Source organism: Dendrobates tinctorius, unplaced genomic scaffold (assembly GCF_039654945.1).
Source record: "Dendrobates tinctorius isolate UK_male_01 unplaced genomic scaffold, ASM3965494v1 ptg000001l, whole genome shotgun sequence".
Classification (NCBI taxonomy): domain Eukaryota; kingdom Metazoa; phylum Chordata; class Amphibia; order Anura; family Dendrobatidae; genus Dendrobates; species Dendrobates tinctorius.
In genome coordinates this window covers 18203745-18492102 of record NW_027361669.1, presented here as the reverse complement: position 1 = coordinate 18492102, position 288358 = coordinate 18203745, and the positions used below count along the sequence as shown (strand labels likewise).

General features: G+C 46.2%; 1 protein-coding gene and 1 pseudogene across 1 annotated transcript; one reads left to right on the top strand and one right to left on the bottom strand.

The window, feature by feature from the left end:
* Positions 1-64598: 64598 nt before the first annotated feature.
* LOC141086363 (exocyst complex component 1-like) lies at positions 64599-256458 on the top strand. The gene is made up of 3 exons (XM_073572363.1): positions 64599-64731; positions 66803-66933; positions 256201-256458. The coding sequence occupies exons 1-3, from the start codon at positions 64599-64601 to the stop codon at positions 256456-256458; spliced, it is 522 nt and encodes a 173-aa protein (XP_073428464.1).
* On the bottom strand, positions 95240-149623 carry LOC141086060 (uncharacterized; annotated as a pseudogene).
* Positions 256459-288358: the final 31900 nt, after the last annotated feature.

Sequence of the window (288358 nt, the reverse complement as noted above, 5' to 3'; positions counted from 1 at the left end):
CGGAAAATTCCACAGCAGAATCCACACCGTGTGCACATAGCCTAACTCTGACATAGGACGCATTGTGTGTTTGAAACGCATTGCTATATATAATGGATTGATGTTTTATGATAGAACATCTTTTTCAATAAATATTGGAATTTTATAAAGCTGGATTTGTCCTATTTTTGCTCATTGTTCACATGGTGACTGGTAATACAGCAGCGCAGGGATTGGATGATAGAAAGTTCCACCCCTTCTGTGGCTCTCTCTCAGGTTGCCTGTTTAGTGAAGCTCCTCCTTACTACTCTGTCCACAAGAAGACTCTGGTACTCGCCAGCATCAGACATGGTAACCGCACTAGGTGTGCCGAGGCAGCGTTGTGCGTGCACACACAGCGAGATGATGTAGAAGTTTTAAAGGGTCATTGACACATTTTGTACTTTACTGCTCCAGCCCATCGGGCACTTACTTGGCCTGACAGATTGCCAATCCTGGTCTGGTGCGGTCCCATTACCACCTACCCATACCAGGAATCAAGATAGTGTGCGCATAACACTTTTAATTACTGCCTGGAGAAGCCCTGTGATAATAGCTTTGTATGATATTTATATATTAGGGCACATCAATTTTTAACCCCCATAGCTTTTTTCGGTTTTGCGTTTTCGTTTTTCCATCCCAAAGCCATAACTTTTTTATTCTTTCGTCAATATGGCCATGTGAGGGCTTATTTTTTGCCGGACGAGTTGTACTTTTGAACGACGCCATTGGTTTTACCATGTCATGTACTAGAAAACAAGAAAATAATTCCAAGTGCGGTGAAATTGGAAAAAAAGTGCAATCCCACACTTGTTTTTTGTTTTAGCTTTTTTTTCTAAGTTCGCTAAATGCTAAAACTGACCTGCCATTATGACTCTGCAGGTCATTTCGAGTTCATAGACACCAAACATGTCCAGGTTCTTTTTTATCTAAGTGGTGAGAAAAAATTCCAAACTTTGCTTAAAAAAAATTTGCCCCATTTTCCTATACCCGTAGTGTCTCTATTTTTCACGATCTCCGGTTGGGTGAGGGCTTATCTTTTGCATGCTGAGCTGACGTTTTTAATGATACCATTTTGGTGCAGATGCGATCTTTTGATCACCCGTTATTGAATTTTAATGCATTTGTCGCGGCGACCAAAAAAAGTAGTTCTGGCATTTTCAGTTTTTTCTCTCTACGCCGTTTAGCGATCAAGTTATTCCTTTTTTTATTGAAAGATCGGACGGTTCCGAATACGTCTATGTTTGATTTTATTTTTATTGTTTTATTTTGAATGGGGCGAAAGGGGGTTGATTTAAACTTGTATATTTTTAAACACATTTTTTCATGCTTCAATAGTCTCCATAGGAGACTAGAAGCTGGAACAACTTGATCATCTCAGCTACATCTATGTAGCTGAATTACTGACTTGCTATGAGCGCTGACCACTGGGTGGTGCTCATAGCAATCCGGCACTGACAACCATAGAGGTCTCCAGGATCACGTAACGTGGGTCACCGGTGTGCGTATTTCCGGCCCGAAGGCCGGAAGCGCCATTTAAATGCCGCTGTCAGCATTTGACAGCGTCATTTAACTAGTTAATAGCTGCAAGTGGACCGCGATTCCACCAGCGGCTATTGAGGGTACATATCAGCTGTTCAAAACAGCTGACATGTCCTGGGAAAGATGTGGGCTCACCGCCGGACAGGGACATATCTAGGGGGGGCAGCCGGGGCAGTTGCCCCGGGCGCTGCCGGCAGGGGGCACAGTCCGGGCCGCCTAATGCAGCGGTCCGCAGTGTCCTCCCTGGTGGCTGCATTCTGCCACCCCCCCTGGCCTGAGAGTCGGCGATTCTCTGTGTCAGCTGTCAAGCTGACAGCTGGCGCAGAGAAGGTGCACGTGCCGGCTCCCAGGGAACAATTGTACTGGCGTCTGTATAGATGTCAGTACAATTGCAGCTCTGACCGCCGGGCCAGAGCGACGTCTGCAGCGTGACATGTCATGTGATCACGCTGCTGACGTCTCTCCCCGGCACCCAGAGTGAACGCTCAGCGCTGGTGGTAAGTGTGCTCCAATGTGGAGCTGAAGAAACCACCGAAGATGGGGAGTGTGAATGTGTGGCGATGGGGTTAATGTGTAGTGGGGTTAATGAGTGGGGATGGGGTTAATGCGTGGGGGGGTTAATGAGTGGAGATGAGGTTAATGTGGGGATTAATGTGTGGGGGGTTAAAGAGTGGGGATGGGGGTTACTGTGTGGGGGGTAAAGAGTGGGGATGGGGTTAATGTGTGGGGGGTAAAGAGTGGGGATGGGGGTTACTGTGTGGGGGGTAAAGATTGGGGATGGGGGTTAATGTGTGGGGGGTTAATGAGTGGGGATGAGGGTTAATGTGTGGGGGGTTAATGAGTGGGGATGGGGGTTAATGTGTGGGGGGTTAATGAGTGGGGATGGGGGTTACTGTGTGGGGGGTTAATGAGTGGAGATGGGGGTTAATGTGTGGGGGGATTTGGGAGTAGGGACAGGGGTTATTGAGTGGGGATGGGGGATACTTAATGTGTGGGGGGATTTGGAGTGGGGATGGGGGTTAATGTGTGGGGGGTTAATGAGTGGGGATGAGGGTTAATGTGTGGGGGGTTAATGAGTGGGGATGGGGGTTAATGTGTGGGGGGTTATTGAGTGGTGGGTTAATGAGTGGGGATGGGGGTTATTGAGTGGGGATGGAATTAATTTGTGGAGGGTTAATGAGTGGGGATGGAATTAATGTGTGGGGGGTTAATGAGTGGGGATGGGGGTTAATGTGTGGGGGGTTAATGAGTGGGGATGGGGGTTAATGTGTGGGGGGTTATTGAGTGGTGGGTTAATGAGTGGGGATGGGGGTTATTGAGTGGGGATGGAATTAATTTGTGGAGGGTTAATGAGTGGGGATGGAATTAATGTGTGGGGGGTTAATGAGTGGGGATGGGGGTTAATGTGTGGGGGATTTGGAGTGGGGGGGTACATAATGTGTTGGGGGATTTGGGAGTATGGATGGGGGTTAATATGTGGGGATGGAATTGAGTCGGGATGGGGGTTAATGAGTAGGGATGGGTTAATATGTGGGGGATTTGGAGTGGGGGGTACATAATGTGTGGGGGGGATTTGGGAGTGGGGATGGGGGTTATTTAATGTGTGGGGGATTTGGAGTGGGGATGGGAGTTAATGAGTGGGGATGGGGCTAATGTGTGGGGGATTTGGAGTGGGGGGTACATAATGTGTGGGGGGATTTGGGAGTGGGGATGGGGGGTTACTTAATGTGTGTGAGGGATTTGGAGTGTGGATGGGGGGTTACTTAATGTGTGTGAGGGATTTGGAGTGTGGATGGGGGGGTATTTAATGTGTCTGAGGGATTTGGAGTGTGGATGGGGGTTATTTAATGTGTGTGAGGGATTTGGAGTGGGGATGGGGGGATTTTATGTGTGTGGGGAGATTTGAGGACACAGAGTATGTATGAGGAAACAGTATGGGGGTTGGGTGCAGACAGTATGGGGAGCGAACGGGTTAATGTATGTGGACACAGTATGGGGAGTCAGGGGTATGTGTGAGCAGATAGTATAGAGAGTGAGGGGGTAAATATATGATGAGACAGTATGGTGAACAGAGGGATGTTAGAGGAGGGAGGGGAATAGTGTGAGGCGACAGTATATTGCAGGCATTTTTATTCAGGAGCATTATAATGACATTTCTATCTTTAAGGGCATCGTGTGGAGATTTGCTGCAGAAGAGCGGAGAAGATGGAAGTCTGCAGAGGCCGCCTGTGGATGAGAAAACTCATCATGGGGTCTGGACAAGAAGAAGAAAAGGAGAACGACTGCAGAGACGTCATCTATAAGGTACCTGGATGTAAATGTTATTTGTGCTACTGACTTATTCTCATGTTTTTATATGTTAGGAACATTAAAGGGGTTGTCCAGGTTTGTACGGAGTCTGCTGTCATTCTATGTGACTGCAGACTTCTGAATTCTCACAGTGCTCACTGAACGCTGTCAGGATTCTCTTGTGCCGGTAATTTACATACATGTGGTCACATGCTGACTAGACATGTGTGGCCTCACTCAATGAAAATGAACGGAGCGAGGCCGGGCACGTCTAGTCGGAATGTGGCCAGAAGTATATAAATCACGTACTTGTGCTGACATCACTGTACATCGGCAAGGGAGAATCCTAAAAGTGTGCAGTGCATTCGTTGTGAGAATTCAGAAGCTGCAATGTCAGGATTCAGCTCTACAGGTTCCAGTAGTCATCACATAGACACTTCACTCATATGCGATTTTCATACTTGACAACGAGCTTCTCTTCCTGCTTTCAGTTTTTTACTGAACATTGAGAGCATTAGGGAGAGCAGCTCGTGGGTACATGGCTAAGTGTGCAAGTCGCATATGTACTTAGTGTGGGGGGGCGCCGAACCAAATTCTTGCCCCAGGTACCAGGAAGCCTAGATATGCCTCTGCCGCCGGAGCCCACATCAAAGGGAGTGATACCGACATTGGCGTAATTATACGTCCGATGTCGGTAAGGGGTTAAGACCCCAAAGTTTTAAATACATATTTCATGTGCTCTTCAGCAATGTTTCCATATTCCATCTCATAAGATGCTTTTAGAAATCTCATGCGTTTTGTAATCTACCCATCCTTCTGGGAAAAAGCAAGAGCATATATGGTTAGATGTTCAAAGATCAATCCCCTGTATGTATCGGAAGACACTTAGAGCTCTGCGGTGTAAGATAGCACTTCTCTTTTCAATAGTTAAATCATTTTTGCCCTTTAGTAAATGTGTATCCATGAAGCACACTTTCCACATTAGAGCTGCAGTAACACATCAATTCACATTCCAAGAATCACCATCATTCAGTTTACGCCGTTTTGTTATTATTTGGAGACTGTTCATTAACCAGACAGAAAACCAATTTCTGAAAAGGACATCTTTATAAATGCTAACTTTACATTTAAAAGGTGAGCATCTGTCTGTAAAAAAAAAAAAATCTATACTGTGGCATGAAGATTCTATGGAGCCGATTCATTAAAGTGTTAACGTCAGTTTTCTGACATAAAACACTTTGAAAATTAGCAACATGTTTGGGCAACTTTTGGCATTTTCAAGTCATTCCTAACCAGATCAATCCACAACACAAGAAGTCCATTTCAGGTCAAGCTCAGGTCTGTCATCTATTAACAGAAATATAGAGGTCTTCCATGCTACTTGTAGTCCAAAGGTTCTGGAAAAGCACTAATCCTTCGCTCCCCAAAAGAAATCCAGCAAATTCTGCGCTGTCAAATCCAAATGCCTCTCTCCTTTCTGAGCCCCAGTATGCCTAAACCTCGGTTAGCATCCACATGTTTGGCATTTCTGTAGTGATGAGAGCCCACCTAATTTATGGGGTGCGTGTCTCCAGAAGCACTAGCTGGGCATAATGTACGGGCACTACACTGACAGATCATCTGCAATTTTCGCATGGCAATATCCATTGCTGCTTTTTACTGGAAAACACCCATTGAGTAAAAATCATCACTACACCTGTACAGCAATTCCCAGAGGGGTATAATTTCCAAAATCGGGTCGCTTAAGGGGGGATTCTGCTTTTCTGGCAGTTAGGGGCTCTGTATATGAAGTCCGCAAACTATTCTATGATAATTGTCCTCCAAGAGTCAAATAGCGCTCCACCCCTCCTGAGTCTCGCCGTTTGGCTAGACAGTACTGTACAGCCACATATGGGATATTGTCACTGTCAGCAGAAATTATATGACACATTTTTGTGCTATTTTTTTTTACCTACTTCTCTTTGTGAAAATGTAAATCTGAGGCTAAACTAATGGTGGTAAAAATGTAATTATTTTTTCATCACTGCCCAATATAAAACTCTGTAACACACACATGTGGTGTCAATATAATCACAGTATCCCTAGATAAATTATTGAAAGGTATAGTTTGTAAAATGGGGTCACTTATGAGGGGTTCTGCTGTTCGCATTTACCAATGTGACATGGCACCCGCAAACCATAGCAGCAAAATCTGCAATGTAATATGGTGCTTCTTTCCTTCTGAGCTTTGCACTGTGCCTCAAAAGTAGTTTTTGACCACTTATTGGGTACTGGGTCACTCTAAAGAAATTGCATAATAAATTGTACTGTTCATTTTTTTCTTTTTATTACCCCTTTTAAAAATTTTTAACTTGAACAAATGAACGTGAGTTGCCTGAGGGTTAAAAATACTCAATACTCCCCTAGATGAATTCCTTGGGAGGTGCAGTTTCCAAATTGGGGTCACTTGTGGGGGTGTCTGCTGTTTTGACATGTCAGGGGCTTTTCAAATGTGATATTGGGTCCGCAATAGTGTTGAGCTTTCCGATACCGCAAGTATCGGGTATCGGCCGATATTTGCCGAATCGGAATTCCGATACCGAGTACCGATACTTTTTTTGTATCGGATACCGGAATCGGAAGTCCAAAATGCAATGAGCCACTTTTGTGGCTCTGATTGGCTGCCGAAATGACGTCATCATGATGCGCTGTCTGTGCGCATCATGATGCGCCGTCAGTTCGGGCCTTCGGGGGGGCTGTGCCGACTGTCCGGGGGTCTGTACCGGCCTGCCGGTGGTCTGTGCCGGCCTGCCGGGGGGCTGTGCCGGCCTGCCGGTGGCCTGTGCAGGCTCCGGTGGTCTGTGCCGGCATGCCGGGGGGCTGTGCCGGCCTGCCGGTGGTCTGTGCAGGCTCCGGGGGTCTGTGCAGGCATCGTCCGATGGGACTACAAGTCCAGATTTTCTCACTGTCTTCATCTACATAGGGATTATATAACAAAAAAACCATCTGACCATCATCTTGGAATTGTATTCTGGAGCGGAACTGTGATAATAAATCTGCCCCTAATAAATTTACTGGACATGTGGGAGAGATCACAAACTGAGCAGTAACCAGAATTAGCAGGGAGGGGCTGAGGAGCAGGGTTCCCACTAGCTGAAGTCTGAGGGGGGGGCGAGAGTTTGCTGTGTGGGCTGAAGGGCACACTGTGTGCTCGCAGCTGCGGTGGGTGCTAGAGGCTGCTGTTTTTTTTTGTTTTTTTTTTCTCTCTCTCCTGAACAGAGCGGGCTAAAGTCTTCTGAAAACTTTTTTTTACTTTCAATGCATTGTCCGGGGTGGAATTCTCAGTGTCAAGTCTAACTGAAATGATTGCCTCTTGCAATTCGGGTCTGAGGCCGGACATGAAAGCTGCCACAAAAAGATGTGTATGGGCTTCATTATACAGTGAGAATCCCAGATCTCTAAATACTACCATGAGACGCCCATAGAACTTCTTGGCAGTCTCCCCCTTGGCCTGTGTGATATCTGTGAGAGAGGTAGCTTGGTTCGCTAATTTATCTTGTGCCCAAACCTTCAAAGCATTCCAGAAATCAACACCACTCTCATAGGTTTCCCCATCCAGATTCATATTATATATTATGCCACCCTCAATAATTGGAAAATACCCCTCCCCAACTTTTACTCGAAGTATGTGTAATAGATCTCTTCGGGGAGTGGAATAAATGTCTCGATTTGATGCCATTTGCCTGTAGAAAGCCATGGGGGAAGTCTCTGGATCGGGTAATTGATTGCGAACAGTGTCTATTTGTGATGGGGTGAAGGGATTATACTCATAACCACTAGCAATATTAGACATAGCGGGGATTGAGGCTAGCGGCGGATGATAATAGGTACCGTCAGAGTTTAACAAAAGAAAGGTGGGGGTGGGGGCTGCTTCTCCCGGTCTCCTTGTGCCACAATTATAACAGACCTGTCTCCACTGAGGATTAGTAACTCCACATACAGCACAGATCCACCCCGCAGGATCATAGGGTGGGGGCATACTGAGTTTCGGTAGTCAAGGATACATCGGTGCCTTAGGGTTAAGGGGCACAGAGCTTACAGTCGGGAGGAGAAGCTAGATTGCCTGGGGAGGGACCTTATCATCTAGCAGGGAAACTTCTAGTTTCAAATCATTCTTAACCATCTGTCTGCCTGACACATTGTCTCATTAATCTCAGTTCCTTCTTTAATCAATCACATTCTCACACCACAGTCACTTTCTTGAACCACAATACATCCCATCCCTGTCATAATAATAGACAATTTTCCTTCTTCAACATAGCAGTAACAGAAACAAAATTCACTTGCTGTTCAATGTCCACAAATTTTTGGCCACCGCTTTGCAGTAACGGATATGCAGGGGGCTCCGGGCATTCACAAAATGCCATTTGGAGCCCCCCGCACCACAGAGCAGCCATTTTAACTAGCAGCGGGGCACATCGGAAAACCTCCTCATCCCAGCCTGCAACAATGCACCACTCTTTCCTCCTCCAGCAGCAACCCTGGAACCTTGCTCCACAGCCCCATTTCCCCCAGAAATTTTGGGGAAAAAGTGCATCTTATAATTCGAAAAATATGGTAACTCTGCCTTAACCCCCTAATGACCAGGGGTATTTGTGTTTTTGAGTTTCAGTTATTTGCTCCCCTTCTTCCCAGAGCCATAACTTTTTTACTTTCTGTCAATATGGTCATCTGAGGGCTTATTTCTTGCAGAATGAGTTTTAATTTTGAACTACACCATTGCTTTTACCATTTTGTGTACTGGAAATTTGGGAAAAAAATTCGATGAAATTCCACAATTGTTTTTTTTTTTTTTTTTTAACCATGTTCACTAAATGCTAAAAATGAGCTGCCATTATGATTCTCCAGCTCATTATGAGTTTGTCTAGGCTCTTTTTTTATTTAAGTGGTAAAAAAATAAAAATATGGCGCCATTTTCCAAGACCTGTAGCTTCTCCATTTTTCGGGGTCTTGGTGAAGGCTTATTTTTTGCACACCGAGCTGACATTTTTATTCATACCATTTTGGGATATATACGATGTTGTGATCACCCATCATTGTATTTTATTGCATTGTTGCAGCGACCAAAAAAAAAAACTTAATTCTTACATTGACTTTTTTTCTCATTACGATTGGAATAATTCTTTTTATATCTTGATAGATCGGGCATCTCTGAAAGCGGCTATACCAAATATGTGTGTTTTTTTAAATTGCTTTATTTTGAATGGGGCAAAAGGGGAGTGACTTGAACTTTAATTTTTTTTAAATTATTTTTTTACTTGCTTCAGTAGTCTCCATGGGAGACTAGAAACTGCGATCATCTGATCGCTTGTGTTACACATAGCAGGGCTGCAGCTCTGATGGGCAGAGCTAAGACGCACATCCGGTTGGCATGAGTTAAATGCCGCTGTCAGAGATTGACAGCGGCATTTCACTAGTTGACACGTGTGGGTGGATTGCAATTCCAACCGCGGCTGTTAGGGGCACATGACAGCTGATCAGGTCAGGTGTGATCTGCTGGAAAAGCTACGGGCTCAGCGCCGGGACATGCACAAAAGAGGGGGAGACGACTTATGACGAATATACACGTCATAGGTCATTAAGGGGTTAAGCTTATAAAAATTCAAGAACAGTTTGAAAATTGCTAAATTTATAAAATTTTCAGCAAATTTACAATATTTTCAGAAATAAATGCAATTCTTGTCAAACAAAGTTTACTACTAGAATGAAGTACAATGTCATGAAGGCAAAAACAAGCTATGGCGCAAAAAGGTTAATAAAGCAAAAGAAAAAAGTTTGAAGAGAAAGCGTTGTTATATAATTGAGAAAAAACAAATGGCAGTAAAAAGATATTAAGATTGTAAAATAGATATATGAAAGGAGAATTTAAAAAGAAAAAAATATATATAAATGGAAAGAGGTGTGAACAAAATCTGGAACCAAGAATCCCATTTGTTGTACAGGTTTTTCATGTACCGATAGACTTATATTGGCCCTTGATAAGATAATAACACACTGGCGCAAATCCACAAGACCAGGAAACGGGAGTGCAATATTCCCAGATGCAGCAGGTGATTAACAGGCTCTGTGCTGGTGCCTGTTTGCAAAGCAGAAAAGCTGGTAGAAAATGGTATAACACCGCGCAATACTGGGAAACTCAAAAGGGTGAATCAGATTACTCACTTGTAAATAAATGGAAAAAATGGACTGTCCTGAAGCTGTTTGCTTGTACTTGAATATATGTGATGCCTTTTAATTAGATGAAAAATCTGTTAAAATAAAAATACAACCAGTGATAAATAAATGAACATGTGCATTTGCACAGCATTCAGGCTATTCCTGGTTCAACTGAGGACACCTAAAAAATAGCACCCAGCAAGGTTAGCATACAGCCTCTAACCAGTCAACTAATATTTGGTGGAATTTTTCTTTATTCATTATTTATTTTTTGGCTCAGCATTTTAAATCATATCAAGATTTTGAGGCTCCTTTCTTTCGGATATCCATACTACAGCTGTTTCATGGTATGCCATCTACATAGTCTGATGCACTATTGTGAACAAGTTCAGGTCAGTGTTTTTAACCCTTAAGGGGTTCACTTTCAGGCAAACATTAGTGTTCATTTATTTATCACTGGTTGTATTTTTATTTTATTTTAACAACTTTATCTAATTAAAAGGCATCACATATATTCAAGTACAGGCAAACAGCTTCAGGACAGTCCATTTTTTCCATTTATTTGCAAGTGAGTAATCTGATTCACCCTTTTGAGTTTCCCAGTATTGCGCGGTGTTATACCATTTTCTACCAGCTTATATTGTGAAGGGTTAATACTAAAATCAGAGCTGAAGTTTCGTTTTATCCATTCTCTGAAGGTTTCGTTTCTTCATTTTTGTTGCTGTAAGATACATTTTTATAATTGGCATGGGCTGTCATGAAACCAGACTGTTCCCATCTGTACAAGATAAGGGAGGCGGGAGTGCAAAACTCTGAAGAATATGCCATTATACTACTTTCTATTTGGATACGGACATATATGTAGTTTCCGGTTTTCTTGCAATATTATTGGCTTACAAAGTGAAATGATGCTATTGGTACTTGAGAACCTTGCATAATTAAGCAAAAGATTATAAAAGATGTGACTAAAATAAAGGGGCTTAGTGATCTGCCTCGATCTGACCGTTGGTGTGGTTTTCCTGTGCTTGTTGCTGCAAAGAGGATCTGAGGTTTGTCCCATGGTGGGGTGATTCATGGGTGGAATCATATAGAGGTGTAGTCCCATTGGGGGCCCAGTGCTCAAACCGTACCTCATAAGGGACGGACACCCCGGATTGACCAGTGATTGTGACTCTCTTTATAGTCAAAATATCCTGAAATTCCCGATCATTATTAGTATTGGGCGTGGTGAGTGATCGAAGATGGGTAGGATACGTAACTCAGGCATATATTGATAGATAGATAGATATAACCAGAGGTGTCCGGAGGGATAGTCTGAGACGCCCTCCTCCTTTCACTGAGTACCGCGAATTTTGGGCAATCCCAGAGGGGGATTATTGACCCGATGGAACAGAGATTGAAATGACCGCCAGATCTGTGCACAATTTAAGTCAGGGTATTTAGCTCTAAAGGAGAGAATTATGTTTCTGTGGAAGAATAAGAAAAGTTTGGAATTGTTTGAAGGATCAGATACTGTTAGTCTTATGATTCAAAGACGAGGAAAGAAATTTGTCAGGAATGCAGGAAAAATATTTTCGATTCTGGGATTTCCTAAGGGCGGGAGGCTACAGCCTACGCAATGGGACGAAGCAGTTAAAAAAAATAAGAAAGGAAGATTGACTGATGATGGATTACTTAAAGGCGCTGAGGAATTCTGTGGCTTGGCACATGAATTGTATAATGAAGGTTATGTGGACATTGAACAGCAAGTGAATTCTGTTTCTGTTACTGCTATGTTGAAGAAGGAAAATTGTCTATTATTATGTCAGGGACGGGATGTATTGTGGTTCAAGAAAGTGACTGTGGTGTGAGAATGTGATTGATTAAAGAAGGAACTGAGATTAATGTGTCAGGCAGACAGATGGTTAAGAATGATTTGAAACAAGAAGTTTCCCTGCTAGATGATAAGGTCCCTCCCCAGGAAATCTAGCTTCTCCTCCCGACTGTAAGCTCTGTGCCCCTTAACCCTAAGGCACCGATGTATCCTTGACTACCGAAACTCAGTATGCCCCCACTCTATGATCCTGCGGGGTGGATCTGTGCTGTATGTGGAGTTACTAATCCTCAGTGGAGACAGGTCTGTTATAATTGTGGCACAAGGAGACCGGGAGAAGCAGCCCCCACCCCCACCTTTCTTTTGTTAAACTCTGACGGTACCTATTATCATCCGCCGCTAGCCTCAATCCCCGCTATGTCTAATATTGCTAGTGGTTATGAGTATGATCCCTTCACCCCATCACAAATAGACACTGTTCGCAATCAATTACCCGATCCAGAGACTTCCCCCATGGCTTTCTACAGGCAAATGGCATCAAATCGAGACATTTATTCCACTCCCCGAAGAGATCTATTACACATACTTCGAGTAAAAGTTGGGGAGGGGTATTTTCCAATTATTGAGGGTGGCATAATATATAATATGAATCTGGATGGGGAAACCTATGAGAGTGGTGTTGATTTCTGCAATGCTTTGAAGGTTTGGGCACAAGATAAATTAGCGAACCAAGCTACCTCTCTCACAGATATCACACAGGCCAAGGGGGAGACTGCCAAGAAGTTCTATGGGCGTCTCATGGTAGTATTTAGAGATCTGGGATTCTCACTGTATAATGAAGCCCATACACATCTTTTTGTGGCAGCTTTCATGTCCGGCCTCAGACCCGAATTGCAAGAGGCAATCATTTCAGTTAGACTTGACATTGAGAATTCCACCCCGGACAATGCATTGAAAGTAAAAAAAAGTTTTCAGAAGACTTTAACCCGCTCTGTTCAGGAGAGAGACAAAAAACCCCAAAAAAAAAACAGCAGCCACTAGCACCCACCGCAGCTACGAGCACACAGTGTGCCCTTCAGCCCACACAGCAAACTCTCGCCCCCCCCTCAGACTTCAGCTAGTGGGAACCCTGCTCCTCAGCCCCTCCCTGCTAATTCTGGTTACTGCTCAGTTTGTGATCTCTCCCACATGTCCAGTAAATTTATTAGGGGCAGATTTATTATCACAGTTCCGCTCCGGAATACAATTCCAAGATGATGGTCAGATGGTTTTTTTGTTATATAATCCCTATGTAGATGAAGACAGTGAGAAAATCTGTATTTTGCATGCCCTGCCAACAGTTATGATGGCCCTGATAGGCCCAGATCCACCCCCAATATTGCTTGAGGATCAACGACTCACCCCATACCTCTCAGAGATACCATCTAAACTCTGGTCAAAAGGGCCAAATGATATAGGGAAAATGCCAGTAGAACCAGTAAAAGTGTTTCTCAAACCTGGTGCCTAATCCACATACTATTTTGTCCCAAATATCCCAGGATGCTGCTTGGTTTACAGTTATTGATCTTACCAATGCCTTCTTTAGCATTCCGTTACACCCAGACTGTCAGTTTCTATTTGCATTCACTTATCAGGGACAACAGTTAACATGGACAGTTATGCCACAAGGGGCCCAAAACAGTCCCAACCAGTTTGAAAAAAAAAATATGAGCAGGTGTCTTTTGCCATTGCTAGCCTCCTTAACCCTCCGTCAGGCGCAATATAGATTCTCCTCAGTTCATGCGCAATGTGCCTGACAAGCACAGGTCAGAAAACCACCTATAGTAGCTACATATTTCAATTTCAGGACTATAGAAGTAGTCAGTGACCTTCATAGGAATGTATTAAAAGAGATTACACCAAATCAGATGCAAAAAAAACCATTTATTAACCATAAACTTATTAAAACTAAAAGTACCACTTTTCGGTAGTACCGCCAAATAGGCTCCAGTTATCTCTACTTAACTATTGCTTAAATATAAAATTATGGAAAAAAACTTAAAGGATATTGCACTTAGATGTTACTTAATTATTTTCTACTCATCTTCAGTGGTTTCAATTGCAGCAGAAGATCATCGAAACGGAGGCAACGGATCAGGACTTTGAATCGTTTCAGATTCATCACAAGGCTGAATTTTTCGATGCCATCACCGTCTGTCCCCCACAGCTCCTCCAAACTTTGCCTATTTGCTCTGAAAGCACCAGCTAGGTATAACAAGCCAATAAATGCCTTGAGTTCAATCACATCAGTGTTTGTGATGTCCCTCTCTCTGGAGAATTGCTCTTTGATTGTGTCAATATACTGGTTAGTGAACCGAACAATAGTTTCCAACATGCTATCTGTAATTAGATTACTCCAACATTCCACTGCAGTTTTAGCTTTTCTAGCACTTCCAATAACTCCAGGAAGGTGTGTAATAATATTGTGGGATTATCTGCGCTGTTTGTTCTTGGGTGCCTTTTTGTTCCACTTTGTATTTTTATCTTTGCCCAAATAATAAGCTAGATCTGTGTCTGTTTCCTCTGTATCCGTGTCATCACCATCCTGCTCTGTTCCAGAATCAGTGTTACATTCTGCTACCTCATCTTCAGATGAAATGTCACTAGATTCCTCTAAATCCTCAGTTACTGCTGGTTCTTCCTCATCATCTTCTAACAAAAAAATCTTCATTTCTTCTAAATGAAGGGGTTTAGATGAATCATACTGTTTTCTGGCCATTGCAGCAGAAAATCTGAAGCAAGAGAGAAAGAGTATGTGTTAGGGCGCAATGTGCCTTAGAAGCCACCCTCCTTTTGTCTAAGAAAACAGTACTTATGTACACTAACTTAGCATTAATCCTTCATAAAACAAGCTAAATACACAATCGTGATGAATAAAAAAAGAAAATACTAACCTTTCAATTTGTGTTGAAATCAGGCGCAATGTGCCTGAGAAGCCAAAGTGTTGATATCTGCTCACTAGAAGGTCTGCTGAGTCACTGTGATATCAGGTTTCACAGAGCCTGTAGAGTCAGGAGATAACTAGGAGGGGTGGGGTTTTCTGATAAGTGGGCAAGGAGAGAGAAGTGAAACTAATTACTGTGTGCCTGTCAGATCTATTGCACCTGACGGAGGGTTAAGTATCTGGCAGCACTGAACTGTCGGGTTTCGGCCTCGAGACTTCAGTTCTGCCTTGGTCAAGTGATATTCTTGGGTCACTGTCTCCTTCAGGGTGCCAGACACCTCGCAGAAGAATAATGGCTGTCAGCTCCCTTCCTTTCCCAAAAGATGAAACTGAACTCCAGCGTTTTCTTATGCACTATTGTTGTCAGTGGATACCGGATGCATCCTGCATAATGCAACCGCTTTACAATGCCTTGAAAAGACGGTATAATGAACCATAAGGAAAGATGGCAGTGATGAGGATTACCTCCAACATGATTGTTCCCAACTTCTGATAGAAGAAACAGCTACTCCACCAAATGTCAGTGAGAATTCACTCCCAAATCCTGATCTGGTGTTATACACGGATGGTTCAAGATATGCTGATGAGTTTGGTAGATTCCACACGGGATATGCTGTTACCAGAGGACACTGTAGTGCACGCAGCTGCACTACTGCCCTCACAGTCAGCACAAGAAGCAGAACTCCAGGCTCTGTCTACTGCATGTACTTTGGCCAAGAACAGACGGGCTAATATACACATGGACTCATGGTATGCATTTGGTATTGCTCACGATTTTGGGGCTCTATCGGCCAATCGAGCGTTTACTACTACTGCCGGAACCCCAGTGAAAAATGCTGAAGCTGTTAAAACCCTCATGGACTCGATCAAATTACCTACTCAGGTGGCTATTATCAAAGTTAAGGCGCACGGTCCTAGGAACAGCCCACAGACTGTTGGCAACATATTTGCGGATATGCAAGCAAAAGCCACCGCTCTCTTACCCGTTGAACCAACCATACCAACTATGGTGACCACACGCTCTCAGCGTAAACAGTTACAAGAAACACTGACCCTACAAGAACCTGATGATCTACAACAGACTGAAGTTTTCTGTCGGACCCTGCGAGACCGCTTAATGACGATGCAGAGAATGTCTCCAAAGGAAGAGGTGAAGCAATGGAAGACTGATGGGGCACGAATGGATAATGGTCTCTGGAAAAAGGACCAACTCGTGTGTCTCCCTAAGCGGATGTACCCTGCTATTGCCACATGGGCACATGGACCTAAACATCGAGGAAAGAATCAGGCCCTCGCACTGGTGCAAAAATTCTACTTGGCCCCGGTTCTCCAGTTGGCCGGAAGCATTCCCTGTTACCAACATGACTGCAAAAACTACAGCGAAGAAACTGGTGATGGAAGTTATATGCAGATATGGGGTTCCAGAAGTTGTTGAAAGTGATCAAGGTCTAGCCTTTTCTTCTCATGTGTACCAAGAAGTTCTGACAATGTTTGGATCCACTGTAGCCCTCCATACTCCGTACCACCCACAATCCAGTGGGGAAGTTGAGAGGTTGAATGGCACACTGAAGGGACAATTGACCAAAATGATGCAGGAGACTACGGCTCCATGGCCAGAGCTCCTACCCATTGTACTATACCACATTCGTACTACCCCTATTGCAAAACATGGCCTGTCCCCATATGAGATATTGTTTGGTACTAGGCCCCCAGTTGCAAATTTCCAGCCTCAGCAGTTATCAGAAGAAACTGACCGTGCTGTTCAATGTGTTATTCAGCTTAGTAAAAATATTGCTAACACATATGTTCTAGTTTGTTCTTCTTTTCCAGATTCAGCAGAAACCGACACCTGTCATAACCTGAAGCCTGGTGATTTGGTAATCGTGAAGAGGCATGTCAGGAAGCACGGACTAGAACCCTTGTATGACGGTCCCTATGAAGTCCTCCTCATCACCCAACAAGCCAATAGCAAATAAAGGGGGCATAATGTTTTGGTTTTTCGCATTTTTCATATTATTATTGGTAGAAGTTAAAAGTTAACGTTAGAAGATATTCAAAGACTCAGAGATCAATATGATACAGATAATGATCGCAATAAGGACAGTTGGTGGTCAGACACTTTCTCCTTTCTCAATCCAGCCAATTGATTTAAGGGAATTGGGGGCTGGATAGCTGGGATCTTACAAAGTTTGTTACACATTGCTGCCTGTATCCTTGCTGTATATGTGATACTAAAACTTGCTCTTTGGTGTATTTCTGTATGTATTAGGAAATTCTGCACTAAGCCAGTTAATGATGATACCAAAGGTGTCGTTGCCCCTGCTCTTCTCTGCACCGATCTCAAAAGGCTACTTGATGAAGATGTTGAAGCCAAGCACATGCCTACCTACAAAAGATCCCCACCACCGTCATCAAAAATTGTTATTCGTGAACTGCAGTATATAGGGGGGACGGGTGCGCCGCGACAACCATGACTGATAACACGGCATCAGCCATGTGAAGACCAGTACCCCTCAAGCTGTTAGCTTGGTATAGCACCTCTGATCTTGCATATGTGTTGAAAAATTTATCCATGGGGGAATGTGAAGGGTTAATACTAAAATCAGAGCTGAAGTTTCGTTTTATCCATTCTCTGAAGGTTTCGTTTCTTCATTTTTGTTGCTGTAAGATAAATTTTTATAATTGGCATGGGCTGTCATGAAACCAGACTGTTCCCATTTGTACAAGATAAGGGAGGGGGGAGTGTAAAACTCTGAAGAATATGCCATTATACTACTTTCTATTTGGATAAGGACATATATGTAGTTTCCGGTTTTCTTGCAATATTATTGTCTTACAAAGTGAAATGATGCTATTGGTACTTGAGAACCTTGCATAATTAAGCAAAAGATTATAAAAGATGTGACTAAAATAAAGGGGCTTAGTGATCTGCCTCGATCCTCCCGTACAGAGACCCCAGCCTCCGTGTGGTCATTTGAGTTGCTAGCAACACTGTGGAATAATTTGGAAATCACTGGCTCACCCGTGAAGGGTTAATTTAGCCCTCCCTAAATAGCTACCTTGACAATATTGGCCCTTGTTATCAGTGCTGCCGGAAAAAAATGCACAATATTATATGCATTGTGTAAAATAGGGGGCAGGTTACTGAGGGATCAATGACCTGTCATAAGCCCATAAATATGCTTATGTAAACCGGCCAAAACATAAAGACCCGGACACAGGCTGCTCTGGAGCACAAGCAGGGGCGGGCTGGGCCGGGGGGCAGAGGGGCAAATGCCCCCTTGGCCGGTCCCTCCGCAGCTTATTCGGGCTGCCTGGTGTGTCCGGAGCCTAAGGGTGTGTGCACATGCTGCAGAATTTTCCACTCGGATTTATGTAAATCCGCAGGTCAAAAGACCTGCGGTTTATCTGCAGATTTTCTGCGGTTTAGCCTGCGGGTTTCCCCTGGGGTTTGACACCTGCCATGGAGCAGGTGCTAAACCGCATTGGAATCCGCACAAAGAATTGACATGCTGCGGATTTGAAGCCGCGGAAAATTCCGCACCGTGTGCACTGCGGATTTCTTTTTCCATTGATTATAATGGTATTGTACACTACAGCAGAAACTGCTGCGGATCCGCATGACCAAATCCGCTGCGTACCCGCAGCAGAATCCGCAGCGTGTGCACACACCCTAATGCTGGCACTGTGCATTTAGGCTATGTGCACACGGTGCGGATTCACATGCGGATTTTTCCGCACGGATTTTGCACAATACGCAGGTAAATCCGCAGGTCAAAAGACCTGCGGTTTACCTGCAGATTAGCCTGCGGTTTATCACCTCCATAATGGAGGAGATGGCAAACTGCAGCGGAATCTGCAGAAAAGAATGACATGTCAATTCTTTCTGCGGATTTGAAACCGCAGGCAAAGCTGCGCAGAAAAATCCGCACCGTCTGCACAGCGGTTTCAATTTTCCATAGGCTAGAATGGTACTGTACATCACCTGCAGTTCTGCAGGGCCAAATCCACTGTGGATCCACAGCAGAATGCGCACCGCGTGCACATAGCCTTAAGCTTGTACAAGTGCCGGCAGCCGCGTCACAGGGCGCGCATGTCTGTAGGACTCACCAGCGCTGCGGCCAGCAGGAGAGAAGCTTGTCAGCAGGAGAGAGACGGTGAGCACAGAGCCAGCAGAGGCAGGAGCTCGCTGATAATCTCCTTGTGAGTAGCTGACAGGACCAGGCTCACCTCTTGGTATGTTCACAGCGAGGGGGAGGGGGTTCCACTCTGTCTGCAGTCACTCTGCGACAAAGTCTGATTTATAGCAGCAGTCCGAACCCTCAGGCTATGTGCACATGGTGAGGATCCTCCCGTGGATTTTTCCGCTCAGACTTTAGTAAATCCGCAGGTCAAATTACCTGCATTTTTCCTGCGGATTTCTTCCTTTTTTTTGCGGTTTTACTGCCGTTTTTGTGCCGTTTTCCACTAGAATGGAGCAGGTGGAAAACTGCAGCAAAACCGCACAAAAGAAGTGACATGCAGCTTTTTTTGTTCCGCACAAAAAACGCGCGGAAAAGTCCGCAGCATGTGCACAACATTTTTTTTTTTTTTTTACATAGGCTATAATGGTACTGTACATCAGCTGCAGTTCTGCTGCAGATCCGCAGCGGCAAATCCGCTGCGGATCCGCAGTAGAAACCGCACCGTGTGCACAGGGCCTTACACAGATCAGGTCACTGCTGTCAGTAGGGTCATCGGCTCCAGCGTTACCTGATCTGTATGTAATTTCAGTCTGTAGCCATAACGCAGTGAGGGTCAGATAGAGACTACAGGCAGGAGTATACAGCACTGACTGATCATTAGCCTACAGGACATTATATATATATATATATATATATATATATATACCATATATTACAACCTAAGACAGGATAAAACTAAAAAGGAAAGAGCGCAATAGGGTCTTATCCGAGTGGAAGATAGAACTAATTCAAATGGAATCTACTCACCTTTCCCAGAACGAATAAAAGCATATAAGTCAATGTCAGCCTGCTGCACGCCCGAGGTTCACAACCGTGACCGCCAATATAATTTCCATACATATTTCCATACATATTTTAACACATTCATAATTTTAATAAAATAAATTTTAATTACATTTTATTATAAACATATTTTAATACTCTTCCCCCTTTTTTTCCTTTTTCGAACGAAATCCGCTCTGTTCGAGTGGTATAGACTCTGGACTACGAGATATATATATAATTTTTTCAATGGGTTCGATCCACCTCCCATATTATCTTTTTTCATTATGCAGCTCTTTTTCTTTCTTCTTTTTTATTTTTTGATATATTATCTGTAAATAGAAATTAAGAAATTTTATTGTTAAATAATAAGAACATTTGTAAACTGTTTTTACGCTCCATTAACCCCTGAACTCTGACATCTGTCCTCTCATCCCATGTGGTTTTTTGGCGCCTAAATTCAAATAATGAATGTATATAACCAGAGAAGGCTGTATCTGTCCACTATATGTCATCCCCTGAAGAAGAAGTGGCTTTTCACTTTGAAACGCGTTGGGAATAAAGAGTTAAAAAAGATTCTCATGTGGTGACTTTATCCTGGTCTCAGCAGCGCACAGTAAGCCTAAATATTTATCCAAAAGGAAATATATTACAACCTGTGAGGTCCTGAAGCCAGGAGCTGTCAGTCCATATAACATTGTATACGTGCACAGTGTAACACACCCAGTGTACACATTGCTTTATAGCATCTTATATCTGTATCCACAATATTGTATATGCTAACCTGTACACTGGCTGTGCTGTGCACAGTCATCAGATTGTCACTAATGTAACCCAAGTCCTATGGGCCCTGAACCAATATTTGGACCGGGGCCCCCACAAGCATGTTGGTCAGCTCTATGGGCCCCTGTAATCATTGCATCCATCCTGGCCATTCTTGTAATAATATCCTCACTCTGGGCCCTGTATGTAATAATGTCCCCATCCATGAAATAATATCCCCGCATTGGGCCCTCTATGTAATAACATCCTCATCCTGTAATAATGTTCTCTGTGCTAGCCCTATCCTGAAATAATATCTCCGCTCTGGGCCCTGTATGTAACAATGTCCCCGTCCTGTAAGAATGTCCCCATCCTGGGCCTTGTATGGAATAATGTTCCCATCCTGAGCCCTTTTTGTATTAATGTCCCCATCCTGAGCCCCGTCCTGTAATAATGTCCCTGTTCTGGGCCCTCTGTATAATAATGTTCCCGTCTTGGGCCCTATATGTATTAAAGTCCCCGTCCTGGGCACTGTATGGAATAATGTCATTTGTTGTGAATTCCCGGGCTCAGACTTCTGAGCTGAAGCTCCCCTGCTCCCTCCGGTGGTTACTGGAGGTAGTGGAGCTGGCCAGATTGACAGAGGTCTGCCACCTGATGATGATGATGACGATTGGAGATCTGGGGTTACTGATTGGAGTATTTAAGTCTGCAGACTTCCTGCAATCCCTGCTGGTGATTGCTTTCTTGTGCATTCAGAGGTCTGATGTCTCCTGCCCTGATCCTGCATTGTTCAGCTAAGTGGTTCATTTGCTAATCCTTTGCATCTGATCTGGTTTTGTCTCTCTCTGCTTGTTGTGCGGGTTCAGCTTGCTCCTCTGGGGGCTGTGCTGGACCACCGCTCCATATGTTGCAGCCTGTGTCAGTTTGTTCAGTCCCCTGTTATATTGGTCTCTTTTGCTTTGCTTCCAGTTCATACCGGAGTGCTGATATAGTGGAGGCGAAGTCGTGTGACTTCAGTGTTTTTTTTGTACATCAGACGTGTTGGATTTTTCAGGGTTTTTGCGTGATTGTGACGCGCCCCGGGGGCCACGGGGTACTCAGAGCCGGGCCCATTAACCTCAACGGGGGACGGTGTCACGGCAGCTGGGACCCGGTCCGTGGCCCCAGGCGGTCAAAGGCAATTGCTTGTGTGGTATTTACTGAGATGGGAATAAAGTTTATGGTTGGATACGTGATGCCACTTGTGGCACTCTGGTCAGAGGTGACCAACGCTGCAGTGTTGCTTCTCTGGGATGGATGTTGGACGCAGCTATGATGTTGTCGCCCTCCTCAGGTAGTGCTGTAGTCCCAGAGCAGAATAGATGAAGTTGTTGGTAGGGTTGTGGTGTGGAGTGGAGAGGTGGCGCAGGAATAAAATGGAGGACACAATCCCATGTAGTTCAATGGGCTTTACTCACAGTCTGTCTGCAGTACAGATGCCCGCTTCAGTGCTGAGTTCTCCAGGTCAGGGGTCCAGTAAACTTCCAAATAGATGAGTACACCCCTCCAACACTTCCTTTCAGTATGTTCCTTCCTAGGCCGTCTCACTGTACTGGTTTCCTCTCCTTTCTCCCTTTCCAGCACCTTCACAGTCAGTGTCCCAGGCTAGCTGCCGCAGATCCTGTCAGAATTCGTCACTCAGGCGGTTCCTTGATCCTATGTGGCTGCCTTTCTGGGAAGATAACTGGGATTCGCTGTGGCCCATACAGCAACCACAACTGTCAGCTTGCTAGTTAAGTTCATTTTTTACTTTGCTAGGCTAGGGGCTGAGACCCTTCTGCGACCTGATTTCTTCTCCCACCTGATAGCAATCAGCGTGGAACTCTAGAAATTCCTCTCTTTCCTCCCGGGAGCTTTCCTCCAAGCCAAACTATTCGGCAGCTCCTCCTGACAGGAGCTGCTCCAAGCGCATCCTTCCACCTGCTCTTCCCCTGAGGAAACTCTCTCAACTCTCTTCAAATCTCCCACTCTTTATCTAAACTCCGCCCACTCGTTGTTCCCATTGGCTGCTCTACATAACTCCACTTTCTAAGCTCCTCCCCTTTTCCTACCTTCCCCACTAGCTCCCAACACCCTTTCCTAGCCAGTCTGGGATGAGGCCATCCTCCCGAAGGGTACACCCAGATGCCCTGACTAGCTAGTGTGTGTGTGTTGAATGCAGCGTAAAGAGAGTGTTGAGGTGCCCCCATCTTACCTGGTCATGAGATACCACACCTCTGGATGAGATGCAGTACCACTGTGGCAACTGGACCCACAGGGGCGCCACATTCCCCCCCTGTTAAACCCATCACATCCGCGGGCTGAAAATAAAGCAAAAGATGTTACAAAAGAACAAACAACAATTCAGATTTTTCAAACAATTCTGCCAGCAGTTAACAATTTATATTCTATCATTAAACTTCTTCTCCAGGAAGAGGCACTTTTTCTTTAAACGTTGCCTAAATAATTTTATTTATACTACTTGTAACTCAAAGTTATGGTTCACCACCTTGTACCAGTTTTTATTTAAAAACTTCACATTTTTATTCTCTCTTTTTCGTTTACTAATAATACTATCTTTGCAATTTATTCTATACTAAGATATTTCTAATTCTATCTTTAATAAATACTATCAATATAGAAGTACTGTCAATTTATAAATACTAGCAACATTTTATCATAAATCCAACTGAATTCTTGGTAATTCCAGCTGGGGAATCTTGAACTGTCCTTTTGCTGGTGGAGGACCCGCTCTAAACCTCCAACGGTGGTCCTGGGTTGCCTGCAGGACATTGACGGTCTTCCACTTCCAAACCCAGTTCTTGGCCACACCCGCGGGTTTTTGTTCAGGTCTGAGGTAGTTCTTTTATCAAAGGTTGTAGTAAAACCAAGAAGGAGCACCTTAAGAGGCGCAACTATTTACAAAAAGTTTGAGACCACTTCCAGTTCGAGATCTCTCAGTTCCTGAGTGCAACTGAACTGATGCCCAACTGTGGCAAAACTGTAAACAGGTTAAATCAACAAGGCACAATGGTGCTTATACCCTCCTGGGTAACTGTTCAGTGAGTAAGCAAATGTCTTACTGGGGATCCCCTCCTGGGGATGATGAAGCAGGTTTCTTCTTCTGCTTCCATCGCAGACTATCTGGGTGTCCACCTCCTGGTGAGGCTGGTTTGGTGCTTGCTGTGGTGGGGGCAATAGCAGCCTGGGTTGTTGCTCCTCCAGATGCAAGGGCCATGGCCATACCTTCTTTCTCCTGACCATCAGGGTCCAGTGCAGGTGACAGGTGGAGGCCGGTAGCAGCAGCAGTCTTCCCAGCTGCCTTGTCAGCAACCATGGCAGGTGACAGCGGTGGTGGTGACTGTGTAGGGACAGTACCTGGTGGAGCCATCGGCAGGACTTGCGCAGCCACGTCAGGTTTGGGCAGGACCACAGCCTCCACATCCCTGTTGGCTCCCGGCCCCACGGATAACATCTCCTGGCAGGCTGCGGCCGGCAGCGGTGTCAAGGTGGAGGCAGCAGCAACCGCTGGCGGCCATGTCGCAGAGGCCACGCAGTTAGCGGAGGCTGCCAGGGACAGGGCTGGTGCACCGGTGACAGGTACCGATGGCGCAGGTACCACAGGTGAGGATTCATCTTCTGTAGGCCCCTCCTGGGTGCGCTGCTGTTTCAGCTCTTGCAGGGCCTCCTGCCTCAGCCGCAGGCTGCCGTTCAGCAGGGCTGTCTCCTCCTCCCCTTGGGGCATTAGCCATGACGCAGTCACATAATAATACAGGCAGGGTGACTTAACGGTTTTTCCTGCTCTTCCTTGAGTGTCACCTGTAATGACACGCCCCTGTTCACCGATCTGGTGGCCATTTTCAGAGTTCATTTCACAGTTCAATAAATCCTTTCTTTTACACATTTTAGTCATTTTTATCGCTCAAATCCATCAAAATCTTTGGCACACAGGACCTGGTGATACTGGGCTTCATTTATCCTGTTCGTGATGCCAAAATGACGCCCCGGGGACACGGGGTACTCCGAGCCGGGCCCGTTAACGTCAAAGGCAATTGCTTGTGTAGTATTTACTGAGATGGGAATAAAGTTTATGGTTGGATACGTGACGCCACCTGTGGTATTCTGGTCAGAGGTGACCAGCGCTGCAGTGTTGCTTCTCTGGGATGGATGTTGGACGCAGCTATGATGTTGGAGCCCTCCACAGGTAGGGCTGTAGTCCCAGGGCAGAATAGATGAAGTTGTTGGTAGGGTTGTAGTGTGGAGTGGAGGGGTGGCGCAGGAATAAAATGGAGGACACAATCGCATGTAGTTCAATGGGCTTTACTCACAGTCTGTCTGCAATACAGATGCCCGCTTCAGTGCTGAGTCATCCAGGTCAGGGGTCCAGTAAGCTTCCAAGTAGATGAGTACACCCCTCCAACACTCCCTTTCAGTATGTTCCTTCCTGGGCTGTCTCACTGTACTGATTTCCTCTCCTTTCTCCCTTTCCAGCACCTTCACAGTCAGTGCTGCCGCAGATCCTGTCAGAATTTGTCACTCAGGCAGTTCCTTGATCCTATGTGGCTGCCTTTCTGGGAAGATAACTGTGGGATTCGCTGTGGCCCATACAGCAACCACAACTGTCAGCTTGCTAGTTAAGTTCGTTTTTTACTTTGCTAGGCTAGGGGCTGAGACCCTTCTGTGACCTGATTTCTTCTCCCACCTGATAGCAATCAGCATGGGACTCTAGAAATTCCTCTCTTTCCTCCCGGGAGCTTTCCTCCAAGCCAAACTATTCGGCAGCTCCTCCTGACATTCTTCCACCTGCTCTTCCCCTGAGGAAACTCTCTCAACTCTCTTCAAATCTCTCACTCTTTCTCTAAACTCCGCCCACTCGCTGTTCCCATTGGCTGCTCTACATCACTCCATTTTCTAAGCTCCTCCCCTTTTCCTACCTTCCCCACTAGCTCCCAACACCCTTTCCTAGCCAGTCTGGGATGATGCCATCCTCACGAAGGGTACACCCAGATGCCCTGACTAGCTAGTGTGTGTGTGTGTGTGTGTGTGTTGAATGCAGTGTAAAGAGTGTAATGAGGTGCCCCCATCTTACCTGATCATGAGATACCACACCTCTGGATGAGATGCAGTACCTCTGTGGCGACTGGACCCGCAGGGGCGCCACAATTGCAGACAGTTTCTTTCCTTTCCTGTCCTGTCTAGTCAGTTTGGGCCCCATCATTTGCTCAGTCTATTTTTCTGCCTGCGTTTTTTTTCATCTTGTCTCACCGACAATATATGTTTGGGGGCTATCTATTCCTTTTGGGGTCTGCTCCGGGGCAGTTTAGATTTCACCTTCCTTGCTTTAGGCTGTTAGCTCTCCGGCTGTGCCGAGGCATCTAGGGTATGCTCCACGGCTACTGCTAGTTGTGTGGATAGGATCAGGGGTCTGCAATCCGCTTAGTTACCAACCTCTCTGGTTTTCTGGTGGCTTAGCCTGTTCTTGCCATCCTCCTTGGTGACCCATTCATAACAGTCCTAGTCCTAGGCCATGTATGTAATATTAAAAAAAAACACAAAAACTGAGCTTGGTTTGAGTTGGTACACATACAGCATATAAATGCATGTTCACATGGCCAAAAAGCATACAAAACCTACAAAAGACAAAATGAAAACATCCCTGCTATAATTAAATAAGTAAAAAGCAAAAGTGCATTTAAATCATACAGAGTTCTTAGTAATACAGTATTACTAAGTATCCTGCTACATACAGGATAATATACGGCCAGTATAACATCTGATGTTCTGAAGCCATCACATATAGTTTATCATTACAGATGAATGAATCTATTTGCAGGACGCAGGTCCAGAATCAACATTGTATGTCCGTGGCCACCAGACGGTGACACTGCAGCCCTCCTTCTACCCGCCAGCGTCTCTTCTTTTGATTTGCAGCCTGACGCAACGACAATTTTGCAACATGACACATACATGACATTGGGCCAGGTACAAACTAAAGGAAAAGCCATTTATACCAGCCAATAAGAGGAGTTTCACAGGGCTCTCGTTCAGTGGCTGCAGAATACTGACAGGCTATGTACTGTATGTGGTGTACTATGTGTACTTTATGCCCAGACGTCAGATGTTATGTACAGGATAATATGTGATGAGTGAATTCATTGGAGGTACATTAACTATGTAGTGCCCTATAGTTATGTGTGGCCAGCTTTACTCCAGGTATATGCTTTTTATAGAAATGTAGAAAAGCACGGTATACTGTGCTTTACTGCACTTCTAAAGACGTATCCCTGGCTAATACTGAAGCATAATGTGTACTACGTCTGACCACTGAAATCTGTGGCTCTGCAGAGCCAAACCTTTCAATTCATTTTTTTTTTTTTTTTTTACACATGTACTCACTAGGCTGGTTTTTGAGACTGTAACATGAACAACCCTTAGGCCTTACATTACATTTCAGTGAATGATATAGATACTTTACCAATGCGGCATCATTAAAAAACCTTTTTTTTTAATTTTCATTCACTTTAAGAAGTTCTTCTTGCCCTTGATCCCGTCTGGAGCTCTTCTGAGCTCTTTTGGTGTTCATGGTTTTTGGTCTAGAGGCTCCTTTCCACCTGACCATGTGGAAATCTGTTTTGATTGTATAACCCTTAGGCTGGAGTCACACTAACCTGCGCAAAATACGGTCTGTAGTTTACATGCGTAATACGGATGAATGACCCCTAAATAGTGCTCCGTAGGCCATCCGTAAGCAAGGTGAGGTCGCGTATTTTGCGCATGTCTGCATCCGTATGTAATCCGTGTGGCATCCGTATGCAATCCGTATGGCGAGATTTTCTCGCAGCCTTGCAAAATGGACATTTAACGGTTTTGAGGCCTGCAAACAATTTAAATCATTAGCCTGCACCCTATTTAGACACTCAGAAACAGGTGGCTGCCTCCATTCTGTCCATTTGTCACCTTGCTTTCACGAGGTGTGTTGGTGTTCTTTGTGCAGCATGGCAGAGGGTCTGAGATTCAATACAACTGAGCAGGTTCTCTTTACCTGGCTTTTGTCATGGCGCTTTGGGCAACCATACCCAGTGATAGTGGATCCGCGGAGGAGGAGACGCATGTGGGTACATCCACTTTTGAGGCAACGACTCACAAGAGGTCATTTTCACCACCTCTATTCTTCTCTGCGGGAGCATCCGGAGACATTTTACCAGTACTGTCGCATGAGCATTTCCACATTTGATCGACTCTTGAAGACAGTGCGCCCTGGGATAACCTTTCAGGACACAAGGATGCGCAAAGCGATATCGGCAGAGGAGCGACTTCTACTCACAATACGGTATGTACTACACAACCACATTCTCTATGTTCATAATGTGTGTGCATAATTATGTTTTTTGGCCTTCTTGGACAAAGTTTAATGCCCTCATCTTACTCCAAAAATGTTTCAACTTACACACCAGAATGTTAGATCTAATATGTCCTACATATCACTTAGTCATTGTGCCACCAAATATGTGTGTGTTATTCTCTCTCAATCCCTACCAAGTATGGTCGGCATGTAACTGATTTTTTTTTTACTTTAGGCATTCTAAACTTAACAATTTCTGTTGTTCTACAGCTTCCTGTCCACTGGCCTGTCTTATGCCGCCCTCCACCATGAGTTTCTCATTGGAAAGTCAACCATTTCAGGCATAGTGAGGTCTACATGTACAGAAATCTGGACAAGACTCCATCAAGTGGTCATGCCCGAGCCCAGGATGGAAGACTGGTTAAGGATTTCAAGGGACTTTGAGGAGGACTGCCAGTTTCCAAATTGTATTGGGGCCCTGGATGGCAAACATATCATGGTGCGTAAGCCGCCGAACTCTGGCTCCCAATTCTTCAATTATAAACAATACTTTTCTGTTGTATTGTTGGCTCTGGTAGACCCTCAATACAAGTTTAGAATTGTTGACATTGGGGCCTATGGAAGGACGGGAGACTCTAGAGTCTTCAATACTTCCATAATGGCTCGGCGACTACGCACCAACCAGTTGGATCTACCACCACCATGCCAGCTACCAGGCTCCCCCGAAGAATCAGTCCCTTATGTCCTTGTGGCAGATGAGGCCTTTCAGTTATCGCGCAATGTCATGAGGCCATATCACCGGCGCAACCTTGACCACAGGCGCAGAATTTTTAACTTGCGGCTATCACGTGCTAGGCGACTGGTGGAGTGTTCCTTTGGGATTCTTTGTGCCAAATGGCGGGTACTCCAGTCTGCCATTCAGTTGAGTGAGCAAAATGTGAATGAAGTTGTGAAAGCCTGTGTTGTTCTGCTTAACTTCACCAGGATACATGATTGTTCCTCCTCTGATGGTGTTGTGCGTAGGCCGGACAATGTGCGCAGGGTGAGACCACCTATGAACCCTCAATGTAGACCGCTCTCTGGCCTAAAAGTGCGTGATATTTTCACTAATTACTTTATCTCACCTGAGGGGGCAACTTATTGGCAAGAGCATGCTGTGTCTATGTTATAATTTTTTTCTTTAATTGTGTCTAAATATATATTACTCAAGCCCTTATGATTCTATGAGTGTTTCATTGCATTGGTTTGTGTCTGTTAGTATGTTGTGAGGGATTGTGAAAAATCACACAGAGACATTAACTAGAGTAGACAAATTTTTAGTTTTGCCTTTTTTTTTTTTTGGTTTGCTTAAAGGCAAACATAATATTGCCCTAAGAACATTTTGGCAATGGGCAAAATGACCCTTTGTGCCTTCTTTAACTTTTTTGTAAAATTAACATTACATAACAAAACACAAAAAAAGATTAGGCAATAACAACATTGCTGCATGACAAGATTAAACTAGATTTGCCAACAAAAGGTGAGCTCCATCACCAAAATAAAGGCTACAAGATAACACTCACATTTCCTCATAATGTTTTCCAAGCATAGAAAGATTCCACCATGACAGGCAAGGCTACCTCACAGCTTTCAGACAGATATTACCTGTCTGTAGAACAGAGAATATTTAACCATGCTATACTGGAAACGATGAAAAAACACAACTCACTTGTTAAGCCATAGAGAGAGCGTGATATTCTGAATGCTGGTTGCCTTGAATTTTTTTTCTAGAGATTGCTAGCAAAAAAGGTGACTACTTCACTAAGGCCAGCACGCCTTTCCTAGGCATTAGCAAGTGAGTAGTGTATTTTCATCCTTTCATTTTACAGTATAGCGCATTGAAATATTCTCTTTTTTACACACATGTAATATCTGTCTGAAAGGCGTGAGGTAGCGTTGCCTGTCATGATGGATTGTTTGATATGCTTGGAAAACATTGTTTAAAAATGTGAATGTTAAATTATGTTCAAAATGTTGGTGATGGAGAACACCTGTTTTTTACTTTCTATTTGGAGCACCAGTTAAAACGCACTGGACATCTCCCGCCATCAGAATCATAAATCTTCATAGGTTGGGGAAGGGGAACGTGGAAGAACAGGCTGTGGGTGCTGCTGGACACTGTGGGCAACATCGCCCTGTGTGGGGCCATACTGTTGCCCATGATGCTGGAATTGTCCTGCCTCCTGGGACTGTTGGGGATACTGGCCAGAGTAATGATGATGGTGAGGGGCTTCTTGTTGGCTGTGGTAGGCACGTGGCTCATACCCACCAAGATAGCCAGATCGTCCCCAACCAGGTTGGGACCAGCCTCCAACACTGGGTGGGTACAAGTGGCCATATTGGTGGGGTTGGTTTGAGGCTGACATTTGGGCCTGCAGAATAGAAGGTTGGGTAGGGGGAGGAAGGGGTTGAGGTGTTGGCCCACGTATTAGGGGCTGTTCGGACCCTGCTTGAGCAAGCATCTGTGTGGATGGTCTCATGCGCATTAGATTTCGTGGTGAGAGCTGCCACCTCTCCAGAAATTCAAAAACCTCATATGGGGTATTGGGGGGGGGTGCTTGCATCAAGCAGGATCTGAATACATCCCCTAATACGGAGCCGGACCTCACGGGTAAGGGCACGGAGATAAAGGGTGAGGCTACGTGCATAGGCCTCCTCCCCATCATGCTGCATTTCGGCGCGCACGGCGCACCGTCAAAAGTGCGCAGCACGCTACTTTCACACTGGCAGCGCATGATCTGCGCACCCTATGCTAAAGATAGGGTGCGCCGATCGCATGCGTGCAAATGCAAAAGTAGGCGGTGATCCCGGATGGGGCGGGCAGGGAGCCGGCTCAGGGCGGGGCTTAACGACGCAGGGCGCAGCGTTGTTTTAACGCAAATGTGAAACCAGCCTAAAGGAGTGGACAGCGGAGCCTTTCAGCAGCCTTTCAGTGCTATAGCCCATTTCTCTGCACTGTTTTTGGCTGTCTGATAGGTCTCTCTGTGTGTGAGTGCAGCTCACGTTGCAGTGTGTTCTACAGCCACCGCTGGTTGTAGTCCGCTCAGCGTGCGTCACTGCCTCATACATAGTCCTTTTTTTACAGCAGCTTGTCCAGATTTTTGCTCCTATATTAGTGTGCTTCCATCCGCATCCATTGTTATTGGTTGGTTGCAAACACCATATAGGATTAGATAGAGGAGCCTTTTTGCTGGCTTGTGCCCTTCAGGGCCAGCCAGACTAGTATCACCCTTTTTTTTGGAGCCTCATCAATTGCATTGTAGGTTAGCTTCCTGCATTGTAATCGCTCCAAAAAGTTTGTGATACTATAGCTTTGAAACTTTGGTCACATCCTTTTCTTTCCCCCTCCCCCCAAAAAAAGGAAATAAAGTTCACCAAACACTCCACTTTAGAGTTGTGTAGGCCACATTAGATAATATTAAAGTGTAGTACACACACTCTTAGCCAAATTAGTGTTTCTTATACTGGCTAGCAGGTGTTCAGGAATAAGAACACTAAGCCACCCCTTTTTTTACTTTTCTGCCTATCTTTATCAGTCTACCACGATGAAGAAGGCAGGGAGTAAGGCACGTGGTCGTGGCCGTGGAGTTTCAGCAGGGAGAGGACGGGGTAATTCAGCAGGGAGAGGATGTGGGGATTCGGTGTCTGCTGCGGCCACCAGTGACCCGGCATCCCCCACTTTTACCAGGCAACAGTCCTTCATGTGCAGCTTTGTAGGACCTCGCCGTATCCCACTGCTGCGTGACGAACAAATTGAAGCCGTTGTCGGATGGATGGCAGCTAACGCATCCACTTCAATGACTTCCGCATCCTCCCAGGGCCAGAGCACTGAAGAGCAACCATCTGTCTCTTCACCACCTGCCAAATTGCCCAGGCAGTCTGAGAGCCCTGGACAGGAGCCATCTCAATCTTTACTTCTGTTCTCAGAATCTGTTGGCTTGGAAAGAGGTGGCCAGCCAAGCAGCATTCCCTCTGAATCTGAAGAGGCGGGTGGGCCAGTGCCTATTGTCAGCACACCTCAGTGCTCATTTGATGATGATGAGACTCAGTTGCCAATTTCTGGTGCGTACGGTGCTGGCGAGACAACCCAGGACCAGCTGGTGCTTGAAGAGGGGAGTGGAGATGATGAGGTCCTTGACCCATCATGGCGTCAGCCACAGGAAGGTGGTGGGACCAGCTCTGAGGAAGAGATTCCCCGAACGGGCCAAAAGAGGAGGGAGAGGGCGGGGGCAGACTTGGTTGCCTGTAGCCTCCACTTTGGCACCCGTGAGGAGCAATCCTCTTCCAAAACAGAAAACGGGCGCTCCCAGGACTTGCAGTGTGTGGTCTTTTCTTGACACAGTTGCAGATGACTTTTGCTTTGTCAAATGCAAGCTGTGTCATCAGAAAGTTAAACGAGGGAAAAATGTGAGCATAGAAGGAAAGTTCTGCTCCAGCTGCTATTAAAATCTTCTTTAATGAAAAACCATTAAAACATACAATGGTGAAGACTCTCCATGTAATCACACCACAACAGAGATGACAGGCTACGCGTTTCGACCAGACGGTCTTTGTCAAAGCCATGTTTGAAATTTGCCTTAGATTAGACATATATATGTAGCTTAACGAATAAAACATCATATAAAAATCACATGATCACATGAGCTAATCCAATTGGACACATGTAATTAAATACAAAATCGACATAGAAAAAAAAAAAAAGAGAAAAAAAAAAAAAAAGGGGAAATTCAACAATAGTGCAACAATAGATCATGTCTCTTGTTGAGACCGTTTGGATGTCTAGTATTTAAATGGTATATCCAAAATGCTTGCCGAGTAAGGAGACAACGCCTGATGTCTCCCCCACGGGATGACAGGTTTACTTTTTCTATTCCCTGAACTTTAAGGTGTGATGTATTGTGGGCATGGCAATCTTTCTATTTCCAAAAATGTGAGCAACCTCAATACCACAAATATGTAGAAACATGTGGTACCAAGCATGAGGTGGAGTTACACAGACACACTGAAGATGTAGGCCAACCTTCAGCAGCACCTACCACCTCTTCAGCTCGTGTTGGGGCCTCTTCCTCCAGCTCACACACAGCTGGTTCAGCTTCCTCACTGGAACGCCATGGAAGAACCTCTGCCACTGTTGTCCAGAGACCCAGTGAAATTCCACCCACTGAACCACGTTCTCAGTCATCAGCACACTCCCAGGCCACTCACCAGCAATCGGTAGCACAGGCATGGGAGAAAAAGCCGCCATACTCAGCAAACCATCCCCGAGCACTGGCTCTGAATGCCGGCATTGCCAAACTACTGGCCCTTGAGATGCTGTCATTCAGGCTGGTGGAGACTGACACCTTTCGGAACTTGATGTCATTGGCAGTTCCACAATACAATGTGCCCAGCCGCTTTTATTTCAGCAGGCAAGCTGTCCCTGCCCTGCAAAAGCATGTGGAGGGAAAAATTAAAAATGCGCTACTAAACGCCGTCAGTAGCAAGGTCCACCTGACCACCGATGCGTGGACCAGTAGCCATGGACAGGGACGATACCTTTCCCTCACTGCCCATTGGGTCAATGTTGTGGAGCCGGGTACAGATCTGGAGAGTGGCTCTGTACGTATTCTGCCAACTCCAAGGATTGCAGGAATGCAGTCTGTACATATTGAGTCCTCCTCCTACTCTAGTTCCTCGGAATCAGCACTGCATGAGCCTGTTAGGCCAGATATGAGCACAGGTGTGGCCAAACGTCAACAGGCCGTCCTTAAATTAATTTCTTTGGGGAATCGGAGTCACACAGCACAGGAGCTCTGGAATGCCATCAAGCAGGAGAGCGATGTGTGGTTTGTGCCAGCGAATCTCCAGCCAGGTTTGGTAGTGAGTGACAATGGCTGAAATATAGTGGCAGCTCTGGGCCTAGGCAACCTCACTCACATACCATGTCTGGCACACGTGCTCAATTTGGTCGTGCAGAGCTTTCTGAGGGACTATCCGGATCTTGATGCACTGCTGCACAAGGTTCACCTAGAGTGTGCTCACTTGCGGCGTTCCAGCATGGCAAGATCGCGCATTGCATCTCTGCAACGCCGATTCCGCCTGCCAGAACATCGCATCATATGTGACCTCCCCACCAGGTGGAATTCAACGTTACATATGTTGGAGCGGTTGTGTGAGCAGCAGGCAGCAGTAATGGAGTACCAGCTGCATCAGGCGCAAACAAGTCGCACTGTGCGCCGGACACACTTCACCACCACTGAGTGGGCCACTATGAGGGACATCTGCCAAGTTTTGCGTGCCTTCGATGACTCCACGCGGATGGCCAGTGCAGATGATGCACTAGTCAGCATGACTGTCCCCCTTATCTGTCTGCTTCAAAAAACCTTACAAGCACTAAGTGAGGAGGTTTTTGAAGAGGTCAAGGATGAGGAGTCAGAAATGCCATCTGCTTCTGGCAAGTCTGCGCAATGTGCTTCCACACAAAGGCCCAGGCAGGGGACACTTAGTGAGGAGGATGACGAGGAGTCAATGGAGGAGGAGGAACACATCTCTCCAGAGGAGGGAGGTACACAAGGCTCTAGTAGTCAGTGTGTACAGCGAGGGTGGGGTGATGCTGAGCAGGCTGAGATGCTGCCTCAAGCTGGGGACAGCGTTTCCGGTCCAGTTGGCAGTCTGCAGCACATGGTTGATTTCATGCTGCAGTGCTTGTTAAATGACCGCCGCATCGCCAACATTCTCCACACGGCTGATTATTGGGTGTACACCCTCCTAGATCCTCGCTACCGGGACAACTTACAAAGCATCATACCACAGTTGAACCGGGAGCGTAAAATGCGGGAGTACCAAGAAACACTTGTACAGGCCATCATGTTCTCCATTCCCCCCGCAAGTGTTGCTGGTAGTGCTTTTCAAAGCAGCCATGTGGGTAGAGGCAGTGGAGGAAGCTCTGCACAAAGAGGTAGCAGAGGCAGTGCCGCAGGACAAGGCAATGCCAGTATGGCCCAAATGTGGAAAAGTTTTGTGGGACCGCCACAAACGGCTACACCACCACAGACCGCTCCAGTCAGCAGGAGGCAACGTTTCCGTCAGATGGTGACAGACTACTTGTCTTGTCCTGTTAGTGTACTTCTAGACGGCTCTTCCCCGTTCAAGTATTGGGTCTCTAAGCTGGATACATGGCCAGAGCTTAGCCAGGATGCATTGGAGGTGCTGGCTTGCCCTGCTGCCAGTGTGTTATCGGAACGTGTCTTTAGTGCTGCAGGTGGTGTGGTAACAGACCGTCGCACGCGACTATCCGCCGATAATGTTGACCGGCTTACTTTTCTGAAAATGAACAAGGCCTGGATCTCACCTGAATTTGCCAGTCCTCTTCCAGAATAAATAATTGGCTGGCAACAGGATCCAGGTCTCCTGTTGTGTTCATGTTTCTATGACCTGAACTTTATTTCCTGGGATACAGCAACGCCCGTTGTTGCTCAGAAGTGCTGTGCACGCAGACAAAACACTCGCTCATGTGTAAGTGGGGTTCGGTAACGTCAGCTGATCCCCTGCTGTGTGTATGGCAAAGTGTCCTGCTCCCTCCACAGTCAAACAACCTCAGATTTACACCTGGCTCCAAGTAGGCCTCGGCCTACTACCTGATTTTCCCTGGGCTCCGACACTGCCAGTTGGTGCTCAGAAGTGCTATACGCACAGACAAAACACTCGCTCATGTGTAAGTGGGGTTCGGTAACGTCAGCTGATCCCCTGCTGTGTGTACGGCAAACTCTCCTGCTTCCTACAACTTCTGACTACCTCTGATTTAATATGTTCTCTGATTTGCCCTCTGGCTCCACTCTGTTTTGAGTATTTCCTCCGGCCTACAACACCGCCTGTTTCTGCTCTCAAGTGCCGTCTGCACAATCAACACTTGTTCCTGTGTTACCTGGGTCCTGTAACATCTGCTCATCTCCAGAGGTGAGTCCGGCAAATGTCTCCTGCTTTGTCTACATTCCCACTACTTGTAGTGGAAAAGTGGACAGAGCAGGAGACATTGCCGGACTCACCTCTAGGGAGAAGCTGCTGTTACAGAACCCCAGTAACACAGGAACAAGTGTGGGTTGTGCAGATGGCATTTCAGAGCAGCAACTGGCGTGGTTGGAAGCCAGAGGAAATACTCGAAACAGAGTGAAGACAGAGGCATAATTGGAGTACGTTGACAGTTAGTAGTAGTCTAGAAACAATCAAAATCTGCCACCAAGTAGGCCTCAGCCTACTACCTGATTTTCCCTGGGCTCCGACACCGCCAGTTGGTGCTCAGAAGTGCTGTCCACACAGACAAAACACTCGCTCATGTGTAAGTGGGGTTCGGTAACGTCAGCTGATCCCCTGCTGTGTGTATGGCAAAGTGCCCTGCTCCCTCCACAGTCAAACAACCTCAGATTTACACCTGGCTCCAAGTAGGCCTCGGCCTACTACCTGATTTTCCCTGGGCTCCGACACCGCCAGTTGGTGCTCAGAAGTGCTGTCCGCACAGACAAAACACTCGCTCATGTGTAAGTGGGGTTCGGTAACGTCAGCTGATCCCCTGCTGTGTGTATGGCAAACTCTCCTGCTGCCTCCAAATTCTAACAATGTCTTATCTTAAACTGCCTCCAAGTAGGCCTCAGCCTACAAAATGACTATCCCTGGGCTCCAACATCGTCAGTTGTTGATCGGAAGTGCTGTCCACAGAGAAAAAACACTCGTTCATGTGAAAGTGGGGTTCGGTAACGTCAGCTGATCCCCTGCTGTGTGGAGGGCAAACTGCTGCTGCCTCCAAATTGTAACTACTTCAGATTTAAACATTCTCTGATTTGGCCTCTGTCTCCACTCTGTCTCTAGTATTTCCCCTGACCTCCAACACCGCCAGTTCCTGCTCACAGTTGCCGTCCACGCATTCCACACTTGTTCCTGTGTTTCTGGTGTTCTGTTACGTGAGCAGGTCCCCCAATGTGTGTCCGGCACTGTCTCCTGCGCTGTCCACCTTCCCACTACAAGTGGTGGGAATGTGGACAGAGCAGGAGACAGTGGCAGACACACATCAGGGGATCTGCTGACATTACAGAACCCCAGTAACACAGGAACACGTGTGGATTGGGCAGACGGCTGCTGTACGCATAAACTGGCAGTGTTGTGGTCACGTGAAATCCTGGAAACAGAGTGGAGACAGATGCCTAATTGGAGCACGTTGACAGTCTGTTGTAGTCTACAAACAATCTAAAACTGCCACCAAGTAGGCCTCGGCCTACACCATAATTGTCCCTGGACTCCAACAACGTCAGTTGGTGCTCGGAAGTGCTGTCCACACAGAAAAACACACTTGTTCATGTGAAAGTGGGGTTCGGTAACGTCTGCTGATCCCCTGCTGTGTGTACGGCAAACTCTCCTGCTGCCTCCAAATTCTAACAACGTCTTATCTTAAACTGTCTCCAAGTAGGCCTCAACCTACAAAATGACTATCCCTGGGCTCCAACATCGTCAGTTGTTGATCGGAAGTGCTGTCCACACAGAAAAAAACACTCGTTCATTTGAAAGAGGGGTTCGGTAACGTCAGCTGATCCCCTGCTGTGTGGAGGGCAAACTGCTGCTGCCTCCAAATTGTAACTACTTCAGATTTAAACATTCTCTGATTTGGCCTCTGTCTCCACTCTGTCTCTAGTATTTCCCCTGACCTCCAACACCGCCAGTTCCTGCTCACAGTTGCCGTCCACGCATTCCACACTTGTTCCTGTGTTCCTGGTGTTCTGTTACGTGAGCAGATCCCCCAATGCGTGTCCGGCACTGTCTCCTGCGCTGTCTACCTTTCCACTACAAGTGGTGGGAATGTGGACAGAGCAGGAGACAGTGGCAGACACACATCAGGGGATCTGCTGACATTACAGAACCCCAGTAACACAGGAACACGTGTGGATTGGGCAGACGGCTGCTGTACGCATAAACTGGCGGTGATGGTGGTCACGTGAAATCCTGGAAACAGAGTGGAGACAGATGCCTAATTGGAGCACGTTGACAGTCTGTTGTAGTCTACAAACAATCTAAAACTGCCACCAAGTAGGCCTTGGCCTACACCATAATTGTCCCTGGGCTCTAACAACGCCAGTTGGTGCTTGGAAGTGCTGTCCACACAGAAAAACACACTTGTTCATGTGAAAGTGGGGTTCGGTAACGTCTGCTGATCCCCTGCTGTGTGTACGGCAAACTCTCCTGCTGCCTCCAAATTCTAACAACGTCTTATCTTAAACTGTCTCCAAGTAGGCCTCAACCTACAAAATGACTATCCCTGGGCTCCAACATCATCAGTTGTTGATCGGAAGTGCTGTCCACACAGAAAAAAACACTCGTTCATGTGAAAGTGGGGGTCAGTAACGTCAGCTGATCCCCTGCTGTGTGGAGGGCAAAGTGTCCTGCTCCCTCCAAAGTCAAAATACCTCCGATTTACACCTGGCTCCTAGTAGGCCTCGGCCTGCACCATGATTGTCCCTGGGCTCCAACAACGCCAGTTGGTGCTCGGAAGTGCTGTCCACAGAGAAAAAAACACTTGTTCATGTGAAAGTGGGGTTCGGTAACGTCAGCTGATCCCCTGCTGTGTGGAGGGCAAACTGCTGCTGCCTCCAAATTGTAACTACTTCAGATTTAAACATTCTCTGATTTGGCCTCTGTCTCCACTCTGTCTCTAGTATTTCCCCTGACCTCCAACACCGCCAGTTCCTGCTCACAGTTGCCGTCCACGCATTCCACACTTGTTCCTGTGTTCCTGGTGTTCTGTTATGTGAGCAGATCCCCCAATGTGTGTCCGGCACTGTCTCCTGCGCTGTCCACCTTTCCACTACAAGTGGTGGGAATGTGGACAGAGCAGGAGACAGTGGCAGACACACATCAGGGGATCTGCTGACATTACAGAACCCCAGTAGCACAGGAACACGTGTGGATTGGGCAGACGGCTGCTGTACGCATAAACTGGCGGTGTTGGTGGTCACGTGAAATCCTGGAAACAGAGTGGAGACAGATGCCTAATTGGAGCACGTTGACAGTCTGTTGTAGTCTACAAACAATCTAAACTGCCACCAAGTAGGCCTCGGCCTACACCATAATTGTCCCTGGGCTCCAACAACGCCAGTTGGTGCTCGGAAGTGCTGTCCACACAGAAAAACACACTTGTTCATGTGAAAGTGGGGTTCGGTAACGTCTGCTGATCCCCTGCTGTGTGTACAGAGTGGAGACAGATGCCTAATTGGAGCACGTTGACAGTCTGTTGTAGTCTACAAACAATCTAAAACTACCACCAAGTAGGCCTCGGCCTTCACCATGATTCTCCCTGGGTTCCAACAACGCCAGTTGGTGCTCGGCAGTGTCTTTGGCACGGGTACTCCCTGTTGCCCAGCCTGGTTCCAGCACGCCAGCTGTTTCCGGGTAGTGTCAAGGTCACTATGCCACCAATCCGTTGTCCTGTCGTCTTGTGGCCGGGTTAGCCAACTCTACGGTGCCTGCAGTTTAGGTGACTCCTATGTGGGCTGCGGGAACTGGCACTGAAGGCTGGATCCGTAGTGCCAATAGGACATGGACCCCCTGTAGGACTGTGGGTTTCGGTAACTGCAGCCGGCTTGCGGCCTGGCTACTTTGCTTTGGATGGGTACCTTCTGCTACCCACCCGGGTTCCAGCACTGTCAGCTGGTTCTCGCCAGAGCCTTTGGCCTAGGTGCCTCCATCTCGGTATCCGCAGGTCCAGCACCGTCAGCTGGTCCTTGGTAGTGCTTTCTAGCACAAGTACCTGCTGCCTAGTTACCGTGGTCCAGCAATGTCTGCTGTTCCTCGGTAGTGCCATTGGCTCTTGTAGCTTTTGCTAATCATCTGGGTTGCAGCACCATCAGCTGGTTCACGGCAGTGTCTTTGGCACGGGTACTCCCTGTTGCCCAGCCTGGTCCCAGCACGCCAGCTATTTCCGGGTAGTGTCAAGGTCACTATGCCACCAATCCGTTGTCCTGTCGTCTTGCGGCCGGGTTAGCCGACTCTACGGTGCCTGCAGTTTAGGTGACTCCTATGTGGGCTGTGGGAACTGGCACTGAAGGCTGGATCCGTAGTGCCAATGGGACATGGACCCCCTGTAGGACTGTGGGTTTCGGTAACTGCGGCCGGCTTGCGGCCTGGCTACTTTGCTTTGGATGGGTACCTTCTGCTACCCACCCGGGTTCCAGCACTGTCAGCTGGTTCTCGCCAGAGCCTTTGGCCTAGGTGCCTCCATCTCGGTATCCGCAGGTCCAGCACCGTCAGCTGGTCCTTGGTAGTGCTTTCTAGCACAGGTACCTCCTGCCTAGTAACCGTGGTCCAGCAATGTCTGCTGTTCCTTGGTAGTGCCATTGGCTCTTGTAGCTTTTGCTACTCATCTGGGTTCCAGCACCGTCAGCTGGTTCTCGGCAGCGTCTTTGGCACGGGTACTCCCTGTTGCCCAGCCTGGTTCCAGCACGCCAGCTGTTTCCATGTAGTGTCAAGGTCACTATGCCACCAATCCGTTGTCCTGTCGTCTTGCGGCCGGGTTAGCCGACTCTACGGTGCCTGCAGTTTAGGTGACTCCTATGTGGGCTGCGGGAACTGGCACTGAAGGCTGGATCCGTAGTGCCAATGGGACATGGACCCCCTGTAGGACTGTGGGTTTCGGTAACTGCGGCCGGCTTGCGGCCTGGCTACTTTGCTTTGGATGGGTACCTTCTGCTACCCACCCGGGTTCCAGCACTGTCAGCTGGTTCTCACCAGAGCCTTTGGCCTAGGTGCCTCCATCTCGGTATCTGGGGTCCAGCACCGTCAACTGGTCCTTGGTAGTGCTTTTTAGCACAGGTACCTTCTGCTTAGTAACCGTGGTCCAGCCCCATCAGTCGGTCCTCGTTAGTGCCATTGGCTCTTGTTTCTTCTGCTACCCATCCGAGTGCCAGCACTGTCAGCTGGTTCTCGCCAGAGCCTTTGGCCTAGGTGCCTCCATCTCGGTATCCAAGGTCCAGCACCATCAGCTGGTCCTTGGTAGTGCTTTTTAGCACAGGTACCTTCTGCTTAGTAACAGTGGTCCAGCCCCGTCAGTTGGTCCTCGGTAGTGCCATTGGCTCTTGTTCCTTCTGCCACCCATCCGGGTGCCAGCACTGTCAGCTGGTTCTCGCCAGAGCCTTTGGCCTAGGTGCCTCCATCTCGGTATCTGGGGTCCAGCACCGTCAACTGGTCCTTGGTAGTGCTTTTTAGCACAGGTACCTTCTGCTTAGTAACAGTGGTCCAGCCCCGTCAGTTGGTCCTCGGTAGTGCCATTGGCTCTTGTTCCTTCTGCCACCCATCCGGGTGCCAGCACTGTCAGCTGGTTCTCGCCAGAGCCTTTGGCCTAGGTGCCTCCATCTCGGTATCCGAGGTCCAGCACCGTCAGCTGGTCCTTGGTAGTGCTTTTAGGCACAGGTACCTTCTGCTTAGTAACCGTGGTCCATCACCGTCAGTTGGTCCTCGGTAGTGCCATTGGCTCTTGTTCCTTCTGCTACCCATCCGGGTTCCAGCACTGTCTGCTGGTTCTTGCCAGAGCCTTTGGCCTAGGTGCCTCCATCTCGGTATCCGAGGTCCAGCACCGTCAGCTGGTCCTTGGTAGTGGTTTCTAGCACAGGTACCTCCTGCATAGTAATCGGGGTCCAGCACCGTCAGCTGTTCCTCAGTAGTGCCATTGGCTATTGTTCCTTCTGCTGCCACTAGGGGTTCCAGTACTGTCAGCTGGTTCTCGCCAGTTTCTCAGCCTTCTTGTACCTTCTGCTACATTGTCTTTGGTAATCCTTATTGATCTCCATGACGACGACCCTGATGACGACGACCCTGAAGACCACACCAAAGAGGACCAGAAATATGACCCTAAATAATAAGACCAAGAGGACAAAGAACATGAAGACAACCACCAAGATACAGAACAAAAGACAGAAGAGCAAGAAGCAGAAGAAGCAAAAGCAGAAGAACATTAAGCATAAGACTAAAAATCAGCATAGAAGAAATCAAAATTATAAGCAGAAGAAGACTAAGCAGTAAATGGGGGTGAGTCCGTTCCTCCTCGTGGTGCCCCTAGAAAATGCCTGCTGCTGCAGGCCAAACTGAACGCGGACAAATCCTGTTGTAAATCTTTTGTGACAGGCAGAACGTAAGGTGTAATCTTATAACTTTTATAGATAAGTACTACAGGAATGCCTGTCACCATAAGAAAATGAAGAAAAAGAATAGGAAGAAGATGAAGAAATAACATATGAAAATTAATAATAGCTGAATAAGAAGAATATGAAGCATGGAAAAAAAAAATTAATGGGAAGAAGGTGAAGAAGATGAATAAGGTGAAGAAAAAGTTGATGAAAAAAATGCTACTGCTGCGGATCATGAAGGAGAAAGTGTGGGAGAAGTACAAAAGAAGGTGAAGAGCATGGAAGTTGTGAAACATACATATCTGACAAAATATAAAAAGTTAACATAGTCAATATCTTTTTAACTTCGAACGTCTTGAAAAAAAAAATTGGAATTAATGCTATGCCATGTGATTTGAATAAACCACTATGCCTTTAATGTCTCCTCCACCTCCCACAATGCATTCTACATGACTCTTATTTGTTTTCAATTACGTAGAATTAGCCAACAAGGAAATAAAGGGCTTTTTTAAATTCCGATACCGGAAGTCCCATTGACTTGAATGGGACTTCCGGTATCGGAATCGGCGATACCCGATATTTTTTTTGGATCGGGCGATACCATCCGATACGATATTTTTGGGTATCGAACGGTATCGCTCAACACTAGTTAGCACGTTAAATTGATCTAGATGGGAGAATCGAGGGAGATTCTCGTCGGATTAAGGAATCCGCTGGATTAACCTAATATAGAACCCAGTATAAGATGAATTTTTGCTGGTATTCTGTTTTGTCTTCTGTACTTTGTTGAATGTTGTTTTCTGTTAAGTGTGCTGTTTTGTCTGTCTTTTAAAACTACATAGAACTAAAACGCCATAAATATATGTTTTATGTTACACATGAGACTCCTTGAATGTTATCTTGAGTGAATGTAAATAAGGGAGTCCAGTAGGCGTGGTCAACAGTCATCTGTGGACTGGAGACAAATCATAGGTTATTATAGTGGTATAAATCACCTAGGTACACGTCACCTGACCCCCATAGAGAATATTCTGTTGTTTTGTTATATGTTTTTCTTTTAATAACACAGAGTGACTGAACCCTCCTCATTTAAAAAGTGGACACAAAGTCAGATTAAGATCTTATAATGATCACTGAGGAGAGTCTGCGCCTGTGGTGCTCTGAATACCTGATATTAAGAACGGGAACGTCTCTGTATATAAAGAGGCGGTGTCATTGGACTTTATCTCAGCACTTCAGGAATAGGAGTACGAGGGAACTTTAATAATCTCATATCTTATATGTCTCTGTGTACGTGTGTATGTCCATTCCCTTAGGCTGTGTGCACACGCTGCGGATTTTGCTGCGGTTCCGCAGCGGTTTTGGCCGCTGTGGACCCGCAGCAGTTTTTGCTGCGGTGTACAGTAGCATGATTCCCTATGGGAATCAAAAACCGCAGTGCAGACGGTGCGGAATTTTCCGCGCGGATTATCTGCGGTTTTCAATCCGCAGAAAGAATTGACATGTCAATTCTTTCTGCGGATTCCCCTGCGGTTTGCCATCTCCTCCATTGAGGAGATGAAAAACCGCAGGGCAAAACCGCAGAGCAATCCGCAGGTAAAACCGCAGGTATTTTGACCTGCGGTTTCACCTGCGGATTTTACAAAATCCGCGCGGATGAATCCGCACCTTTTCCGCAGCGTGTGCACACAGCCTAACTGTGGAAGCTGTTGTACGTTGTCAGAAGTCCCTTTGAGTATATGTATCTGTCATATCAGTGACCATAGCCCTTGGGGACTTTCATGTTTGTTACACTGTGTTGTCACACTCGTCCTTACAGGCCTTCATTGGACGGAGGTGGCAGGATATAGAGATACAAGTTGGTGAGAACCTAGTACATAGTGTAATCAGTGAGGATAATTTAGATCCTGGATATTAGTAACAGTAATTGAATTGTTGCTCTTGGTTTTTTATCTTCTTGTTGACATATGAATTTCACTGATATTGTCAAATTTCTTATAAGTGGGTAAAAATCCATTGTGCTCCAGGGTTTATATTGTGTATAGTCCTCATCTTGTTTGTCTTTTTGTGTTTAAGAATTTTACGTAACATCCTTACAGGACATAGGTCCACAGATATATAGAGCTTGTCCTCATTGTAAGGCAGAATTGTTATTGTCCATTTCATCTGAAGGCTGGAAAGCTATTAAGATTGTACCAAGAAGGAATCCCTGGAATGAAACCGGATATGGTCCTTTTTCATCAGGTACCCAGAGAGAACACAAAGGAAAAAAAATTTTTGTCAGCTCACCAAACCGTAGCAGATGTGAAGTCTGGAGGAATACAATCAATCCTGGGCGGTGCAGGGAACTTGGATTTCGGAAAATCTTGTAGGCACAATACTTAGGAGATGTTCCAGCCACTTCGACCAAAGGATGGTTAAAATCAAAAGACTTTATTCCACAAAAATGATTAAAAACAGAATAAATGCATAAAAAACATATGGTTCACCAATGTGACAGATGCTTACGCATAATGTGGTGATTTCCCCCATGTTCAGATACTATGCATTTTTTTTTTTTTTTGTATGGTGGAGAAAATCCTCCCTTCCTGCTATTGTGGACCTCCGCCCATTTTGTTTCCCTCCCACTTTACTTCAGCCAGCAAGTGTATATAGGTATATGCTTATTTGTAAGATGTTAAGCTATGAGTAAGGACCCTCTAGTCCGAAACGCGTAAGCGTCTGTCACATTGGTGAACCATATGTTTTTTATGCATTTATTCTGTTTTTAATCATTTTTTTGGAATAAAGTCTTTTGATTTTAACCATCCTTTGGTCGAAGTTGCTGGAACATCTCCTAAGTATTGTACCCAGAGAGAACAGTCTTCAGATCAGATGTGCAATGTGTCCTTATTGGTAACTTATAGGCCTAACTCTTATAGATTATAACAAAAAGAAAGTAAAAATTGTAGATCCCTGTCAATGTCTTTTTAGTCTTGAAAAACAAGGAGTAGGCACCACCCAGAGCAAACAGTCCTGAGGTGGGGAGATAAGCTGTGAGCATGAGGATTGTTGTGGAATGTGTTTGTGGTTTTGAGATAAGAAGGGGCCACTAGGAGACCCTGAATGTGTCCTTTAACAGATGGGTCGTATTTTATGATAAACTTAGTTTCATAAAATGTGAAAATTTGGTACAAGAAATGTATAATGAGAGGAAATATTTAATTTGGCTAAAGTAGAAATACATTTATAAAAAACACTGTATTTCCAGAAGTAACTCTCCTTGTGGGAAGCCATGAGGTCACTTTTCTTGTTGATTCAGGAGCACTAGAACCTTAGTACGTCCAGAAGAGATACCAACTATTGGACTGTCTGCTGCCTGCATAGTGGTAAAAGGAGCAAGTGGTAAGGCACAGAGAACCATTGTCTACGCCTGTGGAGACACCGGGCCCTCAGCACAGGTAAAAGTGCAGTTGCACAAATTATAATATCAACTGTGTGGGAGGGATATGATGCAAGCCTTGAGCCTGGGAATAATTCCTACTGCTGCAGGACTATAGGTGAAATCCATGGCTGAGACAATGGTGCTCCAGGGGTATGGGGAATCTAGATATTATTACAGTCTAGATCTAATAACTGCAGGACCATCCTTTATTACTGAGTCCTTCATCAAGGAAGCAATAGATAAAGGTATACAAATGTAGATTTTCACACACCTGAAGAACTACACTGCACCATGTACTACAGGTATTTCAGGGGTCCAGATGTAAAATATGAGAATTTCCATGCTCTAGATTGGTCTTTGCACACCATATACTGTAATTATAAAGGGAACTGTGCCGTCAGTTGTAAACTGTCAGAACTAATTAAATTGTTGTTTTTGCTTTTTAGAGGCACCGAGCCACATATTTCCCTCTCCAGATGTAAAGGTAGATCATGGAAATTCCTTGGTGATTTTGTTGGAGTGTAAGGAAAGTAACGATGGGAGGATTTGGGTGATGGCTCATTTTACAATGCCAGACTGCAGGCATATTCACAAGTACTAAAGTGGAACACCATTTCTAAACCCAGTGTCCACCTGCAGGGAGGCAGGGGAACGAGTGAGAAATGCTGATTCTTTCCTAGAATTAGTGGAAGAATTGACCACATACCCAGAATCTTTGTGGTCCACATGACCTGCAGATGTGGGATTGATAATAGGGGTGATTATACCATGTCCAGCTCATCTTGTAACACAACCTTGTTTCAAGTAGGGAGGGCGCCCCCATCTCTAAACGAGGCTGTGATAACAAGAGCCCCCAAAGTGCCAGACCCCCATACTCTGCTGAATGACTGGAGGCCGGAATATAAGGTCTTTACAGTGATGTCAGTAATGTCTTTTTCAGCATCCTGGTACATCCAGATAGCCAGGTTTGGTTTGTACTCACATATAAGGGGAGCAGGTATACATTCACCAGTATCCCACAAGGGTACTGTGAATCACCTACTATTGTTTTCCAGGTAAAATCGGCTAACCTAGCTCAGTGTGAGTCACCAGAAGGTAGCCAGATGCTCTTATATGTGGATGACATGCTATTGGTACTTTAAAAAAAAATAAAAATTTGGTAACCAAAGGGGTTATCTTTAAAGGTAACCTATATGTATAAACTGCCCAGTAACCTCCTAAGATATGTCACAGTATTGAGCCATGGCATAAGCTATGTCTCAACAGGAGGGATGGTAGAGATCATATCTTACGTATTTATGATGTATGGCTTTACTATTAAAAATTTTTGTTTAATCTGCATTACTTGTGAAAAAATAATTCCTAAGGGAATCTGAGACCAGAGAGAGGACAATGTCCTCACCCTGAATACTTATTCCAACACATTTGTATGGATTTTATTGAACAAGTGTGAGGGGAAAAGTACGGCTTTGTTATTATGGATGCTTTCAGAAGGTGGATTGAAGCTGTCCACCCTGATGCATTAATGGTACTGAAGGCCCTTCTAAAAGAAATCATACCCAGATTTGGGGTTCCAGAAAATATATAGTAAACTAAGTAATGTTATTATTACCTAAAACATTTTCAATTGAGTTGGGAAACCACTGTGCCTGTCATCCTCAGTCAGCCAGACTGGTTGAGAGACACAGTGGGAGCTTGAAAAATAGGTTGACAAAGACCATGCAGGAAACAGGAAAAATTGGTTGCACTGTCTCCTATTGGTTGTACTAAATATGTATGACACAAGGACATCTGTAGTGCTGACAGGCCTTGAAGCCATATATGGGAGACCTTTTCTGTTACCTCAGATAAAATCCTTTAGAAGGATAGATGAGGAAGTTGATTGTACATTAGCAGAATATATGGCTAAGATATTAACTCACAAATAAGTTTCTACTTGTAGTTTTGTCCAAGGAAACCCACTAACAAAACCTGAGATCATGAAACCTGCAGACTGGGTCCTTGTGAAGGTGATAAAGAAGAGACACCAGCACCATCCTAAGTGGGAAGGTCCTTACCAAGTCCTGTGGACTTCTCCTACTGCGGTCAAGATTCTTGGGTCCATCTCTCCTACTGTAAACTTGTCAGACAGGTAGGGACAGAGTAGGATCTGACTTGCTTGTCAAAGTCCAGCTACAAAGGGAGGTTTTCCACAAGGGAAAGCTTGTCTCAAACAGGTGAAGTCTCCCATTAATCCCCCTACCCGGACAAGATGGTCAGATCTAGGATGTGTACATCAGGGTTATTCACATGTATATTCTTCGTGACCATAGTGATGGGAGATTGGAGAGTAATAGACCCAGCAGGAGAGGAAAGTCCAGGGTGGTAGAATGGTTTCTGATTTAACACTTTAAATCTTACTTTTGAAATTGGGCAGGAGGCCGCCATGTTAGTGGATTTCTGTCTGTTGTATAAATGATGCAGAGATAGGGAACAAGCTGCGAAACTAGCAGAGTCAGATAAGTATGTTTGTGTTATGAGCTCTAATAGCAGAGGAGATGAATGTGTGTGACTGGAGTAAAGCAGCATGGACAATTGTAGCCCGAGACTATAGGTATAAGCCTTATGGCTACGTAGATTTAAAGCCTGATTCTCCATTAGGAAAAAGGAAATCCCCTTACACAAATAAGAATAATTGTAATCAGCTACTGAGAACTTTTAAAAAACCCTAAGATGAGGGATCAAAGGTTATAGGAGCTGATATATCAGGAGCAGACCCAATAGGACATTTCTACATAGAAGTTCAGAATAATAGCATACATAGACCCAAGGAAGGTATGCCAGAGAGAACCATAACAGAGTCCATAGGGCTCATAGTTAGATTGTCTAACCTAACTTATGAAGATAAACTAGCTCTAGAGAGAGGCTGTGAGGAGAATGAATGGTTAGAATGACTTAAATACATTGAAGAAAGCTTAAAAAAAAATTAAGTTATATAGTAAAACTTATGTCTCCTCAGAAAGGGAAGAAAATGTAAAATGTTATCATTTTTATATCCTCCACTTGAGAAACCGGATATCCCACCACAGGTGATTGCTAATCCTGGTAACTATACTTGTTTTAGTCTTCCAGGGCATGGGCACGACTTCGGAGAGCTCCAAGGTGACTCTTGTAGAGAATGGATCATTGTCTCCCACAGGGCCAAGTACTCAGCCATATGGTCAGACCACAGTACCCTGAGAGTGGATATATGGTGGTTATGCAGTGATAAAAGCATAAGAGCCAGACTACCACATGGTTCCCGAAGGGATTGTGCGGTGGTCCAGCCAATCATGCCGTTCCACCTGTTGTCAACAGGGATATGGCCAAAGGTACGTAGTGGAAGAGACAGAAGCGTGAAACTCTGCAAGGATCTTTCCATTCTAGTATCTACAGAGATGACATTGGAGTTCCCAGGGGAGTGACCAACGAGTACAAGGCTAGGAACCAGGTAGCAGCCGGGTGGGAATCCATAATTTGGTGGGTGATTATAAAAAGAATGTAGATTGGATAAACTACTTGTACTATAACCAATAGAGATTTGTTAATTATACCCGAGATGCAGTTAAAGGGATAGCTGAGCAATTAGGACCAACTCCTCTCATGGCTTGGCAGAATAGGATGGCATTAGACAAGTTCTTAGCAGAAAAGGGAGGTGTATACAAAATGTTTGGAGGATTTTTGTTGCACCCTTTATCCCTAATACAGATCCTGATGGGAGTATCTCCAAAGCTCTTGATGGACTGACTGCCCTGTCTAATGAATTAGCTGAGAACTTTGGATATGATGACATATTCCTGGACTGAAGGATGATTTAGGAAATGGTCCGGATTATTCACTTCTGCGTTGACATCTCTTACCATCGTGGCCGGAGTGCTGATTGTTTGTGGATGCTGTGCTATTCTATTCATTAGAGGACTTGTTCAAAGACTGATTGACTCTGCCATAACAAAAATTATGTATCAAGGAATGGAGACCTTGGAATCCAACGAAAGAATGAAAATTTTGGACTTAATGATAAATATACTGAGCATATTACTCTTCCTAGATTATATGAAGATCTTCTGTGAAATCTGATAAAAAGAAATCTGTCCCCAATGTGTACAGATAGATGATTTTATTACAAGATGAGGGAATGTTATAATAATTGTAATAAAGTTCTTTTATGTGTGTGTATATATATATATATATATATATCTATATACATATGTGTATGTGTGTGAGTAGATATATACAGTATACACAGTATATACAGTACATGATTGCATAAGCTGTTTATTTTGCCTAGACTTTGAAACTCTTTTTAGCTTACGTATTGTGAATATATGGGTGTTACCTTTGGGTGTTACTTTTTGTGAACGTTCGCTGGTTTTCCTTGTCTTGCGTGACCTCTCTGGTAGTGCAGATAAGGATAGCTAACAGTTAAGCAAATTGTATGTACTATTTCTGCAAACGCAATATGTTACAAACCCTTTCGGCTCTGCTATTTAAACTCTTAGGAATATGTATTGAGTTAGACAAAGGACGGCCCACACCTGGTGTGGCTGTCATTCTCTCTCTCCATGCCGGCATGACCAAATAAAGAAGCATCTTACTTATTCAGGTCTGGACGATTTCTAATTGGAAGACAAAAAATCCCTGACACAGATCTCCTCTAGAACAGTGATGTTTTGGGCCTGTCGCTGGGCAACACAGACTTTCAAATCCCTCCAAAGGTTTGCCACCTCCATGCTTCACAGTAGGTATGGTGTTCTTTGGATGCAACTCAGCATTCTGTCTCCTCCAAACATGACGAGTTTTGTTTCTACTAAACAGTTCTACTTTGGTTTCATCAGGCCATATGGCATTATTCCAATACTCTTCTGGATTATCCTAATGCTCTCTAGCAAACTTCAGACGGGCCCGGACATATACTGGCTTAAGTAGGCGGACACGTCTGGCACTACAGGATCTGAGTCCCTGGCAGCGTAGCGTGTTACTGATGGTAGCCTTTGTTATGATGGTCCCAGCTCTATGCAGGTCATTCACTAGGTCCCCCCGTGTGGTTATGGAATTTTTGCTCACCGTTCTTGTGATCATTTTGACCCAACGGGGTGAGATCTCGCATGGAGCCCCAGATCGAGGGAGATTATCAGTTGTCTTGTATGTCTTCTATTTTCTTATTATTGCTCCCACAGTTGATTTCATCACACCAAGCTGCTTGCCTATTGCAGATTCAGTCTTCCGACCCTGGTGCAGGGCTACAATTATTTTCCACCATAATTTGCAAAATAAATGTTGCCAAATCAGACAAGGTAATTTTCTGGATTTGTTTTCTCATTTTGACTCTCATAGTTGTGTTCTACCTATGATGTCAATTACAGGCCTCTCATCTTTTTAAGTGGGAGAACTTGCACAATTGGTGGCTGACTAAATATTTTTTTTCTCCACAGTATAGTTCCACCTTGAAAATGAAGCACTTTTTTCCTCATTTTATATTTTCATTCTGAAATGCATTTTTCCATTGATGTAGCTGTGTAAGGGTTAATTTTTTGCAGGTTCTGTTCAGAACTCCTATAGCAATAGAGACCATACCCCGCCATCTGTACTTTCACTGGTAATCGGTTGTCAACTAGAATGGTGGAACAGGGGTGCCTTGTTCTAGAGATACTTAGCTGCAATTCCCAGGTGGGTGATGTCTGTGTGATACAGTTGGCACCCACAAGTGATGTGTGTGACGGGAGTATTCTCCAGAGCAAGGAGGGACAACAGGCCTGGGAACGATCCAACAGATTTATTGACCAGAAAACAGGAACAACACGAAGATAATTTGCAGAGTCCCAAAATAAGTCCACAGGAAACTGATTCGGGGGCACCTCCCGACAATCCTTGTGCCAGATCACAAAACCATAGTCCTTTAAGAGTCCCAGAAATCCACCACGATCACACAGAGGCTGAGGCTTCCTCAGACAGCTTCATCCTTCTCTTTTAGCATCCAACTCACATCTGATCTTAAAGCAAGAATGTATTGTCAGGGCTCCTGGGATCAGTCCATCTGAAGGGGGGTAGGGGTCACACCTACTATTCAATGGTTTGGTCCATCAGAAGATTCTAGAAATGTAAGGGCTCCACTTAGTCTACAGGATGTGTATTGTAGGTTATCTTCTGCTTAGGAAAACAATAGCCAAAGTTCCACTAGCTGTTGACACAAGCCTAAATTAGATTATGGTCCAGGTACATCACAAGACATTGCAAGTATTGGGGGAAGGAGACATGGTTAATTTACAGCAAATGAACCAGAGGAAAGTTAAATGACATATTATACAAAATACAGGACAGGGCAAGACTGCAAATCATGACAATCCCTTCCCCTCCCAATTTGTGTACGTACTAGGGACCTCTACAGGTCACTGGTTAAGTACACACAGGCATGGCTTAACTTACATGTGGCTTCATGCAGCCACAAATTGGCATCGTAGCTTTCCCACATCATTGCCCAGGAGAACAGCTGCAGGCAGACCACCCATCACCCCAACCAAACATCGCCTTACCCCAAAACCAAAGTTCAGATCTACAGTGGCTGTGGGAATAGTCCTCCATTGTCCACCAGCCAGTTCAATGACAATCCCAGGTCCTCTATGGATTGCCTCAGGCCGAACCACTCGGGGATCAGCCAGCGTGAGGAAAGCCCCCGAGTCACAAAATCCAACAAGTCTTTGTCCATCCAGCACGACCTCCTGCAAGTGCTTACCTCGATGAGCTGAAGTCGTCATAGCTGCGGGTCGCACACCATAAACTCCTAGTGGTGCAACATGGGTGGGTGAGGCACTAGGCCAGTCCTCACGTAGTGGTGACACGTCTTCCTCCATGGCACTTGGCTGTACATAATTAATAATATGATTGGGTACAGGATCAATCCTCATTTGAACAGCTGGGCAGGAGGCTTGCAGATGCCCCGGCTGCCCACATCGATAGCATCTGTGCTGTGTCTCACTCCATCCAATGCGTCCTCTTGGGCGAGGGGTAAGGGAACCTGCCGGTCGGCTCCCACCTGAAGGTGCTGTAGGGGTTTGAGGACGATTCCTCCATGAGCTGGCTGGACATGAGGCCTGCAGATGCCCCGGATGCCCACAACCATAACACCTGCGCTCTGCTACTTCCTCTCCTCGTCGTATTCCAGAAAACGCAGTGGAAGCAACAGGAGGCACATTAACCCAGGTATCAACACGAGGTGGTGGCTCAGAGGAACGGGGAACAATGGGGACAGAAGAACTGGGGGCCACCGGTGTTGTGGAGCTGGTAGGCCTCTCTCCATCCTCCAACAGAACTCTCCACCGAGGCTTGATGGTGAGAGCCTCATCAGCAAGAGATGCAGCTTCTTCCACTGTAGCAGGTTTCCTCTCACGCACCCATTCCCTGATCTCAGCGGGGCACTGGGCAAAAAATTGTTCTTTTAGGATAACCTGGAGACAGGTGTTCCAGGTTAAGGCCTCCTCTGCCTCCAGCCAGCGATTACATATTTGTTTGAGTCTGTGGGCATACATCTTGAAAGACACTTCCTCATTACAGGCTAAAGTACGAAACTGGGTCCTGTAAGTGTCTGGGGTCACAGCATAATGTTCGAGAACAGTCCGTTTAATCTCTGCATACTCACAGTTCCACCGAGGGTCCATAGCTCTATAGGCTGCGGCAGCTCCACCCTCTAAGAGCCCCACAAGATGTCGGACGCGCTCCCTTTCCGGGACTTCCATTAATCGACACTGATGCTCAAAGTCCAGGAAGAAGCCCTCAATGTCACCGGAAGCCTCATTAAACGGCTTGAAGTCTTTGCGGGACACTCTGGGGAGTTCCCTCATGGGGGATGCTGTGGGTACAGTCTGTCTGGAGCTTCTCGCTGCCTCCAAAGCGATCTCCCTCTCCAGCATTGCCCTCTCCTCCATCCTGCGCTGCCTCTCCTTGGCTGTGCGCATGACCTCCTTCTTATCTTCTATGGTAGCCTCTTCTCCCAGCAAGGCCATCTCCTCCTCGTACCACACAACCCACTGACTTTTTTGGGTATTTACCTCCGACTGCCGCCTTTCCTCTCTTTGCTGTGAGGATCCTTCCTCAGCATCATCTTGCAGGCGAACTGCTTCCAAAGCTTCAATCAGCTGCTCCTTGGAGAGTCCCTTGCAGCTGACTCCCAGTTCACGGGCCTTTGTTTGTAGGTTCTTTGCAGTCCAGTTCTTGTACTCTGAGGCTCTGGTTCCAGAAGTTGATGGGCCGTTGTCCTCCATTTCTTCTGCTCTGATCCCACCGCTGCCAACCAGTTTGTGACGGGAGTATTCTCCAGAGCAAGGAGGGACAACAGGCCTGGGAACGATCCAACAGATTTATTGACCAGAAAACAGGAACAACACGAAGATAATTTGCAGAGTCCCAAAATAAGTCCACAGGAAACTGATTCGGGGGCACCTCCCGACAATCCTTGTGCCAGATCACAAAACCATAGTCCTTTAAGAGTCCCAGAAATCCACCACGATCACACAGAGGCTGAGGCTTCCTCAGACAGCTTCATCCTTCTCTTTTAGCATCCAACTCACATCTGATCTTAAAGCAAGAATGTATTGTCAGGGCTCCTGGGATCAGTCCATCTGAAGGGGGGTAGGGGTCACACCTACTATTCAATGGTTTGGTCCATCAGAAGATTCTAGAAATGTAAGGGCTCCACTTAGTCTACAGGATGTGTATTGTAGGTTATCTTCTGCTTAGGAAAACAATAGCCAAAGTTCCACTAGCTGTTGACACAAGCCTAAATTAGATTATGGTCCAGGTACATCACAAGACATTGCAAGTATTGGGGGAAGGAGACATGGTTAATTTACAGCAAATGAACCAGAGGAAAGTTAAATGACATATTATACAAAATACAGGACAGGGCAAGACTGCAAATCATGACAATGTGCACATGATACACTGTTTGCTACCTCGAGGGTACTGCTTGTTTCTGAGGACATCAGTGCTATATCCTAATAGAGTTATACTGCTAGATATAATTGTATCCACTAAACAGCTCTCCAAAGTGTGAACAAGGTGACCGATCTCTTGCACTAAAGTATTGCAGTATATACTGAAAATAACATAACAATCTCTTATAAAACCCAGCCAAGCAAACCAGCCCATGCAAGAAACACTTTAAGCCTTTGTTTTTCAATATATAAGCCTATATCTGAAAGATCAGCAGCTGTATATTTTGTTACTTTGTACCCTGTACGACATAAGGTAAACAGATTCAATCTGCACCACATTTCCTGAATAGATACTGTAACGCTAATCGTCTCATTTTACAAATATTAATAAAAACAGACTTCTATGTGATGAAATTTTCTTAAAAATTGAATATACGGTAATTTAAAGTAGACCCACATGTAATAAAGCGAATACATGAACTATATTTTTATGGCTGGTCTTCACAGTAGGACCATGTGGCAGCAATGGTGGCCTTCAGTAGATTATTGCAAACAAAAAGTCCCTTATACAACTGTAAATAACAGGAAAGCCTTCAATAACAAACTCTGTATAGGGAAGTTTTCAACCGATTCATCATGCCCACACCAGGGGTCAGCATGAATCACAGCATGACTCCATGATTACAGCCAGATGTTTTTCATAAAAGAAACAGCCGACAGCACACAGATGTCTGGGATGCACGCTCCAAAGGTCCCGGGGCCCGTCGGGTCCAACGGTATACACAAAATGGAAAGAAGGAACCGCATCCGAATCCGGTTGAAAAAATTGTTGAAGCTTTATTCTGCCATCATCAGATACAACGTTTCAACCCCATTGTGATAAAGACCACTTGATAAAGACCACAATGCAGTCGAAACGTTGTATCTGATGATGGCAGAATAAAGCTTCAACAATTTTTTCACCCGGATACGGATGCTGTTCCTTCTTTCCATTTTGAAGATATGTTTTTCATTGACAAAATATTTTGAAGAGTGGTGCAGGAAGAAGCTTGAAGGGGGCTGCCCGGAGTAATTCTGTCTCTCCATATAATACCCAATCAGATTCTTCCATGTATGTAGACCTGTCAATCAGCTGGAGACGGCTGTGAGAAGCTGCCTTGGGGCATCATCAGACTAGTCAGGTCTTTCCCTGACTGCTCTTCAAACTATATTTTCTCTGACATGCCAGTGTTTTGAGGAAAATATACCTAGCAGCAATTGTGCAACCAGGTGTGATTCATGCTACCTGTGATTTAGGCAGCATGAATCGAATGAAAGACTCCCTTTCCCTTCCCTTCTATTGAGCCTCGCCAGAAATACTACTACTTCTTCAATGCTACTAGTAGCATTTTGGGTTAAAAAATGTCGACATTTTTGCAAAATTTGACAGGCAGCCTTAGCCACAGCCTGTCATGCCCCAGTTCTTTCCCATGTATGCCCAAAAAATGTTTATAAAATGGAAAGAGGGAGGCATATCTAAAGAAGAATATAATGCTGTCTGCAGAACCTGCAGGGCACAAATCAGATTAGCGAAAGCTGAAAATGAATTGAGGCTTGCAAGAGATGTCAAAAGCAATAATAAAGGATTTTGGGGATATGTCAAAAGTAAAAGAAAAGTCAAAGATGCTATAGGATTTTTACAGGATGAAAATGATGAAATGGTAAGACAGGATGTTGAGAAGGCTGAACTTTTAAATTCCTATTTTGCATCTGTTTTCTCTCAGAAAGGAAATGTAACATCAACTGTTATTCACTGTCCTATTAAGGGAATAGAAGAATCCAGGATATCTATAAACAGAAAGATAGTGAGGAAACACTTAGCTAACCTAAATGAATTCAAGTCTCCAGGTCCAGATGAATTACACCCCAGAGTACTGAAGGAGATAGCAGAAGAAATTTTTGAACCCCTCTCCATAATCTTTGAAAATTCTTGGAGAACAGGAGAAGTGCCAGAAGACTGGAGAAGAGCAAATGTTGTTCCTATCTTCAAAAAGGGGAAGAAGGTGGACCCAGGCAACTATAGGCCGGTGAGTCTGACTTCTATACCAGGAAAGATCTTTGAACAAATTATTAAACAACATGTATGTCAATACCTGGATAAGAATGAAGTGATTAAACAGAGTCAGCATGGGTTTGTAACTAATAAGTCATGTCAGACTAACTTAATTTCCTTCTATGACGGTATCACTGATTGGGTGGATCAAGGAAATGCTGTAGATATAGTATATCTTGACTTCAGCAAAGCATTTGACAAAGTCTCTCATACAATCCTTATTGAAAAAATGACTAAGTATGGAATGGACAAGGCAACTGTTAGGTGGATTCATAACTGGCTTAGTGATCGGACCCAAAGAGTGGTCGTAAATGGCTGCACATCCAGTTGGAAGAATGTCTCAAGTGGGGTACCACAGGGCTCTGTCCTGGGCCCTGTATTGTTCAACATCTTTATCAACAATTTAGGTGAAGGAATTGAGGGTAAACTGATTAAATTTGCTGATGACACAAAGCTAGGAGGGATAGCTAATACTAGAGAAGAGAGAGAGAGGATTCAAAAAGATTTAAATAAACTGGAGAAGTGGGCAGCAACTAACAGAATGGTTTTTAACAGGGAGAAATGCAAAGTACTACATCTTGGCAATAAAAATGAAAAAAGCATATATAGAATGGGAGGAATAGGGCTAAGTGACAGCACATGTGAAAAAGACTTGGGTATACTAATAGATCACAGACTGAATATGAGTCAACAGTGTGATGCAGCAGCAAAAAAGGCAAATGCAATTCTAGGATGTATTAACAGAAGCATACAGTCTAGATCACGTGAAGTCATTATTGCCCTCTACTCCTCTTTGGTCAGACCTCATCTGGAATATTGTGTCCAGTTTTGGGCACCACATTTTAAAAAAGACATCAACAAACTGGAGCAAGTTCAGAGAAGAGCGACCAGAATGGTGACCGGTCTGCAAACCCTGTCTTATGAGGAAAGGTTGCAGGATTTGGGAATGTTTAGTTTGCAAAAGAGAAGACTGAGAGGAGACTTAATAGCTGTCTACAAATATCTAAAGGGCTGTCACATTGTAGAAGGATCAACTTTATTCTCATTTGCACAAGGAAAGACTAGAAGCAATGGGATGAAACTGAATGGGAGGAGACACAGATTAGATATTAGAAAAAACTTTCTGACAGTTAGAGTGATCAATGAGTGGAACAGGCTGCCACGAGAAGTGGTGAGTTCTCCTTCAATGGAAGTCTTCAAACAGAGGCTGGACAGATATCTGACTGGGATGATTTAGCGAATCCTGCTTTGAGCAGGGGGTTGGACCAGATGGCCCAGGAGGTCCCTTCCAACTCTACGATTCTATGATTCTATGATTCTATGATTTTGGCAGAGATGCTTCACACTGGCATAAAAGTGCAAAAAGTTTCACAAAATTTTTGCAACTTTTAAAAGCTATTTACACCATTTTTTTGTGTAAAAACATGAATGAATGCACACTTAAACCTGTTTTTCAATATTTAAGCCTATATCAGATAGATCATTAGCTGCTTTCTTTGTTAGTTTGTACCCTGTACAAGATTGGGTAAACAGATTCAATTTGAACAACATTTCCTGAATAGATAACTAATCATTGAGCAAGGTCCACTTGATGGGGGCCAGGGCCGGTTTTCAATGGGCCAGAAATGTTCTGGTTACCCTGAAACCGCTCTTCTAAACAGAAGTAGAAGTCTGGGTAGAGTGTGTGGTGTGGTGTGGTGGAGTATATACAGTATATGTGTAATACCAAGCCCGAGGTTTAGTAATGAACAGATGTCAGCCAGATACTCTGATTAATAAAACGGTACATAAGGAGTTAAATGAAGACAGAAACACACACACTCACCAGCCCATGTAGGAGCATTAACACATAATTAACCTACATGTGTTGTAACAAAACAGCAACTGTCAGAAATCTGCATGAAGCGCAATATCTGTTTATTTTTCAAAATTTTTTTTAAAAAAATGCGTGGGCTCCTTAATAATTTTCATAACCAGCAGAGGGAAAGCCGACAGCTGATGTTAATATTCTGGGAAGGTGCCAAAGGTTTCCAGGCTATTAATATCAGCTCACAGCTGTTTGCTTTGTCTTTACTGGCTAATAAAAAAACATCAGGTCTCAGCTGTCCCAGAAAAGGCGCATCTTATAAATGTGCCAATTCTGGCACTTTGCCTCGCTCTTCCCTCTTGCTCTGTAGCGGTGGCAAGTGGGGTTCATATTTGTGGGGTTGATGTCACCTTTGTGACTCCATTATTGAATCTAAATTTACTGAACGCCTAATCCCCGATGCCCTTATCTGCTGCCAACAATTAAAAAATAATAAACCAACATATAATACTATCCTGTCCGACGTAGTCTGAATGTCCCACGGCGATCTCCTGATGTGACTGTTCTACACGTGAGATTGCCGTGCGACACTCTGTATTAAATGGACTACAGTGGGCAGGGAGTATATGTTGGTTTATTATTTTTTGATTCCTTGCAGGAGATGCAGGCATCGGGAATTAAGTGTTCGGTGAGTATGTATTTTGTATGTGAATATGTATGTAATTATGTAAATGTTTTGATTTTTTTCAATTAAACACAAGCGCCGGATGATGAGACTATTTTCCCATCATCGGCTCATGCGGTCTCTGTTATATGTGACATGTTATATGTGACAGCAGACATAGTCGGATGGGAGTAGTAGTCCCATCAGATGACACCTAAGCACAATCACTATGGGCTCTTCATCGCATGGGTACACACACACACAGACACCCGCAGACAGACACAGACACCCGGACACAGACATGCACATATTCTCTGCTCACACATATTCTCCGCCTACACACTCTTCCTCCTTCTGACATCATTTCCTATGACAATTTGCAGCATTTTTGGAAGCAAATCTACAGAAAATACACAGCAAATATGCAAACCATTTTACACCTGCGTTTTTGCTGCTGATATGACTGACTCATTTGAAGTTATTAAGTCAAAAACACTGCAGAAACACAATAAGAATTGAGATGCTGCAGAAAATAAAATTGTTGCGAAAATGCATCAAAAACGCATCATATGCACATAGCCTTACTGTGTAATTAATTTACACTTAGCTGCAGAGTTCAGATTAAGACACAATTGTTTTTTAGTCTTGTTTCCTTAATTTTGTGTTCCATCAGTCCTTGCTCCAATTCTGTGCTGAGACCCACCATCTTCACCCCACTCCGTGACCCAGCTGATATCTTCCTCATCTGTGAGACAGAGGCATGACTTTCTATACCTCTTCTGGACCTTAGGCCCAAGACTGTCACAGGTGTCCAGACATGGCTAGAGATGTGTTCTCATTCTTCTAGGAAACTTGAACTGACAGAACTTGTTCTCCTCTGCTGCATCTTCACTGCACAAGAACCTGCTAACTATTACTATGTTTAGCCTTGCTCCTTTCTCCACCCCGAACTTACACTTCACGGAGTCCTGGACTCTGTCTAATTGACTGTAACTTGGAAAACATTTTCTATAAACACTCATCTAACCCCTCCCAAACTGTGGGCTAATCCCAACTCTATGAACTGTCTCATCCATAGCGTAGTGCAAACTGTATCCCTATCTACTGTATTGTTTCTCTAGTAGACAGACCTCCTGCATTCCCAAGGACGGCTGTAGGCATAGTCTATAGGAGAACTGAACACGAAGCACCAGTCATAAAGATAAAATAAAACCACACACATTCTATCACACACATAACATTAATATATAAAACTTCACACAACATCCTAACAACCCCTTTGTTGCCACAAAATCTTTATTGTCCCAGCCTCCCCCCTACAAATGAGACACAATACCATCCATGAGTTTATTTCAAAAACAAAAAAGTACATTTTTATGACACAAATCCAATTTAAATAATAATTTGGAATGTGATGTATAATTAGGGTCGGTAGGTTATTGGACACTTTCCCTTGAAGCCCAATTCACACTTTGTGATATTCTGATTGCCTGAAAGGTATTACAAAGGCACTCTGCATCTTGTCCAAATGTGCCCCAGTCTTGTCATTAGTATTTTGAAGTGACTAACGTTTGGGATTGCTTTAATGCTGTGTATCTCGCTGCAACACTGGACTGGTTATGAAATAAGCAATACTTGTGTCATGATCCATGCTGGATCAGGACTGATATAGCGCACAGGTAACCTTTTTTTTCTGTGCTTAGGTTTGGTTTTTGCCCCCGGTGGCCATTAGGATTATTGCACTGTGGTGTCTTTTGTTCTAAATTTGCCCCCCCGGTGGTGGTGAGCGTCATTGCACTCTGTTTCTTTAGTTAAGTGCACATGTTTATAATGCAGGTGTGATTGCTGGCTCTGCTATAAAAGAGTCACAGGTGTTGCAATCAGCGTTGGTGATAGTATTCATTTCAACCATCCTTGGTGGAGGAAGGAGCTGGAGAATGTTCCTTGCAGCACTGCCTTAGCCCTGATGTGGAAGGAGTCATAGGGGATTTCCTTGTAGCTCTGACAGAGCTTGGTGGCAGCGTTTCAGGAGGAGAGCTGCATTCTGGTGATGGACTCTGTTGCCAGGAGCAAGTGCAACAGAGTAAAGCTAAGTGGTGTTTCCCTGTTTGTGTTTTTCCTTCGCGTGTATTAGTACAGCGGTGGGGCCAGTGCCTGCGCCACCCAGCTCCCTAGCAAGGGATAGGTGTAGGGTGTGCTAGGGCGACAGGTATCCTGAGCGGTGCCCGGTGCGGAACCGGCATAGGGAACGTTAGGAGCGTTAGGGACACTGACCCAGGGGAGTGCAGGAGGTCTCCACATCCCCTGTCCCTATCGCAGGGCCCACCGTTGTAACTGTTCTCCCTTCCCCTTGTCTTGTTTTAGTTACCGGCCTGCGGGCCGTGTCACACAGGACCGTATCACGTGCCGCGTCTTGTTGATTACAGTTACCGGCCTGTGGGTTGCGTCACACAGGACGGGTCCATGTGACAACTTGAGGATATTTGCCTTCTGTTATCAGAGTATAACTGTGAATGGGCAGTTTTTTGAATCATTGGAGAGTATTAGGAAAATAGTATCATGAATCAGGTTTTGTGTGTTATTCCCTACCAGACATCCTGTTAGTTCAAAGAATCTCTTCATTTCTTCCCTATTATACATTGTTTTCCCACCTTTAATTGGTAGGGTGTAATAGAGGAGTGAGGGATAGCCTACGTTGAGTGGGGGAGCCAAAAATATCGTTCTTTTAGGGTGCCAACCTTCACAGTCAGATAGGAAACATCATAGGTATGTTGTAGGGTATCTGCTAGGTTAGGTTTTATCTTGGTATATCTGGGTATATACCTTTATTTAACTGGATTGGTGTTTTTTAAGGTATTTTGAAAATAAAGAATCTAATTTTTATAAGGGAACTAGCTGAAGAGCCTGGCATTGCCCGGGCATAGTACTTAACTGAGGGTCCCGCTGTCTTCCTTAACAGCCCCGCTCTCTACCCGCCATCACGCTCTCTCCTACCGCAGCCCCACTCTCCACCCGCCATCCCATTCTATCCCTCCGCAGCTCTACATCCGTGTCCCGGTGTCCCTCCACAGCCCAGCTCTCTTCTTCCACAGCCCTGCTGTCCCGCTCTCTCCCTCCACAGCCCCGGTCTCTTCGTCCACAGCCCCGGTCTCTTCGTCCACAGCCCCGGTCTCTTCATCCACAGCCCCGGTCTCTTCGTCCACAGCCCCGGTCTCTTCGTCCAGAGCCCTGCTCTCCCGCTCTCCCTCCACAGCCCCCTTCTCTTCCTTCACAACCCTGCTCTCCCCGTCCACAGTCCCATTCTCTTCCTTCACAGCCCTGCTCTCCCGCTCTCTCTGTCCATAGCCCCGTTCTCTTCCTTCACAGCCCTGCTCTCCCGCTCACTCCCTCTACAGCCCCGCTGCCTTCCTTCCTCCACATCCCCGCTCTCCATGCATCACACGCGGTGACGTCAGGACCAGGAGAGAGAGGTGCGCAGATTGTTAGTTTGGCCAAGTGACGGGAGCTAGAGCGGAGCTACAGCACGTGTGATTGGGCGGCCTGCAGGGGGCATGGCCTAGCGCTGTAGTAGGCCGCAGTAGAAGCTAGGGACTAAATTTAGGCCGGGAAGCTGCTGGGGAGAGGGGGGATAGTGCAGTTGGTGATGGGGAGCGCCGACTGAGCCGGGGCAGGGTTGGGAGGGTGCCGGCACTATTCGGCCCCTGTCCTGAAGACTGTCTTCCTCCACAGCCCTGCTCTCACTGCACTGTCTTGCTGTATCCATCCTCAGCCCCGCTCTGCTTCGTGATTAGTTGGTGTCCCACTCTGCTGCTTCATGATTGGTTGGTAATACACATACAGACACACATTCAGATTTATATATAGAGATATATGTGCACATATTAAATTATTATTTCCTGGACTAATATTTCTTGTGAGAGAATACATAATCCAAAAATGGTATGACTGTTGGTATTTTTGTTAATTTGATGGCTTATTTGATATTTTTCATGCTATTATAATAATAATAATACATTTTATTTCTATAGCGCCAACATATTCCGCAGCACTTTACATTTCAGAGGGGACTTGTGCAGATGATAGACATTACAGCATAACAATAATCACATAGATCATAACATACCAAGAGGAATGAGGGCCCTGCTCGCAAGCTTACAATCTATGAGTAAAAAGGTAGACACGAAAGGTGGGTGGTAACAATTGCCCTGATTGTATGGACCAGCCATAATGTTAAGTGTGTAACAGTACGGACACAGAGGGCTAATAGATGCATAAAGCATGTGGGAACATGATGCGGGGAACCTGGGAACATGATGCGGGGAACCTGGTTATGGTAAAACTTTTGACTGTGCCACACAGGGATAGATTAGGTTAATGTGTTGAGGCGGTAGGCCAGTCTGAATAAATAAAAATATGTATGATTTACTTGCGCTAAATAAATGTACCCAGGTTCAATAAAAGAATACAATAATGTCAACAAGTCCAGTAATAAACAAAAAAAAAGGGATTGAATTACCTTGAATAGTGCTTAGATAAAAAAAAAAAAAAGGTAGTCCTGGAGAGGGATCCTTAGGAGCGAGATGAATGAAGGGTCCTTTCCAAAGATGTTCTAATGGTGGCTGTTGTCTCAGATGAAAAAAAGTTCAATCTCCATGCATACCGCTGTCCTGGCCCGTGACTAGCGTGCAACTAGAGATGAGTGGTGGCAGATTGTATGAGTTACAGACGCCACGTTCAAGAGCAGGCCTGCAAGGTCCAAAAACGCTGCAGGACCTTGTGTGACGTCACAATCACGTGTTGTGTCACGTGACAGGCAAAGAAGCGCTAAGGAGTGCTGTGGGGGCCAGAAACGGCTTCCTTTCCTACGCGTTTCGGAATTCTTGGATTCCTTCTTCAGGGATGGCCCCAGGGAATGGAAATGGCCCTTATATAGCCTGCAGGAACATATCGCTCTGTCACACATTAAAAGCAAACAGTTCAATCTCACTATTTAGACCATGTGGAATCAGGGTATCAAATTCAAATATCCATTTACTCTCTACCCTGGACCTAAATGTCAAAGAGACGTTTAGGGTTATTGGATAGTGAGGTGATGAGGGTGTTGAAATAGGTTTGTTTTGAGAGGTGAAGGGCAGTGTATTATGAAGTAGTGATGTGTACTACTCTCTCGATGAAGTGAAAACTGTGTCCTTTACTGATTGCAATTTTTGTTTTTATACTTTCTTCTCTGGTTCTCTGGATAAGGATGACATCACCCATAAGAATATACAGTATACTCAGCAAAGGTGATATTCATACTTCCTTATCCTGACAACTTTACTTCTATGGTTTCCATTCCTAATTACTAGCATAATACATCTTTAGCTTCATTGAATTGACAGAGCATTGATCTGGTGGTATGGAAAATATTGATTCGACCATTGTTAATATTAAGAGCTATAAGAGCATGTTATATTACACACAATGCATCTCAACATAAGCACTGAGCTTATATTCTTTTTATCATTTCACCTGCATCATGACATTAATATCTGTCCTCAAAAGTAACCTGCAGAGGGAAGTCTTCCGGAAAAAAGGAGATAAACTTATCCATATCCTGCCACTGGCAAAGATAAATAGGGAGGATGCGGGGAATTATCTTTGTGTGTCAGGTAAGCATTTCTGCTTCTGTTTTTTCTAAGATCAACATATGTAATTAATGTTTAGTTTTAAGGTATAATCTTACTTGGGATTTCAGTTAAAGACATTTTAGGTTTACAGGTTCAATATGAACTTGTTCAGTTTATTTCTAAGTGTAAATTGACTCTAAAGGTTGGGGTTAAAGGGACATCCTTAGATCATTGTTATACCAAATGTCCTTTATGGCTGTGAATATGTTTTACAGTAAATTATAGGGTTTCTAGCATAATAATACATTTATTAATATTATTTTGCTTCCATGTATACCCCCTTGGTGCTGCTGAACTGTAATGCTGGGCTCCAGCCCTGGACAGTGTCAGTATCCTTTCCTGACAGCAAATTCTCATCAGTATAATCAGATCTTACATGAGATTTTCATCAGTTTTTTTTTTTGCTTATGAGATTAGTTTCCCAACAAACAACCTGAAAATCACACAGCACTACGATGCAACAATGATGAAATCCATGTTTCTCACAAAGTGCTGACAGAGTTTCTGAAAGATCTATAGATTTGCAATAAAGAGTTTTATTCGTAGGATCAAAATTGGACAAGTCTTATTTTTTTTTCTTTTGCAAACCACTCAATTCTCAAAAAAAGCTTAGCCATGTGATCAGCCATATAAACTATAAGGGCTAGGAGTTCTATCAGTGGAAATCATAGAACTTGTATAAGAAAAAACTCAACTGATTTCGGAACGCACTGACTGCAGGGAAAGTGACTGTCCACATTGGGGTTACCCAGGTTTGAAGTTAATGCATATTTCCTCCTCTTTCCTCTAATTTTCTGTGTACTCTCCTATGGTTCAAACTGTTAATGTTTTACACTAAAATAATGCACACCTGGGTTTTACTGTAAATTGAATCCATTTTGTAAAACCTTTTTTTGACGTAAAGGTTGATAACCTAAACAGCAATGTATGTAAATACAATAGGCCACTGAAAAAAATTGTGATTAAAGGGGTGGTCTAGTTAATGCAACAATCCAATAGCTTCTCTATTATACTTTAATTAAAAAGTCTGTCCTAATCCCTTTCTACTCTATCTAGCAGCTTTCTTTTTTCACCTACTTCTTGTTTGATGACATTTCATTTGAAATTCCCCAGGGCATTCTGGGATAGTGAAATGAATCATCTTCATCGGGGAAACTGCATTCACTGCTGCAGCCTCTGTCCCCAGTTTGAAATGAATCATCATTAGTGAGGTACGTTTCAGTGGCTTGACTAATCCCTGCTATACTGAGCATGCATCAGTTGTCAATTCCAACACATGCTCAGTACAAGCTCAATTGTCACTGTGTGATTAAACTTTCAAAGCACAGTGACAGTGCGCACCCTCACTGGCTTTAATGAAAGTCACCAAGAGAGAGCACTGTCAGTTCACATTGAAAGGAGGTAACCAGGAAAGCAGGAAACGCTGAGAAGCCCCACCCCTGAAAGTGACTTTAATTAGGGGGGGCAGAACTGGTCCCTGCTTTTCCTGCTCATCGTGTTCTCGATTCACAATGCACACTGACAGTGCGCTCTCTTGCCAGCTTGTCACTTCTCATTAGAGACGGCATTGGAGCGTGTATTGAGCATATGTTGGAATTGACAACTAATGCAAGCTCAGTGGAGCAGGGACTAACCAAGACCCTGAAACGGACGACACTGATGACGCTTTGTTTCAGGGTGGGGACAGTGAATGCAGCCTCTGCCACCTGATGAAGTCTCATTTGAGATTCTCAAATGAATTGTCATCAAATAAGAAGTAGGTAAAAAAACAGATAGGGTAGAAGAGGGTATATTAGAAAAGCTATTATAATATTAAATTAAAATACAGACATTTAGGATTAAAATCAATGTTATTTTTGGACCATCCCCTTAAATAGTATAATTTCAACAAAAATGTATTACTACTCTTATTACAATAATGGAATTTTGGCATTACCATAAATGTTGGTATTGTTATATAGATGTATTATTTGCTAGCTGGATGAATGATTTATATCTGACGTGTCATAATCCTCATATGAAAATAGTGCTGACAAACTATTTGTAATTACAGTATCTTCTATGAATGATGTCCACATTACTTTGTTAACTGTAAAGGAAGAGAAAATGCTCTTAAAATGTGAATCAAATCAGATGTGGCTTCTAAAGGATCTAAAACTTATAGATGGAATAGATCATTCACAGGTAAATAACTTCAATGTCATACTAAGGGTCACTAGATCAATATGGTAACAGAATTTCCTATTTAGCAATTCCTCCTAGACCTCGAGGCAGATAGCCGTCAACAGTCACTACATAGATTTACTTTCGCAGTTTTGTGAACTTGCTTAATGTACTACTACTAGATACAGAAGATACGCTACACTATATCCCAAAGGTTTTCTGGCATTGATCATTAAGTGCTTATAAACCCAGGATTTTATAGTCCTTTTTAAAGTGAACTTGTCACCCCCCCAGGGTGTTTTTAAGTAAAAGAGCCACCATCAGCAGCACTAAGGCTGCATTCTGTGAAGGTGGCTCTTATGGTTCATATCTGTATTGAGCCCCAGAGGTATGGCATCTCCCCCTTTGTCAGCCGCCTCCCAGCCATCCATCATCCCCCTCTTTCATCTTTGGCACGCCTCCTGTGTTGCTGTTAGATGGCCGGTGCCTGCGCTGTGCCAACAGTTCTTGAGCATGCGCAGTGCATGCTGCCCGGGAACTGACATCAGGCTATCGTACCTGCATGTTATGGAGGCCCCAAATCCTGCCCCGCAGTGTGTTATGATGTTTTCACACTGCGGGGTTGGAATTCTGGCGCCTGCGCAGTGAGCAACTATATCTGCTCCTGCCCCCATCTCCCTCCTCCTCTTTCTGTTTCCTTCTGAGCTTCCCACACGCAGTTCACTGGCAGGTCAGCTCATCAGACGCTGCTGAGGGAGGAAAGAGAAAGAGGAGGAGGGAGATGAGAGCAGGAGCAGATATAGATGCTCACTGCGCAGGCGCCAGATTCCCAGCTCTGCAGTGTGAATGCATCTTAACACACTGCTGGGCGGGATCTGGGCCTCCACAACACGCAGGCGCGATAGCCTGATGTCAGTTCCCGGGCAGCGCTCACTGCGCATGCCCGAGAACTGTTGGCACAGCGCAGGCGCCGGCCATGTAACAGCAACACAGGAATCGGTGCAAAGACAAATGAGGGCGATGATGGATGGCTGAGAGGCGGCTGACAAAGGGAGAGATGCCATACCTCGGGGACTCAATACAGGTATGGCGTGCACTTTATAAAAGTCAATGTTTCAGTGTTACTAGAGATCAGAAACATAAGAGCCACCTTCACAGAATGCAGCCTTAGTGCTGCTGAAGGTAGCTCTTTTACTTAAAAATGCCCTGGGGGGGTGACAGGTTCCCTTTAATACTATTGTAATATATTATATAGTAATATTATAGTAGTCTCTATAATTATTATAATATAATATCCAACTTTTAGGTGCTGAAATGTAGCAAAAATATTTACCCAAAATAAATTAACATTTTCCAATTATTGTTATAAGATTTATCAATAGTGTTAAATATCATTTTTCAAATTTAGAGTGGTAACTGGCGCTAAAAATACCCACATCAGACAGGCTGCAAGTAAGGGTTCATTCAGATGACAGTCTTTCATGTACGAATGAGATCCGTTTTTTTCACAGAACTCGTATCTATGACCATGGGCGTAATGATTGTGGTCACAGAGGGTGTGTTCGTGACTAGGTACTGCAGAAGGGGCGGCCTGCTGATGCCAGTCCCAGTTTTACCTGGGAGATTATTACAACAAACAGCCAGGATGGGGGACACAATTACATGGAATGTGAACCCCAGATATCTGACCAATATGCAGGTAGGGACCCATTGTACTCAAGACAAGCCATTGACAATCTATGGGACTGTTCACATGTCAGATTTTTTACTGTGGACCAAATGGTCTGTGCAAGTTACAGATACATGTCCAATATTGACTTGAGTGTTGGATCAAGTATGGCATTTCAAATCTATGGGTCAGTGAAATATAATGTTACAGCACTTGGATGCCATCCATGTGCTGTTTTGCTTTTCATTGACTGATGGATAGGAGAAGATGGAGAAACTATTTTTTTTCTCATCAGTGAAAAAAAAGATGAAGCTCTGACAAGCCTCTGATAAAAATTACTGATTAACCCTTTTACCCCCGAGGGTCGTTTGCATGTTAATGACAGGGCCAATTTTTATAATTCTGACCACTGTCCCTTTATTAGGTAATGGCTCTGGAATGCTTCAACGGATCTTGGTGATTCTAAGATTGTTTTTTCTGTGACATATTGTACTTCATGTTATTGTTAAAAAATTTTTGATATAACTTGCGTTTGTGTAAAAAATGGAAATTTGGCAAAAATTTGGAATATTTTGCAATTTTCAGGCTTTGAATTTTCATGCCCTTAAATCAGAGTAATGTGTCACACAAACTAGTTAATAAATAACATTTCCCACATGTCTACTTTACATCAGCACAAGTTTTGAAACAATTTTTTTTTTTGTTAGGAAGTTATAAGGGTTACAATTTGACCAGCAATTTCTCATTTTAACAGCAAAATTTGCAAAGCTGTTCTTTTCACCTTTTTTTAGGGACCACCTCACATTTGAAGTCACTTTAGGGGGTCTATTTGGCAGAAAATACCCAAAAGAGACACCATTCTAAAAATTGCACCCCTCAAGCTGATCAAAACCACATTCAAGAAGTTTACTAACCCTTCAGTTGTTCCACAGGAATGTGAAAGAAAAAATGAACATTTAACTTTCTTTCACTAAAACGTAACATTAGACAAATCTTTTTTATTTTCAAAAGGGTAACAGGAAAAAATGAACCCCAAAATTTATAATGCAATTTGTCCTGAATATGACGATACCCAATATATGGGGAAAAGCCACTGTTTAGGCGCAAGGCAGAGCTCGGAAGAGAAGGAGCGCCATTTGACTTTTTCAAACCAAAATTGGGTGGAATTGAGATCGAACACCATGTTGCGTTTGGAGAGCCCCTGATGTGCCTAAACAGTGGAAACCCCATTTTGGAAACTTTACCCCCCAAGGAACTTATCTAGATGTACCTAAACAATGGAAATGCATAACAAATGCCCCCTTTTTGGAACAAATCTACTGTTTCCTACTATGTAAATTTTATAATGTAGTGTACTACCTACAAATGAACTGAAGCACATGCCAAGTAAAAATTCAAGGGTTTTTTATTTAACAGATATTGACACACAATTTTTAAAAAGGATTCAGTGGATAAATACACACATATATGGACCTGAAAACACAGGAATTAATATACTCACGCCATAAGCATATTCAACAAATGGATAAATATCCAGAACATATGAAAAAATATAAATTTTTATTTTTTTTATTTTTAAATAGGGTACCTCAGAAAAGGCTACCTTATGTATGGAGCAAAGCTTTCTTGAATGTTAACTAATGTCATATAATTCAATATATTTCTCTTTACAAACAGTGCTTTTGGACTTATATGTCAGCCAAATTTGGTATTCGATATAACATTCATGAAGCATAGATACATAAATAAGGAAAAAAAAGTTCACTTGCAGCTCTATTTAGAGGCCCATATAACTTATGGCTCTATATAAAAACCTTTATTGCTCCTGACAACAGATTGTCTACATATATATTCTCTATCAAATTGCTTGCTATCTCTACATCCAAAGGTAATAAATAAATAACATTAAAGTGCATAGTGCTAGATAATGTTCAATACTTGTGCAAAAATAAACTTCGATTACTTGCAGAGACAAAACTATATAGTTGTCATGATCTCAGTGCGGGTTTGACTCGCACACGTGGGGTTAATGTCTGGAACCAGTGTTGATGACTGGCATTTCTGGGGTTAAAGGTTGTGATCCCAGTGCAGGCTTACCTGCACATCTGGGGCTATGATTGTGGCCTCTCCCTGGTTCTGGGATAGTTTCTTATAGCCTCAGGATGCTCCCATCCCCGTCAGTTATACTTTCGCCCTTGGCATAGTGTGGTGACCCCTGAGTGTGTTTGTGCTGTGTTCTTGTTTATCTGATACTCTGTGTATGACTCGGTCTGTTCTCCGGATACTGCTTGTTGGATTCTACTTGGTACCTTCTATGTCTGTTTGGTTTTGATCTCTGCTTGGTCCCGACTCTCCGTTCTGTCTTATCCCTGGTACTTTACTGTGGTCACATGACCGTAGGTCCTTCACTGCTCACTGACTTTGGTTTCTCCAGGTCCTGCTTCCTTGAACTATCCGGCCGTGTCTGACCCCGGGCCCCTCTGCAGTGTGGGTGAGTCTTTGCTCAGCGGTGGCTGCACGCCGACCTTAACAGGACCGTGACAATAATAAGGTGCAAAATAAGCTACCAGGTATAGAAGTAATCAGATAAGTAAGTATTTACAGGGGAAAATAGATTATGGTTTTATTGTGATGCCAGCTGAGGTGTCTGGCCAGGGATGGCCAGTGCTGTATGTGGGGTCCCCAGGGGATAGATGGTAATGCAGCAAGATGGATCACTCCCATCAGCAGGAGCATGCCCCTGGAGCAATGATGGAAGTTGTAGTGAGCAGTGCAGCAGAAAGAAGCAAGAAGGTGAAGGAATTCAGTCTTTACCTTTACTGATCATGAATGCAGGTTGAATCCAGGGGTCCTGGTCACCAGGTCTGGGGTCTGGCTTGTCTGGAAGCAGCTCGAGGCCACTCCACTAAGTGGGTAGAATAAGCCTTCCGTTCTGCGCCTGTCTGTTTGGAGATTCAACAGCTTATGAGCTGATCCGCACTCCCTGCTTGTGTTTTATAGCAGCTACAGCCAGCATACAATGCATGCTCTTTGTAAGCTGTTCTCTCGGCCCCAGCTCTGAACCCTCTATAATGTGTTGCTTCTAGTGCTGCAAGGGGTTGCCAGAAGACCTGCAATCCCCCAGTGTGGCGCCCCCAGGAGTATGGTCGCCACAATGGCATTGCCTTCCTTCAGGGAGTGTGATGTCATGCTTGGAAGCAAGGAATGGTCTCTCTAGCAGTTAATCATTTACATGCAACACAGTTCCCATTCCAGGCCAGCAGAGGGAGCTCTGAACCAGGATTGGGGGAGGAGCGCGCTCTGAGGGCCAGGAGGGGAAATAGTCAGTTAGTGTGAGGAGGGCCACGTGTGTAGATGTGTGGAGAGAAGCTGGGGGTTGACCTGAGGATAGAGAGCTCCCTCCCAGTGAAAGCGCATGATCTGGAGCCTGGTCTCCACGGTTGTATGGATACTGAAGGTCCTGCAACAGAAACCAGAGGAATAGGAAGCTTTAAATGCTCTATTCCCAACTAAGACTTGGAGGCACAACAGCGACGGGTGAGCCAAGAGAGATAGAGGGCTACAGCTGTCTGCCATATGAGGTAGTTCTAAGAGACAATAAGAAGGAGGAACTTCAGTGTAACACTGTACTGCATGTACCTCAAGCCAGCACTAGGAAGGAGACTACACAACCCATCTGATAGAGAGATTCCTGAGTTGCTTCCAGGCTAGCCTGCTCCTGTGTCATCTGTAATCAGGACCCTGGACTGCGTTTGCCAAGTAAAGGTAAGGAAACTGCACCCTGTTGTGTCCTTGCCTTCTTCCTGCAACATCCTCAGCACTGCTACATCTCTGTTCCAAACACTGCACCCTCTTCCTAAACATTCCGCTACACTGCCCTGGGACCAACAGCCCTACCTGTGGAGGGCTACAACATCATTGCTGCACCACCCCATCTGTCCCAGAGGATCTGTCTGCAGCGTCGGCTTAACATCTACATTGCCGAACACCACAGGTGGCATCACGAATCACTTATAAACTTTATCCCCAACCCCACAGCCCTGGGAGGGCGACCCATTTTTGGCGTCACGAACAGGATTTCGGAGCCCGGTATCCCCGGGTCCTGTGTGCCAGAGACTGTTGTGTGCTATAGACTGTGCGAAATTGGCGCCATTGCCGCCATTATCCCGCTGATTGGCGTGCGCAGGAAGAAAAAGGGGCAGGCCTTCGTGGGCGGAGCCTGCCGAAGAGAGCGAAGAAGTGAAGTGCCGCGCGGGAAGAGAGGACAGTGCGCGAGAAGAGGAGGAGCTGAGGCCTATAGCCGGTATGCCGCTCAACCCCGGGGCCTGGCAACCGTTAACTAGGGGGGAAGGAGAATGTCTCAGGCAAGTACCGATACAGCGGCGGATGCACCCGCCAGCCCCTCAGCACCGCAAGATGCAGTGCCCAACGCGGCTGCGGGTCCGGTAGCACCCACCGCAGCGGTCCCCATAATGCCGCTGTCTATGCCCTACATACCGGGAGCGGCCTGGCTCCCGCAGTACTCGGGTGAGTCCCATACCCTGAGTGAATTTAAAGAGAGACTGTGCAGTTTGTTTGAGGTGTATCCTCTATCTGAAAGCCAGAAGGTGAACATCCTGATTGGGTAGCTAACAGGTGCAGTACTGAGAAAAGTAAAAGCCTGGCAGGACACTGACAAAGAGATTGTTAAAAAGATTTTGGCCAAGCTAAAAAGCACCTTTGACACCCGCACTGCAGCTGAAATCAAGATGAGGTTCTTTGGGCGTAAGCAAAAAGTGCAGGACAGTATAAGGGACTATGCTCTTAACCTGCAGGAGGCGCTGTGAGCCATCAAGCAAACTGATCCTGACAGTGTGAAAGAGGAAGACAAACTGTTAAAAGAGCAGTTCATTGAAGGACTCCTATCCAGTACCCACAGAGCACAGCTGCGCATCATAACCCTACAAAACCCTGACCTGGACTTTGCTGATTTTAAGGACAGGGCTATTCGGGTACTGCAGGAACCAACTGTCAGCCGTCCAGCGCCCCCTAGGCGCCCAGCAATCATCTACCACCAGGAAGCAACTTCTTTCCCTTCCATCCCTGTGGAGGCTGATGCACAAACTCTGGCTAAAGATCCAACAGAAGAGCTGCGTCTTCAGGTCCAGGAGTTGACCAAGGGTATGGCTGCACTTACTAAAACCGTGCAGTCCCTGCAGGTGTCCTCCAAGGAGAAGATCCAGCTTGCTTCCAGTCCAGAGGATGTCCCCTGGCTCCGGAAGAGGAGAACCCCTCCACTCCGAGGGAGGAACAACGACCGCTATGACCAGGACGGACGTCCCATCTGTCGTTGCTGCTACAAGGCAGGTCATCTTGCAAGATTCTGTCCTTTAAAAGAGCAACCCCTGCAACCCCTGCGGCAGAGGGCCAACCCCCAGGAGTAGGACCACAAGGCCCTAGGAACCGGCGAGCCAAGTATGTTGGGGGGAGACTGATCCTTCCTGTGGTGATTGACGGCATCCCCATGAACGCTTTGCTGGACACTGGCTCCCAGGTGACCACTATACCCTGTATCCTCTACAAGCGGTAATGGGCTGACTCTGAACTCACCCGTGGCCCCAGTGATGAATTAACAGTAGTTGCCAGTAATGGTCAGTCTTTACCGCAAGTGGGATATAAAGAAATTACTGTTAAATTGGGGAGGGTGGAGTTAAAATCTCAAGGTCTGATAGTTGTGGATATTGATCAACAAGAATGTAATCCCACGATGACTCTTGGTACAAATGTAATTGAAAATTGTCTTTCAGAGGTTATTGTCTTATTGCAACAGGTGGCTGAGACTGCTGTTTTCAGTGAGTCCTGCAGAAGGAGATCAAGGCCCTGATGTAAAGACAGCAGGTAGAACTCTCTGGCAGAGAAATAGGCAGCGTCAGAGTAAGTGATGCTTTCCCCATTGCAATACCCCCCAGATGTGAAATGTTGATTTGGTGTCGGGCAGCTATAGGTCTCAGAGGGAAGGATTACCAGGCATTGGTGGAGCCAGTATACTCTGATAGCAGGCCCACTGTCCTGACAGCCAGAGGGGTAGTTGATGTAGGTAAGGGGAGAGTACCTGTACGCCTTTTGAATTGTGGGGAGGAGGAGGCCACAATACCTCGGTATGCCACAGTTGCTAAGCTGCTCACTGTCAGTAACAATGCAATGCAGGCAGCAGAGCCCTTGGTCTCATCCGACCAGGTGGAGGACAATGGCTCTGTCAAGCAGCTGGAGGAGTGGTGCCAGCAACTGCAGGTGGGGACTGACTCTACACCTTCATACCAGAAAAATGGGGTTTACAGGGTGACCCAGGAACATGAGCGGGTATTTAGTAAACACCCTCTAGATTTTGGGAAGGCAAAAGGGGTTCAACACCATATCCCCACTGGGGATCATCCACCCATAAAAGAAAGGTACCGGCCTATACCCCTAACACAATACCAATGTGCTAAAGGTATGTTGAGAGAGATGAAGGAAGCTGGGGTGATCAGAGACAGTTGTAGCCCCTGGGCAGCTCCAATAGTTTTTGTAAAGAAAAAGCATGGTACCATGAGAATGTGTGTTGATTGCAGAAAAATTAACAGCATTACACATAAAGATGCCTACCCATTACCCAGAATTGAAGAGTCATTAGCTGCACTTAAAACTGCTAACTACTTTTCCACCTTAGATCTCACTAGTGGGTATTGGCAGGTTCCCGTGGCAGAGGCAGACAAGGAGAAAACAGCATTTACCACCCCAATGGGTCTGTGTGAGTTCAACTTTATGCCATTCGGGCTCTGCACCGCCCCAGGAACACTTCAACGGCTGATGGAGTGCTGCCTGGGACACATGAACTTTGAGACAGTCCTGTTGTACCTTGATGATGTCGTTATTTTCTCCAAGACTTATGAAGACCATCTGGAGCACCTGGCTGAGGTGTTTGAAGCCTTGTCCAACATTGACCTGAAGGTGAAGCCTTCCAAATACCTCCTCCCAAAGCCCAAGGTACAGTACCTCGGTCATGTAGTGAGTGCAGAAGGTGTGGCACCAGATCCTGACAAAGTCACAGTCATCCGGGACTGGCCGAAGCCCAGCAACCTCCATGAAGTACGCCAATTTCTTGGGTTGGTAAGCTACTACCGAAGGTTCATCAAGGGCTTCACTGAAATAGCCACTCCTATGCAAAATCTCCTGGTGGGACAGTCTAAGAAAGCCAAACAGAAGAATTCCACATTTGAATGGACTCAGGAGTTGGAGAGGAGCTTCACCCGACTGAAGATGGCTCTCACAGGAGATGAAGTTCTGGCCTACCCCGATTATGACAATCCCTTTGTGTTGTATACTGATGCCAGCAACGTGGGACTGGGAGCTGTAATGTCACAGGTACAGAATGGCAAAGAAAGAGTGATCTCCTACACCAGCAGGAAGCTTCGTCCCACTGAAAGGAACCCTGACAACTACAGTTCCTTCAAGCTGGAGTTCCTCGCCATAGTCTGGGCTGTGACTGAAAGATTCAAGCATTACCTAGCTTCAGCCAAGTTTACCATCTTCACGGACAACAACCCGTTGACTCACTTGGACACTGCAAAACTAGGTGCACTGAAGCAGCGATGGATGGCTCGGCTGTCTAACTACGAGTTTACCATCAAGTAACTGTTAGGGACGGCGGAACGCACCAAATATAAGTAATAGGAGGTGCGTTTGCCGCCCAGGGTCCACCGTGCGGTAGGTGACGAGACCGCTGCTGGACAATGGCAGATGCACCAGAAGAAGAAGTAGTGCGCACGGGTTAACGTCACCCGAACGCTAGGAGCGGCTCTGTTCAGACACAGAGTCGCTTGGCATACATAAATGTAACGCCGCTAGCCCTGTTAACGTCACAGGAGCCGGCGTGTGGCGTCGCAGCCGCGAACACCAATAGCTGCTGTTAATGCAGCGTAGCGGCAACTATAGCCTCAAGCGTCGGCGCCGCAAACCAGGCACTGACAGACGCTAGTGTAGGCGTGGAAAGCACAGTGGCGTGTAGCTTGCCACAATCTGGAGCTGACTAACCCAACACACAGTCACCATTCGTAATATCCAAGGGAAGGGGTTTCATAATAAGTCAGACACCAGTCCATGCATCCATCACCATACACACACAGCATAATATGCTACACTAGCGCATGGCCGAGCCGCCATGCGGGCTTTTTATAGCCATGTGCTTCCGGGACCTTCCAGTACCCTGGAAAGGACCAATCACATCCGACACAGGACCTGAACATGTGACCCCTGCTCTCCAGTGAGAGGTCACCTTGCGGGCATGCCCAGTAGCACGGCATGAGGACTTAGCCTCTGGAGCAGTTCCCTGCAGAGCAGGTTGCGCTACCATTGCTGCACCAGAGGTGGCAGCCACACCCAGGCTGTCAGAGCGAGTCTGAGCAGTACGCCTGGCTCGCCGTGATTGCTGAGCAACACCCGGAGCGGTCGGAGGAGAATTGGAGACCGCCGGATGTCTGGCTCTGGATTCCTGCTGTGCAGAGTCAGGAATCCGATGCCTAACAGTACTGAGCAGGGCACAAGAATGCCAATGCTGATGTGCTGTCCAGAATGCCTAATCTGCCAGATGCAGGAGAAGACCCTGAGGCTCTTGAAGAAGTAGAGTTGCCTCCCTTCCACGGGCCAATTGCAGCCCAACGTGCCCAAGGAGTGAGAAACAGAAGGTCTGGCTTGAAAGAGGTTACCCTAAATCCATTGCCCCATCATGACTGGGCAGAAACTCAGGATAATGACCCCGCAGTCTGCCTGGTGAAGGAGCTACTGTCACAAGCTGACTCACGCCCAGAGTCGAATGCTTCTGAAGAAACCCAGCAGTTGTGGAAGGAAAGAGGTCGGCTGTTCATTTATGAAGGAAAACTGTGTCGGAGGAGTATCAATGCCTGCACTCATGAGCTGGTCTGGCAGGTAGTAGTCCCAAGGAGAGAGGCATCAATGGTCTTGGAAGCATACCACAATGGAGCTGGCCACTTCGGATGGAAGAAGTTGGAAGCATTGCTCCGGGACAGATTCTACCGGGCTGGTATGAGGAAAGCCATTGAAAGGTGTTGCCGGGAGTGTGGACAATGTAACCTGCGCAGAAAGGATCGAGGCAGCCAGAGAGCTCCTCTACAGCCAATAATAACCAAACAGCCACTTGAGTTGGTCGCCCTAGACCATGTGAAGCTGGTCCCAAGCCGCTCAGGCTACATCTATGCTCTTACCATCGTGGACCACTACTCAAGATTCCTGGTAGTTGTGCTTGTCAAAGATCAAACAGCCAGGACAGCAGCCAGAGCCTTTCAACAGCACTTCTGTAGACCACATGGATATCCTGAGTGAGCGCTTACAGATCAAAGTCCCTCTTTTGAGGCAGAAGGGTTCCAGGAATTCTGTAACTTGTATGGTTGTAAGAAGATTCGGACAACACCATACCATCCACAGACCAATGGCATGTGTGAAAAGATGAACCAGATGGTGATCGACCTGCTGAAGACCTTGCCTTTAGAAGAGAGGAATCTGTGGCCAGAAAAGTTGCCAGATCTGGTAGACCTCTACAACCACATTCCTGTGAATTCCACCAACTGCACTCCAGCCTACCTAATGAGAGCGAGGCCTGGTATTCATTTGGACATGGGAGTCCTGACACCTGAAGTGACATCACCAGATGCTGACTGGGATATAGAGAGACAGCAACAGTACAGAAGAGTACAAGAATGTGTGGAAAAGAGTCTAGCTCAGGCAAGACAAAACAAGAGAGGAACTACAATCAGCATGCCTCTGCAGTTCCTTTGTCACCAGGAGAACAAGTCCTCAAGAGGAAAAGGAGGATGCATAAATCGGATGACCAATGGGAAGCTGAACCCTATACCATTCTACCCTCAAACTTTGACAATACCAAGGTGTGCCTTATTAGTAAAGATGGAGGAGAAACCTCAGCAGCAGTATCAAGGGATCATTTTAAATTATGCCCTGACCAGTTAAGAGACAGAATGGAAGAACAAAATAACATCCAACCCATAGAAGAAGAAAAGGTCAACACCATACTTGGAGAATTCCCTGCAAATTGGACTAAAGTGAATGATTCCATAGTGGTGCCAGTGTTGACATTTCCCCAACTGGTAGTACAAGAAGAAGTGACTCAAGAGAACTCTGAGAATCAGGAAGTTCAGGTAGCAGATGTCATACCACCAGTGGAGCCAGAGAGTCCTCGCCCTGCCAATGTTGAATCTGTTGTACCCATGGTGAGTCTAAAAGTTCGCAGACAATCTAGTATTCCTGTGCTACGCAGAACCACCAGTAGTGTATCCAGTACATTACACACTACACCAGTAGTTAGCACCAGACAACCAGTAAGATCCCCAGTCACACCAGTGTTACGCAGGTCTACCCATACTATACAAGGTATACCACCCATCAGATATCGTATATAGCTAAGTTTATGTGAATGTTGAAATTGTGTATATATGTACTGTAACTGTTTTCAAGTTTGAGCCTACAGGTAATCTGTAAGAGTTTCCTTTAAATTTGCCAGTTTTGTTTTATGGACATTGTACCACAGGACTTGTGTGGTCACCAATTTGTATATAGTTCACCATTTGCCCAGGAATGGACCATGGACATTGATGCTTGGACTTATCATCATAGGACTATTTTTGGAGCTTGTGGTTTTTGTACATTTTTCATTTTTCAAAATCTTGTAAACTTCATGCGGTTTACATGGTTATATGTTATTCATGTTTTCTTTCATCAGCCCAGGAGTGCTGACTTGCACTAGGGGGGAATGTGGTGCCCCCAGGAGTATGGTCGCCACAATGGCATTGCCTTCCTCCAGGGAGGGTGATGTCATGCTTGGAAGCAAGGAAGGGTATCTCTAGCAGTTAATCATTTACATGCAACACAGTTCCCATTCCAGGCCAGCAGAGGGAGCTCTGAACCAGGATTGGGGGAGGAGCGCGCTCTGAGGGCCAGGAGGGGAAATAGTCAGTTAGTGTGAGGAGGGCCAGATGTGTAGACGTGTGGAGAGAAGCTGGAGGTTGAGCTGAGGATATAGAGCTCCCTCCCAGTGAAAGCGCATGATCTGGAGCCTGGTCTCCACGGTTGTATGGATACTGAAGGTCCTGCAACAGAAACCAGAGGAATAGGAAGCTGTAAATGCTCTATTCCCAACTAAGACTCGGAGGCACAACAGCGATGGGTGAGCCAAGAGAGATAGAGGGCTTCAGCTGTCTGCCATACGAGGTAGTTCTAAAAGACAATAAGAAGGAGGAACTTCAGTGTAACACTGTACTGCATGTACCTCAAGCCAGCGCTAGGTAGGAGACTACACAACCCATCTGATAGAGAGATTCCTGAGTTGCTTCCAGGCTAGCCTGCTCCTGTGCCATCTGTAAACAGGACCCTGGACTGTGTTTGCCAAGTAAAGATAAAGAAACTGCACCCTGTTGTGTCCTTGCCTCCTTCCTGCAACATCCTCAGCACTGCTACATCTCTGTGCCAAACACTGCACCCTCTTCCTAAACATTCCCCTACACTGCCCTGGGACCAACAGCCCTACCTGTGGAGGGCTACAACATCATTGCTGCACCACCCCATCTGTCCCAGAGGATCTGTCTGCAGCATTGGCTTAACATCTACATTGCCGAACACCACAGGTGGCGTCACGAATCACTTATAAACTTTATTCCCAACTCAACGCCTTTTAAATGGGCGCCCAGGGCCATGGACCGGGTCACCGCTGCTGTGACCATCCCCTCTGAGAGACCGGCTCGGTACTGAGTACCCCACAGCCCTGGGAGGGCGACCCGCCAGTCTCCAGATTCTGCTCCCAGGATTTGCAATCACTGGTAGCCCAGGACTCGTAATTCTAGAGTGAGCCTTTCATTGCTCCAGCCCCTGGAAACTCCATTTGCTTACTCTTCCCTTCATCACACAGCCCTCTCCTTACTCCTTCACCCTAGCCAGAAGGGGCAGTTACCCTCCAAACTAGTGGCTTGTGCTCCCCCTTCTGGTCAGGAAAGAGCTTGTGTGTGGATGCGTGGTTTACTTAGTGTAGGGAGCTCTCTTTACTTCCAGACATGATACCTCCACCTGTTAGGGAGGTGATAATATTTGGCCGCTGGACCGCAGGGGCGCCACATTCCCCCTAGTGAATCAAAGTAAGTCCCGGACTGTAAAGACATACAATGCAAGTTATGAACAATTAAAACATGTTCATAATAAAAATTTTGCATTAAAAAAAATATAAAGCCATTATATAAAAAAGTTGAACAGTGCATTGGTTGATCACCGCCCCAAACCACCTTTTAGTTTGAGGTATCGTCCCTGGGCATGGCTACAGGGCACACAGACCATATTTGCATAGTCTCTTTGGCCATGCTGGTGGTTTTTGAGGTCTCCTGACAGTGCAAACTTTTGGTTTTGGTGCAAAATTTCCTGAATTGCACTGAAGATCAGCAAGAAAAGGCACTTTAAGGGGTGTAACTATTCACAGGTTAATCCTGGTCACCACAAAGTCCTATGATCATACATGCCCATAAGAAATCAACTCCAGTCAGGCTTATAAGTTCTTACAATAGTCTTTGTAGGCAACTAAGCGTAGTATTTACGGGGTCTCACATCAGTCCCTGTGGGTGCAAACCTTTTCAACAATATTAAACAACGTTACATTAAAGCATACTTTCACTTATGTTCAATTTCAAACTCTAGGGAAGTACTCTATAAGTTGAATTTATGGTGACAAGGGGTCTGTCCCTGTGTACTACGCTGGGATTTACGCAATACTGGGCCACCTGCTGACCTTCTGTGACCTTGTACATTTACTTCAAGTGTGACAGGCTCATTGCTGACAGTACTATGGTAGGATTTACTAAATACGGGATTACTGGATGATATTCTGCGACTGTTTGAACCTATCAGAGGTACGACAAGCTCACTGCTGGCAGGGGGCGAGTCCTTTTAATCCGAAGTAGGTAAAACATCCGTAGCTAGGTTTAACTGTTCTTCTTCAGGACTATCCAATGTCTCTGATGTTTCTGGCATTGTCAACTGTGAGAAAGTTAAAACTGGCACTACTACTACAGCATTGTTGATTTGTGTCCAGGACTGGGGAAATTAACCTAAGATTGTGTAAACCTTTGTTTCAGTCTCTTCCATTTGCCGAGGAACATCTGGAGTTCCATCTTTCTCGCGCAACTGAACTGGGCACACTTTCAGGTGATTTCTGGATACAGTAGCTGACGTTTTTCCTACGTCCTTGGTGACGAGTAGTGTTGAGCATTCCGATACCGCAAGTATCGGGTATCGGCCGATATTAGCTGTATCGGAATTCCGATACTTAGTTCCGATACTTTTTTCATATCGAATACCGGAATCGGAAGTTCCTATAATGCTAGGAGCCCGCTCGATTTGATTCAGCCAATGGGGATCCTCAGAAGTGTGGGCACATCCTGTTAGGCATGTAGGCATGTTAACTACTGGCATGGCTGTGATTGGCTGCTGAAATGATGTCATGATGCACTATAAAAAGCGCTGCAGCCGCCATTTCTGGTCACTCTGCTGTGAATTCAGTTAGGGACAGGCTGCTGTTGAAGACTGTGAGGGACAGTTAGAAATAGCGATTCCACAAAACATATAGTGCTTAACCCAGGCTACATAAACCACCACTGTAGCTTGCTTTTCCCTAGCAGCGCTGTTTTCACAGCTGTCTGCAAGGGCTGTGTGAGTGCAGACCCACGCTGTGTAGTGTGTCCTGCAGGCACATCTGCTTGTAGGCCGCCCAGCGTGTGTCTCTGCCTCATACACATTTTTCTTTTATTGCTGCTTTTTTTTTCTCCTGTATAGTGTGCTTCCATACGTATCCATAAACGTTGGTTGCAAACACTAAAGGAGTGGACAGCGGAGCCTTTCAGCAGCCTTTCAGTGCTATAGCCCATTTCTCTGCACTGTTTTTGGCTGTCTGATAGGTCTCTCTGTGTGTGAGTGCAGCTCACGTTGCAGTGTGTTCTACAGCCACCGCTAGCTGTAGTCCGCTCAGCGTGCGTCACTGCCTCATACATAGTCCTTTTTTTGCAGCTAATTTAGCCAGATTTTTGCTCCTATATTAGTGTGCTTCCAACCGCATCCATTGTCATTGGTTGGTTGCAAACACTATATAGGATTAGATAGAGGAGCCTTTTTGCTGGCTTGTGCCCTTCAGGGCCAGCCAGGCTAGTATCACCCTATTTTTTGGAGCCTCATCAATTGCATTGTAGGTTAGCTTCCTGCATTGTAATCGCTCCAAAAAGTTTGTGATACTATAGCTTTCAAACTTTGGTCACATCCTTTCCTTTCCCCCCCAAAAAAAAAGGAAATAAAGTCCACCAAACACTCCACTTTACAGTTGTCTAGGCCACATTAGATCATATTAAAGTGTAGTACACACACTCTTAGCCAAATTAGTGTTTCTTATACTGGTTAGCAGGTGTTCAGGAATAAGAACACTAAGCCACCCCTTTTTTACTTTTCTGCCTATCTTTATCAGTCTACCAAGATGAAGAAGGCAGGGAGTAAGGCACATGGTCGTGGCCGTGGAGTTTCAGCAGGGAGAGGACGGGGGGATTCAGCAGGGAGAGGATGTGGGGATTCGGTGTCTGCTGCGGCCACCAGTGACCCGGCATCCCCCACTTTTACCAGGCAACAGTCCTTCATGCGCAGCTTTGTAGGACCTCGCCGTACCCCACTGCTGCGTGACGAACAAATTGAAGCCGTTGTCGGATGGATGGCAGCTAACGCATCCACTTCAATGACTTCCGCATCCTCCCAAGGCCAGAGCACTGAAGAGCAACCATCTGTCTCTTCACCACCTGCCAAATTGCCCAGGCAGTCTGAGAGCCCTGGACAGGAGCCATCTCAGTCTTTACTTCTGTTCTCAGAATCTGTTGGCTTGGAAAGAGGTGGCCAGCCAAGCAGCATTCTAGAGCGTGAAGAAGAGGGAGTATGCAGTGATGCGCAACTGCTTTGCCCATCTGAATCTGAAGAGGCGGGTGGGCCAGTGCCTATTGTCAGCACACCTCAGTGCTCATCTGATGATGATGAGACTCAGTTGCCAATTTCTGGTGCGTACGGTGCTGGCGAGACAACCCAGGACCAGCCGGTGCTTGAAGAGGGGAGTGGAGATGATGAGGTCCTTGACTCATCATGGCGTCAGCCACAGGAAGGTGGTGGGAGCAGCTCTGAGGAAGAGATTCCCCGAACGGCCAAAAGAGGAGGGAGAGGGCGGGGGCAGACTTGGTTGCCTGTAGCCTCCACTTTGGCACCCGTGAGGAGCAATCCTCTTCCAAAACACAAAACGGGCGCTCCCAGGACTTGCAGTGCGTGGTCTTTTTTTGACACAGTTGCAGATGACATTTGCTTTGTCAAATGCAAGCTGTGTCATCAGAAAGTGAAACGAGGGAAAAATGTGACCAACCTCAATACCACAAATATGTGGAAACATGTGCATACCAAGCACGAGGTGGAGTTACACAGACACACTGAAGATGTAGGCCAACCTTCAGCAGCACCTACCACCTCTTCAGCTCGTGTTGGGGCCTCTTCCTCCAGCTCACACACAGCTGGTTCGGCTTCCTCACTGGAACGCCATGGAAGAACCACTGCCACTGTTGTCCAGAGACCAAGTGAAATTCCACCCACTGAACCACGTTCGCAGTCATCAGCACACTCCCAGGCCACTCACCAGCAATCGGTAGCACAGGCATGGGAGAAAAAGCGGCCATACTCGGCAAACCATCCCCGAGCACTGGCTCTGAATGCCGGCATTGCCAAACTACTGGCCCTTGAGATGCTGTCATTCAGGCTGGTGGAGACTGACACCTTCCGGAACTTTATGTCATTGGCAGTTCCACAATACAATGTGCCCAGCAGCTTTTATTTCAGCAGGCAAGCTGTCCCTGCCCTGCAAAAGCATGTGGAGGGAAAAATTAAAAATGCGCTACTAAATGCCGTCAGTAGCAAGGTCCACCTGACCACCGATGCGTGGACCAGTAGCCATGGACAGGGACGATACCTTTCCCTCACTGCCCATTGGGTCAATGTTGTGGAGCCGGGTACAGATCTGGAGAGTGGCTCTGTACGTATTCTGCCAACTCCAAGGATTGCAGGAATGCAGTCTGTACATATTGAGTCCTCCTCCTACTCTAGTTCCTCGGAATCAACACTGCCTGAGCCTGTTAGGCCAGATATGAGCACAGGTGTGGCCAAACGTCAACAGGCCGTCCTTAAATTAATTTCTTTGGGGAATCGGAGCCACACAGCACAGGAGCTCTGGAATGCCATCAAGCAGGAGAGCGATGTGTGGTTTGTGCCAGCGAATCTCCAGCCAGGTTTGGTAGTGAGTGACAATGGCCAAAATCTAGTGGCAGCTCTGGGCCTAGGCAACCTCACTCACATACCATGTCTGGCACACGTGCTCAATTTGGTCGTGCAGAGCTTTCTGAGGGACTATCCGGATCTTGATGCACTGCTGCACAAGGTTCGCCTAGAGTGTGCTCACTTGCGGCGTTCCAGCATGGCAAGATCGCGCATTGCATCTCTGCAACGCCGATTCCGCCTGCCAGAACATCGCATCATATGTGACCTCCCCACCAGGTGGAATTCAACGTTACATATGTTGGAGCGGTTGTGTGAGCAGCAGGCAGCAGTAATGGAGTACCAGCTGCATCAGGCGCAAACAAGTCGCACTGTGCGCCGGACACACTTCACCACCACTGAGTGGGCCACTATGAGGGACATCTGCCAAGTTTTGCGTGCCTTCAATGACTCCACGCGGATGGCCAGTGCAGATGATGCACTAATCAGCATGATTGTCCCCCTCATCTGTCTGCTTCAAAAAACCTTACAAGCACTAAGTGAGGAGGTTTTTGAAGAGGTCGAGGATGAGCAGTCAGAAATGCCATCTGCTTCTGGCAAGTCTGCACAACGTGCTTCCACACAAAGGCCCAGGCAGGGGACACTTAGTGAGGAGGATGACGAGGAGTCAATGGAGGAGGAGGAACACATCTCTCCAGAGGAGGGAGGTACACAAGGCTCTAGTAGTCAGTGTGTACAGCGAGGGTGGGGTGATGCTGAGCAGGCAGAGATGCTGCCTCAAGCTGGGGACAGCGTTTCCGGTCCAGTTGGCAGTCTGCAGCACATGGTTGATTTCATGCTGCAGTGCTTGTTAAATGACCGCCGCATCGCCAACATTCTCCACACGGCTGATTATTGGGTGTACACCCTCCTAGATCCTCGCTACCGGGACAACTTACAAAGCATCATACCACAGTTGAACCGGGAGCGAAAAATGCGGGAGTACCAAGAAACATTTGTGCAGGCCATCATGTTCTCCATTCCCCCCACAAGTGTTGCTGGTAGTGCTTTTCAAAGCAGCCATGTGGGTAGAGGCAGTGGAGGAAGCTCTGCACAAAGAGGTAGCAGAGGCAGTGCCGCAGGACAAGGCAAGGCCAGTATGGCCCAAATGTGGAAAAGTTTTGTGGGACCGCCACAAACGGCTACACCATCACAGACGGCTCCAGTCAGCAGGAGGCAACGTTTCCGTCAGATGGTGACAGACTACTTGTCGTGCCCTGTTAGTGTTCTCCCAGACGGCTCTTCCCCGTTCAAGTATTGGGTCTCTAAGCTGGATACATGGCCAGAGCTTAGCCAGTATGCATTGGAGGTGCTGGCTTGCCCTGCTGCCAGTGTATTATCGGAACGTGTCTTTAGTGCTGCAGGTGGTGTGGTAACAGACCGTCGCACGCGACTATCCGCCGATAATGTTGACCGGCTTACTTTTGTGAAAATGAACAAGGCCTGGATCTCACCTGAATTTTCCAGTCCTCTTCCAGAATAAATAATTGGCTGGCAACAGGATCCAGGTCTCCTGTTGTGTTCATGTTTCTATGACCTGAACTTTGTTGCTCAGAAGTGCTGTCCACACAGACAAAACACTCGCTCATGTGTAAGTGGGGTTCGGTAACGTCAGCTGATCCCCTGCTGTGTGTATGGCAAAGTGTCCTGCTCCCTCCACAGTCAAACAACCTCAGATTTACACCTGGCTCCAAGTAGGCCTCGGCCTACTACCTGATTTTCCCTGGGCTCCGACACCGCCAGTTGGTGCTCAGAAGTGCTGTCCGCACAGACAAAACACTCGCTCATGTGTAAGTGGGGTTCGGTAACGTCAGCTGATCCCCTGCTGTGTGTACGGCAAACTCTGCTGCTGAAAACAACTTCTGACTACCTCTGATTTAATATGTTCTCTGATTTGCCCTCTGTCTCCACTCTGTTTTGAGTATTTCCACCGGCCTACAACACCGCCTGTTTCTGATCTCAAGTGCCGTCTGCACAATCCACACTTGTTCCTGTGGTACCTGGGTCCTGTAACATCTGCTCATCTCCAGAGTTGAGCACGGCAATGTCTCCTGCTTTGTCTACATTCCCACTACTTGTAGTGGAAATGTGGACAGAGCAGGAGACATTGCCTGACTCACCTCTAGGGAGAAGCTGCTGTTACAGAACCCCAGTAACACAGGAACAAGTGTGGGTTGTGCAGACGGCATTTCAGAGCAGCAACTGGCGTGGTTGGAAGCCAGAGGAAATACTCGAAACAGAGTGAAGACAGAGGCATAATTGGAGTACGTTGACAGTTAGTAGTAGTCTAGAAACAATCGCAAACTGCCACCAAGTAGGCCTCGGCCTACTACCTGATTTTCCCTGGGCTCCGACACCGCCAGTTGGTGCTCAGAAGTGCTGTCCGCACAGACAAAACACTCGCTCATGTGTAAGTGGGGTTCGGTAACGTCAGCTGATCCCCTGCTGTGTGTATGGCAAAGTGTCCTGCTCCCTCCACAGTCAAACAACCTCAGATTTACACCTGGCTCCAAGTAGGCCTCGGCCTACTACCTGATTTTCCCTGGGCTCCGACACCGCCAGTTGGTGCTCAGAAGTGCTGTCCGCACAGACAAAACACTCGCTCATGTGTAAGTGGGGTTCGGTAACGTCAGCTGATCCCCTGCTGTGTGTATGGCAAAGTGTCCTGCTCCCTCCACAGTCAAACAAACTCAGATTTACACCTGGCTCCAAGTAGGCCTCGGCCTACTACCTGATTTTCCCTGGGCTCCGACACCGCCAGTTGGTGCTCGGAAGTGCTGTCCACACAGAAAAACAAACTCGTTCATGTGAAAGTGGGGTTCGGTAACGTCAGCTGATCCCCTGCTGTGTGGAGGGCAAACTGCTGCTGCCTCCAAATTGTAACTACTTCAGATTTAAACATTCTCTGATTTGGCCTCTGTCTCCACTCTGTCTCTAATATTTCCCCTGACCTCCAACACCGCCAGTTCCTGCTCACAGTTACCGTCCACGCATTCCACACTTGTTCCTGTGTTCCTGGTGTTCTGTAACGTGAGCTGATCCCCCAATGTGTGTCCGGCACTGTCTCCTGCGCTGTCCACCTTCCCACTGCAAGTGGTGGGAATGTGGACAGAGCAGGAGACATTGGCAGACAAACATCAGGGGATCTGCTAACATTACAGAACACCAGTAACACAGGAACACGTGTGGATTGGGCAGACGGCTACTGTACGCATAAACTGGCGGTGTTGGTGGTCACGTGAAATCCTGGAAACAGAGTGGAGACAGATGCCTAATTGGAGCACGTTGACAGTCTGTTGTAGCCTACAATCTAAAACTGCCACCAAGTAGGCCTCGGCCTGCACCCTGGATCTCCCTGGGCTCCAACAACGCTAGTTGGTGCTCGGAAGTGCTGTCCACACAGAAAAACACACTCGTTCATGTGAAAGTGGGGGTCAGTAATGTCAGCTGCCTCCAAATTCAAACAACGTCTTATCTTAAACTGCCTCCAAGTAGGCCTCAGCCTACAAAATGACTATCCCTGGGCTCCAACATCGTTTATCACAGCTGACACCCGGCACAATGTGTCAGGGGCAGTCACGGACCGCCCCGACATGTTAACCCCTTGTACACCGTGATCAAACACGATCGCGGTGTACCGGGGGTTAAAGGGAAGCATCGGCAGGGAGGGGGCTCCCTCCGTGCTTCCCTGAGCTCCCCACGGCAGCGCAATGTGCAGCGCTGCTGCGGGGGACTCCTTTCCTACAGGCCCCCGGATCCAAGATGGTGACGGGGGCCTTCGGGGGTCTGTAGGGAGCTGACTTCCTCACTGCCTGCAAAGCGCAGGCATGAGGAAGTCTGCAGAACTGCCTGTTACAGATTGCTGATCTGTCACAGTGATCAGCGATCTGTCACAGGACAGTGATGTCCCACCTGGGACTATGTAATAAAGTAAAAAAAAAAAAAAAGTGTAAAAATAATTTAAAAAAAAATGGCTAAAAAATTAGTAAAAAAAAAAAATATTCCCAATAAATTCATTTTTTGAAAATAAAAAAAAAAACAATAAAAGTACACATATTTGGTATCGCCGCATCTGTAGTGAACCGCCCTATAAAACTGTCCCATTCATTAACCCCTTTAGCGAACCCCTTAAAAAATAGAAATAAAAAACGAAGCAAAAAATAATGATTTAATATCATACCATCGAACAAAAAGTGCAATAACGCGCGATCAAAAAGCCGCATATAAATATCCATGGTACCGCTGAAAACGTCATCTTGTCCCGCAAAAAACAAGCCACCATACAGCGTCATCCGCAAAAAATAAAAAAAGTTATAGCTCGCAGAATAAAGCGATGCAAAAATAATTATTTTTTATATCAAATTGTTTTCATTGCAAAAACCGACAAAACATAAAAAAATGACCTAAATGAGGTATCACTGTAACCGTACCGACCCGAAGAATAAAACTGCTTTATCAATTTTACCGCATGCGGAGCGGTGTAAACGCACCCCCCCCAAAAGAAATTCATGAAACGCTGTTTTTTGTTCATTCTGTGTCCCAAAAATCGGAATAAAAAGCGATCAAAAAATGTCACGTGCCCGAAAATGGTACCAATAAAAACGTCAACTCGTCCCGCAAAGAATAAGACCTCAAATGACTCGGTGGGTCAAAATACGGAAAAATTATAGCTCTCAATATGTGGTGATGCAAAAACTATTTTTACAATAAAAAGCGTCTTTTAGCTTGCGACAGCCGCCAAACATAAAAACCGCCATAAATAGTAAATCAAACCCCCCGTTATCACCCCCTTAGATAGGGAAAAACAATAAAATAAAAAAAATGTATTTATTTTCATTTTCCCATTAGGGTTAGGGCTAGGGTTAGGGTTAGGGCTAGGGTTAGGGCTGAGATTAGGGTTAGGGGTGTGTTGGGGTTAGGGTTGGAGTTATAATTGGGGGGTTTCCACTGTTTGGGCACATCAGGTGCTCTCCAAATGCATCATGGCGTCTGATCTCAATTCCAGCCAATTCTGCATTGAAAAAGTCAAATGGTGCTCCTTCCCTTCCAAGCTCTGCCATGCGGCCAAACAGTGTTTTACCCCCACATATAGGGTATCAGCATACTCAGGACAAATTGCAAAACAACTTTTGGGGTCCAATGTCTCCTGTTACCCTTAGGAAAATAAAAAATTTGGGGCAAAAATATAATTTTTGTGGAAAAAAATGTTTTTTTTATTTTCACGCCCAGGCGTTATAAACTTCTGTGAAGCACTTGGGGGTTCAAAGTGCTCACCACACATCTAGATAGGTTCCTTAGGGGGTCTAGTTTCCAAAGTGGGGTCACTTGTGGGGAGTTTCAATAGTTTAGGTACATCAGGGGCTCTCCAAACACACATGACACCCGCAGACCAATCCATCAAAGTCTGCATTCCAAATCGTCACTACTTCCCTTCCAAGCACCGACGTGTGCCCATACAGTAGTTTTCTCCCACATATGAGGTATCAGCGTACTCAGGACAAATTGGACAACAACTTTTGGGGTCCAATTTCTCCTGTTACCCTTGGGAAAATAAAAAAATTGGAGACTAATTGATCATGTTTGTGGAAAAAATACGATTTTTTTTATTTTCATGCCTGGCCATTATAAACTTCTGTGAAGCCCTTGGGGGTTCAAAGTGCTCACCACACATCTACATAAGTTCCTTAAGGGGTCTAGTTTCCAAAGTGGGGTCATTTGTGGAGGGTTTCCACTGTTTAGGTACATTAGGGGCTCTCCAAAGGCATCATGACACCCGCAGACCATTCCATCAAAGTCTGCATTCCAAAACGTCACTACTTCCCTTCCGAGCCCCGACGTGTGCCCATACAGTAGTTTTCTCCCACATATGGGGTGTCAGCGTACTCAGGACAAATTGGACAACAACTTTTGGGGTCCAATTTCTCCTATTACCCTTGGGAAAATAAAATAAATGGGGACTAAAAGATGATATTTGTTGAAAAAATACGATATTTTTATTTTCACGCCCGGTCGTTATAAACTTCTGTGAAGCAATGGGGGGTTCAAAGTGCTCACCACACATCTAGATATGTTCCTTGGGGGGTCTAGTTTCCAAAATGGTGTCATTTGTGGGGGTTTCTACTGTTTTGGTACATCAGGGGCTTTCCAAACGCGACATGGTGTCTGATCTCAATTCCAGCCAAAAACGTCAAATGGCGCTGCTTCCCTTCCGAGCTCTGCCATGCGCCCAAATAGTGGTTTACCTCCACATATGGGGTATCAGCGTACTCAGGACAAATTGCACAATATCTTTTAGGGTCCTGTTACCCTTGGAAAAATAAGAATTGAGGGTGAAAAGATCATTTTTGTGGAAAAAATATGATTTTTTAATTGCACGGCTGTATGTTATAAACTTCTGTGAAGCCCTTGGGGGTTCAAAGTTCTCACCACACATCTGGATAAGTTCCTTGGGGGGTCTAGTTTCCAAAATGGTGTCATTTGTGGGGGGTTTCCACTGTTTTGGTACATCAGGGGTTTTCCAATCGCGACATGGTGTCCGATCTCAATTCCAGCCAAAAATGTCAAATGGCGCTGCTTCCCTTCCGAGCTCTGCCATGCGCCCAAATAGTCATTTACACCCACATATGGGGCATCAGCGTACTCAGGACAAATTGCACAATAACTTTTAGGGTCCTGTTACCCTTGGAAAATAAAAATTGGGGGTGAAAAGATCATTTTTGTGGAAAAAATATGATTTTTTAATTGTACCGCTGTACGTTATAAACTTCTGTGAAGCCCTTGTGGGTTCAAAGTTCTCACCACATATCTAGAAAAGTTCCTTGGGGGGTCTATATTCCAAAACGGGGTCATTTGGGGGGTTTCCACTGTTTAGGTACATCAGGGGCTCTCCAAACGCGACATGGCGTCCGATCTGAATTCCAGCCAATTTTGCATTGAAAAAGTCAAACGGCGCTCCTTCCCTGCTGAGGTCTGCCATGCGCCAAAACAGTGGTTCCCCCCCACATATCAGGTATCAGCATACTCAGGACAAATTGCACAATAGATTTTGCAGTCCAATTTCTCCTGTTACCCTTGGTAAAATAAAAAAAATGAACCTGAAATATTTTTTTAGTGAAAAAAATTTAAATGTTCATTTTTTTTTAAAATTTAGAAAAAATTCCTGTGACGCACCTAAAGGGTTAATAAACTTCTTGAATGTGATTTTGAGCACCTTAAGGGGTGCAGTTTTTAGAATGGTGTCACTTTTGGGTATTTTCTATCATATAGACCCCTCAAAGTGGCTTCAAATGTGATGTGGTCCGTAAAAATAAAATGGTGTTGCAAAAATGAGAAATCTCTGGTCAATTTTTAACCCTTATAACTTCCTAACAAAAAAAAATTTTGGTTCCAAAATTGTGCTGAAGTAAAGTAAACATGTGGGAAATGTTGCTTATCAAGTTTTTTGTGTGTTGTATTTTTGTGATTTAAGGGCATAAAAATTCAAGTTTGGAAAATTGCGAAATAAATGCAAGTTATTTGAAAGAAATTTTACCACTAACATGAAGTACAATATGTCACGAGAAAACAATGTCAGAATCACCGGGATCCATGGAAGCGTTTCAGAGTTATTACCTCATAAAGGGACAGTGGTCAGAATTGTAAAAATTGGCCAGGTCATTAACGTGCAAACCACCCTTGGGGCTTAAGGGGTTAAGGATGGCTTGTTTCACTTGCATGGAGAGCTCCTTTGACTGCATGTTTCTTTCACAGCAAAACCTTCCAAATGCTAGCACCACACCTCAAATCAACTCCAGGCCTATTATCTGCTTAATTGAGAATGACATAACGAAGGGATTGCCCACACCTGTCCTTGAAATAGCCTTGGAGTCAATTGTCCAATTACTTTTGGTCCCTTTAAAAACAGGGTGGCACATGTTAAGGAGCTGAAACTCCTAAACCCTTCATCCAATTTTAATGTGGATACCCTCAAATGAAAGCTGAAAGTCTGATCTTCAACTGCATCTGAATTGTTTTGTCTAAAATTCATTGTGGTAATGTCTAGAACCAAAATTAGCAAAATGTTGTCTCTGTCCAAATATATGGACCTAACTGTACATCTCGACTAGGTCTGGTAACTTCTCAGGTCATTGATTGTGCTCGTCTAGCAGTAAGGTCTTTAGTAAATCAGTAAATAGAGAAAGGCACCATGCTCACAGGACGATTCAAAGATGATAACGTAAAAGTGAAAGTGAAAGTCCTGTCTTTCACACATAAGCCCGATACTCAAAGCATGCAGGAGATACAAAACTACCACAGCAAGATACACTGATGAACGGTAAGGCTGAGTTCACACGTGGCTTTTTTTCGCGTTTCCGCGGCGGTTTTAACCGCGCGATTTTGCCGCGAAAACGCGAAAAATAAGCATCCCATGCATTCCTATGGGATTCCGCAATGCTGTGCTAATGCTGCGGTTTTTACCGCGGCGGAATCGCTTCGCGGTAAAAACCGCAGCATGCTCATTAATTTGCGGAATCGCGGCGATCCCGCACCCATAGGAATGCATTGTTCCGCTTACTTCCTGCATGTGGCTGTGCACACCATGCGGAAAGTAAGCAGAACAATTGCGGATGGTACCCACGGTCCGGAGGAGAGGAGACTGTCCTCCGGGCTTTGGGTACCATATCCCTGTAAAAAATAGAATTTAAAAATAAAAAATATTGTTATTCTCACCCTCCGACGTCCCGCGCAGTCTTCCCGCTTCTCTTCACGCTCTCATTCCCAGTAGTCCTTTGCGAAAATGCCCGCGATGACGTCCGTTCTCGCGGGATCGCGAAGTCTCGTGGTCATTCGCGCGACGTCATCGCGAATAACCGCGAGACATCGCGATCCCGCGAGAACGGACGTCATCGCGGGTATTTTCGCAAAGGATTACTGGGAACGGCTGCGCGGGACGTCGGAGGGTAAGAATAACACCATTTTTTATTTTTTTTTACATTCTTTTACTACTGAAGCCGCATAGGCGGCCTCAGTAGTAAAAAGTTGTTCACACTTGTCAAACACTATGTTTGACGAGTGTGACCTACCTGTCAATCAGTTCTCCAAGCGATGCTACAGATCGCTTGGAAAACGCTAGCATTTTGCAAGCTAATTACGCTTGCAAAATGCTAGTTTTTCCGTGGGAAAATCACGGGAATTTAAAATGCGATTTTCCCGCGGACTGGAATTCCGGAATTCTCGCGGTAATTTCCGCGAGAGTTCCGGTACGTGTGCATGTAGCCTAAAGGACTTATACAAACTTACCCTAGCTCTGCTGAATGAAGGTGCTGTGCTGATCACAGTGAATGATCCACAGAAATGCTGGATAAGCAGGTGAGAAGCTGGGAGGATGAAGTGAATGAGCTGGCTGACTGGGGTGCAAGTAAAGAAAAGAGCTGGGCAGAGCCGGGTGCCTTTCTCCATTTGCTTATTTAACCCTTTTTTGGCAGAACAAGCACAGCTTCTGTCTAGGCACCAGCAGCCCTCCCTTTCTATTGGTAGCGCCGGTGTATATCTGTATAATAGTCTTTAGTAAATCGATCACCAGCTGATTCATTTTCAAGTATAGGCCGTTACCTTGCGGATGGTATGGTGTTGTCTGGATCTTCTTACAGCTGTAAAATGTGCAGAATTCTTGGAAGACCTCTGCTTTGAAAGCCAGACCTCTGTCTATCAAGACTTGATCTGGATAACCATGGGGTCGGCAGAAGTATTCTTGAAAGGCCTTTGCAGCTGTTCTTGCCGTCTGATCTTTCACTGGAACAACTACTGGGAAGCGTGAGTAGTGGTCCACTATCGTCAAGGCATAGGTGTATCCTGAGCAACTTGGGGACAATTTCACGTGGTCTAGAGCCACTATTTTAAGTGGTTGCTTGGTGATGATAGGCTGCAAGGGATTCCTTTGGAAGTTGCAATCCTTTCTTCTGAGGTTACATGGGCCGCATTCCCTACACCACTTCTCAATGGACTGTCTCATACCTGTCCAGAAGAAGCAAGCACAGATGACGACTTCTAACTTCTTCCATCCAAAGTGCCCTGCCTGGTTGAGGTAGGCTTCAAGGACCATTGGTACATCCTTTCTTAGGACTACGATCTTCCATACCAGCTCATGCGTACAGGAGTTGATAGTCTTTCGGCACAGTTTGCCTTCATAGAAGAACAGCTCCTTCCTCTCTTTCTACAGCTGTAGGACTTCTGGTGGTGCACCAGGAGCTGGAGATGAGTTGGCTGCACCAAGCATTTCCTTCACCATGCGGACTGCTGGATCGCTGTTTGCATCTCTGCCCAACCATAATGAGGTAGTGGATTGAGGGAAACCTTTTGGACTGCTGAACTCTTGTTATTCACACAGTGGGCACACTGAGAAGCATACTGGTGATGGAATGCCGGCATCTCGATCTCTTCCAGGCCTGCCAGGTCTTCTTCTATGTCAGGGGGGTTCGGCATGCGGGATAAGGCATCGGCATTGGCATTTTTGGTACCAGCTCGATATTTGATGATGAACTCATAGTTGTACAACTGAGCCATCCGCCGTTGCTCTAAGGCACCAAGTTTTGCAGTCTCCAGATTTGTCAACGGGTTGTTGTTGGTGTAGAAGGTGAACTTGGAAGAAGCGAAGTAGTGCTTGAACCTCTCAGTCACTGCACAGACGATATCCAGTAACTCCAATTTAAAGGAGCTGTAGTTGGCAGGATTTCTTTAGATTGGGCAAAGCTTTCTAGTGGCATAGGCGATGACCTTCTCCTTGTGCTGCACTTCAAATAGAACCGCTCCTAGACCATCAGTGTAGAGGGTGAGTGGCTGGTCATATTCCAGGTAAGTCTAGATCTCTTCTCCAGTGAGAGCTTGCTTAAGGCTGTTGAAGGACTCTTCGAATTTGGCATTCTACTCAATCGAGGGACTCTTGGTTCTGGCCTTTTTGGAGTGGCCCACCAAGAGGTCTTGAAGGGGAGCAGCCATTTTTGTGAAGCCTTTGATGAAGCGTCTATAATAGCTGACCAACCCCAAGAATTGTCGAACCTCACTGACTGTAGTAGGTACTTGCCAGTCTCTGATGACCATCACCTTGTCTGGATCTGGTGCCACTCCTTCTGCACTCACGACATGGCCTAAGTACTGCACTTTAGGCTTCAGGAGATGACACTTCGATGGTTTCACCTTCAAGCCGAAGTTGGACAATGCTTTGAAGACTTCTGCCAGGTGTTTCAGGTGATCTTCATACGTTCTTCAATAAACAATCACATCGTCCAGATACAACAACACAGTCTCAAAGTTCTTGTGCCCGAGGCAGCACTCCATGAGTGTCTGAAAGGTTCCAGGTGCGTTGCACAACCCAAATAGCATACAGTTGAATTCACACAGCCCCATTGGTGTGGTAAAAGCAGTCTTCTCTTTGTCTGCCTTAGCAACAGGAACTGGCCAATACCCACTGGTTAAGTCTAGAGTCGAGAAATACTTGGCTGATTTTAGTGCTGCTAGTGACTCTTCTATGTCTTTGTGAGTGATTTTATTTATTTTCCTATAATCTACACACATGCGCATGGTACCATCTTTCTTTTTGACCAATACAAGAGGAGCTGCCCAACGGCTGTAGGTGTCCCTTATGACCCCTGCCTCCTTCATCTCCTCTAGCATACTTTTGGCACACTGGTAATGAGCAGAAGGGACAGGACGATACCTCTCTTTGATGGGTGGGTGATCTCCCATAGGGATGTGATGTTGGACCCCATTGACCTGCCCAAAATCCAGGGGGTTCTTACAGAAAACCCTCTCGTACTCCTGGACCACTCAATAGACCCCATCTTTCTGGTGTGAAGGCGTGAAGTCAATGCAAATGTGCATTTCCTGACACTAGTCCTCCAACTGACCCGAGGAGCCGTTGTCCTCCATCTACTCAGGTTCAAAGGTCCTACTGTCTGGATAGCATTGTTACTGACAGTAAAGAGTTTGGCCACAGTAGCATACCTGGGCAAGGTAGCTTCTTTTTCTCCACAGATCAGTACTCGTACTGGCACTCTTCCCTTTCTGACATCCACCACCCCTCCAGCGGTCATGCCAGTGGGTCTGCTGTCAGAGTAGACTGGCTCCACCAAGGCCTGGTAGTCTCGGCCTCTAATACCTGTGGCTGCTCTGCACCATATGATAGTCTCACTCCTGGGGGAAAGCACAATGGGGTTGGGGTCGCTCACCCTTACGCTGCCAATCGCTCCACCGGTCAGCTGTACCTGCTGTTGCTGCAAGAGGGCTCTAATCGCCTTGTGCAGGGCCCGCTGTTGTCTGGGGTTGGCTGTCTCAGCTACTTGTTGCAGGAGGACAATGATTTCACTAAGACAGGTCTCAATGACATTCGTACCATAGGGTTACATTCACATTTGTCAATATCAACCACTAACTATCAACCCCGAGATTCGAGTTCCACCCTCCCCACCTTAATGGCAACCTCTTTATACCCCACCTGAGGTAAGGGCTGACCGTTACTCGCTATCACTGTTAAGTCTCTATCAGGGCGGCGAGTAAATTCAGTATCAGCCCAAGATCGTTTATACAGTATGTGAGGCTTAGGCCTCTTTCACACATCAGGTTTTCGCCGTCAGGCACGATCCGGCTCTTTTGACAAAAACCGGATCCGGCGAAATGCAATACCGGATCCGGTTTCTCCCCCATTGACTTGCATTTGCGCCGGATGGCCGTGCGTTTCATCCGGTTTTCGCCGGATCCGGCAATGTGTCGCAATCCGGCCTCTGGAAAAAACGGCTACTGTAACGTTTTTTGTCTCCGGCAAAAAAGCCGGACATGCCGGATCCGGCGCGTCCGGCTTTTTCACACAATGAAAGTCTATGAGCGCCGCAATGCGCCGGAACCGGTTTTTTGGGTCTGAGCATGCTCAGTAGCTCTGCCCACAGCACACATATATAAAAGCATGACAGTGGGACCCTCAGCCACACCCATCATGCCACCCAAGACAGCAACCAGGCGCAGGAGAAGGCAGTAGACCACTGCAGCACCATCAGCACCCCCACCACCCCAAATGGAGCAGCAAAGGGAACATGCTGAACAACGGGAGGGGAGTCCAGCAGCAGATGAGAGACGGTAATTATCAAATCCCCCATTCCTCAAAACTAGGAGCAAGGAATATCAAGATATTCATTAGCCCTTTGTTTCTCTTTATTCAACAGCCGCCCAAGAGATGCAGCAGCAGCAGCACTGGCAGCAGCAGCACCACCCACAACCATGGAGTCTGGCCAGCAACATGACAGCACATCTTCTTCTGGGAGCCCTCCCTCGCATCATCAGCGTTTGACGGTAAGTTTTTATTTCCAAAATCCATCATCTCTGTAATATATGTCTATTCATTGGCTTTTATTTCAAAACAGGAATCACAAGCTGAAGAGGAGCTCTCAGAAGAAGAAGGAAGGGGTGGACAGACACCTGGAGTGGGCTCACAATTGGTAAGTTTTTTGCATCAAACGCAGAAACACAACATCACACTACACACAACACATAGAAAACAATGTACCGCAGACATCACACAGCAAACAAATATGCCAACATCCAAACACATAATTTTTTTTCTTTTCTTCTCTAGTCTTCCCAATCTGGTGCTCGGCCAAGAGGTCCTCGCAGTGCCTCCCAGGGTCGTCGGCGACAGCAACGCAGCGGTCACCAGCGTGTAAGTATAATATTTAAGTTAAATTTTGGTACACTTTTTATTTCATGTCTTAAAGTGTGGTGACTAATTTTGCTATTTTTCTATTTTACTTTAACAGCTGGGAGGACCTCGATGCTCGGGCCCAGATTAAAGAGCGTAAGTATATACAGTACCGGTTGCTTGATGTAAACCAGAGTTTCCCGAATTCCAGTCCTCGTGGTCCCCACGGATCATGTGTTCAGGATTTCTATTTACTATGGAAATCCTGAAAACATGACGCCTGGGGACCATGAGGACTGGAGTTTGGGAAACACTGATGTTGTATACTAACCACTTTGTCCTTTCTCGTTTCAGGGGACAGAATTGTGAAGCGGTGGCGGTCTGTGAGGGATCGTTTCAAGAAGGAGTTCAATAAAGAGATGCGGGCCCCGAGTGGATCTGGAGGACGCAGGAGCAAGTACAAGTACGCACGAGCCCTGTCGTTCCTCCGGGATACAATGGTCACCAGAAGGTAAATATTACACACCACATGTTAAAAAAAAAAGGTTTAGATGTAACAATTTTTTTTCAGCCAGGGCCATGCCATGTCACTATTTTAATTGTTTTTTTTTCTCTTTATTCCACAGCACGGTGAGCAGCACTGGGGAGCCTGCACGATTGGACCCTTCTGAGGCGATCCCTGAGGAGACCGGCACCGAGGGACACTTCGACCGCCCCGGTACATCTGCACCTTCCCAGCCTTCCCACACATTCGACCCATCTGTCCCATCCACCAGCACAGGAGCATCGTGGCCGCCTACATTTCATGAAGCTGCTGGTGAGGAGATCGCTTTCCCTTTATCCCACCCTTCTGCCCCTGCCACCTCTAGTACACCTGCGGGTACTGGGCGGCAGCGGCAGAGGGGTCAGGAAAAGACTTATGCGCCAGAGTTCTTGCATCTGAATGCATCTTTCCAGAACTGTCTAAAAGTCTTGTCAGAGCAAATCTCTGCAGGCTTTCAGCAGATCAACTCCAGTATTCTGGAGGTGAAGACACTTCTGCAAACCATGCATTCAGAAGCAAGATCTTCGCCAAACCACACCTTTTTCAGGTCTGTTGTGGAGCGCATGGAAACGCTCTCTCCTAGCCAGCAGATGCATGTAATGCATTCATGCCAAGGTGCTCTTCAGCACGTTACCTCCCAACCTCCTCCTCCCACCCCAGTAGTTCCTCCACCTGCACCCCCTCTAGCCACTTTCCATCCTCCCCCTCCTATTACATACCAGCCACCTCCCCTGTACCAGCAACCTCCCCAGTACCAGCAACCTCCCCAATAGCAGCAACCTGCCCCGTACCAAACTCCTTCCCCATACCAAACTCCTTCCCCATACAACTTTCCATCAACATCTTCTGCTCCTACAGTCCCTGCCCAACCCTCCACTCCACCGCCCACCACCTCTTCTGCCTCCCACATGTCCACCCATTCTGTAGCTTTTTCCACACCTTCACCTCTAACTGTTCCTTCCCCACCACGATCCCAGTCCTCTCTCCACACTCCCAGTGTCGAAGTGTCCCGCAGCCCCTCCAGCAGTATTTCCACCCCACACTACACCGATTTATAATGTGTGTTTTGTAATAGAAATGCCCATTTGGTTTCAAACCTTTAAAGTTTTTTTTAACTTTAAAAACATTTTACAAAAAAAAAAAAAATTTAAATAAAAGTTAAATTATCGTTTTACAATGGTTGTCTGTCATTTCTTTCTGCGGCGAAATATGTTTAAAAAAAAGGTTAAATACAGGGTATTTCAAAGGTAAAAAGGTATTCAAAACCAGGTATATAACTGTGGGTAAATTTTAGCTTTTTGCCACAGTTGTGTTTGAAGCAAAGTATTTCACCTAAAAAGTTGTGTTTATTGTTCTTAGACCCTAGTCCAGAGCCTCTCACCTTGCCAAATCAGATCTCATACTTTGCACTGACGAGAGCCAACAGCTCGAAACACCGTGTCTGCAAATTGAGATTCTGATTTGGCTTGTATCCTAAGTCATACTACAAGACTCGTTAAAGGGTTGATTGTGACTTGTAGGATCGCTACTACCAATAGGTGGCGCTGTAGAGTAAAAGTCCTCTTTCTTTCTGAAGAGGCAATTTGCATATTATTTTCCCAGAGGAGCATTGCACGGCGAATAAGTCTCCTTACCTTGACAAGCCACAGCTGGCATGTCACTCTCCGCAAGGAGAAACCTTACTTCTTAGACCCTAGTCCAGAGCCTCTCACCTTGCCAAATCAGATCTCATACTTTGCACTGACGAGAGCCAACAGCTCGAAACACCGTGTCTGCAAATTGAGATTCTGATTTGGCTTGTATCCTAAGTCATACTACAAGACTCGTTAAAGGGTTGATTGTGACTTGTAGGATCGCTACTACCAATAGGTGGCGCTGTAGAGTAAAAGTCCTCTTTCTTTCTGAAGAGGCAATTTGCATATTATTTTCCCAGAGGAGCATTGCACGGCGAATAAGTCTCCTTACCTTGACAAGCCACAGCTGGCATGTCACTCTCCGCAAGGAGAAACCTTACTTCTTAGACCCTAGTCCAGAGCCTCTCACCTTGCCAAATCAGATCTCATACTTTGCACTGACGAGAGCCAACAGCTCGAAACACCGTGTCTGCAAATTGAGATTCTGATTTGGCTTGTATCCTAAGTCATACTACAAGACTCGTTAAAGGGTTGATTGTGACTTGTAGGATCGCTACTACCAATAGGTGGCGCTGTAGAGTAAAAGTCCTCTTTCTTTCTGAAGAGGCAATTTGCATATTATTTTCCCAGAGGAGCATTGCACGGCGAATAAGTCTCCTTACCTTGACAAGCCACAGCTGGCATGTCACTCTCCGCAAGGAGAAACCTTACTTCTTAGACCCTAGTCCAGAGCCTCTCACCTTGCCAAATCAGATCTCATACTTTGCACTGACGAGAGCCAACAGCTCGAAACACCGTGTCTGCAAATTGAGATTCTGATTTGGCTTGTATCCTAATTCATACTACAAGACTCGTTAAAGGGTTGATTGTGACTTGTAGGATCGCTACTACCAATAGGTGGCGCTGTAGAGTAAAAGTCCTCTTTCTTTCTGAAGAGGCAATTTGCATATTATTTTCCCAGAGGAGCATTGCACGGCGAATAAGTCTCCTTACCTTGACAAGCCACAGCTGGCATGTCACTCTCCGCAAGGAGAAACCTTACTTCTTAGACCCTAGTCCAGAGCCTCTCACCTTGCCAAATCAGATCTCATACTTTGCACTGACGAGAGCCAACAGCTCGAAACACCGTGTCTGCAAATTGAGATTCTGATTTGGCTTGTATCCTAAGTCATACTACAAGACTCGTTAAAGGGTTGATTGTGACTTGTAGGATCGCTACTACCAATAGGTGGCGCTGTAGAGTAAAAGTCCTCTTTCTTTCTGAAGAGGCAATTTGCATGTTTATTGTTGGTGATTTCCTAACAATGTACACAACTTTTGTTAAAAGGTGAAATACTTTGCATAAAACACAACCAGGTACAAACCTGTGGCCTAAAGGTAAAAATATTAAGACTATGACAAGATAGCCAACTTTGGTTGGCAAAGGTATATACTGTTGGTACAGAAGGTACACAAGTTTGGTTAAGGGCACAAATCTTTCACACTCTGTCATCCTGCCAGTGTACTCTGCCTTGAGGTGACATAAAGTATAGTGCAAAATTGTCCCTCATTACTGAAACCGTCACAGAACTTCTAGTGGTAATGTCATGGTAATCTTGCAAGGTGGTTTCTTCAGAGGTGTCCTCAATGGAAATGGGTTCCTTGCAGATAACAAAATTGTGGAGTACCACGCAAGCTTTGATCACCTCGTCCACAGTTTCTGTCTTGAGGTTGATCGCAGTCAATAGGACCCGCCATTTGGCTGTCAGAATACCAAAGGTACATTCAACCATTCTTCTTGCTCTTGTGAGGCGGTAATTAAAAATGCGTTTTGTTCTTGTCAATCCTCTGCTACCGTACGGTTTCAAAAGGTGTTCTGACAGCTGGAAGGCTTCATCCCCTACACAGACAAATGGCATAGGTGGACCAGATGTTTGCGGCAGCGGTCTAGGGGATGGGAACTGGAAGGTGTTTCCATACAGTTTACGCCCCATGGCAGACATTTTGAAAACTTGAGAGTCATTGGAGCGGCCATAGGCCCCAATATCAACAGCAATAAATTTGTATTCCGCGTCAGCGATGGCCATGAGGACAATTGAAAAATATTTCTTGTAATTGAAATATTCTGATCCCGATTAGGCTGGCTTTACAATGCGGATATGTTTCCCGTCCACAGCACCCAAGCAGTTCGGAAACTGACATATCTGTTGAAACTTTTCTGAAATTTCAATCCACTTCTCTGTTGTGGGCTGTGGTAAAAACTCTTCAGCTAAGGAGTCCCACAGTGCACGGCATGTGTGCTTCACTATTCGAGATATGGTGGAAATCCCGAGTCTGTACTGGAAATGCAGTGACGAAAGGGATTCTCCAGTTGCAAGAAATCTGTGGGGAAAAAAACAATCAATTAGTTTAAAATCACAGCATTACATACCAAAACTCAGCTATAACACTTGGAGATGCCAACTACCACCAACAAGATTGCAGTGAAAGTGTGCTCTGATGCGAGCATATCCAATAAATGTGGCTTACCTTAAAGTCACCATCAGACGCTCTGCAGGTGAAACAGAGAAGCGGCAATATGTGTCCGATTTTCTTATGAGGTGTGCAATGCGCTCCACCAAGTAATCAAAATTCTCCATTTTCATCCGAACATATCCAAAAAATGTATCCGGGTTTCGTCTAAGGTCCATGCAGAGTGTAGAATAGACCCCAAGCGTCATTCTCTTGGCTGTGATGGGGTGGATCCACAAACGTCGTCTACGATGCCTGATGCGCTGCTGTCTCGCTCTCTCCTCCAGAACAATCACCCTCAAACGATTCGCCTCCGCTGTAAAATCCGCCAAATTCTTCAAAATATTTCCAATCACAACATCCATCTTCGCCAGTAACTTGCTCTTCTCTCCAACCTGCACTTTCTCCTCTACAACCTGTCAAAGAAGGGCTGTAGGAACACACTATATATAGTTTTTCAGTAGCAAATCCCGTTCGGAAGGCCACAAGGGGCGATTTTAAAAACCGGATCCGGCGTAATCTGTCGAAAAACGGATCGAAAACCGGATGAACCGGATGAGACGGATCCGGTTTTGGCTGTCAAGCGGTTTTGGCTGTCACATCCGGTTTTACAAAACATTTGTCGGATCCGGCGCTCCGGCACGACGCCGGAACGCGCCTGACGCCGAAAACCTGATGTGTGAAAATAGCCTTAGTGGTTACCTGAGAACCGGTGTCCAAGAGGGCGTTTAATACCATCTGTCACAAAGGGTAGAATCGGCCGTCCTCCGACTTACTTGTCTCTCCAGTTGTTTGGACCAGGCTGTTTTACTCCTGGGGGGTGAGCCGATGCCCCATGGGTCGCTTGTTTAAAGGACAAGCTCTTTCAATGTGACCAACCTGGTTGCAGCATCGGCATATGGGTCGTCCGGATGAGTCAAAGCGGTCTGTCGGCCCCCTCCTGGCGTAGGTCGTGGTCTCCTCCTCTGATGTTCCCATGGCAGGACATCCAGACTCGATGCTAGCTGGATCCTCTCTGTAGGGGAAGATGCCTGGAGAGGCTGGATAGTTTTAAGCAAGGTAGCCATACCCTTAGTCAGTTCCTGTACTTGCAGGTGCAAATCTGCATTGGACTCAGCACCCTTTGCCTGAGCATATGGTTCAACAGATGTTTGAGGCATGGATGCTGCCCCCCTGGTGGTACAGAATCTCCAGGAGGTTAGTGGGCTCAGTTTTGGCATAAGTTGTCTCCGGTAATGCATGGATTGCAATGTCTTTGAACTGAGCAAAGCACTGCGCAACAAATTTCAGGGAAGTTCTTGTCCCCTGAGAAAATTTTATTGTATCTTATTAGTGATGGGCGAGCACTAAAATGCTCAGATGCTTGTTGTTCTGGGCGAGCAAATTTGAATACGCAGGTGCTCAGACAGAACAACGAGCCCAATGTAAGTCTATGGGAGACCGAGGATTTTTACCTCGATCCTCCCGGGGTTCCTTTTAAGGTCTAAAAACATCTGAAAATGATAGAACACTGCTCAAATGACAAGGGGACATCATGGGGATCGCCGCTGGAAGCATTCCTGAGTCGTAGTTCAGAGCTTTAAACAATTTTTTCAGAGTTTCATTCCATTTTTACCGGTGCACCAAAAAACATACCAAAACGTATTTTGCTTTGAAATATGTTAAGGAACATCCTTTCCAGGTTAATGACTTGTATATAAGACAAAATAATTAATCCCAGACCAAAATGTTCCTCCACCACTTGGGTTATGTTCAGACACAGCGTTTTTGAAGCTTTTTTCAACTTTAATATTGCTTTCAACCAATACTAATGCATTCACTGTGAAATGTCATTGTAACCTTTAACAACCCTAGCTGGCCATGTGCTGTGTGACACATAAGGAGACACATCTTGTTTCATTTCTGAAAGAGGGACTTTTAAAGTCACAAAGGTTATTTTTAGAGGGGCATCAGGCGGCATTAATTTGCTTAAAGGGCCATTATTAAATAGTGAGTCTCCTATGCTGTTATTACCTATGCAGTGAGTGGCTGGGCAGCCAAGAATTACAACGCACCGCAATACCCCTTTCACGAGAGGTACAGGAGGGCCTCCTGAAAAAATGTTGCATTGAATGGAAGGTCTGCCCTGATATCAAGTCATATGCCCCCAATATGCCTTGGAACCCAGATACTGGAAGGCCACATGAAAACCCACTTCACAGTCTTCAGTTGGTCCTGCTATACAGTTTCCTTATGCATTGAATGCAAGGGCCGCCTTGACCCAAATTTGCATGCACCCCAATCCCCCTTTGGACTAAACATGGAGGAGGGCCTCCTTAAAAAAAATGCCCCATTACAAAGGAGCGGGTATCCTAGACTCGTCATGCCCAAACAGTAAGTGTATGGGCTGACAAACATTTCCCCATGGGGGGGTACATTTTTTTTAAATATATACTATGGGCACCAGAGACACCCTTGCCAAAAATTGGACTGGCTGTAGCAGCACAGAAAATGTTAACCCTGGTGATCTACTGGCAGGAATAAGGAGACATTGCTGAAGGCCTCATTAAAACCTAGGCCCAATGTGAAGGAGCTGGTCTCAAAGATTTGTAATGCACATATATGCAGTGCATGGGCTGACAAACATTTCCCCATGGGGGTACACATCTTTTAAAAGTATAATATGGGCATCATAGACACCCTTGCCAAAAATTGGACTGCCTGTAGCAGCACAGAACACCTTAACCCCGGTCATCTAGTGGCGGAGAAGGAGGAGACCTAATGATAAATCATACTGAAATCAAAAAAATAAATTACAAATGTGAATCCACCTATGAAAGAACCTAACAAAAGGGATGGGCGAACACAGGTTCAGAGATATGAAGCCAGAATGTGTTCAACGAGATATGTTTGTCCCTAGCAAAAGCTCAGAGACAGAGATTTAAATTAAAATGTAGGATTTCACTATTTTTATATTGGAGAGGTATACACTTGGCCATAAGAGGATGTTCCACAGATCGGAAAAATAGAAAATATAACAATAAATGGGAAGAATATACGTACATCTCATTTGTATGAGCTTTCCCCTTGGGGGGAGTAACATTTGTTTTGCTTTAAAATTAGTAACGTGCATAATAAAAACACCCTTGCCAAAAATTGAACTGCCTGTAGCAGCACAGAACACGTTAACTCTAGTAATCTTGTGGTGGAGAATGAGGAGACATTGATGAAGGCTTCATTAAAACCTAGGCCCGATGTAAAGAAGCGGGTCTCCTAGACTTGTAATGCCCATACACGCAGTGCATGGACTGACAAACATTTCCCCATGGGGGGTACACATTTTTTAAAAGTATAATATAGGCATCAGAGTCACCCTTGCCAAAAATTGGACTGCCTGTAGCAGCACAGAAGACATTAACCCTGGTGATCTATTGGCGGAGAATGAGGAGATATTGATGAAGGCCTCACTAAAAACTAGGCCCAATGTAAAGGAGCGGGTCTCCTAGACTTGGAACGCCCATACATGCAGTGCATGGGCTGACAAACATTTCCCCATGGGAGTTACATATATTTTAAAAGCATACTATGGGCATCCTAGACACCCTTGCCAAAATTTAAACTGCCTGTAGCAGCCCAGAGCACATTAACCCTGGTGATCTAGTGGTGAAGAATGAGTAAGACATAATGAGAAATCATAGGGAAAACAAACAAATAAATTAAAAATGTGACTCCACCTATGAAAGAAAATAACAAAAGGGAGGGGCGAACACAGGTTTATAGATATGAAGCCAGAATGTGTCCAACGAGATATGTTTGTCCCTAGCAACAGCTCAGAAACAGGGATATAAATAAAAATATAGGGACTTTTGTATCATGGAATACAGTCATGGCCAAAAGTTTTGAGAATGACACAAATATTAATTTTCACAAAGTCTACTGCTTCATTTTTTCTAATGGCAATTTGCATATACTCCAGAATGTTAAAAAGAGTGATCAGCTTAACAGCAATTACTTGCAAAGTCAATATTTGCCTAGAAAATGAACTTTATCCCCCAAAACACATTTCAACATCATTGCAGCCCTGCCTTAAAAGGACCAGCTAACATCGTTTCAGTGATTGCTCCATTAACACAGGTGTGGGTGTTGATGAGGACAGGGCTGGAGATCAATCTGTCATGATTAAGTAAGAATGACACCACTGGACACTTTAAAAGGAGGCTGGTGCTTGGCATCATTGTTTCTCTTCTGTTAACCATGGTTATCTCTAAAGAAACACGTGCAGTTATCATTGCACTGCACAAAAATGGCCTAACAGGGAAGAGTATCGCAGCTAGAAAGATTGCACCTCAGTCAACAGTCTATCGCATCATCAAGAACTTCAAGGAGAGAGGTTCCCTTGTTGCCAAAAAGGCTCCAGGGCGCCCAAGAAAGACCAGCAAGCGCCAGGACCGTCTCTTAAAAGTGTTTCAGCTGTGGGATCGGGCTACCAGCAGTGCAGAGCTTGCTCAAGAATGGCAGCAGGCAGGTGTGAGTGCATCTGCACGCACTGTGAGGCGGAGACTCTTGGAGCAAGGCCTGGTCTCAAGGAGGGCAGCAAAGAAGCCACTTCTCTCCAGGAAAAACATCATGGACAGACTGATATTCTGCAAGAGGTACAGGGAGTGGACTGCTGAGGACTGGGGTAAAGTCATTTTCTCTGATGAATCCCCTTTTCGATTGTTTGGGACATCTGGAAAACGGCTTATTCGGAGAAGACCAGGTGAGCGCTACCACCAGTCTTGTCTCATGCCAACTGTCAAGCATCCTGAAACCATTCATGTGTGGGGTTGCTTCTCAGCCAAGAGAATGGGCTCTCTCTCAGTCTTGCCTAAAAACACAGCCATGAATAAAGAATGGTAAGAATGGTACCAGAATGTCCTCCAAGAGCAACTTCTCCCAACCGTCCAAGAGCAGTTTGGCGATCAACAATGCCATTTTCAACATGATGGAGCACCTTGCCATAAAGCAAAGGTGATAACTAAATGGCTCAGGGAACAAAACATAGAGATTTTGGGACCATGGCCTGGAAACTCCCCAGATCTTAATCCCATTGAGAACTTGTGGTCAATCATCAAGAGACGGGTGGACAAACAAAAACCTTCAAATTCAGACAAAATAAAAGCATTGATTTTGCAAGAATGGACTGCTATCAGTCAGGATTTGATCCAGAAGTTGATTGAGAGCATGCCAGGGAGAATTGTTGAGGTCCTGAAGAAGTAGGGTCAACACTGCAAATATTGACTTGCTGCATTAACTCATTCTAACTGTCAATATAACCTTTTGCTACTCATAATATGATTGCAATTATATTTCTGTATGTGATAAAAACATCTGACAAACACACATAAAAACCAGAGGCCAGCAGATCATGTGAAAATATAATATTTGTGTCATTCTCAAAACTTTTGGCCATGACTGTACAGTTGTGGCCAAAAGTATTGACACCCCTGCAATTCTGTCAGATAATACTCAGTTTCTTCATAAAAATGATAGCAAACACAAATTCTTTGTTATTATTATCTTCATTTAATTTGTCTTAAATGAAAAACACAAAAAGAATTGTCCTAAAGCCAAATTGGATATAATTCCACACCAAACATAAAAAAGGTGGACAAAAGTATTGGCACTGTTCGAAAAATCATGTGATGGTTCTCTAATTTGTGTAATTAACAGCACCTGTAACTTACCTGTGGCACCTAACAGGTGTTGGCAATAACTAAATCACACTTGCAGCCAGTTGACATGGATTAAAGTTGACTCAACCTCTGTCCTGTGTCCTTGTGTGTACCACATTGAGCATGGAGAGAAGAAAGAAGACCAAAGAACTGTCTGAGGACTTGAGAAATCAAATTGTGAGGAAGCATGAGCAATCTCAAGGCTACAAGTCCATCTCCAAAGACCTGAATGTTCCTGTGTCTACCGTGTGCAGTGTCATCAAGAAGTTTAAAGCCCATGGCACTGTGGCTAACCTCCCTAGATGTGGACGGAAAAGAAAAATTGACAAGAGATTTCAACGCAAGATTGTGCGGATGTTGGATAAAGAACCTCGACTAACATCCAAACAAGTTCAAGCTGCCCTGCAGTCCGAGGGTACAACAGTGTCAACCCGTACTATCCGTCGGTGTCTGAATGAAAAGGGACTGTATGGTAGGAGACCCAGGAAGACCCCACTTCTTACCCCGAGACATAGAAAAGCCAGGCTGGAGTTTGCCGAAACTTACCTGAAAAAGCCTAAAACGTTTTGGAAGAATGTTCTCTGGTCAGATGAGACAAAAGTAGAGCTTTTTGGGCAAAGGCATCAACATAGAGCTTACAGGAGAAAAAAAGAGGCATTCAAAGAAAAGAACACGGTCCCTACAGTCAAACATTGCGGAGGTTCCCTGATGTTTTGGGGTTGCTTTGCTGCCTCTGACACTGGACTGCTTGACCATGTGCATGGCATTATGAAGTCTGAAGACTACCAACAAATTTTGCAGCATAATGTAGGGCCCAGTGTGAGAAAGCTGGGTCTCCCTCAGAGGTCATGGGTCTTCCAGCAGGGCAATGACCCAAAACACACTTCAAAAAGCACTAGAAAATGGTTTGAGAGAAAGCACTGGAGACTTCTAAGGTGGCCAGCAATGAGTCCAGACCTGAATCCCATAGAACACCTGTGGAGAGATCTAAAAATAGCAGTTTGTAGAAGGCACCCTTCAAATATCAGGGACCTGGAGCAGTTTGCCAAAGAAGAATAGTCTAAAATTCCAGCAGAGCATTGTAAGAAACTCATTGATGGTTACCGGAAGCGGTTGGTCGCAGTTATTTTGGCTAAAGGTTGTGCAACCAAGTATTAGACTGAGGATGCCAATAATTTTGTCTAGCCCATTTTTTGAGTTTTGTGTGAAATGATCAATGTTTTGCTTTTTGCTTCATTCTCTTTTGTGTTTTTTCATTTAAGACAAATTAAATGAAGATAACAATACCAAATAATTTGTGTTTGCAATCATATTCAGGAAGAAACTCAGTATTATCTGACAGAATTGCAGGGGTGTACAATACTTTTGGCCACAACTGTACATTAACCCTGATGTTCTATTGGTTGTGGATGATGAGGATGGGGATATGGAGGAGGATAACACCAAACAGACCCAATCAGGAAGCTGATAACCATGTGTGATTGTGAAGAGGTGCATGAGAATACATCTCCCCAACCAAGCAAAAAATAAATTTGAGGTTATGTTTCGATGTTTTCATTTGGTGGTGTACAGAAGCCTTGGCCAATCCAGCCCTTGTTCATTTTTATAAGAGTCAGCCTGCAAGCATTATCAGTTGACAGGCGGATGTGCTTATCTGTTATAATTCCTCCAGCTGTACTAAAAACCCGCTCTGACAGACAGAACACTAGCAGCAGGGCAGGCCAGGCCAGGACCTCCAAGGTGTAGAGAGCCAGTTCATGCCACGTGTCCAGTTTGGATACCCAATAACTAAAAGGCACAGAGGAATTCCGGAGCATGTTTGTACAATCAGCAAGGTACTCCCTCACCATCTTCCCAAACATTGCACTTTTTGTGACACCACCCCTTGCCTCTGTAGAGGCACGATGTGAGGGTGTGAGAAAACTGTCCCAGAACTTTGCCATTGTTCCTCTGACTGAGCTGGATTGGACTTCTGTCTGTCTCGCTTGGACGCCTTGGCTGTACAACAAACTCTGACGTCTGATGCCAGTGTTCTCACATGGGAATTTTTTCAGTAATCCACTCCATGGGCCGTCTGGTTCAGCAACATTTTTGTACACCTCTCAGCCTCTGGAAGAAGAGATTGAAAGTTTTAGCATGGGTCTCTAGAAGTGTCACCAACCATTAATGAGTGTCCCCAAAATTTTTTATAATGCAAGGGTCACGGGAAACACAGCGCAACATAAAGTCAGTCATGTGTGCCAGAATACTAACAGGCAAGACTTCTGTGTCCTCACCAACAGGATGACTGACTGTTGTGTCCTCCTCCTCCTCTTCCTCCTCCTCCTCCCTGTCCTCAGGTCATCCCCGCTGATAAGATGGTATGACATTTGTGCTTGTAGTACTGTGTATAGCGCATGAAACTAGATCCTGTTCTTCCTCCTCCTCATTGTCTACCAATCCACGATGTGACGACATGAGGTTGGGCTGAGTGTAATCACCCTGTATGGTTCCTTGCTTCATGTCCTCGTGCTCTGCCTGCAATGCATCATCTTTAATTATGAGCAGAGAGGTTTTCAGAATGCTGAGAAGCGGGATGGTGATGCTAATGATGGTGTCATCGCTGCTCACCATCTTGTAGCAGTCCTCAAAGTTCTGGAGGATTGTACATATGTCTGACATCCATGTCCACTCTGAGGTCTTATGGGTGGAGTCGCAACTGAATATCCACAGCCTTGTTGATGCTGGTAGTCAAAAACTGCCCTCTTCTGCTTACAAATCCTTTTCAACATATGCAGTGTAGAGTTCTAACACGTGGGGACATCACACACCGGTCGGTGAGCCGGAAGATGCAAACGCTGCTGAAGTTCAGCAAGTGCGGCAGAAGCTGTAGCTGACTTTCTAAAATGGGCAGACAGACGGCGTACTTTCACTAGCAGATCCAGCAGCTCCGGATAGCTTTTGAGAAAACGTTGAACCATGAGGTTAAGCACATGAGCCAGGAAAGGTACGTGTGTGAGCTCACCTTGCCTCAGAGGTGCCACCAGGTTCCGGCCATTGTCACACACGACCATGCCTGGCTGTAGGATCTACTCTGTCAGCCAAATATCTGACTGCTCTTTCAGCACTGTCCACAACTTTTCTGCATTGTGCGGTTTGTCACCTATGCAGATTAGCTTCAGCACAGCCTGTTGCCGCTTGGCTGAGGCAGTGCTTCCAGCTTCTGACTGATGTGTTCATTTCAGAGATGGAGGCTGAAGAAGAGGAGGAGGAGCTGTAGACTGTGGGGGCAACACTGATTGACGTAGGGCCCGCAATCCTCAGCGTGTGGAGGATGTGTTCCATCCCAAGGACTGACAGGGTCCCAGCTTCCACTATATTAACCAAGTGTGCCATCAGTGAGATATACCGGCCCTGCCCACAGGCACTTGTCCACATTTCTGTGGTTAGTTGGACTTTCCCAGTAACAGCATTGTTGAGGGCACGGGTAATGTTGTGGGACACATGCTGGTGTAATGCAGGTATGGCACAACGGGAGAAATAGAGGCGACTGAGGACCGAGTGCCTTGGGACAGCCGCCGCCATCAGATTGTGAAAAGCTTCCGTCTCAACAAGCCTAAAAGGCAACATTTAGAGCGCAAGCAGACTAGAAATGTGTGAATTAAGTACTGTGGCCTGTGGGGCATTGGCTGCGTATTTCCGCTTGCATTCCAATGACTGGGGTATAGACAACTGAAGGCTGAGCTGGGACGAGGACATGGACAGGCTTGATGATGGTGCTGGTTGACTGTCGGCATCTTCACATGCAAGGTGAAATGGGGATTAGCTTGGATGCGAAACAGTGGAAGAAGCAGTTTTCTTGGATCCTGGGGTTCGGCCCACAAAGTCAGGTGCTTTGCTGCCATGTGCCTAATCATGCTGGTGATAGTCAGGCTGGTAGTTTTGCTACACCTGCTGATGCGGGCATGGCAAGTGCTGCAAATGGTCTGTTTGGGGTTATCAGCAGAGTCTTTAAAAAATAACCAGACTCGGGAAAATCTAACCGAAGGAATGGCCACATCTGTCCTGTTGGTGTTATGGGGAACGGACGCACGCCTTCTGTCTGTGGCCACCACACTGCTCCTTCCTGCCTGTTGGGGTGATATGCCTCCTTCCCAATGTGTGCTGCTTTCCTTGTTCTGCATGTCCTCCTGCCATGTTGGGTCAGTCACTATGTCATCCACCACCTCATCTTACTAATACTCACCCTGCTCCTCCTCCTGACATTCCGGCAATTGTGTCTCATCATCATCCACCTCAGGTGACCGTGGCTGCTCAAAGATTTGTGCATCGCTACATGGAATATCATCTTGCCCTGCTTCAAATGGAGTGGGCGAGAGGCACGAATCTCCAAATGGATAACTGAACAGCTCTTCGAAGTGTCCGAGTGTGGTATCAGTTGTCTTAGGGCACTCGGCATGGTGGAAGGAAGGAGGATCAGGGTGAGTAATATCCGGTCCATACTCACGGTTACTCAGACTTGAGTGGAAGACATGTTGGTGGTGGTGATGGCTAAGTGACTGGAAGCATTATCCGCTATCCAACCAACAACCGTTTCACACTGCTCTGGATTCAATAGTGTTGTACTGCGGTCCCCTAGAAACTGGAACAGGAAGGTCGAGCGCGCAGATGTGGGTTTTTGCTGTGGCCCACTTTCTGCTTGACCAAAACCTCGTCCTCTGCATGCACCATCAGCATCACGTCCACTTCCCCGACCCTTGCTCCTTGCCTTGCCCATTTTAAATGGACTACTGAAAGATTTCACAACCTCAATACAAATGGATTTCTTGGGAGAAAAATTAGATGTGATAAGTATGCCTGCAAAGCAAACAATTTTCCACCACAGATACTCCAGGCCTCAGCCTGAGATAACGGACTGTCTCAATTTTTTATTAATTTTTGGATTCAAAAGACTGCTGGAAACGACTGTGACAGCCAGGCCAAAAAAAAGGAAACCAAAGTAAACTGACCAAACTTTCACCACGCACAGATAACAGCTGGCACGGCGATACCGCACAAAAAAATGGGTGGCCTTTTTTTGTCCTAAATACTGCTTTATTTAAGCAAAACTAACAGCCAGGCAAAGAAGAGAAAAAAGCCATAAACAGGCCAAAATTTCAGCACACACAGATAAGAGCTGGCACGAAAATACCGCACCAAAAAATGGGTGGCCTTTTTTTTGGCCTAAATACTGCTTTATTTAAGCAAAACTAACAGCCAGGCCAAAAAAAGAAAACCGCCGTAACCTGGCAAAACTTTGCGCACACACAGATATGATCTGGCACGGAGATACCACTATGACAAATGTGTGCCCTGGTTTTTTTTAGTTTTGGGCTAACTAGTGCTCTTTATAAGGATAGTTTCACCCAGGCCAAAAAAGAAAACTGCCATAAACTGGCAAAACTTTGAGCACATACAGATATGAGCTGACACAGAGATACCACTACAACAAATATGTGGCCTGTATTTTTATTTATTTTTTTGGCTAAATATTGCTGTATTTAACAGTGACAGCCAGGCCAAAAAAAGAAAACTGCCATAAACTGGCAAAAATTTGAGCACACACAGATATGAGCCGCCACGGAGATACCACTACGACAAATGTGTGCTCTGTTTTTTTATTTTTGGGCTAACTAGTGCTGCATATAAGTACAGTTTCACCCAGGACACAAAAAGAAAACTGCCGTAAACTGGCAAAACTTTGAACACACACAGATATGAACTGGAACGGAGATACCACTACGACAAATGTGTGGCCTGTAATTTATTTTTTGGCTAAATACTGTTTTATTTAACGACAGTGACAGCCAGGCCAAAAAAAGAAAACTGCTGTTAACTGGCCAAACTTTGAGCACGCACAGATATAAGCTGACACAGAGTTACCACTACGACAAATATGTGCCCTGTTTTTTTTTTATTTTTGGGCTAACTAGTGCTGTATATAAGTAAAGTTTCAACCAGGACAAAAAAAGAAAACCGCCATAAACTGGCAAAAGTTTGAGCACACACAGATATGAGCTGCCAAGGAGATACCACTATGACAAATGTGTGCCTTGTTTTTTTATTTTTGGGCTAACTAGTGCTGTATATAAGTACAGTTTCACCCAGGACAAAAAAAGAAAACTGCCATAAACTGGCAAAACTTTGAGCACACACAGATATGAGCTAGCACGGAGATACCACTTTGACAAATGTGTGGTCTGTATTTTTTTTTTTTTGCTAAATACTGCTGTATTTATCTACAGTGACAGCCAGGCCAAAAAAAGAAAACCGCCGTAAACTGGCAAAACTTTGAACACACACAGATATGAACTGGAATGGAGATACCACTACGACAAATGTGTGGCCTGTATTTTTTTGGGGGCTAAATACTGCTTTATTTAACGACAGTGACATCCATGCCAAAAAAAGAAAACCGCCGTAAACTGGCCAAACTTTGAGCATGCACAGATATGTGCTGGCACGGAGATACCTCTCCAAAAAATGTGGCCTGTATTCCAATTACACCTGGGGCTACCTATATACAGCTAATATATCCTAAAGGGAGCAGCAGCAGCACCAGATCACAGGAAGGGAATGGACCCTCTTGATGTATGCAATGATCTATATACACACATACAGTGCCTGTAGGCCTTGCACTGATGTGTATAGAGTGACGTACACTACCCTGCCTTCCTAACACTGGAACCTATATTCTCCGGAATTAGTCCTTAGAAGGACTGCTGCTTTAGCTGGATTTGAGTTGTTTAGGATGGTAGACCCCATACTCACTAATAAATCCCCAATTCTGACCCTATCAAGGCAGCCCCTCTCCCTACACTATCTCAATCCGGAGCTGAGTGCGCCGAGCAGGTCGATGTCAGGTCTCTTATACTCCTGATGATGCTGTGTGGCCAGCTAATTACTGCACGACCACAACAAAGATGGCTGTGGTGTTTCTTTGCCTGGCAGACAATCCCTGCAGCATGATTGGGTCTCTAAAGTCTGCCAAAAATGCTGGGTGGAGACCAGAGTTCCCGCTGAGTAATCCCAGAAATGCTTGGTGCTCGCCGAGTACACCGAGTATCGTGATACTCGGGCGAGTAATGAGTAATGGCGAGCACGTTCACTCATCACTACCCATTACATGTTTGGATAGCTAAAATTCCCCATTATGAGAACCCTATTACTGTTTGCTGCCTTTTTAATTTGTTGCAGCATTTCCTCCTCTACAAGTTCAGCTATATTAGGAGGCTTGCAGCAAACTCCAATTAGTAGCATTTCATTATTGCCATCCTCATGCGCATTTACTCACGCTGACTCTATATCGTTGCAGTTCTCACCAATGTCGTCATTTAGCTCAGGTCTTAAATTACATTTAGTAAAAATACACACCCCTCCCCTTTTCTGTCTTTCCTGTCCTTTCTAAATGTAGTGTGACCCTCTGTTTGTCATCCAGTCAAGACTTTCGTCCGGTTTCCATAATGTCCATCAGGTCGCATTCTGTGGCTGACGCAAGAGTCTCCAGTTCATTAATTTTGTTTGCAAGACTTCTTGCATTTGTCAGCAGACATTTAATACTATTAGCACATTTGCTATGCCTTCTCACCTCCCTATGTTTCTTACATGTCCCATCCCCCCAAATCCTCATTGACCCCTACTGTCCCACTCTGTCCACTTTATCTATCCCGTTTTTACCAAATCTACCCTCCTTCCAGATCCTAGTTTAAAAGCTCCTCCATCAATCTGACCATTTTTTGCCTAAGCACAGCCGCACCCACCCCATTGAGGTGCAACTGGTCCTAACGTAGTAGAGACTGTAGCTGACAGAAATCTGGGAAAAGAAAATGTGAACACATAGATGAAATAGTAAATATGTATCACAACCATGAGCATAACATGTAGAATCATTGAGGAAGCACAAAATGTACTAAGAAAAGTTTCAATATGTGATAAGTCCTTGATCAAAACTCCTCATTTCGAATATCTATTTTGTAGACTGAAGAACGAACTATGATATTACAACTGTCATACCCCTTTTGCTTCAATCTCCAAGATCTCCAAATTTTCATAAAATCTTCAATGTAAACTTTATAATGATTCTATTAACAGAAATCTGAGAGTGAGGCACATGTACAAAACAGTCACATCATTGTTATTAGAAGTTATTATTAGAGTTGAGCGACTTTTGGTTTTTTAGGGTCGCGTTTCGTTTCGTGAAACCCGACTTTTCCAAAAGTCGGGTCGAGCAAGATCGTCCGATTATAGGGAAAAGTCGGGGTCGTCCCTAAACACGAAACCCAATGTAAGTCAATGGGGAATAAAAGTCGGCAGTGAGAGGAGGACAGGAAACACACCTACAGTGCTCATTTGAATGCCAAAAGCATCAATTCTTCTTTCTTAAGCTTGTCAACCTTAATTAACTTCATAATACAAGTTACGCACTGAAAAATGGGGGTTATTTGGCTACAAACTGTGGGGGGGGAGGGCTGGCTCCAGGTTTTCATGTGCCCTGGGCGAAAGAGCGCCCCTTTAACACATACCACAACTCATCATGCTCCGATACGGCAGAGAAATAGCGGTATAGTACAATGAAAAATACCTCACTTTTTACATCTCATGACGAGGCCCATCTATTTCTCCATACAGAATCATTGGTCCCATATAATGTTTGAAACAGTATATGATGAGCTCCACATAATGCTACAGTATATGTTGGTCCCCATGGATGAAGCTCCACTGTCTTATGGGCCCAAATAATGCTCCAAACATAATGGGCCCCATTTCTAATGCTCTAGTGTATAATGGGCCCTGTAAATGCTGCTCCAGTGTCTGATGTCCACCTTTGGAATGTTCCAGTGTATGGTGGGCCCCATCTATCATTCTCCAGAGTATAGTGCTCCCCAAAAATTGCTGTCCCAACATTGAAAACAATCAAATAAGTCTCCTCGCTAGGGAATCCCTGTACTTGTCTGGACAGGTGCTGTAGCTTGCTTAACAGCTCGCCAGCCGTTCTCACGCCCAGTATGGATTACACGTGATTGCACAAAGGTGAGAAAGGGTACCGTATCCCCAGATAACATGTATGGATAGCGTACACATTCAAAATATATGTCTCAGGAGGCAGGCTCAGACGGTGTTAGGCCCAGTATGGATTGCACGTGATTGCACAAAGGTTAGAAAGGGTACCGTATCCCCGGATAACATGTATGGATAGCGTACACATTCAAAATATATGTCTATACAGCATGAGGCAGGCTCAGACGGTGTTAGGCCCAGTATGGATTGCACGTGATTGCACAAAGGTTAGAAAGGGTACCGTATCCCTGGATAACATGTATGGATAGCGTACACATTCAAAATATATGTCTATACAGCATGAGGCAGGCTCAGACGGTGTTAGGCCCAGTATGGATTGCACGTGATTGCACAAAGGTTAGAAAGGGTACCGTATCCCTGGATAACATGTATGGATAGCGTACACATTCAAAATATATGTCTCAGGAGGCAGGCTCAGACGGTGTTAGGCTCAGTATGGATTGCACGTGATTGCACAAAGGTTAGAAAGGGTACCGTATCCCTGGATAACATGTATGGATAGCGTACACATTCAAAATATATGTCTATACAGCATGAGGCAGGCTCAGACGGTGTTAGGCCCAGTATGGATTGCACATGATTGCACAAAGGTTAGAAAGGGTACCGTATCCCTGGATAGCATGTATGGATAGCGTACACATTCAAAATATATGTCTATACAGCATGAGGCAGGCTCAGACGGTGTTAGGCCCAGTATGGATTGCACGTGATTGCACAAAGGTTAGAAAGGGTACCGTATCCCTGGATAACATGTATGGATAGCGTACACATTCAAAATATATGTCTATACAGCATGAGGCAGGCTCAGACGGTGTTAGGCCCAGTATGGATTGCACGTGATTGCACAAAGGTTAGAAAGGGTACCGTATCCCTGGATAACATGTATGGATAGCGTACACATTCAAAATATATGTCTCAGGAGGCAGGCTCAGACGGTGTTAGGCCCAGTATGGATTGCACGTGATTGCACAAAGGTTAGAAAGGGTACCGTATCCCTGGATAACATGTATGGATAGCGTACACATTCAAAATATATGTCTCAGGAGGCAGGCTCAGACGGTGTCAGGCACAGTATGGATTTGACGGCCCAGATTACACAGCGGAGGAGCAGGGAGAGCTAAAGATTGCAAATGCTGGGGCCCTGCCCAAGCAAGGGGGGCCCACTCGTGGGTGTCGGTACTGGCACTGGGCCCCTCATAGTACAGCGGTGTGTCTGACAGCGGGTGTGCACCACCACCGTCAGAGACACTTGATTGCACTATGAGGGACCCTGTGCCAGTGCCCGCGCCCAAGAGTCGGCCTACCCACCTGTCCAGGGCAACGGCACTCGCACGGTGTCGTGCGGTAGGTGGTGACCCCGGCCATGGGGGGGGAGGCAGCACAGTTAGGGAGTTTTAGAAAGTGGCATATGTTGATGTTGGACATTCAGCTGATGCAAAAGGCGAAATAGGTGAAGTACCAGGAAGAGGTGGACCAAAGCAAGCCATTTTTCTGTCACCCTATGTGTCATCAGGGGAAGGTGGGACAAAATCCTTGGAAACCCATGCGTGGTTCATTTTAATGAAGGTTAGATCATCCACATTTTGGGTTGACAGACGGGTCCTTTTTTCTGTCAGGATTGATCCAGCTGCACTGAAGACTCTTTCCGATAGCACACTTGCAGCTGGGCAAGCGAGCTCCTGTAAGGCATATTGGGCCAATTCAGGCCAGGTGTCCAGTTTAGCGGCCCAATAGTCAAAGGGGAATGACCTGTGTGGGAAAACATCGATATGGGAGGAAAAGTAGTTTGTTACCATAGTTGACAACTGCTGTCTCCTGTCACTTTCCATCGATGCAGTATTACCAGTTGTGTGAGCGGTATTTGAAAAATCAGTCCACAACATTGTCATGAAACCCCTGTCTCCAACGCCACTTCTGCTGTGTGCACCACGAACACCTCTGCCAAGCTGCCCCCGGCCCGTACGGCTCGTGTGAGAACCATCACCGCTGCTGTGTGCTGGGAATGCCTCAAGCAACCGATTTACCAGAGTTGCTTGTTTATTAGCCAATATTAGGTCAAGGTTCTCCTGTGGCATGATGTTTTGTAATTTGCCTTTATAGCGTGGATCCAGGATGCTGGCCAACCAGTAGTCGTCATCGTTCATCATTTTGGCAATGCAGGGGTCCCTTTTTAGGATCTGCAAGGCATAATCTGACATGTGGGCCAATGTTCCCGGTGTCAATGATGCACTGCGAGTGCTGGGTGGAGGAGCACTTTCTGGCAAATCCACATCCCTCCAGTCACGCACAAACCCTGTACCAGACCTTGCCACGCCAACATTTTCACTTGCCCCACGAGATGCATCCTCCTCCCCTAAGTAATCATCCCCATCATCCTCCTCCTCCTCCTCTTCTTCCTCCACCTCGTCCAGGAGAGGTCCCTGAGCAGACAATGGCTGAATGTCATCAAGGATTCCCTCCTCCTCTTCCTCCTCATCAACATTGGCTGCAGACGCCTGCTCCTTAAGGTGCGTCAAAGTTTGCATGAGCAGACGCATAAGTGGGATGCTCATGCTTAGGATGGCGTCGTCTGCGCTTACCAGCCGTGTGCATTCCTCAAAACACTGAAGGACTTTACAAAGGTCTTTCAGCTTCGACCACTGCACACCAGTCAACTCCATGTCTGCTCTCAAAGTGCCTGGCCGTGTATCCTCCCACAAATGCATTATGGCCTGCCTCTGCTCGCACAGCCGCTTCACCATGTGCAGGGTGGAGTTCCACCTTGTTGCAATGTCGATAATGAGGCGGTGGTTGGGAAGGTGGAGCAATCGCTGCAGCTTCTGCATACGAACGGAGTGTACAGGCGACCGGCGGATGTGCGCGCACAGTCTTCGCACCTTCTGGAGCAGGGCTGTTAACTCCGGATAATTTTTGAGGAAGCACTGCACCACCAGGTTCAAGGTGTGAGCCAAGCAAGGTATGTGGCTGAGTTTTGAAAGGGCTATGGCTGCCACAAAATTACGGCCGTTATCACTAACTACCTTGCCTGCCTCAAGATGTACACTGCCCAGCCATGACTCAGTTTGTCGCTTCAAGTACTCGGCCAGCACCTCGGCGGTGTGTCTGTCGCCCAAACACATCATCTGCAACACAGCCTGCTGACGCTTTCCACTAGCTGCTCGATAGGGGGACACATCGTGTGCAACAGTGGCAGCTGCAGATGGAGTGCTCGTACGACTGCGCTCTGTGGACGAGCTTTCGCTTCTGGAGGAGGTGGAGGAGGAGGAGGGTCGAACGCCTACAGCCAACTGTTTCCTATACCGTGGGCTAGGCAGCACTGTCCCACCACCGCTGTCCCCTGTGGACCCTGCATCCACCACATTAACCCAGTGCACAGTGATGGACACGTAACGGCCCTGGCCATGCCGACTGGACCATGCATCAGTTGTGAGGTGCACCTTTCCGCTCACTGACTGCTTGAGTGCATGGACAATGCGGTCTTTCACATGATGGTGGAGGGCTGGGATGGCTTTGCGAGAGAAGAAGTGGCGACTGGGTAGGTCATAGCGTGGTACTGCATAGGCCATGAGTTCGCGGAAAGCTGTGCTTTCCACCAACCGAAAGGGCATCATCTCAAACGAGATTAGTTTGGCAATGTGGGCGTTCAAACCCAGTGTACGCGGATGAGAGACTGAGTACTTTCTTGACCTACTCATAGTGTCTGGGAGGGTGAGCTGGACTTGAGAGCTGCATATGGTGGAAGTAGCGGTGGACAGGGCGGACTGAGAGAGGGTTGATTATGGTGATGGAGTTGGTGTTCTTTCTGATGGCCTAGAATCAGTATTTCGTTGATATAACAGTGGGATTCCCTGACTGCTGTGGTCAACGACACCTCAACATTTGCTGCTGTGCTAACCGGTGGGCTTACAGTGGGGGAAACAATGTAGCGTTGCTGACTACCTTCGTTGTGATCAGTTGCACATGTGGCACTTGAGGTTTGGTGTTGTGTCCACGCTTGCAAGTGCATGCTGGTTATATGTCTAAGCATGCAACTGGTATTCAAATTTTTCAGATTTTTCCCTCGGCTAAAGGTCTTTGCGCACTTCTTACAGATAACCTTGGCCTGATCATGAGGATTTTGTTCAAAAAAGTGCCACACTGCACTCTTACTACTTTGGCAGACATTTTGCGGCCTAGCACGCTGTGATCTTTTGACCCTCTGGACAAGCTGTCCAGCAACTCTTTTGATGTTTGGAACCTGTCTTTGGAGTGCTCCGGGCCTGCCAGATAACAGCTGTTGCGATGTCGATGTCTGCTGTGGATGCTCCTCATCTGAGCTATTGGAAGCAGCACCCTCTTCCCCCAATGGATGCCAATCTGGGTCAACAACTGGGTCATCCATCACCTCCTCTTCTATGTCATGTGCACCTTCCTCTGTGTTACCGTGTATGGTGGTATAGTGTGCGGGAAGGGGCACCTGAGTCTCATCAGGGTCAGAATCTGGCTCTGTACACTGCGAGGACAATGTAGTGCTCTGAGTGAATGTACCAGCAGAATCATCCATCAGCGGCTGTGCATCAGTGCACTCCATGTCAGATTCATCTTGGCCTGGGTAATTCACCATTTGACTTGATAATCCAGGCATGGTATGTGAAAACAGCTCCATGGAGTAATCAGTAGTATGGCCTGCGTCATCCTTCAATCTTGGTTGGGGTGAAGGACACAAGGAAAGGTGTGGTTCATGAACATGAGCCTCCAATGACGACTCAGTGCTTTTACTTTTTACAACTGAAGAAGAGGAGGCGATAGAGCTGGAGGCTGAGTCAGCAATGTAAGACAAAACTTTTTCCTGATGCTCTGCCTTTAAAAACGGTTTGCCAACTCCTAGAAAACTAAGCGTTCGAGGCCTTATGTAGCCAGACGATGACGCAGGGTCAGCACCTCCTGCATTCGGTCCTATTTTGCTCTTGCCACTACCATCAGATCCACCACCAACACCATCATTACCAGCTGCCAACCCCCGCCCAATTCCACGGCCTCTTCCACCAGCCTTCCTCATTTTTGGTAGAAATGTAGACAAAATCCAACAAACTATATAGTAATGTAAAACAAGGTACAAGGTGTCTATAGGGCAGGGGAGATTTTGAATTTCTGCACACACTTGTGGACAGTGGACACTTTTGGATTGTGTGAGGCCCACTGATATCTGAGCGCTATGTGACAGGCTCGATGGCACTGCTGTGACAAAAGTGACTAGAGGATAAGGGAGATTTTGAATATCTGCACACACTTTTGGACACTGGACACTTTTGGATTGTGTGAGGCCCACTGATATCTGAGCGCTATGTGACAGGCTCGATGGCACAGCTGTGACAAAAGTGACTAGAGGATAAGGGAGATTTTGAATTTCTGCACACACTTGTGGACAGTGGACACTTTTGGATTGTGTGAGGCCCACTGATATCTGAGCGCTATGTGACAGGCTTGATGGCACTGCTGTGACAAAAGTGACTAGAGGATAAGGGAGATTTTGAATATCTGCACACACTTTTGGACACTGGACACTTTTGGATTGTGTGAGGCCCACTGATATCTGAGCGCTATGTGACAGGCTCGATGGCACTGCTGTGACAAAAGTGACTAGAGGATAAGGGAGATTTTGAATATCTGCACACACTTTTGGACACTGGACACTTTTGGATTGTGTGAGGCCCACTGATATCTGAGCGCTATGTGACAGGCTCGATGGCACTGCTGTGACAAAAGTGACTAGAGGATAAGGGAGATTTTGAATATCTGCACACACTTTTGGACACTGGACACTTTTGGATTGTGTGAGGCCCACTGATATCTGAGCGCTATGTGACAGGCTCGGGGCACAGCTGTGACAAAAGTGACTAGAGGATAAGGGAGATTTTGAATTTCTGCACACACTTGTGGACAGTGGACACTTTTGGATTGTGTGAGGCCCACTGATATCTGAGCGCTATGTGACAGGCTCGATGGCACAGCTGTGACAAAAGTGACTAGAGGATAAGGGAGATTTTGAATTTCTGCACACACATGTGGACAGTGGACACTTTTGGATTGTGTGAGGCCCACTGATATCTGAGCGCTATGTGACAGGCTCGATGGCACTGCTGTGACAAAAGTGACTAGAGGATAAGGGAGATTTTGAATATCTGCACACACTTTTGGACACTGGACACTTTTGGATTGTGTGAGGCCCACTGATATCTGAGCGCTATGTGACAGGCTCGATGGCACTGCTGTGACAAAAGTGACTAGAGGATAAGGGAGGATAAGGGAGATTTTGAATTTCTGCACACACTTGTGGACAGTGGACACTTTTGGATTGTGTGAGGCCCACTGATATCTGAGCGCTATGTGACAGGCTCGATGGCACTGCTGTGACAAAAGTGACTAGAGGATAAGGGAGATTTTGAATATCTGCACACACTTTTGGACACTGGACACTTTTGGATTGTGTGAGGCCCACTGATATCTGAGCGCTATGTGACAGGCTCGATGGCACTGCTGTGACAAAAGTGACTAGAGGATAAGGGAGATTTTGAATCTCTGCACACACTTTTGGACACTGGACACTTTTGGATTGTGTGAGGCCCAATGAATATCTGAGCGCTATGTGACAGGCTCGATGGCACAGCTGTGACAAAAGTGACTAGAGGATAAGGGAGATTGGATTGCTTTTAAAAAAGCAGTTTGCGGAGCAGTGGGTAAACAGCAATGCCAGCCTGTCAGGAAGCCTTAGAAGGCAGCCCAACAACCAACACCACTGATACACCACTATATAGCCTCCCCTTGCACTGCACACACAGTGACTGGTGTGTTGTGCAGGCCAAATTGCTAGCAGCAGAAGCAGTTTTTTTTTCTTCTCAGCAGGACAAAAAAAAAAAAATTGGGATTGCTTTTAAAAAAGCAGTTTGCGGAGCAGTGGGTAAACAGCAATGCCAGCCTGTCAGGAAGCCTTAAAAGGCAGCCGAACAACCAACACCACTGATACACCACTATATAGCCTCCCCTTGCACTGCACACACAGTGACTGGTGTGTTGTGCAGGCCAAATCGCTAGCAGCAGAAGCAGTTTTTTTGTCTTCTTCCCTGCCTAACGCTCTCCCTACAGAATCAGCAGCAACCTCTCCCTATACTAAGATCGGCAGAAGTAAGATGGCGGTCGGCGTGCACGCCCTTTTATACCCCCTGTGACGCCCACCAAAGCAAGCCAATCACTTGCATGCCCTTCTGAAAGATGGTGGTGACCCGTGCCTATGTCATCACGTTGCCCACACTGTCCGTGGATCCTGATTGGCTGAAAAAGAGCGCAAAACAAACTTTTGAAACGCGACTTTGGCGCGTAAGTCGCCGACCTCGTGGCCGACCTCATCCTAGGGTCGGGTTTCGTTTCATGAAACCCGACTTTGCCAAAAGTCGGCGACTTTTGAATTTTTTCGACCCGTTTCGCTCAACTCTAGTTATTATTATAGTGCTTTGAAGAAAGCACTATCTTGTAATCCGAGCGCTGCTAACTTTTCTTCTTCTTCTGCTTCTTATTATTATTCAGTTGATTTCCGCAATTAATGCAGCCCGAACCGCTACACGCCACAGACTCCGTTGAGGTGTCATTTCGAAGCCAGCGTCCACGAGTGGTGTGCTAAGTAATTTTCGTGTCTATCGGATTTGTAGTTTTTGCGCAATTTGCGTCTGAAAAAACATTTTCCTCAATGCATTTCAATGGGAAAATGTTGCCACAGGGAAAACATGCCCTGAGGCGATTCAAATGGCAGTTAAGCTCATTGATATGTGCAGGGACACCCAGTTACTATGCCAACACCTACGAACATCACATGACCCCAGCAGGACACAGTTTCTGCCAGATAATATCAGCTCTTAGGCCTCTTTCACACATCAGGTTTTCGCCGTCAGGCGCGATCCGGCGAAATGCAATGCCGGATCCGGTTTCCCCCCCCATTGACTTGCATTTCACACAATGAAAGCCTATGAGCGCCGCAATGCGCCGGATCCGGCGAAAGCCGGATCCGGCGGCCGGATCCGTTTTTTTGGTCTGAGCATGCTCAGTAGCTCTGCCCACAGGAGATATATAAAAGCAAGACAATGGGACCCTCAGCCACACCCAACATGCCACCCAAGCCAAGAACCAGGAGCAGGAGAAGGCAGCAGACATCTGCAGCAGCAGCAGCACCATCAGCACCACCACAAATGGAGCAGCAAATGGAACATGCTGAGGAGGGGAGTCCAGCAGCAGATGAGAGACGGTAATTATCAAATCCCCCATTCCTCCAAACTAGGGCCATGGAATATCAAGATAGTCATTGGCCCTTTGTTTCTCTTTATTCAACAGCCGCCAAAGAGATGCAGCAGCAGCAGCAGCAGAAATGGCATCACTGGCAGCAGCAACAGCAGCAGCAATACCCACAGCCATGGAGTCTGGCCATCAACAGGACAGCACATCTTCTTCTGGGAGCCCTCCCTCGCATCGTCAGCGTTTGACGGTAAGTTTTTATTTCCAAAATCCATCATCTCTGTAATATATGTCTATTCATTGCCTTTTATTTCAAAACAGGAATCACAAGATGAAGAGGAGCTCCCAGAAGAAGAAGGAAGGGGTGGACAGACACCTGGAGTGGGCTCACAATTGGTAAGTTTTTTGCATCAAACGCAGAAACACAACATCACACTACACACAACACATAGAAAACAATGTCCTGCAGACCACACACAGCAAACAAATGCCTACATCCAAAGACATAACATTTTTTGTTTTCTTCTCTAGTCTTCCCAATCTGGTGCTCGGCCAAGAGGTCCTCGCAGTGCCTCCCAGGGTCGTCGGCGACAGCAACGCGGCGGTCACCAGCGTGTAAGTATAAATATTTTTGCTTTGTTTTTTTGCACTTTTTATTTCATTTCTTTTGTGGAGGCTAATTATGTTATTTTTGTCTTTTTCTTTAACAGCCTTCACAGCGTGCTCCCGACTCTGACGGTGAGGATGGAGGGATTGATGTGGACCGCCTCATCGATCTCGTCAGAGAAAGGGAGCCGCTCTGGAATATGGCTGACCGCCGCCACGCTGACCTGATCGTTACCCGACGACTCTGGGAGGAAATCTGTTTGCTCCTTGTGGGCCGCTGGGAGGACCTCGATGTTCGGGCCCAGATTAAAGAGCGTAAGTATATACAGTACCGGTTGCTTGATGTTAACCAGTGTTTCCCGAACTCCAGTCCTCGTGGTCCCCACGGATCATGTGTTCAGGATTTCTATTTACTATGGAAATCCTGAAAACATGACCCCTGGGGACCATGAGGACTGGAGTTTGTGAAACACTGATGTTGTATACTAACCACTCCTTTCTCGTTTCAGGGAACAGAATTGTGAATCGGTGGCGGTCTGTGAGGGATCGTTTCAAGAAGGAGTTCAATAAAGAGATGCGGGCCCCGAGTGGATCTGGAGGACGCAGGAGCAAGTACAAGTACGCACAAGCCCTGTCGTTCCTCCGGGAAACAATGCTCACCAGAAGGTTAATATTACACACCACATGTGAAAAAAATGTTAGATGTAACTTTTTTTTTTCAGCCAGGGCCATACCATGTCAGTATTTTAATTGTTTTTTTTTCTCTTTATTCCACAGCACGGTGAGCAGCACTCGGGAGCCTGCACGATTGGACCCTTCTGAGGCGATCCCTGAGGAGACCGGCACCGAGGGACACTTCGACCGCCCCGGTACATCTGCACCTTCCCAGCCTTCCCACACATTCGACCCATCTGTCCCATCCACCAGCACAGGAGCATCGTGGCCGCCTACATTACATGAAGCTGCTGGTGAGGAGATCGCTTTCCCTTTACCCCACCCTTCTGCCCCTGCCACCTCTAGTACACCTGCGGGTACTGGGCTGCAGCGGCAGAGGGGTCAGGAAAAGAGTTATGCGCAAGAGTTCTTGAATCTGAATGCATCTTTCCAGAACTGTCTAAAAGTCTTGTCAGAGCAAATCTCCGCAGGCTTTCAGCAGATCAACGCCAGCATTCTGGAGGTGAAGACACTTCTGCAAACCATGCATTCAGAAGCAAGATCTTCGCCAAACCACACCTTTTTCAGGTCTGTTGTGGAGCGCATGGCAACACTATCTCCTACCCAGCAGATGCATGTAATGCATTCGTGCCACGGTGCTCTACAGCAGGTTACCTCCCAACCTCCACCTCCCACCACTGTAGTTCCTCCACCTGCACCCCCTCCAGCCACTTTCCATCCTCCCCCTCCTATTACATCTGCACCCCCTCCAGCCACTTTCCATCCTCCCCCTCCTATTACATACCAGCAACCTCACCAGTACCAGCAACCTCCCCAGTACCAGACATCTCCCCACTTCCAGCAACCTGCCCCGTACCAAACTCCTTCCCCGTACCAAACTCCTTCCCCGTACCAAACTCCTTCCCCATACAACTTTCCATCAACATCATCTGCTCCTACAGTCCCTGCCCAACCCTCCACTCCACCGCCCACCACCTCTTCTGCCTCCCACATGTCCACCCATTCTGTAGCTTTTTCCACACCTTCACCTCTAACTGTTCCTTCCCCACCACGATCCCAGTCCTCTCTCCACACACCCAGTGTCGAAGTGTCCCGCAGCCCCTCCAGCAGTATTTCCACCCCACAGTACACAGATTTGTAATGTGTGTTTTTTGTAATAAAAATGCCCATTGGGTTTAAAACCTTTATTAAAAAAGTTTTTTGCACTTTAAAAACATTTTACAAAAAAAAAAAAAATTTTAAATAAAAGTTAAATTATCGTTTCACAATGGTTGTCTGTCATTTCTTTCTGCGGCGAACTATGTTTAAAAAAAAGGTTAAATACAGGGTATTTCAAAGGTAAAAAGGTATTCAAAACCAGGTATATAACTGTGGGTAAATTTTAGCTTTTTGCCACAGTTGTGTTCCTGGTTGTGTTTGAAGCAAAGTATTTCACCTAAAAAGTTGTGTTTATTGTTGGTGATTTCCTACCAATGTACACAACTTTTGTTAAAAGGTGAAATACTTTGCATAAAACACCACCAGGTACACACCTGTGGCCTAAAGGTAAAAATAGTAAGACCATGACAAGATAGCCAACTTTGGTTGGCAAAGGTATATACTGTTGGTCCAGAAGGTACACAAGTTTGGTTAGGGCACAAATCTTTCACACTCTGTCATCCCAGTGTACTCTGCCTTGAGGTGACATAAAGTATAGTGGAAAATTGTCCCTGAAACCGTCACAGAACTTCTAGTGGTAATATTTCCAATGACAACATCCATCTTCGCCAGTAACTTGCTCTTCTCTCCAACCTGCACTTTCTTCTCTACAACCTGTCAAAGAAGGGCTGTAGGAACATGCTATATATAGTTTTCCAGTAGCCAATCCCGTTCGGAAGGCCACAAGGGTCAATTTTAAAAACCGGATAGAAAAACGGATGAACCGGATGAGACGGATCCGGTTTTGTCTGTCAAGAACAAGACGGATCCGGCAGAAAACCGGATCCGGCACATCAGGTTTTACAAAACATTTGCCGGATCCGGCATTCCGGCACGACGCCGGATCGCGCCTGACGCCGAAAACCTGATGTGTGAAAGTAGCCTTAAAGCGAAACCCACAGCACAAATGCAAATCTAGCTTCATCACATGACACATGCCCCTGAGAGAGAATATGCGCCAAAGTGGATTTAGAAGCCCAGTGAGCCAAACTGACTCTTAAAGGGCCGACGCGCCAAAGTGATTCTAAAAGGGCAGGCGCACCGAAATGAGTCTTAAAGGGCCGGCACGCCAAATCGAAAGCTGAGTGACCCCAGGCTCCAAATCGGTGGCTGAGCCACCCCGGCCTCCAAATCGGAGGCAGATCGACCCTGGCCTACAAATCGGAGGCTGAGCCACCCTGGCCTCCAAATCGGACCCAGAGTGGCCCCACTCACCAAATCGGACCCAGAGTGGCCCCGCCCACCAAATCGGACCCAGATTGGCCCCCGCCCACCAAATTGGACCCTGAGGGGCCCCGCCCACCAAATCAGACCCACAGTGGCCCCGTCCACCAAATTGGACCCAGAGTGGCCCCGCCCACCAAATTAGAATCAGAGTGGCCCTGCCCACCAAATTGGACCCAGAGTGGCCCCGCCAACCAAATCGGACCCAGAGTGGCCCCGCCCAACAAATCAGATCCAGAGTGGCCCCGCCCACCAAATCGGACCCAGAGTGGCCCCGCCCACCAAATCAGACCCAGAGTGGCCCCGCCCACCAAATCTGACCCTGAAGGGCCCCGTCCACCAAATCAGACTCAGAGTGGCCCTGCCCACCAAATCGGACCCTGAAGGGACCCTCCCACCAAATTAGACCCAGAGGCCCCGCCCACCAAATTGGACCCAGAGTGGTCCTGCCCACCAAATAGGACCCAGAGTTGCCCCGCCCACCAAATCGGACCCAGAGGGGCTCCGCCCACAAAATCAGACCCTGAGGGGCCCCACCCACAAAATTGTACCCTGAGGGGCCCCAAACACAAAATCGAACCCTGAGGGGCCCCAACCACAAAATCGAACCCTGAGGGGCTCCACCCACAAAATCGGACCCTGAGGGGCCCCACCCACAAAATTGGACCCTGAGGGGCCCTGGCAACAAAATCAGACCCTGAGGGGCCCTGGCCACAAAATCAGACCCTGAGGGGCCACACCCACAAAATCGGACCCTGAGGGGCCCCACCCACAAAATCGGACCCTGAGGGGCCACACCCACAAAATCGGACCCTGAGGGGCCACACCCACAAAATCAGACCCTGAGGGATCCCGGCCACGAATTCAAGCCCTGAAGAGCCCAGGCCACCGAATTGGATCCTGAGGGGCCCCACCCACCAAATCGGACCCTGAGGCCAAAGTGGCCCCTGAGAGGCACCCACAGTTAAAACAGATCCTGAGTTGAAAGTCTTGCAGGGGCAGCAGGCAAGTCTCTCTTAAAGGGGCAGCCCGGGCACCATTTCAAGGTACTATCTGTACTTCCTTCAGGAAATACACATCTAGTTCTATTATAGTTACCCAACAATATCCACAACTATTGTCATGTTTGTGGAAATGTTATGTAAAACACAAAGCAATGTCTGCACCAATTGTAAATTTGTTCCTAAGGCCGGCTTCACACTAGAGAGAAATATGGATGAGTGAGAGGCACTAAAACCATGCATTGCACTTGGACCAATGTTTCTCTTTGGGGCAGCTCCCATCAGCTGTATATTTCTTGGCCGTATTTTACGGGATGAGAAAATCGCAGCATGCTGCGATTTTCAGGGTATTACTCAAAAAATACGCCAATGAAAGTTTATGGGGGCGAGAAAAATACGGATTACACACGGACCACACATGTGACTTGCGAGAAATACGCAAGACTTTTCCAGGTGACAGGAAATGGGCCAAGCCATTATCAGGAAGCTTAGACATGCTAATTAGCTCAAAAAGCGCTCCAGACATCTCAGAAGAACACCTCCACGGAGTCCTGCAGCATGTCTACCTACATAAATGTAGAGATGCTAATCGTTCTGGTCCAAGAAACGCCAGAACTTTGGGACCAGAGGGATGCACATTATTCTGACCGGGCCAGAAAAGAGGTAGCATGGAGGCGCATCTGTGGACAAATGTTTCCAGATTTTGAGGACCAACAACGTGAGGGACAGCAACAAATTAGTAAGTTCTCTCATTTCTTCTAAATCATATTAACTGCACTAATTAACACATTTTCCCATTAGCCCCTAAAATCCTATTATGTGAAACTTTTCCTCATTCTGTGTAATCGAGAATATGTTTAGGACTGACACCTTACCAGATCACATGACTATGTTAAATGTATGTAAACTTGTTGCTTAAATGTGTGCAATGTACTAATAAATTATTATGTCACATTGCAGTGGAAGACGTGATGAGATGCTGGCACAGCATCAGCGACCAATACAGGTGGGAACATCAGCAGTGGGCCAGGAGTGGGGATGCAGCACCGACCAAGCGGAAGTATATCTATTACGACCGAATGGCATTTCTGGCTCCAATTCTGGATCTCAGAATGTAAGTACATACATCACACCACATTACACATATGGTGTTTAGGGTCATATCTCCAACCTTTTTTATTTTTTTTTCACATTTCAAAACAGAACTCATTCCAACCTCACTGAGAGGGAGACAGGGTCGGATTCTGAGGCCATTATAGATCCGGTCGGGGAGGTGAAGAGGTGGCTGGCCCATCTTCTGAGCCTTCCAGCTGCATCCCCCAAGCTCCACCTGCACCAGTAACTGTACCAGCAGCTGCACCAACACCCGGCAGCCTTGAGCACCATGGCAACAGCAGCAGCCCTACTGTGCATCTTGAGGCCTCCCCCCAGCATGCTGTCATATCCCGCCGTGGGTGACGAAGGCAAGAGATCCTTGCCTCTGATACCAGGAGGCATGTTGACACTGGGGGGCTCAATTACCTGTCCAGGGCTGCCCAGGATGAGGGTGAGGAGGCATATTCCCGCAGCCTGGCCCGGTACCTCTGTACCCTACCCCGTGAGGTGAGGCTACGTGTACGAGGATCCATTCAGATCCTTATTGATGGATACACACCCCCCAATACCCCATATGAGGTATTTGAGTTCTTGGAGTGGTGGCAGCTGTCACCTCGTAACCTGCTCCGAGTTGCCCCCAACTCAGAAGTGCATGCTCAATATGGATTTGAGGCACCTCCTCCATGGGTGCCTACACCTCATCCCATTCCTGCCCCAACCCAACCTTGGCCAGCACTGGCCCATACGGCAGCCTATAACCCATGTGCCCAATATGGCCACTTGTTGAGACCCAGTGTTGGAGGCTGGTGCCAACCTGGCTTTTGATGACTTGGCCATATTGGGGGGTATGACTCACGTGGCTACCAGAATCCCCAGGCGTATCATCTCCATTATCCCTCTGGCCACAGCTGCTCAGCAACAGGATCCTGGCTGCATCATACATCATGGCCAAGATTATGCACCCACACAGGGTGAAGGCCAAATTGGACATTTTCTCTCAATGGAGATGAAGCAATTGTCTGATCGTGTGGAGCAGCTCGCTGCTGAAGTGCGGGGAATTTCCGCCTATCTTGCTCATTCACATGCTGCTGAACCAAAGATTCCCACTCCTGATGTGTTTTTTGGGGATCGGTCTAAATGCTTGAATTTCAAGAATAATTGTAAATTATTTTTTGCCTTGAAGCCTAACTCGTCGGGGAACTCCGCGCAGCAGGTTAAAATTGTCATCTCTTTGCTGCGCGGCGATCCCCAGGATTGGGCGTTTTCTTTGAAACCTGATGATTAGTGTTGAGCATTCCGATACCGCAAGTATCGGGTATCGGCCGATACTTGCTGTATCGGAATTCCGATACCGACTTCCGATATTTTTTCAATATCGGAATTCGGCATCGGAATCGGAAGTTCAGTTGATTGACGGCCTGACGTCATCATGATGCGCGGTGTGTGCGCATCATGATGCGCCGTCATTTCGGGCCTTCCGGGGGTCTCTGCCGGCCTGCCGGGGGGCTGTGCCGGCCTGCCGGGGGGCTGTGTGGACTGCCCGGGGTCTGTACCGGCCTGCCGGGGGGCTGTGCCGGCCTGCCGGTGGTCTGTGCACCCTGTGGGGGTCTGTACCGGCCTGCCGGGGGGCTGTGCCGGCCTGCCGGGGGGCTGTGCTGATGTCCGGGGGTCTGTGCAAGCATCGTCCGATGGGACTACAAGTCCCATCGGGCGATGCCTGCTACCATGACAGTGATTGACACATTAGCCAATGATGGGACAGTAGTAGTCCCATCATCCGGCTAATGTGTTAAATGTTAAAAAAAAAAAAAAAAAAAAATATACTACATACATACTACATGCATGCTACATACATGCTACATGCATGCTACATACATACTACATATATACTACATACATACTACATACATGCTACATACATACTGCATGCTACATACATACTACATACATACTACATGCATGCTACATACATACTACATATATACTACATACATACTACATACATGCTACATACATACTGCATGCTACATACATACTACATACATACTACATGCATGCTACATACATACTACATGCATGCTACATACATACTACATACATACTACATACATACTGCATGCTACATACATACTACATACATATTACATGCATGCTACATACATACTACATATATACTACATGCATGCTACATACATACTACATGTTACATACATACTACATATATACTACATACATACTACATACATGCTACATACATACTGCATGCTACATACATACTACATACATACTACATACATACTACATGCATGCTACATACATACTACATGCATGCTACATACATACTACATGCATGCTACATGCATGCTACATACATACTACATGCTACATACATACCACATATATACTACATACATACAATACATTCATACAATACATACATAGACATACAGTACATATAACATAGAGTAACATACTTACCAATACTTGTCACATTGTTCCCCGAAGCCATTGTCTTTTCCGGGATAAATATTAACATAACAAACCACAAAAATACTCACCCACGATCCGAAGCAGTCCACGAGTGTGTCCCACGACGATCTTGGGTAGAGAACTGCAGCATCAGATGATGCTGCCGTTCTCTACGGGCTGCAGGAATCCAATGACGGAAGGTAGGTATCCTTCCGCACTGTATTCCTCCGCCACTTAAAAAAAAAAAGTCCCTAGTCTCACTTTATGCCATTGCTGTGTGGGAATTTCCCACACAGCAATGGCATAAAGTGAGACTAGGGACTTTTTTTTTTTTAAGTGGCGGAGGAATACAGTGCGGAAGGATACCTACCTTCCGTCATTGGATTCCTGCAGCCCGTAGAGAACGGCAGCATCATCTGATGCTGCAGTTCTCTACCCAAGATCGTCGTGGGACACACTCGTGGACTGCTTCGGATCGTGGGTGAGTATTTTTGTGGTTTGTTATGTTAATATTTATCCCGGAAAAGACAATGGCTTCGGGGAACAATGTGACAAGTATTGGTAAGTATGTTACTCTATGTTATATGTACTGTATGTCTATGTATGTATTGTATGAATGTATTGTATGTATGTAGTATATATGTGGTATGTATGTAGCATGTAGTATGTATGTAGCATGCATGTAGTATGTATGTAGCATGCATGTAGTATATATGTAGTATGTATGTAGCATGTAGTATGTAGCATGCATGTAGTATATATGTAGTATGTATGTAGCATGTAGTATGTATGTAGCATGCATGTAGTATATATGTAGTATGTATGTAGCATGTAGTATGTATGTAGCATGCATGTAGTATATATGTAGTATGTATGTAGCATGTAGTATGTATGTAGCATGCATGTAGTATGTATGTAGCATGCATGTAGTATATATGTGGTATGTATGTAGCATGCATGTAGCATGCATGTAGTATGTATGTAGTATGTATGTAGTATATATGTAGTATGTATATAGCATGTATGTAGTATGTATGTAGCATGCATGTAGCATGCAGTATGTATGTAGCATGCATGTAGTATATATGTAGTATGTATGTAGCATGTAGTATGTAGCATGCATGTAGTATATATGTAGTATGTAGCATGTAGTATGTATGTAGCATGCATGTAGTATATATGTGTTATGTATGTAGCATGTAGCATGCATGTAGCATGCATGTAGTATGTATGTAGTATATATGTGGTATGTATGTAGCATGCAGTATGTATGTAGCATGCATGTAGTATATATGTAGTATGTATGTTGCATGTAGTATTTATGTAGTATGAATGTAGCATGTATGTAGTATGTAGTATGAATGTAGCATGTATGTAGTATGCATGTTGTATGTATGTAGCATGTAATTTTTTTTTTTTTTTTTTTTTTTTACATTTAACACATTAGCCGGATGATGGGACTACTACTGTCCCATCATTGGCTAATGTGTCAATCACTGTCATGGTAGCAGGCATCGCCCGATGGGACTTGTAGTCCCATCGGACGATGCCTGCACAGACCCCCGGAGCCTGCACAGACCACCGGCAGGCCGGCACAGCACCCCGGCAGGCCGGCACAGCCCCCCGGCAGGCCGGCACAGCCCCCCGGAGCCTGCACAGCCCCCCGGCAGGCCGGCACAGCCCCCCGGCAGGCCGGCACAGCCCCCCGGAGCCTGCACAGACCACCGGCAGGCCGGCACAGACCACCGGAGCCTGCACAGACCCCCTGGCAGGCCGGCACAGCCCCCCGAAAGGCCCGTACAGACCCCAGAGAGGCTGTACAAGGGCAGGAAAGGGTTTTTCTTATTCCGATACCGGAAGTCCCAATGACTTGAATGGGACTTCCGGTATCGGAATCGGCGATACCGATACTTTTTTTAAAGATCGGCCGATACCATCCGATACGATACTTTGAAGTATCGGACGGTATCGCTCAACTCTACTGATGATCCTATTCTGAATAATGTGAACGCATTTTTTCAAGCCTTGGGGTTGTTGTATGATGAACCTAATGCTATTGATCAGGCCGAAAAGACCCTGTTGGCATTAAGCCAGGGTCAGGATTCGGCAGAGTTGTACTGTCAAAAATTCCGAAAGTGGGCGGTCCTTACTACCTGGAATGATGGTGCCTTGGCAGCCCTCTTTCGGAAGGGTTTGTCAGAAACTGTAAAAGATACTATGGTGGGATTTCCTGTTCCCTCTGGTCTTGACGATTCTATGTCATTAGCCATTCAGGTGGATCGGCGTTTACGTGAACGCAAAACTACACAAGAGATGTTGCCACCTGTTGAACAAATGTCTAAACCTATGCAATGTGATAAAGTTTTGTCTAGGGCGCAACGTCAGGAGTTCAGAAGGCGTAATAAGCTGTGTTTTTTTTGTGGTGATGCCTCGCATATTATTTCTGTCTGCCCTAAACGAGAGAAGCGTTGTGCACACACGTTTTCTGTGGGTGGTGTTCAACCTAAGTTTCTTCTGGCAATTACTCTGATCTGCTCCCTGTCCACATTTTCCGCCAAGGCTTTTGTGGATTCAGGAGCAGCTCTGAACCTGATGGACTAGGATTTTGCTAAACGTTGTGGATTTCCTATGACACCTCTGCGGACGCCTATCCTTTTGAGGGGTATTGATGCTACTCCTTTGGCGAAGAATAAACCTCAGTTTTGGACCCAGGTGGTAATGCGGGTCGCCCCAGACCATCAAGAAAATTGCAGGTTTTTGGTGTTGCATAATTTGCATGATACCATTGTTCTGGGGTTTCCCTGGTTGCAAATCCATAATCCAGTTCTGGATTGGAAATATTTGTCTGTGGTGAGTTGGGGTTATCGGTGTGCCCTTAGTGATGCTCCTGTTTTCTCCACCTCTCCCCAGTCGCATGATGTTCCTGACTATTTGGCTGACTTTTATGATGTATTTAGTGAGAATCAGTCTGCATCTTTGCCTCCTCATAGGAGTTATGACTGTGCAATTGAGCTGAACCCGGGGTGTAAATTCCCCAAGGGTCGGCTTTTCAATTTATCTGTACCCGAGCACGAGGCTATGCGATCCTATATTAAGGAGGCATTGGAGAAGGGTCATATTAGACCATCCTCTTCACCCTTAGGTGCTGGGTTTTTTTTCGTGGCTAAAAAGGATGGTTCATTAAGGCCTTGTATTGACTATCGTGCCTTCAACAAAATTACTGTTAAATATCAGTATCAGTTACCCCTGATTTCTGATCTATTCTCCAGAGTTAAAGGTGCTTGCTGGTTTACCAAGCTTGACCTCAGGGGGCGTATAATCTTATTTGCATTAAGCATGGGGATGAATGGAAGACGGCGTTTAATACTCCGGAGGGACATTTTGAGTACCTGGTGATGCCTTTTGGGCTCACTAATGCCCCTTCTGTCTTCCAGTGCTTCATGAACGATATATTCCGAGACTTTGTGGATACATTTTTGATTATCTATCTGGATGATATTTTGATCTTCTCCAAGAATTGGGACTCTCATATGGAACATGTTCGGACTGTGTTCCGGATTTTGAGGGAGAATTCCCTGTATGTCAAGGGATCGAAATGCCTTTTTGGGGTACAGAGGATTTCATGTTTGGAATTTATTTTGTCTCTGTCAACTATTGAAATGGACCAGGCCAAGGTACAGGCCATTTATGATTGGGTTCAGCCCACTTCTTTGAAGGCCCTCCAGAAGTTTTTGGGTTTTGCTAATTTTTATCGGAAATTTATAGCTAATTTTTCTGGCATTGCCAAGCCATTGACTGATTTGACTAGGAAGGGTGCTGATGTGCTGAATTGGTCTCCAGAGGCTGTTTCTTCCTTTCAGAGGCTGAAGCGAAGATTCACTTCTGCTCCGGTTTTGCGGCAACCTGATGTCTCACTCCCGTTTCAGGTGGAGGTGGACGCTTCTGAGATTGGTGCAGTAGCAGTGTTGTCCCCAAAAGATCCTGTGACATCTAAAATGAATCCTTGTGCTTTCTTTTCCCGAAAGTTCTCCCCATCCGAACGTAACTATGATGTGGGGAATCGGGAACTGTTGGCCATGAAATGGGCATTTGAGGAGTGGAGACATTGGTTGGAGGGAGCCAAACACCAAGTCGTGGTCCTTACTGTCCACAAGAATTTGATTTACCTGGAGTCGGCCAAGCGCTTGAATCCTAGACAGGCTAGGTGGGCCTTGTTTTTCACACGTTTTGATTTTGTGGTCTCTTTTCTTCCGGGCACTAAGAATGTCAAGGCAGATGCCCTCTCTAGGAGTTTCCTTGCTGAGTCTCCTGTTGTGACTAAGCCTGCTACCATCTTAGGCGAGGGGGTAGTTCTTTCTGCAATCTTGCCCGAATTGAGACGTGCTCTGGAAGAGTTTCAGGAGGACAAACCTGAGCGTTGTCCCAGTGGAAAGTTGTATGTTCCTGACCAGTGGAGGAAGAGAGTGATGTCTGAAGTTCATTGCTCTGCATTGGCTGGTCATCCAGGTATTTTTGGTACTAGAGATCTGGTGAGTCGGTCTTTTTGGTGGCCCGCCTTGTCTCATGATGTCAGGAATTTTGTGCAGTCCTGTGGGACTTGCTCCCGGTCTAAACCTTGTTCTCGCTCTAGTGGCTTGTTGATGCCTTTGCCGGGAGGCCATGGACCCATATTTCAATGGATTTTATCTCTGATATGCCTGTCTCTCAGAGAATGACTGTTATTTGGGTGATTTGTGATAGATTCTCTAAGATGGTCCATCTTGTACCACTCCCTAAGTTGCCATCTTCCTCTGAGTTGGTGCCCTTGTTTTTGCAACAGGTGGTTCGCTTGCACGGGATTCCTGAGAACATTGTATCTGACAGAGGAGTTCAGTTTGTGTCTAGATTTTGGAGGACTTTCTGTTCCAAGCTGGGAATTCAGTTGTCCTTCTCCTCTGCGTTTCACCCTCAGACCAATGGGCAGACGGAGAGAACAAACCAGACTTTGGAGTCGTATTTGAGATGTTTTATTTCTGCCGATCAGGATGATTGGGTTTCATTTTTGCCCTTGGACGAATTTGCTTTAAATAATAGAGCTAGTTCTGCCACTTTGATGTCACCTTTTTTTTGTAACTTTGGTTTTCACCCTCGATTTTCTTCAGGGCAGGTGGAGCCTTCTGCCTGCCCAGGTGTTGACACTGTGGTGGAGAGAATGCACCAGATCTGGGACCAAGTAGTGGATACGTTGTCTCTCTCCCAGGAAAAGGCCCAGCGGTTTTCCAACCGGCGTAGGACCGTTGGTCCCCAGTTTAAGGTGGGTGATATGGTTTGGTTGTCATCAAAAAATATCGCTATGAAGGTGGCTTCTCCTAAGTTTAAGCCTAGATTTATTGGACCTTACAAGATTTTGGAGATTATTAATCCGGTCTCTTTTCGGTTGGCTCTTCCTGTCACATTTAAAATTCATAATGTGTTTCATAAGTCCTTGTTGAAGAGGTTTGTTGAACCAGTAGTTCCTGTGGTGGCACCTCCTGACCCTATATTGGATGAAGGTAACATGGAATATGAGGTAGAGAAGATACTGGATTCCCGTCTGGCTAGACGGAGACTCCAGTATTTGGTTACCTGGAAGGGTTATGGATAGGAGGATAATTCCTGGGTCTCTGCCTCTGATATTCATGCCGAAAGATTGGTGCGTGCCTTTCATCGGGCTCACCCAGATCGCCCTGGTGGCATGGATGAGGGTTCGGTGACCCCTCCTCAAGGGGGAGGTACTGTTGTGGATTCATTTTTCCCTTCACCTTTGAGGTCTGATGAACTCCCTCCTCTGGTGAAGGAAGGTAGTGAGGCTGATTACCAAACACCTTGGCAGCTAGATGATGACTGGGTGGCTGGAATTGAGGACTGGATGTAAGGCTGCCGACGCCCTTCTTCCTGGCTGGTAATTTTCCTGCTGGATTCTTGGAGACCAGTCTGATTCCTGCGTCTCAAAGCTAAGTTTTTCTGCTCTGCTTTGTACTCTTCAGTTTTGTTTTTGTTTTGCTTTGTTTTTTGGGAGTTCTGCCTTCCCCGGCCGGGGGTGAGCTGAATTCCATTTTTGTCTCTGGTCTGTTGATCTTTTGCTCTGTCTTCAGAATATACCTGAGTGCTGATATAGTCTTTTGAAGACTAGCGACTTCAGGGCCTGTTTTTCCTATCAGTCGGTTGGCTCATTTTGATAGGGTTTTTGCGGATGGCAGACAGCAGCTTTCCTATCCTGTCCTATGTAGTTAGCTTGGGCCCCATCATTTGCTCAACCTATCTTTCTATGTGTGTTAGTGTTTTCATCTTGCTTCACCGTCATTATATGTTGGGGGCTGCCTATTGCTTTGGGGTCTGCTCTGGGGCAGTTTAGTTTTTCCCCTTTCTGTCTTTAGGCTATGTAGTTCTCCGGCTGTGATTGAAGGGTCTAGGGCACCGTAGGAACCCCCCATGGCTACTGCTAGTTGTTGTGGATAGGTTCAGGGGTCTGCAATCCGATAGCTGCCAACCTCTCTGGTTTTTCTGGACTTAGCTGGTATTTTGTTTTTTCCTCCTTCAGTGACTCATCATAACACCACCCCCAACCTACCAAAATTTGTAAATATTATTTTAGTCTGATTTTGCTTTCACAAATTTCTGTTTATGTTCAAATATTTGGTTTAACAAATATGTAAAAAAAGGTATGCCCAAATTTGTATGGGCACAAAAGCCATATGACTGAAATATGGTTTTCGGTACCAAACGTTTTATTTTGGCTTCATAAAAAGATAAAAAATGCCAAGTTTCATCTCTTATTGAATTCATAACTTAAAGGTCCAAAAAATTCAATTCTATAAGATAATGTAACTGAAAACACACAACAACTTAAAGGAAAAAATGATATTTATATCCACAAACATTTGAAACTTACAACATAGATACAGAATGCTCTTGCCAGGGTGTAGCACCCTGAGGTGTAACAAAATAATTTGTGAAAACATCACGTACTTTCTGTCCGGAGAGAGCGGACGACAGTGAGAGATCACATGTGGTCTAGGCCTACCCACATTGCCCAACACACCTTCAGCACCATCAGATGAGGAGCAATCATGTATTCGGGTGAAGTTATGTAGGACCACACATGCTTTTATGACCTCATTTACGTTTGCTTCACTCAGCTGAATGGCTAACTGGAGGACCTTCCATTTTACACAAAGAATGCTAAAGGCGCACTCCACCAGTCATCGTGTGCGTGATAGGCGCAAGTTAAAGATTCTGCGCCGGAAGTCCAGGTTTCGACGGGGATATGGCCTCATTACATGCCTGGTTAATTGAAAGGCCTCATCTGCAACAAGGAGATAAGGTACAGAATCTTGATTGGAGCCTGGAAGCTGACGTGGTGGTGGTAGGTCCAACTGGTTATTGCACAGCCGCTGACCCATAATGGAAGAAATGAAGACTCTAGAGTCTCCAGTTCTTCCATAGGCCCCAATGTCTACAATTATAAACCTGTAGTGACTGTCAACCAGAGCCAACAAAACTACAGAAAAATATTGTTTATAATTATAGAATTGGGACCCTGAGTTCGGCGGCTTACGCACACGGATATGCTTCCCATCCAGGGCTCCAATACAATTGGAAAATTGGCAGTGCTCCTCAAATCTCCAGGCAATTCACAACCAGTCTTCCATCTTAGGCTCAGGCATGACCACTTGATGAAGTCGTGACCAGATTTCGGAACAGGTAGACCGGACTATGCCTGATATTGTAGATATCCCAATCAAAAATTCATGATGGAGTGCTGCATATGACAGACCAGTTGTAAAGACGCTAAAAGAAAACAAATGTTGGAAATAAAAAAAATTAAAACATGTTCAAGGTTTAAAAAAAAAACATATAGAGCACAAGAACAGTTTGTAACTAACAAGCCAGGCAATCACAACATTAAAAAATTTACAATGGCTATGTAAGTTTAGCATAAATAGCATATTATTATTACTAAGAGTAGAGATATGTGATATATTAAGAAGAAAAGAACCAAAACTAGTAACCAGAACTAGATACAACATTTAGAGAAACATCATCAACATAGAGTAAGAGGAGGAGAAATAACTACCGTAACGTAAGGAGAAGGCGCTCCTCTGCAGATATACATTTGCGCATCCTTGTGTCCTGAAAGGTGATCCCAAGGCGCACTGTCTCCAACAAAATATCAAAGGTGGCAAGGCTCATGCGACAATATTGATAAATCTTGTTGGGATGTGTCTGCAGAGATGCATAGAGATGGTGGAAATGGCCTTTAGTGAGGCGTTGCCTCAAAAGCGGATAGACCCACATTCGTCTCCTCCTCCTCGGATCCACTATCACTGGGTATGGCTGCCCAAAGCGGTGTGACAAAACCCAGTTGTATAGAACACGCTCAGTTGGGGTGAACCTAAGTCTGTCTGACAAGTTGCCAACAAACCACCCATACACCAACACAAGCACAGCACCAAAATGGCCAGATTGGAGGCTGCTACCTGTTGTAGAGGCAATAAATAGAGTTGCTGATGATGATTTAAATTATTTTTAGGCCTCAAAACCGTTAAATGTCCTTTTTGCAAGGTTGCAAGAAAAAAACGCTATACGGATGCCATATGGATGACATACGGAGGCTTAAATGCACAAAAAACGCAGCCACACCTTGCTAACGGATGAATTCGGATCACTGTTCAGGGAAGATTTCTGCGTATTACGACCATAAAATACGGTCCGTATTTTTATACGTTGGGTCTGAATCCGGCCTAACTCTAAAATACACTCATAATATACCAATAAGCATTATGCTTTTGGTAACTTTGATCTTTTGCCATAGGTTATAAATTCATTACATATGGACAGTAGGGAACACACTTAGTTGCACTTATGTCCCATGACTGATAAGTCGCAATGACTTCTCAAGCCTGACTTTGTTCATAATTTTTATTTTTAAACTTTGCTTCCATTACATACTTTTTATTATTCTTGACTTGATGTTTATGCAAGCTAAAAATGGATTAGTCACATCTCATGTGGTCTAGCTATGAAACATGATAAAATCTGAATTTACGATAAGTGATATGATGAACATATGGAAATCAGTCCTCATATCTCTTTATTGCATGAGCTGCCATGTGCAGTATATCTCTAATAAGATTAATGATTTAATTTTGAATATCACATTTTACACCAAAGAATCTGTAACATTGGTAGACCCACTGTGCCACAGGGCCGGACCTAATTTGGAAGGGGCAAAGCTAACTTGATGTTTGCTCAAATTCCTGAAGGTGGAGACAGACTGTGCTGCAGATAGCGACCAGGTACCACTCCTGGGCAGGTGCTGGTATTGAAGCTGATGATCCCAGGGGTAGGGTTCGCTGATGCAGGGAGACGTGACCGAGGTCACTCACTAGCCGGAACTGGAGACTGAAGGACTGTACAGACAGCTTGGACATACTGTAGAACATAGGTTCTTGTTCACACACGTGGATATCAGGAACAGTACTGGAGCTGGCCGCACTAGGACCAAGAACAATGGACACAGGACTGGCCGCACCTTGACCAGGAAACCAGGCATATGTACCGCAGACACACTTTCAGGAAATGTACACCGCCAAAGTGGTCAAAGGAACATGGGCAAAGTATACTAGGCTAGTGGGATCATGGGATATAACACTATAACAGACTAGAGCTGATGGACCTGGCAACATATAGTTGCACACACTAGCACCACTAATAATAAACTATAATAAACTATAGGGGTTGCACAGGCACCTCCCTATTGGAAGGGTGCCTTATATACAAGATGCCTCCCAACTAGTGGCTTGGAGACACTTTGCAGGTGAATATTTTAACTAAATGCCTCCCAGCTGCCCCTTTAAGAGCAGGGTCATGCGCATAGGAGCGTAGTAGGCGCACTGCTGGACCACAGTGTGGCACACATATAGGAGGAGGACACAGCTTCCATGGATGCTGCTTCTGCCGGGGTGGTGAGTAAGGCAGCGTCCTCGCACGGTGGCAGGAGGGGAACCATGTGGAGGCATCGGAAGATGCTATAGAACCCCTTGTCTGTAATAAAAAATCGCTATAGTTTGAAGAAAAGTGATGTGATCCTAAATATAATCAAGATGTATGTCAAAAATGATCAGCAGGATCTATAGCTAAAAACATTAAGAGGGTTTCCTGAGCAAAATGAATCTTAGCCCATGGGACTGGGTATGTAAAAAATAAACAAAAAGCTCAGCCATATTAACCTACCAGCACCAGTCCAGTGCAGGTGGCACCATGGTCTGCACAGAGACAGGAAGTGGTGATGTCACAGTTTCATTAGCTGATGGATAGCTGCCAATTGAGATTGGCTGCTGTGGTCAGTTGACTTTAAGCAGCACATCATTATAAAATATCCAATGACACGCTGCTCTACTCACCTGCCCTCTGTTGACAATCACAGATTGCAGCAGTCCGCTTACTATTGGAACAGTGACATCACCACTTTCTGCCCTTGTGCAGACTACGGAATGGCTGCACTGGATCCAAATGTTTTTCACAAAGCACACATTACAATTGGAACATTGGACCGACCTAATATATGATTCTCAGGGTCCTCCTTTGATCTATGTAAAATGATAAGAAGGCTTTATATGCTGAAACCTGTGTCGGATTGTAGGAGGGTGGACTAATACATGGACCAGTCTGGGTGTAAAGGGACAAATGTATATGTGCTATGTAACATGTTTTGCTGTAACATATATGTGTACGTATAGGACAAAGAAGGGCCGAGTAGGTGATCGCTGTGGCCGTGGGCCTAAGACAGCCACAGTGAGAGAGTCTGAAATGACGTTGCACCGGGGAAGCAGAGGCGGAAAGGAAGAGACGTGTTTACAGGTACCCAGGCGGGTGTGAAGGAGCTGTCCGGAACTGTTGGCACTGGAAAAGGAACCTAAATAAAAGAAACTATTTGAACGTCTAAGGGCTCCGGTCTCCAGTCTTTGGGAACACACTTCGGCCGTTGCAAGGTACGGAGCATGCTGTAGGGACCACCCCCCTGAGTCGGTGCACGATCCCACAGGATGTTGGCACCAGACTTTACAGGAGGTAATATATACACCCATTTTCCTCGCATGCAATTTTTATAATTGAACCACATGGTCTGTACTCTGTAACAGCCATCTTAAAGCAATTTATTTATTTAAAGATTACTATCACTAGTTGTCAGTTGTGACAGTCTTAGGTAGGGGAGAGGGGCCTCAAACTGTCCCTGGAACTGGGACAATTTCTATTCTTGTCCTTTGGGTACTCTTGATGGTAGAGAGGCCCTTGTCTCTGACCTCACTATTCTACTGTTAATACCTGGTCTGTCCCCTACGCCAGCCCATGGAGCTTGGGACAGAAATGTAATGAGAACAAGACACACAAAGCAAAACAGGGATAACAGAAACCCTCTTTCATACAAAAGCACCAACCAAGAATAGGGAGTAGGATAGGGACAGGGAGGAGCTAACTAAGCAGAAACAGGGTCCAGGAGATAAAAATACACGCATAACAGAACACATCTACAACAACTTATCTCCAAAACACTTAGCTTAAGCCCACTGCACAGGCATTAACTTCAGATGCCGGCACCCACATCCTCTCCTTCAGACCATATCCTTTACAATATACTAGGTACTGTTTCAGTTTAAGGCCGGCGTCACACTAGAGAGAAAAATGAATTAGTGCTGTGCTGCATTCCTCTGTGATTTACAACCAGGGCGGTTGTATTAGCTCCACTCCCGGTTGTAAACTATTTAACCCCTTGAGATGGATTGCAGCGTGGGACATGAATGTAGGGCGGGTAGGTATGGGCTATTGTTGCTTTTTGATTTTTTACATGAGAACAAGGGCTTTGATTGGATTGGGAGTTTAATAAAGATGGCAAAAATGTGCTTAATTATTTTATTTAAAGTCTTTATTCTTAATGTGTTTGTTTTTTTAACCCTTACATACTATTGGATTAATAATGAAGAGGTGTCTTATTGACACCTCTCCATTATTAACCAGGCTAAATATGACCTTACAATAGCAAGGTGACATTAACCCCTTATTACCCCATATGCCACCCACTACAGGGCAATGGGAAAAGAGAGGCTAAGCGTCAGAATTGGCGCATCTTACAGGTGCACCTTTTCTGGGGTGGTTGGGGGCAGATGTTTTTAGCCAGGGGGGGCAATACCCATGGTCCCTCTCTAGGCTATTAATATCTGCCCTCAGTCACTGGCTTTCCCTCTCTGGCAGAGGAAATTGCGTGGGAGCCCACACCAGTTTCTTCTGTGATTTAATTCTTTAACACCTACAGCTCCAAAATTTTACACACACACACACACACACACACACACACACACACACACACACACACACACACACACTAATAACATTATTAGTGAGGGACATATATAAATCTAACGGATATGCAATGGTTTACTGTATGTAACCCATGTCTCATATACTGTCGGGTTCTGTTATTTTGCAGAAGTCGACAATTGAATTATTGGCTATTCTGCTAGGAATTTAAAGATATATATGTGTCGCACTGACATACACTTTTATATATATATACTAGCTGAAGAGCCCGGCGTTGCCAGGTCGTTCTTTAAGTCCCCCTTGTTCACATTTGGCAGCTGTCAATTTGCTTCCCTTTTCCTTTCACTTTTTCCCCATTATGTAGATAGGGGCAAAATTGTTTGGTGAATTGGAACGTGCAGGGTTAAAATTTCACCTCACAACATAGCCTATGACGCTCTCGCGGTCCTGACGTGTGACTGTGCAAAATTTTGTGGCTGTAGCTGCGACAGTGCGGATGCCAATACATACACTTTTTCCCCATTATGTAGATAGGGGCAAAATTGTTTTGAATTGGAACGCGTGGGATTAAAATTTTGCCTCACAACATAGCCTATGATGCTCTCGGGGTCCAGACGTGTGATTGTGCAAAATTTTGTGGCTGTAGCTACGACGGTGCAGATGCCAATACATACACTTTTTCCCCATTATGTAGACAGGGGCAAAATTGTTTGGTGAATTGGAACGCGCGAGGTTAAAATTTTGCCTCACAACATAGCCTATGATGCTCTCGGGGTCCAGATGTGTGACTGTGCAAAATTTTGTAGCTGTAGCTGCGACGGTGCGGATGCCAATACATACACTTTTTCCCCATTATGTAGATAGGGGCAAAATTGTTTGGTGAATTGGAATGCGCGGGATTAAAATTTTGCCTCACAACATAGCCTATGATGCTCTCGGGGTCCAGACGTGTGATTGTGCAAAATTTTGTGGCTATAGCTACGATGGTGCAGATGCCAATACATACACTTTTTCCCCATTATGTAGACAGGGGCAAAATTGTTTGGTGAATTGGAACGCGCGAGGTTAAAATTTTGCCTCACAACATAGCCTATGACGCTCTCAGGGTCCAGACATGTGACTGTGCCAAATTTTGTGGCTGTAGCTGCAACGGTGCGGATGCCAATACTGGACATACATACATACACACCCACATTGAACTATATATATGTGACTGTATATGCTTTCATGAATATTTGAGGCCATGGATCCATTATATGTCCATTCTGCAAGATACTTAGATGCGAGAAAATCACATCCTCGCATTGCACATGGATGACATACAGATCCCTGTTCAGGGAACATTTCTGCGACTCTCGTCTGTGTGAAATGGACCGATTTTTTATATGTTGTGTGTGACGCCGGCCTAATGGTTGGTTTTGGTTTGTAGCTATACTAAATCATTCACCTCCAGGTCCGGACTTGACAATCGTTTCTTATCAGCCATATTTTTGTATTTGTCCCCCATGATCTTTAAATTATTCTGAACCCCTTCAACACAGATGAGATTGAAGAAGACATTTGCTTCTCCTCAGGAACACCCAGACACAAAACTTCTGAGGTAAGTCTCCAAACTTTCGCTTAGACGTTCAGTCTGGCCATTAGTTTGAGGATAGAACACCAAAGAAAAAGATAGATGCATCCCTAAATGTGCAGAAAACACCATCTAAAATGTAGATACAAATTGAGTCCCCTGATCTGACACCACATCGGTGGGAACTCCGTGAAGCTTCACAATATCAGTGATAAGCACTTGAGCCAGTGTCTTGGTGTTGGGGAGAGCAGGTAAAGCAATAAAGGGCACCATTTTACTAAACCTATCCACCACAACTAGGGCAGCACGGTGGCTCAGTGGTTAGCGCTGCAGCCTTGCAGCGCTGGAGTCCTGGGTTCGAATCCCATCTAGGACAACATCTGCAAGGAGTTTGTATGTTCTCCCCGTGTTTGCGTGGGTTTCCTCCGGGCACTCCGGTTTCCTCCCACACTCCAAAGACATACTGATAGGGAATTTAGATTGTGAGCCCCATCGGGGACAGTGATGAAAATGTGTGCAAACTGTAAAGCGCTGCGGAATATGTTAGTGCTATATAAAAATAAAGATTATTATTACAACTAAAATAACAGTTTTACCAGAGGACAAAGGAAGATCCCTAATGAAATTCATGGATAAATGAGTCCATGGTCAGTCAGGAATGGTAAGTTGCAAAAGAGTCTCAGACGGACGAGTATGGGATGTTGTGGAACACGCACAGACACAACATGAAGACACAAAGTTAACTACATCCTTACGCAACCTTGGCCACCAAAAATGAATCCATGGTCAGTCAGGAATGGTAAATTGCAAAAGAGTCTCAGATGGATGAGTATGGGATGTCTTGGAACACGCACAGACACAACATGAAGACACAAAGTCAACTACATCCTTACGCAACCTTGGCCACCAAAAAAGACAAGAAAGGAGGACCAAAGTCGACTCACTACCTGGGTGACCAACCAGTGCCGAGTCATGATGTACCTTCAACATTTTAAAACACAGATGAAAAGGTACAAACAATTTCCCTAAAGGACCAGCAGGAGCTTTCCCTTGAGCTTTCAATACCTTACCCTCAAGTTTAGAACGCATTGCGGAGATGACGAGCCCTTCTTGCAAAATAGGGATAGCATCATCGGTACTCCCACCCCCAGGGAAACTCCGAGACAAAGCATCTGCTCTTACCTTCTTCATCCCAGGACAGTCATACACACAATGAGGAGGCAGTTCTTGACATCCCTTTTCAGAGAACACTTCCTCAAAATCAGACAGGATAGATGGAATGAATTTAGTGCAGACACTAGAAAGAGTAGCACCTAGGCAATTATTTTTGTAAAAATCACTCCACTTAATATTCTCTCTGGACTGCCAGCTTATGACCGGATTATGTTTAGTCAACCAGGAAAGACCCAGCAGAATAGGAGTAGCGAGATTTTCCAATATATAAAAAGAATGGCACCTCCTGTGAAGAGCCTTTATTCACAGGTTCACATCATGCACTATTTTCAAAAAATTTCCTGACCGGGAGGCACAGAGTCACTTGCAATTATGGGCATGGGCTTCACCAGAATACTACAAGAAAGACCAAGGTTCCGTGCGAACTGAGTATTCTTCATATTGGCAACCACTGTCCAAGAGTATGGATTTTTTTTTTAGTTTTCATACCAATGACTACTTCTGCAGGTAAGAAAAACTGAGATACATATGAGGAGATGTATACACCAAGGTTGTTATCCTCCACACAACCTGGTGTATGAAGTATTCTAATGGCTTTTTGTGCTTAAAGAAGTAGAGACCCCTAAGAGAACTGTAAGAGACTCATACTGAGGGGAGGCCCCTCCTAACTGAATTGTTTCTTCAGAGCATACAGGGAGAAACATGGTTTTAAGGAGTACAATGTGGGGCGGAGTCACAACAGGTCTACCTCCAATGAATCAGGAGTCTTGTAAAGTACTAGTGCATCTTTTAGTCTTTCAGACAGGCCCTGACAAAACTGACTCCTAAGAACAGGATCGTTCCAACAGGTGTTAGTGGCCCATCTGCGGAACTCTGAGCAGAATTCCTCTGCCGCCGGTCTCCATGCTGGAGTTTATGTAACTTATACTCAGCAATTGAGACACAGTCCGGATCATCATACACAAGGCCTAGAGCCTCAAAAAACCATCAAATGACCAGAGAGAAAGTCAGTCGCTGGAAGTGAAAAGGAGGTAAGAAATAACTATCCCAAGGAGTTGCTCCTCCCAGATGAACGAAGACGAAGCCTAAAATACAGCATTCAGGCTTAAAAGAACACCATAAATTTATCCCATCACCCAGAAAACCTTTCCAGGAGGGCCACCTAAGGTTCCCATTCAGCCTGACTGCCCGCCAGACTGAGGCTATGTGCACACGTAGCGGAACTCTCGCAGAAGTTACCGTGAGAAATCCGGAATTCCATTCCGCAGAAAAATCGCATTTTAAATTCCCGTGATTTTCCCATGGAAAAACTAGCGATTTGCAAGCGTTTGTAGCTTGCAGAATGCTAGCGTTCTCCAAGTGATCTGTAGCATCGCTTGGAGAACTGATTGACAGGTTGGTCACACTCGTCAAACATAGTGTTTGACGAGTGTGACCAACTTTTTACTATTGAGGCTGCCTATGCAGCATCAGTAGTAAAAAGACCTAATGTTAAAAATAATAAAAAATCGGGTTATATTCACCTTCCGGCATCCCGCGCAGCCTTCCCGGGCCTCAGCGATGCTTCCGTTCCCAGTAATGCCTTCCAGAATGTGAAGAAGAGGGCGTATGCAGTGATGAGCAACTTCTTTGTCCCTCTGAATCTGAAGAGGCGGGTGGGCCAGTGCCTATGGTCAGCACACCTCAGTACGCATCAGATGATGACGAGACTCAGTTACCACTTTCTGTTGCGTACGGTGCTGGCGAGACAACCCAGGAGAAGCAGGTGTTTGAAGAGGGGAGTGTAGATGATGAGGTCCTTGACCCATCATGGCGTGAGGAACAGGAAGGTGGTGGGAGCAGCTCTGAGGAAGAGATTCCCCAAACGGCCAAAACCGGAGGGAGAGGGAGGGGGCAGACTTGGTTGCCTGTAGCCTCCACTTCGGCACCCGTTAGGAGCATTCCACTTTCAAAAGGCAAAAAACGGGCGCTCCTAAGACTTGCAGTGCGTGGTCCTTTTTTGACACAGTTGCAGATGACATTTGCTTTGTCAAATGCAAGCTGTGTCATCAGAGAGTCAAAAGAGGGAAAAATGTCAGCAACCTCAATACCACTAATATGTGGAAACATGTGCGGACCAAGCACGAGCTGGAGTTACACAGACACACTGAAGACGTAGGCCAATGTACAGCACCACCTACCACCTCTTCAGCTCGTGTTGGGGCCTCTTCCTCCAGCTCACACACAGCTGGTTCGGCTTCCTCACAGGATCGCCAAGGAAGAACCTCTGGCACTGTTGTCCGGAGACCCTGTGACATTCCACCCACAGCACCACGTTCCAAGTCATCCTCACACTCCCAGGCCACTCGGCAGCCATCGGTAGCACAGGCATGGGAGTAAAGGCGGCCATACTCGGCAAACCATCCCCGAGCACAGGCTCTGAATGCTGGCATTGCCAAACTACTGGCCCTTGAAATGCTGTCATTCAGGCTGGTGGAGACTGACACCTTCCGGGACTTCATGGCATTGGCAGTCCCACAATACACCGTGCCCAGCCGCTTTTATTTCAGCAGGCGAGCCGTCCCTGCCCTGCAGAAACATGTGGAGGCAAACATAAAACATGCGCTACTAGACGCCGTCAGTAGCAAGGTCCACCTGACCACTGATGCGTGGACCAGTAACCATGGACAGGGACGATACCTTTCCCTCACTGCCCATTGGGTCAATGTTGTGGAGCCGGGTACAGATCTGGAGAGTGGCGCTCTACGTGTTCTGCCAACTCCACGGATTGCAGGAATCCAGTCTGTACATATTGACTCCTCCTCCTACTCCAGTTACTCTGAAACAGCGCAGCAGGAGCCTGTTATGACCGATATGAGCACAGCCGTGGCCAAACGTCAACAGGCCGTACTGAAATTAATTTCTTTGGGGAATCGAAGCCACACAGCGCAGGAGCTCTGGAATGCCATCAAGCAGGAGAGCGACGTGTGGTTTCTGCCAGCGAATCTCCAGCCGGGCTTGGTAGTGTGTGACAATGGCCGAAATCTGGTGGCAGCTCTCGGCCTAGGCAACCTCACTCACATCCCATGTCTGGCACATGTGCTCAACTTGGTCGTGCAGTGCTTTCTGAGGGACTATCCGGATCTTGATGCACTGCTGCACAAGGTCCGCATAGAGTGCGCTCACTTGCGTCGTTCCAGCACGGCAAGATCGCACCTTGCTGCTCTGCAGCGCCGATTACGCCTTCCGGAACATCGCATCATATGTGACCTACCCACCAGGTGGAATTCAACGTTACATATGTTGGAGCGGTTGTGTGAGCAGCAGTCATGGAGTACCAGCTGCATCAGATGCAAACAAGTCGCAATGTGCGCCAGTCACACTTCAGCACCACTGAGTGGGCCTCTATGAAGGACATCTGCCTCATTTTGCATGCCTTCGATGATTCCACGCGGATGGCGAGTGCAGATGATGCACTAGTCAGCATGACTGTCCCCCTTATCTGTCTGCTTCAAAAAACACTGCAAGCACTAAGGGATGAGGTTTTGGAAGAGGTGGAGGATGAGGAGTCCCAAATGCGATCTGCTTCTGGACAGTCTGCGCTACGTGCTTCCTCACAAAGGCCTAGGCAGGGGACACTTTGTGAGGAGGATGAGGAGGAGTCGATGGTGGAGGAAGACATCTCTCCACAGGAGGGAGGTACACAAAGCTCTAGTCAGTATGTACAGTGAGGGTGGGGTGATGCAGAGCAGGCAGAGATCACGCCTCAAGCAGGGGACAGCGGTTCTTTGGCAGTTGGGAGTCGGCAGCACATGGTTGACTTCATGCTGCAGTGCCTGAGAAACGACCGCCGCATCGCCCACATTCTCTACACGGCTGATTATTGGGTGTACACCCTCCTAGATCCTCGCTACTGGGACAACTTGCAAACCCTCAAACCAACGTTGAACCGGGAGCGTAAACTGCGGGAGTACCAAGACACACTGGTGCAGTCCATCATGTTTTCCATTCCACCCGACAGCAGTGGTGCTAGTGCTTTACAAAGCACCCCTGTGCGTCGAGCCAGTGGAGGAAACTCAGCACAAAGAGGGAGCAGAGGCAGCGCCTCAGCACAAGGCAAGACCACTATGGCCCAAATGTAGCAAAGTTTTGTGTGTCCGCCACAATTGTCTACACCATCACTGACGGCTCCACTCATTACTAGTAGTGTGAATGAGGACTGAGCAGGAGAGCTTGCCAGACACACATCAGGGGATCAACAGACGGGACTGAGCCACAGTTACACAGGAACAAGTGTGGATTGTGCAGACGCCACTTCAGAGCTGTCACTGGCGGTGTTGGAGGCCAGGGGAAATACTAGAGACAGTGGAGCCGGAGGCCATAGTGGAGCACGGTTACAATCAGTAGTAGTCTACTACCTCTATAAAACGTGCTGCAAGTTGGCCTCAACCTGCTCCATGCCTCATCCTGGGCTCCAACAACGTCAGTTGGTGTTCAGAAGTGCCGTCTTCGCAGAGAAACACACACTAGCTCCTGTGTTAGTGGGGTTCAGTAATGCCAGCTGTTCCCCTGCTGTGTAGACGGCAAAGTCTAGTGCTGCCTCCACATGCCAACACCATCAGGCCTCAGCCTGCTCCATGCCTCATCCTGGGCTCCAATAACGCCAGTTGGTGTTCAGAAGTGCCGTCTTCACAGAGAAAAACACACTCGCTACTGTGTCTGTGGGGTTCAGTAATGCCAGCTGTTCCCCTGCTGTGTAGACGGCAAAGTCTCCTGCTGCCTCCACATGCCAACACCATCAGGCCTCAGCCTGCTCCATGCCTCATCCTGGGCTCCAACAACGCCAGTTGGTGTTCAGAAGTGCCGTCTTCACAGAGAAAAACACACTCGCTACTGTGTCTGTGGGGTTCAGTAATGCCAGCTGTTCCCCTGCTGTGTAGACGCAAAGTCTAGTGCTGCCTCCACATGCCAACACCATCAGGCCTCAGCCTGCTCCATGCCTTATCCTGGGCTCCAACAACGCCAGTTGGTGTTCAGAAGTGCCGTCTTCACAGAGAAAAACACACTCGCTACTGTGTCTGTGGGGTTCAGTAATGCCAGCTGTTCCCATGCTGTGTAGACGGCAAAGTCTCCTGCTGCCTCCACATGCCAACACCATCAGGCCTCAGCCTGCTCCATGCCTCATCCTGGGCTCCAACAATGCCAGTTGGTGTTCAGAAGTGCCGTCTTCACAGAGAAAAACACACTCGCTACTGTGTCTGTGGGGTTCAGTAATGCCAGCTGTTCCCCTGCTGTGTAGACGACAAAGTCTAGTGCTGCCTCCACATGCCAACACCATCAGGCCTCAGCCTGCTCCATGCCTCATCCTGGGCTCCAACAATGCCAGTTGGTGTTCAGAAGTGCCGTCTTCACAGAGAAAAACACACTCCCTACTGTGTCTGTGGGGTTCAGTAATGCCAGCTGTTCCCCTGCTGTGTAGACGGCATAGTCTCCTGCTGCCTCCACATGCCAACACCATCAGGCCTCAGCCTGCTCCATGCCTCATCCTGGGCTCCAACAACGCCAGTTGGTGTTCAGAAGTGCCGTCTTCACAGAGAAAAACACACTCGCTACTGTGTCTGTGGGGTTCAGTAATGCCAGCTGTTCCCCTGCTGTGTAGACGGCAAAGGGTCCTGCTGCCTCCACATACCAACACCATCGGGCCTCAGCCTTCTCCATGCCTCTTCCTGGGCTCCAACAATGCCAGTTGGTGTTCAGAAGTGTCGTCTTCACAGAGAAACACACACTAGCTCCTGTGTTAGTTGGGTTCAGTAATGCCAGCTGTTCCCCTGCTGTGTAGACAGCAATGTCTCCTGCTCCATCCACATGCAAACTACTACAGATTTGTAACTGTGCTCAACTTAGGCCTCTGGCTCCACTGTCTCTAGTATTTCCCCTGGCCAACAACCCCGCCAGTTACAGCTCTGAAGTGGCGTCTGCACAATCCACACTTGTTCCTGAGTTACTGTGGCTCAGTCCCGTCAGTTGATCCCCTGATGTGTGTCCGGCAAGGTCTCCTGGTCTGTCCACATTCACATTACTAGTTGTGTGAATGAGGACTATGCAGGAGAGCTTGCCAGACACACATCAGGGGATCAACAGATGAGACTGAGCCACAGTTACACGGAACAAGTGTGGATTGTGCAGACGCCACTTCAGAGCTGTAACTGGCGGGGTTGTTGGCCAGGGGAAATACTAGAGACAGTGGAGCCGGAGGCCATAGTGGAGCACGGTGACAATCAGTAGTAGTCTGCAACCTCTATAAAACCAGCTGCAAGTTGTCCTCCGCCTGCTGCATGCTTCATCCTGGGCTACAACACAGCCAGTTGTAGCCTGGAAGTGCCGTCTGCACAGATGTAAACACTCGCTCCTGTGTTAGTGGGTTTCAGTAACGCCAGCTGTTCCCCTGCTGTGTGGATGGCAAAGTTTCCTGCTGCCTCCAAACTCACACTACAACGCTTTTTCTCCTCGCTTCAAGTAGGCCTCAGCCTGCTTGGAGCATTGATCCTGGGCTACAACACAGCCAGTTGTAGCCTGGAAGTGCCATCCGCACAGATATAAACACTCGCTCCTGTGTTAGTGGGGTTCAGTAACGCCAGCTGTTCCCCTGCTGTGTGGATGTTAAAGTCTCCTGCTGCCTCCAAACTCACACTACAACGCTTTTTCTCCTTGCTCCAAGTAGGCCTCAGCCTGCTCGGAGCATTGATCCTGGGCTACAACACAGCCAGTTGTAGCCTGGAAGTGCCGTCCGCACAGATTGAAACACTCGCTCCTGTGTTAGTGGGGTTCAGTAATGCCAGCTGCTCCCCTGCTGTGTGGACGGCAAAGTCTCCTGCTCCATGCACATTCAAACTACTACTGATTTTTAACCCTGCTCCACTTAGGCCTCTGGCTCCACTGTCTCTAGTATTTCCCCTGGCCTCTAACCCCTCCAGTGACAGCTCTGAAGTGGCGTCTGCACAATCCACACTTGTTCCTGTGTTACTTGGCCTCAGTCACGTCAGTTGATCCCCTGATGTGTGTCCGTCAAGGTCTCCTGCTCTGTCCACATTCCCATTACTAGTAGTGTGAATGAGGACAGAGCAGGAGACCTTGCCGGACACACATCAGGCGATCAACTGATGGGACTGAGGCCAAGTAGCACAGGAACAAGTGTGGATTGTGCTGACGCCACTTCAGAGCTGTCACTGGCGGGGTTGGAGGCCAGGGGAAATACTAGAGACAGTGGAGCCAGAGGCCTAAGTGGAGCACGGTTACAATCAGTAGTAGTCTACAACCTCTATAAAACGTGCTACAAGTTGGCCTCAGCCTGCTCCATGCCTCATCCTGGGCTCCAACAATGCCAGTTGGTGTTCAGAAGTGCCGTCTTAACAGAGAAACACACACTAGCTCCTGTGTTAGTGGGGTTCAGTAATGCCAGCTGTTCCCCTGCTGTGTAGATGGCAGTTTCCTGCTGCCTCCACATGCCAACCCTATCAGGCCTCAGTCTGCTCCATGCCTCATCCTGGTCTCCAACAATGCCAGTTGGTGTTCAGAAGTGCCGTCTTCACAGAGAAACACACACTAGCTCCTGTGTTAGTGGGGTTCAGAAATGCCAGCTGTTCCCCTGCTGTGCGGATGGCACAGTCTCAGGCTGCCTCCAACATCACACTACATGTTATTTTACACTTGCTCCAAGTAGGCATCAGCCTGTTCGGAGCATTGATCCTGGGCTTCAACACAGCCAGTTGTAGCTTGGAAGTGCCGTCCACACAGATTGAAACACTCGCTCCTGTGTCTATGGGGTTCAGTAACGCCAGCTGTTCCCCTGCTGTGCGGATGGCAAAGTCTACTGCTGCCTCCAACATCACACTACTACTGACTTTTAACCGTGGTCCACATAGGCCTCTGGCTGTACTGTCTCTAGTATTTCCCCTGGCCTCCAACCCCGCCAGTCGCTGCTCTGATGTGCCGTCTGCACAATCCACACTTGTTCCTGTGTTACTGGGGCTCAGTCACGTCAGTTGATCCCCTGATGTGTGTCCGGCAATGTCTCCTGCTCTGTCCCCATTCCCATTAATAGTTGTGGGAATGTGGACAGAGCAGGACACCTTGCCGGACACACATCAGGGGATCAACTGACGTGACTGAGCCCCAGTAAGTCAGGAACAAGTGTGGATTGTGCAGACAACACTGCAGAGCAGCAACTGGCGTGGTTGGAGGCCAGGGGAAATACTAGAGACAGTAGAGCCAGAGGCTAAAGTGAAGCACGGTTACAATCAGTACTTGTGTACAACCAATATAAAACTCGCTCCAAGTTGGCCTCAGCCTGCTGCATGATTGACCCCTGGGCTTCAACATCGCATGTTGCTGCTCAGAAGTGTGTTTGCCACGGGTACTCCCTCCTGCCCATCCGGGTTCCAGCACCATCAGCTGTTTCTTGGCAGAGCCTTTGGCCTAGGTGCCTCCTTCTTGGTATCCGAGTTCCAGCAACGTCTGCTGGTCCTTGGTAGTGCTTTTTAGCACAGATAACTCCTGCTTAGAAACCGTGTTCCAGCACCGTCAGCTGGTCCACGGTTGTGCCATTGGCTCTTGTTCCTTCTGCTGCCACTCTGGGTTCCACCACCGTCAGCTGGTTCTCGGCAGTGTCTTTGGCACGGGTACTCCCTCCTGCCCAGCCTGGTTACAGCACGCCTGCTGTTTCCGTAGTAGGGTCAACGTCACTTTGCCACTGATACGTTGTCCTGTCGTGTTGCGGTCGGGTTAGCCGAGTCTATGGTGCCTGCAGTTTCAGTGCTTCCTATGTGGGCTGCGGGTTCTGGTAAAAAAGGCTTGTTCCATAGTGCCAATAGGACAAGCACCCCCTGTAGGACTGTGGGTTTCGGTAACTGCGGCCGGCTCGCCGCCTTGCAACTTTGTTTTTCATGGGTACCTTCTACTACCCATCCGGGTTCCAGCACCGTCAGCTGGTTCTCGGCTGTGCCTTTGGCTGAGGTGCCTCCTTGTCGGTATCCGAGTTAAAGCAACGTCTGCTGGTCCTTGGTAGTGCTTTTTAGCACAGGTACCTCCTGCTTAGTAACCATGTTCCAGCACCGTCAGCTGTTCCACGGTTGTCCCATTGGCTCTTGTTCCTTCTGCTGCCACTCTGGGTTCCAGCACCGTCAGCTGGTTCTCAGTAGTTCCATTGAGTATTGTAGCTTCTGCTACCCATCCGGGTTCCAGCAACGTCAGCTGGTTCCCGGAAGAGCCTTTGGCCTAGGTGCCTCCTTGTCGGTATCCGAGTTCCACCAACGTCTGCTGGTCCTTGGTAGTGCTTTGGAGCACAGGTACCTCCTGCTTAGAAACCGTGTTCCAGCGCCGTCAGCTGGTCCACGGTTGTGCCATTGGCTCTTGTTCCTTCTGCTGCCCCTCCAGGTTCCAGCACCGTCAGCTGGTTCTCGGCAGTGTCTTTGGCACTGGTACTCCCTCCTGCCCAGCCTGGTTCCAGCACGCCTGCTGTTTCTGGGTAGTGTCAACGTCACTTTGCCACTGATACGTTGTCCTGTCCTGTCGTGTTGCGGTTGGGTTAGCCGAGTCTATGGTGCCTGCAGTTTCAGTGCTTCCTATGTGGACTGCGGGTTCTGGTAACAAAGGCTGGCTCCATAGTTTCCAATAGGAAAAGCACCCCCTGTAGGACTGTGGGTTTCGGTAACTGCGGCCTGCTCGCGGACGCGACACTTTGTTAATCATGGGTACCTTCTGCTACCCATCCGGGTTCCAGCAACGTCAGCTGGTTCCCGGCAGAGCCTTTGGCCTAGGTGCCTCCTTGTCGGTATCTGAGTTCCACCAACGTCTGCTGGTCCTTGGTAGTGCTTTGGAGCACAGGTACCTCCTGCTTAGTAACCTTGTTCCAGCACCGTCAGCTGTTCCACAGTTGCCCCATTGGCTCTTGTTCCTTCTGCTGCCCCTCCAGGTTCCAGCACCATCAGCTGGTCCTCGCTAGTTTCATTTGCTCTTGCAGCTTCTGCTACCCATCCGGGTTCCAGCAACGTCAGCTGGTTCTCGGCAGTGCCTTTGGCCTAGGTGCCTCCTTGTTGGTATCCGAGTTCCACCAACGTCTGCTGGTCCTTGGTAGTGCTTTGGAGCACAGGTACCTCCTGCTTAGAAACCGTGTTCCAGCACCGTCAGCTGGTCCACGGTTGTGCCATTGGCTCTTGTTCATTCTGCTGCCACTCCGGGCTCCAGTACCATCAGCTGGTTCTCGCCAGTTCCTCAGCCTTCTTGTAACTTCTGCTACTTTTCAAAGTTCAAGCTTGTGGAAATGGTTTTAGATTCTCACTCTGGATCTCCCTGACAATGACCCTGAAGACGACGAGCCTGAAGACCACGCAGAAGAATACCTAAAAGATGACCCAGAAGAAGATGACCAAGAGGACAAAGAACAGGAAGACAACCACCAAGAAGCAGAACAACAAGAGACAGAAGACCAAGAAGCATAAAAACCAAAAGCAGAAGAACATTAAGCATAAGACTAAAAATCTGAGCAAATGAGATTATCAAATTTATAAGCAGAAGAAGACTAAGCAGTGTATGGGAGTGAGTCCGTTCCTCCTCGTGGTGCCCCTGGAAAAGGAATGCTGCTGCAGGCCAAACTGAACGTGGACAAATCCTGTTGTAAATCTTTTGTGACAGGCTGAACGGAAGGTGTAATCTTCAAACTTTTATAGATAACAACTACAGGAATGCCTGACACAAATAAGAATATGATGAAGATGAATAGGAAGAAGATGAAGAAGTAGAATATGAAGAAGAAGAAGTAGAGTATGAAGAAGAATAGAAGAAGTAGAATATGAAGAAGAATAGGAGAAGAAGAAGAAGATACTGCTGCTGAAGATGATGAAGGAGAAAGTGTGGGAGAAGTAAAAAAGAAGGTGAAGAGCATGGAAGTAGTGAAACATACGTATCTGACAAAAAATTAAAGACTTTAACATAGTCAATATCTTTGTAACTGCGAACGTCTTTAAAAAAAAAAAATTCCTGCTATTCCATTTGATTGGGCTAAACCTCTATGGCTTTAATATCTCCTACACCTCCCACAATACATTCTACATTATTATTAGTTGTTTTTCTTCATGTAGAATTAACCGACAGGGAAAGAAAGGGTTTTTTTTAATTCCGATATTTCTGTTCCATTGACTTGAATGGGACTTCCGGGATACCCGATACTTTTTTTAGATCGGCCGATCCATTCCGATACGATATTTTTCAGTATCGGGTGGTATCGCTCAACACTAGTTGCCAAATACGCACATGTCCGTATAAAGGGCAAGGTGCAAGATGCTCATGAGATGCTGAATTATACAAAGCAGATCAGTGTTGGAGGAAAACCAAGCAAACTGATGGATGCTCTTGAAAAACTAAGTTTGAAGAGGAGTGCATTGGCCGTAACTATCAACACACCCGTGGCACAAGGTTCTTCCTCTTCAACCATACATATTACCAAGAATATCCAAATGTCACAGCCGATAAATGTTTGTTACAGTGCATCGCATCAGCTGATGCTGCTGTTCTACACGGGAAATCGGCTTGGGACCCTCGTGGATTTCTGCCGATCAGGGAGTATATCGCTTGTTTGTTATTTTCTAATTTCTTTCATAGATGACACTGGCTTCGGGGATCAGAGTGACAAGTAATGGTGAGTATGTACTCTTTGTTATATGTACTGTATGTCTATATGTATGTATTGTATGAATGCATGAATGTATTGTATGCAGTATGTATGTAGTATGTATGTAATATGTAGTATATATGTATGTTGTATGAATGTAGTATATATGTAGCATGTATGTAGTATGTATGTAGTATATATGTATGCTGTATGAATGTAGTATATATGTAGCATGTATGTAGTATATATGTATGTTGTATGAATGTAATATATATGTAGCATGTATATAGTATGTAGTATATATATATGTTCTATGAATGTAGTATATATGTTATATATGTATGTTGTATGAATGTAGTATATATGTAGCATGTATGTAGTATATATATATATATATATATATATATATGTTGTATGAATATAGTATATATGTAGCATGTATGTAGTATGTAGCATATATGTTTTTTGTATGAATGTAGTATATATGTAGCATGTATGTAGTATATATGTATGTTGTATGAATTTAGTATATGTGTAGCATGTATGTAGTATGTAGTATATATGTATGTTGTATGAATGTAGTTAATATGTAGCATGTATGTAGTATATATGTATGTTGTATGAATGTAGTATATATGTAGCATGTATGAAGTATATATGTATGTTGTATGAATGTAGTATATATGTAGCATGTATGTAGTATGTAGTATGTATGTATGTTGTATGAATGTAGTATACATGTAGTATGTATGTAGTATATATGTATGTTGTATGAATGTTGTATATATGTAGTATGTATGTAGTATGTATGTATGTTGTAGGAATGTAGTATATATGTAGCATGTATGTAGTATATATATATATATGTTGTATGAATGTAGTATATATGTAGCATGTATGAAGTATATATGTATGTTGTATGAATGTAGTATATATGTAGCATGTATGTAGTATGTAGTATGTATGTATGTTGTATGAATGTAGTATATATGTAGTATGTATGTAGTATATATGTATGTTGTATGAATGTTGTATATATGTAGTATGTATGTAGTATGTATGTATGTTGTAGGAATGTAGTATATATGTAGCATGTATGAAGTATATATGTATGTTGTATGAATGTAGTATATATGTAGCATGTATGTAGTATGTATGTATGTTGTATGAATGTAGTATATATGTAGCATGTATGTAGTATATATGTATGTTGTATGAATGTAGTATATATGTAGCATGTATGTAGTATATATGTATGTTGTAGGAATGTAGTATATATGTAGCATGTATGTAGTATATATATATATGTTGTATGAATGTAGTATATATGTAGCATGTATGAAGTATATATGTATGTTGTATGAATGTAGTATACTGTATATGTAGCATGTATGTAGTATGTAGTATGTATGTATGTTGTATGAATGTAGTATATATGTAGTATGTATGTAGTATATATGTATGTTGTATGAATGTTGTATATATGTAGTATGTATGTAGTATGTATGTATGTTGTATATATGTAGTACGTATGTAGTATGTATGTAGTATGTATATATATATTTTTTTTTTACATTCAACACATTGGCCGGATGATGGGACTACTACTGTCCCATCATTGGCAAATGTGTCAATCACTGTCAGTGTAGCAGGCATCGCCCGATGGGACTTGTAGTCCCTTCGGACGATGCCTGCACACATACAAGACCCCCAGCAGGCCCGAACAGACCACCAGCAGCTGGCACAGGCCCCCGGCAGCCAGCACAGATCACCGACAGCCGGCACAGGCCCCCGAGAGGCCCGTACAGGCCCCCAGCAGCCGGCACAGACCACCGACAGCCGGCACAGGCCCCCGAGAGGCCCGTACAGATGAAAGACAGCTGGCACAGGCCCCCGGCAGCCGGCACAGACCATCGACAGCCGGCACAGGCCCCCAAGAGGCCCGTACCCGCCACCCGCAGCCGGCACAGGCCCCCGGCAGCCGGCACAGACCACCGACAGCCGGCACAGGCCCCCGAGAAGCCCATACAGACCACCGACAGCCGGCACAGGCCCCCGGCAGGCCCGTACAGACCACCGACAGCCTGCACAGACCCCACCCGTGCACACAGACACGCAGTGTCCGCCCACGCACCACCCACACTCTTCCCCCCTCCAGAAAGGGTTTTTTTTAATTCCGATATTTCTGTCCCATTGACTTTAATGGGACTTCCGGTATCGGAATCAGAATCGGCGATACCCGATACTTTTTTGTGTATCGGGCCGATCCATTCCGATCCGATACTTTTGAATATCGGATGGTATCGCTCAACCCTACTCATGACATATTGTACTTCATGTTAGTGGTAAAATTTCATTGATATAACTTGCATTTATTTGTGAAAAAAAACAGAAATTTGTGGAAAATTTAGAAAAATTTGCAATTTTCCAAATTTGAATTTTTATGCCCTTAAATCACAGAGATACTGTAAGGCACACAAATTACTTAAAAAATAACATTTCCCACATGTTTACATCAGCACAATTTTGGAACCAAAATGTTTTTTGTTAGGAAGTTATAAGGATTAAAAGTTGACCAGCGATTTCTCATTTTTACAACACCATTTTTTTTAGGGACCACATCACATTTGAAGTCACTTTGAGGGGTCTATATGACAGAAAATACCCAAAAGTGACACCATTCTAAAAACTACTGCACCCCGCAAGGTGCTCAAAACCACATTCAAGAAGTTTATTAACCCTTCAGGTGCTTCACAGGAATTTTTTTGATGTTTAAAAAAAATGAACATTTAACTTTTTTTCACAAAAAAATTACTTAAGGTCCAATTTTTTTTATTTTACCAAGAGTAACAGGAGAAATTGGAATGCAAAAGTTGCTGTGCAATTTGTCCTGAGTACGCTGATACCTGATATGTGGGGGGAACCACTGTTTCTGCGCATGGCAGAGCTCGGAAGGGAAGTAGTGCAGTCTGACTTTTTCATCGCAAAATTGTCTGGAATTGAGATTGGATGCCATGTCGCGTTTGGAGAGTCCCTGATGTGCCTAAACAGTAGAAACCCCCCACAAGTGACCCTATTTTGGAAACTATACCCCCAAGGAACTTATCTAGATGTTTGGTGAGAACTTTGAACCCCTAAGGGCTTTACAGAAGTTTTTAATGTACAGCTGTACAATTAGAAAATCATATTTTTTCTACAAAAATGATCTTTTCACCCCAAATATTTATTTTCCCAAGGGAAACAGGACTCCAAAAGTTATTGTGCAATTTGTCCTGAGTACTCTGATACCCCACATGTGGGGGTAAACTACTGTTTGGGTGCATGGCAGAGCTCGGAAGAGAAGGAGCGCCGTTTGACTTTTCAATGCAAAATTGGCTGGAATTGAGATCGGACATCATGTCGCATTTGGAGAACCCCTGATGTGCCTAAACAGTGGAAACCCCCCACAAGGGACACCATTTTGGAAATTAGACCCCCTAAGGAACTTATCTAGATGTGTGGTGGGCACTTTGAACCCCCAAATGCTTCACAGACGTTTATAACGCCCAGGCGTGAAAATAAAAAAATCGTATTTTTTCCACAAACATGATCTTTTAGTCCCCAATTTTTTATTTTCCCAAAAGAAAAAGGAGAAATTGGACCCCAAAAGTTGATGTGCAATTTGTCCTAAGTAGGCTCATACCCCATATGTGGGGGTAAATCACTATTTGGGCGCATGGAAGAGAAGGAGCACCGTTTGACTTTTTCAACGCCGATTTGGCTGGAATTGAGATCAGATGCCATGTCACGTTTGGAGAGCCCCTGATGTGTCTGAACAGTGGAAACCCCCCAATTCTAACTCTAACCCCAACGCACCCCTAACCCTAATCCCAACCCTAACCCTAGTCCTAACCCTAGCCATAACCCTAACCCTAATGGGAAAATGGAAATAAATACTTTTTTTATTTTATTATTTTTCCCTTACTAAGGGGGTGATAAACTGGGGTTTGATTTACTATTTATGATGGGTTTTTATATTTCGCAGCTGTTGCACGCTAAGGCTATCGGCCCACGTAGCGTTTTAAAACGCACAGTGAAAACCGGACTCCTTCCCAGAAATCGCGGGTTTTTTTCCGCGCGATTTCACTGCGATTTTACCGCGATTTTACTGCGATTCTGTTCGTGATTTTGCCGCGATTTTCTCAAGCACTTTCCAAGCTATTTGAAGCATCGCTTGGAAAGTGATTGACAGGTTGGTCACACTCGTCAAACAGTGTTTGACAAGTGTGAGCAGCTTTTTACTATTGAGGCCGCCTATGCGGCATCAATGGTAAAAGATAGAATGTTAAAAATGATAAAAAAATAAAAAATCGGGGTATATTTACCTTCCGACGTCCCGCGCTACCATCTCGGACCTCAGCGTTCCCAGCGATGCCTTGCGAGACCTGTGATGACGTTGGTCTCGCGTTACTATAGCGATCTTGCGAGACCGCTAGAGTCACGCGAGACTACGTCATCACAGGACTTTGCCGCAAGGCATTACTGGGAACGCTGTGGCCCGGGATGGCAGCGCGGGACGTCGGAAGGTAAATATACCCCGATTTTTTATTTTTTATTCTTTTTTTTACAGGGGTATGGTACCCAGGGCCTGGAGGACAGTCTCCTCTCCTCCACACCGTGGGTACCAACCGCACATGAGACGCTTAACTTCCCGCATGGTGGGCATAGCCACATGCGGGAAGTAAGCGATTCTCATGCATTCCTATGGGAGTGGAATCGCGACAATTCTTTGCGATTCCACACAAAAGAATGAGCATGTTGCGATTTTTTCCACGATGCAATTCCGCCGCGAAGAAAAGCGCAGCATTAGCACAGCATGTGCGGAATGCCATAGGAATGCATGGGGGGCATTCTGTACACGATTTTTAAACGTTTTTGCAGCGTTTTCGCGCCGAAAATCACGGCATCGTGGGCACACAGCCTAAAAGATGCTTTTTATTGCAAAAAACAGTTTTTGCATCACCACATTTTGAGGGCTATAATTTTTCCATATTTTGACACACAGAGTTATCTTAGGTCTTATTTTTTGCGGGACGAGTTGTCATTTTTATTGCTACCATTTTCGGGCACTAGACATTTATTGATTGCTTATTATTCCAATTTTTGGGATGCAGAATGAACAAAAACTAGCAATACATTAATTTCTGTTTGGGGGCGTTTACACCGTTCCGCATGTGGTAAAATTGAAAAAGCGATTTTATTCTTCTGGTTAGTATGATGACAGCGATACCTCATTTATATCACTTTTTTATGTTTTGGCGCTTTTATGCAATAAAAACAATTTTATATAAAAGATAATTATTTTTGCATCGCTTTAATCTGCGAGCTACAACTTTTTAAATTTTTTTGCTGATGATGCTGTTTGGTGGCTCGTTTTTTGCGGGACAAGATGATCTTTTCAGCGGTACCATGATTATTTATATCCGTCTTTTTGATTGCGTGTTATTGCACTTTTTGTTCGGCGGTATGATAATAAAGTATTGTTTTTTGCTTTGTTTTTTTGAAGGGATTTAGTAAACGAGTTTAAATAGTGGGACAGTTTTATAGAGCGGGTCGTTATGGACGCGGTAATACTAAATATGTGTGTTTTTATTGTTTTTTCTTATTTACGAAAGAATTTATTAGGGAATTTTTTTTTTAATTTATTTATTTAGGATTTTTTTAAAAATTATTTTTACACATTTTTTTTTTACTTTATTATATTGTCCCAGGGGGAACATCACTGTATAGTGTCAGATCGCTGATCTGACACTTTGCAGTGCACTGTGTTAGATTAGCGATTCTTCCCTATACCTCCGGTACACTGCGATCATGTTTGATCGCAGTGTGCCAGGGGTTAATGTGCCGGGAGTGGTCCGTGACCGCTACTAGCACATAGTGCCAGGTGTCAGCTGTGATAATCAGCTGACATCCGGCCGCGATCAACTGCGCTCCCCCCTGGGAGCTCAGCTGATTGCTATGACATACTATCCCATCCATGGGCATTAAGGCCCAGGGCACATGGACAGGATAGTACGTCATATGTCAGGAAAGGGTTATTGTTTTTACACTGTAAAAATGTCATCCAGAACTGTTCTATCGTAGGCCATACTCATTGCCCTGCAGCTGAAGCATTTTGTCATATCTGTGATCTGAAGGCCGAGAAATGTTAAAGGGAAATCGATCACACTAATAGCGATCAAAATACGGAGATGTGTGTACAGAGGAATACTGGGAGGAGATTGTGGTTTTCTATCAACTTCATCTGCATTTTAAAATTTTTATGTAATGCTGGTAATTAAACTAAAGGTACTCTAATGTTGACTGGGCACAGTGGCATATCATGACAATCTATTTACTCTTCCTGTACAACCCTCTAATTTACTAATAATTGATATTTAGTTGCACTCCTCATTGGGAGGGGGGCACACAAGTAATGATAGGTTGAACTCTATTGAGACCACAAGCATCCCTTAGCAAACAATAACGTGGCCGTTGCATCACAGAACACGTTTCCCCTGGTGTTCGAGTGGTGGAGTCTGAAGAAGTGTGGAGGATGTGTTGTATCCTACTAAGAAGACATTTCTAAGGACACCGTATATATTGTGCGGTTTCATATAAGTGCTCTCCATTTTTAAGTGGACTGGGCATTTTAAATACATTGTGAGACCTGGTGACAGGCAGCACAAAAAGGGTTAATCTTCTCCTCCCAGGCTTTATCAGGTGACCCAGCTCTGTTATAATATGCATAAGGTATTATGCCTACATCAAATTTTTTGGGTTGTGTCTTAAGGCCCCGTTACACAAAACGATGTCCCAGCGATCCCACCAACGATCCGACATTATGGGATCGCTGGGACATCGTTAGGCTGATCGCTGGTGAGCTGTCACATAGACAGCCCCAGCGATCAGGACCAGTGAGGCTGGACGCTGGTTTCTAATGTAAACGTCAGGTATCTAGGAGCCCCGCGGCTCCTAGATACCCGCTGTTTACCCTGGAATCCAGCGTGCACGCTCGTTTCCAAAGTAAACAGCGGGAATCGAAGAGCCGCGGGGCTCCTACATACACGACATTTACATTAGAAACCAGCGTCCAGCGTCGCTGATCGCTGATCTCTCGCTGCAACACGCAGCGATGCGCACTGGGCAGCGGGAGACCAGCGATCAAAAAACGGCCCGGGCCGTTCGAGGACGATCAGCGACAACCGGCAGGGGGGCTGGTCGCTGATCCCCGTCACACACAGCGATCTCGTTGGACAAAATCGCTGATGTATCACAAAATCAACGATCTCGCTAGCGAGATCGCTCTGTGTGACGGGGCCTTTAGCCTAGTTATTCACACAATTTGTCTGGCACAAAAATAACGAAAGACCGGCAAAGATATTTGAGAGTGGCCTGTCTCCGTCAGATGCCTCATTTATCTGTGTGCTACAAATTGTGCAATTTGAATCCTTCATTGAACTGTTGTTCCTGTCTGTTACTAAAGTTATTGACAACAGTTTGATGAAAAATTTTTTTTTTTACTACAGGCCAGATATTTTAAACTGTGGGTTTCACACACACGGATAACATATAAGTTCTGTCATTTATAGTGAACTTGGAAAATAATGTAGTACATTTAAAAGGGGCATGGTGTGTGGCAAGGGACGGTGAAGTGGACCTGATGGTGATGGTGCATGCAGAGGCTGAGGCTATTGGCAAGGTGAAATTGGGCCAAAATACACACCCACATTTTCTCGCTCGACCTTCCTGTCATAATTACTAGGGGAACGCATCAGCACACCATGTATTGAACCCACAGCAGTCTCAAAAGGTTAACGAATAATGCTTCCAGTCACTTTGCCACCACCAGTTACTTTGCCACCACCACCAGCACCCTGTATTCCACATGGTCAAGTCTGAGTAGCCGTGGGTCTGGGCCGCATATTCCTCACCCTGATTCTCCTTCCTCCCACCATGTCGATTGCCTGTAGACAACTGATCCCACACTTGGACACTCCCAAGAGCTGTTCACTTTACCATTTACAGATTCGGGCCTCTCTCACGGTACACTTGAAGCGGGGCAAGATGATATAGCATGTAGTGCTGCCCAAATATTGAGCAGCCACTTTCACATGAAGGAGATTGTGGAAACGTGTCACAAGAGGTGGACATTGATGAGACACAATTGCCAGAAAGTAAGGAGGAGGACCATGAAGATGGAAGTAGAAGGCGATGTGGTGGATGATATTATTATTATTATTAGTCATTTTTATAGCACCATTTATTCCATGGCACTTTACATGTGAAAAAGGGTCAGACATAGACAAGTACAGTAAACATGAGCAATACAAGGCACACAGAAGTACAGAAGGAGAGAGGACCCTTCCCGCAATGGGTGTGGATACAGTAGGAGAGGGTAGAGCTGGTCATGTTGTTCAGTAGACTGAGGATCACTGCAGGTCGTAGGCTTGTCGGAAGAGGTTGTTCTTCACGTTCGTTTTGAATGTGTCCGTGGTAGGCGGTAGTCTGATGTGTTGGGGTAGAGAGTTACAGAGTATGGGTTAAGCACGGGAGAAGTCTTGTATGCCGTTGGGGGAAGAAGAGATAAGAGGGGAGTAGAGAAGAAGATGTTGAGAGGATCAAAGGTTGCATGTAGGTAAGTCCAGGGAGACCATGTCACAAATTTATGTAGAAGACAGGTTGTGAATGGCTTTGTATGTCATAGTTTTAGGGTATAGTGAGGCGAGGCTGGGGAATAATGGGTAAACAGGTGGATTAGTTGGGCAGCATAGTTTAAGATAGATTAGAGTGGTGCAAGAGTGCTATAGGAGAGGCCAGAGAGTAGAAGGTTGCAATAGTCGAGGCGGGCGATGATGGAGGCGTCCAAAATCGTTTGTGCAGTTTCTTGGTCAAGGAATGTAAGGATGCGGGAAATGTTTTTGAGTTGCAGTCGACAGGAGGAGGAAAGTCCTTGGATATGTGGCTTGAAATAGAGGGCAGAGTCCAGGATCACCCTGAGGCACCGATCATGCGGGACTGGGGAAAGTGATCAGCCATTAACATTGATGGTTAGTTCTGGTGGAGGGGTACAGTGAGATGGTTGAAAGCTGATGATGAATTCTGTTTTGTCCATGTTCACTTTTAGAAAGTGAGCAGAAAATAAGGAGGAAATAGCGGACATACATTGTGTGATTTTGGTCAGTAAGGAGATGATGTCAGGTTGAGATAGGTACATCTGCGTGTCATCGGCGTGGAGATGATATTGCATACCGTGGGATTCTATGATCTTTCCCAGGCCAATAGTGGAGATGGAGAAGAGTAGGGGTCCTAGAAGTGAGCCTTGGGGAAACCCGAAACAAAGGGGGCGAGGTGAGGAGGTGGTGCGGGAGAGGGAGACACTGAATGTCACCGTAACACCAACACGACTGAAGTAGCCAGTACAACTGTTAGGTGTTCCTGAGCCTAGTGGTTTTTTAAAGACTCTGCCGATAACCTTAAAAAGGCCATTTGCACCACCGGGCATGCCAACATCAGTAGGGGTCGCAAAAATACCAACCTGTCCACCACCAGTATGATCAGGTGCATGGTAGCAAAGCACCCGACTTTGTAGGCCGACCACCCTGCTCCAGTAACAGTGTCTGAAGGTGATACCACTGTGTCTTCTGCTGTTGTGCGTGCAAGCAAATCCTCTGTCCATGGTGTATGGGAACATGCCTCCTGCCCTGCATCTATTATTGCAGGCAAACTCAAATAGCACCATCAATAAGCACGTCCACGTCCTTGTCCCAGCGCAGCGTTCAGTTGTCCATACCCCAGTCCTTGGAACGCAAGCGTAAATATACAGCCAAAGCCACAAAGAACACAGTCATAAATTCACACATTTCTCTTATGTTTCCGGTCAAAATGTTGTCTTTTAGCCTCATGGAGACGGAAGCTTTCTGAAACCTGATTTTGGCGTCTGTCTAAAAAAAGGACTCTGTCCCCAGCCGCCACTATTTCTCCCTGTTTGCCTTCACGGCATTACACAAAAATGTGTACCACTACATTACCCATGCCCTCAACTATGCTCTTACTGGGAAAGTACACCTAACCACAGACACGTGGACAAGTGCTTGTGGGAAGGGACTTTACATCTCACTGACGGCACACAGGGTTATCATAGTGGAATCCGGGACACAGACTGACCTTGGAATGGAACGTGTCCTCCCAAAGCTGAGAATTGCGGGCTCTATGTCATTCAGGGCAGCTACCACAGTCTACAGCTCCTGCACCTCATCCTCCTCCTCCTCTTCAGCTTCCATCTCCTGAAATGACCACATCAGTCACAAGCTGGAAGCACTGCAGCACTGCCTCAGCCAAGTGTCAATAGGCTGTACTGAAGCTAATATGCTTAGGTGACAAACTGCACAATGCTGAAGAGTTGTGGACTGCTCTGAAAGAGCAGGCAGATCTGTGGCTGACACCACTGAACCTACAGCCAGGCATGGTTGTGTGTGACAATGGCCAGAACCTGGTGGCAGCTCTGAGGCAATGCATGTTCACACACATACCATGCCTGGCCCATGTGCTTAACCTTCTTTTTCAATGGTTTCTCAAAAGCGACCCGGAGCTGCCGTATTTGCTTGTGAAAGTACGCCGCCCTGCGTGTCCATTTTAGAAAGTCAGCTACAGCTTCATCCACCCTTGATGTGCTTCAGCAACGATTGCAGCTTCAGGCTCACCGAATGGTGTGTGATGTTCCCACATGTTGAAACTCTACACTGCACATGTTGTAAAGGATTTTTGAGCAGAAGAGGGCAGTTGCTGACTACTAGCCTCAACAAGGCTGTTGGTATTCAGTTCAGACTTTACACAGATCTCAGCTGGGCCGGTGTTACGGGCAGGCAGACCAGGCAGCTGCTTAGGGCCCCCGCTCCCCCAGGGGCACCCAACTAGCTGCGCGTCACGCCACCACTATGGAGCCCCTGTGAGGCAGGGGGGCCCGACTGCCCCCAGCGCCGACTCTCCCCACCACCGCATTGAAGGAGGCAATAATGGAGGAGAGAGCGTCAGCTGATGCCATCATTCTCTGCCTCTGACACACAGCGGGTGCACGATGACATCATTGCGCTCTCACTGTGTGCCAGGCAGTGCAGGAGACAGGAGCCGGGAGTAGCGCAAGTAAGAGGACAAGGTGAGGATTTTTTTTTTATATATCGTTGTGTGTGCTGGACTGTGGGGCCATTCTCAGGGGGGAAGGTATATGCCATGTGGCCTGGACTATATACTAGGTTGTGCTGGGCTATATTATATACCATGTGTGGCCTGGTCTATATACTATGTGGAGATGGGCTACATACTATGTGGTGCTGGGCTATATACCATGTGTGGCCTGGCCTATATACTATGTGGTGATGGGCTATATACTATGTGGTGCTGGGCTATATACCATGTGTGGCCTGGCCTATATACTATGTGGTGCTGGGCTATATACTATGTGGTGCTGGGCTATATACCATGTGTGGCCTGGTGTTGTGAGTTCATTTTCCCCTTCACCATTGAGGTCTGATGAACTCCCTCTTCTGGTGAAGGAAGGTAGTGAGGCTGATTACAAAGCACCTGAGCAGAATGATGATGACTGGGTGACTGGAATTGCTGACTGGATATAAGCCAGCCGACACCCTTCTGCCTTGCGGGTGATTTCTCTGAGGGATTCTAGGAGACCAGTCTGATTCCTGCTCCTCAAAAGCTAAGTTTTCTGCTCTGTTTTTTGCATTTGTGTTTTGGTTTTGTTTTGCCTTGTTTTTCTGGATTTCTGCCTTCCCCTGCTGGGTGAGCTGAAATCCTTTTTGCTCTGTCTACAGAAAATACCTGAGTACTGATATAGTCTTTTTGAAGCCTAGCGTCTTCAGGGCTTTTTTCCCGATCAGTCTGTTGGCTCTTGTTTTTGAGAGAGTTTTGGCGGATTGCAGACAGCAGCTTTTCTATTCTGTCCTATTTAGTTAGCTTGGGCCCCATCATTTGCTCAGCCTATCTTTCTATCTGTGTGAGTGTTTTTTCATCTTGCTTCACCGTCATTATATGTTGGGGGCTGCCTATTGCTTTGGGATCTGCTCTGGGGCAGTTTAGATTTCCCTTTCTGTCTTTAGGCTATGTAGTTCTCCGGCTGTGATCGAGGGGTCTAGGGCACCGTAGGAACCCCCCACGGCTACTGCTATTTGTTGTTGTTAGGTTCAGGGGTCTGCAATCCGATAGCTGCCAACTTCTCTGGTTTTCTGGACTAAGCTAGTATTTCTGCTTTTGCCTCCTACGGTGACTCATTCATAACAGAATCACCCGCCCTACCACAGATCCTAGGGTACTCAATAGCAGGAAAGAATTGTAAAAAAAAAAAGAGTGTGTTTATTTTTTCCTCTATATCTCTGAGGCCATAGGGGGAATTTTTTTTCTCTCAATGGAGATAAAACAATTGTCTGATCGTGTGGAGCAGCTCGCTGCGGAAGTGCGGGGAATTTCCGCCTACCTTGCTCATTCACATGCTGCTGAACCAAAGATCCCTACTCCTGATGTGTTTTTTTGGGATCAGTCTAAATTTTTGAATTTCAAAAATCATTGTAAATTATTTTTTGCCTTGAAGCCTAACTCGTCAGGGAGCTCAGCGCAGCAGGTTAAAATTGTCATCTCTTTGCTGCGTGGCGATCCCCTGGATTGGGCATTTTCTTTGAAACCAGATGATCCTATTCTGTCTAATGTGAACGCATTTTTTCAAGCTTTGGGGTTGTTGTATGACGAACCTAATGCTATTGATCAGGCTGAAAAGACCCTGTTGGCATTGAGCCAGGGTCGAGATTCTGCAGAATTGTACTGTCAAAAATTCCGAAAGTGGGTGGTCCTTACTACCTGGAATGATAATGCCTTGGCAGCTCTCTTTCGGAAGGGTTTGTCAGAAGCCGTAAAAGATACTATGGTGGGATTTCCTGTTCCCTCTGGTCTTGACGATTCTATGTCATTAGCCATTCAGGTTGATCGGCGTTTACGTGAACGCAGGACTGCACGAGAGGTGTGGCCACCTGTTGAACAAGTGTCTGAACCTATGCAATGTGATAGAGTTTTGTCCAGGGAGCAACGTCAGGAGTTCAGAAGGCATAATAAGCTGTGTTTTTTTTGTGGAGATGCCTCGCATATTATTTCTGTCTGTCCTAAACGAGAGAAACGTTTTACACACACGTTTTCTGTGGGTGGTGTTCAACCTAAGTTTCTTCTGGCAATTACTCTGATCTGCTCCCTGTCCACATTTTCCGCCAAGGCTTTTGTGGATTCGGGAACAGCCCTGAACCTAATGGACTTGGATTTTGCTAAACGTTGTGGATTTCCGATGACACCTCTGCGGACGCCTATCCCTTTGAGGGGGATTGATGCTACTCCTTTGGCAAAAAATAAACCTCAGTTTTGGACCCAGGTGGTAATGCGGGTCGCCCCAGACCATCAAGAAAATTGCAGAATTTTGGTGTTGCATAATTTGCATGATACCATTGTTCTGGGGTTTCCCTGGTTGCAAATTCATAATCCAGTTTTGGATTGGAAATCTGTGTCTGTGGTGAGTTGGGGTTGTCGGTGTGCCCTTAGTGAGGCTCCGTTTTTTTCCACCTCTCCTCAGTCGCATGATGTTCCTGACTATTTTGCGGACTTTTATGATGTATTTAGTGAGAATGAGTCTGCATCTTTGCCTCTTCATAGGAGTTATGACTGTGCAATTGAACTGAGCCCGGGGTGTAAATTTCCCAAGGATCGGCTCTTCAATTTATCTGTACCCGAGCACGAGGCTATGCGATCCTATATTAAGGAGGCATTGGAGAAGGGTCATATTAGACCATCCTCTTCACCCTTAGGTGCTGTTTTTTTTTTCATGGCCAAAAAGGATGGTCCATTAAGGCCTTGTATTGATCATCGTGCCCTCAACAAAATTACTATTAAATATCAGTATCCGTTACCCCTGATTTTGGATCTATTCTCCAGAGTTAAAGGTGCTTGCTGGTTTACCAAGCTTGACCTCAGGGGGGCGTATAATCTTATCCGCATTAAGCATGGGGATGAATGGAAGACGGCGTTTAATACTCCAGAGGGACATTTTGAGTACCTGGTGATGCCTTTTGGGCTCACTAATGCCCCTTCTGTCTTCCAGTGCACCATGAACGACATTTTCCGAGACTTTGTGGATAAATTTTTGATTATCTATCTGGATGATATTTTGATCTTCTCCAAGGATTGGGATTCTCATGTGGAACATGTTCGGACTGTGTTCCGGATCTTGAGTGAGAATTCCCTGTATGTCAAAGGATAGAAATGCCTTTTTGGGGTACACAGGATTTCATTTTTGGGATTCATTTTGTCTCCATCAACTATTGAAATGGACCCGGCCAAGGTACAGGCCATTTATGATTGGGTTCAGCCCACTTCTTTGAAGGCCCTCCAGAAGTTTTTGGGTTTTGCTAATTTTTATCCGAAATTTATAGCAAAATTTTCTAGTATTGCCAAGCCATTGACTGATCTGACTAAGAAGGGTGCTGATGTGTTGAATTGGTCTCCGGAGGCTGTTTCTTCCTTTCAGGAGCTGAAGCGAAGATTCACTTCTGCCCCGGTTTTGCGGCAACCTGATGTCTCACTCACGTTTCAGGTAGAGTTGGATGCTTCTGAGATTGGTGCAGGAGCTGTTTTGTCCCAAAAGGATCCTGTAACATCTAAAATGAATCCCTGTGCTTTCTTTTCCCGAAAGTTCTCTCCATCTGAACGTAACTATGATGTGGGGAATCGGGAACTGTTAGCCATGAAATGGGCATTTGAGGAGTGGAGACATTGGTTGGAGGGAGCTAAACATCAAGTTGTGGTCCTCACTGACCACAATAATTTGATTTACCTGGAATCGGCCAAACGCTTGAACCCTAGACAGGCTAAGTGGGCCTTGTTTTTACACGTTTTGATTTTGTGGTCTCTTTTCTTCCTGGCACTAAGAATGTCAAGGCAGATGCCCTCTCTAAGAGCTTCTTTGCTGATTCTCCAGTGGTGACCAAGCCTGCTACCATCTTAGGCGAAGGGGTAGTTCTTTCTGCCATCTCGCCCGATTTGAGACGTGCTCTGGAAGAGTTCCAGGAGGACAAACCTGAGCATTGTCCCAGTGGAAAGTTGTATGCTCCTGACCAGTGGAAGAAGAGAGTGATGTCTGAAGTTCATTGCTCTGCATTGGCTGGTCATCCAGGTATTTTTGGTACTAGAGATCTGGTGAGTCAGTCTTTTTGGTGGCCCGCCTTGTCTCGTGATGTCAGGAATTTTGTGCAGTCCTGTGGGACTTGCTCCCGGTCTAAACCTTGTTCTCGCTCTAGTGGGTTGTTGATGCCTTTGCCAGTCCCCAGGAGGCCATGGACCCATATTTCAATGGATTTCATCTCTGATATGCCTGTCTCTCAGAGAATGACTGTTATTTGGGTGATTTGTGATAGGTTCTCTAAGATGGTTCATCTTGTACCACTCCCTAAGTTGCCATCTTCCCCTGAGTTGGTGCCCCTGTTTTTGCAACAGGTGGTTCGCTTGCACGTGATTCCTGAGAACATTGTATCTGACAGAGGAGTTCAGTTTGTGTCTAGATTTTGGAGGACTTTCTGTTCCAAGCTGGGAATTCAGTTGTCCTTCTCCTCTGCTTTTCACCCTCAGACCAATGGGCAGACGGAGAGAACAAACCAGACCTTGGAGTCGTATTTGAGATGTTTTATTTCCGCTGATCAGGATGATTGGGTTTCATTTTTGCCCTTGGCCGAATTTGCTTTAAATAATAGAGCTAGTTCTGCCACTTTGATGTCACCTTTTTTTTGTAACTTTGGGTTTCATCCTCGATTTTCTTCAGGGCAGGTGGAGCCTTCTGCCTGCCCAGGTGTTGACACTGTGGTGGAGAGAATGCACCAGATCTGGGACCAAGTGGTGGATAAGTTATCTCTCTCCCAAGAAAAGGCCCAGCAGTTTTCCAACCGACATAGGACCATTGGTCCCCAGTTTAAGGTTGGTGATATGGTTTGGTTATCATCAAAAAATATCGCTATGAAGGTGGCTTCTCCTAAGTTTAAGCCTAGATTTATTGGACCTTACAAGATTTTGGAGATTATTAATCCGGTCTCTTTTCGTTTGGCTCTTCCTGTCACATTTAAAATTCATAATGTGTTTCATAAGTCCTTGTTGAAGAAGTTTGTTGAACCAGTTGTTCCTGGGGTGGCACCTCCGGACCCTGTATTAGTTGAAGGTAACATGGAATATGAGGTAGAGAAGATACTGGATTCCCGTCTGGCTAGACGGAGACTCCAGTATTTGGTTAAGTGGAAGGGTTATGGTCAGGAGGATAATTCCTGGGTCTCTGCCTCTGATATTCATGCCAAAAGATTGGTGCGTGCCTTTCAACGGGCTCACCCTGATCGCCCTGGTGGCATGGATGAGGGTTCGGTGACCCCTCCTCAAGGGGGAGGTACTGTTGTGAGTTCATTTTCCCCTTCACCATTGAGGTCTGATGAACTCCCTCTTCTGGTGAAGGAAGGTAGTGAGGCTGATTACAAAGCACCTGAGCAGAATGATGATGACTGGGTGACTGGAATTGCTGGCTGGATATAAGCCAGCCGACACCCTTCTGCCTTGCGGGTGATTTCTCTGAGGGATTCTAGGAGACCAGTCTGATTCCTGCTCCTCAAAAGCTAAGTTTTCTGCTCTGTTTTTTGCATTTGTGTTTTGGTTATGTTTTGCCTTGTTTTTCTGGATTTCTGCCTTCCCCTGCTGGGTGAGCTGAATTCCTTTTTGCTCTGTCTACAGAAAATACCTGAGTACTGATATAGTCTTTTTGAAGCCTAGCGTCTTCAGGGCTTTTTTCCCTATCAGTCTGTTGGCTCTAGTTTTTGAGAGGGTTTTGGCGGATTGCAGACAGCAACTTTTCTATTCTGTCCTATTTAGTTAGCTTGGGCCCCATCATTTGCTCAGCCTATCTTTCTATCTGTGTGAGTGTTTTTTCATCTTGCTTCACCGTCATTATATGTTGGGGGCTGCCTATTGCTTTGGGGTCTGCTCTGGGGCAGTTTAGATTTCCCTTTCTGTCTTTAGGCTATGTAGTTCTCCGGCTGTGATCGAGGGGTCTAGGGCACCGTAGGAACCCCCCACGGCTACTGCTAGTTGTTGTTAGGTTCAAGGATCTGCAATCCGATAGCTGCCAACTTCTCTGGTTTTCTGGACTTAGCTAGTATTTCTGTTTTTGCCTCCTATGGTGACTCATTCATAACAGCCTGGCCTATATACTATGTGGTGATGTGCTATATACTATGTGGTGCTGGGCTATATACCATGTGTGGCCTGGGCTATATACTATGTGGTACTGGGCTATATACCATGTGTGGCTGGGCTATATACATGTGTGGCCTGGGCTAAATACCATGTGTGGCCTGGGCTATATACCATGTGGTGCTGTGCTGTATACCATGTGGTGCTTGGCTATATAGCATGTGGTGTTGAGCTATATACCATGATGCTGTGCTGTGTACCATGGTGCTGTGCTGTATACATGTGGTGCTGGGCTATATACCATGTGGTGCTGTGCTGCATACCATGGTGCTGTGCTGTATACCATGTGGTGCTGGGATATATACCATATGGTGCTGTGCTATATATTGTTGTGAATTCACTTTCTGGCCTACCTCTGGTTACTTCTGAAGGTAGTGGAGCTGGTCAAATTGACAGAGGGGTTGCGAGTTCTATTTCTGGGCTCCCTCTGGTGGTTACTGGAGGTAATGGAGCTGATCTTGCAGGCTTGCCACCTAATAATGAGGACAACGATTGGACATCTGGGGTTTCAGACTGGATTTAAGACAGCCGACTCCCTCTATCCCTGCTGGTGATTTTTCCTGCCTCCTGAGGTCTTAGTTTCCAGCTCAGTCCCTGCATGCTCAGCTAAGTGTCTTTTGCTATTGTTCTAATTTGATCTGGTTTTGTCTATTTCAGTTTTGTGTGGGTCAGCCAGCTCCGGCTGGGGCTGTGCTGAATCACCATCCATATGTTACTGCTTGCGCCATTTTGTTTTTGTCCCTTATTAGATTGGCCTCTTTTTGCTCTGCCTTCAGAATATACCAGAGTGCTGATATAGTGGGTGAAGTCATGTGACTTCAGTATTTTTCTATCAGGCGTGTTGGACTTTTTTGCAGGGTTTTTTGCGTGCTTGCAGTCAGTGTCTTTCCTGTCCTGTCCTGTCTAGTCAGTGTGGGCCCCATCATTTGCTCAGTCTATTTTCCTACCTGCGTGTTATGAACGGGTAGCCGAGGAGGAAATAAAAAACAACACAAGCTAAGTCTCAGAAAACCAAAGAGGTTGGTAACTATGCAGAGTGCAGACCCCTGATCCTAACACACAACTAACAGCAGTCATGGAGCGTTCCTACGGTGGTCATAGATGCCTCGTCACAACTGGAGAACTAAATAAGCCTAAAGCATGAAAAGAGGAAAACTAACTGCCCCAGAGCAGACCCCAAAGGAGAGACAGCCCCCCACATGTATTGAAGGTGAAAAAAGATGAAAACACAAACAAAGGCAGGAAAATAGGCTGAGCAAACGATGGGGCCAAACTAACTAGAAAGGACAGGAAAGGAAGGACACTGTCGGCAGTCTGCAAAAAAACCCTACAAAATGTCCAACACAACTGATAGCAAAATTAACCCTGAAGTCACTAGATTTCTCCCACTATATCAGCACTCTGAAATATTCTGAGACAGAGCAAAAAGAGGCCAATCTAATAAGGGACAAAAAAAGGCAATTTGGCAAATAAGAGTGGAAATTCAGCACAGCCCAGCCGGGCTGGCTGACCACACAAAAAACTGAAAAGACCAACAAGAGCAAGTGTGAACATTAGCAAAAAACAAACTTATCTTGAGAAGACTGGAACAGAGCTGAGTCCTAGACCTGAGAAGCAGACTGAATCACCAGCACCAGGATAGGGCGTCGGCTGTCTAATATCCAGTCTGATACTCCAGAGATCCAATCATTATCTTCCTCACCAGGTGGCAGATCACTACCACTTAAACCAACCTCACTACCTCCTGTCACCACCAGAGGGAGAACGGAAGGGGAACTCTCAACTGGTGGAGCAGAAAATGAGCTCACAACAGTACCTCCCCCTTGAGGAGGGTTCACCGAACCCTCATCCATGCCACCAGGCCGATCAGGATGGGCCCGGTGAAAAGCACGAACCAATTTATTGGCATGAATATCAGAGGCAGAGACCCAAGAATTATCCTCCTGGCCATAACCCTCCCATTTGACCAAATACTGGAGTCTCCGTCTAACCAAACGAGAATCCAGTATTTTCTCTATCTCATATTCCATATTGCCTTTAACCAACACAGGGTCAGAAGGTGCCGCCACAGGAACTATTGGCTCAACAAACCTCTTCAACAGTGATTTGTGAAATACGTTATGGATTTTGAACATAACTGGAAGAGCCAATCGAAAAGAAACAGGATTAAGAATCTCCAAAATTCTATAAGGTCCAATAAATCTTGGCTTAAATTTTGGAGATGCAACCTTCATAGGAATATTCTTAGACGACAACCAAACCATATCACCCACTTTAAACCGGGGACCAGTGGTCCTATGCCGGTTGGAAAAACGCTGGGCCTATTCCTGAGATAGAGACAATTTATCCACCACTTGGTCCCATATCTGCTGCATTCTCATAACCACAGTGTCCACACCTGGGCAGGACGAAGATTCTTCTTGCCCTGAAGAGAATCGAGGCTGAAACCCAAAATTACAGAAAAAGGGTGACATCAAGGTGGCAGAACTAGCTCTATTGTTCAGCGCAAATTCGGCCAAGGGCAAAAATGAGACCCAATCATCTTAATCAGCAGATATAAAACATCTTAAATAAGACTCCAAGGTCTGGTTTGTTCTTTCAGTCTGCCCATTGGTCTGGGGATGAAAAGCAGAGGGGAAGGATAACTGAATTCCCAGATTGGAACAAAAGGCTTTCCAAAATCTGGAAACAAACTGGACCCCTCTATCAGACACAATGTTCTCAGGAATCCCGTGTAACCGAACCACCTGTTGTAAAAACAAGGGTACCAACTCAGCGGAAGATGGCAACTTTGGGAGTGGTACAAGATGGACCATCTTCGAAAATCTATCACAAATTACCCAGATAACAGTCATTCTCTGAGAGACAGGAAGATCAGAAATAAAATCCATTGAGATATGGGTCCATGGCCTCTTGGGCACTGGCAGGGGCATCAGCAACCCACTAGAACGAGAACAGGGTTTAGACCGAGAACAAGTCCCACAGGACTGTACAAAATTCCTGACATCACGAGATAAGGCAGGCCACCAAAACGACCGACTCACCAAATCTCTGGTACCAAAAATACCTGGATGACCAGCCAATGCGGAGCAATGGACTTCAGACATCACTCTCTTTCTCCACTGGTCCGGAACATACAATCTTCCCATAGGGCAACACTCAGGTTTATCCTCCTGAAATTCCTCCAGGGCGCGTCTCAAATCGGGCGAATTGGCAGAAAGAACTACCCCCTCACCTAGGATAGTAGTAGGCTCGGTCACATTAAGAGAATCAGCAAAGAAACTCCTAGAAAGGGCGTCTGCCTTAACATTCTTAGTGCCTGGAAGAAAAGAGACCACAAAATTAAAACGCGTGAAAAACAAGGCCCATATAGCCTTTCTAGGATTCAAGCGTTTAGCCGACTCCAGATAAGTCAGATTCTTGTGATCGGTGAGGACCACAAATTGATGTCTAGCTCCCTCCAACCAATGTCTACACTCCTCAAATGCCCATTTCATGGCCAACAATTCCCGATTCCCTACGTCATAGTTGCGTTCAGATGGGGAGAACTTTCGAGAAAAGAAGGCACAGGGATTCATCTTAGAAGTCACAGGGTCTTTTTGGGACAAAACAGCTCCTGCACCAATCTCAGAAGCATCTACTTCCACTTGAAATGGAAGTGAGACATCAGGTTGCCGTAAAACTGGAGCAGAAGTAAACCTCCGCTTAAGCTCCTGAAATGCTGAGACAGCCTCAGGAGACCAATTCAGCACATCAGCTCCCTTCTTGGTCAGATCAGTCAGTGGTTTGACAATACTAGAAAAATTACCTGTAAATTTACGATAGAAATTAGCAAAACCCAAAAACTTCTGAAGAGCCTTCAAAGAAGTAGGCTGAACCCAATCATAAATGGCCTGTACCTTGGCCGGGTCCATTTCAATAGTCGATGGAGATAAGATAAATCCCAAAAATGAAATCCTCTGTACACCAAAGAGACATTTCGATCCCTTAACAAACAGGGAGTTCTCCCTCAAAATCCGAAACACAGTCCGGACATGTTCCACATGGGAATCCCAATCATTAGAAAAGATCAAAATATCATCCAGATAGATGATCAAAAATTATCCACAGTCTCGGAAAATATCATTCATAAAGGACTGGAAGACAGAAGGGGCATTGGAGAGCCCAAAAGGCATCACCAGGTACTCAAAATGTCCCTCCGGAGTATTAAACGCCATCTTCCATTCATCCCCGTGCTTGATGCGAATAAGATTATACGCCCCCCTGAGGTCAAGCTTAGTAAACCAGCAGGCACTCTTAACTCTGGAGAATAAATCAGACATCAGAGGTAACGGGTATTGACATTTAACCGTCATCTTGTTAAGGGAACGATAATCAATACACAGTCTTAATGAACCATCTTTCTTGGCCACAAAAAAACCCCCAGCACCTAAAGGTGACGAGGATGGTCTAATATGACCCTTCTCCAACGACTCCTTAATATAGGATCACATAGCATCATGTTCGGGTACAGATAAGTTAAAAAGCCGACCCTTGGGAAATTTACACCCAGGCATCAACTCAATTGCACAGTCATAACTCCTATGAGGGGGCAAAGAAGCAGACTTACTCTCACTAAATACATCATAGAATTCAGCCAGATAATCAGGAATATCATGAGACTGAGGAGAGGTGGAGAAAACAGGAGCGTCCGTAAGAACACACTGACAATTCCAACTCACCACAGACACAGATTTCCAATCCAAAACTGGGTTATGAGTTTGCAACCAGGGGAACCCCAGAACAATAGTATCATGCAAATTATGCAGCACCAAAAATTTACAATTTTCCTGGTGGTCTGGGACAACTCGCATTATCACCATGGTCCAAAACTGAGGTTTATTCTCCGCCAACGGAGTGGCATCAATACCCCTCAAAGGAATAGGCATCTGCAGAGTCGTCATGGACAAACTGCAACGTTTAGCAAAGTCCAAATCCATCAGATTCAGAGCTGCTCCTGAATCCACAAAAGCCTTAGTAGAAAATGTGGACAAGGAGCAGATCAGAGTAATTGCCAAAAGGAACTTAGGTTGTATACTGCCCATAGCAAATGTGTGTGCAAAACGTTTCTCTCGTTTAGGGCAGACAGAAATAGTATGAGAGGCGTCTCCACAGAAAAAACACAGTTTATTACGCCTTCTAAACTCCCGACGTTGCGCCCTAGACAAAACCCCATCACATTGCATAGGTTCAGACATTTGTTCAAAAGGTGGCAGTGCCTCCCGTGTATTTTTACGTTCACGTAAGCGCCGATCAACTTTAATGGCTAATGCCATAGAGCCATCCAGACCAGAGAAAACAGGAAATCCCACCATAATATCTTTTACGATCTCTAATAAACCTTTCCGAAAGAGGGCTGCCAATGCACTATCATTCCATGTAGTCAGGACCGCCCACTTTTGGAATTTTTGACAATATAACTCTGCTGGATCCTGACCCTGGTTTATTGCCAACAGGGTACTCTCAGCTTGATCAACGGAATTCGGTTCATCATACAACAACCCCAAAGCCTGAAAAAATGCATCTACATTAGTCAGAATAGGATTTTCAGGTGTCAGAGAAAACGCCCAATCCTGGGGATCGCCACGCAGCAAGGAGATGACAATTTTAACCTGCTGCGCCGAGCTTCCCGATGAGTTAGGCTTCAAGGCAATAAATAATTTACAATTATTCTTAAAATTCAAAAATTTAGACCGATCCCCAGAAAACACATCAGGAGTGGGGATTTTGGGTTCAACAGCATGTGATTGAGCGAGATGGGCGGAAATTCCCTGCACTTCAGCAGCGAGCTGCTCCACACGATCAGACAATTGCTTAACCTCCATTAAGGAAAAAAATCGTCCTACGGCCCCAGAGAAAAAGAGGAAAAAATGCATATGAAAAAAAATTCTGACACTTTTTTTTTTCCTGCTTTTGAGTACCCTAGAATCTGCAGTATGGCTGGTGATTCTGTTATGAACGGGTAGCCGAGGAGGAAATAAAAAACAACACAAGCTAAGTCTCAGAAAACCTCAGAGGTTGGTAACTATGCAGACTGCAGACCCCTGATCCTAACATGCAAATAGCAGCAGTCGTGGAGCATTCCTACGGTGGTCCTAGATGCCTCGTCACAACCGGAGAGCTAAATAAGCCTAAAGCAGGAAAAGAGGAAAACTAACTGCCCCAGAGCAGACCCCAAAGGAGAGACAGCCCCCCACATGTATTGAAGGTGAAAAAAGATGAAAACACAAACAAAGGCAGGAAAATAGGCTGAGCAAATGATGGGGCCAAACTAACTAGAAAGGACAGGAAAGGAAAGACACTGTCTGCAGTCTGCCAAAAAACCCTACAAAATGTCCAACACAACTGATAGCAAAATTAACCCTGAAGTCACTAGACTTCTCCCACTATATCAGCACTCTGAAATATTCTGAGACAGAGCAAAAAGAGGCCAATCTAATAAGGGACAAAAAAAGGCAATTTGGCAAATAAGAGTGGAAATTCAGCACAGCCCAGCCGGGCTGGCTGACCACACAAAAAACTGAAAAGACCAACAAGAGCATTTGTGAACACTGGCAAAAAACAAACTTATCTTGAGAAGACTGGAACAGAGCTGAGTCCTAGACCTGAGAAGCAGACTGAATCACCAGCACCAAGATAGGGCGTCGGCTGTCTTATATCCAGTCTGATACTCCAGAGATCCAATCATTATCTTCCTCACCAGGTGGCAGATCACTACCACTTAAACCAACCTCACTACCTCCTGTCACCACCAGAGGGAGAACGGAAGGGGAACTCTCAACTGGTGGAGCAGAAAATGAGCTCATAACACCCGCGTTTGTGTTTTCATCTTGTCTCACCGACAATATATGTTTGGGGCTATCTATTCCTTTGGGGTCTGCTCTGGGGCAGTTTAGATTTCCCCTTTCTTGCTTTAGGCTTAGCTAGCTCTCCGGCTGTGCCGAGGTGTCTAGGATCATCGTAGGCACGCTCCATGGCTACTGCTAGTTGTGTGGATAGGATCAGGGGTTTGCAATCCGCTTAGTTACCAACCTCTCTGGTTTTCTGTGGCTTAGCTTGGTCTTGCTCTTCTTCTCGGTGACCCAATCATAACAGAATCACCAGCCAAACCGCAGACTCTAGGGTACTCAAAAGAAGGAAAGAATTGTAAAAAAAAAAAAGCGTCAGAATTTTTTAAAATATTTTTTCCTCTTTTTCTCTGGGGCCGTAGGAGGATTTTTTTTCTTTAATGGAGATTAAGCAATTGTATGATCATGTTGAGCAGCTCGCTACTGAAGTGCAGGGAATTTCTGCCTATCTCGCTCAATCATCTGCTGTTGAACCAAAAATCCCTACCCCTGATATGTTTTCGGGGGATTGGTCTAAATTTTTGAATTTTAAGAATAATTGTAAACTATTTCTTGCCTTGAAGCCTTACTCATCAGGGAGCTCTGTGCAGCAGGTTAAAATTGTCATCTCCGTGCTGCATGGCGATCCCCAGGATTGGGCTTTTTCTCTGACACTTGGAGATCCTATTCTGACTAATGTGGACACATTTTTTCAAGCCTTGGGGTTGTTGTATGATGAACCTAATGCTATTGATCAAGCTGAGAAAACCTTATTGGCATTGAACCAGGGTAAGGATTCTGCAGTTATATTGTCAAAAATTCCGAAAGTGGGTGGTCCTTACTAAATGGAATGATGATGACCTAGCAGCTCTCTTTTGGAAGGGTTTGGCAGAAACCGGAAAAGATGTTATGGTGGGATTTCCTGTTCCCTCTGGTCTTTACGATTCTATGTCATTAGTCATTCAAGTTGATCGGCGTTTACGTGAACGTAAAACTACACGAGAGGCGTTGCCGCCTTTTGAAAGAACGTCTGAACTATGCAATGTGATGGGGTTTTGTCTAGGGTGCAACGTCAGAAGTTTAGAAGGCGTAATAAGCTGTGTTTTTTCTGTGGAGACGCCTCTCATACTATTTCTGTCTGCCCTAAACGAGAAAAACGTTTTGCACACACATTTGTCGTGGGCAGTGTACAGCCTAAGTTCCTTTTGGCAATTACTCTGATCTGCTCCTTGTCTACATTTTCCACTAAGGCTTTTGTAGATTCAGGAGCAGCTTTGAATCTGATGGATTTAGACTTTGCTAAACGTTGTGGTTTTCCCATGATACCCCTGCGGACTGCTATCCCTTTGAGGGGTATTGATGCTACTCCTTTGGTGGAGAATAAACCCGAGTTTTGGATCCAGGTGATAAAGGAGGTCGTCCCGGACCACCAAGAAAATTGTAAATTTTTGGTGTTGCACAATTTGCATGATACTATTGTTCTGGGTTTTCCCTGGTTGCAAACTCATAATCCTGTTTTGGATTGGAAATCTGTGTCTGTGGTGAGTTGGGGTTGTCAGTGTGTTCTTAGTGACACTCCTGTTTTCTCCACCTCTCCTCAGTCTCATGATATTCTTGATTATTTGGCTGATTTTTCTGATGTATTTAGTGAGAGTAAGTCTGCATCTTTGCCTCCTCATAGGAGTTATGACTGTGCAATTGAGTTGATGCCTGGGTGTAAATTTCCCAAGGGTCGGCTTTTCAACGTATCGGTACCTGAGCATGATGCTATGCGATCTTATATCAAGGAGTCATTGGAGAAGGGTCTTATTAGACCATCCTCTTCACCTTTAGGTGCTGTTTTTTTTGTGGCCAAGAAAGATGGTTCATTAAGGCCTTGTATTGACTATAGTGCCCTTAACAAAATCACTGTTAAATATCAGTGTCCGTTAACCCTGATTTCTGATTTATTTTCCAGAATTAAAAGTGCCTGTTGGTTTACCAAGCTTGACCTCAGGGGGGCGTATAATCTTATTCGCATCAAGCACGGGGATGAATGGAAGACGGCACTTAATACTCCGGAGGGACATTTTGAGTACCTGGCGATGCCTTTTGGTCTCACTAATGCCCCTTCTGTCTTCCAATCTTTTATGAATTATATTTTCCGGGACTTTGTGGATACGTTTTTGATCATTTATCTGGATGATATTTTGATCTTTTCCAGTGATTGGGATTCTCATGTGGAACATGTCCGGACCGTGTTCCGGATTTTGAGGGAAAATTCCCTGTATGTTAAGGGATCGAAGTGCCTCTTTGGTGTACAGAGGATTTCATTTTTGGGATTCATTTTGTCCCCGTCGGCTATTGAAATGGCCCCTGCCAAGGTACAGGCCATTTATAATCGGGTTCAGCCCTCTTCTTTGAAGGCTCTCCAGAAGTTTTTGGGTTTTGCTAATTTCTACCGTAAATTTATAAGTAATTTTTCTGGTATTGTCAAACCACTGACTGATCTGACCAAAAAGGGCGCTGATGTGGTGAATTGGTCTCCAGGTTCAGTCTCGGCATTTCAGGAGCTTAAATGGAGATTTACTGCCTTAAAAACTTTTATTGATAGTTTGAATAAAAAACACCAATTCCCGTGTAATCCACAAAGACAAAAAGCCCTAATCAAGGACTACAATAACCTATCTGGACACCTTCCTAGCCGTGGAGGTTGGCACCCTAGAAGAAATCGATTGTTTGGCGCCCCCACTCGGACGTCGTCTGTCCCTATCTCCCCTAACTCACCCTGGATACAAAGGTGAGAAAACAATGAAAGGAATGAGATGAAGGAAGGGAAAAAAAAGGTCATATGTAGAATGAATATTAATGGGCAAGAAACATATTATATCATATTAGGAGTGACCCTAAAAAAGGTACTAATCTCAATAAGAGACCAACAATAAACCACATGAGCAATATTATTGCACCCTAGATACAGGTGCTAATAAAGCAAAATATGGATATAAAATCCAAAGATAGATCACAATGCGGTTCCTAGACAATAGAAATAGTCAAAACATGGCCCACATATATAATGCTCATATGAGATAACATATGGATATAATTTATCCCAAAAATGAAAAAAGCATGCATGGCCATGCAGTTACTTATCAGAAAGAGTAGAAAATCGCCTCGACGCATGCCTTTTTCATCATGGTATCTGGGGCATCATAAGACATATCCAGCATCGATGGTACTAAAGTTATAGGCCTCCTGAGGAACCGCAACAACGGGGAAACGCGTCGAGGCGATTTTCTACTCTTTCTGATAAGTAACTGCATGGCCATGCATGCTTTTTTCATTTTTGGGATAAATTATATCCATATGTTATCTCATATGAGCATTATATATGTGGGCCATGTTTTGACTATTTCTATTGTCTAGGAACTGCATTGTGATCTATCTTTGGATTTTATATCCATATTTTGCTTTATTAGCACCTGTATCTAGGGTGCAATAATATTGCTCATGTGGTTTATTGTTGGTCTCTTATTGAGATTAGTACCTTTTTTAGGGTCACTCCTAATATGATATAATATGTTTCTTGCCCATTAATATTCATTCTACATATGACCTTTTTTTCCCTTCCTTCATCTCATTCCTTTCATTGATTGTTTTCTCACCTTTGTATCCAGGGTGAGTTAGGGGAGATAGGGACAGACGACGTCCGAGTGGGGGCGCCAAACAATCGATTTCTTCTAGGGTGCCAACCTCCACGGCTAGGAAGGTGTCCAGATAGGTTATTGTAGTCCTTGATTAGGGCTTTTTGTCTTTGTGGATTACACAGGAATTGGTGTTTTTTATTCAAACTATCATCAAAAGTTTTTAAGGGAATATATATACACAAATTAATATGGATTTATTCCTTTGCTCATTCAAGAAGTTTGTTATGTTTTGGAGATTTACTTCTGCTCCGGTTCTACGGCAACTTGATGTCTCACTCCCTTTTCAGGTGGAGGTAGATGCTTCTGAGGTTGGTGCAGGAGCCGTTTTGTCCCAAAAAGATCCAGTGACTTCTAAAATGAATCCCTGTGCCTTCTTTTCTTGAAAATTCTCCCCATCTTAACGTACCTATAACGTGGGGAATCGGGAATTGTTGGCCATGAAATGGGCATTTGAAGAGTGGAGACATAGGTTGGAAGGAGCTAGACATCAAGTTGTGGTCCTCACCGACCAGAAGAATTTGATTTATCTTGAATCAGCCAAACGCTTGAATCCTAGACAGGCTAGGTGGGCCTTGTTTTTCACGCGTTTTAATTTTGTGGTCTCTTTTCTTCCGGGCACAAAGAATGTTAAGACGGACACCCTTTCTAGGAGTTTCTTTGCAGATTCTCTTGTTGTGACCGAGCCTACTACCATTCTAAATGAGGGGGTAGTTCTTTCCGCCATCTCACCCGATTTGAGACGTGCCCTGGAGGAATTTCAGGAGGACAAACCTGAACGTTGCCCTATGGGAAAATTGTATGTCCCTGACCAGTGGAGGAAGAGAGTAATGTCTGAAATTCATTGCTCCGCGTTGGCTGGTCATCCAGGTATTTTTGGTACCAGAGTTTGGTGAGTCGGTCTTTTTGGTGGCCTGCCTTATCTCATGATGTCAGGAATTTTGTGCAGTCCTGTGGGACTTGTTCTCGGTCCAAACCCTGTTCTCGTTCTAGTGGGTTGTAGATGCCCCTGCCGGTGCCCAAGAGGCCATGGACCCATATCTCAATGGATTTTATTTCCGATCTTCCTGTCTCTCAGAGAATGACTGTTATCTGGGTGATTTGTGATAGATTTTCTAAGATGATCCATCTTGTACCACTCCCAAAGTTGCCATCTTCTTCAGAGTTGGTGCCCTTGTTTTTACAACAGGTGGTTCGGTTGCATGGGATTCCTGAGAACATTGTGTCAGATAGAGGAGTCCAGTTTGTTTCCAGATTTTGGAGAGCTTTTTGTTCCAAACTGGGAATTCAGTTATCTTTCTCCTCTGCATTTCATCCTCACACCAATGGGCAGACGGAGAGAACAAACCAGTCTTTGGAGTCCTATTTGAGATGTCTTATATCTGCTGATCAGGATGACTGGGTCTCATTTTTGCCCTTGGCCGAATTCGGGCTAAACAATAGAGCTAGTTCTGCCACTTTGACGTCACCCTTTTTCTGTAACTTTAGGTTTCATCCTCGATTTTCTTCAGGGCAAGTGGAATCTTCGACCTGCCCAAGTGTGGACAATGTGGTAGAGAGAATGCAGCAGATTTGGGACCAAGTGGTGGATAAGTTGTCCCTCTCTCAGGAAAAAGCCCAACGGTTTTCCAACCGGCATAGGACCATTGGTCCCCGGTTTAAAGTGTGTGATAAGGTTTGGTTGTCATCAAAGAATATTCCTATGAAGGTTGTGTCTCCAAAGTTCAAGCCAAGATTCATTGGACCTTCTAAGATTTTGGAGATTCTTAATCCTGTTTCTTTTCGATTGGCTCTTCCAGTTATGTTTAAGATCCATAACGTGTTTCATAAAACTCTGTTGAAGAGGTTTGTGAAGCCAATAGTTCCTATGGCGGCGCCTCCTGGCCCTGTATTGGTTAAAGGCAATGGGGAATATGAGGTAGAGAAAATATTGGGTTCTCATTTGGCTAGACGGAGACTCAAGTACTTGGTCAAATGGAAGGGTTATGGCCAGGAGGATAATTCTTGGGTCTCTGCTTTTGACATTCATGCCGACAGATTAGTTCGTTCTTTTCACCGGGCCCATCCTGATCGGCCTGGTGGCATGGATGATGGTTCGGTGACCCCTCCTCAAGGGGGGGTACTGTTGTGAATTCACTTTCTGGCCTACCTCTGGTTACTACTGAAGGTAGTGGAGCTGGTCAAATTGACAGAGGGGTTGCGAGTTCTCTTTCTGGGCTCCCTCTGGTGGTTACTGGAGGTAATAGAGCTGATCTGATTAACAGAGGCTTGCCACCTGATAATGAGGATGACGATTGGACATCTGGGGTTTCAGACTGGATTTAAGACTGGATTTAAGACTGCCGACTCCCTCTATCCCTGCTGGTGATTTTTACTGGCTCCTGAGGTCTTAGTTTCCAGCTCAGTCCCTGCATGCTCAGCTAAGTGTCTTTTGCTATTGTTCTCATTTGATCTGGTTTTGTCTATTTCAGTTTTGTGTGGGTCAGCCAGCTCCGGCTGGGGCTGTGCTGAATCACCATCTGTATGTTACTGCTTGTGCCAGTTTGTTTTTGTCCCTTATTAGATTGTCCTCTTTTTGCTCTGCTTTCAAAATATACCAGAGTGCTGATATAGTGGGCGAAGTAGTGTGACTTCAGTATTTTCTATCAGACGTGTTTGACTTTTTTGCAGGGTTTTTTGCGTGACTGCAGTCAGTTTCTTTCATTTCCTGTCCTGTCTAGTCAGTGTGGGCCCCATCATTTGCTCAGTCTATTTTCCTACCTGCGTTTTTGTTTTCGTCTTGTCTCACCAACAATATATGTTTGGAGCTATATATTCCTTTGGGGTCTGCTCTGGGGCAGTTTAGATTTCCCCTTTCTTGCTTTAGGCTTAGTTAGCTCTCCGGCTGTGCCGAGGCATCTAGGATCATCATAGGCACGCTCCACGGCTACCGCTAGTTGTGTGGATAGGATCAGGGGTCTGCAATCTGCTTAGTTACCAACCTCTCTTGTTTTCTGTGGCTTAGCTTGGTCTTGCTCTTCTCCTCGGTGACCCAATCATAACAATATACCATGTGGTGCTGTGCTATACACCATGTGGTGCTGTGCTGTATACCATGGTGCTGTGCTGTATACCATGTGTGGCTGGGCTATATACCATGTGGTGCTGGGCTATATACCATGTGTGGCTGGGCTATATACCATGTGGTGCTGGGCTATATACCATGTGTGACTGAGCTATATACAAAGTGGTGCTGGGCTATATACTATGCGGCTGTGTTATATACCTTGGGGGGTACATTTTACATTATATTCTATGGGGGGAAGCTGTGTTATATAATATGGGGGGTTACATTATATTCTATGGGGAGGTGGGGTGTATTATATTCTATTTGGAGCTGCAATATATTCTATGGGGTGTTGTATTATATTTATTATATTTTATGGGGGTGATTGCATCGTACTCTATGAGGGGGCTACATTATATTCTGTGGGGGCTGCATTATACTATATGAGGAGGGCTACATTGCATTCTATGGAGGGGCTACATTATACTATATAAGGGGCTGCATTATATTCTATGGGGGGCTGCAATATACTCTATGAGGGGGCTGCCATATATTCTATGGAGGGGCTGCATTATACTATGAGGGGGCTGCATTATATTCTATGGGTGGGTTACATTATATTCTGTGGAGTGGCTGCATTATACTCTGTGGGGTAGCTGCATTATGCTCTAAGGGGTGGCTGCATTATACTATAAGAAGGGGGCTGCATTATATTCTATGGGGGGTTGCATTATATTGTATGGCGGGGCTGCATTATGCTCTATGGGGTGGGTGCATTATACTATAAGAGGAGGGCTGCATTATGTTCTATGGAGGGTCACATTATATTGTATGGCGGGGCTGCATTATACTCTATGGAGTGGCAGCAGTATGCTCTGTGGGGTGGCTGCATTATACTATATGTGGGTTGCATTATACTGTATTGAGGACTATGGGGAATACATTATATGAAGAAATATGGGGTGCATTACACTATGGGAAGTGAATTGTACTACATGGATGACTATGGAAGTGCATTATACTATATGGAGCACTATGAGGAGTGTATTATACTATATGGAGGACTGAGAAGTGTATTTTAATAAATGGAGGACTATGAGGAGTGTATTATATTATATGAAGGACTATGGGGCACATTATATTATATGGAGGACTATGGGGTGTAAACTGTAGATATGCTGCTGATAACATGATACTGTATGGTGATCTGTTAGTGATCCATTAGTGATCATTCTGTCCCCATAATTCTTTCTCAGATGGTGGAAAGAGGCTGGGAAACAAGTGTCGAACGACTTCAATATTGTCGATCACACACATTCAGTGTCCTGAACTCAGCGCATGTAAATACAACCAAAATGCTTCTGTGTGATGTGCAATATGTTAGCATTTGGGTCCCCATTTTAAACTTTGCCTAGGGCCCCACTTTGCCTAAAATCGGCCCTGGATCTCAGGAGTGGACATGGATGTCAGACATATGTACCATCCTCCAAAACTTTGAGGAATCCACCAAGATGGTGAGAGGCGATGACACCATAATTAGCGTCACCATCCCACTTCTTTGTGTTCTACTAATACTAATAATCCTAATTTATATAGCGCAAACATATTTACAGTTTAACTTTTTCTAACACAACAGTCCTAAGCAACAATAACAACGTTATCAGTAATACAATAATTAAATCAAACCATAAAGACCCTGCTCGTGAGAGCCTACAATCTACAATGAGGTGGGGGGAGATACAAAGTACAGGGGTGTATTTACAATGATGTACTGTATTTACAATTATATATTTAGAATGATAGTGCAGAGGTTAGTTGAAAGTCAGGGATGGCCAGAGGACAAGGAGGAGGAGGAGAGCATGGTCAGTCGTCCTCTTGGTGAGGACATGGAAGTCTTGCTTGTTACCACTCTGGCTCGTATGGCAAAGTTTATGTTACGCTGCCTTTCCCGTGACCCTCACATTCTCAAAACTTTGGGTGACAGTCATTATTGGTTGGTGACACTTCTAGACCCATGCTACAAGGAGAACTTTCTATTTGTTATTCCAGAGGTGGACAGGTCTACTAAAGTAGGGCAGTACCAGAAGGCCCTTGTTGCGGAATCATTAAAAAAATTCCCATCTGAAAACGATTGTAGCAGAGGTCACAGTTCGTTGGACAACCCAGGAGTACAAGTGAGAGAGACACAACGCAAATCCAGCAGTGGCAGTGGAACACTGGCAAAGTTATGGGAGAGTTTTCTCAGACCCTCTCATCGCCCTGGCCCTGAGGCACGGGGTACTCTCATAAGGAATGCAAGGTTTTGGAAGATGCTGAGGGAGTACCTTGATGATCGCACCAACGTCCTTCGTCATTGCTCTGTGCCTTATAATTATTGGTTATCCACGATGGACACGTGTCATGAACTGGTTCTCTGTACTGTGCACATGCACTTTACTCACAGTCATGGAGCGCACGGCACCTTGCTCTATGGCAGTCACTGATCACACGGCAGCTCGCTCTATGGCAGTACTACTTGAAGCGGAGGTAGCCGACGGGAACAGTCCTTCGCGGCGACAGTGCTCTAAGGATGGAGCACGCTGCTCAGCCTCCTACGTGCAGCTTGTCCCTGCCAATAAACTCTGCTGTCATTCCTGCCTTCTCTTTGATTCGGCCCCCTGCCTCTAAGTCAATGGGTCTGTCTGCTGCAGCCTGTCGTAGCTCCAGCACTTCGGGTGTGTATGTATTGCGCTGCCCCCTTGCTGCTCACATGCTGACAGTGGGGAGCTCACTCATGCTTTGTGTGTTTTTTACATCAGCTTCCAGCCAGATTCCCTTTGTAAACATGCCCCCTCTTTCTGGGTAATGGAGCCTGTCCATTCCCCTGTTCTTTCATTCATTATGTTCAGTGATGAGGCAAACTTTTTTTGGTGGGCCATTTATATGGATACACCTAAATAAAACGGGAATGGTGACAGTTGTCTTACATAGGGCATCTTGCATTGAAATCTGCTGCAATGAACCGGGAACTGCGTTCACCAGTCATCAACACAATTTCTATCCGCTCCTCACATGTTAACCTCTGCGACATGTCAATGGCTGTAAACAAAGAGAAACTTGTAAATAAGTTATGAAAGAATAAAGTTACATTAAAACCAAGCACACAATTGTTTTTCTTGTGAAAGTTTCAATAAGTTTGATGTCACATGACCCTCTTCCCATTGGAAAAAATAAAGTTGGATCCAAAATGGCCAACTTCGAAATGGCCGCCATGGTCACCACCCATCTTGAAAATTTTTCCCCCTCCCATATACTAATGTGCCACAAACAGGAAGTTGATATCACCAACCATTCCCATTTTATTTAGGTGTATCCATATACATTGCACATCCTATAGAAACTCCAGTGGCTCCTTGGTGACGTCCTCATCAAACAAGTTCTGTATTAGTAGGTGATGGGTTGTCATAGCTCGGGCACAACAGGCTATGGTAGTTTGCAGTCCTGGCCCCGTGCTCTTCCACGTACTCTTTCTCTGGGTCTTCCAGTCATGATTTAATCTAGAAGATTTTGCCTTCACAATCCAGAGACAGAGTACAACACCATCCAAGCGTTCACCCTCTGTTCCTCAGACTTTCTCTCTGCACAGAAACTGGCTCAAGGCAGAAGATGATGGTGGTAGTATTTGGTGCATTTAAGACAGTCATCAATCATCCATAATAATTTGCAACAGAAGTATTTTTGCAGAGATACTAAAATGTTCAATATGTGTCCTGTATTTTTAAAATTTGCACCCCAAAATAGTGTATAGAAATAGGGTCACAGACAGCAAATACAGTGGAATGTAGCCCTGAAATGGCACAATATGTACGCCACAGATAAATCTGGCATTTGAGTGAGATAACAGACTGTTCAATATCTGCTCTGTAGTTTTAAAATTTGTACCCCAAAATAGTGTATAGAAATTGGGTCACAGACAGTAAATACAGTGGAATGTAGCCCTGAAATGGCACAATATAAAGGCCACAGATACATCTGGCATTTGAATGAAATAACAGACTGTTCAATATCTGTCCTGTATTTGTAAAATTTATTGCCCCAAAATAGTGTATAGAAATAGGGTCACAGACAGCAAATACAGTGAAATGTAGCCCTGAAATGGCACAATATGCAGACCACAGAAACATCTGGCATTTGAGTACGACAACAGACTGTTCAATATGTGGCCTGTTTGGGTTTTTTTTGGCCACAAAAATTGTGTCAATAAGTTGCCTATGACACTACAAAAAAATTCTTTGGAGGACTAAAATTGTAAAATATTTAGCGCAATGATATGCGCTGCGTGTGGCTGACGAAACACAGTGTTAAATATATGAACTGTAGCTACCATAAATATTTTGTGGGCAGATATAAATATTTTTTTGCCAGATAAATATTTTTATTCAAGCAAAATAATTTTTTTGTTAGATATTTTTTTGGCCAGCTAAACTTTTTTTTAGCAGAAAAATGGTGTGAACAAGCAAATGGAAAAAAGTGCTCTGGATTGCACAGAATAAAATTATCAGGATTGAGGTGCCAAAAAAAAGTATTCCTAGCCACTGATACCTGCAGCTAGGTATATATGTAATAGTCAGCAGCAGCAGACAGTAATGGACCCTGTTGATGTATGCAATGATATCTATATACCCACATACAGTGCCTACATGCCCTGCACTGATGTGTATACATGCACATACTCTCCCCTGCCTACCTACCACTGCAATCTATATACCCCATATTTAGTCCTTAGAAGGACTGTTGGTTTAGCTGGATTTGTGGATTCTAGGATGGTATACCCAGACTAACTAATAAAAGCACAAATCTGTCCCTATCTCAGCAGCAACTCTCCCTACACTGCCTGATTCCGGATGTGACTGTGACGAGCACGGTGGTATCAAGTCTCTTATAGACCTGATGATGCTGTACGGCCAGCCAATCACTGTAATACCACAAAAAAGATGGCTGCGTAATTATAGTGCGTGGCAGACAATCCCTGTATGTTGATTGGTGCTCTAAAGGGCGCCAAAATTGCAGGGCGGAGATCAGAGCTCCCTCCGAATAATCCCGGAAATACTCGGTGCTTGCCGAGTACCACGAGTATAGCGATACTCGGGCGAGTAACGACTAGTGGCTGTCACGGCCACGTGTGTCTGGACGCAGCGAGTACCGCAAGGCGAACCCATATGACACACGTGACCCTGGATACACCGCCTCCAGTGGGGCGAATTTAAATAATAAACACGTGCAGCTGGATACATAGCCTCCAACTGGCGAATTTAGACATTACACGTATATACAAGTCTGGAAACCCCGCCTCCAATAAGGCGAATTTAAAGAAAAAGGGAAACATGGGAAACATTAACAATGGTGGGCCCTGCGATAGGGAATAGGGAAGTGGAGACCTCCTGAGCTCCCCTGAGCCAGTGTCCCTGCACTCCTAACGTTCCCTATGCCGGTTCCGCACCGGGCGCGCAACAGGAACCCAAAAACCCTAGCTCGTCCTGACCTAAACCCTCACTAGGGAATTGGTCGGTGTGGAAACTAATCCCACCACTGCACTAAAACACACATGAGGAAAGATGACAAAACAGGGGAAACACCACTTAGCTTTGCTCTGTTGCGTACGCTCCCAGCAACCGAGCCCACCACCCGTGTGCATCTTCTCCTCCACCCGGATCCATCACCATAACTGGATCCTTCACCATAGTGCAGCCTTGGAGCAGAGTCCACCACCAGTTGCAGCTGTCCAGTAAGAGAGTCCCAAAGATGAGTTCAGCTCCTGCCCAAAAAGTCAAGCATGCTTGAGTCCAGCTCTCAGCAACCAAGTCCCGCATGCTGAGTGCAACTCTCTCCATAGTCATCACTCCACCAAGCCATGCAAGCATTTCCTGCCAACACCATAAACTGTGTCTCCACCACGCCATGCCAGCCCTTCTTGCAGACCACATAGCTGCCACTCGTCCCCTTTTGCTGGGCTGCGCAGGACTCATGTTCAGCTCCTTCCTTAACCCAGGCTTCCTTGTTAAAGACTAACACACAATCAATATCACCAACAGTGATTGAACCCACCTGGCTCCCTTTTATAGAGCCTAACACCCGATTTGTAATTGCGTGCACATTAACCCTAAAACTAAGGTGTGATACCACTCACCACCACCGGGCAACTTAGAATGAACGACACCATGTGTAATAATTCTAATGGCCACCGGGGGCAATCAACCTACTTTGGCACCAAGCCAAAGGAAAAAAAGTTCACTTATCCATTTAAACTGTCAAATCCACATTGGATCATGACAGTGGCGAGCATGTTCGCTTATCACTAGTCCCCATCTGTTGGGCTGCCTGTAGTAGAAGGGGTGTTAGAATCCCTTTGTACTATTTCTACTCTGGTGAAATTGATGCCACTTTAGTGATGAGTGACAATAATTTTTGGAAATGTGGAGCCTCAAAGTTGGGTGTCCATCTTGTGGGTTACCTATAGTGGAAGGGATGTCAGAGGCTCATTATACTACAAGCTTGTATTTATGCTCTGTGAAAATTGATGTCTAGTGTTGAGCTTTCCGATACCGCAAGTATTGGGTATCAGCCGATATTTGCTGTATCGGAATTCCGATACTGACTTACGATACTTTTTTCATATTGGATACCGGAATCGGAAGTTCCCATAATGCTATGAGCCCGCTCGATTTGATTCAGCCAATGGGAATCCTCAGAAGTGTGGGCACATCCTATTAGGCATGTAGGCATGTTAACTATTGGCATGGCTGTGATTGGCTGCTGAAATGATGTCATGATGCACTATAAAAGCCACCGCCGCCGCCATTTCTGGTCACTCTGCTGTGAATTCAGTTAGGGACAGGCTGCTGTTGAAGACTGTGCGGGACAGTTAGAAATAGCGATTCTCAAAACAATATTGTGCTTTACCCAGGCTACATAAACCACCACTGTAGCTTTCTTTTCCCTAGCAGCAGTGTTCACAGCTGTCTGCAAGGGCTGTGTGAGTGCAGCTCATGCTGTGGAGTGTGTCCTTCAGCCACGTCTGGTTGTAGGCCGCCCAGCGTGCCTCACTGCTGCCTCATACATATTTTTCTTTTTGAGCTGCTTATTTTAAAAAAATTCTATCTAGTGTGCTTCCATCCGTATCCTTATACGTTGGTTGCAAACACTAGTAGTAGACAGCGGTGCCTTTCTGCAGCCTGTCAGTGCTAGTGCCCACTTAGCTGCACTGTTCACGGCTGTCTGAGAGGTCTCTGACTGTGTGTGAGTGCAGCTCAAGCTGAGTAGTGTGTCCTGCAGCTATGTCTGGTTGTAGGCTGCTCAGCGTGCATCACTGCCTCACACATATATTTCTTTAATTGCAGCTCTTTTTTTCTTCTCCTATTAGTGTGCATCCATCCATATCCATCTACATTGGTTGGTTGCAAACACTATATAGGAGTACATAGATGAGCCTTTTTTCTGGCTTGTGCCCTTCAGCTGCAGCCAGATTAGTATTACCCAATTTTTTTGGAGCCTCATCTTTTGCATTGTAGGTTACCTGCCTGTATTGTAATAGCTCCAGAAAGTTGGTGATACTCTGACTTTCAAATCTTTGGTCACATCCTTTTAGTTTTTTATTCCCCCCCAAAAAAACAACAAAGTTCACCAAACACTACATTTGAAAGTTGTGTAGGCCACATTAGCTCCCATTAAAGTGTAGTCGACACACACACTTCATAAAATTAGTGTTTCTTATACCAGTAACCAGCTGTTCAGGAATAAGCACACTAAGGCCCCCCCTTTGTACTTTTCTGCCTATCTTTCTCAGTCTAGCAAGATGAAGAAGGCAGGGAGTAAGGCACGTGGCCGTGGGCGTGGAGTTTCAGCAGGGAGAGGACGTGGGGATTCTGCAGGGAGAGGACGTGGGGATTCTGCAGGGAGAGGACGTGGGGATTCTGTGCCTGCTGTTGGCACCAGTAAGTCAGCATCCCCCAGTCTTAACAGGCAACAGTCCTTTATGCGCAGGTTTGTAGGACCTCACCATACCCCACTGCTGCGGGAGGAACAAATTGAAGCCGTTGTCGGATGGATGGCAGCTAACGCATCGACTTCAATTACTTCCACATCCTCTCAGGGCCAGAGCACCGAAGAGCAACCATCTGTCTCTTCACCACCTGCCAAAGTGCCCAGGCAGTCAGAGAGCCCTGGACAGGAGCCATCACAGTCTCTACTTCTGTTCTCAGAATCTGTTGGTTTGGAAAGAGGGGGCCAGCCAAGCAGCATTCAAGAATGTGAAGAAGAGGGAGTATGCAGTGATGCGCAACTTCTTTGTCCCTCTGAATCTGAAGAGGCGGGTGGGCCAGTGCCTATGGTCAACACACCTCAGTACGCATCAGATGATGACGAGACTCAGTTACCACTTTCTGGTGCGTACGGTGCTGGCGAGACAACCCAGGAGAAGCAGGTGTTTGAAGAGGGGAGTGTAGATGATGAGGTCCTTGACCCATCATGGCATGAGGAACAGGAAGGTGGTGGGAGCAGCTCTGAGGAAGAGATTCCCCGAATGGCCAAAACCGGAGGGAGAGGGAGGGGGCAGACTTGGTTGCCTGTAGCCTCCACTTCGGCACCCGTTAGGAGCATTCCACTTTCAAAAAGCAAAAAGGGCGCTCCCAAGACTTGCAGTGCGTGGTCCTTTTTTGACACAGTTGCAGATGACATTTGCTTTGTCAAATGCAAGCTGTGTTATCAGAGAGTCAAAAGAGGGAAAAATGTCAGCAACCTCAATACCACTAATATGTGGAAACATGTGCGGACCAAGCACGAGCTGGAGTTACACAGACACACTGAAGACGTAGGCCAATGTACAGCATCACCTACCACCTCTTCAGCTCGTGTTGGGGCCTCTTCCTCCAGCTCACACACAGCTGGTTCGGCTTCCTCACAGGATCGCCAAGGAAGAACCTCTGGCACTGTTGTCCGGAGACCCTGTGACATTCCACCCACAGCACCACGTTCCCAGTCATCCTCACACTCCCAGGCTACTCGGCAGCCATCGGTAGCACAGGCATGGGAGAAAAGGCGGCCGTACTCGGCAAACCATCCCCGAGTACAGGCTCTGAATGCTGGCATTGCCAAACTACTGGCCCTTGAAATGCTGTCATTCAGGCTGGTGGAGACTGACACCTTCCGGGACTTCATGGCATTGGCAGTCCCACAATACACTGTGCCCAGCCACTTTTATTTCAGCAGGCGAGCTGCCCCGGAGGCAAACATAAAACATGCGCTACTAAACGCCGTCAGTAGCAAGGTCCACCGGACCACCGATGCGTGGACCAGTAACCATGGACAGGGACGATACCTTTCCCTCACTGCCCATTGGGTCAATGTTGTGGAGCCAGGTACAGATCTGGAGAGTGGCGCTCTACGTGTTCTGCCAACTCCACGGATTGCAGGAATCCAGTCTGTACACATTGACTCCTCCTCCTACTCCAGTTCCTCTGAAACAGCGCAGCAGGAGCCTGTTACGACCGATATGAGCACAGCCGTGGCCAAACGTCAACAGGCCGCACTGAAATTAATTTCATTGGGGAATCGAAGCCACACAGCGCAGGAGCTCTGGAATGCCATCAAGCAGGAGAGCGACGTGTGGTTTCTGCCAGCGAATTTCCAGCCGGGCTTGGTAGTGTGTGACAATGGCCGAAATCTGGTGGCAGCTCTTGGCCTTGGCAACCTCACTCACATCCCATGTCTGGCACATGTGCTCAACTTGGTCATGCAGAGCATTCTGAGGGACTATCTGGATCTTGATGCACTGCTGCACAAGGTCCGCATAGAGTGCGCTCACTTGCGGCGTTCCAGCACGGCAAGATCGTGCCTTGCTGCTCTGCAACGCCGATTACGCCTTCCGGAACATCGCATCATATATGACCTACCCACCAGGTGGAATTCAACGTTACATATGTTGGAGCGGTTGTGTGAGCAGCAGGCAGCAGTCATGGAGTACCAGCTGCATCAGGCGCAAACAAGTCGCAATGTGCGCCAGTCACACTTCAGCACCACTGAGTGGGCCTCTATGAAGGACATCTGCCTCGTTTTGCGTGCTTTCGATGATTCCACGCGGATGGCGAGTGCAGATGATGCACTAGTCAGCATGACTGTCCCCCTTATCTGCATGCTTCAAAAAACACTGCAAGCACTAAGGGATGAGGTTTTGGAAGAAGTGGAGGATGGGGAGTCCCAAATGCCATCTGCTTCTGGACAGTCTGCACTACGTGCTTCCTCACAAAGGCCTAGGCAGGGGACACTTTGTGAGGAGGAGGATGAGGAGGAGTCGATGGAGGAGGAAGACATCTCTACACAGGAGTGAGGTACACAAAGCTGTAGTCAGTATGTACAGCGAGGGTGGGGTGATGCAGAGCAGGCAGAGATCACGCCTCAAGCAGGGGACAGCGGTTCTTTGGCAGTTGGGAGTCTGCAGCACATGGTTGACTTCATGCTGCAGTGCCTGAGAAACGACCGCCGCATCGCCCACATTCTCTACACGGCTGATTATTGGGTATACACCCTCCTAGATCCTCGCTACCGGGACAACTTGCAAACCCTCATACCAACATTGAACCGGGAGCGTAAACTGCGGGAGTACCAAGACACACTGGTGCAGTCCATCTTGTTTTCCATTCCACCCGACAGCAGTGGTGCTAGTGCTTTACAAAGCACCTCTGTGCGTCGACCCAGTGGAGGAAACTCGGCCCAAAGAGGGAGCAGAGGCAGCGCCTCAGCACAAGGCAAGACCACTATGGCCCAAATGTGGCAAAGTTTTGTGTGTCCGCCACAATTTTCTACACCATCACTGACGGCTCCAGTCAGCAGGAGGCAACGTTTCCGTCAGATGGTGACAGACTACATGTCTTGCCCTGTGAGTGTACTCCCAGATGGCTCTTCCCCCTTCAAGTTTTGGGTCTCTAAGCTGGATACATGGCCAGAGCTTAGCCAGTATGCATTGGAGGTGCTGGCTTGCCCTGCTGCCAGTGTATTATCGGAACTCGTCTTTAGTGCCGCAGGTGGTGTACTAAAAGACCGTCGCACGCGACTTTCTTCCGATAACGTCGACCGGCTTACTTTTCTAAAAATGAACAAGGCCTGGATCTCCCCAGAATTTGCCAGTCCTCTTCCAGACTAAATAATTGGTTGGCAACTGTATCCGGGTCTCCTGTTGTGTTCATGTTTCTACCACCTGAACTATAATCCCTGGGCTTCAACACAGCCAGTTGTTGCTCAGATTTGTCTTCCGCACAGAGAAAAGCACTAGCTCCTGTGTTAGTGGGGTTCAGTAACGCCAGCTGCTCCCCTGCTGTGTGGACGGCAAAGTCTCCTGCTCCATCCACATTCAAACTACTACTGATTTTTAACCCTGCTCCACTTAGGCCTCTGGCTCCACCATCTCTAGTATTTCCCCTGGCCTCCAACCCCGCCAGTGACCGCTCTTAAGTGGCGTCTGCATAATCCACACTTGTTCCAGTGTTACTTGGCCTCAGTCACGTCAGTTGATCAAATCAAATCAAATCAAATCAAATTTATTATCGCCAAGTACATATTACATATATACAAGGAATTCTTTGTGGCAAAGAGGCAACATAATATATAACAACAGATACAACAAGTAACATCTAACAAAACAGATACAGTATATAGTCTACACATGACGATTTAATTGTTGAACAGAGAGTGGATAGAAGCTGTTCATATGGCGGTTGGTGCTGCATTTGGGGACTCTGAAGCGATGTCCTGAAGGGAGTAGTTGGAATGAGGAGTGTCCCGGGTGAGAGGGATCGGATGAAATTTTCAATGCGTGGGATCGAATACTCTTATCATAAAGATCCTGGATTTTAGGCAGGGGGGAACCTATAATTCTCTCTGCTGTTCTGAAAGTCCTTTGTAAGCGGAGTTTGTCATGCGCAGTGGCTCCCCCATACCAGACTATCAGAGAGGAACAAATCACAGATCTTATGACAGCATTAAAGAATAAGATCAGCAGATTCTTAGACAAACCATATCTTTTCAGCTGACGCAGGAAGAACATCCTCTGTTGTGCTTTTCTTATAACAGCATCCACGTTTTTCCCCCATTTAAGATCATGAGAGATGATAACACCAAGGAATTTGGTCTCTGTGACCCTAAGAACCACTTCGTCATGGATGTAGATTGGAAGTATCTCATGTTGATCTTTCCTAAAATCCACAACCATCTCAGCAGTTTTTTTAGTGTTGAGTACAAGATTATTGGCTTTACACCAGTCACATATTCTTTCCACCTCACTCCGATACAAGTCTTCAGCATTTCCCCTGATGAGACCAATCAGTGTCATATCATCGGCAAATTTCAAGATTTTTACTGAGTCTGCTGAAGAGATGCAATCATTCGTATAGAGAGAAAACAGTAACGGGGACAAAACACACCCCTGAGGTGCCCCGATGTTTGTGACCAAGGTGTCCGAAGTGAATGGTCCAACTTTTACACTCTGTATCCTGGCTGTCAGGAAGTTATAAATCCACAAGCATAAGTTAAGAGGGACTCCAAGAGCTACCATTTTCTTATGAAATAAATTCGGATCAATGGTATTGAACGCTGAGCTAAAGTCCATGAAAAGAATCCGGACATATGAGTGCAGTTCATCTGTATGATCCAAAATGTACTTCAGTGCCAGATTGACAGTGTCGTTTGCCGAACGATTCTCCTTATAGGCAAACTGAAGCGGGTCCCATAGCTTCTGCGTGAATTTTATCAGGTGGGACATCATAATTCTTTCGAAGACTTTCATAGCTACAGATGTGAGTGCTACTGGTCTATAGTCGTTCAACTCAGAGGATCCCACTTTCTTGGGGACAGGGATAATTGTGGAATTTTTCCAACACTGAGGCACAACGCACTCTTTCAGTGACACATTGTATATATTTGTCAGTATAGGGGCAATCTGGGTAGCACATACTTTCAGACACATTGGAGATACACCATCAGGGCCAGGTGCCTTTTTGACCTTAAGTCCCTTCAGGATGCGTATCACCTCTGCCTCGGAGATCACTACTTGGGTGTTGCACAATGAATGATCTTTATATGAACATACTGAGGAGCTTAGAGATGAATAGCCACTGTGTGTAGAGCTTGCCTCAAATCTGCAGTAGAATTCATTTAACTCTGCTACCAGACTTCTGCTGGGGTTCACTATAGTGGGGTGGCTTTTATAATTGTGACCTCTCTTAATCCTCTCCATGCAGATCTATTATCTTTTGATGAGAACCTTTCCTCCAGAATCTTTGCATACTCGTGTTTGGTTAACTTGATCTCTTTAGATAGCGAGTTCCTAAGTTTCTTGAATTCAGTAATATCGCCTGCTTTATAAGCCTCCTCTTTTCTCTTACGGATCAACCTGACTTTATTTGTAAACCACGGCTTGTTGTTTCCCCGAAAGTGGACAGATTTGGATGGAATAAACGTGTCTTCACAAAAACGGATATATGAGGACACTGCATCAACCCATTCATCCAGACCCGAGCATGTTTCCTGGAATACCTCCCAGTCCGTGCATTCAAAGCATGCTTGTAGTTGCAATGTTGCCTCCTCAGACCATGTCTTCTTTGTATAAACTGTAGGTTTGGATGTTTTTAACCTTTGCCTGTAGGCTGGAATTAAATGAATTAGACAATGATCTGAAAAGCCCACTGCTGCTCTCCTCACTGCCCTGTAGGCCCCTTTTATGACTGTTCCCCTGATGTGTGTCTGGCAAGGTCTCCTGCTCTGTCCACATTCCCATTACTAGGGGAAATACTAGAGACAGTGGAGCCGGAGGCCATAGTGGAGCACGGTTACAATCAGTTGTAGTCTACTACCTCTATTAAACGTGCTGCAAGTTGGCCTCAGCCAGCTCCAAGCCTCATCCAGGGCTCCAACGTCAGTTGATGTTCAGAAGTTCCGTCTTCACAGAGAAAAACACACTAGCTCCTGTGTTAGTGGGGTTCAGTAATGCCAGCTGTTCCCCTGCTGTGTAGACAGCAAAGTCTCCTGCTGCCTCCACATGCCAACACCATCAGGCCTCAGCCTGCTCCAGGCCTCATCCTGGGCTCCAACAACGTCAGTTGGTGTTCAGAAGTGCCGTCTTCACAGAGAAAAACACACTAGCTCCTGTGTTAGTGGGGTTCAGTAATGCCAGCTGTTCCCCTGCTGTGTAGACGGCAAAGTCTCCTTCTGCCTCCACATGCCAACACCATCAGGCCTCAGCCTGCTCCAGGCCTCATCCTGGGCTCCAACAACGTCAGTTGGTGTTCAGAAGTGCCGTCTTCACAGAGAAAAACACACTAGCTCCTGTGTTAGTGGGGTTCAGTAATGCCAGCTGTTCCCCTGCTGTGTAGATGGCAAAGTCTCCTGCTGCCTCCACATGCCAAAAAACAGCAGGCCTCAGCCTGCTCCATGCCTCATCCTGGGCTCCAACAACGCCAGTTGGTGTTCAGAAGTGCCATCTTCACAGAGAAAAACACACTAGCTCCTGTGTTAGTGGGGTTCAGTAATGCCAGCTGTTCCCCTGCTGTGTAGATGGCAAAGTCTCCTGCTGCCTCCACATGCAAACTACTACAGATTTGTAACTTTGGTCAACTTAGGCCTCTGGCTCCACTGTCTCTAGTATTTCCCCTGGCCAACAACCACGCCAGTTACAGCTGTGAAGTGGCGTCTGCACAATCCACACTTGTTCCTGAGTTACTGTGGCTCAGTCCCGTCAGTTGATCCCCTGATGTGTGTCCGGCAAGGTCTCTTGCTCTGTCCACATTCACATTACTAGTAGTGTGAATGAGGACTGAGCAGGAGAGCTTGCCAGACACACATCAGGGGATCAACAGACGGGACTGAGCCACAGTTAAGGTACTGTCACACTTAGCGATCCCGACCAGCGATATGACGCTCTCAGGATCGCTGGTACATTGCTAAGTGGTCGCTAGTGAGCTGCCACACAGGCAGATCTCACTAGCGACATCGCTGGGGATGGGGGTCGCTACTTACCTGTCACACCAGGCGATCCTGCGTCCTCCCGCCCGGCTCCACGCGTCGTTCATCGTCACAGCAGGAAGCGCCGCAGGAAGCTGACGACGAGAAACAGTCCTGAACGTTCTCGCGTGATCAGCGATAAGCAGCGGGGGAGCCGGTCGTAGGTAAGTATCAGACACAAAGATATCGCTAGCAATATCGCTATAACGTCACTAGTTATAGCGATATTGCTAACGATATCTCTTAGTGTGACAGGCCCTTTACACAGGAACAAGTGTGGATTGTGCAGACGCCACTTCACAGCTGTAACTGGCGGGGTTGTTGGCCTGGGGAAATACTAGAGACAGTGGAGCCGGAGGCCATAGTGGAGCACGGCGACAATCAGTAGTAGTCTACAACCTCTATAAAACCAGCTGCAAGTTGTCCTCCGCCTGCTGCATGCTTCATCCTGGGCTACAACACAGCCAGTTGTAGTCTGGAAGTGCCGTCTGCACAGATAGAAACACTCGCTCCTGTGTCTGTGGGGTTCAGTAACGCCAGCTGTTCCCCTGCTGTGCGGATGGCAAAGTCTCCTGCTGCCTCCAACATCACACTACTACTGACTTTTAACCGTGGTCCACTTAGGCCTCTGGCTGTACTGTCTCTAGTATTTCCCCTGGCCTCCAACCCCGCCAGTCGCTGCTCTGATGTGCCATCTGCACAATCCACACTTGATCCTGTGTTACTGGGGCTCAGTCACGTTAGTTGATCCCCTGTGGTGTGTCCGGCAATGTCTCCTGCTCTGTCACCATTCCCATTAATAGTTGTGGGAATGTGGACAAAGCAGGACACCTTGCCGGACACACATCAGGGGATCAACTGACGTGACTGAGCCCCAGTAACTCAGGAACAAGTGTGGATTTTGCAGACAACTCTGCAGAGCAGCAACTGCCGTGGTTGGGGGACAGGGGAAATACTAGAGACAGTAGAGCCAGAGGCCAAAGTGGATCACGGTTACAATCAGTAGTTGTGTACAACCAATATAAAACTCGCTCCAAGTTGGCCTCAGCCTGCTGCCTGATTGACCCCTGGGCTTCAACATCGCATGTTGCTGCTCAGAAGTGTATTTGCCACGGGTACTCCCTCCTGCCCAGCCGGGTTCCAGCAACGTCAGCTGTTTCTCGGCAGAGCCTTTGGCCTAGGTGCCTCCTTCATCGTATCCGAGTTCCAGCAAAGTCTGCTGGTCCTTGGTAGTGCTTTTTAGCACAGGTACCTCCTGCTTAGTAACCGTGTTCCAGCAACGTCAGCTGGTCCATGGTTGTGCCATTGGCTCTTGTTCCTTTTGCTGCCCCTCCGGGATCCAGCACCGTCAGCTGGTTCTCGGCAGTGTCTTTGGCACGGGTACTCCCTCCTGCCCAGCCTGGTTACAGCACGCCTGCTGTTTCCGGGTAGTGTCGACGTCACTTTGCCACTGATACCTTGTCCTGTCGTGTTGTGCTCGGGTTAGCCGAGTCTATGGTGCCTGCAGTTTCAGTGCTTCCTATGTGGGCTGCGGGTTCGGGTAAAAAAGGCTGGTTCCATAGTGCCAATAGGACAAGCACTCCCTGTAGGACTGCGGGCTTCGGTAACTGCGGACGGCTCGCGGCCTTGCAACTTTGTTTTTCATGGGTACCTTCTGCTACCCATCCATGTTCCAGCACCGTCAGCTGGTTCTCGGCAGTGCTTTTGGCCTAGGTGCCTCCTTCTTGGTATCCGAGTGCCAGCAACGTCTGCTGGTCCTTGGTAGTGCTTTGGAGCACAGGTACCTCCTGCTTAGTAACCGTGTTCCAGCACCGTCAGCTGGTCCACAGTTGTGCCATTGGCTGTTGTTCCTTCTGCTGCCCCTCCGGGTTCCAGCACCGTCAGCTGGTTCTCGGTAGTTCCATTGACTCTTGTAGCTAATGCTACCCTTCCGGGTTCCAGCACCGTCAGCTGGTTCTCGGAAGTGTCTTTGGCACGGGCACTCCCTCCTGCCCAGCCTGGTTCCAGCACGCCTGCTGTTTCCGGGTAGTGTCAACGTCACTTTGCCACCGATACGTTGTCCTGTCGTGTTGCGGTTGGGTTAGCCGAGTCTATGGTGCCTGCAGTTTCGGAGCTTCCTATGTGGGCTGTGGGTTCTGGTAATAAAGGCTGGTTCCGTAGTGCTAATAGGAAACGCACCCCCTGTAGGACTGTGGGTTTCGGTAAATGCGGCCGGCTCACGGCCTTGCAACGTTGTTTTTCAGGGGTAGCTTCTGCTACCCATCCGGATTCCAGCACCGTCAGCAGGTTTTCGGCAGAGCCTTTGGCCTAGGTGCCTCCTTCATGGTATCTGAGTTCCAGCAACGTCTGCTGGTCCTTGGTAGTGCTTTTTAGCACAGGTACCTCCTGCTTAGAAACCGTGTTCTAGCACCGTCAGCTGTTCCACGGTTGTCCCATTGGCTCTTGTTCCTTCTGCTGCCCCTCCGGGTTCCAGCACCATCAGCTGGTCCTCGCTAGTGTCATTTGCTCTTGCAGCTTCTGCTACCCATCCGGGTTCCAGCACCGTCAGCTGGCTCTCAGCAGAGCCTTTGGCCTAGGTGCCTCCTTCTTGGTATCCGAGTTCCAGCAACGTCTGCTGGTCCTTGGTAGTGCTTTTTAGCACAGGTACCTCCTGCTTAGTAACCGTGTTCCTGCCCCGTCAGCTGGTCCACGGTTGTGCCATTGGCAGTTGTTTCTTCTGCTGCCCCTCCGGTTTCCAGCACCGTCAGCTGGTTCTCGGTAGTTCCATTGACTCTTGTAGCTAATGCTACCCATCCGGGTTCCAGCACCATCAGCTGGTTCTCGGAAGTGTGTTTGGCACAGGCACTCCCTCCTGCCCAGCCTGGTTTCAGCGCGCCTGCTGTTTCCGGGTAGTGTCAACGTCACTTTGCCACCAATACGTTGTCCTGTCGTGTTGCGGTAGGGTTAGCCGAGTCTATGGTGCCTGCAGTTTTGGTGCTTTCTATGTGGGCTGCGGGTTCTGGTAATAAAGGCTGGTTCCGTAGTGCCAATAGGACAACCACCCCCTGTTGGACTGTGGGTTTCGGTAACTGCGGCCGGCTCACGGCCTTGCAACTTTGCTTTTCCTGGGTACCTTCTGCTACCCATCCGGGTTCCAGCACCGTCAGCTGGTTCTCGGCAGTGCCTTTGGCCTAGGTGCTGTAGTGAAACCTCCACCAGGGGGAGCTGGTGAGGGAAGAGAGGTTATACACTAAGAGCAGCAACCCTGAGCAACAGCACAGGTGCCACAGGTAACGAGAGAGAATAGTCAGACGAACCGAGTCAGAAACTAACAGGAGCAGACGTACCAGAAGGAGCAGCAATACACGTAGTCAAAATACCAAAGCCGAGAGTCAGAAAGCCAGAACATGAGCACGGGGTCCAAAATGTGAGACGAAATACGTGGTCGGGGTACAAGCCAGGGAGTCAGATGCCAGAGAGGGAACGTAACAGCAGAGACGAATACCGAGAGACGGGGTCAGAAATCAGTCCGGGTCATACACGTGAATATCAGTCAAAGGCAGGAGGATCACCAGGGTACCAGGGTCAGCGGCTCTAAACTGCAAGCTTGAGCTATCACTAACACTGGTCAGCAGGCTGTGAGGGATTGAAATAGCCCAGCTAGCTAAAGAACGAGGCTGAGGAGATTAACCCCCGCATGACCAGTCCGGAGTGAAGACAGCAGAAGATAAACTCCGGACTGGACCATGACAGTACCCCCCTCTCAATGGGGGGGCCACTGGACCCCCAGGCTTCCCTGGATGACTAGCGTGAAAGGCCCGGACCAACCGATTCGCATGGACCGAACGCGCCGGCACCCATGACCGATCCTCAGGACCGTATCCTTTCCAATGGACCAAGTACTGAAGTGAACGACGGAGCATACGAGAATCCACCACCTGTTCCACCTCGTACTCGGTCTGCCCATCTACCATAACAGGCGTCGGGTGCAAGGGAGACTCATCAGAGGAAGGCACCGATGGCTTCAGAAGCGCTTTATGGAACACATTAGGAATCCGTAATGACGGAGGCAACCGCAGGCGAAAGACCACAGGATTAATCACCTCTAAAATCTCATACGGACCAATAAACTTGGGACCCAACTTAGCAGAGGGAATTCTCAGCCTTTTGTTTTTGGTGGATAACCATACCTTATCCCCCACCTGATAAGTCGGCCCCACCGAGCGTCGTTTATCTGCAAAAAACTTATATTTGCCCTGAGCCTCCCCAATGTTTCTCTGAACTTCCCTCCAAACCTCTTCCAACCGCAAAAAGGCTGAATCAGCCCCTGGACACTCCGAATCTAGTCTGGAGAATTCACCAAAATGAGGGTGAAACCCATAGTTGCACAAGAAAGGAGAAGTACCAGTAGACTGATTGACACGATTATTGAAGGCGAATTCCGCCATAGGTATCATAGAGCACCAATCATCCTGTCTGGATGTGACAAGACACCGCAGGATCTGCTCTAAAGACTGATTGGTCCTTTCAGTATGACCATTGGTCTCGGGATGGTAGGCCGATGAAAAGGTCAGACTGATGCCCAGCCTTTTACAAAAAGCTCTCCAGAATTTTGACACGAATTGCACCCCTCTATGAGACACCACACTGACAGGCACACCATGCAACCGAATCACATGCTCAATGAATAGCTTAGATAGAGTCTCAGCATTAGGAAGGCCCGTTAAGGGTACAAAATGTGCTTGTTTACTGAACCTATCCACAACTACCCAGATCACGGTTTTGCCATTAGAGGGTGGGAGATCGGTGATAAAATCCATGGACAGGTGAGTCCACGGTCTATCCGGAATTGGCAGTGGCACCAATTCCCCGGCCGGACGGTTGTGGGAGGCTTTAGCGCGGGCACAAGTTTCACAGGAGGACACAAAACCAGTGACGTCAGAAGTCAACGAGGGCCACCAGAACAGCCTAGTAATGGCTTTACGAGTGGCCGAGATTCCTGGATGCCCACTCAGAGCTGAGTCGTGGAACTCCCGAAGCACCCTTAACCGATACTGGACAGGCACAAAGAGCTTATTTTCAGGTATGGATGGGGGAGCAAGAGATTGGGCCTCACGAATCTCCTGCTCCAATCTCTGGGACACCAAGGCCACCACCACCCCGCGCTGAAGAATGGAGGAAGGAGGCTCCGGAGGCAATACCGGATCTAGGCTGCGAGACAAGGCATCCGCCTTCACATTCTTGGAACCTGGTCTGAAAGTGATGGAAAACTGAAATCGGGAAAAAAAAAGTGACCACCTTGCCTGTCTCGGAGTCAGACGTTTGGCGGATTCGATGTAAGACAGATTCTTGTGATCTGTAATGACTGATACGATGGACGGCCCCCTCCAAAAAATGCCTCCATTCTTCAAAAGCCAATTTAATGGCCAACAACTCTTGGTTACCCACATCATAATTCCTTTCAGCAGAGGAAAATTTTTTAGAAAAAAAGGCACAGGGTCTTAAGTTAGTTAATGTGGTGGGCCCCTGGGACAACACAGCCCCCACTCCCACCTCAGAGGCATCCACTTCTACGATGAATGGTTTAGACAAGTCAGGTAGCACCAGTACCGGAGCAGTCATGAAACGTTCTTTTAACAAAGAAAACGCCGCCACAGCTGGAGCTGACCAGTTTTTAAGATCCGCTCCCTTTTGGGTGAGATCAGTGAGGGGTTTGACCACTTGAGAGAACCCCTTGATGAATTTTCTGTAATAATTTGCGAAACCAAGAAATCGCTGAAGACCCTTGAGATCTCTGGGTTGCACCCAATCCACAATGGCCTGTACCTTCCTAGGGTCCATACGAAACCCCTCAGCAGACAGGATGACCCCTAGAAAGGATACTTCTTGAGTAAAAAATGAACACTTCTCCAATTTGGCAAAGAGTGAGTTCTCCCTGAGCCTCTGGAGAACCGCATGAAGATGACCCATATGACTTTGTCTATCAGAAGAATATATAAGTATATCGTCAAGATAAACAACTACAAAATGTCCAATAAAATCAGAAAAAACATGGTTGATGAAATTCTGGAATACCGCTGGTGCGGTAGTCAAACCGAAGGGCATAACCAAATTTTCAAACAGACCCTCAGAGGTGAGAAACGCAGTTTTCCATTCATCCCCCTCCCGCATACGGATGAGATTGTATGCTCCCCTGAGGTCCAACTTAGAGAATCACCTGGCCCCCGACAATTGATTGTACAAATCAGGTATCAGTGGGAGAGGGTAGGCGTTTCTTATGGTTATTTTATTCAGTTCTCGAAAATCGAGGCATGGGCGTAAACCACCATCCTTTTTTTTTACAAAAAAGAACCCCGCTGCCACGGGAGAGACAGATGGCCGTATATGCCCTTTACGGAGGCTCTCAGATATATACTCCTTCATAGCAGCCCGCTCAGGGCCGGAGAGATTGTACAGCCGGGCTTTGGGCAATTTGGCACCGGGAACAAGATCCACGGCACAATCGAATGGGCGGTGTGGTGGTAGAACCTCAGCCTCCTTTTCGGAGAACACATCCTTAAAACCCTTTAGGTACTCCGGAATACCCTCCAGGTTGACGGATGACATAGACACAGTAGCAAGACAATTTTCAGAACACCCAGGTCCCCATTTAACAATATCCCGGGACCCCCAGTCAATAACTGGGTTATGCCGTTGCAACCAGGGAAACCCTAACACCAGGCCAGCAGGGAGGTTATCCAAAACAAAGCATGACATGCGCTCCTGGTGTAGGGCCCCCACCCTGAGGGTAAATTCTTTAGAACTGAAATGGAGACCATCCTTAGTGAGAGGTGTAGAATCAATAGCCACAATTTTAAGGGAGTCTCCAACCTAACTGTCCCTAATCTACAGCGAGCCACCAGCTTAGAGTCAATCAGGTTCAGAGATGACCCACAGTCTACAAAAGCCGAAGTATGGAAAAAGCCGTTCTCAACACCAAGTTACACCTTTAGCAGTACTATTGAAAAGGAAGAAAAAGGTACCTGAGAGTCTGGGTGACCTCCACGATTATCACCCAGACTCAGCCGCTTGTTAGTCGGAGGACAGGAGGGGCAGTCTTTTTTCCAATGTCCGGGATCTCCGCAGTAAAAACACAATTTTCCATCGCGTCACCGTCTCCTCTCTTTCTCCTGGGGGTTGGTGGCTCCCACCTCCATAGGTTCAGATGGAAGCAAAACATCAGGGTTAGCAGGGAAAAACGGAACCCCTCGCTGAGTAACACCTCTCTCCCGCAGTCTCCGATCCATATGGATAGCCTGAGTCATAGCCTCCTCCAATGAACTGGGAGGTGGATGGAGAGCCAGAGCGTACTTCAAGCAATCCGACAGTCCCTTTCTGAACAGACATCTCAGTGCAGAGTCGTCCCAGGACACCTCAGTGGACCATCGACGGAATTCGGAGCTGTACCATTCGGCTGAGTGCTTCCCTTGCCCCAGACCCAAAATAGTGTCCTCTGCCACCCTAACACGGTCCGGTTCGTCATAGATAAGTCCTAGGGCCTCAAACAACCTATCTACCGACATCCGATCAGGGGCAGTAGGGGGCAATGAAAAAGCCCAGGATTGGGGACCCTCCCTAAGTAAGGAGATAACAATCCCCACCCGCTGAGTCTCATCCCCAGACGATCGGTGTCTAAGAGAAATCCATAATTTACAACTCTCCTTGAATATGTGAAATTTATCTTTTTCACCAGAAAATGTGTCAGGAAGTTTAACTGAGGGTTCAGGAGAGTGCAAAATAACATCTACAGAGTCACCTGGTGGACAAACAATATGAGAGGTGTTTCCCTGCATGGTCTTAATAGTCTCAGTCAGTTCTTTCTGTAAGTGGGTCTGAGACATGACAAGGGTCTGATGATTCACAGAAAAGTCCTGCGCCATCTGTGTCAAACTGGACACTTGATCTGCCAAGTTATGCAGCAGATCCATGGCCAGAGAAAAAAAAAATGCAAAATCACGTTTAAATGTGAGGTTAGTGATACCTCCACCAGGGGGAGCTGGTGAGGGAAGAGAGGTTATACACTAAGAGCAGCAACCCTGAGCAACAGCACAGGTGCCACAGTTAACAAGAGAGAATAGTCAGACACTAACAGGAGCAGACGTATACCAAGAGACGGGGGTCAGAAATCAGTCCGGGTCATACACGTGAATATCAGTCAAAGGCAGGAGGATCACTAGGTGTCAGGATTCGTACCGGGGTCTAGTCTGGGTTCCACAGCAAGTTTCGCTGCCTTACTGGCTGTGCCACACAGCCAGTTGGAATATTCAGTTTCTGATCAACTAGTTCTTTTTCGTTCATCATTCTTCCCCGTTCTGGTGATTGGCTGCTTCACTGTTTCCTGTTCGTATGTCCCGCCTTCTTCCTATTTAGCACTCCTCAGGGCTTTCACTCCTTGCCGGTGATTCTTTTGTGGTACGGATTCCTGCCTTCGCCACTGCGCTGCCCGGTTCAACCACTGACAGCCTCCCGGTCTCTCTTTCATCTGAGTACCTCTGGACTCTAGCTTTCCGCTTTGTCTTGGCTGAAGGTTTAGTATTGTTTGGTGTGTTAGTTTTGGGTTTCGTGGATTAACCCTTCAGGTTCGTTCTCTCTTTAGTATCACTCTTGTAGTCCTCCTTGCTGCTGCTTGTCTCCCTTAGGTTGTCCAGCATTAATTCCACCCTTGGTTTACCCTCATTGTAGCTCCCTGCACTTACGCCTAGGAAGGGACCGCCGCCCAGTTGTCGCCCACCGGCTAGGGTGGGGCCGGCAAGTAGGTAGGGTCAGCGGGGGGGTGGAGCTCAGTGGCACCTTCCTTCCCCGCCGTGTGGTGGAATAATAACATAATCACCGGCCCCCCAAATGGACGCTATGACCTCCTTAGTCAATCAGATGCAGGGTCTTGCTCAGCTGGTGCAAGATCTTGCTGCGCAGGTCCAGCGTCAGGAGCAAATTCAAGCAGCTGCCGTGGCAGGGACAACTAATTCTGAGCCTAGAGTTAACTTACCCGAGCCATTTTTCGGAGATAGAAGCCAATTTGTTTCTTTTAGAGAAAATTGTAAATTATATTTTCAATTATGACCTCTTTCTTCTGGTCCTCCAGCTCAAAGAGTCCGTATCATAATCTCTCGCTTACGGGAGGGGCCCCAAGAGTGGGCCTTCTCTCTGCCGCCAGATTCAAATCTCCGTGTTTCAGTAGACGACTTCTTTCAAGCCTTAGGGAATATTTATGATGAGCCTGACCAAGTAGCTCTGGCCGAGGCAAATCTCACCTCCCTGTTCCAGGGTGATCAGGAGGTAGAGATTTATTGCACCCAGTTTCGTAGATGGAGCTTAGCTACCCGTTGGAATGATCCCGCCCAACGGAATCAATTTCAGCGGGGCCTTTCTCCAGCCCTAAAGGATGGACTGGTACATTACACCCTGCCCCAGTCTCTAGAGGAGCTGATGGCCTTAATGGTCAGAATTGATCGCAGGTTAAGGGCGAGGAGATCGGAGCAGGCAGCAGCGCAGGTTTCCGTTTTCTCTAGGGTCACTCCGACTGTTCCGAGTCTGCCAGCTGCCGAACCCATGGAAGTGGGAGCCATGCAAACTACCACAGAACCTAGTCCTTGCCGTCCGCGCCACGCACTTGGAACCTGTTTTTCCTGCGGGGATCCTCGGCACTGGATAAAGGATTGCCCGCGGCGCCCTTGCACTCCACAAGAATCTTCTCGGAATACACCACCTAGGCCCGTGGGTGGACAGGTAATTCCTTTAAGTTCTAAGAGACTCTTAGTGCCAATTTCTATCGCTTTCTCCTCCTCTAAGGGAGAAGGAGTGGCCATGATTGATTCAGGGGCTACTGCTAATTTTATGTGTTATGAGTTTGCTGTCTCTTTGGTTATTTCTTTAATTCCAATCGCTCACCCCACTAAATTAGTTGGTATTGATAACACCCCACTAGCTAATGGGGAGATTAGTCTCTGTACTCCATTACTATCATTTCAGGTTGGTGTACTGCATGTGGAACAACTGTCATTTTTGGTTATGCATGACCTCCCAACTAGTGTCATACTGGGGCTCCCATGGCTCCAGCTCCATAATCCCAACATTAACTGGGTTTCTGGTGAATTAGAGAAGTGGGGTGCAGATTGTTCACAGAAATGCCTGTTAACACACGTTTGTGGTATCGTCTCCGTACAAGCTTCTCTTCAGAGTCTTTTGGGCCAATTCGCAGATGTCTTTTCTATGAAGGAGTCTGAGCGGTTGCCACCTCATCGCTCTTATGACTGTACTATCAATTTGGTTCCCAATTGTAAATTCCCTAAGGGACGCTTATACAATTTATCTCCTCCTGAAAGAGAAGCTTTATGTGAGTATGTACAAGAGGCTCTAAGAAAGGGGCATATTCGTCCGTCCACCTCACCCCTGGCCGCAGGTTTCTTTTTTGTCAGTAAAAAGGATGGAGGACTCAGGCCGTGTGTAGATTACCGAGGTCTTAATGAGATAACTGTCCGTAACCAATATCCACTACCGTTGATTCCGGACCTGTTTAACCAGGTTCAGGGGGCTCGATGGTTCTCGAAGTTGGACCTGAGAGGGGCGTATAATCTCATCCGTGTAAAGGCTGGCGACGAGTGGAAGACCGCCTTCAATACCCCCGAGGGCCACTTCGAGTGTCTGGTTATGCCCTTTGGGCTGTGCAATGCTCCGGCGATTTTTCAAAATTTCACCAATGATATTTTCCAACATGCTATTGGCCGCTATGTAATTGTCTATCTGGATGATATTTTGGTGTTCTCTCCTGACTGGGACTCGCATTTGAATCATGTAAGGGATGTACTCCGCAATAACCAACTTTTCGCCAAGCAAGAAAAGTGTATTTTCGGGGTCCAAAGTCTATCTTTTTTGGGTCATATTTTGACACCCCAGGCCATCACAATGGAGCCGGAGAAGGTAAAAGAGGTTCTTAATTGGGCTCGTCCTGCATCTTTGAAAGCTCTTCAAAGATTTCTGGGTTTGCCAACTTTTACCGCAAGTTTATAAAAAACTTCTCCATTGTGGTGAAACCTCTCACAGATCTTACTGTGAAAGGTTCCGACTTGGTAAACTGGAGTAAGGATGCAGTGGATGCCTTCACGTTTCTTAAGGAGAGCTTTGCCACTGCTCCTGTTCTTACCCAGCCCGATCAGGAGAGACCCTTTGTTGTTGAGGTTGACACCTCAGAAGCGGGGGTGGGGGCAGTACTTTCACAGGGGACTTCGTCTTTTACTCATTTGAAACCCTGTGCATTCTTCTCAAAGAAGTTTTCCCCAGCGGAAAAAAACTATGATATTGGGAACAGGGAACTGCTCGCTATAAAGTTGGCCTTTGAGGAATGGCGGCATTTCCTGGAGGGGGCCAAACATCCTGTTACTGTCTTCACCGACCATAAGAATCTTGAATATCTCAAAACGGCTAAATCCAAGACAGGCAAGGTGGGCGTTGTTCTTTTCACGTTTTAATTTTGTGATTTCTTTCAGACCCGGCTGCAAAAACGCCAGAGCAGACGCGCTATCTAGAAGCTTCTTGCCTAAACAACCGTCAAACATCCCACCTGTTCCCATTTTACCTGAGAAAGTGTTTTTGGCTGCTAATACCTCTGATTTGTTTGCTGAAGTTAAACAATTTCAACATTTGTCTCCGTCCGGCTCTCCTGATAATAAATGGTTTGTTCCCTGTCATTTGCGTTTGAGACTGCTGAATGAATACCACAACTCTCCTCTTTCAGGTCACCCTGGTATTTCGGGTACTATGGAGTCAATCTCCAGAAATTTTTGGTGGCCGACTTTACTCCGGGATGCCACTGCCTATGTCAAGGCGTGTGACATTTGTGCCCGGTCTAAGGTTAACCGCTCACGGCCTTTGGGAGAACTATGTCCTCTACCTGTTCCCTCCAAGCCATGGACCCATCTGTCCATGGACTTTGTTACTGATTTACCTCCCTCCCTGGGAATGACTACCTTGTGGGTTGTGGTAGATCGCTTTAGTAAGATGGCGCACTTTATTCCTTTACCCAAATTACCATCCGCCAAGCAATTGGTCTCCTTGTTTCTAAATCATGTGGTGCGGCTGCATGGAATTCCTTCTAATATTGTCTCAGATAGGGGTACCCAATTTGTCTCCAAATTCTGGAGAGCTTTCTGTAGTAAAATTGGCGTTTCACTTGCTTTCTCATCGGCCTTTCACCCGGAGACCAATGGGCAGACAGAACGGGCCAATCAAGCCCTTGAACAATTCTTACGTTGCTATGTGGCTGATAAGCAAGAGACCTGGGCATCTTTTATTGCCTTGGCAGAGTTTGCCATAAATAATAGGGTGAACTCTTCCACAGGGATGTCTCCCTTCTTCTGCAACATGGGATTTCACCCTAAATCCAGCTCTTTCTCTGTGGACCCCTCGGACAGTCCTGAGGTAGAAATTGTTTCCTCTGATCTGCGGTCGGTTTGGGAGCAGGTCCAAAGCAACATCAAAAAGGCTCATGAGTCACAGTGCCGCTTTGCTAATAGGAAGCGGAGGAGAAGTCCTTCCTTTGAAGTTGGGCAGAAAGTGTGGCTTTCTACTAAAAATCTGATACTGAGAGTCCCCTCTGGTAAACTGGCTCCCCGGTACATTGGGCCCTTTAAAATATCTCAGATAATCAACTCTGTTTCTGTCAAATTGGACCTCCCCCAGGCGATGAGAGTGCATAGGGTATTCCATGTTTCTCTCCTAAAACCTTATGTACCTCCAGTTTGTCCTGCTGACACACCTCCTGCTCCTGTTGTTGTACTTGGTCACCCCAAGTTTGAGGTAAGAAAGATCTTGGACTCCAGGAAAGTTCATGGGGTCCTGCAGTACCTGGTGGACTGGAAGGGGTATGGCCCTGAGGAGAGGTCGTGGGTGTCTCATTCCGAGGTTCATGCCCCCAGGTTGTGTAGGAGGTTCCATGTCGATTTTCCTGAGAAGCCTTCCCCGGGTGAGGGTCCAGAGGCCCCTCATAAAGGAGGGGGTAATGTCAGGATTCGTACCGGGGTCTAGTCTGGGTTCCACAGCAAGTGTCGCTGCCTTACTGGCTGTGCCACACAGCCAGTCGGAATATTCAGTTTCTGATCAACTAGTTCTTTTTCGTTCATCATTCTTCCCCGTTCTGGTGATTGGCTCCTTCACTGTTTCCTGTTCGTATGTCCCGCCTTCTTCCTATTTAGCACTCCTCAGGGCTTTCACTCCTTGCCGGTGATTCTTTTGTGGTACGGATTCCTGCCTTCTCCACTGCGCTGCCCGGTTCAACCACTGACAGCCTCCCGGTCTCTCTTTCGTCTGAGTACCTCTGGACTCTAGCTTTCCGCTTTGTCTTTGCTGAAGGTTTAGTACTGTTTGGTGTGTTAGTTTTGGGTTTCGTGGATTAACCCTTCAGGTTCGTTCTCTCTTTAGTATCACTCTTGTAGTCCTCCTTGCTGCTGCTTGTCTCCCTTAGGTTGTCCAGCATTAATTCCACCCTCGGTTTACCCTCATTGTAGCTCCCTGCACTTACGCCTAGGAAGGGACCGCCGCCCAGTTGTCGCCCACCGGCTAGGGTGGGGCCGGCAAGTAGGTAGGGTCAGCGGGGGGGGTGGAGCTCAGTGGCACCTTCCTTCCCCGCCGTGTGGTGGAATCATAACACTAGGGTACCAGGGTCAGCGGCTAGAAAGAGGCTGAGGAGATTAACCCCTGCATGACCAGTCCGGAGTGAAGACAGCAGAAGATAAACTCCGGACTGGACCATGACAGGTGCCTCCTTCTTGGTATCCGAGTTCCAGCAACGTCTGCTGGTCCTTGGTAGTGCTTTTTAGCACAGGTACCTCCTGCTTAGTAACCGTGTTCCAGCACCGTCAGCTGGTCCACGGTTGTGCCATTGGCTGTTGTTCCTTCAGCTGCCACTCTGGGTTCCAGCACCGTCAGCTGGTTCTAGGTAGTTCCATTGACTCTTGTAGCTAATGCTACCCCTCCTGGTTCCAGCACCGTCAGCTGGTTCTCGGTAGTGTCTTTGGCATGGGCACTCCCTCCTGCCCAGCCTGGTTACAGCACGCCTGCTGTTTCCGGGTAGTGTCAACGTCACTTTGCCACTGATACGTTGCCCTGTCGTGTTGCGGTCGGGTTAGCCGAGTCTATGGTGCCTGCAGTTTCAGTGCTTCCTATGTGGACTGCGGGTTCTGATAGCAAAGGCTGGTTCCATAGTGCCAATAGGAAAAGCACCCCCTGTAGGACTGTGGGTTTCGGTAACTGCGGCCTGCTCGCGGACGCGACACTTTGTTAATCATGGGAACCTTCTGCTATCCATCCGGGTTCCAGCAACATCAGCTGGTTCCCGGCAGAGCCTTTGGCCTAGGTGCCTCCTTGTCGGTATCCGAGTTCCACCAACGTCTGCTGGTCCTTGGTAGTGCTTTGGAGCACAGGTACCTCCTGCTTGGTAACCGTTTTCCAGCACCGTCAGCTGTTCCACGGTTGTCCCATTGGCTCTTGTTCCTTCTGCTGCTCCTCCGGGTTCCAGCACCGTCAGCTGGTCCTCGCTAGTTTCATTTGCTCTTGCAGCTTCTGCTGCCCATCCGGGTTCCTGCACCGTCAGCTGGTTCTCGGCAGTGCCTTTGGCCTAGGTGCCTCCTTGTCGGTATCCGAGTTCCACCAACGTCTGCTAGTCCTTGGTAGTGCTTTGGAGCACAGGTACCTCCTGCTTAATAACCGTGTTCCAGCACCGTCAGCTGGTTCACGGTTGTGCCATTGGCTCTTGTTCATTCTGCTGCCACTCCGGGTTCCAGTACCATCAGCTGGTTCTCGCCAGTTCCTCAGCCTTCTTGTAACTTCTGCTACTTTTCAAAGTTGAAGCTTGTGGAAATGGTTTTTGATTCTCACTCTGGATCTCCCTGACAATGACCCTGAAGACGACGACACCTAAAGACCACACAGAAGAATACCTAAAAGATGACCCTGAAGAAGATGACCAAAAGGACAAAGTACAGGAAGACAACCACCAAGATGCAGAACAACAAGAGACAGAAGACCAAGAAGCATAAAAACCAAAAGCAGAAGAACATTAAGCATAAGACTAAAAATCAGAGCAAATGAGATTATCAAATTTATAAGCAGAAGAAGACTAAGCAGTGTATGGGGGTGAGTCCGTTCCTCCTCGTGGTGCCCCTGGAAAAGGCCTGCTGCTGCAGGCCAAACTGAACGCGGACAAATCCTGTTGTAAATCTTTTGTGACAGGCTGAACGGAAGGTGTAATCTTCAAACTTTTAGAGAGAACAACTACAGGAATGAAGATGATGAAGAAGAAGATGATGAAGAAGAAGATGATGAAGAAGAAGATGATGAAGAAGAAGATGAAGAAGAAGATGATGATGAAGATGAAGAAGAAGATGAAGATGATGATGAAGATGATGATGAAGAAGAAGAAGATGATGAAGAAGAAGATGATGAAGATGATGAAGAAGATGATGATGAAGATGATGAAGAAGATGATGATGAAGATGATGATGAAGATGATGATGAAGATGATGATGAAGATGATGATGAAGATGATGATGAAGATGATGATGAAGATGATGATGAAGATGAAGAAGATGATGAAGGAGATGATGATGAAGAAGAAGAAGCTGCTGCTGAAGATGATGAAGGAGAAAGTGTGGGAGAAGTAAAAAAGAAGGTGAAGAGCATGGAAGTAGTGAAACATACATATATGATAAAAAATTAAAGACTTTAACATAGTCAATATCTTTGCAACTGCGAACGTCTTTAAAAAAAAAAAAAAAAAAAAAAAATTCCTGCTTTTCCATTTCATTGGGCTAAACCTCTATGGCTTTAATGTCTCCTACACCTCCCACAATACATTCTACATTATTATTAGTTTTTCTCCATGTAGAATTAACCAACAGGGAAAGAAAGGGTTTTTTTAATTCCGATATTTCTGTTCCATTGACTTGAATGGGACTTCCGGGATTGGAATCGGCGATACCCAATACTTTTTTTAGATCGGCCAATCCATTCCGATACGATATTTTTCAGTATCGGGTGGTATCGCTCAACACTATTGATGTCACTTTAGTGGTGTGTGGTAATAATTTTTTAAATGTTTGGACTCCTAGTTGGGTCTCCTTCAAGTGTGTTGCCTGTAGCAGTAGGGCTCCCAGACTGGCAGTCAACTACCTGTGTTACTGTCCTTAAATTTGTATAACATTTGTGGTCTACCAAACTGATATTTTTGCTACCTGAGTGACTGAGCAAAAATCGTGTTTCAGCTGTTGCATGAGGTATCAGGTCTCCCAGCAATAAAGACTTACACTCATCCCTCTATAACAGGTTGCGGGATGCAGTGACGGACATGAGGCAGAGCAAGGGCTAACAATTTTAATTAACAATGGGATACTCCATGCATGGAGGTAAACTGTTAAATGAGGGAATAAACAGTTCAAATTGCAAAGAATATGCAGAGTTAAGGAACAATGAATCAGGTAACTGCAGTTCTTGTGAATCACTTAACGTGACAGAAGTTCCTCAGAGTGTGAATTCTGCTGGTAACGGTGGTCCGTCTTATGGCGGCAGTGGTCGGTCTCCAGTACCTCCTGCTGAGCCCCTAGTCATAAGTTGATGCGGCTTAGGCAATTAAGGCTGCAGCACTGTCCGGGTCCAACGAAGACCGGCAAGTAATAACTGAAAAATCAGGGTGCAAGTGTCTGTCCCGTACCCGGTTTCTCTTATGTGGCACGTGCGCTGTACGGAGCATAAGGTGCCTTGCTCTCTGGTAGTCACCAGGCACACTGCACCTCTCTCACTCAAGTCCCTGCTGGTGCTGGCAGGTGTAACTGAATGTAGGCCTGCGCAGCACGCTCTAGGGACGGAGCACTCCTCTCAGCCACCTGCACACCGTCTGCCCATGCCAAAACTATCTGCCATCCTGTGCACTTCCTCTTAGCCTCGCCTCCTGACCCTGGGTCACGGGGTCTGTCTGCTGCAGTCCGTCGCAGCACCAGCGGTTCGGGTGCAGAGCACGCTGTCTGCCTTGCTGCTCGCGTGCTGATGGCGAGAATGAATAATGTGATAATGTGAAGTGGATTTTCCTGTGCACATCCAGTACCTTTGGTTCAAAGGCAAATTGGGGTGCATATGACTTGGCAGCAGGGCAGGCCTTGCAGTCAATTCGTAAGAAAAGAGTTTGGGATTACTAAATTAATAATGTGAAGTGGATTTTCCTGTGCCCATGAAAAAAAATGGCATGAAACTCTGACAGCATTGTTTAAAGCTGTGAACTATGAGTCAGAAATGCTTCCAGGGGCGATCTTCATTATGTCCCCGTGTCATTTGAGCAGTGTTTCCATCATTTTCAGATTTTTTTTTTTAGACCTTAAAAGGACCCCCATGGGGGATCGTGGTAAAAATGCTCTGGTCTCTCATAGACTTACATTTGGCTCATTGTCCTGTCCGAGTACCCAAGCATTCCAATTTGCTCTACCCGAGCAACGAGCACCCGAGCATTTTAGAGCTCGCCCATCACTACTGTTAATCCCTGGTCTGTCCCCCCCCTCATCCCATGGAACCTGGGACAGAAATGTAATCTGAAAAACAGACAAAACAAGGATAACAGAATCCCTCTATCATACAAAAGCACCAGCCAACAATAGGAAGGAGGATAGGGACAGGGAGGAATAAACTAAATGAGAAACAGGGATCAGGAGATAAACACACATGTACACCAGAAAACCTTTACAACAAGATCTCTCCAAAATACTTATCTTAAGCACATCGCACAGGAAGACAAATCTCTAATAGAAAACAACAAATTCCTATTCAGCACAGCCTATCCTAAGAGCAAGGTAGCAGAGATTTCACTAGCAAAACAGAGAGGGTCTGGCCAATTTTTTATTGGAAGAGTTAACAAGTCAACCAGATCAGAAGCAGCTGAAATTGAGCTGCATGATTTTGACCAGCATTGAAAAGTTTGTTGACCTCTTTAGAACAAAAGGAAACCAAATTCATCTAATATGGGATCCAAATACACAGACTAAATGGAATATCTGCCATTCACAATACGCAGTGATCTTCCACCCTCCAGATCTCCCAGGTTGGAGTGACACACTTGTGACACTAATATTATAATTAAATATATTCATTGATTGTTCTACTATGACTGGTGAGGTTTTTTGACCTATGTATATTTATATATGTTTAATAAGGAATAGACCAATTTCTTTGTTCTTATGGGGGATATGCACATTATGATAGCCTCTGCTATGTAATTTAAGTGTGGTGTCAATTGCTGGTTTACCAATTTTAATTATCAAATTTAATTTTTTATACCTATTTTTTTTTTCTATAATTAATACAAATTCATGTTTTACATTATTATGGTTCATTGTCTACAATTTTCTGCCCTTGGATTACATACTTTCTTGTGCTGAACTATGATCACTCTATGTGTTACATTGGGGACGCATACTTTAACATTAACGTTTATAATGGTGCCCCCGGAGTCTGCCTTTTTTGTTTCTGCCTTCCTAAAGACAGCAGACAAAAATAACCTTTTAAAAGTTGCCAATAAGGATCAGCATTATGTAAAGTAAAAACTACAATTACACTCAGTTACCGATATCCCACCAGTCTTCATGCTTCCTTCTCTGGCATGTTCTATCATTGGAGAAGTCAGTGATTGACTGCAGTGGTCACATGTACATGCATCCAGAACAGGATGTACATATACAAGTTCTATACATCCTCACATATGAAAGAGTCCATATTTAGAAATGATATGTTAGGGAGCGGTGTAAAAGATTTGGGGCTCAGGGGTTATTGAGAATCATCTCTCGGTAAATATCAAGTTAATTTAAACATTTGAAATGTAGTATCACCAAACCTTTACTATAGCTTTACCTTCTGACTAGTGTTGAGCGATGCCACCCGATACTGAAAAATATCGTATCGGAATGGGTCGGCCGATCTAAAAAAAGTATTGGGTATTGCCGATTCCGATCCCGGAAGTCCCATTCAAGTCAATGGAACAGAAATATCGGAATGAAAAAAAACCCTTTCTTTCCCTGTTGGTTAATTCTACATGGAGAAAAACAACTAATAATAATGTAGAATGTATTGTGGGAGGTGTAGGAGACATTAAAGCCATAGAGCTTTAGCCCAATGAAATGGAAAAGCAGGAATTTTTTTTTTTAAAGACGTTCGTAGTTACAAAGATATTGACTATGCTAAAGTCTTTAATTTTTTTGTCAGATATGTATGTTTCACTACTTCCATGCTCTTCACCTTCCTTCATCAGCAGCAGTATCTTCATCTTCTTCATCTTCTTCATCTTCTTCATCTTCTTCATCTTCTTCATCTTCTTCTTAATCTTCTTCTTAATCTTCTTCTTAATCTTCTTCTTAATCTTCTTCTTAATCTTCTTCTTAATCTTCTTCTTAATCTTCTTCTTAATCTTCATCTTCATCTTCTTCTTCTTCATCTTCATCTTCATCTTCTTCATCTTCATCTTAATCTTCTTCATCTTCATCTTAATCTTCTTCATCTTCATCTTAATCTTCTTCATCTTCTTCTTCATTCCTGTAGTTGTTATCTCTAAAAGTTTGAAGATTACACCTTCCGTTCAGCCTGTCACAAAAGATTTACAACAGGATTTGTCCGCGTTCAGTTTGGCCTGCAGCAGGCCTTTTCCAGGGGCACCACGAGAAGGAACGGACTCACCCCCATACACTGCTTAGTCTTCTTCTGCTTATAAATTTGATAATCTCATTTGCTCTGATTTTTAGTCTTATGCTTAATGTTCTTCTGCTTTTGGTTTTTATGCTTCTTGGTCTTCTGTCTCTTGTTGTTCTGCATCTTGGTGGTTGTCTTCCTGTTCTTTGTCCTCTTGGTCATCTTCTTCAGGGTCATCTTTTAGGTATTCTTCTGTGTGGTCATCAGGGTCGTCGTCTTCAGGGTCATTGTCAGGGAGATCCAGAGTGAGAAGCAAAAACCATTTCCACAAGCTTGAACTTTGAAAAGTAGCAGAAGTTACCAGAAGGCTGAGGAACTGGCGAGAACCAGCTGATGGTACTGGAACCCGGAGTGGCAGCAGAATGAACAAGAGCCAATGGCACAACCGTGGACCAGCTGATGGTGCTGGAACACGGATACTAAGCAGGAGGTACCTGTGCTCCAAAGCACTACCAAGGACCAGCAGACGTTGGTGGAACTCGGATACCGACAAGGAGGCACCTAGGCCAAAGGCACTGCCGAGAACCAGCTGACGGTGCTGGAACCCGGATGGGCAGCAGAAGCTGCAAGAGCAAATGAAACTAGCGAGGACCAGCTGATGGTGCTGGATCCCGGAAGGGCAGCAGAAGGAACAAGAGCCAATGGGACAACCGTGGAACAGCTGACGTTGCTGGAACACGGTTACTAAGCAGGAGGTACCTGTGCTAAAAAGCACTACGAAGGACCAGCAGACGTTGCTAGAACTCGGATACCGACAAGGAGGCACCTAGGCCAAAGGCTCTGCCGGGAACCAGCTGACGTTGCTGGAACCCGGATGGGTAGCAGAAGGTACCCAAGATTAACAAAGTGTCGCGTCCGCGAGCAGGCCGCAGTTACCGAAACCCACGGTCCTACAGGGGGTGCTTTTCCTATTGACACTATGGAACCAGCCTTTGTTACCAGAACCCACAGCCCACATAGGAAGCACTGAAACTGCAGGCACCATAGACTCGGCTAACCCGACCTCAACACGACAGGACAACGTATCAGTGGCAAAGTGACGTTGACACTACCCGGAAAGAGCAGGCGTGCTGTAACCAGGCTGGGCAGGAGGGAGTGCCCGTGCCAAAGACACTTCCGAGAACCAGCTGACTGTGCTGGAACCCGGATGGGTAGCATTAGCTACAAGAGTCAATGGAACTACCGAGAACCAGCTGACGGTGCTGGAACCCAGAGTGGCAGCAGAAGGAACAACAGCCAATGGCACAACCGTGGACCAGCTGATGGTGCTGGAACACGGTTACTAAGCAGGAGGTACCTGTGCTAAAAAGCACTACCAAGGACCAGCAGATGTTCATGGAACTCGGATACCTAGAAGGAGGCACCTAGGCCAAAGGCACTGCCGAGAACCAGCTGACGGTGCTGGAACCCGGATGGGTAGCAGAAGGTACCCAGGAAAAGCAAAGTTGCAAGGCCATGAGTCGGCCGCAGTTACCGAAACCCACAGTCCAAGAGGGGGTGCTTGTCCTATTGGCACTACGGAACCAGCCTTTATTACCAGAACCCGCAGCCCACATAGCAAGCACCAAAACTGCAGTCACCATAGACTCGGCTAATTCGACCGCAACACAACAGGACAACGTATTGGTGGCAAAGTGACGTTGACACTACCCGGAAACAGCAGGCGTGCTGTAACCAGGCTGGGCAGGAGGGAGTGCCCGTGCCAAAGACACTTCCGAGAACCAGCTGACGGTGCTGGAACCCGGATGGGTAGCATTAGCTACAAGAGTCAATGGAACTACCGAGAACCAGCTGATGGTGCTGGAACCCAGAGGGGCAGCAGAAGGAACAACAGCCAATGGCACAACCGTGGACCAGCATACGGTGCTGGAACACGGATACTAAGCAGGAGGTACCTGTGCTAAAAAGCACTACCAAGGACCAGCAGACGTTGCTGCAACTCGGATACCAAGAAGGAGGCACCTAGGCCAAAGGCTCTGCTGAGAGCCAGCTGACGGTGCTGGAACCCGGATGGGTAGCAGAAGCTGCAAGAGCAAATTATACTAGCGAGGACCAGCTGATGGTGCTGGAACCCGGAGGGGCAGCAGAAGGAACAACAGCCAATGGCACAACCGTGGACCAGCATACGGTGCTGGAACACGGTTACTAAGCAGGAGGTAACTGTGCTCCAAAGCACTACCAAGGACCAGCAGACGTTGCTGGCACTCGGATACCAAGAAGGAGGCACCTAGGCCAAAAGCACTGCCGAGAACCAGCTGACGGTGCTGGAACACGGATGGGTAGCAGAAGGTACCCATGAAAAACAAAGTTGCAAGGCCGTGAGCCGGCCGCAGTTACCGAAACCCACAGTCCTATAGGGAGTGCTTGTCCTATTGGCACTATGGAACCAGCCTTTGTTACCAGAACCCGCAGCCCATATAGGAAGCACTGAAACTGCAGGCACCATAGACTCGTCTAACCCGACCGCAACACGACAGGACAACGTATCAGTGGCAAAGTGACGTCGACACTACCCGGAAACAGCAGGCGTGCTGTAACCAGGCTGGGCAGGAGGGAGTACCCATGCCAAAGACACTGCCGAGAACCAGCTGACCGTGCTGGAACCCAGAGGGGCATCAAAAGGAACAAGAGCCAATGGCACAACCGTGGACCAGCTGACGTTGCTGGAACACGGTTACTAAGCAGGAGGTACCTGTGCTAAAAAGCACTACCAAGGACCAGCAGACATTGCTGGAACTCAGATACCATGAAGGAGGCACCTAGGCCAAAGGCTCTGCCGAGAAACAGCTGTCGTTGCTGGAACCCGGCTGGGCAGGAGGGAGTACCCGTGGCAAACACACTTCTGAGCAGCAACATGCAATGTTGAAGCCCAGGGGTCAATCAGGCAGCAGGCTGAGGCCAACTTGGAGCGAGTTTTATATTGGTTGTACACAACTACTGATTGTAACCGTGATCCATTTTGGCCTCTGGCTCTACTGTCTCTAGTATTTCCCCTGTCCTCCAACCACGGCAGTTGCTGCTCTGCAGAGTTGTCTGCAAAATCCACACTTGTTCCTGAGTTACTGGGGCTCAGTCACGTCAGTTGATCCCCTGATGTGTGTCCGGCAAGGTGTCCTGCTCTGTCCACATTCCCACAACTATTAATGGGAATAGTGACAGAGCAGGAGACATTGCTGGACACACCACAGGGGATCAACTAACGTGACTGAGCCCCAGTAACACAGGAACAAGTGTGGATTGTGCAGACGGCACATCAGAGCAGCGACTGGCGGGGTTGGAGGCCAGGGGAAATACTAGAGACAGTACAGCCAGAGGCCTAAGTGCACCACGGTTAAAAGTCAGTAGTAGTGTGATGTTGGAGGCAGCAGGAGACTTTGCCATCCGCACAGCAGGGGAACAGCTGGCGTTACTGAACCCCACAGACACAGGAGCGAGTGTTTCTATCTGTGCGGACGGCACTTCCAGGCTACAACTGGCTGTGTTGTAGCCCAGGATCATTGCTCCGAGCAGGCTGAGGCCTACTTGGAGCGAGGAGAAAAAGCGTTGTAGTGTGAGTTTGGAGGCAGCAGGAGACTTTGCCATCCACACAGCAGGGGAACAGCCTGCATTACTGAACCCCACAGACACAGGAGCGAGTGTTTCTATCTGTGCGGACGGCACTTCCAGGCTGCAACTGGCTGTGTTGTAGCCCAGGATGAAGCATGCAGCAGGCGGAGGACAACTTGCAGCTGGTTTTATAGAGGTTGTAGACTTCTACTGATTGTCGCCGTACTCCACTATGGACTCCGGCTCCACTGTCTCTAGTATTTCTCCAGGCCAACAACCCCACCAGTTACAGCTATGAAGTGGCGTCTGCACAATCCACACTTGTTCCTGTGTAACTGTGGCTCAGTCCCGTCTGTTGATCCCCTGATGTGTGTCTGGCAAGCTCTCCTGCTCAGTCCTCATTCACACTACTAGTAATGTGAATGTGGACAGAGCAGGAGACTTTGCCGGACACACTTCAGGGGATCAACTGACGGGACTGAGCCACAGTAACTCAGGAACAAGTGTGGATTGTGCAGACGCCACTTCACAGCTGTAACTGGCGTGGTTGTTGGCAAGGGGAAATACTAGAGACAGTGGAGCCAGAGGACTAAGTTGACCGAAGTTACAAATCTAGTTTGCATGTGGAGGCAGCAGGAGACTTTGCCGTCTACACAGCAGGGGAACAGCTGGCATTACTGAACCTCATTAACACACGAGCTAGTGTGTTTTTCTCTGTGAAGACGGCACTTCTGAACACCATCTGACGTTGTTGGAGCCCTGGATGAGGCATGGAGCTGGCTGAGGCCAACTTGCAGCACGTTTTATAGAGGTAGTAGACTACAACTGATTGTAACCGTGCTCCACTATGGCCTCCGGCTCCACTGTCTCTAGTATTTCCCCTGGCCTCCAACCCCGCCAGTGACAGCTCTGAAGTGGCGTCAGCACAATCCACACTTTTTCCTGTGTTACTTGGGCTCAGTCCCGTCAGTTGATCCCCTGATGTGTGTCCGGCAAGGTCTCCTGCTCTGTCCTCATTCACACTACTAGTAATGGGAATGTGGACAGAGCAGGAGACCTTGCCGGACACACATCAGAGGATCAACTGACGTGACTGAGGCCAAGTAACACTGGAACAAGTGTGGATTATGCAGACGCCACTTAAGAGCTGTCACTGGCGGGGTTGGAGGCCAGGGGAAATACTAGAAACAGTGGAGCCAGAGGCCTAAGTGGAGCAGGGTTAAAAATCAGTAGTAGTTTGAATGTGGATGAAGCAGGAGACTTTGCCGTCCACACAGCAGGAAAGCAGCTGACGTTACTGAACCCCACTAACACAGGAGCTAGTGTTTTTCTCTGTGCAGACGACACATCTGAGCAACAACTGGCTGTGTTGAAGCCCAGGGATTATAGTTCAGGTGGTAGAAACATGAGCACAACAGGAGACCCGGATACAGTTGCCAACCAATTTAGTCGGGAAGAGGACTGGCAAATTCTGGGGAGATCCAGGCCTTGTTCATTTTCAGAAAAGTAAGCTGGTCGACGTTATTGGAAGAAAGTCGCATGCGACGGTCTTTTAGTACACCACCTGCGGCACTAAAGACGAGTTCCGATAATACACTGGCAGCAGGGCAAGCCAGCACCTCCAATGCATACTGGCTAAGCTCTGGCCATGTATCCAGCTTAGAGACCCAAAACTTGAAGGGGGAAGAGCCATCTGGGAGTACACTCACAGGGCAAGACATGTAGTCTGTCACCATCTGACGGAAACGTTGCCTCCTGCTGACTGGAGCCGCCAGTGATGGTGTAGACAGTTGTGGCGGACACACAAAACTTTGCCACATTTGGGCCATAGTGGTCTTGCCTTGTGCTGAGGCGCTGCCTCTGCTCCCTCTTTGTGCCGAGTTTCTCCACTGGGTCGACGCACAGAGGTGCTTTGTAAAGCACTAGCACCACTGCTGTCGGGTGGGAAAACATGATGGACTGCACCAGTGTGTCTTGGTACTCCCGCAGTTTACGCTCCCGGTTCAACGTTGGTATGAGGGATTGCAAGTTGTCCCGGTAGCGAGGATCTAGGAGAGTGTACACACAATAATCAGCCGTGTAGAGAATGTGGCCAATGCGGCGGTCGTTTCTCAGGCACTGCAGCATGAAGTCAACCATGTGCTGCAGACTCCTAACTGCCAAAGAACCGCTGTCCCCTGCTTGAGGCGTGATCTCTGCCTGCTCTGCATCACCCCACCCTCGCTGTACATACTGACTACAGCTTTGTGTACCTCACTCCTGTGTAGAGATATCTTCCTCCTCCATCGACTCCTCCTCATCCTCCTCCTCACAAAGTGTCCCCTGCCTAGGCCTTTGTGAGGAAGCACGTAGTGCAGACTGTCCAGAAGCAGATGGCATTTGGGACTCCTCATCCTCCACTTCTTCCAAAACCTCATCCCTTAGTGCTTGCAGTGTTTTTTTGAAGCATGCAGATAAGGGGGACAGTCATGCTGACTAGTGCATCATCTGCACTCGCCATCCGCGTGGAATCATCGAAAGCACGCAAAACGAGGCAGATGTCCTTCATAGAGGCCCACTCAGTGGTGCTGAAGTGTGACCGCCGCACATTGCAACTTGTTTGCGCCTGATGCAGCTGGTACTCCATGACTGCTGCCTGCTGCTCACACAACCGCTCCAACATATGTAACGTTGAATTCCACCTGGTGGGTAGGTCACATATGATGCGATGTTCCGGAAGACGTAATCGGCGCTGCAGAGCAGCAAGGTGCGATCTTGCCGTGCTGGAACGCCGCAAGTGAGCGCACTCTATGCGGACCTTGTGCAGCAGTGCATCAAGATCCGGATAGTCCCTCAAAGCTCTGCATGACCAAGTTGAGCACATGTGCCAGACATGGGATGTGAGTGAGGTTGCCAAGGCCAAGAGCTGCCGCCAGATTTCGGCCATTGTCACACACTACAAAGCCCGGCTGGAGATTCGCTGGCAGAAACCACACGTTGCTCTCCTGCTTGATGGCATTCCAGAGCTCCTGCGCTGTGTGGCTTCGATTCCCCAATGAAATTAATTTCAGTACGGCCTGTTGACGTTTGGCCACGGCTGTGCTCATATCGGTCATAACAGGCTCCTGCTGCGCTGTTTCAGAGGAACTGGAGTAGGAGGAGGAGTCAGTGTACAGACTGGATTCCTGCAATCCGTGGAGTTGGCAGAACACGTAGAGCGCCACTCTCCAGATCTGTACCCGGCTCCATAACATTGACCCAATGGGTAGTGAGGGAAAGGTATCGTCCCTGTCCATGGTTACTGGTCCATGCATCGGTGGTCAGGTGGGCCTTGCTACTTACGGCGTTTAGTAGCGCATGTTTTATGTTTGCCTCCACATGTTTCTGCAGGGCAGGGACAGCTCGCCTGCTGAAATAAAAGCGGCGGGGCACAGTGTATTGTGGGACTGCCAATGCCATGAAGTCCCGGAAGGTGTCAGTCTCCACCAGCCTGAATGACAGCATTTCAAGGGCCAGTAGTTTGGCAATGCCAGCATTCAGAGCCTGTGCTCGGGGATGGTTTGCCGAGTATGGTCGCCTTTTCTCCCATGCCTGTGCTACCAATGGTTGCCGAGTGGCCTGGGAGTGTGAGGATGACTGGGAACGTGGTGCTGTGGATGGAATGCCACAGGGTCTCCGGACAACAGTGCCAGAGGTTCTTCCTTGGCGATCCTGTGAGGAAGCTGAACCAGCTGTGTGTGAGCTGGAGGAAGAGGCCCCAACACGAGCTGAAGAGGTGGTAGGTGATGCTGTACATTGGCCTACGTCTTCAGTGTGTCTGTGTAACTCCAGCTCGTGCTTGGTCCGCACATGTTTCCACATATTAGTGGTATTGAGGTTGCTGACATTTTCCCTCTTTTGACTCTCTGACACAGCTTGCATTTGACAAAGCAAATGTCATCTGCAACTGTGTCAAAAAAGGACCACGCACTGCAAGTCTTGGGAGCGCCCTTTTTGCCTTTTGAAAGTGGAATGCTCCTAACGGGTGCCGAAGTGGAGGCTACAGGCAACCAAGTCTGCCCCCTCCCTCTCCCTCTGGTTTTGGCCGTTCGGGGAATCTCTTCCTCAGAGCTGCTCCCACCACCTTCCTGTTCCTCATGCCATGATGGGTCAAGGACCTCATCATCTACACTCCCCTCTTCAAACACCAGTTTCTCCTGGGTTGTCTCGCCTGCACCGTACGCACCAGAAAGTGGTAACTGAGTCTTGTCATCATCTGATGTGTACTGAGGTGTGCTTACCATAGGCACTGGCCCATCCGCCTCTTCAGATTCAGAGGGACAAAGAAGTTGCGCATCACTCCCTCTCCTTCACATTCTGGAATGCTGCTTGGCTGGCCCCCTCTTTCCAAACCAACAGATTCCGAGAGCAGAAGTAGAGACTGTGATGGCTCCTGTCCAGGGCTCTCTGACTGCCTGGGCACTTTGGCAGGTGGTGAAGAGACAGATGGTTGCTCTTCAGTGCTCTGGCCCTGAGAGGATGTGGAAGTAATTGAAGTCGATGCGTTAGCTGCCATCCATCTGACAACGGCTTCAATTTGTTCCTCCCGCAGCAGTGGGGTACGGTGAGGTCCTACAAAGCTGCGCATAAATGACTGTTGCCTGCTAAAACTGGGGGATGCTGACTCACTGGTGCCAACAGCAGGCACAGAATCCCCACGTCCTCTCCCTGCAGAATCCCCACGTTCTCTCCCTGCTGAAACTCCACGCCCACGGCCACATGCCTTACTCCCTGCCTTCTCCATCTTGCTAGACTGAGAAAGATAGGCAGAAAAGTACAAAGGGGGGCCTTAGTGTGCTTATTCCTGAACAGCTGGTTACAGGTATAAGAAACACTAATTTTATGAAGTGTGTGTGTGTCGACTACACTTTAATGGGAGCTCATGTGGCCTACACAACTTTCAAATGTAGTGTTTGGTGAACTTTGTTGTTTTTTTTTTTTTTTTGGGGGGGGGGGGGGGGGGAACTAAAAGGATGTGACCAAAGATTTGAAAGTCAGAGTATCACCAACTTTCTTGAGCTATTACAATGCAGGCAGGTAACCTACAATGCAAAAGATGAGGCTCCAAAAAAATTGGGTAATACTAATCTCGCTGCAGCTGAAGGGCACAAGCCAGAAAAAAGTCTCCTCTATGTACTCCTATACAGTGCTTTTGCAACCAACCAATGTAGATGGATATGGATGGATGCACACTAATAGGAGAAGAAAAAATGAGCTGCAATTAAAGAAATATATGTGTGAGGCAGTGACGCACGCTGAGCAGCCTACAACCAGACCTAGCTGCAGGAAACACTACTCAGCGTGAGCTGCACTCACACACAGTCAGAGACCTCTCAGACAGCCGTGAACAGTGCAGCTAAGTGGGCATTAGCACTGATAGGCTGCAGAAAGGCTCCGCTGTGTACTCCTAGAGTGTTTGCAACCACCGTATATGGATACGGATGGATGCACACTAATAGGAGAAAAAATGAGCTGCAATAAAAGAAAAATGTGTGAGACAGTGACACGCTGAGCGGCCTACAACCAGACATAGCTGCAGGACACACTACTCAGCGTGAGCTGCACTCACACACAGTCAGAGACCTCTCAGACAGCCGTAAACAGTGCAGCTAAGTGGGCACTAGCACTGACAGGCTGCAGAAAGGCTCCGCTGTTTACTACTAGTGTTTGCAACCAACGTATATGGATACGGATGGAAGCACACTAGATAGAATTTTTTTTTAAATAAGCAGCTCAAAAAGAAAAATATGTATGAGGCAGCAGTGGGGCACGCTGGGCGGCCTACAACCAGACGAGGCTGCAGGACCCACTCCACAGCATGAGCTGCACTCACACAGCCCTTGCAGACAGCTGTGAACACTGCTGCTAGGGAAAAGAAAGCTACAGTGGTGGTTTATGTAGCCTGGGTAAAGCACAATATTGTTTTGAGAATCGCTATTTCTAACTGTCCCTCACAGTCTTCAACAGCAGCCTGTCCCTAACTGAATTCACAGCAGAGTGACCAGAAATGGCGGCGGTGGCTTTTATAGTGCATCATGACATCATTTCAGCAGCCAATCACAGCCATGGCAATAGTTAACATGCCTACATGCCTAACAGGATGTGCCCACTCTTCTGAGGAATCCATTGGCTGAATCAAAGCGAGCGGGCTGATAGCATTATGGGAACTTCCGATTCCGGTATACGATATGAAAAAAGTATCGGAATTCTGATACAGCAAATATCGGCCGATACCCGATACTTGCGGTATCGGAAAGCTCAACACTACTTCTGACATAAACCATGCTTACAGTGGTGTTGGGATCTAGTTCATCATGGTCCTGATGACAAGGATATCTCAGAGAGCAGTACTATTCATATGCATTGGATGCCATGATGGTAGTGTGTGAAGAGCTTTATGGACAATTTTATATTTAGGATGAAAATTCTATTTAATGATAGGAAATTAACACCAATTAAATCAAAGTTCTTACAAATGGAACTCCTTTTTAAAGGCTGCGTTCCTACATTTTCTGTTAAAAAAGAAGTCATATTGCACTGAATTGCTTCTTCTTTATGTCACATATTAGTTATGGCTTTCTGTAAGGCACAGCCTTATTTCTTGCTTTTCCCATGCAGTAAGTTTCACCTTCAGTCACAAACGGTATTTTTTTTCCATGCTAATTAAAGTGCAAAAAGGCACATGAAGAGGCAGAATGAGTCACTTCCAAGAACTGTCTCTAATTATGACATTTTCCATGTTTTGATGCTACTATTTTGCATTATTAAAAAACTTAGTTTATGCTATCAACTAAGTGACCGCACAAGGGCAATTCGCACAATTTGCATAATTCGCATGGCACTATGGAAACTAAAAGTTGTAAGCGCTCAGTATAGCATCATGGTCCGCACAATAACGTGCTTGCTTAGCGATCCTTTTCAAAGTATTTTGGTATCTTAGTAGACATTTTTGTGTATTTTGGACACAATTCTATTCATCCCTTGCGTGAATAGACCTTCTGATGGGTTGTTCCCCTTTGGGGAGGTTATTTTTAACTTACAGTACATACATGTATTTGGGGCTAAAAATAAGTTTTGCAATTTGATATTATTAAAAGTTTTACACCGTTTGCCTTTTATAGCCTCTTTGTTAGGGCTCACTCACACCACAGTTTCAAGTGCTATCCGATATTTTATTGGACAGCACTTGGACCAATAATATGTAATGGGGCAGTGCTGATCATAATTTTTTGTCTCATACCGATTTTTGCATGAGAAAAAAATTGCAGCATGCAAAACTTGCGCATTCAAGTCTGGGTGCATGGAAATTATCGGACTGCACTCAGATGACAAGCTGAGAATCAGTTACCTTTTTTATTTGTCTTTGTCTGAGTGCTTCTCTACTGGTTTATGCTCACAGACCGCATCAAAATTGAATGGGCAGGGAATCAAAGAGTCTGTAAAAGGCAAACGGTCCAACATTTTTAATGAAAACCAACTGCAAAACTGATTTTTAGCCCCAAGTACATGTAAAAAGAAAAATTTCCCCAAAGGTGGACATCTTCTTTAAGCTAGGGACATATTGAGTTTATGGCCACTGTCGGGTGCTTATGCACTTGAGGTACAAAGTGGCCACAGTCTGGATTAATGCCTATATTCTACTCTAGGTGGGAATGCAGAGCTCCATTCTTGGAGTTCCAAAGCCCAGATTTATGGCCACTGGGGGTTTCAGCAGTTGGTCCACCAGCGACCAGCAAGTTATCCCATATGCTGTGGATAGAGGATAACTTGTGATTTGCAGAACAGTGCTTTAAACAGATGGCAAGAAAACACATACCTGCCAAGCAGTGGACAAAAGGAGCTGTCATGTTTGTAAACACTATTAATCTGCAGTTTAGTAAATTTGGCTAAATTTATCATTGTAAGTGTAAGGGGTGTGGACTGGACTGTCATGAAATGTACAAGTGACTGCTTCCTGTATATAGTATAAAAGAAGAAAAGAAAGAAAACCCAACATGTGCACATCAAGCAAGACCACCAGTGATAAAGATTAGTCAAATACTTACCTTTAGTGGTTGTGCATCCAGGCACAACCCAGGGGTAAACGTGTGAATCAACAGGACTGCTGCTCCACCTGCTGGATCCCGCACACGATCCAGAACATGTTGAAGAGGGAGGTTTTTTACAGCGCTTTCCACGAATGTCCTGCTGATCAGAGCAGTGGCAACAAGCTGTGCTATGACAAAGTAGATTGAAACAAAGTGCTTCACCGGCCCTGGAATAGACTACAGCGGAAGGATACTGTGTCTGTATGAAAATGCTTTATACTATGAATGAAACGTCCATAAGACTTTGTACCTGCTACCCATTGTACATAACTCTTACCATGTTACCTTTCAGTAAAGAATGTTGTGTCTTAGAATGATAGTCTCCTTTATTGAACTCTGCAGCCTATGGTCCTGGAGTGCCAATATCATTGGCTACAGGTGACCTGCACGGGTGCAAAGCCCTCACAGCACCAACACCCAGCCAGGACCCACTCTTTCATGTAGTGCGCTGGGGCATCACAGGAAAAGAAAAGAACCTCATCTACGGCTACCGACCTATGCTGTGTTATACTTGGTGTAGTCAGTGGGATTGAAAGACTTGAATGACAAGCAAGATGGCAACCGTTGAGCAGTCTAAGATGGCACTAAACATGGACTGCATGATGGTGGTGAGTGGCATGAAATGGCGAGATGGACCCACCCATCAAGGGTGACCAGAAATAAAAAGGGTGCGAAGTGGAGTCCAACCCTTAATCTGACACACATATTGAGGGGAATACCGCAACCAAAAATGCCCACCCAAAATGGAGACTGGCCGTCGTCTTCAGAATGAAGTGGAAGGAGAAGTTCCGCCTAAAAAGGTGTGTTCCAAGGAAACGGGCAGGGACACTTGAGAAATGGGATGATGAGTCAGGGCATACTTCACTCAGTGAATGAAGAGGCCATGATGGGCTTCAGGAGTTGAAGACACAATGCCATTTGTGGATTGTATGCTAGTGAGTGATCAGCAAAGAACAGAAATGGCGTAATCAAACAATGCCGTCAAGGGTGCATCAGGAGGAACGGAGGAACTGGGGCAGGCTGTCTCATCGGAGGGAAGAGAGGAATTTTACTGCTCGAAATGGAGAAACTTTTGCTTGGCAGCTGTCACGGGTGTGTCAAATTCTGCAGACAGTCACTCTGCATCTGGCTGCAGAAGGTCTCTGCATTTGGCATTACAGACACCTCCCTAATCCTTCTGACTCTTGGACCCAGCAGCAACCTCCCTCCAGCTCTAGTTGGCACACCTGGACCTGGGTGTTTATAAATCCCCAGTCTGCTGCAGAGAGTCACCAGTGATATTCACATTTCTCCTTTGTGAAGACTTGGAGCTATAGTAGTCAGCTAGCTTCCTCTCACGATAAATGTCCCCCTTGCTCGTCTACTCTCTCTGTCTTTAGTTGTAGTGGGGACTGAATAACGCTTCACCTCGTCCTCTCCCTAACCAGAGCCTATCGCTAAGGGTCAGGCAGGGATTAGGTTCCAGCTCGGTGATAGGTGCAGAACCTATCTAGGACAATAAGGCAGACATAGTGATATTAGAGCTGCCTAGGGGGCCCCCCTCATGTTGCACTTACTATTCCCATACTGTACGTGATAGCAGCCAAGTTCTGAAGCGCGAATGTGGCCTTCACCTCCAGGGTTCCTGAGAACTGAGGAAGAGAGAGCCAAGATTTGACATCTGATGAAAGATCTAAGGAGGCAGGGATGGATGAAAGAGAGAAGATGGGCCAGGACCAGGTCCGGGGACATGTAGATGGGTTCTCTAGTTGAGCGGTACCAAAGACTGGCTTCCCAGGGATAGGTCATTTCCTACAACCTATAGCGTTAGCATCGGTTCATAGAGGAGTTCTTTGCCCACCATAACATTCTCTTTGACCAGAGGGCAGTCGAGCAGAGCACCTGCCCCAGAGGCAGAAGAAACTTACTGAGGGAACAAGGGTGATATTCCTGAAGATAGCATGCTGTCGATGTGATCCATAAAGGCAGAGAGCAATATGTACCCTTCTTGTGAAACAAAAGGGCCTGGAAGAGAGTCAAACAGGTGGCCTGAGTTAGGTCTACTACCTATGGGATATCGGAAGGTCCCCACCTCCAACATGAGAACAGCCAATGGTACAAGTGATGCAAGGGGTGGTGCTTCAAAACTTCCTGAGGCAGGGACACTTGCATCCAGGGAGCTGGTGGAGGTGGTCCCAGGGTCTTTTGAAGAAGAAGGCGAGAACACGGACACCGGAGGCAGAAAGGGAGAGGAGTGAAATGATGAACGGGCCTTGTTGTGCCATCTGTACACGTGTGCACTGGCCCAGAGCTTGAATCGGTCAGGGGATGCACAGGATTTTGGACTCCCTCATATTGATGGTCACAGACTGTCAAGAAAGGTAAGTTTCCACATGCCAGGTTTGTTATGCTTGTTGCACATCCCTCGTTGCCCTGCTTGATTGAAGAGACGCTGCAACCAATGGAGGGTCCTACACCCTCACTCCCTCACCTGCCATCAATCAGCTGCCACTGCCCACTGTTACTATTATCTGCATCCTCATTAGTGGAGGACCTACCTGGCCACTGGCTCCGTCTTCCACCAATTTGAGTTTGAGACAGCAGACACAATGATGTTATTTCATCGCATTGCTTCTGAGACTCAGACAGGAGTAGAGTGCTGGGGAAATGGGAGTGAGGTGAGTGTTTTGTTTTTTTTCATGTGTATGGGATATTTGTGTACATATCGTAGGCTATGTTGGGCTCACACTGTACATATGGAGGCTATGTTGGACTCACACTGCATATATGAGGGTAATCAAGAGACAAAATGTACTTCCAGCTCAGCAGTGAGTAGAAAAGTTATCTATTCTGCCGTGGTAGGAGAAATTCTGCATCGGCACTAGACTGGGAAAAAGGAAAGGAGGTTTTCTAACAGCAGATCCAAAGGATGTAATTAAAAACAACTATTTATTGTTCCATTAAAATTCCAAAGTGTCAAAGGTCAAGAGAAACTAACACATGCTTAAAAACCTGCTTTCATTTGTACAGTGGCTTGCAAAAGTATTCAACCCCCCACTCTGCCATTTTTTGTTTTGCTCCCTCACAGTTTGGAATTTCACTGTTTTTTAGGGTTTGCATCAGTTCATGTAAAGAACATGCCTACAACTGTGAACATTTCATTTTTAGTTTTTTGTGACGCACGCAACAAATAGCACAAAATAATTGAAACCTTCAGTGTGCCTAAGTATTCCACCCCTAAAGTCAGTACTTTGTAGAGCCTTCTTTTGTATAATCTCTATGAGCTTTCCACTGGGATTTTTTACTATTCCTCAAGGCAAAACTGCTCCAGCTCCTTTAATCGAGATGTTTTCCTCTGCCTCTGATAAACAGCAATCTTCACATTTGACCACAAATTATCAATTGGATTAAGATCTGGGCTTTGACTAAGGGTACCGTTACACATAGCGACGCTGCAACGATCCCGACAACGATACGACCTGGTAAAGATCACTGGTACGTCGCTACATGATCGCTAGTAAGCTGTCAAACAGGCAGATCTACTCAACGACGCAGCAATGATACGGCGATCCGTATAAGGACCTCGGCGGCCGTTGGGACACTGTCACACAGCAGCTATTCTGATGACTCAGACCTCGATAGGCGTGAGTTCTGAGTCACCAACGAGGTCGCTCGTCATATTTATGGCGTCAAACACAGTGATGCATCCTGGCCAGCGGGACACCAACGATCAAAAAAATGGCCTAGGACATTCAAGCACGATCAGCGATATCCAGCGGGGGGGGGCGGTCACCGCTATGTGTCACACGTAGCGAGATCGCTGGCGAGGTCACTGTTGAGTCACAAAACATGTGACGTTTCAGCGATCTCACTAACGATCTTGCTATGTGTGAAGCACCCCTAAGTCACTCCAAAAAATTTACAAGTTTCCTTTTGAACCACTCGAGTGTTGCTTTAGCAGTATACTTTGGGTCATTGTCTTGTTGGAAGGTGAACCTCCATCCCAGTCTCAATTCACTGACAGATTGAAACAGGTTTTGCTCAAGAATATCCCTGCATTTATCATCATTCATCTTCCCCTCGACTCAGACCATTTTCCCTTTCCCTACTGAGAAAAACATCTCGAATGCATGATGCAGGCACCACCATGTTTCACTGTGGGGATGGTGTTCTTTGGGATAGGAGCTAAGTTGGTTTGAACTGAAAATGAGCCTTAAAATTTTTTTGTGTATGTAAAGGCTTTTTTCTGCCCTCTCTTCCATAAAGGCCACCTCTATCGAGTGTACGGATTATTGTGGTCATATGGACAGATACTCCAGTCTCTGCTTGAGAACTCTGCAGCTCCTTCAGTGTTACCTTTGTTCTCTGTGCTGCCTCACTGATTAATGCCCTCTGTCATGGGTTTACCGCAACAGAGAGGAGCCAGAAGACCGCAGCATCTGATTGCTCCTGTGCTGAAAAGAAGCAGGTTTCTTTCTTTTTAAATGGTGTTAATTTCTTTTCCCAGTACTCCAAGCTTTCTAATTATCAGCTTCTTAGATAATTGTATAACTCGTACTCACACCACCAGGCGTCCGCAGATAGTTTTAACTCGACCACCACTGCAACTGTAGAAAGACCAGGAGAAACTATGCTGTTTTCTTCCAAAATCTTGTATTAGTTTACAATGAACAGTAAGTAAAAAGGAGTAATCTGTACAGGGGAGTACACATGAGTCTTGCGTAATAGCTGCTGTAGACTAAACTGAAGAAGAAGGGAAGAGCAACCAATACAGAGCCAAACTATGGGAGGTACATAGAGACAATATTCACACAGTCTAATTCTACCTAGCAACAACAGGGAATTTGCTGATTGGAGGAAAAACTCAACACTGAGAATATATATTGTGATAAAACACTCCGGGATCGCCTTTGCTGGGGTCAAAGGTCACTTGCGTTCAGCATGAAACTCTGGCGCAGAGCTGGGATTCTGGTATAACTGACCCTGGGTCAGGTTTATTAATGGTGAAAGCAATGCATAAAGGAAATAAAACATAAAACAAATCCTTGCCTGTCCGGCACTAACTAAACAAGGTACAACCTAACCACCAACTGGCGGGCTTCTCCCGTCCAGCCAAACCACAGTTGCAGTGGGCACTGCTTTCACTCACGTATGTCTCTCACACAGACAGGCTCTCTGTGTTCTCAGGCTGAGACACTCACACAACCACCTGGCATCCTTTTATATCCGCCTCCCATTATTCATTAGTAACCAGGTGCGATACTGACCAGACTAGGCCACATAGGAAAGGTATCTGGGTGAGATATACCTGCCCTCATCCACTATTCCCACATGATTCTCACAATATATTACCGGTTGTTCCCATTCATGGGACACAACTGGGGTTTATTCGCTATGTTAGGAGCTCTAGGAGTCTGGGCTCCCAGCTGAGCACGGTTAGCCACTTATATCCCCTATTTAATCTGGGTCCTGAATGACACACATTGTCAGAGTAGCTTATGCTGTATGGCTCGGAGGACAGTCATTTAGTGGTAAATGAGAAGGCGTATAATGGGTTTATCAGTAACTGTTGCTTGGGTTTGTAAATGTGATAATTCCCTTTCCTTCTCCAACTTTGTTTTTTCCCCATCTTCAACTCCCCGGGGCATTCCTCTGTTGTATATGAGTGAATATTTGTATGCCTGGTATTTTCAGTTCCTTTGTTCATGTTGCCATGTTCATCTGGTTCAAGTACTGTGGTGCATGGCTGCTTCCCTCTTCCCTGGGTGGGGGAAGGGTACAAACAGAGGGAGGATACATGAGATAAGGCAAGGTACTTGGCCCCGTCATCTTAAACTTTAGAAATAACTCGGGGAATAGGGCGAGCTAGGGCACTCCCTAGAGTTGGGGACAGGGAAGGAGCCCCTGGTCCCGGGTCACCCAACAACCGAATCATGACATTAGCTCTGACCAAAACCATTTCTTTTAACCATAATGGATCCTATCACTGCTCTGACAGGGCATCTGCAACAGCTCAGTCTGGATGTGGCAGATTTACGCACTGTCATTTTGCAGCACTTTAGTACTTCAGGTGTGGGAATCATGACACCTAGTCATCCCGTAGTGGAATCCAAGATCACTTTTCCTGACAGGTTCTCTTGGGGGCGTGACAAGTTTGTTGTTTTTAGGGAGGCCTGTAAACTGTACTTTAGGTTACCTCCTGGTTCCTCAGGTATTGAGGAGCAACGTGTGGGGATACTAATCTCTCTCCTTCAGGGTAACTTCCAAGTATGGGCGTTTTCTCTCCCGTCTGACTCCCAGTTGCTTCAGACGGTGGAGGAATTTTTTCTGCAACTGGGTCTTATATATGACCCTGAATGTGGCCCTTGGCTGAGTCCACAATAAGCCAGCTCCAGCAAGGAGACCGGACAGTGGAGGAGCATAGCTCTGAATTTCAGAGGTGATCCACAGACACTAAGTGGAATGACCATGCTCGCGGTAGCCTGTTCTGTGAGGGGCTATCAGTAAGGTTGAAGGATGCCTTAGCCTTGTATGAGTTTCCAGTCTCCTTTGAGGTGGCCAATTCTCGGACTATCAGGTTGATCACCGTCTTTTTGCGAGAGACATAGGGAGAGATCCTAATGTGTGAGAGGTCCAGGGCCAAGGGAGATCGGATCTGAGTCATCTGAGGAACTCATGCAGGTGGGTGCAACATCTTATTCTAGAAAACAATCTGTTGTGCGACGCAAAGGTGGAGTGCGTTTTTACTGCTGCAAAAATATTCATTTAGACTCCGCCCTCTTAAGACAGGGGTGTTACTCAAGTCGTCTGAGGTTTACATCTTCAAACAGGGGCTATGTGGGTCGCCCTCCCAGGGCTGTGGGGTACTCGGTACCGGGCCTGTGTCAGTGGGATGTGTCACAGCAGCGGTGACCCGGTCCGTGGCCCTGGGAGCCCAAGTAATGGTGGAATGTGATGTAGTTTAAGTGGAATGGAATAGTTTGTGACGCCACCTGTGGTGCTCGGCAAGGGAGGTGTTAAGCCGACGCTGCATGCAGATCCGCTGGGACTGATGGTAGGGTGCAGCGAGGGTATAAAAGCTCCCCACAGGTGAAGCAATAGTCCCAGGGCAGCGTAGAGGTGGATGGCATGGTGATGTAGCAGTGCCGTAAGGGTAGGAAGCAGACAAGGCACAGCGGGGTGCAATTTCTGTACCTTTACTTGATAACTGCAGTCCAGGGTCCTGATTACAGATGGTATTGGAGCAGGGTAGCCTGGAAGCAACTCAGGGATTCTCTCTCAGCAGATGGGCTGTGCAGTCTCCTTCCTAGCGCTTGTTTGAATGAAGTACTCCAGTACTAAGTTACTCTGAAGTTCCTCCTGTCAGATGTTCCCAAGAACCTTACTTGCACGGCAGACAGCTGTAGCCTCTCTCGGGGACTCCCTTCTCTGGAGTCCTGGCTCTCTATCCAAGCTGCTGTTGTGCCTCAAGGCTTAGATGGGAGTAGGGCACTTACAGCCTCCTACTCCTCTGGTGTCTGCTGTAGGACCGTTAGTATCCATACAGCCGTGGAGACCAGGCTCCAGTTCTTGCGCTCTCACTGCAAGGGAGCTCTCCTTTCCTAGCTCAACTTCCAGCAGCTCTCTACATGTCTGCACACTTCACCCTCCACAGACTAACTGACCACTCCTTCCTCTTGGCCCTCAGAGAGAATCCCTCCCGTTATTCCTGGTTCAGAGTTCCCCCTGCTGGTCTGGATTGGAACTGTGTTGCATGTATGGATTGACTGCGAGAGAGTCCCATCATTGCCTCCAAGCCTGGCATTACCCTCCCTTGGAGGAAGGCAAAGCCACTGTGGCGACCATACTCCTGGGGGCACCACATTCCCCCCTAGTGCAAGTCAGCATTCCTGGGCTGAACAAAAACATGAACATATAAACAACTGAACAATAATAATTTGTACAAGATTTGAAAAAGGGAAAAAATGTACAAAAACCAAGAGCTCAAAAATGGTCCTATGATGATAAGTCCAGCATCAATGTCCATGGTCCATTCCTGGGCAAATGGTGAAAGTTTTTGACCACACACAAGTCCTGTGGTTCAGTGTCCATAAAACAACTGGGAAAATTCAAAGGAAACTCTTACAGGTTACCTGTAGGCACAAAGCTTAAGAACAGTTACATATTTACACATACACAATTTCAACATTTACATTTATTTTGTTATATACAATATCTAAGGGGTGGTATACCTTATGTGGTGCGGGTAGACCTGTGTAAGACTGGTGTAGTGGGTAATATACTGCATACACTACTGGGGGTTCTTTGTAACACAGGGATACTAGACTGACTGTGGCTTCTTAGACTCACCAAAGGTACAACAGGTTCACCGCTGGCAGGGCGAGGGTTCTCTGGCTCCACTGCTGGTGTGGCATCTGCTACCCGATTTTCCTGATTCTCTTGAGTCACATCTTCCTGTGCTACCAATTGGGGAAACAGCAACACTGGCACCACTATAGCATCGTTCACTCTAGTCCAATTCGCAGGGAATTCTCCAACACTGTGCTGACCTTCTCTTCTTCCACCATGGGTTAGATGTTATCTGGTTCTTCTTTCCTTTCCTTCAACTGGTCAGGACACAACTTCAAATGATCTCTCGATACCGCGGCTGAGGTCTCTCCTCCATCTTTACTCACAAGGCATACCTTAGTATTATCAAAGTTCGAGGGCAGAATGGTATAAGGTTCAGCTTCCCATTGATCATCCAACTTGTGCAATCTTCTCTTCCTTTTCAGGACTTGCTCCCCGGCGACAAAGGAACGGCAGGTGTATTTTGATTGTAAAGCTTATCCTGCTTTTGCCTTGCCTGAGCCAGACTCCTTTCCACGCATTCTTGAACTCTCCAGTACTGTTGCTGCCTCTCCGTGTCCCAATCAGCATCTGGGGATGCTACTTCAGGCGTCAGGACTCCCTAAGTCAATAGGCAGTTTACCAGGTCTGGCTCTCATTAAATAAGCTGGAGTACAGTTGGTGGAGTTCACTGGGATATGGTTGTAGAGGTCCACCAGATCGGGCAACTTCTCTGGCCACAGATTCCTCTCCTCCAAGGGCAAAGTCTTCAGGAGGTCAATCACTACCTGGTTCATCTTCTCGCACATGCCATTGGTCTGTGGGTGATACGGCGTTGTCTGGGTCTTCTTACAACCATACAGGTTACAGAATTCTTGGAACACTTCTGCCTCGAAAGCTGGACCTTGATCTGTCAGCACTCTTTCAGGATACCCATGTGGTCTACAGAAGTGCTGTTGGAATGCTCTGGTTGCTGGCCTGGCCGTCTGATCTTTGACAGGCACAACTACCAGGAATCTTGAGTAGTGGTCCACAATGGTAAGTGCATAGGTGTAACCTGACCAGCTTGGAGCCAGCTTCACATGGTCCAGGGCTGTTTGGTGATAGGCTGTAGAGGATCCTTTCTGCGCAGGTTACATTGTCCACACTCCCGGCACCACCTCTCAATGGCTTTCCTCATACCAGCCCAGTAGAACCTCTCTCGGAGCAATACTTCCAACTTCTTCCATCCGAAGTGTCCAGCTCCATTGTGGTATGCTTCCAGGACCATTGATGCCTCTCTCTTTGGGACTATCACCTGCCAAACCAGCTCATGAGTGCGGGCATTGATACTCCTCCGACACAGCTTCCCTTCATAAATGAACAGCCGGCCTCTCTCCTTCCACAACTGCTGAGTTTCTTCAGGAGCATCCGACTCTGGACGTGAGTCAGCTCGTGTCAGCAGCTCCTTCACAAGGTGGACTGCAGGGTCACTATCTTGCGTTTCTGCCCAATCATGATGGGGCAACGGATTCAGGGTGACCTCCTTCAAGCCAGACCGTTGGTTCCTCAATCTTTGAGCACGTTGGGCCGCAAGTGGCCGGTGGAAGGGAGGTAGCTCTATCTCTTCAAGAGCCTCAAGGTCTTCTCCTGCATCTGGTAGGTTAGGCATTCTGGACAGCGCATCAGCATTGGCATTCTTGTGCTCTGCCCGGTACTTGATAGTAAACTCATAGTTCGATAGCCGAGCCATCCATCGCTGTTCCAGTGCACCTAGTTTTGCAGTGTCTAAATGCGTCAATGGGTTGTTGTCCATGAAGATAGTGAACTTGGCAGTGGCTAGGTAATGTTTGAACCTTTTGGTGACAGTCCAGACTATGGCAAGGAACTCCAGCTTGAAAGAACTGTAATTATCAGGGTTCCTTTCAGTGGGGAGCAGCTTCCTGCTGGCATAGGAGATCACTTTCTTTCCCATTCTGTACCTGCGACAGTACTGCTCCTAGTCCCATGTTGCTGGCATCTGTGTACAGCACAAAGGGTTTGTCATAATCTGGGTAGGCCAGAACTTCGTCTCCTGTGAGAGCCATCTTCAATCTGGTGAAGGACCTTTCCAACTCTTCAGTCCATTCAAAGGTGGAATTTTTCTGTTTGGTCTTCTTGGACTGCCCCACCAGGAGATTTTGCATAGGGGTGGATATTTCAGTAAAGCCCTTGATGAATCTTCGGTAGTAGCCTACCAGTCCAAGGAATTGGCGTACTTCATGAAGGTTGCTGGGCTTCGGCCAGTCCCGGATGACTGTGACCTTATCAGGATCGGGTGCCACACCTTCTGCACTGACCACATGACCGAGGTACTGCACCTTGGGCTTCAGGAGGTGACACTTGGAGGGCTTCACCTTCAGGCCAAAATTGAACAAAGCTTCAAACACTTCAGCCAGGTGCTCCAGATGATCTTCATAGGTTTTAGAGAAAACAATGACATCATCCAGGTACAACAGGACCGTCTCAAAGTTCATGTGTCCCAGGCAGCACTCCATCAGCCATTGAAATGTTCCTGGAGCAGTGCAGAGCCTAAATGGCATATAATTGAACTCACCGAGACCCATTGGAGTAGAAATGCTGTTTTCTCCTTGTCTGCCTCTGCCACGGGAACCTGCCAATACCCACTAGTGAGATCCAAGGTGAAAAAGTAATTAGCAGTTTTAAGTGCAGCCAATGATTCCTCAATTCTGGCTAATGGGTAGGCATCTTTATGTGTAATGCTGTTAATTTTCCTGTAATCAACCCACATTCTCATGGTACCATCCTTTTTCTTTACAAACACTATTGGAGCTGCTCAGGGGCTACAACTGTCTCTGATGACCCCTGCCTCCTTCATCTCTCTCAACATACTCTTAGCACACTGGTATTGTGTTGGGGGTATAGGTCTGTACCTCTCCTTTATGGGTGGATGGTCTCCAGTGGGGATATGATGTTGAACCCCTTTTGCCTGCCCAAAATCTAGTGGGTGTTTGCTGCTCATACTCCTGTGTCACTCTGTAAACCCCATTTTTCTGGTATGAAGGTGTAGAGTCAGTTCCCACCTGCAGTTGCTGATACCACTCATCTGGCTGCTTCACAGAGCCATTGTCCTCCACCTGACTGGATGAGACCAAGGGTTCTGCTGCCTGCAAAGAGTTGTTATTAACGGTGAGCAGCTTAGCAACTGTGGCGTACTGAGGTATTGTGGCTTCCTCTTCCCCACAATTCAAAAGGCGTACATGTACTTTCACCTTTCATACATCAACCACCCCTCTGGCTGTCAGGACAGTGGGCCTGCTCTCGGAGTATATGGGTTCTACCAATGTCTGGTAATCTCTCCCTCTAAGACCTATACCTGCCCGACACCAAACCAACATTTCACATCTGGGGGGTATTGCAATGGGAAAAGCATCACTCACTCTGACGCTGCCAATCTCTCCGCCAGAGAGTTCTACCTGTTGCCTTTGCATCAGGGCACGGATCTCCTTCTGCAGGACTCGTTGTTCTCCGGAACCAGCAGTCTCAGCCACCTGTTGCAACAAGACAATAACCTCGGACAGACAGTTTTCAATTACATTTGTACCAAGAGTCATCATGGGATTACATTCACGTCGGTCAATATCAACAACTATTAAACCTTGAGAATTTAGCTCTACCCGCCCCACTTTGACAGTAATTTCTTTACATCCTATTTGCGGTAAAGACATTACTAGCAACTACTGTCAGTTCATCAGTTGGGCCACGAGTAAGCTCTGAATCAGCCCAATATCTCTTGTACAAAATATACGGCATCGTGGTCACCTGGGAGCCAGTGTACAGCAAAGCGTTCATGAGGATACCGTCAATCACCACAGGAAGGATTGGTCTCCCTCCCACATACTTGGCTCTCCAGTTCTTTGGGCCTGGGGATCCTACTCTTGGGGGTTGGCCCTCTGCCCCAGGGGTTGCTTGTTTAAAGGACAATATCTGGCAAGATGACCGGCCTTGTAGCAGCGACGACAGATGGGACGTCCGTCCTGGTCATAGCGATCGTTGTTCCTTCATCAAAGTGGTGGGGTTTTCCTCCTCCGGAGCCATGGGACATCCTCTGGACTGGAAGCAAGCTGGATCTTTTCTTTGGAGGACACTTGTAGGGACTGCACGGTTTTAGTAAGTGCAGCCATTCCTTTGGTCAACTCCTGGAACTGAAGACGCAGCTCCTTAGTTGGATCTTTATCCAGAGTCTGTGCATCAGCCTCCACAGGGATGGAAGGAAAACATGTTGCTTCCTGATGGTAGGTGATCGCTGGGCGCCTAGGGGGCGCTGGACGGCTGTCAGTGGACTCCTGCAGTACCCGAATAGCCCTGTCCTTAAAATCAGCAAAGATCAGGGTTTTGCAGGGTTATAATACGCAACTGTCCTCTGTGGGTACTGGATAGGAGTCCTTCAATGAACTGCTCCTTTAACAGCTTATCTTCCTCCTTTACACTGTCAGGATCAACTTGCTTAAATGCTCGCAGCACCTCCTGCAGGTTGAGAGCATAGTCCCTGATACTGTCCTGCGCCTTCTGTTTACAGACAAAGAACCTCATCTTGATTTCAGCTGCAGTGCCGGTGTCAAAGGTGGTCCTCAGCTTGGCCAGAATCTTTGCAACAGTCTCTTTATCAGTGTCTTGCCAAGCTTTCACCTCTCTCTGTGCTGCCCCCGTTAGCTGTCCAATCAGGATATTCACTTTCTGGTTCTCAGACAGAGGGTAGACTTTAAACAAACTGCACAGTCTCTCTTTAAATTCACTCAGGGTATGTGACTCACCCGAGTACTGCGGTAGCCAGGCCGCTCCCGGTATGTAGGGCATAGACAGCGGCATTATGGGGACCGCTCAGCGGCAGGTGCTTCTCCTTGTGGTGCTGCGGGGTTGGCAGCGGCGTCCGCCGCTGCATTGGCTTGTGGCGCGGACATTCTCTTCTCCCCCTAGTTAATGTTAGCCAGGGCCAGGGGGTTATAGGAGCTCACCGGTGGCCGCTTCGCAGGCCCAACGCTCCGGGCTGTAGGCCTCAGCTCCTTCTCCTCACGCACGCTGTCCTCTCTTCCGGCGCGGCACTTCACTTCTTCGCGCTCTGTGGCAGGCTCCGCCCATGAAGGCCCGCCTCTTTCTTCCCGCGCGCGCCAAGCAGTGTGGTAATGGCGGCAACTGGTGCCAATTTCACACAGTCTCTTACACAAACACAGTCTATGGCACACAGGACCCGGGGATACCGGGCTCCATAATCCTGTTTGTGACGCTAAATTGCGTCACCCTCCCAGGGCTGTGGGGTACTCGGTATCGGGCCGGTGTCAGTGGGATGTGTCACAGCAGCAGTGACCCAGTCCATGGCCCTGGGCGCCCAAGTAATGGTGAAATGTGATGTAGTTTAAGTGGAATGGAATAGTTTGTGACGCCACCTGTGGTGCTCGGCAAGAGAGGTGTTAAGCCGACGCTGCATGCAGATCCGCTGGGACTGATGGTAGGGTGCAGCAAGGGTGTAAAAGCTCCCCACATGTGAATCTATAGTCCCAGGGCAGCGTAGAGGTGGATGGCACGGTGATGTAGCAGTGCCGTAAGGGTAGGAAGCAGACAAGGCACAGCGGGGTGCAATTTCTGTACCTTTACTTGATAACTGCAGTCCAGGGTCCTGATTACAGATGGTATTGGAGCAGGCTAGCCTGGAAGCAACTCAGGGATTCTCTCTCAGCAGACGGGCTGTGCAGTCTTCTTCCTAGCGCTTGTTTGAATGAAGTACTCCAGTACTAAGTTACTCTGAAGTTCCTCCTGTCAGATGTTCCCAAGAACCTTACTTGCACGGCAGACAGCTGTAGCCTCTCTCGGGGACTCCCTTCTCCGGAGTCCTGGCTCTCTATCCAAACTGCTGTTGTGCCTCAAGTCTTAGATGGGAGTAGGGCATTTACAGCCTCTGGTATCTGCAGTAGGACTGTTAGTATCAATACAGCCATGGAGACCAGGCTCCAGTTCTTGCGCTTTCACTGCGAGGGAGCTCTCCTTTCCTAGCTCAACCTCCAGCAGCTCTCTACACGTCTGCACACCTCACCCTCCGCAGACTAACTGACCACTCCTTCCTCTTGGCCCTCAGAGAGAACCCCTCCCCTTAATCCTGGTTCAGAGTTCCCCCTGCTGGTCTGGAGTGGACCTGTGTTGCATGTATGGATTGACTGCGAGAGAGACCCATCATTGCCTCCAAGCCTGGCATTACCCTCCCCTGGAGGAAGGCAAAGCCACTGTGGCGACCATACTCCTGGGGGTACCACTTATGCACTCTGAAGTAATAAACTAGAAATGATGAAGAGGGCGGGCACCACCACATAAATGCCATAACCAATATATAGGGTGCTACCTATATGCCAAAAATTGGTATATGATTTTGTGACACAGCAGCAATATCACTAGCGATATCGCTACATTTGACACTTACCTCTGACCGGCTCCCCCGCTGGTTATCGGTGATCGCACGAGAACGTCCTGGGCCATTTTAAGTTGTTGGCTTCCTGCTGACGCCGACGAGCGAGCCGTGGACGTGGGCGGAAGAAGTCATCATTGCCGCGTCTGACAGGTGAGTATCGACCGCCGACCGCTGCTGCATCGCTAGTGAGATCTGCCTGTTTGGCAGCTCACTAGCGACCATTTAGTGATGCACCAGCGATCTTGACAGGGTCGTATCGTTGTCAGGATCACTGGTGCATTGCTAAATGTAACAGGGCCTTTAGTCCTCTTTCTTTCGGGGCGTATGGGTTTCATCCTCAGCTCATTTACTGAAAATCATTCTTCTTTGAACCTGAAGAAGAACATTTTTTATCATCTATTGTGTCCATGTAACAGGGGGTTACTAATAATTTGAGGAAGATGGGGTCCAAATATGAGTGTGGCTGATCGGAGAAGTTTGGTGGGTCTGGACCTGTGTGTTGGTGATTTGGGGTAGTTGTCCTCTAGGAACATTAAGTTTAAGGTTTATCTTGGAAACTGTGTCCCAGGCATATTGGTCCATCATAAATCCCATAGCCTTACTTTGCCACCTACCTTTATGATCCATAATGTGTTTCATCAATCTCTCCTCAAAAAATACCATCAATGCTCCCACCATCTCCTGTTATTGTGGATGGAAACTTAGTATTTCAGATAACAAAAATCATGGATTCTCGTTTAGTTCGTCAGTCGCTTCAGTATCTGGTACATTGGAGGGGATATGGTCCTGAGGAGAGGATGTGGGTACCAGCATCTGACGTCCATGCGGCCAGACTGATCTGGTCTTTTCACGTGGCACACCTCGATAAACCAGGTCCTGAGGTTCCAGAGGTCCCTCGTAAAAGGGGAGATACTGTCACAGGGTTACTGCAATAGAGAGGAGCCAGAAGGCCACAGCATCTGATTGCTCCTACTCCTGGGTTGGAAATAAGCACTTCACCTTCTTTTTAAACGGTGTTAATTTCTTTTGGCAGTACTGGGGTTAATCAGCCATGTTAAGAACTTTAGGAGTCTGGGCTCTCAGCTGAGCATGGTTAGCCACTCCTATCCTCTATATAATCTGGGTCCTGACTGACACACATCGTCAGTGCTAGCTTATGCTACAGGCTGGGAGGATAGTTGTTTAGTGGTTAAATGAGAAGGCATATGGTGGGTTTATCAGTGACTGTTGCTGGGGTTTGTAAGTGTGATAATTCCCTTTTTAGTGCTCCTATTTTGATATTTCCCTATCCTCCACTCCCCGATGCATTCCTCTTTTGTGAATCAATATGTGAGTGAATTTTTGTATTCCTGGTATTTTCAGTTGCCCTTGTTTGTGTTGCCTTGTTCATCTGGTTAATGAACTGCGGTACACGGCTGCTCCCCTCTTCCCTGGGTGGGGAAAGGGTACAGACAGAGGGTGGATACAGGAGATAAGACAAGGTACATGGCCTCGGCATTTTCACGTTCAGAAGTAACCCAGGGAATAGGGCAAGCTAGGTTGTATCTTAGCGTTAGGCACAGGGAAGGAGCCCCTGGTCCCGGGTCACCCAGCACCCTCCTTGTTCAGGCTGAGAATTTTGGTGGGCCATCCTCTCTTTGCAGGTTTGTTGTGGTACCATGTTCTTTTCATTTGTTGATAATGGATTTGATGGTGCTCCAGGGGAGCCTCAGAGATTAGGATAGTTTTTTATAACCCAACTCTGACTTGCAGTTCTCAACAACTGTGTCCCTGACGTGTTTGGAGATCTCCTTGGTCTTCATGGTGTTGTTTGGTTCATGATGCCTCCTGCTTAATGGTGAAACAGCCTCCGTAGCCTTTCAGAAAAGGTGTGTGTTTACTGACAGACCATTTGGCACTTAGACTACACACAGGTGGACTTCCTTTCACTAAGCATGTGACTTATGAAGGTAATTGCTTGCACCAGAATTTTTTAGGGTCTTCATTGCAAAAGGGGTGAATACATATGCACATGTCAATTTTTAGTTATTTGATAGCATACATTTAATTTATGCCCATATTTTCTTCACTTCATGTCACCAACTTAGACTATTTAGTGCTGATGCATCACACAGAAATCTGATTACTAAAATATTTAAGCACTGGTTGTAATGTAGCAAAACAGGTAAAAAGCCAAGAGGGAAGGTCAACACATTCGCAAGCCACTGTATATATGGAGGCTATGTGGTGTTCACTGTATATATGGAGGCTATGTAAGGTTCACAGTGTATATGGAGGCTATATATGGGCTCATACTGTATAGGAGGCTAATTATAATTAATGTTAATGTTAATATTGAGCAGAATTAATTTCTGTCTGTTGGTTCAACTCTCCACAACCGACACGGTGTGGCCCCCTAGGGAAAATTAATTGCCCACCCCTGCTTTCATTATTAATGTAGTTGATTGTTACTTTTAGGCCGGAGTCAGACTTGCGATTGTGATGCGAGAAACACGTGTGAGAGTCTCTCGCACCAATACCCGGCACTGCTTCCGGCATTTGGGACCGGAGTGTGCGGCTGCATAGAAATACATGCAGCCGCACACTCCGGTCCGAGTGACGGGTATAGATGCGAGAGACTCGCATGAGTTTCTTGCATCACACTCGCAAGTGTGACCCCGGCCTTACAGTGGCTCCAGGGCTTTGCCAAAAATTGTCATAACAATAACATAAAGTCTTGCATATGTACATTAGACTTTTAGATTAAAATAAAGCTTTTTTTCTTGCAGGACAATGCTGAATTCTCTATGCATTTTGATACTGAAATTTTTACGTTGGAAGCCCACAGCACTGCATCTAAATATGCCTTCCTCCGTTGCCTGTGCAAGATGAGCCGTAAATACGTCCAACATGAGCTACAGTGGATCCATTTTGACCACGACTTTGCAGGAAAAAGCCACTCTTTTCTGGTTCCTGATGAGGTTATGGTATCCATGCGGATATGCCTTGAGGTTTTTACTTGTGCTTGCCTATGTGGCTGTTTTTAAAGGTCTGTCATGACTGAAGTATTGGCTCTAGACATAAGAATTTTTTGTGCAGTGAACCTATGGATCATTAATTTTCATCCCCAGGGCCTGTTTAAACCATGTTGTCTGAAATTTATTAGTCTCTAGCTTCTATGAGATCTGCTCCTGAATTTTCTTAAAATGTGAGCAAGCCCATAATGTGACTGCCACTAGTAAAATATAACTATTAAATCACAGCTGCTAAAGATGTAGCCTTTCTTAAAATGACCAAGATACTACATAATGCAGAAAGTGATCCCGACAGTGAAAAGTGTAGCTGAACATCTAACAAAAAAATTACATGACTTTTATGTGTTAAAAGGGTATTCTGGTTTCCAGGATTCCTAGGGGACATGTATTTAGACTGCTTTATATTACTATCTTTTGAGTTAGGCCCTTTGGCAAGGACCATAGTAATTAGTACTGAATAAAAAGGCCCATGTGTCTGGAACCGTATGCCGGATTTAAAGGGGTTTTCTCACGAACAAAAGTTAATTTTAATAAATAGATTTTGGAATAATAATAACTTCCACAATTGGATGTGTTTAAATAAGATGTTCCTATGCTAAGATAATCTTATAAATGTGCCCCTGCTGTGTACTGTGTATTTGCGGTGTACCACATCTCTTGAACAGAGGAGGAAGCAAAAAAGTATACAGTAATTTCAGCATGGGATTGCAGCTGATTATTTCACTGCCCGTTTTTAAACACTGTTTTACTTCAAAGAAAGAATCAGCTGCAATCTCATGCTGTCTTGTCTATATACTCTTTTACGCTGTCACACACAGTGTGGGAAGACTAAATGCAACACGAAGGAATGAGGGGAAGGGAGCCCAACACTAGGGAAGGGGGTAATGGGGACCCCTAGGTAGATCTAAAGGAAACCTATCTGCCCTAAACGTCCCTATGTAGGTTCTGCACCTATCGCTGAGCAGGAACTTGATCCCTGCCTGTCACTGGCAGTTAGCACTGCTTAGGGAAGGACATGGTATTCACTAGTCAATCCCATTACACCTAAAGACAGTTGCGATAGACAAACAAGGGGAACACTTATCTTGAGTAGACTCAGAGAGGTAGCACAGATGTCCTCTAACAGCACCAAAGAGGAAGATAGCCAACTGCTACAGCTCCAAGCCTCATCAAGGGAGAATGGAAATATCACCGGCTTCCCAGAAGCAGACAGGAAGTCTATAAACACCCAGTCCAGGTGTGTCAATTAAAGACAGGGGGAGGTTGCCACTGGGTCCAAGAGTCAGAAGGATTAGGAAAGCATCTGCAAAGCCAACAGTAGAGACCTTCTGCGGCCAGATGCTGTGTGACTGTTTGCAGCCTCTGACACACCCATGACACATCCTCCCCTGCCCAGGAAATGTGGCATGATCAGACCATGTTCCTGGATAGTCAGACGCTGTGCAGATGCCTTCCTAATCCTTCTGACTCTTGGACCCAGTGGCAACCTCCCCCTGTCTCTAATTGACACACCTGGACTGGGTGTTTATAGACTTCCTGTCTGCTTCTGGAAAGCCGGTGATATTTCCATTCTCCCTTGATGAGGCTTGGAGCTGTAGCAGTTGGCTATCTTCCTCTTTGGTGCTGTTAGAGGACATCTGTGCTACCTCTCTGAGTCTACTCAAGATAATCTTATAAATGTGCCCCTTTATCTTATCTCAGCACAGGAACACTTTATTTAACACATCCAATTGTGGAAATCATTATTATTACAATATTTATTGATTAAAATGAACTTATGTTCGTGGGAAAACCCCTTTAAGAATAATAAAAACGAAAAACAGAATACTCGGGGGGAAAAGCAGGAATACAATAAGAGCAAAAACATGTCAGTGTCCAAGAAGAAAGAAGAAAATTCGGCACCACTGCCGCCACCTTGATGTGCACTATAGTGCGGTACAAACTCACACACCTGGGCTGTACGCCAGCTACCCACAGAACGGGTGCTCAATCCAAAGAAAAACATGCATAGCTACGTTGTATGAAAAAGAACAAAAGGGATGGCACTTACCGTTCTGTAGAAGTGAATTTATTTTCAGATAAAAAGCATAGGCTCGGGACAGTTAACACATCTCTCCCGAGCCTATGCTTTTTATCTGAAAATAAATTCACTTCTTCAGAACGGTGAGTGCTATCCCTTTTGTTCTTTTTCATACAACGTAAAAACATGTCAGTTATAAAATGGTGACAGGTCTTCTTTACGAAAGATCACATCTGTAGTCATATTACCAATTAGTTTAAAACATAATTGCAATCTCTCTTGTGACGTTACATAAGCATGGCATGATACTGTATACATAATAGCTTAAATAAAATATTATGTAGAAAGAATCTTAGCAGCGTTATCTCCTTATTACAACTGTTTGTGTTTTGAACAGCTAATTCTGTTCCTACAATCATGGTTATACAAAGAAATCATGGGACCATGTAGCAAAAGTCTTAATTGGGCCTCCGCCCCTCAAAACAAAAAATATGTTTTTTTCGGTGAGGCCACATAAGAGCGTATCTCATATCTTTGATGCCATTACAAAGTAATTTTGCCCCTATTGAAGCCCATTAGTGTTCCCATGCACTAAGATACCCCTTTCACAGCACCCATAAATTGATACCAACAAAAATGCCCCCCAACCACAGTAAGAAACCCCCACAGTGAATTCCTCAATACACTCTATACATACAGTATAATGAGAAAACCAAAAACAAAACACAAAACAAATATCCTGGAATAAAAAAAAAAAAACGCCCTGTTTCTGAGTTGGAAAATCCATCCTGTCTGGTCTACACTATTACTGGTGGTTCAGTCCCTCTGTCCTTGTTCACATTTACGTCACTTGACAAGTGGAAAGGTTTTAAATACAAGAGTTAGGACTGTCCCACAAGGGTTGCCGTGACATGGCGGGATGGCTTCTACATTATTTTGATCAAAATTATGTTAACTAAATACCCTTATTACTATTATTACTACCTTCATGCAATTTTTGCAATATATATTTTTTTACTTTTTTTATTCCAGGATATTTGTTTTGTGTTTTTGTTTTTGGTTTTCTCTGTGTAAAGGTCATGTGTTCATATGCAATTACATTTTGCATGCACATTAATTTACTTTTTCTGCTCAGACCCAGTTTCTCATTTGTTTCATTGTGCATTCTGTGCATATAAGGGTGTGACCGCCCTGTTTCTGAGTTGGAAAATCCATCCTGTCTGGCCTACACTATTACTGGTGGTTCAGTCCCTCTGTCCTTGTTCACATTTACTTCACATGACAAGTGGAAAGGTTTTAAATACAAGAGTTAGGACTGTCCCACAAGGGTTGCCGTGACGTGGCAGGATGGCTTCTACATTATTTTGATCAAAATTATGTTAACTAAATACCCTTATTATTACTATTATTACTACCTTCATGCAATTTTTGCAATATATTTTTTTACTTTTTTATTCCAGGATATTTGTTTTGTGTTTTGTTTTTGGTTTTCTCTGTGTAAAGGTCATGTGTTCATATGCAATTACATTTTGCATGCACATTAATTTACTTTTTCTGCTCAGACCCAGTTTCTCATACAGTATAATGACCCTACAAGTACCTACCTCAAATATGATGCCCCATAGTGACCCCAACACAGTATGACGGCCCCTACAGTCCACCACACACTGTATGATAGCCGCCACACAGCCCTCCATACTTTATGATGACCCTATATTGAGCATAGTGACCCTCTATACAGTATAGTGGTCCTCCACACAATATCGTGGCCCTTCATACAGTATAGTGGGGCTCCACATAGCCCTCCCCATAGTTTGATGGGCCCAAAACATCCCTCCACACTGTATAACGGCTCATACACATTATAATGCCCCCCAATAGCCTTCCAAACAGTATAATGGACACCAGACAGCCCTTCAAACATTATAAGGGGTGCCACAAAACCCTGCAAACAGTATAATGGTCCCCACACATCCTTCTAAACAGTATAATGGCCACCACATAGCACTCAAAACAGTATATTTGGCTTCCACATAGCCTTCCAGATTGTGTAATGGTCAACACATAACTCTCCAGAAAGTGTAATGGACACCACATTGCCCTCCAAATAGTATATTGGTCCAAACATAGCCCCTAAATAATATAATGGCCCTCACATAGCCCTCTGAATAGTATAATGGCTCCCACATAGCCTGATTCTGATGCCCAGTGACGTACTGCCAATGACGGCAGGTCACGTGACTGTTATGGGGTCTGTGAACCAGGGGAACCCAGTGCTAGCGCCTGCACCAGGCCCCCTCTCTGCCTGTTACCACCCGCACTACACCCATCAGCGCCCGCATTGGGCCCCCCCCCTCCGTTCGTCATTCTGCCTCGGTGTCTGAAGTGTCTGAAGTGTCACAGTACTGCGTGCCCACTGTACTGAGATTTGCAGCGCTTCACCACAAGGCTCAGGAGACCAGAGCATCGGGTGGAAAGAGGAGAGGCAAGTATTGTATTTATTTATTTTTTAAATCAGTGACTAGTGGCCATAATAGAATATTGATGACCATGGGGGAGTGCATTATATTGTATGGGTGGTGCATTATATTGTGTTGAGGATCATGAGGAGATCTTTATGTTGTATGGAGGGCCATGGGAAGTGCATTATATTGTATGAAGAATCATGAGGAGAGCATTATGTTGTATGGAGGACCATTGGGAGTGCATTATATTGTATGAAGGATCATGGGGAGTGTATTATTTTGTATGATGGGGAATGCATTATATTGTATGGAAGACCACGGCGAGAACATTATATTGTATGGAGACTGCATGACTGCATAATATGGTATAAAGGGGACTTTCTTAGGGGAGTGCATTATTTTGTATGGAGAAGCAGGGAGAGTGCATTATATTGCATGAAGGACCATGGGGAATGCATTATATTGTATGGAGGACCATGGGGACTTCATTATATTGTATGGAGAGCCATGGGGAGGGCATTATACCATATGGATGGTGTGTATTATATTGTATGGGTAGTGCATTATAAATATAGGGGACCATTATATTGTATAGAGGACCATGGGGAGTGCATTATATAGTATGAAGGACCATGGTGAGTGTATTATGCTATATGGAAGACCATGGTGAGTGCATTATATTATATGGAGGGCTATGGTGAGTGCCATATATTCTATGGGGGACCAAGGGGAGTGCATTATATTATATGGAGGACCATGGCGAGTGCATCTTATAATATAGAGGACCTTGGTGAGTGCATTATATTTATTGGAGGAACATGGGAGTGGATTATATTACATGGAGGACCATGCAGAGTGCATTATATTGTATGGAGGACCATGGGTGTGCATTCTATTCTATAGAGGAAGGTTGGGAGAACGTTATACTATATGGACGATTATGGTGGGCGAATTATACTACATGGAGGAATACATGGGGCCCATTACACTATATTGAAGGCAATGTGGGGCCATTATAGTATTTGGAGGGCTATGTGTTGTGAATTCGATTTCTGGCCTCCCTCTGGTTATTACTGAAGGTAGTGGAGCTGGTCAGATCAACAGAGGGGTTGCGAGTTCTCTTTCTGGGCTCCCTCTGGTGGTTACTGGAGGTAATGGAGCTGATCTGATTGACAGAGGCTTGCCACCTGGTAATGATGATAACGATTGGAGATCTGGGGTTTCAGATTGGGATTTAAGACAGCCGACTCCCTCTATCCCTGCTGGTGATTTGCTTCCTGTTCCTCCTGAGGTCTGATTTCTCCAGCTCTGTCCCTGCATGTTCAGTTAAGTGGTTTATTTGCTATACTGTTTGCATTTGATCTGGTTTTGCCTATCTCTTCTTGGTGCGAGTCAGCCAGCTCCGGCTGGGGCTGTGCTGAATCACCGCCCATATGTTACTGCTTGTGTCAGTTTGTTTTATCCCCTGTTAGATTGGTCTCTTTTTGCTCTGCTTTCAGAATATACCAGAGTGCTGATATAGTGGGGGGTGAAGTCGTGTGAGTTCAGTGTTTTTTGCATCAGATGTGTTGGACTTTTTGCATGTTTTTTTGCGTGATTGCAAACAGTGTCTTTCCTTTCCTGTCCTGTCTAGTCAGTGTGGGCCCCATCATTTGCTCAGTCTATTTTCCTGCCTGTGTTTGTGTTTTCATCTTGTCTCACCAACAATATATGTTTGAGGGCTATCTATTCCTTTGGGGTCTGCTCTGGGGCAGTTTAGATTTCCCCTTTCTTGCTTTAGGTTTAATTAGCTCTCCGGTTGTGCCGAGGCGTCTAGGATCATCGTAGGTACTCTCCACGGCTACTGCTAGTTGTGTAGATAGGATCAGGGGTCTGCAATCCACTTAGGTACCAACCTCTCTGGTTTCCTGTGGCTTAGCCTGGACCTGCTCTCCTCCTCGGTGACCCATTCATAACAGAATCACCAGCCTAACTATAGACTCTAGGGTACTCCAAAGAAGGAAAGAATTTAAAAAAAAAAGTGTCAGGATTTTTTATTTTAATATATTTTTTCCTCTTTTTCTTTTCTGGGGCTGCAGGAGGAGATTTTTTTTTCTCTAAATGGAGACTAAGGCCTGTTTCACACTTCAGTTTTTTCAAATCAGTCAAAATCCGCCAAAAAGTGAAAATGGCGGATCCGCTTTTCTTGTGGCGGATCCGCCATTTTTTTCCCATTGAGATACATTAGTGGCGGATGGTCGTCCGCTATTCGGCGGATCCACCATATTACTGGCGGATTCTGTCTGAGGTGGACGGAGCTTGCAAAATTTTTTGGTGCCGTCAAAATGGCGAACAACGGCGGATCCACGATTTTGCGGAATCCGCCGGCGGAATCCGATTTTTCGCACTGAGCATGCTCAGAAAAAAAGACACTTTTCCTAACAGTCCCAAAACTATATAAGGTGGGCTAATTAATCATTGGGCCCAGACATTCGGCACCAGCCACATTGATAACATCAAGAAGGAGAGAGACAGAGCCAGCCAGTCAGCTATAAAACCTGCCAGCTATATAAACTTGAGCCCAGCTGCAAGACCCCTGGATCAAGACCCCTGTAGGAAGAGGCCTTCCAGCACCTGCCCAGCACCAAGACAGAACGGAGAGGCCTGCTAGCAAAACCTGAAATTGTGTGAGTATAAACTATTTGTGTGGGGCATGTATGTATGGCCTGTGTGTGTGTGGCCTGTGTGTGGCATGTGTGTTTGTGTGTGGTCTGACTTCCTGCATGTATGTCTGTGGCCTACCAGTGTTGCATGTTTGTGTGTGTGTATTTTATTCTGCTTTTTTTTTCATACTTTAATTGTTTTTCTGTTGCATGTGTACAGAATTTTATTTTCATAGTAATGTAATGTTTTTCCATATTTGCAATTGTGCTACAACTATTTGTGTGGGGCATGTCTGTGTGTCTGTAGCTTGTCTGCATGTGTGTGTCGCCTGTCTGTGTGTGTGTGTGTGTGTGGCCTGTCTCTGTGTGTGTGTGTGTGTGTGTGTGTGGCATGCGTGTTTGTGTGTGTGTGGTTTTTTTTTCATACTTTAATTGTTTTTCTGTTGCATGTGTATTGCATTTTATTTTCATATTTGCAATTGTGGTGTGATTGTGTTGTGTATTGTATCTGTTGTATATCACTGTTTTTTTATTTTTTATTTATTGTGGTATTTTAAATAAAGAGCAGAGTAGCTCATACTTGTGAAAAAAAAAAAAAATTAAAAAAAAATTAATAAAAACTGTTTTTAAAAACTGTCCGTTGTATTATTTAAAAACCAGGTAAAATTAAGTATGGTTATATGAAGTGTTGGTTTTTAGTATACAAGTGTGTTACTCTCAAGTGAGAGTTTTTCAGGGAATTTACTCATGAAAACACTTTATACTCTCAGTGAGAGTTGGAATTTACACACATTAAAACAATTTCAATTTAACACACATGAAAAGACTTGGGTATACTCTCAGTGAGAGTTGGAATTTACACACATTAAAACACTTTGAATTTTACACACATGGAAAGACTTGGGTATACTCTCAGTGAGAGTTTAAGGGAATTTTACACACATGAAAACACTTGGGTATACTCTCAGTGAGAGTTTAGGGGAATGTACACACATGAAAATACAAGGGTATACTATATGACTTTTGGGGAATTACTCACCCAATCACAGTGTGCTACACTCAGTGAGAGATTGTAAGAGAATTTACACACATCCAAACACTAAAAGTGTGGGTATACTCAGGAATTACACACATGCAATCACAGTGTGGTTACTGTTAGTGAGAGATTTTCAGGGAATTTACACACATTAATACCAATGAAGGTTTTTTTTATGTTATGATAATTCTCTTTATACTTGCAGATCCGTTCAGGAAGCAGCAGCACCTCCTGGAAGAACACAGCAGCAGCAGAAGAAATCTGCCAGCTAGGCCGCATCAGTTAGCAAACCACTTCTATTTTCCTGTAAGTATATTGACCTGAAAGCTTTGATATCCTTTGTATAGTAGCTTTACAAGTGTCTTTTATACTTGCAGATCCGTTCAGGAAGCAGCAGCACCTCCTGGAAGAACACAGCAGCAGCAGAAGAAATCCGCCAGCTAGGCCGCAGCAGTTTGAGAAATGTCTTCTTCTGGGAGCTCCCCCTCACAGCAACAGCCAACTGAGGTTAGATAAATGTTTTTATTTAACTATTATTTTACAGGTTTTTTTTTTTTTTTTTTTTTTTTTTGTTTTTTTTACAATATATACATTTATTATGTATTCACAGGAACCTGAATCTGAGGAGCTTCCAGGATGAGACATGCAGGGTGGAGAGACGCAAGAAGGGGGCGCGCAGAGTGTAAGTTTAGCACATACATACATACATACATAATGCTACACCCAACACAAACATTCATCACAGCACACACAATAACTACACATCCATCCAACCCAAATTTTCCTTATTTTTTTTTTTACAGTCTTCACAATCTGGTGCCTGCACAAGAGCGACTCCTAGGACATCCCAGCGTCATCGAGGTGCTGGCTCTGGTGGTCGGCGAACGGTAAGTAACCCTTAGTTAATTGATTAATGAACCTCATGTGTTTGAATTGAATGTAAAATTTTTTTTTTTTTTTCCTTCACAGGTTTCACAGCGTGCTCCCCAGAGACTGTTTGAGGAGGGTCTCATAATAGAGACGGACGACCTCATCCAGGCAGTGCAATCACGGGAGCCGCTGTGGAATATAGCAGACCGTTTACATGCTGACCATCCGACGGCTCTGGGATGAGGTGTGTTCGGAGGTAGTAGACAACTGGGAGGAGCTCGATGCGAGGGCCAGGGATTTTGTGCATAAGTATTCCAATTTCAGTAACTTGATTTACAGCATGTGAAGTATTGAATACTAACCACTTCGTTTTTTTCCTTCACAGGTGAGAGGGTTATCACACGGTGGCGGTCGCTCAGGGATCGCTTCAAGAGGGACTTCAACAAGGAGATGCAGGCCCCGAATGGATCAGGAGGACGCACCCAGTACAAAAATTACAGAGCCCTGGCGTCCCTCCGGTCGACGATGGTGAGCAGAAGGTAAATATTCCACACACCATTTCTGTAGTACAAATGTTGACATGTTTAACCTAATTTTTTTTTCAGCAATGCTAAATGAAATATAATGATATTAATATTTTTTTTTCTCTTTTTTTAGCACTGTCTGCAGCACTCGGGAGCCTGTTTCTGTGTTGCCTCCCTCTGGAGGGATCCCTTCGGAGACCGCCACCGGTGTCCACATCGAGATATCCGACCCTTCCCTACCTTCCCTCTTGTCTCATCCCTCTATCCCCTCCACCAGCACTGGAGCAGCAGGGCAGACTTCATCACATGAAGCTGCTGGTGACAACTTACAGTACCCTTTACCCCACCCCTCTGACACTGCCGCAACATCTCGACCAACTTTTGGTTCTGGCCGGCAGCGTCTGAGGAGTCAGGAAAGGATGACCTTGTCTGACTGTTTGAGTCTGAACACATCTGTCCAGCATGGTTTCCATACTTAAGGAGAACGGTTATCTTCTGGGTTGACCATGATAAATCAAAGCATCATGGAACTCAGAAGATACATGGAACAGATGAATTCAGAGTCAAACCAGACGCCAAGACATATCTTTTTTCAATCCGTTGTCCGGCAAATGGAAGGTTTAAGTACTCACCAGCAGATGCGTGTGATTCAAGCTTGTCACAATACTCTAGTGGAGGTACTCTCAGAAGCATCCCATCCTCCCTCTGTCCATCCTCCCTCTGTCTATCCTCCCTCTGTCCATCCTCCCTCTGTCCATCCTCCCTCTGTCCATCCTCCCCCCCCCGTCTATCCTTCCACCGTCCATCCTTGCACCACCATCCATCATACAACCATCCCTCCTCCTACCACTCCACTCCCTCTCCTTTCTCTAGTTCCCCATTCCATTCTTCCCAGTACCTTCCCTCCCCATTGCATTATACCCCAATGCCCTCACCATACCCACCCCCACACACACCTTCAATGTTCCCACAAACCTCATCTGTCCATCCACTCCCATCCCAACCTCATGTTTTCAACCCCCCTTCCACTTCTGATCCTCAACAACTCCCTTCCCAGTCCCCCCCCCTTGATGTGGTCAACCCTGTTATCCCCTCCAATAGTATCTCCACCCAACAATACCAACAGTTGTAAGGTGTTTGTAATAAAAATAATTTTTGTATTTAAAAAAAAAAAAATTTGTACAAAAATTTTTTATTTTCCAATAAAAAAAGTTGAATAAAATTTGACAAATAAATTTTTTTTGTTAAAAAGAACTTTATTGTGTAGTTTATTTTTTTTATTTAATTCTTGGTAAAGGTTGAAAGTACACCGGTGGTGTAAAAGGGAAAAAAAACACAACACTTGGTAACATTTTAAAGTAAACTGGTGGTGAGGTAAAAAAAAACACAACACAACAAGTACACTGGTGGTGAGGTTAAAAAAAGAAAACAACACTTGGTAACATTTAAAAGTACACCGGTGATGTACAAGGTAAAAAAACACAACACTTGGTAACATTTTACAGTAAACCGTTGGTGAAAACACAACACTGTTATTACCCACAATTGGTATAAAAAAGCAAAATTATACCATGTCATCTTGCCAGGCAAGTTTTCCCTCTGGCGTCAGAAAATAATCTGCAAATGTGTCCCTCATTCTTACCACTGACCCAGTACTCCGAACAGTTGGCTGCTGATAATCCCACAATGTGGTTTCAGACAGATTTTCTTCTATGGAAACAGGTTCCTTTGAAAGTACAAAGTTGTGCAGGATGACACACGCCTTCACCACCTCATCCACAGTCTCTGTTTTCATTTTTATGGCCATTAACAGCACTCTCCATTTTGCAGTTAAAATGCCAAAAGCACACTCCACCACTCTGCGCGCTCTGGTCAATCGATAGTTATATATTTTTTTGCGGTGTGTCCATCCACGACTACCATATGGCTTGAGTAGGTGTTTGGACAGCTGAAATGCGTCGTCACCAACGCACACAAATGGCATTGGTGGGCCTGTTGTTCCAGGGAGTGGTCTGGGAGGTGGGAAAGCAAAACTGTCTCCATACAAACGATGGCCCATTGCGGACATCTTGAAGACCTGAGAGTCATTTGAACGACCATATGCACCAATGTCCACGGCAATTCATTTGCATTTTGCGTCTGCAATGGCCATAAGTACAATAGAAAAGAATTTCTTTTAGTTGTAAAATTCTGAGCCAGATCCTATGGGTTTCACAATCCGAATATGCTTCCCATCCACGGCACCAATGCAATTTGGAAACTGGCAGATTTGTTGAAAGTTGTCGGCAATCTCCAGCCACCTCTCCTGTGTTGGCTCTGGGATGTATTCCTCCTGTAGACAATCCCACAATGCACGTCAGGTTTGTTGTACAATTCCAGATATAGTTGAAATCCCAAGGCGGAACTGGTAATGGAGGGAGGTGAATGATTCTCCAGTTGCCAGGAAACTTGTAAAAAAAAAAGGGAAAAAAGTAAAATTAATACAAACTACAAGCCATAACATAACAATAAAAGTCTTCAGAATCTGAAACCTTTTAAAAAATAGATAACTTACCGAAGGGTCACCATCAAACGCTCCGCCGTTGAAATAGAAAACCGCATGTAGGTGTCCCTTCTCCGGATTTGTTCTCCAACACGCTCCACCAATATCTCGAACAAGTCCTGCCTCATGTGCACATAGTTGAAGAACTTGGCAGGGTTATCCTTCAATTCCAGGTATAGTGTTGAAAACACGCCATGGGTAAACCTCTGCGCATTAATCGGATGAATCCACTGCCGTCGTCTCCTCATATGCAGGATTTGCAGTCTTCTTTTCTCCCTCTGGAGAGCAATAATTGCCAACCGATTGCAGTGGAGATCAAATTCCACACAGAAGCTGTCAATACTCGCAATAACTCCTTCCATCGCTGCCACTAGCTCTAAAACCTTTCAAAGATATTGTATTACAACACCCTAGATATAGTTTTCCCTAGTTTCCAGTATCCAATCACATTTGGGAGCATTTTCCAAGAGCCAATCATATTTGGGAGCATCCCATTTTGGAGGTGTGGAAAAACGGATCCGCAAGAAAACGGATCCAAAGGATGGAAAAAACGGATGCCAGCTGATGATACGGATCATTTTTTTACGGATCCGTACAAAAATCCGTATAGCGGATCCGTAAAAAAAACGGATCCGTACCATCAGCTGGCATCCATTTTTACACATTTTTGGCGGATCCGCCAATTTCACTTTTTGGCGGATTTTGACTGATTTGAAAAAACTGAAGTGTGAAACAGGCCTAACTCATCGGGAAACTGTGTGCAGCAGGTTAAAATTTTCATTTCCCTGCTGCGCGGCAATCCCCAGGATTGGGCCTTTTCTTTGACACCCGGAGATCCTATTCTGGCTAATGTGGACATGTTTTTTCATGCATTGGGGTTGTGGCAAGATGATCCTAATGCTATTGATCAAGCTGAGAAAACCTTATTGGCATTGAACCAGGGTCAGGATTCTGCAAAGTTATATTGTCAAAAATTCCGAAAGTGGACGGTCCTTACTAAATGGAATGACAATGGCCTAGCAGCTCTCATCTGGAAGGTTTTGGCAGAAACCGTAAAATATATTATGGTGTGATTTCCTGTCCCCTCTGGGCTTGATGACTCTATGTCATTGGCCATTCAAATTGATCGGCGTTTACGTGAACGTAAAACTACACGAGAGGCGTTGCCACCTTTCGAACGAACGTCTGAACCCATGCAATGTGATAGGGTTTTGTCTAGGGCGCAATGTCAGGAGTTTAGAAGGCATAATAAGCTGTGTTTTTTCTGTGGAGATGCCTCTCATACTATTTCTGTCTGCCCTAAATGAGAAAAGCGTTTTGCTCACACATTTGCGGTGTGCAGTGTACAGCCTAAGTTTCTTTTGGCGATTACCCTGATCTGCTCCTTGTCTACATTTTCCGCTAAGGCTTTTGTAAATTCAGGAGCAGCTTTGAATCTGATGGATTTGGACTTTGCTAAACGTTGTCGTTTTCCCATGATACCCCTGCGGACTGCTATCCCTTTGAGGGGTATTGATGCTACTCCTTTGGTGGAGAATAAACCCCAGTTTTGGACCCAGATGATAATGCGGGTCGCCCCGGACCACCAAGGTAATTGTAAATTTTTGGTGTTGCACAATTTGCATCACACTATTGTTCTGGGTTTTCCCAGGTTGCAAACTCATAATCCTGTTTTGGATTGGAAATCTGTGTCTGTGGTGAGTTGGGGTTGTCAATGTGTTCTTAGTGACACTCCTGTTTTCTCCACCTCTCCCCAGTCTCATGATATTTCTGACTATTTGGCTGATTTTTATGATGTATTTAGTGAGAGTAAGTCTGCGTCTTTGCCTCCTCATAGGAGTTATGATTGTGCAATTGAGTTAATGCCCGGGTGTAAATTTCCCAAGAGTCGGCTTTTCAATATATTGGTACCCGAACATGATGCTATGCGATCTTATATCAAGGAGTCGTTGGAGAAGGGTCATATTAGAACGTCCTCTTCACCTTTAGGTGCTGGGGTTTTTTTTTGTGGCCAAGAAAGATGGTCCATTAAGGCCATGTATTGACTATCATTCCCTTACCAAAATCACTGTTAAATATCAGCACCCGTTACCCCTGATTTCTGATTTATTTTCCAGAGTTAAAAGTGCCTGTTGTTTTACCAAGCTTGACCTCGGGGGGGGGGGTGTGTGTATAACCTTATTCGCATCAAGCACGGGGATGAATGGAAGACAGCGTTTAATACTCCAGAGGGACATTTTGAGTACCTGGTGATGCCTTTTGGGCTCACTAATGCCCCTTCTGTCTTCCAATCTTTTATGAACAATATTTTCCAGGACTTTGTGGATAAGTTTTTGATCATTTATCTTGATGACATTTTGATCTTTTCCAGTGATTGGGAAAATTTGAGGGAAAATTCTTTGTATGTTAAGGGATCGAAGTGCCTTTTTGGTGTACAGAGGATTTCATTTTTGGGATTCATTTTGTCCCCGTCTGCTATTGAAATGGACCCGGCCAAAATACAGGACATTTATGAATGGGTTCAGCCCACTTCTTTGAAGGCTCTCCAGAAGTTTTTGGGATTTGCTAATTTCTACTGTAAATTTATAAGTAATTTTTCTGGTATTGTTAAACCACTGACTCATTTGACCAAAAAGGGCACTGATGTGGTGAATTGGTCTCCAGAGGCAGTCTTGTCATTTCAGGAGCTTAAGCAGAGATTCACTTCTGTTCCGGTTCTACGGCAACCTGATGTCTCACTCCCATTTCAGGTGGAGGTAGATGCTTCTGAGATTGGTGCAGGAGCCGTTTTGTCCCAAAAAGATCCGGTGACTTCTAAGATGAATCCCTGTGCCTTCTTTTCTCAAAAATTCTCCCCATCTGAACGCAACTATGACGTGGGGAATCGGGAATTGTTGGCCATGAAATGGGCATTTGAAGAGTGGAGACATTGGTTGGAGGGAGCTAGACATCAAGTTGTGGTCCTCACCGACCACAAGAATTTGATTTATCTTGAATCAGTCAAAAGCTTGAATCCTTGACAGGCTAGGTGGGCCTTGTTTTTCACGCGTTTTAATTTTGTGGTCTCTTTTCTTCCAGGCACTAAGAATGTTAAGGCGGACGCCCTTTCTAGGAGTTTCTTTGCGGATTCTCTTGATGTGACCGAGCCTACTACCATTCTAAATGAGGGTGTAGTTCTTTCCGCTATTTCACCTGCTTTGAGACGTGCCCTGGAGGAATTTCAGGAGGACAAACCTGAACGTTGCCCTATGGGAAAATTGTATGTCCCTGACCAGTGGAGGAAAATAGTAATGTCTGAAATTCATTGCTCCGCGTTGGCTGGTCATCCAGGTATTTTTGGTACCAGAAATTTGGTGAGTCGGTCTTTTTGGTGGCCTGCCTTATCTTGTGATGTCAGGAATTTTGTGCAGTCCTGTGGGACTTGTTCTCGGTCCAAGCCTTGTTCTCGTTCTAGTGGGTTGTTGATGCCCCTGCCGGTGCCCAGGAGGCCATGGACCCATATCTCAATGGATTTTATTTCCGATCTTCCTGTCCCTCAGAGAATGACTGTTATCTGGGTGATTTGTGATAGATTTTCTAAGATGGTCCATCTTGTACCACTCCCAAAGTTGCCATCTTCTTCTGAGTTGGTGCCCTTGTTTTTTACAACAGGTGGTTCTCGGATTCCTGAGAACATTGTGTCGGACAGAGGAGCCCAGTTTGTTTCCAGATTTTGGAGAGCTTTTTGTTCCAAACTGGGAGTTCAGTTATCTTTCGCCTCTGCATTTCATCCTCAGACCAATGGGCAAACTGAGAGAACAAACCGGACTTTGGAGTCCTATTTGAGATGTTTCTTATCTGCTGATCAGGATGACTGGGTCTCATTTTTGCCCTTGACCGAATTCGCGCTAAACAATAGAGCTAGTTCTGCCACTTTGATGTCGCCCTTTTTCTGTAACTTTGGGTTTCATCCTCGATTTTCTTCAAAGCAAGTGGAATCTTCAGCCTGCCAAAGTGTGGACTCTGGACTCTGTGGTAGAGAGAATGCAGCAGATTTGGGACCAAGTGGTGGATAAGTTGTCCATCTCTCAGGAAAAAGCCCAACGGTTTTCCAACTGGCATAGGACCATTGGTCCCCGGTTTAAAGTGGGTGATATGGCTTGGTTGTCTTCAAAGAAGATTCCTATGAAGGTTGCGTCTCCAAAATTCAAGTCAAGATTCATTGGACCTAATAAGATTTTGGAGATCCTTAATCCCGTTTCTTTCCGATTGGCTCTTCCAGTTACGTTTAAGATCCATAACGTGTTTCGTAAATCTTTGTTGAAGAGGTTTGTGAAGCCAGAAGTTCCTATGGTGGTGTCTCCTGACCCTGTATTGGTTAAAGGCAATTTGGAGTATGAGGTAGAGAAAATATTGGATTCTCATTTGGCTAGACGGAGACTCCAGTACTTGGTCAAATGAAAGGGTTATGGCGAGGAGGATAATTCTTGGGTCTCTGCTTCTGACATTTATGCCGAAAGGTTGGTTTGTGGTTTTCACCGGGCCCATCCTGATCAGCCTGGTAGCGTGGATGAGGGTTTGGTTACCCCTCCTCAAGGGGGGGTACTGTTGTGAATTCACTTTCTGGCCTCCCTCTGGTTATTACTGAAGGTAGTGGAGCTGGTCAGATCGACAGAGGGGTTGCAAGTTCTCTTTCTGGGCTCCCTCTGGTGGTTACTGGAGGTAATGGAGCTGATCTGATTGACAGAGGCTTGCCACCTGATAATGATGATGATGACTGGAGATCTGGGGTTTCAGATTGGGATTTAAGACAGCCGACTCCCTCTATCCCTGCTGTTGATTTGCTTCCTGTTCCTCCTGAGGTCTGATTTCTCCAGCTCTGTCCCTGCATGTTCAGCTAAGTGGTTTATTTGCTATACTGTTTGCATTTGATCTGGTTTTGTCTATCTCTTCTTGGTGTGAGTCAGCCAGCTCCGGCTGGGGCTGTGCTGAATCACCGCCCATATGTTACAGTTTGTGGCAGTTTGTTTTATCCCCTGTTAGATTGGTCTCTTTTTGCTCTGCTTTCAGAATATACCAGAGTGCTGATATAGTGGGGGGTGAAGTCGTGTGAGTTCAGTGTTTTTTGCATCAGATGTGTTGGACTTTTTGCAGGGTTTTTTGCGTGATTGCAGACAGTGTCTTTCCTTTCCTGTCCTGTCTTGTCAGTATGGGCCCCATCATTTGCTCAGTCTATTTTCCTGCCTGTGTTTGTGTTTTCTTCTTGTCTCACCGACAATATATGTTTGGGGGCTATCTATTACTTTGGGGTCTGCTCTGGGGCAGTTTAGATTTTGCCTTTCTTGCTTTAGGCTTAGTTAGCTCTCCGGCTGTGCCGAGGCATCTAGGATCATCCTAGGTACGCTCCACGGCTACTGCTAGTTGTGTGGATAGGATCAGGGGTCTGCAATCCGCTTGGGTACCAACCTCTCTGGCTTTCTGTGGCTTAGCCAGGACTTGCTCTCCTCCTCGGTGACCCATTCATAACAGCTATGTGTAGGGAAATTATTCTTTATTTAAGCAATTATACAGTGTGAAAGTTTGTGTAGTTTCCATTATACAGTGTGGAAAGGTGTTGGGCCATTATACTGTATGTAGGCCCATGATCCTCCATGAAGGGCTGTGTGGGGGTCACAGTTGGGGGATTATGCTGTGTTGGGGTCACCATACTTTGCCTTGGGAGTTGAGGTCGGGTGTAGTAGGGTCATTATACTGTGCATGTGGAGGCTATTGTGGAGGAATTCACCTTGGGGACATCATAGTGTTTTGGGGGGTCACTTCTATTGGCATCATACTTTATGGGGACAATGAAAGAGGAAACTAGGACTTTGGCAGGAGGTAAATTACTATGTAAATGTAAGGGAGGTCCAGGGCCGCAGTCATGGCCGAGCACTCCTGTGTATCTGAGCCCTGGCCTCCTCTCACATGAAAACATCATTCTTTGACCAGCATACCTGTGTTTTCTCTCACTGTGCCATCAGGGATACCACTGTATTGCTGAAGCCTTTCTACAATTGGTTTTTCAAGAATTGAGACACAGTCCGGTTCAAATGCAACAAGTGAAACTTTACTTGAATAACTTGGCAGAACATTCTTATCAGTAACAACATAAACAGCAAGTTCCATGCAGTTCTCTTTCTGTTCTTTCCCTGTACTCAGTTCCACGTCCTCCAGTACATTATGGGGTAATAGTGCCTTAGGCAGTACCGCAGTGTTCTCCCTGTTCAGACATACTGTGCTTGGGTATTCTCTAGTCCATTTTGCCCTGGTCCTGAGAGCATTGACCCATGCAATAATCTGCCACATGTTGAACAATCTGTGCCCTGTACTATTCCAGACCGCTTCCTTTCTCCAGCTATGAACTGCTGTAATCCTGCTGCTTGACACCATACTTCTGTCCTATAGACTCCTAATGGCTAAGCTTCACTTCTTACAACATTACGTGACTGTTATGGTGTCCTGGGCCTAAAGCCCTAATGGACTATTCAGGTGCCGGGCCCTTCTGACTACCTAAGGGAAAGTCCCTATCTTACCACACAGCAGCCCCTCCTATAGTTAACTCTTTCCTACACTACACACTAGCTGAAAGCTCTGTACACTATTATGACCCCACCTAGTGGCCATTCCAATAACTACACTTACTCTATTTACTATACATAGCAGCATTTCAATGGTATAGCATTACACATATATACATTTAGCAAGACACAGTAATACACATAACAGTGTAGCAGAACCATTGTATAGACATAGTAATACACTTAATCGTGCAGCAGTACCATAATGTATTAACAAATATACATACACTAATAATATACGGCACTGGGATGAAAGATAAAGGCAAAAGTATGACCGTAATATAGCATACCCCCTACATAAAAGATTCGACATGGACATGAAAGTACTAGTAATACTAGCATTAAAATGTAACTTCAAATCTCAGAAAGACAGAAGCGTCAGGGAGTATAAACTTATGACAACATTTGACACACTCAGTGCAGGAATTGATGTGTTGCATGGATTTATGTCTTTTTACATCAACTAAGGAATGTGCTCATCAGACCTTGTGGGGGCATCACAACCATGAGCCAGACCCCAATCACATGACAATAAAACTTTCACACTCCTTATTTATGAACTGTTCCAATATTTACAGTCACAAATGTTTATCCCTCTCCCATAATGATAGCTCTGCTTCACGTCACTTGTCTTATCTATTGCATTGTTTATAAATACTGTTGTGAATAAATATGTGACTTTTCAGATTTTGTGTTACTCTATGCCTGCTAAAGAGACCTGAGTAGTCTCGAAAGCTTGCAATTTGCTTCCATCTTTCAGTTATCCATTAACCCCTTAGCGACCGCCGATACGCCTTTTAACAGCGGTAATTAAGGGTACTAAAACCACAGCGCCGCTAATTCACGGCGCTGTGGAGAAAGTGAATAGTGACCCCCAGTGTCGGATTTTCTCCGGCAGCCAAGACCCCAGAGAACATGAATCGGTCGATTTTCACCCAACACCGCTTTTGCAATCGCCGTTATTAACTTTATAACGGCGACCGCAAAAAAAAGCCGCGATTGTGCATTAAATCTCTCTTTCCTCTGATGTGATCGCACATCAGAAGAGAGAAAAAGAGGGTCCCCGATCCCCCCCGGTACCTCTCCGTGGTCCTCTGTCCCCTCCCGGTGGTCCTGCGTCCCGCCGACGTCCTCCGGTGGGCGCCGCCATCTTGGATCCAGAGAAAATGGCGGGCGCATGCGCAGTGCGCCCGCCGGGAATCTGCAGGCTCCGGCTGGCAGATTCCATTCATTCATTTTGATCATGATGATAAACTATCATCGTGATCAAAATAAACAAAGTAGTACATAATACCCCCGTTTATCACCCCCTTAGTTAGGCCAACATAACGAAATAAAGAAAATATTTTTTTTTCAGTTTTCCATTAGGGTTAGGGTTAGGGCTAGGGCTAGGGTTAGGGTTGGGCTAGGGTTAGGGCTAGGGCTAGGGTTGGGCTAGGGTTAGGGTTAGGGTTAGGGTTGGCTAGGGTTAGGGTTAGGGTTTGGGCTAGGGCTAGGGTTAGGGCTCGGGTTAGGGCTAGGGTTAGAATTAGGGTTAGGGCGAGCTAGGATTAGGGTTAGAATTAGGATTAGGGATTAGGGTTGGGATTAAGGTTAGGGTTGGGATTAGGGTTAGGAGTGTGTTGGGGTCATGGTTGGAGCATGAATTGAGGGGTTTCCACTATTTACCAACTTTGGGGGTCTAAAAATTGGGTCTAAAAAATCACTTTTGTGGAAATAAAAAAGACTTTTTATTTTCATGGCTCTGCCTTTATAAACTTCTGTGAAGTGCTTGGGGGTTCAAAGTGCTCACCACACATCTAGATAAGTTCCTTAGGGGGTCTAATTTCCAAAATGGGGTCACTTGTGGGGGGTTTCCACTGTTTAGGCCCATCAGGGGCTCTGCAAACGCAACATGACGCCCGCAGACCATTCCATTAAAGTCTGCATTCCAAAATGGCACTCCTTCCCTGCCGAGCTCTCCCATGCACCCAAACAGTGGTTCCCCCCACATATGGGGTATCGGCATACTCAGGACAAATCGCACAACAACTGTGGGGGTATTATTTCTCCTGGTACCCTTGTAAAAATAAAAATTTGGGGGCAAAAAGATCATTTTTGTGGAAAAAAATGGATTTTTTATTTTCACGGCTCTATGTTATAAACTTCTATGAAGCACTTGAAGGTTCAAAGTGCTCCCCACACATCTAGATAAGTTGCTTAATGGGTCTAGTTTCCAAAATGGGGTCACTTGTTGGAGGTTTCCACTGTTTAGGCACATTAAGGGCTCTCCGAACGCAATATGGCATTCCATCTCAATTCCAGCCAATTCTGCGTTGAAAAAGTCAAACGGCGCTCCATCCCTTGCGAGCTCTGCCGTGTGCTGAAAAAGTGGTTTACCTCCACATATGGGGTATCGGCGTATTCAGGAGAAATTGTACAACAAATTTTGTGGTTGATTTTCTCTTTTAACACTTGTGAAAATAAAAAAAATTGCTTCTGAAGTAAATTTTTTGCAAAAAAAAGTTTAAATGTTAATTTTTTCCTTCCACATTGCTTTAGTTCCTGTGACGCACTTAAAGGGTTAATAAGCTTCTTGAATGTGGTTTTGAGCACCTTGAGGGGTCTAGTTTTTAGAATGGTGCCACTTTTGGGTATTTTCTGTCATGTACACCCCTCAAAATGACTTTAAATATGATGTGGTCCCTAAAAAAAATGGTTTTGTAAATTTTGTTGTAAAAATGAGAAATCGCTGGTCAAATTTTAACCCTTATAACGTCCTAACAAAAAAAATTTGGCTTCCAAAATTGTGGTGATGTAAAGTAGACATGTGGGAAATGTTATTTATTAAGAAATTTTTGTGACGCATCTCTCTGATTTAAGGGCATAAAAATTTAAAGTTTTAAAATTGCAAAATTTTCAAAATTTTCGCCATATTTCCATTTTTTTCATAAATAAACACAAGACTTATCGAAGAAATTTTACCACTAACATGAAGTACAATATGTCACAAAAAAACATTCTCAGAATCAGTGGGATCCATTAAAGCGTTCCAGAGTTATAACCTCATAAAGGGACAGTGGTCAGAATTGTAAAAATTGGCCTGGTCATTAAGCTGCAAACTGGCTCTGTCGCTAAGGGGTTAAAAGATATCAACCACGAAGTGTTCCCGACAATTATTGATTTATTTTTTTGGAGGGAGGGGGCAAGAACGTCTCCTATGGGGCCCTATGATTTCTATGTATGCTCCTGCTGATACCCCTTATTACTGTGCCATTATGTTACTAATAAATTAGGATTATTTATCTCCTTTTGCTGGACTCAACAATTCATTTTTTTGAAGTTATAGCTTGGACATTGGCTAAAGGTCAAGACCAAACAAGAAATGCCAGCCTTTAGTAACGCAAACTCACTTATTTTATTCTATAATCCCTAAGAGTTTTGTTTAGCTCTAGTATTTCCAGATCTTTGTATAATCAGTGCCTCTGTGAGAGTAGTCAATATTTCACTGTTCTGAACTCACTAGACTTTATCCTATGGAGTATGTCTAATCAGATATACAGATAAATTTACAGTGTGTACAGAAAGCATTCAGACCCCTTTATATTTTTCACTCTTTGTTTCATTATAGCTATTTGGTAAATTCAAGAAAGTTCATTTTTTCTCATTAATGTACACTCTGCACCCCATCTTGACTGAAAAAAACAGAAATGTAGACATTTTTGCAAATATATTAAAAAAGAAAAACTGTAATATCACATGGTCACAAGTATTCAGACCCTTTGCTCAGACACTCATATTTAAGTCACATGCTGTCCATTTCCTTGTGCTCCTCCTTGAGATTGTTCTACTCCTTCATTGGAGTCCAGCTGCGTTTAATTAAACTGATGGGACTGATAGACACACCTGTCTATATAAGACCTCACAGCTCACAGTGCATGTCAGACCAAATGGGAACCATGAGGTCAAAGGAACTGGCCAAGGAGCTCAGAGACAGAATTGTGGCAAGGCACAGATCTGGCCAATGTTACAAAATAATTTCTGCAGTAGTCAAGGTTCCTAAGAGCACAGTGGCCTCCATAATCCTTAAATGGAAGAAGTTTGGGACCACCAGAAGTCTTCCTATACCTGTCTGTCCAGTTAAACTGAGCAATCATGGGAGAAGAGCCTTGGTGAAAGAGGTAAAGAAGAACAGCAAGATCACTGTGGCTGAGCTCAACAGATGCAGTACGGAGATGGGAGAATGCTCCACAAAGTCTACTATCACTGCAGCCCTCCACCAGTCGGGCCTTTATGGCAGAGCGGCCCGATGGAAGTGTGGCGCCCCCAGGAGTATGCTCGCCACAGTGGCATTGCCTTCCTCCAGGGAGGGTGATGTCAGGCTTGGAAGCAATGAAGGGTCTCTCTAGCAGTTAACCATAACATGCAACACAGTTCCCACTCCGAGCCAGCAGAGGGAGCTCTGAACCAGAATTGGGGGAGGAGTGCTCTCTGAGGGCCAGGAAGGGAAATTAGTCAGTTCTGTGAGGAGGGCGAAGTGAGTGGACGTGGAGAGAGGAGCTGGGGATTGAGCAGAGAGTTGAGGCTCAGTCCCAGCTGGAGCGCATGATCTGGAGCCTGGTCTCCAAGGTTGTATGGATACTGACGGTCCTGCAACAGAAACCAGATGAAGAGGAAGCTGTAAATGCTCTATTTCCTTCTAAGACTCGGAGGCACAACAGCGACGTGTGAGCTAAAGGAGATAGAAGGCTACAGCTGTCTGCCATATGAGGTAGATCCAAAAGGGAAGAAGAAGGAGGAACGTCAGTGTAACACAGTACTGCATGTACCTCAAGTAAGCGCTAGGAAGGAGACTACACAACCTATCTGCATAGAGAGATTCCTGAGTTGCTTCCAGGCTAATCAGCTCCTGTGCCATCTGTAATCTGGACCCTGGACTGCACTTACAAAGTAAAGTTAAAGAAACTACATTCCGCTGTGTCCTTGCCTCCTTTCTGCAACTTCTCCAGCACTGCTACATTTCTGTGGCAGACACTGCACCCCCTTCCCCAACACCGATCTACACTGCCCTGGGACTACAGCCCTGCCTGTGGAGGGTTGCACCATCATTGCTGCATCACACCATCTCCCAGAGGATTTGTCTGCAGCGTCTGCTTAACATCTTCATTGCCAAATACCACAGGTGGCGTCACAAACCATTCAGTAATAAACTTTATTCCATCACTCAACATTCACCCTTTACATGGGCGTCCAGGGCCACGGACCGGGTCACCGCTGCTGTGACACCTCCCTCTGAGAGAGACCGGCCCGGTGCCGAGTACCCCACAGCCCTGGGAGGGCGACCCATTTTGGCATCACAAACAGGATTTACAGAGCCCGGTGTCCCCGGGTCCTGTGTGCCAGAGACTGTGTTGTGTGCTATAGACTGTTTGTGAAAGTGCCACCATTATCCCGCTGCTTGGCGCGCACGGGAATCCAACGAGGCGGGCCGTCGTGAGCAGTGCCAGCCGAAGACCGCGAACAAGTGAAGTGCCGCGCGGGAAGAGGCCAGCATGCGAGAGGTGGGAGGAGCAGAGGCCTGGAGCCCCGATCATCCAGCCTGCAGCGTTGCAGCCGGTAAGCCTGCTCAACCCCGGGGCCTGGCTAACGTTAACTAGGGGGGAAGAGAATGTCAGAGGCACGCGCTGATGCAGCAGCAGACGCCCCCGCCAACCCTTCCGCGCTACAAGATGCAGGGCCCAGCGCGGATGCGGCTCCAATAGCACCCACCGCAGCAGTCTCCATAATGCCGTTGTCTATGCCTTACATACCGGGAGCAGCATGGCTACCGCAGTATTCAGGGGAGTCACATACCCTGAGTGAATTCAAAGAGAGACTGTACAGTTTGTTTGAAGTGTATCCTCTGTCTGAAAGCCAGAAGGTGAGCATCCTTATTGGGCAGCTAACAGGTGCAGCACAGAGAGAAGTAAAAGCCTGGCAGGACACTGATAAAGAGACTGTTAAAAAGATCCTGGCTAAGCTAAGAAGCACCTTTGACACTCGCACTGCAGCTGAAATCAAGATGAGATTCTTTGGGTGTAAGCAGAAAGCGCAGGACAGTATACGGGACTATGCTCTTAACCTGCAGGAGGCGCTGCGAGCCGTCAAGCAGATTGACCCAGACAGTGTGAAAGATGGAGACGGACTGTTAAAGGAGCAATTCATTGAGGGACTCCTATCCAATACCCACAGAGCACAGCTGCGCATCATAGCCCTACAAAACCCTGACCTAGACTTTGCTGATTTCAAAGACAGAGCTATCCGGGTGCTGCATGAACCAAATGTCAGCCGTCCAGCGAACTCTAGGTGCCCAGCGATTACATACCACCAGGAAGCAACATCTTTCCCTTCCATCCCTGTGGAGGCTGATGCACAGACTCTGCACAAAGATCCATCTGCAGAACTGCGTCTTCAGGTCCAGGAGTTGACCAAGGGTATGGCTGCACTTGCTAAAACCATGCAGTCCCTGCAGGTATGCTCCAAGGAGAAGATCCAGCTCGCCTCCAGTCCAGAGGATGTCCAGTGGCTAAAGAAGAAGAGAATTCTGCCACTCCGAGGAAGGAACAACGATTGCTATGACCAGGATGGACGTCCCATCTGTCATCACTGCCACAAGGCAGGCCACATCGCAAGAATCTGTCATTTAAACGAGCAACCCCTGGGGCAGAGGGCCAACCCCCAGGAGTAGGACCACAAGGCCCAAAGAACTGGCGAGCTAAGTATGTTGGAGGGAGACCGGTCCTCCCAGTGGTGATTGACGGTATCCCCATGAACGCTTTGCTGGACACTGGCTCCCAGGTGACCACTATGCCATATATCCTCTACAAGCTGACTTGGGCTGACTCTGAACTTACCCCTGGCCCAAGTGATGAACTGACAGTAGTTGCCAGTAATGGTCAGTCTTTACCGCAAGTGGGATGTAAAGACTGTTAAAGTGGGTCGAGTAGAGTTAAAATCTCAAGGTCTGATAGTTGTGGATATTGATCGACGAGAATGTAACCCAATGATGACTCTTGGTACCAATGTGATTGAAAATTGTCTTTCCGAGGTTATTGTCTTGTTGCAACAGGTGGCTGAGACTGCTGGTTCCAGTGAACGAGTCCTGCATAAGGAGATCAGAGCCCTGATACAAAGACAGCAGGTAGAACTCTCTGGCAGAGAAATTGGCAGCGTCAGAGTGAGTGATTCTTTCCCAATTGCAATACCCCCCAGATGTGAAATGTTGATTTGGTGTCGGGCAGCCATAGGCCTCAGAGGAAAAGATTACCCGGCAATGGTAGAGCCAGTGTACTCTGATAGCAGGCCAACTCTCCTGACAGCAAGAAGGGTAGTTGATGTCTGTAAAGGGAGGGTACCTGTACGCCTCTTGAATTGTGGGGAAGAGGAGGCCACAATACCTCGGTATGCCACAGTTGCTAAGCTTCTTACTGTCAGTAACAATGCAATATGGGCAGTAGAGCCCTTGGTCTCATCCGACCAGGTGGAGGACAATGGCTCTGTAAAGTAGCTGAAGGAATGGTGCCAGCATCTGCAGGTGGGAACTGACTCCACCCCTTCATACCAAAAGAATGGGGTTTACCGTGTGACTCAGGTGTATGAGTGGGTATTCAGTAAACACCCTCTAGATTTTGGGAAGGCAAAAGGGGTTCAACATCATATCCCTACTGGAGACCATCCACCCATAAAAGAAAGGTACCGGCCTATACCCCCAACACAATACCAGTGTGCCAAAGGTATGTTGCGGGAAATGAAGGAAGCTGGGGTGATCAGAGACAGTTGTAGCCCCTGGGCAGCCCCAATAGTCTTTGTGAAAAAGAAGGATGGTACCATGAGAATGTGTGCTGACTACAGAAAAATTTACAGCATTACACATAAAGATGCCTACCCATTACCCAGAATTAAAGAGTCATTAGCTGCACTTAAAACTGCTAATTATTTTTCCACCTTAGATCTCACTAGTGGGTATTGGCAGGTTCCCGTGGCAGAGGCAGACAAAGAGAAAACAGCGTTTACCACCCCAATGGGTCTCTGTGAGTTCAACTACATGCCATTCGGGCTCTGCACCGCTCCAGGGACATTCCAACGGCTAATGGAATGCTGTCTTGGGCACAAGAACTTCGAGACAGTCCTGTTGTACCTTGATGATGTCATTGTTTTCTCCAAGACTTATGAAGACCATCTGAAGCACCTGGCTGAAGTGTTTGCGGCATTGTCCAACTTTGGCCTGAAGGTGAAGCCTTCCAAATGCCACCTCCTGAAGCCCAAGGTTCAGCACCTCGGTCATGTAGTGAGTGCAGAAGGTGTGGCACCGGATCCTGACAAAGTCACAGTCATCCGGAACTGGCAGAAGCCCAGCAACCTCCATGAAGTACGTCAATTCCTCGGGCTGGTAGGCTACTACCGAAGGTTCATCAAAAGCTTCACTGAGATAGCCACTCCTATGCAAAATCTTCTGGTGGGTCGGCCCAAGAAGGCCAGAAAGCAGAGTCCTACATTCGAATGGAATGAGGAGCTGGAGAGGTCCTTCACTCGACTGAAGATGGCACTCACAGGAGATGAAGTTCTGACCTACCCAGATTATGACCAACCCTTTGTGTTGTATACTGATGCCAGCAACGTGGGATTTGGACCAGTACTGTCACAGGTACAGAATGGCAAAGAAAGAGTGATCTCCTACGCCAGCAGGAAGCTTCATCCTACTGAAAGGAACCCTGACAACTACATTTCCTTCAAGCTGGAGTTCCTCGCCATAGTCTGGGCTGTGACTGAACGATCCAAGCATTACCTAGCTGCAGCCAAGTTTACCATCTTCACGGACAACAACCCGTTGACTCACTTGGAAAGTGCCAAGCTAGGTGCAATGGAGCAGTGATGGATGGCCCGGCTGTCTAACTATGAATTTACCATCAATTACCGAGCGGGGCACAAGAATGTTAATGCTGATGTGCTGTCCAGAATGCCCAATCTGCCAGATGCAGGAGAAGACTCTGAGGCACTTGAAGAAATAGAGTTACCTGCCTTCCACCGGCCAATTGCGGCCCAACGTGCTCAAGGAGTGAGAAACGGACGGTCTATCATGAAAGAGGCCGCCCTAAATCCATTGCCTGATCATGACTGGGCAGAAACCCAGGATAGCGACCCCGCAGTCTGCCTGGTGAAGGAGCTACTGTCACAAGCTGACTCATGCCCAGAGTCGGATGCTGCTGAAGAAACCCAGCAGTTGTGGAAGGAAAGAGGCCGGCTGTTCATCTATGAAGGAAAGCTGTGTCAGAGGAGTATCAATGCACGCACTCATGAGCTGGTCTGGCAGGTGGTAGTCCCAAAGAGGGAGGCATCAATGGTCTTGGAAGCATACCACAATGGAGCTGGACACTTCGGATGGAAGAAGTTGGAGGCCTTGCTCTGAGAGAGATTCTACTGGGCTGGTATGAGGAAAGCCATTGAAAATTGGTGCCGGGAGTGTGGACAATGCAACCTGCGCAGAAAGGACCATAACAGCCAGCGAGCTCCTTTGCAGCCAATAATAACCAAACAACCACTTGAGTTGGTCGCCCTGGACCATGTAAAGCTGGTCCCAAGCCGTTCAGGCTACATTTATGCTCTTACCATCGTTGACCACTACTCGAGATTCCTGGTAGTCATGTCTGTCAAGGATCAAACAGCCAGAACAGCAGCCAGAGCATTCCAACAGCACATTTGTAGACCACACGGATATCCAGAGCGAGTGCTTACAGATCAAGGTCCAGCTTTTGAGGCGGAAGTGTTCCAGGAATTCTGTAACTTGTGTGGTTGCAAGAAGATCAGGACAACACCGTACCATCCACAGACCAATGGCATGTGTGAAAAGTTGAACCAGGTGGTGCCCGACCTACTGAAGACCTTGCCTTTGGAAGAGAGGAATCTGTGGCCAGAAAAGTTGCCAGATCTGGTAGACAGACCTCTAAAACCACATTCCTGTGAATTCCATCAACTGCACTCCAGCCTACCTAATGAGAGCGAGGCCTGGTAAGCTGCCTATTGTTTTGGATATGGGAGTCCTTACACCTGAAGTAACATCACCAGATGCTGACTGGGACACAGAACGGCAGCAACAGTATCAAAGAGTACAACAGTGTGTAGAAAATAGTCTAGCTCAGGCAAGACAAAAGCAAGAAAGGCACTACAATCACCATGCACCTGCAGTTCCCTTGTTACCAGGAGAACAAGTCCTAAAAAGGAAGAGGAGGATGCATAAATTACATGACCAATGGGAAGCTGAACCCTACATCATCTTACCATCAAACTTCGATAACACCAAGGTGTGCCTTATCAGTAAGGATGAGGGAGAAACCTCAGCAGCCGTATCAAGGGATCATTTGAAATTGTGCCCTGACCAGTTAAAAGAAAGAATGGAAGAGCAAAACAACATCCAACCCATAGAGGAAGAAAAAAAGGTCAGCACTGTACTTGGAGAATTTCCTGCAAATTGGACTAGAGCGATTCAAGCCATAATGGTGCCAGTTTTGACCTTTCCCCAACTGGTAGTACAAGAAGAAGTGACTCAAGAGAACTCTGAAAATCAGGCAGTTCAGGTAGCAGATGTCACACCAGCAGTGGAGCCAGAGAATCCTCGCCTTGCCAGTGGTGAATCTGTCAAGCCCATGGTGAGTCTAAGAGTTTGCAGACAGCTACTACCCAGTTTACCCACAGTGAGTAGAAGTGGTCCTAGGAAATCTAGTATCCCTGTGCTACGCAGAACCACCAGTATTGCAGCCAGTACAGTACACACTACCCCAGTGGTTAGCACCAACCAGTGAGATCCCCAACAACACCAGAGCTACATAGGTCTGTCCATAGTACCCAAGGTATTCCACCCCTCAGATATCGTGTATAAATTAGTTCATGTAAATGTTAAATTGTATGTATATAAGTAACGTTTAAGTTTTGTGCCTACAGAGGCTCTGTAAGAAATCCCCTTTTTGAATTTTCCAGTTTGTTTTGATGGACAATTGGGCCACAGGACTAGGTGTGGTCAAAAACTTCTTTTGTACATAGTTCACCATTTGCCCAGGAATGGACCATGGTCATTGACGCAAGGACTAATCGTCACAGGACTATTTTTGGAGCTTTTGTTTTTTTGTATTTTTCATTTTTTTTTATCTAAATCTTGTATATTTATAAGTGTTAATGTGTTAATATGTTCATATGTTTTTTTTATCAGTCCAGGAGTACTGAATTGCACTAGTTGGGAATGTGGCGCCCCCAGGAGTATGGTCGTCACAGTGGCATTGCCTTCCTCCAGGGAGGGTGATGTCAGGTTTGGAAGCAATGAAGGGTCTCTCTAGCAGTTAACCATAACATGCAACACAGTTCCCACTCCGAGCCAGCAGAGGGAGCTCTGAACCAGAAATGGGGGAGGAGTGCTCTCTGAGGGCCAGGAAGGGAAATTAGTCAGTTCTGTGAGGAGGGCGAAGTGTGTGGATGTGGAGAGAGGAGCTGGGGATTGAGCAGAGAGTTGAGGCTCATTCCCAGCTAGAGCGCATGATCTGGAGCCTGGGCTCCAAGGTTCTATGGATACTGATGGTCCTGCAACAGAAACCAGAGGAATAGGAAGCTGTAAATGCTCTATTCCCTTCTAATACTCGGAGGCACAACAGCGACGTGTGAGCCAAAGGAGATAGAAGGCTACAGCTGTCTGTCATGCAAGGTAGATCCAAAAGGGAAGAAGGAGGAATGTCAGTGTAACACAGTACTGCATGTACCTCAAGTAAGTGCTAGGAAGGAGACTGTCATGATCCAAGGTGGATCTGACAAGTAAATGGACAAAGTGAACTTTTTTCCCTTTGGCTTGGTGCCAAAGTGGTGTGATTGCCCCCGGTGGCCATTAGAATTATTACACGTGGTGTCGTTCATTCTAAGTTGCCCCGGTGGTGGTGAGCGGTAGTGCACTTTAGTTTCTTTGGTTTAATGTGCACGTAATTATAAATCAGGTGTGAGGCTCTATAAAAGAGAGTCAGGTGTGTTCAATCACGGTTGGTGATATTGTGAGTTCGTCATTTGGGAAGCAAGCCTGGGTGATGAAGGAGCTGAACAAGAGTCCTGGGCAGCCCAGTCAGAGGGGTTGAGTCAGATTTGGAGTCTGCAGGGAGTGCTGGCATGGATTGGTGGAGTTCTACGATGTGGTCTGCAAGAAGAGCTGGCATGGCGTGGTGGAGTCGCAGTTTATGGTGTCAGCAGGAAGTGCTTGCATGGCTTGGTGGAGTGGCGACTTTGGTGAGAGTTGCACTCAGCATGCTGGACTTGGTTGCTGAAAACTGGACTCAAGCATGCTGGACTTATTGGCAGAAAAGTTGGACTCAAGCATGCTGGACTGTTAAGAATGGGAAACCGAGGAGGAAAAAAAGACAACAAGCTAAGTCTCAGAAAACCAGAGAAGTTGGTAACTATGCAGATTGCAGATACCTGATCTTACCCGCACAACTAGCAGCAGTCGTGGAGCATTCCTATGTTGGTTCTAGATGCCTCGTCACAATCAGAGAACTACATAAGCCTAAAGCAGGAAAAGAGGAAAACTAACTGCCCCAGAGCAGACCCCAAAGGAAAGATAGCCCCCCACATGTATTGACGGTGAAACAAGATGAAAATACAAACAAAGGCAGGAAAATAGACTGAGCAAACGATGGGGCCCGGCTAACTAAAAAGGACAGAAAAGGAAAGACACTGTCTGCAATCTGCCAAAAAAACCTACAAAAATATTGTCCAACACTTCTGATAGCAAAATTAACCCTGAAGTCATTAGACTTCTAAACCTATATCAGCACTCTGAAATATTCTGAGACAGAGCAAAAAGGAGGCCAATCTAATAAGGGACAAAAAGCAGATTGGCAAATACTGATTAATAGGAGTGGAATTTCAGCATAGCCCCAGCAGGGGCAGGCTGATTACACATAAAACTGAATTGACCAACAAGAGCAAGTGTGAACATTAGCAAAAAACAAACTTAACTTGAGAAGACTGGAAGAGAGCTGAAGTCCAGGACCTGAGAAGCAGACTGAATCACCAGCACCCGGATAGGGCGTCGGCTGTCTTATATCCAGTCTGATACTCCAGAGATCCAATCGTTATCTTCCTCCTCAGGTGGCAGATCACCACCACTTAAACCAACCGCACTACCTCCGGTCACCACCAGAGGGAGAACGGAAGGTGAACTCTCAACTGGT

Coding starts and splice junctions, on each gene's coding strand:
- LOC141086363 (XM_073572363.1), top strand. CDS start 64,599: ATGACATTAATATCTGTCCTCAAAAGTAACCTGCAGAGGGAAGTCTTC. Junction 64,732..66,802: donor GAATTATCTTTGTGTGTCAG/GTAAGCATTTCT, acceptor TTGTAATTACAG/TATCTTCTATGAATGATGTC. Junction 66,934..256,200: donor ATGGAATAGATCATTCACAG/GTAAATAACTTC, acceptor TTTTTCTTGCAG/GACAATGCTGAATTCTCTAT.